We start from the raw sequence: 288,358 nt of genomic DNA on the forward strand, positions 1-288,358 counted from the left end.
AGCAGGATTACAGGTATGCGCCACCGCACCCAGCTTTTAGCACCACATTCTTCATATTTTTGTGCCTTTTGTTGGCCCACAGGCATAACACTAAAGAGATGTCTAGTGTTCATAGGTGCAATTAGGCTGCATTTACAGACAAAATACACACACTGGAGAATTTCAGTTCAATCACAAATTACAGTGCTGTTGGCTGTGAGCACAATGGTAATGGATCATTGATATATGCTAAACAAGGTGCCTTTAAACAGAAACACACATAAAACAAGATTATATATTGATAATGGACTCTAAGTGTTATAACTGGAAGTCACAAGAGCCTAGCCCTATATTTCTCCTGAGAGCGACGGTCTTAGGTCCTAGGAGTGTTGCTACTTCAGCATCTGCAGAGGCTTACAGACCAGAGCAGCCTTGAATGAGGAGATCAACTGTATATACACTTTTTCCTAAAATCACTTCAAAGTAAGTCATACACATGCTCCTTTACCCCTAAATACCTGAATGTATATTTCCTAAAAACAAGGACATTCACTGAACTAATCACAGTACAGTAAACAAAATTAGGAAACTTACTACTGACACAATTATTTAGTCAACAGTCCTTAAATCAACAGTGATTCTTCAGTTTTTGCCAAAGGTCCCAATAATGTTCAGATAGTAATTTTTGCTAGTCCAGGATCCAACACCAAATCACATATTACCGTCTATCTATATCTTTAATCTCCTTTAATATAAAACACTCAGTCTTTCTTTGTTTTTCATGACATTGGGTATTTTTTTTTTCTTTCTTAAGAGAACAGGCCACTTATTTTGTAGGATGTCCTCAATTTTGGTTTGTCTATTTTTTCTTCATGGTTAGATTCAGGTCATGCTTTTTGACAGGAATACAGTGTGAGTGGTATTATGAGCTCTGTATCATATTAGGAGACACATGGTATAAGTTCATTATTGTTTATGCTAAATTTGATTCCTTATTTATTTATTTATTTTTGATGCTAGAGATTGAACCCAGAGCCTTGGGCATGCTAAGCACTGTGCTCTGCCCCTCAGTTAAAACTCTAGCACTCCTGTATCCTTTTGATGTATTCCCATCTTTCTTTCTTCCTTCCTTCCTTCCTTTCTTTCTTTTTTTTGGGGGGGTGGAGGGGGGTTCCAGGGATTAAACCCACATTCCCAGATCCCCAGCTCTTTTATTTTTTGAGGCAGTTCTTGCTAAGATGCTTGGGGCCTCACTAGGTTGCTGAGGCTGGCTTTGAACTTGCAATCCTTCTGCCTCAGTTTCCTGAGTTGCTGGAACTACAGGCATATACAACTGTGCCTGGCCTCCATCATTCCTTTCCTTTTCTTTAAGTAATTTGAATTCCTAAATGACCCTTCTAATTCTAATATGGAGAATAGGCTTGGGGAAGGCATAAAAGGAAACCAAGAGACTGCTTACTTATATACCTCTTGCAGCAAATGAGTTGAGAGATGAAGGTGGTTTGAACGGTGGTGGCAGTAGGGGATATGGAAAAAATGTGCAGGTTTTAGAGGTAAAACCTATAGACCTTAGGTGTAGATTGAATAAAGTAGCTGAGTGAATGAAGTTTTAAGAATGTCTCTCTAACCTGTACACTCAGAAAAATGAGAAATTATACCCCATCTGATTCAAATGTATGATATGTCAAGATCATTGTACTGTCATGTGTAACTAATTAAAACAAATAAAAAAGAAAAAGAAAAAAAAAGAATATCTTTCACATTTCTAGCTTAAGAACCTGGATGGATGGTGAGTGATTTCATTCATGGTGATGGGGAAGATTGGAGATGAAGCAGCTCTCATGTGAAAGATCAAGAGTTCAAGTTCAGAAAAAATCAAATGGAACTTGAAAGTGAAAAAGCAGTCTAGGTTTCATGTTACCTTTACACTTGCACTTCCTGGTACAATATAGATTATACTTGAAGGGATGAGATTCAATGTTACCACTGAGAAAGAAAAGGTACTGCAAAGACAGAGAAACCCATATCGAAGCTCAGCATTTCTCAGTAGCATAGAAAAAAAGAGCCAATAAAGGAGACTAGAGAAATAGGAGAGGCTGCAGAGGTAGATGAAAACAACCAGCCAAGATAAAAGCTGCGGAAGAGAAAAACTAAAAAAAAAAAAAAAAAAAAAAAAAAGAGTAAAACTGTTGTTTTGGTTTCAACGTCGTCACCAAAATACATGTTGAAATATAGTCCTCATGGTTAGGTATTGCAAGGCAGGACAAGGTGAGAACTTTATTTTATTTTACTTGATACCAGGGATTGAACTAAGGAATGCTTAACCACTGAACCACATCTCTAACCCTTTTCATTTTAAAAAAAATTTGAGATAGGATCTCAGTTGCTAAGGCTAGCCTTGAAATTGTTTTCTTTTTTTTTTTTTAAAGAGAGAGTGAGAGAGGAGAGAGAGAGAGAGAGAGAATTTTTAATATTTATTTTTTAGTTCTCGGCAGACACAACATCTTTGTTGGTATGTGGTGCTGAGGATCGAACGCATGCCAGGGGAGCGCGCTACCGCTTGAGCCAGATCCCCAGCCCCTGGCCTTGAAATTGTGATCCTCCTATCTTGGCCTCCTGAGCTACTGGAATTATAGGTGTGCACCACTGCATTCAGCAAAGTGGGAACTTTAAAGGCGATTGGGTCAGAGGTTTTTTTCCTCGTGAATCAATTAATATATCCATGGATTAATGTATTATCAAGAGAGTGGTTTTCTTATTTTTATTTATTTATTTATATTTATTTTTGATATTACTGGGGACTGAACCCAGGACCTCACACATGTTCTGGGTAAGAGCTCTATCCTCAGTTTTTTTTTTTTTTTTTTGGTACCAGGGATTGAATCTGGGGGTGCTTAACCACTGAGCAACATCCCCAACACTTTTTATTTTTTATGACAGGGTCTCACTAAGTTGCCCAGGCTGGCCTCAAACTTGGAATCCTCCTTCCTCAGGCTTTGAAGTTATGGTTTCTAGCTAGGTATGGTGGCATATACCTGGAATCCCAGTGTCTTGGGGTTTGAGGAAGAAGGATTGCAAGTTGGATACCAGCCTCATCAATTTGGTGAGTCCCTGTGTCAAAATAAAAAATTAAAAAGGCTGAGGATGTGGCTCCGTGTGTAAAGCATCCTTGGGTTCAATCCTTATTACAAAAAGACACAAAAGGAAAAAGTAGGGGGTGGGAGGAGGGGTTCTTGCAAAAGCCAGCTGTTGTTGGGCATGGTAGTGTAAGCCTGTAATCTCAGTCTGCTACTCTGGAGTCTGTGTGGCAGGAGGATTCCAAATGCGAGGCCAGTCTGGACAACTTAGCAAGACCCTGTCACAAAATTCAAAAAGCAAAAAACAAGAAGGACTGTAGGTCAGTGGTAGTGTGTGTCCCTGGATTCAAGCCCTAGTACTGAAAAAAGAGAGAAAGAAAGAAAAAGAGAGGAGAGGAGGACGGAAGGAAGGACAAAAAAGAAAGAAAAAAGGAACCTGTCTCTGGCTAGCTGGTTCTGTCTCTCCATATGGTGCCCTGCATCATCCTGGGACTCTGCCAAGTCTGTGTTACCAAAAAGGCTCCTGGCAGATGCTCCTTGATCTTCAACTTCCTAGACTCTGGATCTGTGAGGAATCCATTTCTTTCTTGATAAGTTCCCAGTTTGTAGTATTCAGTCATCACAACAGGAAATGGACGAAGACAACCTAATGTAGAATGAAAGTCTCTTGTGACATGCCCACTGTCTGGCATCGCTTCTGGCTTCCTGCCTTCCCACACTACTGTCCATGGGAGACCATGTTCTTTTTTTTTTTTTTGCCAGGGAGAAGAAGGGGAAGAGCTTTCCACAAGAAGTCGTTGATCCTAGCTAGCCTTGACAAACACCCTTCCTTGTATTCCTGTTCTCCGTCTGGTAGGTTCATTACTTCCCTCTCTTCCCCGTAAGCTCTGGAAGTTCCTTGACAGAGGGTCTGGGTTCTTTTCCTGTTTAACATGCAGCTTCTTCACAATATGGCAAAGATTTTGTGGTCTCCACCTACCATCATCTCTCTGGAATTTTTTCCCTGGGCCTCCCCGGACACTCTTCCCTATCATAAGTGTGAATATGTTTCATCTTCTTTTCCCTCTACTATGAAGCAATGCATTCCATTTTGATTATATTGTTAGCTAATAAGGTATAATAAGTTCCTTTTCTTCTTTTTGTAAAAAAAGCAACTTTTGAATGAAAAAAGAAAGGCTTCAAGTTTTAAAGTTTAAAAAATCGTGTTTCCTATAGTTTTTAATACATTAAATCTGGATTTAAATTTAAATTGCAATGAGCATTCATGTATCAAGAACTCTTGAGAAGACTCACAGTAAAGCAGCTATTCTCAAAATATTTTTTTATCGCCAGGCATGGTGGCACATGCCTGTAATCCCAGTGATTCTGGAGGCCAAGGCAAGAGGATCACAATTTCCAAGCCAACCTGGTAACAGTGAGACCCTGTCTCAAAATCATAAAAATGGCTGAGGGTGTAGTTCAGTGGCAAATCACCCCTGGATTCTATCCCCAGTACAAAATAAAAGAACAAAAAAATATTTTTAGTCTCAGGAAATGCTTATACTTTTGGAAGGGGCAGGCAGGGTGTACTGTGGATTGCTCAGAGGCACTTGACTACTGAGTCACATCCCTAGCATACACACACACACACACACACACACACACACACATACACACACATATCTCTTAAGTTGTTGATGGGCCTTTATTTTATTTATTTATATGTGGTGCTGAGAATCAAACCCAGTGCCTCACACATGCCAGGCAAGTGCTCTACCACTGAGCCACATCCCCAAACCTTTTTTTTTTTTTTTTTGTATTTGTCTCACTGAGTTGCTTAGCACCTCCCTGTTGCTGAGGTTGACTTTGAACTCATGATCTTCTTGCCTCAGCCTTTCAAGCCACTGGGATTACACATGTGGGCCACCGTACCCAGCTTATACTTTTAAAGTTAGTGAGGAACCCACAAATATTCCATTTCTATGGGCTATGTCTATCCATATTTGTCAGGTTAGAAATTTAAACTGAGAATGTTATAAATTATTAATTAGATCATTTAAAAAGAAGAATGCAAAAATCTCATTACATGCTATTTTAGAAAAAGTCCAGTCAGGAGGCAGATATTGTACTACTTATTTGAAGAAGCAAATTCTAATATAGAGAATTATTAGCTGGTAGAAGATGGTTCAGTACTATAAAAGGTAGAAGAGAATTCCAACATGTCCAGACGTAGCAGATGCAAAACTCATTGCTATGGTTTGAATGCATCTCCCCAAAGTGCACATACAGTATTTTGGGATCATGGTGTCTCCTTTGCTAATAAGTACCATGTGTTGTACAGTCAGTCCCGGGAGTTAGCAGTGCTGAGAGGTGGGGACATTTAAAAGTTGATGGGTCAATACTGTGACCTTGGGGATGGGTTAGTTATCTCAGTGCTGGTTCCTAATGAAAGGATGAATTAGGACTCTTTATTCTTTGACTTCCTCTTCCTTAGGATGCCTTCTACCATGTTATGATGCAGAAGGAAGGCCTTCACCAGAAGCAGACCTTCCACCCTGGACTTTCCAGCCTTTAAAACTGTAAGCCAAAGACATTTCTCTTCCTTATAAATGACAGCCTATGGTATTGTTATAGTAGCATAAAGAGGACTAAGACAACCATCTCCTCCCTCTTGAGAGAGAGTGGGCAATAAAAGAGCCACAGACTAGGAGAGGACTACTCCCTGGACTGAGATTCAGATCCTCAAAGAGATGCTGATAGCGAAAAGAAACTTGCCAGAGGGGCTGGGCCTCCTCGGATCTGTAAACCATTGCAGGTGGGGAAAGCATTGCCTGGGGGTGTAACTGGAGTCCAGCTGTGAATAATAATAGATCGCCAGAGTCCAGAAGCCCTGGGTGTACCTGTGGCTATAGCTCTGCAGTGTCCCTCCAGTGCCCTCTATTGACCAAGTTTATCATTTCGCCATTTGGAAAAGGAGAAAGTTTTTCCCTTTAGGCCCAGCTCCACTATCACAAAGGAGGGCAAAGGAAAGTGGATTTCTAGTCTAGAGGAGAAACTGATCATTAGCATACATTATCAATATTTCACAAATATTTTAATCAAAGTAACAACCCTCCCCACATAGTGAGAATAAGGTGGTTTTACATTGTTGCAAATATCTTTAAGGTCTGGCATAACTTCAGACAGCTAGACTGCATATCTATTTTCTTTTTTTTTTAAAGAGAGAGTGAGAGAGGAGAGAGAGAGAGAGAATTTTTAATATTTATTTTTTAGTTCTCGGCGGACACAACATCTTTGTTGGTATGTGGTGCTGAGGATCGAACCCGGGCCGCACGCATGCCAGGCGAGCGCGCTACCGCTGAGCCACATCTCCAGCCCCATATCTATTTTTTTTAAAGATTAAAGATTGTTGTGGATATTTTTCATGCGGCACTAAAACGGTGAGTACAATAAAATATTTTGAGAAGGGACTACATTTACATAGTTTTTATTACAGAGTATTGTTATAATTGTTCTTTTTTATTATTAGTTATTGTTAATCTCTCATTGTGACTAATTGATAGATTAAATTTTGTAATAGGTATGTATGATTTTGTGTGTGTGTGTGTGTGTGTGTGTGTGTGTGTGGTGCTGGGGATGGAAACCAGGGCTTTGTGCATGCAAGGCAAGCACTCTACCAACTGAGCTATATCACCAGCCAATAATAGGTATGTATGTGTAGAAAAAAATCAGCAATCTATGGGCCTAGGTACTGTCTGTCCATGGTTTCAGGCATTCACTGAGGATCTTAAAGTATATTGACCTGAATAGAAGGGAGTCTTCTGCATTCTCCATAACATCATCCATCTTACCAGCTTTATGTATAGGGAAGCTGTCAATCTCATAGTAATATATGTAAGTCTTCCAACTTTTTTTTTTTTTTGTACTGGGAATTGTAGCCAGGGGCACTTTACCACTGAGCTACATTCTAGCCCTTTTCTTTTTTGTATTTTGAAACAGAGAGTCACTAAATTGCTGAGGCTGGCCCTCAACTTGCAACCTTCCTGCCTTACTTAGCCTCTCAAGTTGCAGAGATTACAGGCGTGTCCCACCATGCCTGCCAAGTCTTCCAAAATTCTAATTTCTGCTTGAAATGTTAAACTTTGTCATTGTCAATAAACAGTATCCGTGGTTTCCTTGAAGTGATAGGTTTACTATTTTCATTTTTGAAAAAGTGTTTACCAACTATTCAAATCTGAAAAAAGCAATTTGTTCCTCCATGGTTCTTTTAAGAAATGGTGTGACAGGTGTGATGGTGACTCGGAATGCCAGCAAGGAGGCCAGCCTCAGCAGCTTAGTGAGACCCTGTCTTAAAATTAAAAATCAAAAGGAACCGGTGGTTATACCTGTAATCTCAGTGGCTCTGGAGGCTGAGACAGGAGGATCACAAGTTTGAGGCCCTATCCAATTAGACCCTGTCTCAAAATAAAAAATATAAAAAGGGCTAGGAAAGTGGTTCAGTGGTTAATTGCCTCTGGGTTCGATTTCTGGTACCATAAATAAATAAATGGGGCTGGGGAGGCAGCTCAGTGGTACAGCACCCCTGGATTCATTCCTGATGGTAGGGGCGGGGAGGGCAGTTCATTTAAAAGTGGATAATCCAGGTGGTACTTCAAAAATCACTTAAGGTGCTTTTCTTTAATTCAGTTATATTATTGTGGTAAATATGAATGTCTCACTTTATTACACAGAATATTCAAAAAGATATCTAATTTGACTGCTTCATCAAGATCACTCTTAAGTAAAACTACATTTAAAAAAAACTGAGGGCTGGGGTTGTAGCTCAGTGGTAGAGTGCTCGCCTCACATGTGGAAAGCGCTGGGTTCGATCCTCAGCACCACATAAAAATAAAATAAAGATATTGTGTCCATCTACACCTAAAAAATATTTTTAAAAAAGTGAATGTGTGGCAGTAAAGAATATAACTACCGTGCATGTACAATATACAATACTACTGCATAGTTTGGTGTCTACATTAGGGTTCTCTAGACAGAACCAATAGGATATTTTAAAGCGATAGACATATGAGAAAGGATTTCTTAGGGGAATTGGCTCATATGATAGTGGAGGCTGACAAGCCCATGATACACTACCTACAAGTTGGAAAACCAGGGAGGCAACAATGCAGCTCAGTTCAAGTCTGAAGGCCTCAGAACCAGGAAGTCCATGGTGTAACTCTCAATCTGAGGCCGTAGGACTGAAGGTCTGGGCAGACAAAGGCAGGAGAACCTGCCGTCCTGATGTTCAAGGAGAGGAACAGAACAAGTCTTGGAACAGTGAATGTGCCTTTTCTCTGTCTTTTTTGTTTTTGTTTTTGGTACCAGGGGTTGAACTCAAGGTCACTCAACACTGAGCCACATCCCCAGCCCTATTTTGTATTTTATTTAGAGACAGGGTCTCACTGAGGTGCTTAGCACCTCCCCGTTACTGAGGCTGGCTTTGAACTCTTGATCCTCCTGCCCCAACCTCCCAATCAGCGGGGATTATAGGTGTGCGTCACCGCACCAGACTTCTCTGTCTTTTTGTTCTGTCTGGGGTTAGTAAATTGGATGGTGCCTGCTCACATCAGGTAAGGGCAGATCTTCTTTACACAGTCCACTGTTTCAAATGCCAATCTTTTCCAGAAACTCTTACGGACACACCCAGAAAGAATGTTTACCAGCTACCTGGATATCACTTAGCCCAGTCAAGTTGACCCCCAAAATTAACCATCACAGTGTCCCTGTTCTGATTTGTCCTGAAGCCCCAGCAAGGATATCCATCATCAGTGGAAATGTCCAAACTGTTAAAAATTAAATAGCATTAAATAAAAATAATTAAAACACTCAAATGCTTCTTGAGACGGTCTCAGATACTAACTAATAGACAGACTCATTTCAATAACCACTGCAATAAAGAAAACTGCCTTTCTTTCTCTCTCTCTCTCTCTCTCTCTCTCTCTCTCTCTCTCTCTCTCTCTTTCTTTCTTTCTCTCATACAGGGCACTTAACCACTGTGCCGCATCCCTAGCTCTTTTTAGTTTTAATTTTGAGACAGAGTCTCACTAAGTTGCTCAGGGCCTCACTAAATTATTGAGGCTAGCCTTGAATTTGTGATCCTTCTGCCTTAGCCTCCGGAGTCATTGGGATTACAGGCGTGTACCACTGCTCAGCTGCTTTACTTTCTTTAAGCCAGTGTTTCACACATTTTCTTTACCAGGAACATGACACATGACATTCATTAGCATCCTACAAGGGATGCTTTGTGGAAGACAAGTTTTGGGAAACTGCTGAACTGCTCCTTTGCCCCGCTATCTTGCACTTTCCTACAAGGACCAGTTCTTAAGGAGGGTCACCTCTTTAACGGTATGTGTACTTTTCCTATCAGAAAGAAAAAAACCTTCTGCACTATCTCCTCTTTTTCAGGAGTTGGGAAGCATATAGGTTTTGTTTCCTGCTTCAGTATAGTTAAAGCTTGCTTATTTAGTAATGTTATTTTTTTTGGGGGGGGGTGGGTACCAGGAATTGAACTCAGGGACATTCAACCACTGAGCCACATCCCCCGCCCTATTTTGTATTTTAGTTAGAGACAAGGTCTCACTGAGTCACTTAGGACCTCGCTAAATTGCTGAGGTTGGCTTTGAACTCATGATCCTCCTGCCTCAGCCTCCCGAGCTGCTGGGGTTACAGGTGTGCTCCACTGTGTCCAGTTTATTTAGTAATCTTAAGTTGAGGCCCATATATAAGACCTTACACCTGGACCCGAGAGTTCTAGTAGGAGACACAGCATGAAACAAGTTACAGCAAAGAGCTGTCAAGACACATTGGTCAGGCTTTCCACCTCGCTTGTGGGTAAGCTTCTTGGAGTCAGACTACAGAGGTGAGTCATGACACATCCAGGCTGCTCAGAGGAAGGGAAGAAACAAGTGTTCCTGATGAGAGGAAGCACTTGCTTACACTGCATGGGTCAGACATGATTCCCATTCACTCACTTGTAGGAGAACTGCTTTACCTACACTGAGGGCAACTGCTGGTGGAAACACTTGACCCCATACCACTGGCCACTGCTGATTGGACAAACAACAGAAAGTTGCTCCAAGAACAGCCAATCCTTTGGCCACAGTAACCCTTATAAAGAAAAGAAAAGAAAAAAGGAAAGTCCGCGGGTCCAAGGACACTGCAGAATTGGAACTGAGAACCTTGGAAAGAGAAGGCAAATTAACCATGACACTGTTCTAGACATTCGCCAGGTTACCAATGAATAAAGTGACATGGTTAGCATATCTGAGGAACAGCAAGAAGGCCACTGTGAATGTAGCTGAGGAAGGAAAGAAATGGCAGAAGATGAAGTATCTGGGGAGTTGGGGGAAGATCATTAGATTAGTTAAGCTTTCCATAACTACCCGAAAATACCTGAGGCAATTATAAAGAGAAAAGGTTTTCTAGCTCACAATTCTGATGGTTCCAGTCCAAGATCATGTGGCATCCTTGCTTTGGGTTTCTGGTGAGGCACTGGCTGGCAATGGCAGGGGGTACACGGTGGAGCAAACTGCTTACCTCATGAACCAAGAACAACAAAGACCCCCTGGGAGACTGGGTTCCACAGTCCCCATTAAGAGCACACCCCCAAAGACCTCTAAAGGACCCACATCTTAAAGGTCCACAGCATTTCCCAAGGACAACACCCTAGGAACCAAGTCTCTAACACATATACCCTAGGGGACACAGTATTCGTATTCAAACCACAGCAATCACCTAACTACCCAGCTAATGAGTCTAACAGGTTCCCACTTCATGTTATTCTTATTCTTGGGCTATACTGTAGGCCTATAATGGGAGCTTGCATTTTAACAAAATCCCAAGGTCTGTATACACGCTACAGCAAAAAAAAAAAAAGTAATAGTATAGATTACTTTCTTTTACAGATAAACAAATTACAATTAGCATTTTTAAAAATTTTCATATTAGGATGGAGTTTTCTGTTTCTACAAAAGACATCTCTGGGGCTGGGCTCAGCGTGCCTATAATCCAGTGACTTGGGAGGCTGAGGCAGGAGGATCGCAAGTTCAAAACCTATTGAGACCCTGTCTCAAAATTAAAAAAAAAAAAAAAAAAAAAAAATATATATATATATATATATATATATATATGGCAGGGGATGTGCCTCACTGGTTCAGTACCCATGGGTTCAATTCCTAGTACAAAAAAAAAAAAAAAGTTGGGATTTTGATGGGAATGGTGGTGACTTTGTATATAGCATTGGGTAGAATTGACATCTTAACCATATTAAGTCTTCTAGTCTATGAACACAGACTATCTTTTTCTCTTTTGTCTCATTTCTCTTTAACAACAGCAACGCTTTGCATTTTATAGTTTACAAGTCTTTTACTTCACTGGTTTAGTTACTCCTAAGTATTTTATTCTTTGTGATGTTATTACAAATAGAATTGTCTTCTTAATTTCCTTTATGAATTATTTATTGTTAGTTAATAGAAACAAAATCTATTATTTGTGTGTTAATTTAGCATCCTGCAATGAATTGCACTGAAATCGTCTATAAGTGCTACAACTCATAAACAAATATCTTCTGTTTACAAAAATAATTTACTGATTTTTTTTTTTTTTTTTTTTTTTTTTTTTACAATTTGTATGGTTTCTTTTGGTTGCTATTGTTGGTTTTGTTTGTTTGCTTGCCTAATTGCTTTGGTTAGAGCTTTGCATACTTCAAAATTGCTCTTAGCTTCCTTTTTCTCCTCCAGTTACCGAGTATTTTCATCACAGTTGATCCTTTAAAGGTTTTCTCCATCTTGTGGCTTATCACCGATAGACAAAGAAACCTTGAGTGTGTTTGAAAATGGGGAGCCACAGAACGGAACAAGTTGTGACTCCTAGATTTTTACTTGCAGATTGCTGTCTACAGCAGTGGAATTTGTTATTTAAGAAATAAACTCTAGGGGCTGGGGATGTGGCTCAAGTGGTAGCACGCTCGCCTGGCATGCATGCGGCCCGGGTTCGATCCTCAGCACCACATACCAACAAAGATGTTGTGTCTGCCGAGAACTAAAAAATAAATATTAAAAATTCTCTCTCTCTCTCTCCTCTCTCACTCTCTTTAAAAAAAAAAAAAATGACAACAGGTATGCTTACTCCTGCCTGTGGAAAAAAGGAGAAATTAAAAAAAATAAAATAAACTCTATTATGTGGACTCACCTATCATAGTACTAGTACTACTTTAATGCAAAAGAAAGAGGGTAATTTCCCAAATATATAAAAAGCTCTTATAAATCAATGAGAAGAAAGACTAAAATCCTATTGGAAAAATTAAGCATAGGATCTGAACAATCAATGGAAAAATTCAAAAGGCTTTAAATGAACAAAATATTCGATATCATAATGGGAAAAGCAAATCAAAAAAAGCAAATTGTATTAAATTTTTTTACAAAAATAAAGACACATTGGAGCTGTGTTGAGAGCCACAGCTGAAGGGGCCCCAGCAAACTTCCAGCTGCCAGCAAACTTCCAGCTACCAGCTGATAATTGGCTCACAGCGGCCCCAGCAAACTTCTAGCTGCCAACTGATTGGCTCCTCTGCAGTGATGCTCATTGGGCTGTTTCCCTGCCCTTTCAGACCACGGAGCTGCTCATTGGGGGACTTTTTTGGCTCCGCCCACACGACCCAGCCAATCGGCCTCAAGAGCAGGAGGAATGGGGGGAGGCTGAGAGGCTTGTGGGAAGCTGGTGGTGGCAGTTGGGCTCTGAGGGTTTTCCTGAAGAGCTGTATGGTGCGGTGTGTGTGTTCTAAAAATAAAGTTCGTTTCCTTTGACAAGTGGCTCCTGAATTGTGCCCAGCCAGACTGCAGCAGGGCTGAGATTGTGGCTCAGTGGTAGTGCGCTTGCCTAGCATGTGCAGGACCCTGGGTTTGATCCTCAGCACCACATAAAATAAATAAATAAAGTAAAGATATTTTGTCTAACTAGAGCTAGAAAAATAAATATTAAAAAAAAATAAAGACACATTAATTCTTAATGTGAGATTTCCTCTATTTTGGAAAAAAAATTTAAAACTACTGTATCAGATTGGGTTCAATTAGTGAAGCAAAACCACTGTGATATAGAAAAAGCAATTTCTATGGCAAATACACCTCACACAATTGTGGGAGTCTATGTAGATTATGCAAGACTGTTGCTCCTTTGTCTGGTATAGGGACTGAAGGCACAACGCTCAGCTCTGTCTGGTAATCAGAAAAAAAAAAAAAAACTGGATATGAATTGGGAGGAGAGAACCCACAAGGTCAAACTGGTACCCACAAGTCTCATTTTATTGTTTGCAAATATGATACCAGTGACCTTCAGGAAAAGCTGATGTTCTTTCCATGAAGATACACACACACACACACACACACACACACACACATACCTGGTCTGATTGCCAGAGAATCTGAAAGAAGAGAAGAGAAGGATTTGGAGGAACTAGAGTAGTTATAGGCTTGAATGTCTCTCCACACCAAGGCAAGCCAGCTAATCAACATTTGGGAGTGCTACCATGCCTAACACAAGTCGCTGAGCTGCTTCCCTTCAGCCTTTTGAATCCTATTCAAATTTCCCTGATGGTCAATCCTAATCTGGAGCTATAGAAGAAAGAGAATTCTAAGAAACAGAACTCCTGTTTAAATGTATTAAACTAAGCCAGTGTAACCACAATGGGAAGATGTGAGAAAGAGGGATTGTCACTGTTAGAAGCAGCCTAAATTCATGTAATTGTATAAAATAATTTGATCTTGCAATTCTACTTCTAGTGATTTACTTTATAAAAAATACCCTCACATATGTGACAAATGCAAGTTTATTCATTGTAATATTATTTGCAATGACAATATTATGAAAACTAATGCTTATCAATGGAAGATTGGTTATTAAGTTGTTATATCAATAAAATGGAAGGAAAGACACATGAAAGATCCTCAATCTTCCACTTTCATATTGTTGGAAAAACAAGGTATAGAAACAGTGTAGAATGTGCTTCCATTTATATAAAAAGATATTAATATTTGTGTGTACATATATGCATCATATGTGTGTGTATACATATATGTATACATATCACTTGATGAATACTGAAAATATCAGTGGAAATTTATTGATAGTATGAGTTGCCTCCAAAAGAGTATCTTAGTTGCTGAAGGGATGGATAATGAAATGGAGACATTAAAAATATTGGGTTGGGCCAGACGCAGCAGGTCACACCTGTAATCCCAGTGGCTCAGGAGGCTGGGACAGGAGGATCATGAATTCAAAACCAGCCTCAGCAATGGCAAGGTAGTAAGCAACTCAGTGAGATCCTGTCTCTAAATAAAATTCAAAACTGGGCTGAAGATGTGGCTCAGTGGTCGAGTACTCCCCTAAAAAATAACAGTAATAGGGCTGGGGATGTGGCTCAAGCGGTAGCGCGCTCGCCTGGCAAGCGTGCGGCCCGGGTTCGATCCTCAGCACCACATACCAACAAAGATGTTGTGTCCGCCGATAACTAAAAATAAATATTAAAAATTCTCTCTCTCCTCTCTCACTCTCTCTTTAAAAAAAAAAATAACAGTAATAATATAAGCTAGGCATGGTGATACAATCCTATAATCCCAACAAATTGGGAAGCTAAGGCAGGAGGATCACAATTTTGAGGCTGGCCTTAGAAACTTAGTGAGACCCTGTCTCAAAAGAAAAAATTAAAAGGGCTGGGATGTAGCTCAGTGATAAAGCAACCTTGGTTTCAATTTCTAGTATGAATGAATAAATAAATAAATAATTAAATAAATAACAAAAATTCCTTTTAATGAGAATATTACTATTCATTTCTTCAAAAATTGTTTTTTAAATCTCATATATACCTCTATGTGAAATTAAGATCTTAAAGAAATCTAGTACCTTTATTATTCTCCTTCTCCTTCTTGTGGGGGGACTGGGAATTGAACTCAGGGGCACTCAACCACTGAGCCCAATCCCCAGCCATATTTTGTATTACAGGGTCTCACTGAATTGCTTTGAGTCTCGCTTTTTGCTGAGGCTGGCTTTGAACTTGTGATCCTCTTGCCTCACTCTTCCAAGCTGCTGGGGTTACAGGCGTGTGCCACCATGCACAACTACCTGTATTTTTTAATATGTAAAATGTATAACACAATGTACCTTTATATACATGAACTAAAACTACAGTGAAAAATCTTTTTGTAGTTAGGTTTTTTCATAAACCTTAGTATACCTAAAATTTGTGGAGTTATGACAATTGCTGAATTTCTCCCTAAGGGAGTTAGTCTCAGTAGATGTACATAAAAACAAGCACACAATCACACACACATACAGAATTTTTCATTAAATTACATAAAGCCTAGAAATAACCTCTTGTCTCTAGGAAATATGAAATACATGAATTTTTGGCAAATTTGGAGAAGCATATATTTCAATCATACCCTTTTGTCAAAGATCAAGTAGAAATTTATTAAGTTCTGAATGTTCCTTAAGTCTTATACAAATCTGTTTCCTAAGAGGGCTGATAAAGAATCATTTCAAATAATGGTGAGATTGTTATTATTTCACTCACTTGTTCATCTCTTAATGTCCAAGATGAAAAAATAAATTTTAAAGTGCTAAGCCTTCGTAATAAATCAGAGAAGACTTTGGCTCTGTTAGACAGTAACTTGAACATCTTGAAGACATAACACAAATTAGAGTGAGTATTACAATGAGCATTCCATCCACTGTTTAATAAATATGACGTGTTGTGATGTACTGTCAAGTGAGGGTGGGAAACATTGGAAAGAATCCACTGCTTTAAAATTAGCCCAATTTATGTCTAAGAATTTGTGATCTAAGCCTTACCACATGTATAAACTCGAACATGTATAACCTCTTTGAAAATCAATTTCCTCATCTTTAAAAGGGGAATGTTGACATCATCCAAAAATGATTTTCATGTGGATTCAATTATAGAAAATGCAAAGTTGTAGCTATCTCAGGTGTTATTATTTTTGAAAACTTGGACTTTTTTCCCCTAGTCTTTTCAGTTTTGTTCTTGCCAAAAGAAAAAATGTAAAAATTCTGAAACAAAAGGAATGCAAATATTCACAACTTCTTTTTCAATGTACACAATAGTAGAATCAATTATTCATTGATAATGTATTTGAGACATAAAAGATCCCATTCAGATGACCAGTAAACCAAATAATATCGATATCTTTCAAATAGAACATCCCAATTGCTATATTTCAATTTCATTAAAAGAAAGTGAAAAAAAATACTGTGTGCTAAATGCAGTTGAAACTTTATGTTCCATTCTTTTTATTTAGAGTTTATTTTTTAGTTGTTGATAGACCTTTATTTTTTATTTATTTATATACAGTGCTGAGAATTGAACCCAGTGCCTCACATATGCCAGGCAAGGGCACTACCGCTGAGCCACAACCCCAGCCCTATGTTCCATTCTTTTTGAAGTTGATTTTGCTTTTTGTTTTTACTACATGTAAATACATTCATAGACATCACTTGACATATTATTGTTATGCATGCTTTTAATTTTTCTGTGTTTCTTTATGGCAAAGTATGTTTACATTTTTTCTAAACTTTTTATCTAAATTGAATTATTTTTGGATTTGTAATTGTGACAAACAACACATAGTAAACAGAGTAGATAATTGTATGTGCAGTTCAGGGAATAAGGAAGTGAACACAAACAAAAACCAACACCCAGCTTTCACCAGTTCTTGTACATTCCCCTCCCCAGCTCCCAATAGAAGTTCTCACCATCCTGAATTTTCCAACTATCCCGGCTCCTTTTTTTTTTTTTTTCAATTTTATTTCATTTTATCTTTTAAATACTATATTCAGCTTTGCAGATTTTTTTTTGTACCCAGGATTGAACTCAAGGACACTCAACCACTCAGCCACATCCCCAGCCCTTTTTTATTTTGATAGGGGGTCTCTCTGAGTTGTGGACCTCACTAAGTTGCTGAGAATGGTTTGGAACTTGTGATGCTCCTGCTTCAGCCTCCTGAACCACTGGGATTATAAGGTGTGTGTGACACTGCACCAGCCTGGCCTAAACTTTTCAGAAATGTTATTATATATTTGATGTAGTTTTTGCTTAATATTGTTTTTGAGACTTATTCATGTTGACACATGGCTATAGTTCCTTCCTCCTTTCCCCTGCAATATGGTATGCTCTTATATGAATAAATCATAATTTGTTTGCTTATTCTATTGATGACTGATAATTACTTCTCATTTTTTTCCTGTCAGGAGGAATTTGTTATTATTTTATTCACATATGCAAGTTTTGGAAAGCTTATATACCTGGAAGTAGAACTGCAGGCAGTTCCATGTGTTCACCAACAATTCATTTTTAAATTTTTTGGGGGGATTGAACCAGAGGCACTTTATCACTGAGCCATATCCCCAGCCCATTTTATTTATTTATTTATTTTTATTTTGAGTTAGTGTCTCACTAAGTTGCTTAGAGCCTCAGTAAATTGCTGAAGCTGGCCTTGAACTTGTGATACTCCTGCCTCAGCCTCCTGAATTGCTGAAATTACAGATGTGCCACTATGCCCAGCATAACCAACACTTTATATAGTCATTTAAAATTTGTATAAATGACTTTATACAGTCATCTTTATTTTACAGTCTGATGATTATAAAAAAGAGTATTTCAACATAGTTATGTGTTTGCTTGATTATTAGAATGGGAAAGCATCATTTAATAAGATCCTCACAAGAGAAAATAATGTGGGTGTCCCCTCCTGTAAACTGTTTATACATTCCATTCACTTTTCTGTTGCATTTTATTCCTTTGAATCAATAGTTCTCTGAGCTGGACTGAGAATGTAGCTTAGTGGCAAAGGACCCATCCAATATGCTTGAATTTCAGGGCTTCATCCCCAGAACTACACAGAAAGGAGAAAACAAACAGTGTTAACATCAGCAACAAAAACAGATCAAGAGCTGGGCTTAGTGGTGCATGCCTATAATCCTAGCAGTTCCTGAGGCTGAGGCAGGAGGATTGTGAATTCAAAGCCAGCCTCAGCAATTTAGTGAGACCCTAAACAATTCAGCAAGACTCCGTCTCTAAATAAAATATAAAAAAGGGCTTGGGATGTGGCTCAGTGGTTAAGTGCCCTAGTTCAATCCCCTGTATCCCCACCGCCCCCACCCCACCCCAAAAAACAAAAAAGATCAATGGAGTAGCTGGGGCTCGGGAGGCTGAGGCAGGAGAATTGTGAGAACAAAGCCAGTCTCAGCAATGGTGAGGTGTTAAGCAACTCAGCGAGACCCTGTCTCTAAATAAAATACAAAAAAATAGGGCCGCTGATGGGGCTCAGTGGTCGGGTGTCCCAGAGTTCAATTCCTGGTATCCCCTCGAAAGAAATGAAATTAAAAAAATTAATAAAAACAACAATCTCAACACTGCCACCAACAAAGGGGCAAAAATAATATGCAATAAACGAAAAAGTAAAATAATAATAATAAAAACAAAACATAAAATTTTAAAAAGGAAGAAAAATAAAATGAAAAAAGAAAAATTAGACAATTAAAAAGAAAAAATGAGGAAAGCTGGAAAAGGTAAGCAAGTGAAAAAAAGGGAAAAATTAAATACTAAAGAAAAAAATTTAAAAATTAAAATTAAAATTAATTTTAAAAAATGTATGCTCACTCGCTCTTCTTCTGTTTCGTCTTCTTGGCTGCCATATGTAAGAAACTGTGCTATTCTTGTGCTCCCAGAAAAGTAAAAACCAAACAAAAAGAAGTAATTAAAGAGTAAAGTTTTCCTCTGGGTTGAGGTGCTTAATAGTGTTTTGCAGAGTGGATGATCACAACCTATGTTCATCTGAGCTTCTTCCTATGGCTTCTTAGGCTGCCTGTCCATTTGTAAGACCAAAGGCTGGGGGTTATTCACCCCTCTTTTCCTTTGTTGTACTCACCAGACAACCAGTGAGAATTGTTTGTGGTCAGTAGAACACCTCCTAGCTGCCCTGCATGGAGAAAAAGCCAATGCAGAACCAAGCTTTCCAGGCAAAGATTTACTCTGGAGTTTGGGGCTGTGCACTCTGAGGGCCAAGCAGGTGCCTACGTTGCAGCAGGTCAAGGACAGTGGAGACTTTTGTGCTGTTCACTCAGAGTTCAGGAGAGGTTATGGAATCTGTGACAGTTTGAATATGTAAAATCCTCTAAGGGCTCATGTGTTGAAGGCTTGGTCCCCAATGCAGCGATGTTTAGAGGTGGGGATTTGGGGAAGTGATTGAATTATGAGTGAACGGATCTTATCAATGGATTAATCCATTTGATGACATTGGGAGACGGTGGAAACTTCCAATGTAGGTTTTTTGGAAGAGGTAGGTTACCGAGGGCATGCCTTGGAAGTGTATACTGCTATAGCGTTTTATTTTTAAGACAGAGTCTCGCTAAATGGCCCAGGATATTCTCCTGCCACAACCTTCTGAGTTGCTGGGATTACAGGCAGGAGCCACTGTGCCAGCAGGAGCATATGTTTTATCCCTGGCCACTTCCTTGGTCCTTGGCTTCCTGGCTGCCATGAAGTGAGCAGCTTTACTCCTCCACAACCTTCCACTATGATGTGTCTACAGTGGAGCCAACTAACCATGGACTGAAATCTCTGAAACTGTGAGCCAAAATAAATCTTTCCTCTTCTAAATTCATTATCTTTGTCAAAGTGACAATAAGTTAACACAGTCTCTGTGCTAGGTGTGGTGGTGAGCCCTGTGTAGTCCACTGCCTTCTGCTCTGATATTCTTTTATTTGTGTGTGTGGGGGTGTACCCAGAATTGAACCGGGGTGGGGGGGTGGGGGGGTCTTAACCACTGAGCAACATTCCCAGTCATTTTATATATTTTATTTAGAGACAGGGTCTCACTGAGTCAAGTAGGACCTTGCTAAACTGCTGAGGCTGGCTTTAAACTCGAAATCCTCCTGCCTTGGCCTCCCAAGCTGCTGGGATCACAGGCATGGGCAATTGTGCCCAGCTCTGCTGTGATATTCTGATACTTAGCTCCCTTGCAAAATTACATGTGAATGCTCATTTCTCTAGAATCCTGCTTATAGAACCGCTGATTTTTAAGGGGAAGCACTTTCCATTCCATGTTACAGTATAGTTTCCCACAAGAGAATTCCTAGCAGCTTTGTGTCTGGGGCCCAACTCTCTAGGCAGCTGCCCATTGAGCCAGTATAGTAATATTGCGACAGGGACCTGCAGTCAGAAAATGTTCACTCCCAGAGCAGTAAGCTCAGATAAGACCTTCTCAAGGTTGCCCCTTAGAGCATCATGAGACTACAGTGCAAAGTGAACTTCTCCAGAACCAGTTTCATGGGGATATTAGCTCTTTAGACTATTCCTACAAGGTACAGATTCCTGTGCTAGTGTCACTCACTGAGACTCTTTCATCCCTACCCCTTGCCTTCCACCACACTGCTGCGTGGCATGTATTAGGATGCATGGATGTGGTGGTGGGCCCTGTGTAGTCCACTGCCTTTATTTGTGTGTGTGTGTGGTACCCAGGATTGAACAGGGGTAGGTGAGGCTTAACCACTGAACAACATTCCCATTCCTTTTTTATATTTTATTTAGAGACAGAGTCTCACTGAGTAAATTAGGACCTTGCTAAACTGCTGAGGCTGGCTTTAAACTTGAAATCCGGGGGTTTCTTCAAGTCTTTGTGTATTCACCATTGAACTTCAGCATTCTCCCAGTCACCCATCTTGACTAAACTTTGTGGAGAAATATGTGAGTGCTGGGTGTGGTGGTGCATGCCTATAATCCCAGACTCAGGAGGGTGAGGCAGGAGGATCACAAGCTCAAGGTCAACCTCAACAATTTACTGAGGTCCTAAGTAGTTTAGGGAGGTCCTATTAAAAAAAAAAAAGTCTGAGGATTCAGCTTGTAGTAAGGTGGCCTTGGGTTTAGTACTCTCTGGTATTAAAAAAATGTGTTAGTGCTGGGTGCCTCTAAATCTACTATCTTTTTCTAATTTTTTTTAGTAGTTGATATAAATTTACATGTGGTGCTGAGAATCAAACCCAGTGCCTCACACATGCCAGGCAAGTACACAACGGCTGAGCCCCAGCCCCAGCCCCTGAATCTACTATCTTTTAAACCTCAACCCTAAGTGATGTCTTAAATAATAGCAGTAATGTTTGAGTTTTTTTTTTGTTGTTACAATCTTACATTAAATAAAAAATTGCTTTGTTGGGCTGGGGATATTGTTCAGTGGAAAGCAAGCACTTGCCTAGCATAAACAAGGCCTGGGTTCAACTCCCAGTACTGCATAAACAAACAAAAATTGCTTTCTACAGACGAGTAAAACTTGGCCAAAATAACACTTAGACTTCCAGTCAAGTAAAGCAATGAGCCAAAATATAACCAGACTCTGATGTCTGAGAATAACTGAGTCACTGGAGAAAAAACCCAATGAGATAAAAAAAAAAAAAGCTCTTGCCTCTCATGATTTCTCATGATTTCTTTTTGTGAGGGAGAGACTGGTGAGAAATTACTCCATTTTGATGGACAGTTGTGTTGGCAAAGCACTGTAATCAGTAGCACCAGGAGGGCATAAGTTATAGAATTTGTCCCATGAGGGTCATTAAGAAAATTAAATGAGTGAATGTTTATAAAGAATTCAGAACAGTTTCTGGCATGCAGCATTTTATGAATATTTATTTGTCAAGTAAAAATAATGGGTAGAATTACAACCATAACCTGAGACAATGTATCCCTATTTCTCCCAGATAGGAAATGTGGAAATGCACAGAGCTGAGCTATGGTTTATAAAAGAGCCATTAACATTTTATCCATTTACGTCAAATCCATCCAGAGGTGTAGAATGTTCTGTTTTCAGATCTGTGGTGGAAACTGGGGTACAGGGAGGTCTCACTCCCTCTTTTCTTCATTATCACCCAAAATAGATTTAATTTCCTTTTTAAAAGATCTGGTGTTGTTTGTTATATTTATTAGGGAAGATTCAAATAAGTTGCTCAGGAAACACTAGCAACCTACCATACTTTATTAAATTCACAGTTCATGAGGAAATAGACATTTTAGCATTCATATAACTCATAAGATTAGGCTTAACTATTTGGCATTTGACTTCTTCAGGATAAGGACTATATCTAGGTCATTTCTGGTACCTGCACAGAGAATGTTCAATCAAGGATGAATAGTATAGAATGTCACTTCAAATTACTGCACCTTCAGGTTTCCCAGGATGTAGGGACTTACTTTGTTGCTTGTAATGCAGTCCTCTCTTCCTGGAAGTACTCCCATTTTTACTTAACTAGAGCCTGAATCCACTGTTAAATATGTATTTATTGACTATGTGGTATCTTACCATCACTATAATGTCCAAGGAGTGTCAAAGAGATTAGGAAGTTGGCTTCTACAGTGAGTAAGTGATTAGACTAGTTGATTACTCTCCTCTTTCTCTCAATATCTGATTTCTTTTTTGAAAACAGGGACACTCTAGATACTTTTTTTGGAGACAGGATCTCGGTAAGTTGCTTATGGTCTTGCTAAACTGCCAAGGGTGGCCTCGAATTTGCAATTCTCCCGCTTCAGCCTCCTGAGTTGCATGCTCCACCATACCTGGCCAAAAATCTGATGTTTTAAAGAATGCAATCTGCAAGTTAACAGTACTACAAGCATGTATTAAGTCATAACTTCAGGCGGCTGTGGAAACAAAGATGAAAAAGACTCAGTTCTCAGCCCTAACATTTCTTACATATCTTCTAGTTTAAAAGGGAAGACAGAAACATACACTGGAGAAGATAGCGTTTTCAACAAATGGTGCTGGGAAAACTGAAAATCCATATGTAGAACAATGAAACTAAATCCCTCTCTCATCCTGTACCAAAATCAATTCAAAGTAGATCAAAGACCTAGGAAATACTGCAACTGCTAGAAGAAAGCAGAGTCAACACTCCACTAGTGCAGGCACCAACTTCCTTAATACTCCCTAAAATGCAAGAACTTAAACCCAGAATCAATAGAGGGTTTATTAAAAAGCTTCTGCACAGCAATGGAAACAATTAAGAGCATGAAAAGAGAGCCTACAGAATACAAGAAAGTCTTTCCAGCAACTACTATTCCAACAAGGGGTTGATATCCAGAATATATAAAGAACTAAAAAAACAAACAAACAAACAAACAAAAAACCAAAACAAAACCCAAATAACCCAATCGATAAATAGGAAAATAGACTAAACATACATTTCGCAAAAGAAGAAATGCAAATGACCAACAAATATATGAAAAAATGTTCAACATACTTGGCAATCAGGGTAATACAAATCAAAGCTACAGTGAAATTTCATCTCATTCCAGTTATAATGGCAATCATTATGAATACAAATATCAAATGCTGGTGAGGATGTGGGAAGAAACACACATTCATGCATTGTTTGTGGGACTGCAAATTAGTACAACCACTCTGTAAAGCAGTATGGAGATTCCTCAAAAGACTAGGAATGGAGTCACCACATGACCCAGCTATCTACTCCTTGGTATTTACCTGAAAGAACTAAAATCAGCATACTAAAGTGATACATGCATACCAATGTTTACAGCAGCACAATTCACAATAAGTTATGGAACCAGCCTAGGTGTCTGTCAAAACCTGAATGGATAAAAAAAAAGTTTGTATATACATACTGGAGTTTTACTCAGCCAAAAAGAACAGAATTATGTCATTAGCTGGTAAATGGATGGAATCAGAGAATATTATTGCTAGGTGAAATAAGCCAGACTCAGAAAGTCAAGGGTTGAATGTTTTCTCTCACACATGGAAACAAGAAAAAAATAAGGATTTTTAAAGAAAGGGTATGTCATGAAAATAGATGGGAGAAGAATGACATAGAGATAGGGGGAAGAAGGGAGATGTGAAAGGAGAGCAACTATGTAATGAAACTGACAAAATTATGCTATGTGCATGTATGAATACATTAATTCTACTTTTATGTATAACTATAACACATCAATTAAAAATAAATAAGTAAATAAATTAAAGACCAATAGAGTAGAGTAAGGGGACTGGGGAAGGGAGAAGATGAGAGAAGGGGTAAGCATTGGAGACTGAAATGAAGCAAACAGTGTTATATGCACTTATGAATATGTCAAAATGAACTTTACTATTATGCGTAACTCTCATGCATTAACACAAATATTTTTAAAAAACCAGCATTATAAGGGCACATAGACCAAAACTGTATTAAATCAGCATTTCTAATGATCTCTGTAACAGGCAGGGTAATGACATTATGGAAGTCATTCTGTTTTCTACTCAAGAGTTATCCAGAACCACTGGAAATTCCGTGGCAGCAAAGGACAGGAAAGACTACACCAAGGCTGCTGGTAATCATCAGAAGCAATGTAATTCCCTCAGGAATGTGTCCCCAAGCAGTGAAAGTGCAAAGAACCTCACAGGGAATCTTCCAATCAGCTTCCATGGAAGCTACTTTGAATATTATACATACAAAATGAGTGACTGATGGTAACTTTCCAGGGAGCTGCTGTGAACTGAAGGTCTGCCATATGCCCATGCTGCTGGCTGGCTGCATACAGAGAACAATGACCTCATCTTCTTTATTGCCTTCCAAATTTTACATGAAGGTATGTCATAGGTATGTTCCAACCTGGAACCACATGTAGAAGAACATTTTGGAAATACAATTCTTATTCTTATTCCTAGGAAGGGGTGGGAGGGATGCTGAGTTGACAACTTGTACTTATACAGCTTGCACAGAGGAAACTGTTGTTTTTTTCCTCTCTGTTGGTTTCTCTAATTGTATATACAGTCCTTCTAATATCTTCTTGAATGAATAAATAACAGAGAATAAACTAGGAAAAAATAAATGCAACTCAGTATTACATTCAATTTATTGTGGAATAGCCAGCTCTTTAACTGAGGGTAAATACTCAAACTTCACCCAAATTACTCATTTCTTAAAATTAGAATTTTTTTCTTAATTAAATCTGCTTATCTAAAGAAAACCTTCACACCAATCTATGTAAGACTGAAGACAGCCACAAATTTGGCATTCTCAAAGTAGCATATTTGAGTACTAAAGGTAATACTGCAAACTAACTTATTTCTTTTAACTCTTCATTAAGTAACTCCAAGTAGTACAGCAAAACATTAAAAGCTCCCAATGCTCATTCTAAGAATTAGGCATTCTTCTTTGATTTTTTCTTCTCGGCTTCTTCCTTTTCCTTTTCTATTTCAGTTACTTGTAACTCAATTTCTTTAGCACTAAACATCTGAAAAGAAAAAAAAATTAAAGCAAATTTCAATTATGCCAATGTCTAAATATTTACAACATGAAGCAATCCCATTTTCATAAGCTTATATTTTGCTTATAATTTTGCATTTTATACCTTCAAGTGTACAAGAAAATGGTTCAAAAGGTTTAAAAGCCACATATGTGTAATAATTACTGTAAAGATATTAAGATAAATTTAATTATCTTAATAATAAAAAAAGAGAATCTGGAATTTGAAAAAACATAATCAACTTAATGAGAAGAAATATTGTCAAAGATGTTAAGAAAACAGTGATTTTAGCAACTAATTCACCACCAGATTTTGCAATATAAGGAAGTTTAAATTCATAAAGTTTATTTATCTGGTCAAAAATTGAAGAGGGTTTAAAAATCAGGTCTCTGTGACTCTGATTTCAATTCCAGAATTCTTTTTATTTCACCAATAAGATATGTGGCAGAAAGTCTATATTTGTCAATAATCTGTAAAACATATTACCTGGACATATTATATTTTATATATTTTAAATGTAATTTTCCATGATTTGAGTGCCTTTGTACTCTCAGCTAGAGAGTTCACTGGCAAACTAGACTGAACAGAGTTTTACCTAATGAACCCTATTCCAAATGCTATTTTAGCTAATAAGTCCTCTATCAAAATACTCTGAACAGTTTATTTTGTGGCTCAATGGTTTTAATCCATAATGGCTGGAAAAGGCATATAGATAATGTCAGATTTGCCACAAAAGATGTATGGAAAGATTATCATGCTAGGTACTAAAATGTAAGCCTGACAGAGATTCAAGGAGCTCCAGCTGAAATGTAGAAAAATAGATCAAAACCAGCAGACAGAGGCTGAGGACACAGCTCAGTGGTAGAGCCTGTGCTTAGTGCACACAAGGCTCTGGGTGCAATCCCCAGCATGGCAAAAAAACGAAACCGAAACAAACCCCAAACCAGTACACAATCAGAAGAGGGTAGGAGTTTCCTTGATATAAGGAAGGATAACATTTATATTAGAAACCTGGAGCGTCAACAATTATATAAAAGTAGCAGCTGAATGACACTGATACATTCAGGAGATCTAAAAGACAGGAAGAGTAACTGCTCTCTTAAGCAATGAATTTACAGAGAGTACATGTTCTCTAATGGCTAGGGGGCAGGCTCAGTAAGCCTTCCTTACAGAAACACAGTAAATGGTGGAGGTAGAGATCAAGTACCTCTAAGTCTTCAAAAAGAGCCCGGGACTCATAACTGCTTGAAATGAGTATGTATAAATGAGTACATTAGCTTACAGAAGCTAATACTATACAAAACACAAGTCATCATGGTGTCAAAGGGTATGAAAGGATATCTGACACTTAAAATGAAGATTCATAGTTTCAACATTTTAACTTCTCAAACTATACTACTGATATTTTTTCTTCTTTGGTTAATAACATACCTTCAAAGGTTGATTTCTTCTTATTATAGCCAGTTCAATGTTTTTTCCACCAGACTGGACAACCTAATGTAGAACAAGTATATATCAGAACTACTTCAGCTGGCTCGGGGTCTAGTTCAATGGTACAATTGTGTGCCTAGCATGGGCAAGTCCCTGAGCTTGATCCCCAGCACTAAAACACACACACACACACACACACACACACACACACACACACACTCATTCAGTAAATGTGTTTAGTAAATTACAATGGATGAGGAAAAGTAGCTAGTTTTCTGAATGTGATCACTTACTTCTAGCAAAGCTCTTATTGCTAATTTAATAGCTTCGTTGTCATTTGCTATAGCATCTTCTGTGTAATTCTTTTCTAGAAATTCTCGGACAGTTTTAGCACTTCGGCCTATTGCATTTGCCTTTAAAAATAAAAAAATAATAATATCATTACAATATAAATGAATTTATGATTTTGAAGTTAGGATTTTGAAGTTTTTTATTTCTTAGTAAAAATTATGGACTTAATAACTTAGTAAACATCTCACAAACTCATTTGGTTATTATATGAATAATCCATAATGGTGACATTACTTTTATTTGCAAATATACCAATGTTTTGTCCTGATAAATGCTTTATATTAGTTCGATGGCTCCTAAGTCCTTCATAAAAGTCTTTTTTAGTCATTAGAAAACACTGAAAAAGTTGAAACTCCAAAAGGTATGGAGAAGAAAGGAGGCATAACTTTTCAATAGGATGCAAAAGGAAGAGAGAAAAAAGACATCAATGTCAATGTGAAAAAGAAAACTATTAACATGAATAGAACCAAATAGCATTTTCTTAGACTAAATATGTACTTTGAATAGGTGTACTGGGTCACTTATTCTTTATTTCTTTGACTCTATAAGCAACAAGGGCTTCTATCCATTCTCTATTCTTTAGAAATTTCCCTCAGATGAAGGAAAGAGGTAAACTGATCTCCCTAGTTGCATGGCTATAGGTAGCAAATAGTGTGTTCTTTTAATTCAGATTAAATACCCAGATCAGTAGGGATGAGGATGATGATGATTCATATTAACAGCGCACTTAAGAGGTAGAAATCATGCTGTTTTAAGTGGATTGTCTCATTTAACCATCATAAAAATGATTATGAACTCCAATTCTTGGATGACAAAATGGAGGCTTGGAAAGGCTAAAATAGGATTTCTGAGCCTTAGCACTATTAGTATTTTGGCCAGATAATTTGTTGTGGGCTGTCCTGTGAGTTGTAGGATATTTAGCAGCCTTTACTAACTGGATGCCAGAGGCACTTTGTTATATATATGCAATGTCTCCCAACGTATCATGTCGCCAATGCAGTAATGTCCAGAGGTGGGGATTTTGGGAAGTGACTGGATCACAAGGGCTCTAACCCCATCAGTGGATGAATCTATTGATGGCTGGATGGGAGGTCGGATTTAGTTGAAGTAAGCAGGTCATAGTGGGGGGTGAGGGATGGAAGGATTATCTTTTCCCAGTTTCTTCCTTTCTCTGCTTTCTGGCTGCCATGAGTTGAGCAGCATCCTCTGCCATCTTCTGCCATGATATTTGTCTTACCTTAAACCCAGAGCAATGCAACTAGCCAGCCTCTTCTAAGTTTTTTTTTTTTTTTTTTTGGTACCAACACAACATTTGATCCCAAGGGCACTTAACCACTGAGCCACATCCCCAGGCCTTTAAAAAAAATTTTTTTTTTTTGAGACAGGTTTTACTAAATTACTCTGGCCTCACTAAATTGCTGAAGCTGGCTTGAACTTGTGGTCCTCCTGCCTCAGCCTCCTGAGCTGCTGGGATTATAGGTATGCACCACAGTGCCCAGCTCTTAGTTTTTCTTATCAGATATTTTGGTCAGAGGTGAAAAACTGACTCATACACTCCCCCACACCCCATAGAAGTTGTGACAACCAAATGTCTCGGGACATTCTCAAATCTCTTTTTTATTTTGCTACTAGGGATTCAACCAGGTGTTTACCACTGAGCTATATCCCCAGTGCTTTTTATTTTTTGAGACAGGGTCTTGCTAAATTTCTGAAGGTGGCCTCAAACTTGAGGTCCTCATGCTTCAGCTTCCTGAGTGGCTGGGATTTTAGGTGTACGTCACCTCACCTGGCTCAAGTAGCTTTTAAACAATCCCTGTTAACTATTGGCTCCAGTAATCTTGCCCTAAATCACATAAAACTGGGTTTTGAAACCAAGTGATCTGAATCAACAAGTCATGCATTTAACTCTATACATGTCTTGCCTTACACCCCTTTGTTATGATGAACTATAGAGGGGAAAGAATCAGCAGAAAGCCCCATCATTTTACTGGTGTTAAATGGGGAATGTCATAACAGCTCTACTGTGATCACAGGAAAGGAATCTCAAAGCAGATTTTAGGAAGTGGTCATGAAAATATATCTTTTTACTACATGAGATTACACTGCTCTGGCTAGAAAAGATTTTTCTACTTCACTTTTTTCTACAGTATTATATTTCAGAGGATTAAAATAAGCAGCTGTGAATTTTTACATAAAATTTTGCAGCCCTGAAACTTTTCTAAGCTCACAGGGAAAGCCTGTGATTTTGGATTGTACTTGCTTCTAGGTCTTTCTATTTATTTTTGATTCTTGCAGTACTGGGGCTTGAACCCAGGGGTGCTCTACCACTGATCTAGGAACCCAGTCCTTTTCATTTTTTATTTTGAGACAGGGTATTTCTAGTTTGTGATTCTCCTGCCTCAGCACTGAGTCGCTGCTGTTGCAACTGTGTGCTCTGCACTTAGGTGCTTATAGTATTTTGTTGTTTTGTTTTTTTTGCAGCTGTTTGCTGCCCAGCAAGGAGGCACTTTAATAGTGGTTTATCCAAAAATATCACTGGGGGCTGGGGATGTGGCTCAGTGGTAGAGTGTTCACCTAACACATGTGAGGTGCTGGGTTCAATCCTCAGCACCACATAAAAATAAATAAAGTCATTGTGTCCAACTACAACCAAAATATATATATATTTTAAAAAATCACTGGGTTCTTAAGGTCACCCTGTAAATTCCTGGTGGCTTTTTCGTCTACCTTCTCCAAATGCTGGTGTTAAAATTCTTTAACTCTTAACAGGGCAGAGAAGCTCACATCTATAATCTAAACTACTTAGGAGGCTGAGGCAGGAAGACTGCAAGTTGATGGCCAGCCTGGGTAACTCAGTGAGATTTGGCCTCAAAATAAAATATAAAAAATACTAGGGATGTATCTCAGTGGTAGATGCTTCTGGGTTCAATCCCTAGTACTACATAACAACAATAACAAAACGAACTTTAACTCTTACCTTTCAGACTGGTTTCCTAAGATCTAGCCTGTTTCTAACACTCATATCCTCTGCCCCCATCACCTACTCTAGCCTATTTCAATAAAGGCTCTGATAGTTTTGCTATGTTTTTCCTTCCTATCTGCATAGCACATGATTTTTTTAATGTGGTAAATACTAACAGTGTCAAATTTAATATTCATTTTTCCTTTGTGACAGACCTCTAGATAATGTGACTGCAGAAAAATGTCATTGTCTAGTGTGTGCTAATGAATAGCGGAGCCCGGTGGAGGGCGGAGAGTTCCCGGGGAGTGCGCGGGAAGTGGGGAGTGCTGGTGGAGTTCAGGCAATAAAAGAGTTCCTGTTTGAACCTACAAGTGCCTCGTGGTGGCTCGGTTATTTTGTGCCCAGGCTGCGGCAACTGGGATTATATGTGTGGGACACTGCACCCAGCCATGCTAGATTTCAGAACTACTAAGCAAAAACCTATTAATTCCCTCAATTAAATATCTATATTATTTTGAAAAAATAAATAAAACAGGACTACAGAAAAAGGCACTTAGAAGTAGAATTTCATGCTCATAAAACATGAGTAGTGATTACTGTAAAACAAACCTTATATGCTTAAGACATAAACTTTCCCTCATAAGTTTTTAGTTAATAGAGAAAATAAAATAAGCAAAAAAGGAAAACATTATTTGCTGGGCACACTGGCACACGCCTGTAATCCCAGTGGCTCGTAGGCTGAGGCAGGAATATCTCTAGTTCAAAGTCAACCTCAGCAATGGCGAGGCACTAAGCAACTTAGTGAGACCCTGTCTCTAAATAAAATACAAAATAGGACTGGGGATGTGGTTCAGCGGTAGAGTACCCCTGAGTTCAATCCCTGGTACCAAAAAGAAAAAGAATTACAAATGCTTCAGAAGTTTAAAAGAGCCATTCACAGTGGTGCTGTAATTACAGCAACTCAGGAAGGTAACTCAGGAGGATCACAAGTTAGAGACCAGCCTCAGCAATTTAGTGAGGCCCTAAGCAAATTAGAAAGAACCTGTCTCTCCCCCCCCCCCCAAAGAGGCTGGGATGCCATGGATTCAAGGATCTGATTACTGTTGATGGGGCAGAGGAATATGTCAGGACCATGTTAGTAGCAAACAACCTTGAAATAGGAGGTAATGTCTCCTTGCAGAAAGAGGAGACTTGATCACTACCTACTATAAAAGTGGTAGCTTCCCCAAGTTTAGGGTTTCTTGGCTACTAGGATAACCCGGTCCATCTGGGTTCCTCTGTTTTGCTTATGGCATTTTGAAGAGCATGGAGAACTGGCACAGTCATTGAGTTCATGCTGCTTGTTATGATGAGCTTGAAAGATGTAGTGTGATTGACCAAGGCTTGGCTCTTCTTTTTTTCTTTAGTGAAAGATAAAAGAGTATTTTTAGGTTGACTTCTTAATTTGTTGTTTTTAGATATACATGGCATTACAGCATATTTTGACATATTATACATACATGGAGTATAACTTCCCATTCTTGTGGTTGTATATGATATGGAGCTACACTGGTCGTGTATTGATATATGAACATAAGAAAGTTATCAATTCATTCTACTGTCTTTCCTATTCCCATCTACCCGGCCTTCCCTTCATTTCCCTTTGTCTAATCCAATGAACTTATACTCTTCCCCAGGGCACACCCCCCCATTGTGCATTAGAATCTGCATATCAGAGAACATTTGCCCTTTGGTTTTTTGGGACTGGCTTATTTCACTTAGCATAAGTCTCCAGATCCATTCATTTACCAGCAAATGCCATCATTTCATTTTTTTTTATGGCTAAGTAATATTCCACTGTGTATATACAGCACATTTTGTTTATCAACCCATCTGTTGAAGGACACCTAGGCTGGTTCCATAGCTTAGCTATTGTGAATTGACCTGCTATAAACATTGATGTAGTTGTGTCACTATAGTATTCCAATTTTAAGCCCTTTGGGTATACATTGAAAAAGTTTTCTAAGGAATCTCCATATTACTTTCCAGACTGGGTGCACCAATTTGCAGCCCTACCAGCAATGTATGAGTGAGTATTTTCCTCCACATCCTCACTAACATTTATTATTATTTATATTCTTTTTTTTTTTAAGAGAGAGTGAGAGAGGGGAGAGAGACAGAGAGAGAGAGAGAATTTTTATTTTTTAGTTCTCGGCGGACACAACATCTTTGTTGGTATGTGGTGCTGAGGATTGAACCCGGGCCGCACACATGCCAGGCGAGCGTGCTACCACTTGAGCCACATCCCCAGCCCTAGGCTCTCTCTTCTTGATTGTTTCCCCATTTATAGATTCTCAATTTTACTTCTTCCACTTTAGGAGTCTTGTTGAAGAATTCAGTTCCTAAGCTGACATGACAGAGAAAGAGTTGGGTCTACTTTTTCTTCTAGTAGGCACAGGGTCCCTGGTCCTTGATTTACTTTGAGTTGAGTTTTGATCAGGGTCAGAGATGGGGTTTAATTTCATTTAGCTACATATGGACTTCCAGTTTTCCCAGCACCATTTGTTGAAAAGGCTATCCTTTTCTCCAATGTATGTTAATGGCACCTTTTTTTTTAAGAGAGAGAGAAAGAGAGGAGGGAGAGAGAGAGAGAGAATTTTTATTTTTTATTTTTTGGCGGACACAACATCTTTGAATGTGGTGTTGAGGATCGAACCCGGGCCGCACGCATGCCAGGCAAGCGCGCTACCACTTGAGCCACATCCCCAGCCCAGTTAATGGCACCTTTGTTTAGTATGAGGTAATTGTATTTATGTGGGCTTATCTCTGTGTCTCCTATTCTGTACCATTGGTCTTCATGTAGGTTTTTGGTGCCAATATGATGCCATTTTTGTTACTATACCTCTGTAGTATAGTTTAAGGTCTGGTATTGTGATACCTCCTGTTTTTCTACTAAGGATTGCTTTGGCTATTCTGGGCCTCTTATTTTTCCAAATTAATTTCACGGGTGCTTTTTCTATTTTCATGAAGAACATCACTGGAACCCTAATAGGAATTGTATTAAGTCTGTATAGTGCTTTTGGTAGTAAGGCCATTTTAACAATATTAATTCTGCCTATCTAAGAACATGGGAGATCTTTTCATCTTCAAAGGTTTTCTTCAATTTCGTTCTTTAGTGTTCTATAGTTTTCATTGTAAAGGTCTTTCATCTCCTTTTTTAGATCAATTCCCAAATACTTATTTTTGAGGCAAGTGTGAATGGGATAGTTTTCCTATCTTTCATTGGTTTATCACTAATGGATAAGAATGCAATGATTTGTGGGTGTTCATTTTATATCCTGCTACTTTGCTGAATTCATTTGTGAGTCCTAAAAGTCTCCTGATGGAGTTTTTTGGGTCTTCTAAATATAGAATCATGTCCTCAGCTAATAGGGATAGTATGAGTTCTTCTTTTCCAATTCATATTCCTTTAATTTCTTTCTTCTAATTAATTGCTCTGGCAAAAGTTTCCAGACTATGTTGAATAGAAGTGGTGAAAGACGCCAATCCTGTCTTGTTCCAGTTTTTAGAGAAAACGCTTCCAATTTTTCTCCATTTAGAATGATGCTAGCCTTGGGTTTAGTATATATAGCTCTTACAATGTGGAGGTATGTTCCTACTGTCCCTAGTTTTTCTAGTGATTTGAACACGAATAGATGCTGTATTTTGTCAAAAGCTGCATCTAATTACGATAATCGTGTGATTCTTGTATTTAGGCTATTGATGTGTCTGACGAATTATGTTTATTTATTTCCGGATATTGAACCAACCTAGCATCCCTGGGGTGAACTCTGCTTGATCATGGTGTTCTATCTTTTAAATATATTTTTGTATGCAATTTGCCAGTATTTTACTAAGAATTTTTGCATCTATATTTATCAAGGATATTGCTCTGAAGTTTTCTTTCCTTGATGTGTTTTTGTTTTTTGGTATCAGGGTAATACTAGTTTCATAAAATGGGTTTGGAAGTTTTCTATTTCATAGAATAATTTGAGGAGGATTGGTGTTAGTTCTACTTTAAAGGTCTGGTAGAACTTGGCTGAGAATCTGGTCCTGGGCTTTTTTTTTTTTCTGGTAGTTTTTTTTTTGTGTGTTGTTCTCATGAGTTACTTTTTGATGGTGTCTTCAACTTCACTGCTTGAAATTTATCTGTCTAAATTTTCTATGTCCTCCTGACTCAATTTGGGCAGGTCATATGTTTCTAGAAATTTGTCATTGTCTTCAAGATTTTCTATTCCATTAGAGAATAAATTTTCCAAATAAGTTCTGATTATCATCTGTGTTTCACTAGTGTCCATTGTGATATTTCCTTTTTTTTAGTGCATTTTAGTAATTTGAGTTTTCTCTTTGTTAGCTTGCCTAAGTGTTTATATCAATTTTCTTGATTTTTTTAAAGAACCAACTTTTTGTATCATCATTTTCTTGAATTTTTATTTGTTTCAATTTCATTAACATCAGCACTGATTTTAATTACTTCCTGTCTTCTACTGATTTTGGTATTGATTTGTTCTTCTTTTTATAGGCTTTGAGATATAAGGTTAGGTTACTTATTTGGTGACTTTCTGTTCTTTTAATAAATGAGCTTACTGCAATGAACTTTCCTCTCAGAATAGCCTTCAAAGGATCCCAGAGATTTTGGTATATTGTATTACCATTCTCATTTACCTCTAAGTATTTTTTTTATTTAATCTGTGATTTTTCTACTAAATAATTTATTATTTAGTCTCCAGAGTAGCTTATTTTATCTTTGATTTCTAATTTCATTCCATTATGACATGATAAAATGCAAGGTATTATCTCTATGTTTTCATATTTGCTGAGAGTTGCTTTGTGGGATAAGATATGGTCCATTTTAGAGAAGGATCTGTATGCTGCTGAGAAGAAAATGTACTCAGTCCTTAATGGATGAAAAATTATACATATGTCTGTTACATCTAAATTATCAATTGCATTTTTTAGTTCTATAATCTATCCAGTGATGAGAGAAGCATGTTAAAGTCATCTAGTATTATTTTATTGTGGTCCATTTGATTCTTGAAATGAAAAGGGGTTTGTCTGATGTACATAGATGTTCCATTGTTTGGGGAATAAATATTTGCAATTGGTATGTCTTGTTTATGTATAATTCCCTTAAACAGTTATGAAATTCCTTTTTATCCCTTCTAATTTGTCTTGAAGTCCATTTTACCTGATATGAGGATGGAAACCCCTGCCTGTTTACATGATCCACGTAAGTGATGTTTTTCTCCATCCTTTTACCTTCAGTCTATGGATGTCTCTGCCTATGAGGTGAGTCTCTTGGAGATAGCATGTTGCTGGGTCTTAGGTCTTAATCCAATCTACTAGTATATGTCTTTTGATTGACAAGTTTAGGCCATTTACATGCAATGCTATTATTGAGAAAGATTTTTATTCCCTGTCATTTTAAGTCATTTCTGGTTTTAATTTGTATTAGTTTCTCCTTTGATTCACTATTCTTTTAGTGTAGTTCCTCCCTTTGCTGGTTTTCAGTTTTACTTTTCATTTTTCTTCATGAAATATTTTACTGAATATGTTTTATAGTGCAGGATTTCTTGCTGTAAATTCTTTTACCCTTTGTTTATCATGGAAGATTTTTACTTCATGGTCAATTCTAAAGCCTAATTTTGCTGGGTATAGTATTCTTGGCTGACATTCATTTTCTTTCAGAGCTTGGTATTTATTATTCTATGACCTCTGAACTTTGAATGTCTTCCTTGAGAAATCAGCTGATATCTGTTTTCTTCTAAATATGACCTCTATGACCTGCTATTTTTCTCTGGAAGCCTTTAAAATCCTATCTTGATTCTGTATGTCAGGCATTGTACTTTTGCATATTTGGGGTTCTGTAGCTCCTGTATTTGACTTTTCCATTTCATTCTTTAGGTTTGGGAATTTTTCTGATATTATTTCATTGAAAAGATTGTGCATTCCTTTGGTTTGCATCTCTGAGCCTTGATCTATCCTGATAAACCTTAAATTTGGTCTTTCAGGTTATCCCATGTTTCTTGGGAAGTTTTGTTCATCAACTTTTTTTTATTTTTTAGTTTTAGGTGTACACAATATCTTTATTTTTTTATTTTTATGTGGTGCTGAGGATTGAATACAGTGCCTCATGCATGCTAGATGAGTGTGCCACCACCGAGCCACAACCCCAGCCCTTGGTTCACTGTCTTTAACATCTTTTCTCCATGGTCAACTTTATCTTCAAGATTATATATTTTGTCTTCTTTGCCTGAAAGTCTTGTCTTCCAAATGATCTAGTCTGTTGGTGATGCTTTCCACTGAATTTTTAATTTGGTTTATTGATTCCTTCATTTTCAGGATTTCTGATTTCTTGTTCAGAATCTTTCTTTATTGAAGTAATCTTTCACTTCCTGTATTTTCTCTAATTTCACTCCTTACATTGTCCTTTATCTTGCAGATCAGTTTAACTATGTACATTCTAAACTCCTCTGATGTTTCTTCCATAGTGTGTAGAAGGATTCTGTTGTTGAAGCATCTTAGTTTGTTTTAGCAGATTTGCTCCCTTGCTTTTTCATTTTGTTTGTGTGTCATTGCATATAACAGTATGGATCTGAGGCTGTAGAGTTTAAACCCTGTGGACTTAATATTTGTGTCCCCAAAGATTTCCAGTACTTCACCATTTAGGGGGAGACAAATAATAACAACAATCAATGCAAACAATATAAGCATTAAATCAAATAATTTCTGCTATGACATCTACAACGCCAATTGTCACAATAAGTAGGAATGAGGTGATCAGTTACTGCCTACAATAAAAACAGTAAATCTGCAAAAAAGGTTTTAAATTTCAAATGGTAACCAGGGAGAGAACAGAAGTGATGCAGAATCTAATGATACTAGGGAGGGGGGAGAGAAGATAGAAGTAAAAAAATAAAGGAAGAGTGAAAGAATAATAGTGATTGAATATTAGTAGAAGAAAAGAGAGAAATGGAAACAAATAAATGAGAGTAAAAAATACATATAAAGTAAAATTTTAAAATAAAAGAAACCAAAACAAAACTGAAATATACTTATCAAACATCCTAGTCCTCAACAATTGATCCATGAAAAATAACTAGCTTCAAAAATACTAGAAATGAGAAAAAGACAAATATAAATATATATAAATATCTATGAACCATTAAGGTTACAGTTAAACAGAGAAAAGAAAAAAGAAATCTCAATGAAAAGTTAAAGAATTGTTTCCATGGTGTTCAAAGATTCTCAGCTTCCTTTCTCAGCAGTGTTAGGTGGGGTCATCTGGATTATGATGCTTGTTCCACCCTCAGGGCAGGATCCCTGCAGTTAGTGTGGTAATCCCATAGGCAGAACTCCTGGAGGGAAGTTTAGGTTTAGGTATGCTCCAGGTTCTTCACTGAATGCCAACTGGTCTGGAGAGTTTAAACCAATGTTCTTCCAGGGCCTAGCAATTGTCAGTCCACACTGGATGACTGCATCCCAAGGATCTCCTTTGGGTTCCACTTGTGTGGTGGAGGAGCCAATTCTTAGTTCACTATGGTACCTGTGGACCACATGTTTCCTGGTCTTTGAGTTCTATCTCCAAACTCAATCTCTCCTGCCCCTGCCCTTTCCAATTCCTGGCCTGGCACCTCTCTCCCAGCCAGCCCTGCAAGCAGCTGGATTAGAGCAGGAGGGGAAGAGCTGGGTAAGTTTCCATGACTAGTAGTTCCCTGTGTAAACCTCTCTCCATATTTGATTTTCTCTTGGTGACTTAGGCACACTGTGTCGTGCAGCGTGGATTTGCCAGGAGTTGCCTCCCATAGCTGTCAGCCCCTGCTCTGAGGCTGCAAAATGGTTCCTTCCTCTGTCCTCTACAAGTACCTGGGGGAGATGCAGCTTCTTTCACACACTAGGATATTGTGCAGTACACCTTTCAGGTTAGTCGGGCAGCGTCTTTGATCTCTAAACTCTCTGTACCCACACAGTCACCTCAGTCACCCACTAAAAATGCAGGTTCCTTTAACTCCCTTGTCCCTGGCTTGTGGAGGGACCACTCTGGCTGATGCTTCTGGCCATGGCAGTGGCTATGGTGCTAAGGATTTCTTCCTTATTATATCCGATCTCCTGAGTCCCCAGTCTCCTTTGAATGTCCAGTATTATATTCCAGTAAAGTCCCCCACTTCCCTTTTTTGTTCACCCATTTTGCTGAGAAGCTGCCTATCTGCTTTCTTGGTTTCTAGGAAAGTGACGTTCTCTATCTACCATATCGAAATCTCTCTAGATTGATCTTATTAAATAAAAATAGTCTGATTTATGGTTTTCCAATTGATCTCTAAGAAAGATTATTTCCATACATAGCTTAACTTTATGTTCAGGAACCTTTCTCAAAAAGATCTGTATCAATGTATTATAGATATATACACCAGTGCTAAAATACAGGGGTCAGAAATTACAGCCTCTGGGCCAATTCACTGTTTTTATAATAAAGTTTCATTGGTACATGGTCACACACACTCCTTTACATATTGACAATTTCTCATTTTATGCTATTACAACAGAGCTTAGTAATTAGAGCAGAGACTATCCTATAAGTCTAAACCATTTACCACTGGGCTTTTAAAGACAATTAGCTCATTCCTACTATAAATCAGTAGTTTATACTCCTAAAAATTATAGAGACCTCCAAAATGCTTTTGTTTATTTTACCTATTGGTGTTTACCAAATTAGTGTTAAAAGAGTTCTGTTCCTTGGCCCCAATAAGGTTCTGTTTTTCAGAGTTGTCTATGTAGTTGGTAATCTTTATTTTTTTCAAACAGGAATATCTAACTTCTTTTATTTGCCAGACAGCATCCAATATAAATTTCCCCCAAAGCATTTAAGAACTGCAAATTTCTGACCAGTTTACAAAACCACAAACTGACACTTTATCATGATGGTCAACAGCTGGAGATCTTGATACAAGGTAATGTCTTTTTTTTGGATACACAGCAAGCTAGCTGAATCTTTGCTCTAAATGCAACTGATTCTCTTTATGTTAAATGTTCCTCAGCTGTGAAGCAAACCAATGGTGTATGCAGCATTCAACTAGGACACATGACATCAACTATGTGGGACATGAAGACAAAGGGAATCTATGAAAATATGCTGATACTCATGCCATTTGCTGTGTCATTAGGAATAAATTCCTTTGTTTCAAACCCAGTGGGTCTTGTGGTTTGGGCCCCTATCCTTGAAATAGCGACACGCTAATTATTAGCATGTAAGTATTATAGTACAAAATCAAATCCAGACCGAATTAGAAATCAAAACTGAAAATTTAAAAACAATTAACTAACTTATAAATACTAAATTACATATTTATTAGCCTCTCTGGTCTGCCATAACAAAATACTGGGTGGCGTAAACAACAGAATTTATTTTCTCAAAGTTCTGGAGACTAAAAATCTAAGGTCATGGTGCTGGCAATTCTGGTTTGTGGTAAGGGCTCTCTTCATAGCTTGCAGACAGCCACTTTCTTACTGTGTCCTCATATGGTCTTTTTTCTATCTATGTGTACACGCAAAATGCAAAAGAAATATCTCCTTGGTATATCTTTGTCATCTTGTAAGGACACCAAAATTAGGGCCCCACCTTTAAATTTAACCTTAATTATCTCCTTATGGCTTTGTCTTCAAATACACTAGTTCAACATATCAATTTTGGGGAACACAGTTTAGTCCATAACATGTAATGTAAATACCATTTTTTTTTGAGAGAGAGAGAGAGAGAGAGAGAGAGAGAGAGAGAGAGAGAGAGAGAGAGAATTTTATTTTTTTTTTAATATTTATTTTTTAGTTCTCGGCAGACACAACATCTTTGTTGGTATGTGGTGCTGAGGATCGAACCTGGGCTGCACGCACGCCAGGCGAAGGTGCTACCAGTTGAGCCACATTCCCAGCCCATAAATACCATTTTTTAATGAAAAAATTATATTCCCCCAAACAACATATAACTTCATGAAAAGATTGATTCTGTTTTATATTTTTGTAATGAAGTTTATTGTTTGGCTTTATTTTAAAAGCTGGATTCTTCTGTTCTGCATCCAACAATTTGCAATACTATTATTGTGGTTAAAGTGCAGTCTTATGCGAATGTACAGTTATGAAAGGGAGAAATATTTTAATACCCTTCTCAGAAAGTGTGCATATTCAGAGCTGACCATGGTGGTACATGCCTGTAATCCCAGTGACCTGGAAGACTGCAAGTTCAAGACCAGCCTCAGCAACTTAGTAAGTCCCTGTCTCAAAATTTAAAAGTGCTGGGGATATAGCTCTGTCATAAAGTGGCCTTGGGTTCAAATCATAGTACCAAAAGAAAAGTATGAATATTCCACTCAGAAGGTTGTTTGTTTTGGGTACACTGGGGATTGAACCCAGGGACACTTTACCACTGAGCTACATCCCTAATACTTTTCATTTTTTATTTTGAAAATGAAAAGTGAGACAGGATCTTACTAAGTTCCTGAGGGTTTCACCAAGTTTCTAAGGCTGGCTTTGAACTTGAGACTCTCCTGTCTCAGCCTCCTGAGTGTCTGGAATTACAGGTGTGCATCACCATGCCCTACCCTGGGGGTGCACCGAGACTTGAAGCCAGAGAACATCATGGTAGATGCCAGAGGCAATATCAAACTCAATGACTTTGTCCTCAGAGCCAGGTTCATAGCTGGGCAGAAGCTGAACAATTTCGGGCATACTCTCACATACCTTGCCCCTGAAATTGTCCTAAAGCAGGAGTATGTGAGAGTTCCCCAGTGGACATCTGGAGCCTAGGTGCCCTTCTGTATTTTATACTGACAGAGAGCCATCCATTTAGGGGAACCACTGCTCAGGAGATGCTGATGCAGTTATCATGTCCCTAGCTCTGTTTCCATCAAAGCACAAAGGCTCATCTGCAAAGTATTCACCATGAAACATAAGAAGTGGCCCACACTCAAGAAAATCTCACAGCATCCATGGCTAAAGCAGGATGAGCAGTGTGTACCCCATCATTCTAGTGAGGCACTCCCCAAAGACACAGACCCTATGATCATGATCATCCTGTTTGATATGGGTTTTGATCCATACCAAACCTGGGTGTCTCTGGCCAAACGGGAATGTGGCAGTGATGGCCACATACCTGATACTGAACCACAGCAAGGCAAAGGGGGTAGGGTGAGTGTTCCAGGGAAAGCCTGTGTCTCCCAAGGATCTTTCAGATGTCCTTGTCCTCCCAAAGGGGAGTGCAGCTTAGCCTGTCCTTTGTACCTTTCCCTTTCCCTATGAGTATCAGCTGCCTGAGGAGGCCCAACAACTAGAGCCCAAGTGTGAGCCTGTCTACCATTCCTCCCATTTCCTGCCTGCAAAAGGCCCCAACTCTCAGCAGTTCCTCCCAGTCTGATTCTGCTTCCACATGCCCGATCCCTCTGCCACCTTCATTAGGCAGTCCAGAACAGAGAGCAGCAGTTCTTCTTCTCAGGATACATCCACAGAGCAAGACCCTGGCAACAGAAATGGTTGGAAGTGGGTGAAGAGGAGGATCACTGCCTGTATCTGACAAACGAGTTGCTGCATGACATGCATCAGCAATAAAGTGGCTCCAATGACATAGAAAAGAAACGCATTACATCCATAAGCAGCAGCATCCTTCCAAGGAAGGGGAGAGCTGATTCAGACACCACAAGTGGACAGCTCATCTTTCTTCTGCCCCCACCTGTGGAAGACCTCAGAGACTTTTCTGCCTGGGACACTTTGCCCTGCCCTGCCCTGCCCCTCTGTTCTTTCTCCCATTTCTTCTGACCTGTTTCTTAAATTGGTTTTAGAAAATTGGATCAGAACATTTTTGTTCCAAAGATTAAAATGTAAGCTGATGAAAAGAAAGGTGGGGCCCCAAGCTGAGGGCAGCATCCCATCAGCTGTCCTCTCCAAGGTCTGGACCTCTATGCCTCTCTCTGCAGTGTAGATAGATACTCACTGGCCTTGATCCAGAATACATGGAACTCACATGCCTTAAGCAGTATAGAGCATTCCTCTCCATAAACTAGTTCAGACAGTTTCACTCCCCCGACCTGGTGTGGAGGCAGTCGCTCCCCTTAAGCCAGTGTAGACATGACTTTTAGTTGGTGACCTTGGCCAGAAGGAATTCCTCCCTGAAGGTGTGAACAAGGTAGCTGTTGGTGGCAACTGAGAATGCGCAACCTCAGTGTTCTCTGGTGGCATCTTCATGATACTGTGTTCAGAGAAGGAAGAGATGGACCAGTGGGCAGCATGGACCTGCCTGACGGGGCCAGGGCAGAGATGAACAGACTCAGTGCCAAGATGAAGAAGGAAGAGTTGTAGAAAGCATTGCCAGTGCCAGGAAGGAGAGACTCGAGGACGGTACACCCGGGCATGTGTGTGCCCAGCTCTGACATGGCAAGGTCCTTTGTCACTGCCCCATTCAAAGCTATCTTGATGAGGGGGTGGTAATTTCTTAAAAGTTAATAGCAATTTGGAATCTGCAACCATATGAGTGAATTTTTTGTACTTTTGTTACATTAAAGTATGTTGTCTTATTATTTTTTTTAATTTTAATTTATATTTTTTAGTCATACATGACAGTAGAATGCATTTTGACATGTAATACATACATGGAATGTACATACATCAATCAAATTATCAATTCTATTCTGCTGCCCTTCCTATCCTCCCTACTCCTCCCCTCCTCTCCCATCCTTTCTCTCTATCCAATCTAATGTGACACACTTTTTTTTTTAATTTTTCTCATTACAACATCATATATGTATTCTGTATAACAATGAGTTTCTCCTTCCATGTTCTGTGTAACTTCCCTTCTCCCTCTTTTTCCTTCCCACCTCTCTTCCCTATTAAGTGGTAGTCTTCTTCTCATGCTCTTCCTCCCTATCCCATTTTGAGTCACCCCCCTTATATCAGAGAAGACATTCGGCATTTGTTTTTTAGGGATTGGCTAACTTCACTTAGCATAATCTGCTCTAATGCCATCCATTTGCCTGAAAATGCCATGACTTTATTATTTTTTAGTGCTGAGTAATATTCCATTGTGTATAAATGCCACATTTTTTAATCCATTCATCTATTGAAGGACATCTAGGTTGGTTCCACATTCTAGCTATTGTGAATTGTGCTGCTATAAACACTGATGTGGCTGCGTGGCTGTAGTATGCTCTACTTAGGTCTTTTGGGTATAGTCCAAGGAAGGCAATAGCTGGGTCAAATGGTGGTTCCATTCCCAGCTTTCCCAGGAATCTCCATACTGCTTTCCACATTGGCTGCACCAATCTGCTGTCCCACCAGCAATGTATGAGTGTACCTTTTCCCCCACATCCTCGCCAGCACTTATTGTTGTTTGACTTCATAATGGATGCCATTCAATTTCAATTTGGTGTATATGGATTTCCAGTTCTCCCAACACCATTTGTTGAAGATGCTATCCTTTCTCCATTGCATGGTTTTAGCACCTTTGTCTAATATAAGGTAGTTGTAATTTTGTGGATTTGTCTCTGTGTCCTCTATTTTGTACCACTGGTTTATCAGCCTGTTTTGGTGCCAGTACCATGCTGTTTTTGTTACTATTGCTCTATAGTATAGTTTAAAATCTGGAATTGCGATACCACCAATTTCACTCTTCCTGCTTAGAATTACTTTAGCTATTCTGGGTCTCTTGTTTTTCCAGATGAATTTCATGATTGCTTTTTCTATTTCTGCAAGGAATGTCATTGGGATTTTGATGGGAATTGCATTGAATCTGTAAAGTGCTTTTGGTAGTATGGTCATCTTAATAATATTAATTCTACCAATCCATGAGCAAGGTAAATCCTTCCATCTTCTAAGGTCTTCTTCTATTTCTTTCTTCAGAGTTCTGTAGTTTTCATTGTATAGCTCTTTTACCTGTTTTGTTAAGTTGATTCCTAGGTATTTTATTATTTTTTTTTTAGGATATTGTGAATGGAGTAGTTGTCTTCATTTCCATTTCAGAGAATTTGTCACTGATATACAGGAATGCCTTTGATTTCTTGGTATTGATTTTATATCCTGTCACATTGCTGAATTCATTTACTAGTTCTAGATGTTTCTTGGTTGAATTTTTTGGGTCTGCTAGGTATAGGATCACGTCATTGGCAAATAGTGCTAATTTAAGTTCTTCTTTTCCTATATTTATGCCTTTAATTTCTTTTGTCTGTCTAATTGCTCTGGCTAGTGTTTCAAGAACTATGTTGAATAGAAGTGGTGAGAGAGGGGATCCCTGTCTTGTTCCAGATTTTAAAGAGAATGCCTTCAATTTTTCTCCATTTAGAATGATGCTGGCCTGAGGCTTAGTGTATATACCTTTTACTATTTTGAGGTAATTTCCTGTTATCCCTAATTTTTCTAGAGTTTTGAACATAAAAGTATTTTGTTGAATGCTTTTTCAGCATGTATCGAGATGATCATATGGTTCTTTTCTTTAAGTCTATTGATGTGGTGAATTACATTCATTGATTTCCATATATTGAACCAGCCTTGCATCCCAGGGATGAATCCCACTTGGTCATGGTGCATGATCTTTTTGATATGTTTTTGTATCTGATTTGCAAGAATTTTATTGAGGATTTTTGCATCTAAATTCATTAGGGATATTGGTCTGTAGTTTTCTTTCTTTGAGGTGTCTTTATCTGGTTTGGGAATCAGGGTGATATTGGCCTCACAGAATGAATTTGGAAGTTCTCCCTCCTTTTCTATCTCCTGAAATAGATTGTAGAGTATGGGTATTAGTTCTTCTTTAAAGTTCTTGTAAAACTCTGCTGTATATCCGTCCAGTCCTGGGCTTTTCTTGGTTGGTAGTCTTTTGATGGCTTCTTCTATTTCCTCACTTGATATTGGTCTGTTTAGGTTGTTTATATCATCCTGACTCAATCTGGGTAGCTCATATGTCTTAAGGAATTTATCGATGCCTTCACTATCTTTATTTTATTAGAGTATAGGGTTTCAAAATAATTTCTAATTATCTTCTGTATTTCTGAATTGTCTGTTGTGATGTTGCCTTTTTCATCCATAAGCTAGTAATCTGGGTTCTCTCTCCTCTTTGTTAGCGTAGATTGGTCTATCAATCTTATTTATTTTTTCAAAGAACCAACTTTTAGTTTTGTCAATTTTTTCAATTGTTTCTTTTGTTTCGATTTCATTGATTTCAGCTCTGATTTTAATTATTTCTTGCCTTCTACTGTATTTCCTGCTGATTTGTTCTTCTTTTTCTAAGGCTTCAAGGATAGTGTGAGGTCATTTATTTGTTGGCTTTTACATCTTTTAAGGAATGAACTCCATGAAATGAATTTTCCTCTTAGTACTGCTTTCATAGTGTCCCAGAGATTTCAATATGTTGTGTCTGAGTTTTCATTTACCTCAAAGAATTTTTTAATTTCCTCTTTGATGTCTTGTGTAATCCTTTGTTCATTCAGTAGCATATTGTTTAATCTCCATGTGATGTAGGATTTTTTCTTATTTTATTATTGATTTCCAATTTCATTCAATTATGATCAGATAAAATGCATGGTAGTATCTCTACTCCTTCGTAATTGCTAAGATTTGCCCTGTGACATAATATATGGTCTATTTTTGAGAAGGATCCATGTGCTGCTGAGAAGAAAGTGTATCCGCTTGATGTTGGGTGGTATATTTGGTATATATCAATTAAGACTAAGTTATTAATTGTATTATTGAGCTTTATGGTTTCTTTATTCAACTTTTGTTTGGAAGATCTGTCCAGTTGTGAGAGAGGTGTGTTAAAATCTCCCATGATTATTGTGTTGTGGTCTATTTGACCCTTGAACTTGAGAAGAGTTTGTTTGATGAACGTAGCTGCACCATTGTTTGGGGCAAATATATTAATGATTGTTAAGTCTTGTTGGTGTATGGTTCCCTTGAGCAGTATGTAGTGTCCTTGTTTATCCCTTTTGATTAACTTTGGCTTGAAGTCTATTTTATTTGATACAAGTATGGACACCCCTGCTTGCTTCCGGGGTCCATATGAGTGGTATGATTTTTCCCAACCTTTCACCTTCAGTCTTGTGTATGTCTTTTCCTATCAGATGAGTCTTCTGTAGGCAGCATATTGTTGGATCTTTTTTTTTTTAATCCATTCTACTAGCCTATGTCTTTTGATTGGTGCATTTAAGCCATTAACATTTAGGGTTACTATTGAGATATGGTTTGTACTTCCATCCATATTTGATTATGTATGTTACTTAACATGATTTGTTTTTCCTCTATGATTAGTTTTTCCTTTACTGTACTACCTCCCGCTGTTGGTTTTCATTGTTATTTTTCATTTCCTTTTCCTGTAATGTTTTGCCAAGGATGTTTTGAAGAGCTAGTTTTCTAGCTGCAAATTAACTTTTGTTTATCGTGGAAGATTTTTATTTCATCTTCAATCCTGAAGCTTAATTTCACTGGATACATGATTCTTGGTTGGAACCCTTTTTCTTTCAGCGTTTGAAATACGTTGTTCTAGGATCTTCTATCTTTCAGAATCTGTGTGGAAAGATCAGCAGTTATCCTGATTGGTTTACTCCTAAATGTAATCTGCTTCCTCTCTCTTGTGGCTTTTAAGATTCTCTCCTTATTCTCCTTATTCTGTATGTTGGGCATCTTCATTATTATGTGTCTTGGTGTGGATATCTTATGATTTTGTATATTCGGTGTCCTATAGGCTTCTAGTATTTGGATTTTTCACTCTTTTTTTTTAAAGAGAGAGAGAGAGAGAGAGAGAGAGAGAGAGAGAGAGAGAGAGAGAGAGAGAATTCTTTTAACATTTATTTTTTAGTTTTTGGCGGACACAACATCTCTGTTTGTATGGTGCTGAGAATCAAACCCAGGCCGCACGCATGCCAGGCGAGCGCGATACCGCTTGAGCCAAATCCCCAGCCCCTCTTTTTCATTCTTTAAGTCTGGGAAGTTTTCTAGTATTATTTAATTGAATAGATTGCTCATTCCCTCGGTTTGGACCTCTATACCCTCTTGTATCCCAATAACTCTTAAGTTTGGTTTTTTTATGTTATCCCATAATTCTTGGATGTTCTGCTCATGATTTCTTAACATTCTCGCTGAGCTGTCTATGTTCTTTTCAAGTTGAAAAACTTTGTCTTTGTTGTCTGAAGTTCTATCTTCTAAGCGTTCTACTCTGGTGGTAATACTCTTGAGTTTTTAATTTGGTTTATTGTTTCCTGCATTTCCAGGATTTCTTTTTTTAAAATTTTTTAAAAGATATGCACCTTATTTTTATTTTTTTTTGAATTTTAATATTTATTTCTTTAAGTTTTGGGCAGACACAACATCTTTGTTTGTATGTGGTGTTGAGGATCAAACCCGGGCCGCACACATGCCAGGTGAGCACGCTACTGCTTGAGCGACATTCCCAACCCATTTCCAGGATTTCTGTTTGTTTGCTTTTTATATTCTCTATCTCCGTATAGAGTTGATCTTTTGCTTTTTGGATTTGTTTATTAATTCATTGTCAAAGTGATCTTTCATTGTCTGAATTTGCTGTATAATGTTTTCCTTGAGACTCCATATCATCTGAAGCATGTATATCCTGAACTCTTTGTCTGACATTCCATCAGCTGCAGATATTACCTCATCTAATTTTGAATTGACCTGTATTGTTTGTGGTCCTTTCTTTCCTTGTCTTTTCATACTGCTCATGTTTCTTTCTAGCTTTGTGAAACTGTTGTGTTAATGGTTTTCCCCTTATATATTTATATTGTTCTTGTATAGCTCTAAAATCCCTCTTTTTCGGAGAAATACAATGTTAACAGTTCCCAATATCAACAGTACATCATCTAAGCACAAGTTTTCATTATGAATACATTTATAGTTAGATTCTAAGTCTATAGATATTGGTTTTAATTATTATTTAAGAATATAGTCATTAGCTTCATAAAAGGCATACCATATCTGGTGGCATATAGAAAACTTAATTTCAGACGAAGGATGTTATACTTAGAGGGAAGGAGTGAGGGTATGAGGTTTAACTAACTTACTCAGCAACTTTGGAGAACTCTAACCAATAGACTGGTAATTTATGGAAGAATGTATAGACTCAACCTCCTATCTATATTTAGATAGTTACCCTATGTATAGATAGCAAAAGTTAGGAAGTTGAAAGTGGGATAGAGGGAATACGAATGAAGAAAAGAAAAAAAATAACAAGGAAGAAAAGAGAAATAAGAGAGAAGGAAAAGCAAAGTAAGATATAAATAAAGAAAAAAAATGGGGGGAAGGTGGGGTATATGCAATTCCTCTATATTATATTACTTTGGTAATTCGGTTGTTCATGCACAGTTCTTGGTTTCACATATGTTGAAGTTGTGAAAGAGAGAGAAGAGAGAAAGAGAAAAAAAAGTCTCTCAGAACACTGTTTTCCTTGCTTCCAGTAGGTGGCATTGTCTATTCCTAGCTTGAGCCTCTGTTTTCAGGGTGGTGGTATAGCCAGTGTGAAAGGACATGAGCTTCCACCTGTATCTTCCCTACTCTAGTCTCTGAGGTGGAAACCAGGTGCCTATACAGTTGTTGTTTTGCGTTGATAGCTGCAACCCCCCAAAGCTTGTGGGAAATACTTTGAGTTATCGCAGCTAAGGGTGGGGGGGTTGGAAACTGGGTACCTGGATCAGCCGCAGAACCGTGCTGGTGCCACACCCCCTTTGATGGGTTTTAAGGGTTGATGGGCTTCCTCCAGACTTGTACGCGGGGCAGGGCGGGGCCGGGCTTCCTCCTCCCGTCTGGGCTGGGCTGGTGATGGGCTTCCTCCTCCGATCCTTGTCTTATCATTTTTAAATAAGTTAATATTTAAACAGGTTCACTACATTATGCAGATCTTTTAAATGTTGACCTATTTGATTTCTAATATCAAATAATTATGCTTCTTAATTTCTCCATCAAAAAAAAATATATATATGTCAAAATATACTTTACTGTCATACATATCTAAAAATAAAAAATTTTAAAAAGTGAAATCTCATCTTGGTATTATTATGAAAATCAGATTTTCCTCCTTCATGGGTCACTAAGATGTTTTCTTTTGCACACAAAGCCACTGAGCATCTTCCCTACTGATACCTGGGAAATTACATGGGCCATATACCTGGTTCTAAACATGAAGTGGTTAGAAGAAAAAAACAATGTTTTGAGCCATGGCATGATCACAGTGATGGGGTTTCCAGGAGGGTCCAAGTGGTCAATCTTCACTTTTATGTAAGTTGTAAGGAACCAATGAGAACATCACAGGGATGGGAAAGGGGAGCTAACTACCATAATTCTTGGCAAGTACTAGTTGGGGGTCTCAAGCTGCCTATGTCAACATCAGGGACAGGAGCTAAATAGCCAACTGGTATCTGCAGGTCACCGTGAGATCATTCCTGGTAAAAGGGATCTTTGATAGACAATACTAGATATTCCTTGATGAAGAACTTGTACAGGCTGGACAGCTATCAAGTGTGATGTACCTCTAGTGTTATCAGAAGACTTGAAGTCCAACTCATACTTCCTAGACCTGAAAAACTCAGAGACAACTATATCCATGCTAATTATAGCCTAAAGAGTATAACAGGTTTTTATTGATTTGATTTTTTCAGTAGCTCCAGGATTTCTTAATTTTCAGGATGTTAGGTGCAAACATGCACTTGACCCCACTTTGTAGCATCTTTACCATCTCTCTTCTCCTTCTTTTTTTTTTTTAACATATTTTTAGTTGTAGATGGACACAATACCTTTATTTATGTGGTGCCAAGTATGGAAGCCAGTGTCTCACACATGCTAGGCAAGTGCTCTACTATTGAGCCACAACACCAGCCCCACCATCTGTCTTTTTGATGACATTTTTCAGGTTATGGTAGTCCTCTACTCCAATATGCATGGATGAAGTTGGCTGCACTGACAGCATCATGAACTCCTGCCTGAGTTCTGACACCATGAAAGCCAGCAAAAATCATACTAAAAGCTGCAACTGGCAGGAGGAATTCAGAACTGGCAGTCTTATTTTGGAGTTGCCAGTAAAGTCTGTGATATGGCAATATAGTGTACCTCCTTCTCAGTGGTGACAGTTTGAGAGAGCCCCAGAATGGGACTCACACGAACTTGGATTTATTTTCTATTTCACTCATTTTGATCACCATCTATTTATCAATTTTCTGTCCCATGACACTCCCTTTATTGCTAACCAGGGAAGGTGCAATACTACTGATGTGCTCAGCAGCCTTTTAAACACCCTTCTCCATAGAACAAGACTTATCAAGATCCTGGTGCTATGGCCTCCACATATACCAGTTGAGACACTACTGGGTATAGCGGCTCTAAAAAGATTTTTTTTTTTTTAGATTCTTATTTCTATTCTATTTTATTTCACTTGTGTCCATTTCATTGATATAGTTCCAATAGTTCCAGAATTGAAATTTTAGGGTTTAATGGGCTCAAGTGTCTTAGGACCTATAAAGGGCTTCTTAGATGTCTTTGTAACTGGCTGTGGAAGCTCCATCTTAAATGTGGATTTATTGTTACTCTCATGTCTGCATATACTTCTCTCTTTAATATAACCGTTGTCCTTGCTCAATCCCACCCTTCCATTTTTGCCTTATTTCAGTATGCATTCTATGTTGTGGATCCAGAATCCTGAGTCATTGTTTATTCCTTGTACACATTTTGTTGTCTGTGTCTTTGGTTTGGTTTGGTTATGTATCTGCAGTGCTACCCAAGGAATATGCTCCAGAGTCTGTACTTTGATCTCCCACCCTTTACATCTGTCTTCCCTTTCTTCTTGCCTGTCAGGTGGACTTCAAAAGAAATTTTTGTTGCAAAGACTGGAATATTGTGTTCAGTGTTCTGAGTTGAAAGGCAGCTTTACTTTTCCGAGATTCTGGAGATGATTTCAGAGGTCTGGCCTCAGTCCAGAAAAGGCTGGCTCCATTCTGCTGGGCTTGAGGTGAGGCTTAACATCATGGTGGAAGAGTGTGGTGGAGGGAAGCAGCTCACATCATGGTGATCTAGAAGCCTAAAAAGACTGTCTTAAGGTGAAAAGAACAGCTTCAACATGGGATTTTCACAAGAGTTAAAGATCTCCCTGGGATGGATTTTGAAACAGACATGATTAATTTCTGACCACCAGCTCTTGTTGCCCAGGAAAGAAGCAGCAGAGGGTGCTATGCTGCAAATGAAGCAAGCATTAATCTAGTGAGGTCTCTGAAAATGACTTTTTTTTTTTTTTACCTTATGGACTAGGGATTTGCAGATGGAATTTTGAGAGCTGCCACTTTAGAATTTTCCTCCTTTTGAGTTCAAATATACATTTAAAAACTTATAATGGAAGTCATGCATGGTCATACATGCCTAAAATCTCAATGATTCGGGAGACTGAGACGGGCGGATCACAAGTTCAAGACCAGCCTCAGTAATTTAGCAATGCCCTGAGTAACTTAGAGAGACCCTATCTCAAGATAAAAATAAAAAGGGCTGGACATGTAGCTCAGTGGTAAAATGCCTCTGGGTTCATTCACACTATCAAAAGCAACAACAAACCTCATAACATAATGACTATTTATTCTAGCATTGGAGGTTTTTATAAAAGGATAGTTTTTAGTTAATGTAATTTGACAAACCCAGGAACCCATTACAACAATTTTAAAGAAGTTTCTTCTAAGTCCCAAAACGCAAATAGTCAATGACCTCACTTACATTGAATCTAAAATAATCAAACTCATAGAAACAATAGAATAGTAGTTACTAGAGGCTGGTGGAGGGAAGGAAATGGGAACTTTCTGGTTTAAGAGTACAAACTTTCAGTCAGGATAAATAAGTTCTGGATATCTACTGCATAGCATGGTGGTTATAGTTAATAATAATATACTGGGGACTTACAAATTGCTTATAGAGAATAGATTCTAGGTATGGTGATAGGTGTGTTATCAAAACATCACATTTTCACCAATACATAAAATTTTCATTTGTCATTTTTTTTTAAATTGGGAGGCCTAGAATGCAGCTCAGTGGCAGAGTGCTTACCTAACACATGGGAGGCCGTGGGTTCAAGAAACAAAAATTTAAAGTTGACTTGCCAACATGACTAACTGATTTTGCTGAACTCTTCCATCATGGAAGGAGTAGCAGCATTATCTCACTGGAAGAGGAACTTACAGTTTACCCTTACATATGCCAAATGTACATTTACTGAATGCTTTTTAGTATTATACATCATGGTATCCCACAAAATATTGCTTCTAAGCAATGAATTAACTGTGAAGAAGCAGGGAAACTGACATATGCTCAGGGCATTCACTGGTTCTTATCATATTTTTTATCACCTTGAAGGAGCCCGTCAGATAGAAATATGAAGACTCAGTTACAGCAGCAGTTATAAGACAACATCTGTCAAGGCTAGGATTCTGTTCTATAAGATCTTATCTGTGTCCTGAACCATGCACCAGTAATTAATTTCTTCCCAAACCTACAGATACAGAAACCAAAGAATGGATGTGCCTCATTAATATCCCTAATGGCCCACTTGTAAAATTTCTGCTTCCTGTTCCCATTTGGTTCTACTAATTTAAAGTCCTAGTCCTCAAGGTGGGGAAGGGGTTATATTGGTACCAGGAGACATCATAATTTTAACGAACTAGGAACTGAGACTTCCTCTTGGCTATTTGGGCCTTTTCATGCTGTTGAACCTATAGAAGGAGTTATCATTGTAAGGATGCTGTTTTAGTCAGCTTTTTTTGCTGCTGTGACCAAAAGACCTGACAAAAACAATTAGAAGAGGAAAAGTTTATTTGCGGGCTCATGGTTTCAGAGGTCTCAATCCACAGATGACCAACTCTGTTGCTCTGGGTCCAAGGTGAGGCAAAATATCATAGTGTAAGAGTGGTAGAGGAAACAGCTCAGGACATGACAGTTATGAAGCAGAGAGATAGAAACTCCCCTCTACATGGACAAAATATATATCCCAAAGGTATGGCCCCAATGACTCATATCCTCCAGGCACACCCTACCTGCCTACAGTTACCACCCAGTTAATCCCTATCACAAGATTAATGCACTGATTAGATTAAGGCTTTCATAACCAATCATTTCACCTCAAAGCTTTCTTGCATTGTCTCATACACGAGCTTTTGGAGAACACCTAAATCTAAACCATAACAGATACTATGATTTATTCTGATTATCAAAATTAAAAATGACTACTATACAGGGAGAAGATATTAGAACTCAAAAGAGATTTTCTGAAGGTTTCTCTTAACACTTCCACATAAAGTGAAAAAGTTAATAGAAGGCTCTATAACCCACTAAGGCAAGATCACTAATGGACCAGAACCTTCAGAATTAAAAGTTGTGAGCTGGGTTCAATGGTGCATACCTATAATCTGAGCCATTCAGGAGCCTTAGGTAGGATCAAAAGTTCGGATGCTAGTTTCAGCAACTTAATGAGACCCTGTCTCAAAAAAAAAAAAAAAAAAAAAGGTGGGGTTTCCTGGGTTCAACCCCCAGTAACAAGGAAGGAAGGAAGGAAGGAAAGCTGTGTCATGTGCCAGGTAATGATCCCTCAATAAACTAAAGTATTGTAATTCCAGTCAGTGCCATGGCTGCTCCCAACAGTCCACTGCACCATTTTGTTAGGCTACGTGAAATAATATGTCATCATAAAAACAAACAAATGGAACACAGAAAAACAAAATAAAAAACCTGATCATAGATAAAATGCTATACTCCCTCAGAAGTAGAAATCCAATCAGTTTTTATTCTATCTTTCAAAAATGGATATCAGAATTTATATAATGTGTACAGAGTGTCAATTGGCTAAGGGTGGTAACATGTTATAGTGGAAAGAATTAAATGTTTATTCCAATATTGCTTCAGTATTTACTCAGTTTTAATTTTAATGTTGCTATTAAATAGGGATTTGAACCTAAATCAATCTCTTAATCCCTGAATCTCAATTACCAAATTCATAAAATAAAAAATTTTTCAAATGTTTTATTATAGATGAGTTTTTAAGTTGCATAATACTTCCTTCAACCAAAGCCTTACAAAAAAACATAGTATAAGATGTGAGTAAAATAACAATAGTGAGGCACATGTGTGTGCATATTCACAACTGTTCACATGTTCTTAACTCTATCATGTGGCCTGAAGACACCACAGCAGAGCACAGTTCAGATCAATGAAATGATCAATAAAATTTACAATAATTATAAGAATTCCAGGGCTGGGGTTTTGGCTCAGCAGTACAGCGCTTGCCTAGAACGTGCGAGGCCTTGAGTTTGAGCCTCAGCACTACATATAAATAAATAAAAGTATTGTGTCCAACTACAACTAAAAATAAATATTAATAAATAAAAAGAATTCCATAATTTTCCCAAGAGAAAATTAAAATACTTCTCTGTAAGTCCCCAGAAAGCAATTTAAAATGAAAACTTCATGTAAACTTAGAAATTGCTGTTATGATATTGAAATAAATACTAAATGTAATGATAAATGCAAACAGAAGATGGCAGGCTTTAAATTATTTAAAGATGGGAATATACTAACTTCTTTTGTTTAGGTCACTGATTTGGAAGGCACAGAAACCTAGTGGATGTTAAAAAATTCTTGGCATGAAAAAGTTCTGATATTTGCAGCAGGTAAACCATACCTTCTGATTACCAATTAGATTACACAATAAGATTAAAAGATTGCATCTGGCACAAGTATTCTGGTATTTGTTGGAAGATTACAATCCACTGTTTTAGTGATCTGGTTAAATGGATTTATTTTTGTGTTACTGAGGATTGAAATCAGAGGCACTTTAACACTGAGCTACATCCTCAGCCATTTTTATTTTGAGAATGGGGTATCTCTAAATTGCTTAGGGATTCATTAAGTTGCTAAGTCTGGCCAAAAACTCGGAATCTTCCTGTAGTAGCCTTCTGAGCCTCTGGAATTACAGGTGTGTGTCACTGCACCCAGCTGGTTAACTGGTTTATGAAACAGTATCTTACACATATGATCAGAGTCAACCAATTTCTTAAGACATGCATAAAGACCATAGCAATATTTCCCACTTAATTTATTTGGCAATAGTAAACTAAACTCAGCAGGAAATTATTTAAAACCTATATACTTAAACTTTTGATAAAGTCACATTTCTGAACTGTCATCTTATTCTATGAGAATATATAAAAATTCATTTCTAGAAACTGCTACTAGTTTTTCTGGGCTTTTTTATTGGATTTGAGTGCACCATAAACAAAGCAGTTTGGTACAAATACAAGAATAACAATTTATCCAAGAAACAAATTACATTCCACAAATTATGTAGAGGTCATTGCTGTATACTAACAAATAAGTATATATCAGAGTTTAGGGTGCTCTGACTGACTTAGAATAGAGAACACATTAAGCATTTCAGTATGGAGTTTAAGCGCCCATCTAGTTCTTCACTAAAAGCAAAAACACTATTTTACTCAAAACAAGCATCTATATGAATCAATACTAATTTGGAAAAAAAATGAATGCTCAATAGAAACTAGACAGTATTTCTCTTATTTGGCCATTTAGGTTTGTCAGTTAGGTCTGTCACATCTTTTCAAAAGTAAGGAAAGGATCCTGTGATTAATAAACACCAAGGCATTTCATTATCCAAAAATTGTAATTTCTGACCAGCTGACTATATTTATAAAGGTTTTGACAGTGCAAACATTTGCTTTTTAATTTTAATTTGTTATATATGACAAGATTCATTAAATTTACATTACACATATAGAGCACAATTTTTCATAACACTGGCCAGTGCAAACATTTTAATGCAACATAATTTTGTCATGTTCCTGAAAGCTATTAAGCATTTATTTATTTATTTATTTTTAAAAGATATTTTATTAGTTGTTGGTGGCCCTTTGTTTATTTTCATGTGGTGCTGAGAATCGAACCTAGTACCTCACACATGCTAGGCAAGTGCTCTACCACTGAGCCACAACCCCCGCCTGCTATTAAGCATTTAAAAGTGAAAACATTTATTCAATTTCTCAAAAAGTATTAACAAATTGAAGACTCACTTTCCATGCATGGTAAGTACCAGAGGGATCTGTCTGATATAATCTTGGGATACCATCATCATCAAAACCTACAATTAAGGCAGAGATTCCGAAAGGTCTTCGTCCATTGCTCTGGGTATATTTCTGAAAAATAAAATTTATTTTTAGAATGACACTATCAATTATTACATACAAATTCTAATAATTAATAGAGCATTGCTATCAAAATGGTCTCCCTTTCTAATTCTTATTCTACACATTTTCAGAATTCTTTCTGGACTAATTTCAATTCATAACAAATTTTGAAAGAAATTAATGTATACAATCTATAAAATAAAACCAACTTTATATAACTGTATAAAATTCTATGTTTGTGTTTAATTATGTGGCTTGAAACAGCTTAATAGTAGCTTTCTTCCTGGTCTTGTCTATATATTGTTTCTATTTTCCTTTCATTTTTTGCAGGGGGAGGTACTCGGGACTTACATGTTCTCAAAATGTTTTCCTATTGTGTTGTGTACATTTTGGTAACAAACTAGACTGTAACCTCTTTAATAGTAGAGAACAGTGTTCATGCCATACCCATCTTGGTTCTCAGCAAAACTGACTTCAATGAGTTATATACTTTTGAAGCACATCCTTGGTTTACCTGGAGGAACACTATAATTGCTACTATTATCATCCAGTATCCTTACTTGATACTATTATTAACAAATATATTCTGTTCACTTATACTGTTATCTTTACTTAAAAACCCAAGTGAGATATTTCTTTCAGTCCCAAGACAAGGGACCCTTTGTTTCTCTTGAATAAAAAGCATGTTGTTTTTTTTTCTCTCACAGACAAAGTGGCACTGGAAACCAATTATATTTCTTATTACTTCAGTGCCAGGGAACTTCCTGGATTTGTGCTCCAAGGATGGAATTCACACTGAGACTGGTGCTCCTACATGTCATACAAAAAAGCAGCCATGATAGAAAGCTAAGGACTAAAAATTTGGGCAACTTTATATAAACTGTATAAAATTCTGTGTCTGTGTTTAATTATGTGGTTTGAAACAGCTTAATAGTAGCTTTCTTCCTGGTCTTGTCTATATATTGTGTCTATTTTCCTTTTTTTTGCAGGGGGAGGTACATGGGACTGAATTCAGGGGCACTCAACCACTGAGCCACATCCCCAAAATCCTGTTTTGTATTTTGAAGACAGGGTCTCACTGAGTTGCTTAGCGCAACACCTTTGCTGAGGTTGGCTTTGAACTTGTGATCCTCCTGTCTCAGCCACCCGAGCTGCTGGGATTATAGGAATGTGCCATGGTACCCAGCTTTCTATTTATTTTCTTACTTTTCAATTTTATTATATGAATTTTTAAAAAGCCACTTCAGAATTCAATGTTAATAGTTAAACTTGAACCTCTTTGAAAATAAAGTTTATGTGTTAATTCCTCTGTACTTCCTAATGTGCCTAGTGTACCTCTAGGCATGAAGTAGTTGCTCTGTAAATATACTTTAGAGAAGACTTTTTACTTTTTTTTTGATTAATCAACTTTTTTTTGTGTGTGTGTGTGTGGTCCTGGGGATTGAACCCAGGGCCTTGTGCATGTGGGACAAGCACTCTACCAACTGAGCTATATCCCCTTCATCAATTTTTTTAAATAAAAAATTATATATGCACAGGGTTAAAATAATATAAAAGTACAAAAGGTGCTCATGAGATCTATCTTCTGCCCCAGACCTTACCAGTCCCAATCCCATTGTTACAAATTTACAATTCTTTTCATAAAAATTCTATGCACAGCCTCTGCTGCCATAGACAAAATGCACGTAAAACAAGAGAAAAATAATACTTGTATACATCATGATTACATTTATCATTAAACCACGTATCTATGCATGGGTTCCAGAAGAAGTCATATCTAAACTTGATCAGCTGTGTTTAGGTTCATAGGTGAAAAAAAATGGGCATTTCTTTGGAAAAAAAAATTAAAGAATGCTAGTATCTGTATCTCCAGAAGTGTAGAAATTGCCTTAAAAGATTATAGACTTATGTTCTTTTAAGTTTTATATAATTTCCAGAATTGAAATTGACTGGGATATCTAGTGATTAAGTCAATGCATTTTTATCTAAATAAGAGTGTGACTGTGAATTAACTGTGAGAAAGAATAAAGTATCTAGTAGATTAATAGATCAAATGCTTGGGGTAGCTGTACTGTTTCTATGACAGAACCTAAAACAATGGATTATTACTAGATTAGATATTTTAACTGATTTGAAGAAACCTAATAGAATATTAGCTTACCTGCTTTAAAGTTGCTATGAAGCGAGTTATATATTCTACAGTTACTGGGTCTTCAACTGTAAGCTTATGGCTCTGGCACTCCACCCGGGCTCTGTTTATTACTACTCTAGCATCAGCAGTCAATCCTATAAAAATAGTCAAAATTTTACAAAAATACTTTTTTTCATAATACATATTTTCCTTCTCCAATCAAACCTTTCTTATAACATCTTTTTTCTCAATACATGACCTTTATAAAGGAATTATGATATAAGGTATCACTTAAACATTCTGATTTATTTCCTTTTCAAACTTAATTTGATGCATTCTTTTTGGTAAAGAAAATAGTTTTCAAGATTTATGGTTTAGGGGCTAAGGATGTAGCTCAAAAAAAAAAAAAAAAAAAAAAGACCCAGACATGGTGACACACACCATAATCCCAGCGATTTGGGTTCAGCTCCTGTTAAGGCAGGAGGATCACGAGTCAAAGCCAGCCACAGCAAAAATAAGTTGTTAAGCAAGTCAGTGAGACTCTGTCTCTAAATTAAATACAAAATAGGGCTGGGGATGTGGTTTAGTGGTTGAGTGCCCCTGAGTTCAATCCCCAGTAAAAAGAATGATTTAAACACTAATAATAAGCTAGATTTAATCTCCTGAAAATAAGAGTTTTACTTTATATTGTGAAACATACTTCCACTGAATTAAAACTGCATTTAATAAAACCATAATTTTTTTGGCCTAAGATCAAGATTTAAAAATCAAGATGTTGAAACAGAAAAAAAGAAACTTTTTTTCAATGCTGGGGAAAAATCCAGGGCCTATAACATGCTGTGCAAGTATTCTACCACTGAGCTACAACCCAACTCTAAATTTTTTATTTTGAGACAGTCTTGCCCCATTGGCTGAGCTTGTCCTCTTGCCTCAGCCTCCATAGTAGCTGGGATTATAGGTGTGCACCACTGCACCCAGCCAGAAAAAGAAAACATATGACTTTGCTTTTACAATATCAAAATGTCTTGTGATTAGTTCTCAATACTTCCATAAGGAAACAGATGTGTTCTATCAAAGGAATAACAAACTGACTACAAACTTTAACTGATAAAATGATCACAAACATTTGTATTAAGGATTTATTTAGCATTTGACTTTTATTTGGCCATTTTCTTTCCCCACTCTCTTAATACTAACTAGATTGCCAAAAAAAAAAAAAAACCACAGTTTTATAAAATCTACATAACTATCCATCTTTCATGGATTCCCTTCAACAGAGTTTCAAAACCTATTTCTAGAAACCCGAAAGAATCTGAAGACAGATAATGTTAGCTAACAATGAAGAAACTCTCTGAACCTGTTTGCAATCCCCCTAACACTCATGTAGGGTATGAATCATCATCACATACACAGTTAAAGAAAAGAAACCAATTCTCTTCTCTTTGCAAAAGTTATCTAAGATAAAGAAACAGCAAGAGATTGATTAGTTTACCCTACAGATGAAAACTTCAGTCAGTTTGCTTGGCATGGTGGCACATACCTGTAATCACAGGCACTAGGAAGACTAAGCAGAAGGACTAAAAGTTCAAGGCCAGCCTGGGCAACTCAGCAAGGATCTGTCTTAATTAGTCAATTAATTTAAAGCAATGAGGATGTAGTTCAATGGTAGAACACTTGCCTAGCATACAGGAAACCCTAGGTATAATAGTCGATACTGCAAAAAATTTAAAACAAACAAAAATCTTCAATTAGAAATATAATCAGATATGTAATTTTGTATTGAATCAAATATATGATATGTCATTGTACTGTCTTGAGCAATTAATAAAAAAAATTTTTTAAAAAAGAAATATAATCAGATATGGTATGCCAAAGTATTTTCTCTTTACAATGTGAAATGTGATACAAAACTAAGTGACATAAAGAAGTAGTAATATAACTGATTCAAGGAAAAAATAATCAATGATAAATTTGCCAAACTTTATAAGTAATATAGTTTTATATGTCTGTTTTGAATATAAGTAGCAATTATATCCATCATTTCGTTAGGCAAAAGAGAACAAATTCTATTTGGGGAAAGCATTTAAAATCATAATTTCATTTTGTTTAAAAGCAAGCCACACAGAGAACAAATGAGCTCTCAATTTATTTTAAATTTATACCACATTATCTTGAAAATACTATCATTATATAAAATTTATACAATAGAACTCCATATGATATATAATTTAAAAAGATTCTTTCATTCTTCTGAAGGTTTGTTTCCTAAACATTTAAAGCACAGTATAACAATATCAACAAAATGTCATTTTTTTCAAAGTGAAACTATATTTTTTTATATATGCTCACTATAAACTAGGAAACAAAAGCTACCATTCCAAAATTCATAAATATAATTATATTATACATGTTCTTCTGTAACTTGCCATTTTATATTATAATTGCTTTATATTATACATGTATATTCATATAAATATAAAATGGATACTTTCTTAAGCTAGTACATATTTTGCCACATCCTTTCTTATTATTTATTTATTTAGGTACCAGGGATTGAACTTGAGGGTGCTTAACCACTGAACCACATCCCCAGCCCCTTTTATGTTTTATTTTGAGACAGGGTCTTGCTAAGTTGCTTAGGGCCTAGCTAGGTTGCTGAGGCTGGCTTTGACCTCATGATCCTCCTGCCTCAGCCTCCTGAGCCACTGGGATTATAGTCTTGTGCCATTGTGCCTGAGCTTTTTATACATTAACCATATATGGTACTACTAGTAGTAATAATAATATCTGTTCAACACACGTCAGACATCTTTTTTTTTTCTTTTTGGTACTGGGGATGAATTCAGGGACACTTTGTCACTGAGCCACATCCGGAGATCTTTTCATTTGTTAGAGACAGGGTCTCACTATGTTGCTTAGGGCCTCACTAAGTTGCTGAGGCAGGCCTGGAATTTGTGATTCTCCTACCTAGCCTCCTGAGTCGCTGGAATTACCACTGTGCCCAGACACTATTTCAATGAATCATATGTTTACTCCCTTAATTCTTGTAACAAATCAATGAAGTACTCAAATGGATGAGGAAAGGGGCATTCAAGTACTCTGTCCATAGTCCAGGTATAGTAGATAACGAAGTCTGGCTTTGAACTCAGTGGGAATAAGGACTTCAGAACGTTTGTGTGTGTGTGTGTGTGTGTGTGTGTGTGTGTGTGTGTGTGTGTTTTGGTACCAGGGATTGAACCCAGGGGTGCTTAACCAATGAGCAACATCTCTAGCCCACGTTACTTTTTATTCTGAGACAGGGTCTCACTAAGTTGATGAGGCTGTCTTTGAACTTGTGATCTTCCAGCTTCAGCCTCCAAACTGCTGCAATTACAGGTGTGCTCCACCATGCCCATTTGTATTGAGGTCTTTTTTAAAAAGTACATATTTATTTTTTTTTAGTTGTAGTTGGACACAATATCTTTATTTATTTTTATGTGGTGCTGAGGATCGAACCCAGGGCCTCGAATGTGCTAGGTGAGCACTCTATCGCTGAGCCACAATCCCAGCTCTGTATTGAGTTTTTAAATCAAGAAATATGAGACCTCCAGCTTTGTTCTTTTCTAAGATTGGGCAATTCAGGGCCATTTGAGATTTCATAAATTTCAAATAGATTTTTTTTTTTAAAGAGAGAGTGAGAGAGGGAAGAGAGAGAGAGAGAGAGAGAATTTTTTTTTAAAGAGAGAGAGAGAGGAGAGAGAGAGAGAGAGAGAATTTTTAATATTTATTTTTTAGTTCTTGGCGGACACAACATCTTTGTTGGTATGTGGTGCTGAGGATCGAACCCGGGCCGCACGCATGCCAGGCGAGCGCGCTACCGCTGAGCCACATCTCCAGCCCAGAATTTTTTTTTTTAATATTTATTTTTTAGTTCTCGGCGGACACAACATCTTTGTTGGTATGTGGTGCTGAGGATCGAACCCGGGCCGCACGCATGCCAGGTGAGCGCGCTACCGCTTGAGCCACATCCCCAGCCCCTCAAATAGATTTTATTAAAAATATAATTGGGATTTTGATAGGAATGCCACTGAAGCTGTATACTGCCTTGGATAGTACTGGTATGTTCATAATAAATTAAGTCTTCCAGTTCATAAATGAGGGGCATTTACTTCTTTGTATCTTCTTTAATTTCTTTCAGCAACATTTTATATTTTTCAGCATAGAAGTCTTTTACCTTCTGTTAATTTATTCTAAAATAGTATCTTATTCTTTTTGATGTTACTGTAAATGAATTCTGTGTATGTGTGTGAATACAGATTGAAACTAGGAATATTCTGCCTCTTAGTACCATCCCCTGTCAGAATTTTGAGACAGTTCTGTCTCAAAATAAATAAAGAACTAGTAAATGGTGCTTACTAGTTCTTTATTCGAGACAGTCTCCCTAAGTTTTTACAAGTTGAACTTGTGATCTTCCTGCCTCAGCTTCCTAAGTAAGTAGGATTAAAGGCATGCACCTCTGTGCCTAGCATGACAAAATTTTTAAAAGTTACTATTCAAATTTCTCACTGTTAGGTTTAGAAATGACTGAATTCTTTTATATCTTTTTTTTTCCTTTGCTGTACTGGGAATTGAACCCATGGCCTTGAGCATACTAGGGTTAATACTCTACGAGAGCATGCACCTGATTTTTTGAGTTTTGATTTTGTGCCCTGCAACTTTGTTCAATTCATTATTTATAACAATATCTTTGTGTGGAATTGATAGAGTTTCTACTTATAAGATCACAATGTCTGTAAACATTTTACTTCTTCCTTCATAATTTGGATGCCTTTTGTTTCTTTTTCATGCACAACTACTCTGAATAGGACATTCATTACTATATTGAATAGGAGCAGAGCAAAAGAGGCACCCTTGTCTTATTCTTGATTCTGGAAGAAAAGCTTTTCAGTGTTTTACCAATAAGATGTGGGTTTTTCATATGTGATCTTAATTATGTTGAAGTAATTTCCTTTTATTCTGTAGTTATTGAGTGTTTTTTAAAACTTTTTTGTAGTTGTAGATGGACAGCATGCCTTTATTATTACACGTTATTACAATGTGTATTTTTTTATGTGGTGCTGAGGATCGAACCCAGTGCCTCCCTTGTGCAAGGCAAGTAATCTGCCATTGAGCTACAGCCCCAGCTCCTATTGAGTGTCTTCTGAGGAGTATAATTTTGAATTTCGTCAAATGCATTTTTCTGTACCAAATGATAAGATCATGTATTTTTTCCTTGAATATTCTTTTCCTGTTAACATGATGTATTTTATTGATTAGTTTTCTTATGCCAAACCATCCTTACACTCCAAAAATAAATTCCACTTGGTCATGAGGTATGATCCTTTTAATATGTTGAATTCAGTTTGCCAGTATTTTGTTGATATTTTTATATCACTGTTCATCAGCAATATTGTTTCTATAATTTTATCTTCTTGTAGTATCTTTGCTTTTGGAATCTTGATAGTATCAGTCTCATAAAATTAATTTAGAGGTGTTCTCTTTAATTTTTTGGACAAGTTTGAAAATGATTTATTAATTCCTCTTTAAAATGTTTGGTAGAATTTACCAGTGAAGTCATTAGATCCTGGACTATTCTTTGTTGGGAATCTTTGGTAACTGATTCAATTTCTTTGTTATGCCTATTGAGATTTTAAGTTTCATATTGAGTACTTAAAGGGATCTGTGTATTTGAAGAAATTTTGTTGGTATACAATAGTACTCTCTTAAAATCCTCCATTTCTCTAAAATTGGCAGTAAAATTCCCTTTTTTTCTTATTTTGATTCAATAATCTTTTTTTAGTCAATATAGTTGTCAATTTTGTTCACCTTTTCAAAGAACCAATTTTTGGTGTTATTAATATTCTATTATTTTTCTATTCTCTTTTATTTCACTCTGTGCTGATCTCTATTATTCTCCTTTTCTAGCTTTGGAATTAGTTTGTCTCATCTTGTTTTTAACATATAGGTTGTTGAGTTAGGTCTCTGTTTTTCAATATAAGTGTTTGCATCTATATTTCCTTTGTAACACTGCTTTAACTCTATTTCCTAGGTAAGGCTGCTGTGTGTTCAGTTATTTATTTCTCTCAAGATATCTGCTAATTTCCTTTGGGCTTTTTTTTTTTTTTCTCCCACTCTGTGGACGATTTAGGAGTATTTTGCTTACTTTCCATTTATTTGTAAAGTTTTAGGTTTTATTCTTCTGCTACTTATTTCTAGTTTCATTCCATTTTGATCAGAAAAGATACTTCGTATGATTTTTATCTTTTATATTTATTCACTTGATTCCAAAAGGAAATAGGATAAGAGCTACATTTTGCTGAATAAGATTTTTAAACTTCAATATAAAATTCCAGCTTAAAATATACTTAAAGGGGTCCAGGTTGTGGCTCAGTGGTAGAGAGCTTACCAAGCTTGCTGAGGCACTGGGTTCAATTCCTGGCACCACATAAAAATAAAATAAAGGCATTGTGTCCACCTACAACTAAAAAACTATTTTAAAAATACACACTTAGAAAATGAGCAAAAACAAAATAAAAAAGATAATGTCTTATCCACTGTATAAAGGGAAATAGCACATGAAAAATATGTTCAACATCATTAACCACGAGGGAAATACAAATTAAAACCACAATTAAATATTACTGCATGCTTATAGGAATTTCTAAAATAAAAAAAAAAAAACTGGGCTGGGCATGGTGGTTCACACCTGTAAATCCCAGTGGCTCAGGAGGCTGATGCAGGAGGATTTCGAGTTCAAAGCCAGCCTCAACAATTTAGCAAGGCCCTAAGCAACTCAGCAAGACCCTGTCTCTAAATAAAATATAAAAAGGGAGGGGGATATGGCTCAGGGTTAAGCACCCCTGGGTTCAATCCCCAGTACCAATAAAAAAATAAATTAAAAAAAATTGAAATTAAAAAAAAAATTAACGAGCTGGGGATGTATCGGCTCAAGCGGTAGCACGCTCACCTGGCATGCATGCGGCCCGGGTTTGATCCTCAGCACCACATACAAACAAAGATGTTGTGTCCGCCGAAAACTAAAAAATAAATATTAAAAATAAATTCTCTCTCTCTCACTCACTCTTAAAAAAAAATTAACAACACCAAATGCTGTTGAGGATGTAGAAAAAATGAACCATTCATACAATGCTAGTGGGAATATAAAAGAGTATAGTTACTTTGAAATAAAATTTGGAAGTGTTTTATGAGAATAAGCATGCATTATCATACAATCTAGCAATGATACTCTTACGGTATTCAACCAAGAGATATGAAAACCTATATTCACACAAAAACTATACACAAATGTTCAAAATACTTTATTTGTAATAGGCAAAACCTGGAACTACTCCAAATGTCCTTCAGTGGCTAAGCTGTTAACAAACTGCAATACATTCATACCATGGGATACTACTCAGAATTAAAAGAGGAAAATATAATTGATATATGCAATAACTTGCTTGGATGAATTGTAAGAAAATTATGCTGAATGAAAAAAGACCACTGAAAAAGCTATATACATCATACGATTTTATTCATATGACATTCTGAAAATGACAAAATTTGAAAATAGAAAGTAGACTTGTAGGGGCTGGGGCTATGGTTCAGTGGTAGCACACTTGCCTAGCATGTGTGAGGCACTGGGTTCCATTCTCAGCACCACATATAAATAAATAAGGACTATCAACAACTAAAAAAAATAAATTAAATTGAATTTTTAAAAAATAGATTAGTGGCTTCCAGAGGTCAAAGATGGGGAGAAGGAATACCATAGGTAGTGTTTTGTGATAGAAGAGTTTGTGTATCTTGACAGTGGTGGTAACTAAATGAACCTATACTTGTGGTAAGTATAACTACAAATATGCACATACACATGCAATTGAATGCATATAAAACTGGTGAAATCTGTAAAAACTCTTTAAATATACAAATAAGAATTTATGGGTTTTGATGGTATGGCCATTGAGAGAGACTGGGTAAAGTTAAAGTGAACTTTCCTGAGATTTTTGGAAACTTTTTGGGAATCTATAAGTATTTCAAAATAAAAAGTTGATAGTTAGAAGGTGCAGTGACACACACCTGTAATCCTAGTGGCTTGGGAGACTGAGGCAGGAGGATCACAAGTTCAGAACCAGCCCCAAGCAACTTAGAGAGACCCTGTCTCAAACTAAAATAATAAAAAGGGGGCTGAGGCTGGGCTCAGTGGTAGTGTACTTGCCTGGCATGTGTGACACTGGGTTTGACTCTCAGCACCATATATAAAGAAGTACAATAAAGATTTATCAACAACTAAAAAAAATAAAATTAAAATTTTTAAAAAATGAATAAGGCCAGAGATGTGACTTAAGGATTGAGCACCTCTGGGTCCAATCTCCAGTAACCCGCCCCCCAAAAAAGTTTATAGTAGCTAGGTAAATAGCTTAATGTTAGAGTGTTTACCTACCATGCATAAAGTCCTGAGTTTAATCCCTAGCACTACAAAACAAAACAAAGCGTGTGTGCGCACACATACACACACACACACACAAACAGCTTAAAAGGAGAACTGCTCCCTAAAGTTCTAAGGAGTTAAAACACTTCTTCTAACATTTATGCTTTATTACCAAAGCATTATCATAAATCCCAGTTTATAAAGTCACAATTTTATTTTACAAATGTTATATTGTTTGTTTTCAATAAGCTATGAAGTATAACTATATATACTGCATATATACAGCAAATTGCAATAGTAGGGCCAACTGTGTTGCCCCACTGCACTAGAATACTATTACGCATCATTATTGTTGGTCCATAAGTACCTGCAAAAGCCATGCAGACATGATCATCAAGAGCACAAATTTTCCTCACAGTTCTTTCATCTTGAAGTTTAGCAACAGATTTTTTTTCTACTCCAAGCACAACTATATTGGTGCCTCTAATTCCAACCTGTTGAGTCATTAAAAAAACAGTTAATTTGAAACTTAAGACTGACAAGTTATTCTAATAAATGACTTTTCTTTAAGTATTCAATAAAATGAGAAAAGCAGACTTCTAGGAAAATTGTTGCATAGATACTAGCTTATGGGAGGCCCATTCCCTAAACTCAAAGCAAAGAAGATAGGTAGAAATTGCAAAGAAAACACCACCACTGAGAAACTACATGAACACCCTAATCACACACAACGCAATTGAAAAAGTACTATCTAATTATAGTACAATTTTAACTAAAACAAGATGGTAATCTATGTGAATTCCTTATAGAGTGGCAATAGCAGAACTGATAATGAAAGTAGTTAAAAAAACAAAACCTGAAGTATACAAAATTCTGCAAAAGCTCTCTCATGTATCTCACAATTCGGAAGGATAGAAATTGGAGGTTGTTGTAGCTCCACTCCAAATACACATGTTGAAATCCTGATCCCCAAAGTGATAATATTAGGCATTCGGGCCTCCGGGAGATAATTAGTTCACAAGGGTGGAGTGCTCACAGATTGGATTAGTGCCTTATAAAAAGATCCAAGGAAGCTCATTTGCTTCTTCTACCTTGTGAGGCCAAAGCAAGTAGGCACCATCTGTGATGTAGGAAACAGGTCCTCATCGGACACCAAACTGGCCTTGATATTAGACATCTCAGTCTCTGGAATTATGAGAAATAAACTTCTTAGTTTATAAGCTAATCAGTTTATGGTACTTAAAGCCAAATGTGATGACATTAAAAATGCTTTATATAACAATGCAAAGAGGTGTTCTCTGAATCAGCATTTTTGAAGTATAAGTACACAATAGATTAATTAGAAAGACAGACTTGAGATTAAATCTTTCAGTTAAGTAAAACATAGACAATTTATCAAGGCATTTGCTTTTATTGTTCCCTCACTTCATTTAAATCTGTCAGTTTATCCAAGAGACCTTTCCTAACCATCCTAAGATGATCAATGCTCTCTGCATATCCCATCCTCATCGAATGGACAAATGTTTAACTTTATATACTATAGGTACTCTTCTCATGGACATTATAACAATTTAACATACATTATGATTCAAAAACATCCCAGCATATTCCCCAGATTAAAACAAATCAAATGAAATTTATTGATCATAAGCTATTTCTATAACTCTCATCTAAATAATTTAACTCCCAAGGCAGATTATTTAGAAAATGTTGATAATAAATATATTAATATTAAAGTCTTTGGGATATGGCCAAAATTATGCCCAGGAGAAAATTCACTGTCTTATGTTTCTAATTAAATAAGAAAAAATTAAAAATAAAGTAATAAAGCATTCAAAAAGTACAAAAAGAAATTAAAATATTTAAGCTTAGCTAAAGAGGAAAAATAAAGAAGCAAAATGAATGTTTAAGGAGAAAACAATAAAATTGATAAATAATACCAAGAGTTTTTTTAAACAAAAGAAATCTATTAATCTAACCATGAGGACAGAATAAAAGAAATGTATTCAGGGGCTTGGGGTGTAGCTCAATGGTAGAATATTTGCCTCGCATGGGTAAGGCACTGGGGGTTTAGTCCTCAACACCACATAAAAATACATCAATCAATCAATAAAAGGTTAAAAAAAACTATTTAAAAATGTATTCAAATGTGAAAAAGTAGCAATTTAAAAATTATAGCAATAATTTAATAAACTTGAAAAACTGAAAAGGATGACAGGGAAAAAATAAATCGACTCCAGAAAAGACAAGGCTGGGGTTGTGGCTCAGTGGTAGAGCGCTCACCTAGCACATGTGAGGCCCTGGGTTTGATCCTCAGCACCACATAAAAATAAATTAAATAAAGGTATTGTGTCCAACTACAATTAAGAAATAATTTTCTTGAGAGAGAGAGAGAGAGAAAATTTTTTAATATTTATTTTTTAGTGGACACAACATCTTTATTTTTATGTGGTGCTGAGGATTGAACCCAGCGCCCCGTGCATGCCAGGCAAGTGCGCTACCGCTTGAGCCACATCCCCAGCCCAGAAATAATTAAAAAAAAAATACAGACACCTTAGTCTCGCTAATAAACACAGATAATATTCAGAAAAAGTATTGTTCTTCAAAAATAAGTATGAGACTTGGAGGACTCAATGGTGAATTCTTTTAGTTTTCTGTTCTGAGTAATTCCTAAGCTATTTAAATTATTCTATGTTAAAGTTAAAACTATAGTAACACAATATATTAAATATAGAAACAAATGTAAATAAGAAAACTTACAAAGGTATCTGATAAAATTCAACATCCATACCTAATTTACTAACAACAGAAAAACAGAAGACTATATTCCACATGATTAAATTTGTCACAAACTAGAAACCAGATTAATTTTTCTGATTCATCTCAGAAAATGAATCTCTATCTGCTCAACTGTTTAAACAAATGCCCAGTTGCTATGTGTAGTAGTCAGTTTTTTGTTATTTTAATAAAATATCTGAGATAATTAACCTATGAACAGAAAAGGTTTACTCTGAGATTCATGGTTTTGGAGATTCCAGTCCAAGTTCAGGTGGACTCATCATTTTGGGTTTCTGATGGGGGTACTACATGGTAATGGTGGGAAGCAAACAGGGAGCAAACTACTCACATCATGAGCCAGGAAGCAAAAGAGAAAAGGAAGAGGAAAGAGATCAGGATCCCATGATGTCCTTCTAAGGCACAATTCCAGTGACCTAAGCACCTCCTACAATGTTCTACTTCTTAAAAATTCCACCATCTCCCAAAAGAGACCAAAAGTAAACACATGGGTACGGGGATGACATTCAATATTCAACTATTAGCACTATCCTTTAACACTCTCTGTCCCTCCCGATCCTTTTTCACAATTACCAAGCGTCCAAGAGTTTGTCCATTTTACCTACAGAAACTATCTACTACTTTCTATCACCATTGCAGTACAAGCAACTACCATTTTCATCATCAGGCTACTGCAACAGCCTAATAAGATTTCTCAGTTTTTACTCTAGATTCCCGACTATCTGAATCCACACAGTACCCACTGGACCTTCATGCAGTTTCCATAAAGCAGCCAAGGTGGGCATTTTAAAACATCAACAGAGTCAGATTATGTTCCTATTGACTTCCCTTCCACAATTTGCCAAGGCGCTTAGTTATCTGACTCCTGCATGTGTCTCCAACAGCATGTCATATTCTTCCTTATTCATCAAGTGCCAGCCAAACTAGTGTGTTTTCTTCCTCCAAGTCTTCATGTGTTACATTCCTTCTACCTGGAACACTTATCTCTCAACTTAAATTTTAGCTCAAAAAGTCATTCTCTTAAAAAAAGTTCTTTTCTTCTAATCAACAAATTTATAATGATTTGCTTATTATAGTTATCTTTCTAAACATTAATTCTGCAAAGGCAAGGAAACCATGAGCTGAATCTAGAAAGTGCAACACTCTACAAACCAATTAGCCCAGTCTCTTTAAGTCAAGGCATAAGAATAGGGGAAGATGTTGTTCAATAATAAAACAGAAATATTTAACCGTTAAGTGCTATAAAAAGATATTTTGTGAGCAATGAAAAATCAGAACACAGGCTATTATAATATATTAAACAGTTATCATTAATTTCACTCATAGTGAGAATGGTTTTAAGAAACATCTTTATATTTTAGAGAAATATACTGAAATGTAATGATTATCTAGGATTTGTTTTTAAATACTTCACCCAAAAATAAATTTCATTCTTAAACTGACACCTACATAAAAATTAATTCAAAATGGATTGCAGATTTAAATATAAGATGTAAAATAATAAAATTTTAGAAAAAAATAGAAAAACTTTGGAATCTAAAGCTAGGCAATAATTCTTAGAATTGATACCAAAAACATGAATTACACAAAGAAGAAATTATAAATCTTCTTTGAAGTTACAATTTATCCATGAAGTTCTATGAAAAAAAATGATGAAAATATATGCAACAGACTGGTAGAAAATATTTGTAAAACACATATTTGAAAAGGACTAGTATATAGAATGTGTAAAGAACTGTCAAATATCAATAGTACAAAAATAAGCCATTCATTAGAAAATGCTCAAAAGATGCATTTCAACAAAGAAGACAGATGGCAAATAAGTACATGAGAATATGTTCAACCATCTATCATTAACCATTAATGTCCAACTTAGTTAATTTAATTAAAACCACAGATACGAGCCACTACACACTTATCAAGACGTTTAAACCAAAAAACAGTAACACCACCAAATGCTGGCAAGGATGTAGGGAAACTAGATAACTCATACATTGCTAGTAGGAGTGTAAAACTATGTAGCTACTGTAGGAAACCATTTGGCAGTTTCTTATAAACTACCCAAGCAATTACACATAACCTGCACACTGAGGCACTTATACCAGAGAAACAAAAACTTGTTTTCATGCTTTGGCTTCCTTTCTAGGGATTGTTTTATCATTAGGAAAGGATCAATGCCATCAATGTGCTGCTTTCCTCTTTACTCCCTCTTCCCAGGCCACACTATTTGGGGGTTTGTCATTTTCCATATCTAATATTAAATGTGTAAGAGATTTATGGCTATCCTTTGATTTTTGTTAACCAATTCACACCTGTGATTATTGTTACCATACACTCTGGATTCTAAATCACTCTTTAAAAGTTAAGCTCAGTTAAATGTAAACCTTTGGAGAACACTTTGCCAAGCTGGTGTTCTCCAAACTAAAAGTTATGTGTAGCAAAAGTCTTGGGTTTGTACGGAAATAACAAGTTTTGTTGGTATTTATTCATGTATTTGATGTTTTAGAGCTGGATAAAATAAACTATTACCAATAAGTTATAGATACAATTTTGTGTTATTCTTCACACTGGAATTAGATTTCAAATTTTTTTTTGGAAGGTATTAGGAGAGTCTGATTTAAAGGTGATATTGTAAAACATGGAAGCATTCTTCCACTCTTTCCATAAAAAGAAAGTTAAAAACTCTTAGCCTTTCTTTGATGTATCAGATATAATATTGTATTGTGTTATTTGTGAAGAGCCCCTCCCTACCTGAGATAGGGCTCTGGTTCCCACCTTACAACATGTTAGAATGGCTCCAAAATAGGCTAGACTTCAGCTCATTTAAAAGTTTTGTTTAAAAGATTGATTTCTGTTGTAAAGATAACAGTGATCTCAAACAGGGAATATAATATATAACTAAGTAAAGGTTCAAGATTTAAAAAATTTATTTTCACACAAAGCCTGCATATTAAACTATAAAATGTTTTCATACTATGAGATACTATTTATATAACATTTCTTTTTTTTTCTTTGTGTGTGTGTGTGTGTGTGTGTGTGTGTGTTAGTTACTGGGAATTGAACCCAGGGGGTCTCTACCATTGATCTACATCACCAGTGCTTCTTTATTTTTCATTCTGAAACAAGATCTCACTACATTACCCAGACTGGCCTTGAAATTTCGATCCTCCTAACTCAGCCTCCAAAATCTCTGGGATTACAGGTGTGTGCCACTGTGATCTGCCTATGTAATATTTCTGAAATGGAAAAATTTTAGGTATGGTGGACAGATGAATGCTGCCAGGGGTTAAGACATGATAAGAAGGATATGATGACTAGATATATAAGTGTACATGTACAATAAGATCTGATACAACTTTATATACACATTAGTACAAAGAAAACTGGAGAAATCTGAATAAAATCGGTGGTGTATCAATTACAATAACCTGGCTGTGTGTATGTGTGTTTTTTTAAGTTGTAGATGGACACAATACCTTATTTTATTTATTTATTTTTAGGTGGTGCTGAGAATTGAACCCAGTGCCTCACATGTGTGAGACAATGAGTCATGGCTTTACAACTGAGCCATAACCCCAGCCCCTGTGTTATTTTTACTATAGTTTTGCAAAATGTTATCATTGGCAGAAAATGGGTAAAGCATGCAAGGGCTTTCTCTATATATTATTCCTTAAAACTACATGTGAATTTATAAGTACTGCAATAAAGATTTCAATTTTAACAAACTCCAGGGCTGGGAGCTAGGAGGTGGAATGCTTGCCTAGCATGCACAAAGCCCTAGGTTCAATCCTAGGCACACCAAAAAAAAAAAAAAAAAATGATAATAACAACAACAAAAATCCCACAAAACTCCAATAGAAAGAGAAATGAGTTTAACTGGAAGCAAACTGATAAAAATGTCGATAACTTTAACTATTGAAGCTGGGTGATGGACATAGAGCAGAAATTCATTTTTCTATTATGTCTTTTTTTTAAATTTTATTTTAGTTGTAGCTAGACACAATACTTTTATTTTATTTTTATGTGGTGCTGAGGATGGAACCCAGCTCCCCACATGTGCTAGGCAAGCGCTCTACTGCTGAGCCACAACCCTAGCCCTCTATTATGTCTTTATGTATTTAAAATAATCCATAATAAAAGGTTAAAAATAAACTTCAAAACAAGCAAACCTCAACTTTCTCTATTAGCCCTTTCTCACCAACATTTAAACGTATTCTAGTCTCTCTTAAACATAATCTTAAAAATCCACTCCACTTTAATCCAGTTTTTTTCCCCCCTCAACCCCTCCAAAGTCACATATTGTCATCTTCTCTCAGCTCACAGCAACCTGATTTCTATCTCCTATCTCCTCTGAGAGTTCAGACACAGGTCATTAAGGTCCTTCAAGGCACAGGCTATCCTCTCAAAGGAATATGAATAGTACTCAAGAATTTTCATTTATTCAAACTTAACATAAGTGTTAAGAATGGGAGAGAAATGATACACTTCAAAATTATAATCTCCAGGAAAGATAAATTTCCTCAATTCTAAACAGGTATATTTCATAGCCTCACAGTCTCTGTGCGTCAGGAATCTGAACATCTTTTAGCCAGAGGGCTCTGGAACTCACAAGGCTGCAATCAAGTTGTGCCCCAGGACTGTGTTTATCTCATGGCTCCATTGGAAGAGGAACCATTTCCAAGCTCACACATATCATTGCTGGCAAGATCTAGTTTCTCCTACACTGCTGGATTAAGGGTCTTGGTACCACACTGAATTTTGAGCAGATGTTTCTCTCAGGTCCATTGCCACATAGTTCCCTTGGTAGGGCAACTAACAACATAAGAAGCTGGGTTCTATGACAGTGAGCTAGTAAGAGAGCAAGTAATGGCAAGCAAAAGTGAATCATCTCTTCATAATCTAATCTCTGAAATGACATTACATCAATTTTGCATATTTCATTCCTTCAAAGTCACTCATTATAGGGGCTGGGGTTAAGCTTAGTGGTAGAGCACTTGCCTAGAATGCTTGAAGCCCTGGGTTAAATCCCAGAACCACACACAAAAATTAATTAATTAATTAAAAAATGGCTGGGGATTTAGTGGTAGAACACTTGCAAGGGGTTCAATCCCAGGACTGAAAAAAATTAAATCATAAGATTCATCCCACACCCAAGGAGGGGCATGAAAAACCAGGAAGTAGGGATCACTGGAGGCCATTCTGGAAGTGCTCAGACATATCTCAATTTCAGGAAGACCAAAAATATTATATTCCTGCTCAAACCTGGTGCTTCATATTCTTTATCAAAAAGACAACACTATTAACTTAGTGGTCAACCCCCCAAACAAACAGAAGCAGCATCTTTGACTCTTCCCTCTCCAATACCTCTTTTTACCCCCTCCCACCACCAGCAAACACCATCCAAATAATCATCACATCCAATACTGCTGACATCTCTTTGGAATCTGCTGTATTTTCATTTCTGCATCAACCCTAGCAAAAACTAGTAACATCTTTCATCTACACTATCTCCATAGTATCCTATCTCCTTGCCTCTAGTTATGATTTCATCTAATCTACAGATCACAATGTAGTCTGAGAAATCTTTAGAAAATGAAATGAAAGAGGAGAGAGTGTATGCACACAAGCACACAAGAGAGTAAAATGAAAACCTCAATGTGCCATTCTTCTACTTAAAACTTTACAGGTAGGGACCATTTCTCACTAAGCAAATCAAGACAGGACAAACTTGGACAAGAGGATCTATGAATTATAATATTTATTCTTTGCATGTTGTCCTTTAGCACTTCTAAACTAGAGATTTTCTCTCTATAGAAGCAAACATGGCCACCAGCATCTTGAACTCATATCCCAACAGCTCTCCCACAGAATAAAAGTTACCATTATCTCTAGTCAGAATTAACTCCCGAAGGTGGACTTATAGCACTGAGTCATGTGCTCATGACTGTGGCCAGGAGGAAAGAAACTATGATGACTCTACCTGGCTTATGTGAGTACCTACGAGGTTGGATAAGTGTACTCATGCTACTAGAAGGATAGAATAGCAATAATCTAGAAAGTTACAGTAGTCACATCAAAACCTTTTAGGCCTCTTATCTCTCAGGATCAAATATATTCTACTAAAACAGTTTTAAAAGTATTCCATGATCTGGTTGTGCTTTCTAGCTTCTTGTCTTCATATATTTCCATTACTTCACAATGTTAAGTGTCCTCCAGTTCACAGAACACAGATGTCTTCTGCTACTGGTCCTCCTACATGCTATTTCCTTTGTCTAAAATATTCTTCACTTTTTTCCTTTTTTAAATATCACTATCTCAATGGGGCTTCCCTTATACCTAGAATTCCCATAATTATATTCAATATATCCAATATGATATTCTCTATTACTATATTCATTATTTATTCATTTTCTCAATCATCTAACCTTCCTACTAAATAGCAAATTCTATAATAAAATACTGGGGTTCAACACCCAGTTTAGCATGTTAAAAATGTCTTGAAGAAATAAATAAATGTGCTTAAAGAATTATAGACAAAATTGAACTGAAGGAAAAAGAGAAAAACCAAAAGAACAGTAAATAATAATGTCTTCAATTTATTAAGTACTTTCTGTGAACTAGGCACTATGCAAGATGCTTAACATGTTTTACCCCAACTCTCACATCAACCCTAGAAAACAGGCATTATTCTGATGTCTACTTCCTACTAAAGACATTGAACCTCAGAGAAATTAATTGCCTTAAGCAACACACATCTATTTCCATATTCACGATAATGACAGCTTATTGATATACAGATATTTACTGAACAGAGTAACTTTGAAACTAGAAAAACATAAGTATGAATATGGACTCCTTCACCTTCTGGCTGGGTACTTTCAGCAAACTATGAGTGCTTCCAAATCATGTTTCTCACAAATGTAAAAAAGTGGTTAAATGCTGTCCTTAATACCAGATGTGGTATATAAAATGCCTGTTATAAAATACTGCTTAAATGTTAGTTCCTTCCTAGTACTTATACTGTGCACCAGAATATAAAACAGAAATTACACCATTTAGAACCTCAAAGATCTTACTATCCGGTTGATGAGATTATTTCATTAAATATTCCTGAAATTAAATAGAATCTGATGTGAAACAGTAAACATGTACAACACCCAGCAGTACAGATTATAAAGTCAAAAAGAAAATGATCCACGATGAGTGTGTGAATTAGAAAAAGCTTTCATGAAGGAAGAGAAATGTGTGGAGACTCTTAAAGTATAAGTAAGGGCTGAGAAGGTAGCTCAGCAAGAGGATGTGTGCTTAGTATGTGCAAGGCCCCTGGGTTCAATCCCCAACACTGCAAACAACCACCATCACAAAGTTAAAGGGATATGTAAGACGTACAACAGTAGAGAGAAAGGTGTTTTCCCCTCTTCCTCCTCACAGGGGAAGAAGCATATATTAATGAAATCAAGGAACTGCTCTTCAACTAACGAAGGCACATTTAAAACAAACAACAACAACAACAAAAAAAAACTAGGAATGGTGGCACAAGTTTTAATCCCAGCTGCTCAGGAGGGTGAGGTAGGAGGATGACAAATTTAAGGTCAGCCTAGACATCTTAGTAAGATCCTGCTTCAAAAATAAAAAATAAGATGTATCTCAGTGGTAGAGCACTCCTGGGTTCAATTCTCAACACTGGGTGGGGGGAGAAAAGAAGAGAGAGAAAGAGAAGGTGGATAAGGATTATGGAAAGCTTTGATGGCAGAATTGTGGAGCTGAGATTCATAAAAGAAAGAAATATGGAGCCAATTAAGAATTTGGGGTCAGGGAAAGGACAGACTGAGGAATGATAATAAATCTTATATTTTTTTCCACAGAAATATCATAGTTTACTTTTTTCCCTAAGAAGGAAGGTAGTACTTCTCCAAAATATCATTCAACATATTTTGCATTTAAAGAAAAAGAAACTAAAACCAAAAAAAAAAAAAAAAAAAAAAAATCCAACAGCTTTCTCACCCCACTTCATGCTGTCAGGTAATCATCTAGAGAGGAGAACCCAAGCCCTCTAAGTATGGCCCATATAACTTTTGTATTACTAAACAATATAACATGTACATACTGGCCAAAATTGGCCAATCCTGGTTTATTTGTAATTCTTCATATTAACTGTTGTTTACAGACATACTAATTTACAACCTCTTTTAATAAACAAGTGCCAGTATAAACTTTACCCTATGCAAAAGGTCATAGCACCCTCAAGGAAACACAATGAATAACTTCATACAAAGATGCAAATTATAATTTCAGAATCCTGAGACAAAATTCTCATCCTTCCAATGTATCTTTAAAAATGCCCACTATAGGTATTTTTATATCCTTACCCTTTTACAGCTCATTACAAAGGAACTATCAATCAGTTCTATAGCGTTCTTAAAACATTTTAAATGAGCCAATGTGGTTTCTTATTACACCCCAGTCTTCTCCCATTACACCCTTTATTTTAGGCTCTAAAACTTGGGCATTATTTTCTAACCATATGCTACATGTCATGCTGGGGATTATATAACTTTTGTTTTTATCAAAATGGTACCCTTTTGGTTTAAGCTACATCAGGCTTTTCTTAAATTTACAATTCTAAAAAAATTACTTATAAAACAGAAGCTAAACTAGTGGGCCTAATTAAATAGAAAAATACTTTAAAATGATTCTGCTTTCTAATGTTATTTTTGCCCCATCATATTTGACAGATTTATAATGAGAGTGAATTATTTCCTTCCATTATCAAGTGGGTAAAGAAAAGTGAGAATAAAGACATTTGTGGACTCAGAAATGCTGTGTATTCTCACAGCTACTGTCTAATTTCCAAAACACACAACAAACATGCTCATGAAATTTTAGATATTTTTTTTTAAAATCAGATCCTTTTAAATTCATAGGCTAGGTCTTGAAAGTTTGGGGATAATAGATCTTTGGTCACCAGGGCACTTTTGTCCTTTTTAATTTTTATAAATCACTAAGCTTACTGAACGTAGTTAAAATTTGGCAACAATATTACTGCTACCTTGAGTATTTGAAAGTTTTTCAGTAATGTGGTACCTAAGTCTAACAAAGTATAATCTCTCATGAAACTTCCATTATCACTTAAAAACAACAACAAAGGTGGCAAAAAGTGGAGATTCTCGGGATTTTGAGCCTCTAAAAGGCCACCAAATATTGGGGTGGAGATTTTGGTACAATTATTTTTCATGGATGTATCTGGACTACCATTTTTAGCTGTTTCCTCACGAATAAGAGTTTAATATTATGCAGGTTTAAACCATATAAAAGAAAAATTTTAATTTGGGTGGGGGAAGGTACTGTGGATTAAACCCAGAGGTGCTTTATTGCTTAGCTACATTCCTCTTCTAAGTGCCTTGCCTAGCATCTGGGTGACCATTTTAAGGCTTTCCCGCCCTAGGGTTTTTCAGAGAAAGGCTCACCACTCCCTCAAACCAATCCAACCCTGCAGCACCTGCATTCTTTCCCCGGCCAAGGGCATATCACCACTCCCTCCTACCAATCCCACCCTTAATCGTCCACATCAGGACCCGACCTATGCGCTCTGCATTCCTGAGCCACCGCCATAAATCTCCAACCCCAAGCCTGCGTGGCCTCTCACGGGCTTCGGACTGATGCCCTTTGTCAGCTCTGACAAACTCTCCTGTGTATCTCCGCCTGGTCACTGTCTTTCATTTCTCGCTGGCCCATCCGGGTTCGTCGCTTTCCTGTCACCCAGTTCTTTTTAATTTTCAGACACGGTCCCTGTAAGGTGCTTAGGACTTCTCTGAATTACTAAAGCTCGCCTTGAACTTGGGACCTTCCTGCCTCAGCCTCCTGAGTGGCTGGGATTGCAAGCGCGCACCACAGGATCTGGACCCCTTTTTAATTTTTATGATGATTTAAACAACGGCTTCTGCCATAAAGGTACCGTTAAGTTTCCCATGATTCTGTGAATTCCTGAGGCAGTGGGCTATGAGCATTCAGGTTAGCTGTGCTAGCCTTATTTACGGCCAGACATAGCATTAATACTCGTTGGGGTCCAGGTTATCAAACACAACTAGTCTTTGGTCTGTAACTATCTTTAAACAAAAACCAATGAAATCTACCAGATTTTACTCCGCCCAAAACTCAGAAGTAGCATCTCCTTCAATTAAAAAAAAAAAAAAAAAAAAAAAAAAAAAAAAGCACTTTCCACAAGTGCTGGACTCTCCCCAACACTCAAGCACTAAGCTGGGGCAGTGCGGGGCGGCCTGCCAAGACCCAGGGGAATGAAGGTCGGGAAGTCGCTGCTCACCGCAGTGGATCCCTTCTTCACTGCTTCCTGGGCATATTCCACTTGGAAAAGGTGTCCGTCTGGGGAGAAGACGGTGATCGCCCGGTCATACCGAGAAGCCATCGCATAAAACTAAGATTCCCGCGGAGCCTAAGACGCTACCAGAGCTACACGTGGCTGGAAACCGCTTCCACCGCCACCTGCTGGTTCCCGGAAGTGCTCACGCACGCCCGCGCCTCGAGCCGCCTCCCAGAAGTCTTTGCGCCTCACGCACGCGCACGCGCCTCGAGCCGCCTCCCAGAAGTCTGTGCGCCCACGCCTTTGGCTGCCTTCCAGAAGTCCTAGTGCGCGACCGTCTAGGTGACCTCAGCCTCTTCCTTTGCCTTCTTGTCTCATAAATCTCCCAGATTGCCATCAGTGTAATCCTGGGCGTGATGACAGCTCACTGATTTATAAAAATGATATGCAAGATTAAGGGCTTAAAGATAAAATCTTCAAAGGTCAGATATTTTTGCATGCACTTATTAACAGAAAGAATGGTACGTACAATTTCAGCCTCTTGCCTTTAGTTTTAAATTCTAAAGTCCCCTACCACCACCCCCTTTTTCTTTCTCTGGTTATCTTTGGTCACTTGAATCCAAGAAATGATAATTTTCAAAATAGTGTTGTTTATTCTTCTTTGTTTGTTTTGTTTTGCCTTGTGAGCAAATAGATTCTGTGAGCAAATGGTCCATTAACTAGAGGAAATTGTCCATCAAACTAATACTAATGACAGTAATTAAGAAAATACTCTTTTCATTGAAGAAAAATTAAAAAATCCAAAGATGTGACTTGAATGATTTATGGGAGTTTAGCTATATCTGTATTATGTTGTAAAACATTACTACCTGTAAAACAACTCTGTCTTTATCAATAATATGAGAGTATTAAAAAATTCTTCAGCAATGTGGTCCAAAGGTCGAACATTAAATGTGCATTATAAAAATGATTCAGGAGGTACTAATGACCAAGTAAATTTGGCTATTATTACCTACTCTGTATTGTTTATTAGATGCTGTATTAAAATGGACAGGATCTTAAAGTTGGTGAAATCAACTTGGACTTAAGGAAAAGAGCTAGGCATGGTGGGGCATGTCTGTAATGCCAGCAACTTGGGAGTCTGAAGCAGGAGTTTCTTAAGTTCAAGCCAGCCTCAGCAACTTAGCAAAATCCTGTCTCAAAAGGGTTGGGGATGTGGCTAAGTGGTTAAGTACCCCTAGATTCAATCCTGGTACAGAAAAGAAAAAAGAAAGAAAGAAAAATTATCCACAAAAGAGGAAACTCATTTTTCTTAATTCCAAAAACCTAGAATTGAGTTGACTCTTGAGAGCAATTTGTATTCATTCCCCTTCTGGTCTCTTTTTTTCCATTGGAAAATAAGTTAATTCATTTTGGGGAATGGGCAGACATCCAATCTCAGAACTTCTGGAATTGCTTCTTGGTGCCAGCAGCCTTGATGACCTTGAGCACATTACAGTGCACTATCTTGTTAAGGGGCCCACACTTGACCAATGTGATAATATTACCAATCTGGACATACCTGAAGCAGGGGGATAGGTGCACAGACATGTTCTTGTGGTGCTTTTCCCAGTAACTGTACTTGCACATGTAATGGAAATAGTCCCAGAGGATAACAGTGGTGCCTGCATCTTCATCTTGGTTACCACACCCAAACAGAATCTGCCCTTGGATGAAAATGTTACCAGTAAAGGGACATTCTTATTAATGTAGGTGTCCTCAATGGCCTCCTTGGGTGTCCTGAAGTGCAGGCTAATGTTATTGTGGTATTTGGAGGCGTCTCCTTGCCAGTTTTTCCCAGCAAGACCCCCTTCTTGTTTTGAAAGATGGTTAGCTGCTTTTGATAAGCACACTGAGTCTAAATGTCTGCCACCTTCTCGGCTACCTGAAAAAAGAACCCCTTTCTTTAATGTGGGAAACTCTAGAAAAGTTTGGTTCTACTGAGAAAAACAAAAATTTCCAACAGAACAATGTATTTTGTGGTTACAAAACTGTTGTTTGCCAGAAGATGTTTTTTTGAGAAGTATTTCATTATTCTTGTTAAGTAACCCCCTTTTCTGTTCTATATTGAGATAATAGAAAAATGGTGGAGAGAAGTCTCCTACTCTTCACCTAGTTTGGTCCAATGGTAATACCTTACATACCTATAGTACAATAAAATAACAAAGCTATGAAACTGACATTGGTACAACCCATAGAGGCTTTTCAGATTTCAGCAATTTTACATGCACTCCTATATGTGTTTCTGTGTAATTTATTGTGTGCTAAAACCACTACCACCATTAAGATATAGAACTGTTTCAAATCACAAAGATCCCTATGCTGTCCACCTTAGAAAACATATCTTTCTACCTCCACCATCCCTGACAACCACTAATCTGTTCTCCTTCTCTATAATTCTGTCATTTCAAAAAATGTATATAAATGGAATTCTACATTATGTAAAGGTTTGTGACTTTTTTTTTTTAAATTATGGACTCAGCCAGGTGCGATACCAAAAAAACAAAAACAACAAAAAAACTTATAGACTCACATTTAAGGACATTTTACAGAGGGTCTTTGTACCATTCATTTAGTTCTCCCAGTTGGTGACATCTTATATGCTTATGGTATAATATGAAAATGAGAAAACTGACATTTGAATAGAGGATTTTTGTAACTTTGATTGAAAGGAATTTTATGAATGTTATAATGTGTTATAGGGTACATTTTAGAAATATTGACAAGGATTAATTCACACATTCAGGCTTCATATTGAGACTACAATTTAACAGTTTTGTGGTTTGGGGTAGTGTTTAAGTCAACTTTTTTATTACTGTGACCAAAAGACCTGACAAGAACAATTAGAGGAGGAAAAGTTTATTTGGGGGCTCAAAATTAATTTTATAGAAGTCTAGTTCTATTCCTTAGGGCTTGAGGCAAGGCAAAACATCATGGTGGAAGAGTGTGGTGGAGGGAAACAGCTCAGGACATTGCACCATGAAGCAGAGAGAGAGAGAGAGAGACAGAGAGCTCCATTCTTTAGGGATAAAATATATACCCCAAAGACATGTTCCCAATGACCCATTTCTTCCAGCCACACCCTACTTGCCTACACTTACATTCTGGTTGATACCTATCAGGTGATTAATTTACTGGTTGGATTAAGGCTCTCATAACCTGGTCATTCCACCTTTAAATCTTCTTGCATTGTCTCACACATGAGCTTTTGGAGGACACCTGATATCTAACCATAACAGGTAGATAAAATTAATTTTACTAAAACTCAGTTTCCTTACCTGTAAAATGGGGATAGTATCTACTTCACAAGGTTGTTGTGAAGAATAAATGAAATAATACATTAGTCCCCAGGTCTACTTGATACAGAGTAAATGCTTACAAAATGGTAGCTATTGTTATTTGTCATTGAGTTAACTAAAAAGTTGATTACTCTATAAAAGAGAAATTTGGAAGTGTAAAGCTATAGCATGAACCCATTTATACTTTTAAAGAATATATGTATACAAATATATGATCCTAAATATGTGGGGAAAGAGTGAAAGGACATACACCAAGGTGACAAAAGTGGTTTTCTTTGCAGGAGGACAGAGATTGGAAAGAGAATAGAAAGACATGGTAAACAAAGAGAAGTCACCATTTTAAACTGTTTATGTGTAACTATATTATGTTTTTTTTATAGATTTTTTTTAGAGAGAGGGAAGAGAGAGAGAATTTTAATATTTTATTTTTTAGTTATTGGCGGACACAACATCTTTGTTTGTATGTGGTGCTGAGGATCGAACCTGGGCCGCACGCATGCCAGGGGAGTGCGCTACCGCTTGAGCCACATCCCCAGCCCTTATGTTATTTTTTACAAAAGCATAGTTTAGACTAACAAAAACAATGGTCAGAAACAATTTAATGCCTAGAGATTTTTAACGATGGTAATCTTAATGATTTGAGCCAAATCTTCTATTGAGAACAACTAGAAATATGGGACAAAATATGTTTTCAAATCCATGTTGCAGGGTGCAGTGATACATGCCTGTAATCCCAGTGACTGGAGAGGCTGAGGCAGGAGGATCCCAGTTCAAAGCCAGCCTTAGCAATTTAGTGAGCCCATGAATAATTTAGTCAGACCCCATCTCAAAGCAAAATGTAAAATTCGCTGGGGATGTGGCTCAGTGGTTAAGCACCTCTGAGTTCAATTCCTGGCACACACAAAAAAACAAATAAACCAAAACAAAAAACAAAATCTATATGCTATTCCTAAAGAGCTAACAAGGAATGAACATTTGTGGTGCTTATATTTAAAGGAGAAGGAAAACCCAGAGATATTTGCCTGTTCCTGATGCCTAGTTTAGAAGTTAAAGCAGATCTTTTTTTTAAAGTGTCCCTGGATTGAACCCAGGGGTGCTTAACCACATCCCCAGTGCTTTTTATTTTTTATTTTGAGACAGGATCTTGCTCAATTGCTGAGACTGATTTGCCTCAGCTTTCCAAGCTGTTGAGATTATAGACTTGTTCCACTGCGCCCAGCTAAAGCAGATCTTTGATTAGACAAAAATTGGAGTTCAAAGCATGAGGAGATGTTATGCAAAACATTTAAGCTTTTTTGTTGGAACCCATTATCCCACAAGAGTGAAGTCAAAATAGACCTATTCTACATTCTGACGTGGCTACTACATATACCTTGCTTGCTCATATACCTTGTTCTGCTTTTTCTGCAACCACGTTTGACAAACTTTGTATGATTGAGATTGAGAAATTGAGAAGTCAAAATTGAAGAACACAGAAACACAAAGTAGTATCCTTCAAAATGCGGGGTTTCTGTTCTCATGACTAAAAGGCTCAGGGGTCACTCCAGTTAAACTGGGCTAATTGGGCTTCACGAAATAACCACACAAGAGACACAAATACCTTTTTCTTTGGGGTCACTGTGACAGCTCCTCTGACCTTAAGGGTCCACAGGAAGAGAGAGAGCGAGAGCACACCCTGACCCCTTTTATTGAGGGGAATTTATTTAAATGAGGCAAGGGGTCAGGTTTCAGGGGACTGAGTCTATCTTCATGATGTTCACTGTCAGCAGGTTGACTGACACCTGGGTAGACCACACCCAAGGACACCCTAAGAGATGGGGACACACACAAGGCACTTCCATGGAAGATTCTATCTTAAACAGGGCAAGGGGTTATATTACAAAGGAACAGGTGAGCATAGCTTCACCCATGGAACTGTAGCAAGACACACCCATGCATGAGACACCGACCCTCGACCCTCAGACCCAAGAAGGGTGGGGAAAGCTCTGCCACATTTCTGTGACTGAGCACCTCAGCACCCAGCCAGGGAGTGTGACTCAGTCACTGTAAGGTTGGTTTCCCACATCAAAAGAAACAATGGAACAGGAGTGCTGCCAACATGCCTTGTGTGAGCACTGCCTTCATATTTTACTTCTTTTAGCTGTTTAGCTTATAAGATGCAAAGAGGTTGGATCAAGTCTAAATAACTGTGCTGCCCCTTTCACATCAAAAAATTGAGAACTAAACCAGGTGCGGTGGTGCACACCTATAATCCAGTGGCTTGGGAAGCGGAGACAGGAGGACTTCGAGTTCAAAGCCAGCCTCAGCAAAAGCAAGGTACTAAGCAACTCAGCAAGACCCTGTCTCTAAATAAAATACAAATAGGACTGGGACGTGGCTCAGTGGTCAAGTGCCCATGAGTTGAATTCCCAGTACAAAAAAAAGAACTACTGACAGGGAAGGCCATGCCTGCTCCTCGAATATGCCTATCTAGCTGGCAGGTAAAGAAAAGAACTTGAATGTTGGTGTAAGAAATGGGGTGGGATGATAATTGAAATCCAGAATAAAAACCAGACTGATTCAAAGTGTCCTGAAGGCTGTAAAATGCAGTCTAATAGATTCCTTGTGGGGTTTTTGTTGTTGTTGTTCAAAGATTTTAATTATTGGAATGTACAATCTTACAATATTCAAATAAAGTTTAAAACTTAAAAAAACTTTTTTTTTAGAGAGTGAGAGAATTTTAATATTTATTTTTTAGTATTTGGCAGACACAACACCTTTGTATGTGGTGCTGAGGATCGAACCTGGGCCCCATGCATGCCAGGTGAGTGCGCTACTGCTTGAGCCACATCCCCAGCCCCAGCCCCCCAAAAACCTTTTTGCACAGAGATAATAACTAAGCACAATAGAAATGCTTTATTACAGTGCTTCCAACACTTTGCCTTTTAAAAAATTATTGAAGACACCAGAGTGCTTTCTAAATGTGTGTTATGTCTATCAATATTTATCATATTAGAAATTAGAAATTATTAGTTCATGAAAAATAATAAATTTATTACATAATAATAATAACTAAGTTTTAAATTCACCTCAATCCCTAATTGAAATAAAGCAGTGGTTGTCATAAACTATTACATAGTTCTTTGGAGCAATACCAAAAACTTTGAAGGGAATCACAATGTTAAAATTATAATAATATTAAGACAATATCTTGCTTTTCAGTACATGAATATGTATATTGACAATGCAAAAGCAAAAGTGGGTGAATCTACTGGATTCTTTTCTGTATCAAGGCAGTAGCACCAAACTTACTCTAGTACATGCTGTATTCTTTATTCCTAAGCACTCATGGGGGGAAAATAACCAATTTCATTTTAGAATCTGATTTACTAAGCATTAAGTTATTAATTATTTTGTTTTTGACTCTTGAATATCTTTTTTAATATTTATTTTTTAGTTGTAGTTGGACACAATACCTTTATTTTATTTATTTTTATGTCGTGCTGAGGATCAAACCCAGGGTCTTGCATGTGCTAGGTGAGCGCTCTACTGCTGAGCCACATTCCCTGCCCCAGAACACCTATCTTCTTACTCTTCATAATGACAAAGAGAGAAGTCCATATAAAGCATTTTTACTGTCTTTAAAATAAGATGGTTAGCTTGAAGCACCTGTGTAAATCTTTTAGTTGCTGGCTGAATCAGCCCCCTTTCTCATGGAACACCTTTTATATTAGAAAGAATGACTGACAAACTATGTTTATTCAGAGTTACTTATTTAGACAGACATTTGAAGATGAACAAAGTGAGTCTGTCTCTTCAAGAAAAACAACGTTTAATGATCTTATCTATTTCCAAAGATAAAAATTCAAGCTTTTAAGCAACAGTTGGGATTTTTGAAGACTTTTATCACTATGAACTTAACTGTTTCCCAATGATTAAAGACTACTGATAAGATTTATGGTGATGTGATTTTTTTTTGATGTACTAGATTTGCAAGATATAAAATATTCATAACTTTGTGAGCCAGTATTTTCCAGAACTAAAGTATGATGTACAGTTGTGCATAAGTAAAAGTAATAATCAAAGGGGTTTTTTGTTTGTTTGTTTGTTTTTTTGGTGTGTGCTTGTGTGGTGATGATGGGGATCAAACCCAGGGCCTTAGCACATGCTAGGCAAGCACTCTACTACTGAGCTATATCCCCAACCCTTAGAACTAATATTCAAATAGACCAGTGGATTTTTTTTTTTTTTGAGAGTGAGAGAGGAGAGAGAGAGAGAGAGAGAGAGAGAGTTTTTAATATTTATTTTTTAGTTCTCGGCAGACACAACATCTTTGTTTGTATGTGGTGCTGAGGATCGAACCCGGGCCGCACGCACGCCAGGCGAGCGCGCTACCGCTTGAGCCACATCCCCAGCCCAGACCAGTGGATTTTAATGCAAAAGAGTACTAAAAGTTCTTTAATAGGATTTTAGATTATATACTTCAACTGATGTCTAGGAAACTAAATAATTGTATACTTGCTTTGAAGGGATCTAAAAGGCCTATTTAAATAATTATCTTCTTTGTTCTACTATATATCTTTGTATGGTTAGATTTTCTCCCTATATTTCAAGCAAAATAACATTGCAGCAGTTTGAATATAGAAGCAAATATGAGAATAAAGCTGTTTTATTGAGCCAAACATTGAGAGATTTACAGGGCTGGGGATATAGCTCAGTGGTAGGGAGCTTGCCTAGTATATACAAGATCTTGGGCTAGTTTCCAACACACACACACACACACACACACACACACACACACACACACACATAGAGAAGAGACTTGCAATGTCATTCTCATTTTTTTAAATTTGGAAAATGTAATTATCACAAAAATGTGTTAACTGTGTAAATGTATAATGAGTTTATTACTTTTCATGAACTAATAAAAGTAAAGCTTCTTTTAATTTCTAATATGATAAATATTAATAGACATAACCCACATTTAGAAAACACGCTGGGTTCTTCAATAATTTTTTAAAAGGCAAAGTGTTGGAAGCACTAGAACAAAGCATTTCTAGTGTGCTTAGTGAGTAGTTGCCTACTAGAAGCAAAAGTAAATTCTGTGCATAGAAAGATAATGTCATGCAGAGCTGCATATAATTGTTGTATTGTTGCATTTTTATATGCAGTATTCTGTGCTCAATCAAAAATAATCATGCACACTTAAAGAAAAGATGGATCAAACAACAAGATAAACAATAGGCAATAGAAAGAGGCTCATATAATACATTAAAGTTATCAAATACATATTTTTTTTGTACCAGGGATTGAACACAAGGGCACCTAACCACTGAGCCACATCCCTATTTCTTTTAATTTTTAATTTTGAGAAAGGGTCTCACTAAATTGTTGAGGCAGCTTTGAATTTGTGATCTTCCCAAGTCTCTGGGGTTACCACCACACCTGGATCAGATACAGATTTTTGAAACAAATAAGGTAATTATAATCAAGAGATTAAAAACTAGATTGAGGGGTTTGTTTATGTTTTTATTTTTGTTTTGGTAGTACTGGGGATTGAACCGAGGGTTGCTCTACTTCTAAGCTAGATCCCCAAACCCTTTTCTTGGTCTTTTTCTCCCCCATTAAGCAGTCTATCTTTAAGCTACATTCCCAGTCCTTTTTCTTTTTGTTTTGAGACAGAGCCTTCCTAAATTGTTGAGGCTAGCTTCAAATGTGGGATCCTTCTGTCTCAGCCTCCTCAGAAGCTGGGATTACAGGCTTGTGTCACCAGGGCAAATCCCTTTTCAGCCTTTGAGACAGGGCCTCACTAAATTGCCCAATATGGCCTTGAATTTGTGACCATCCTGCCTAAGACACTTGAGTAGCTGGAACTACAGGTGTGTGCCACTATGCCTGTCCTGATTGAAATTTTTTAACAGGAACTAGAACTATTAATAAATAGTCAGTTGGAAATTGTAAAAACGAGAACTATATTAACTAAAATTAAAAGGTCAATGAATGAATTTAAGATTGGAGACCTAGTTGAAGATAGAAGTGTGAATTATAAAATAGTATAAGAAGAAAAATCTATATTAAAGCACAGAGGAAAAGAATAGGGAGCACTGAAAAAAATATCCTGGATATGTTGAAAAATCTAATGTATATATAGTTGGGGTGCTAGAAGATAGGAAATAAAGGTCAAAATAATACATAAAGATATTTGGTTTGGAATTTTTCAAAATTAACAAAAGAAACAAAAGATTTAGGAAAAACTGAACACTGAGCAGGATAAAATTCACATTTAGAAAAACCATAATAAACCTGCTATAAACCAAAAATTTACAGCAAGAAAAATTTAAAGCTATTCAAAGGGGGGAAATTAACATATTGCCAATATGCAATAATTGACATTCAACTGATTTATTTCTATGATGACATACAGCATTCTATCTTCAGCATGCTAAAAGAAAAAAAATGCAAGCAAGATATTCTGTATCTAGTGAAAATTGTCCCTCAAAATTGAAGGTAAATGAAGGTATTTTTCATACAAAGAAAACCAGAAAACATTACTTAAATACTTTTTAAAGAAAATACTAGATGGTGTTCTTTAGACAGAAAAAAAATGATCAAAGATGTAAGTTTGGAGATGTAGGAAGAAATGAAGAGCATTAAGGTAAATACATGCCTAAATTAAAAAAATAATTGACTAAAATAATAATAATCCCTTATGTGTGTATTAAGATAAGAGTATTAAAATCAGTGATGAAATATAACTTGGGAAAGAGTGCAAATGAAATTAAGGTGTCCTCAATTGCCTTTCATTGTTGCACAGTGTTCAAAGAGTAAACGTATGTTTATTTCTCAGTACTGGGGATTGAACCCATGGGCACTCTGACACTGAGCTACATCCCCATCCCATTTTATTTTTTATTTTAAGACAAGGACTTGTATGTGTTAACATGCCTGTAATTCCAGCAACTCGGGAGACTGAGACAGGAGGATTGCAGGTTCAAAGCCAGCCTCAGCAACTTAGTGAGATCCTGTCTAAAATAAAAATTAAAAAGGGCTGGGGATGTAAGTGTCCCTGGATTCAATCCTGTACCAAAAATAAAAAATAAAAAGATAGTGTCTTGCTAAATTGCCCAGTCTGGCCTCCAACTTGTGATCCTCCTGCTTCAGACTCCCAAGTAACTGGTATTGCAGACACATACCACAACATTTGTAATATATTAATTTTCAGGTGGTTCAGAAGACATGTTGTAATCTTTGCAAAAATCACTAAGAGAATAATGTAATATTGTGTAAAAAAATATAATAATAAAAGATATCACTAGAAAGAAGGGGTTGGGAGTGTAACTCAGTGGTACAGCTTGTGCCTATCATGCAGAAGTCCTTGGGTTCAGCCCCCAGTCCCCAAAAAAGATAGAAAAGAAAGAGAAAGGAATAATTACAGGCTGGAAAAATAGAAAGCAAATAGTATTTAGTAGATTTAAAGATAACTATATTAATACTTATATTCTCTATAATTATATAAACATTTTAATTATAAGAAATAGTTGTAGGGGCTATGGCTGTGGCTCAGTGGTAGCATACTTGCCTGGCATGTGGGAGGCACTGGGTTTGATTCTCAGCACCACATATAAATAAAGAAAATAAAGGTCTATCAGTAGCTAAAAAAACCAGCATTTATTAAAAAAATTTTAATAAATAAATAAAGCATTTATTAAAAAATAGTTTAGAGTAGATAAAAATAAATGCACTTATGTACTGCTTAGAATAAATAATAAAAGAGTTTTAAAAAGTGAAAGTGAAGAAGATACATCATGCAACATTTAACCAAAAACCCTCCAAAACAAAAAACTGCTAAAAAGTAGATCTTACCTCAAGATGCATAGCAAGGAGTTGGGCATAGTGGCACATGACTGTATTCCCAGCAACTCTGGGGACTGAGGTTGGAGGATCACAAGTTAGAGGCCACCCTGGGCAATTTAGCAAGAACCTGTCTCAAAATTTAAAAAAAAGTTCTGGGGATATAGCTCAGTAGTTAAATGCCCCTGGATTTAATCCTGAGTACTGAATAAAATTTTTTTAAAAAAAGTATAGCAAGAGATTCTGACGAATATTTTATAATGACAAATCTAATCTGGAAGATCCAACAATTCTAAATTTGTACCCAATACCAAGTATTATAGGTGGAAATTTCAATAGTTTTCTTGGTAATTGATAAAATAAGCAGACTAAAAAACAAAGAAACAAACAGAAAACCCAATAAATAGTATTCAAACAACATGATGAATAAAATTGGCATGCTATCTCTGACAGTGTCTTTCCCATCATGTATGTACACACTAAATATATTAATCAATGAATGTAATTTACCAGTTTATAGTGTGTATAAAATAACTGCAGACTTCATTTACATTTTGAACAAACATTAGATATATACAAAAATTGACTGTATAATAGGTTTTGAGGAAAGTTTGACAAATCTCAAAGGACTAAAAGCATACAAAGTATTTTCTCTGTCAGTAGTGAAATTAGGCCAGAAATCAGTAACAATATAAGTAGAAAACACCACATATTGAAAAATTTTTAAATCTTTTTCAAAACTATGGATCTAAGAGGAATTAATAATGGAAATTAGTAAATACTTTTAACTGAATCATAACAAAAACATAATATGTAAAAGTTTTGTGTTAGGGCCAAAATAGTGTTGGAGGGTGGTGGTTTAAAATAGCATTAAGGGTGCTGGGGATATAGGTCAGTTAGTAGAGTGCTTATTTCATATGCACAAGGCCATGGGTTCAATCCTCAGCACCATAAGAAAAAATAAAAAAGCATTATAAAAGAAGAAAGGCTAAAAATCAATTTCTTAAGCATCCATGTGAAGATGTTATATATATATTTAAGATGGTATATTTTAAAAACAGCATATTAAATCAAGGAAAGTGGGAGGAAAAAAATAAGAATAGTGGCTGTGGCTGTGGCTCAGTGGTAGAGCACTTGCCTAGCACATGTGAGGCACTGAGTTCCATTTTTAGCATCACATAAAAATAAATAAAATAAAGATATCATTTTCATCTACAGTGAATTAAAAAAAATAGAAAATAAAGCTAAAATTTGGGTTATTGAAAAACTAATAAAACTGATAGATACTGGAAAACCAAATCAAGAAAAGAAAGTAGGTATGAATAATAGTAGTAACAAGATGAATCTTAATACCATGAAAATTTTTTTGTAACTTAATGACAGTAATGAAAAATTGAGGTAAAATGAGCAAATTCTTAGAAAAGCATCAAAAACCTAACACAAGGTGGGGGTGATGGAAAGAAATGTCTTGTATGTCTCAAATTTGTTAAATCCATAAATAAAAATTCTGTCTTAAAGAAACTCTTGACCCAGGGATATCATCACTTGTGAATCCTATAAAACTTTTAAGAAACAATACGAATCTTATTCAAATTCATCAAGAGAATAGAAAAAGACTTCTTCCATACTTGTTTTATAAAGCAATATAATCTTAACAAAACCCTATATAAGAGAAGAAAATGAATGCGTACAAAAATTCTAAGCAAAATAACAAATAGAAATAAGCAACCTACAAAAAGATAAGTGTATCACAAGTTGAATTTATTCTATGAATTAATCAATGAATGTAATTTACCACTTTATAGTTTGGATGTGAGGTGTGTCCCAAAAATTCATGTGTGAGACAATGCAAGAAGGTTTAAAGGAGAAATGATTGTCCCACACCAACCTTAATCCAATCAGTGGTTTAACCAGTAATGGGATTAACTGGGATGGGGCTGAAGGTGGGTAGGCTGTGGCTGGAGGAAGTGGGTCATTGTAGCGTGGCTTTAGGATATATATTTTGTATCTGGCAAGTAGAGTCTTTCTGCTGTCTTACCATCAAGTGAGCTGCTTCCCTCTGCCACTGTCTTCCACTATGATGTTCTGACTCACCTAGAGTCCTGAAGAATGGAGCTGGCTGTCTATGGACTGAGATCTCTGAAATTGTGAGCCCTCAAATAAACTTTTCCTTTTCTAAAATTGTTTTGGTCAGTCTTTTAGTCACAGCAGTGAAAAAGTTAACTGAAATAGCGCATTAACAGACTATAGCAGAAGCTGGCAAAGTACTGCTCCGGGACCAAATCTGTTCTTATGAGTAATGTTTTATTGGAGCACAGTTGTGCCTATTCTTCTTTATATTGTCTATCATTGCTTTCCTGCTAAAATGGCTAAGCTGCATAATAACACAGGGCCTGTATAGCTTGCAAAACCTAAAATATTTACTATCTGGTCCTTTATAGAAAAGGTCTTCTGATTCACAGAATAAAGGGGAAGTTTTTACTCAACAAATGCAGAAAAGCATACAATTCACCATCTCTAGCAATCTCATTGACTCAAAACAGTCTAAGAATAGGAAGACATTTCTTTAATGTCCCAAGGTCCCTCACAAGAACCCTTAAAGCTCCACGTTCCATCCCCATCACTGGGGGAAAAAAATTAAGCTAGGCACAGTGATGCATGCTTCTAATCCCTGTGACTCAAAAAGCTGAATCAGGAGGATTGCAAGTTCCAGGCAGCCTGGACAATTTAGCGAGACTCTGTCTTAAAATAAAAGGGACTGGGAAAGTAGCTCAGTGGTAAAGTACCTGTGTTCAATCCCCAGCACCAAAAATTTTTGTTAAAAAGAAACCTTAAGTAAACATGATATTCAATGGCAAGGTGTTGGAACATTTTTCATTTAAGATCAACGTAGCTGGGTGATGGTGTACAACTATAATCTCAGCAGTTTGGGAGACTGAGGAAGAAGTATCTCAAGTTTGAAGCCAGCCAGGACAATTTAGTGTGAACCTGCCTCAAAATAAAAACAAAAAGTGTTGGACTGGGAAAGTAGCTCGTGGTAAAATACCCTATGTTCAATTCCCAGTACCAAAACATTTTTTAATTGAAAAAAATTAATTTTGTTGCTAGGAAGTATGATATTAGGGTCTTTGGAGGTTCCTTTTACCTTTTGAAAGGTCTAGGAGGTGGCCAGTGTGGTGCTACATGCCTGTAATACCAACACCTTGGAAGTTGGGAGGCTGAGGCAGGAAGATCCCAAGTTTCAGGTCAGCTTGGCCAACTTAGTGAGACCCTGTCTTGAAATTTAAAAATAAATGAATAAATAAAGGGTTTGTTTTCCTTTGCTTTCTAAAACTCATTTTCTCTTAGGAGAATATGATGGAATTTTCCAGAGGTACAAGATGTTTGAGGATCCAGTAGCTATCAGAGCAAATGGAAAATGTTGAAAGACTCCAAATTTTCATATTCAATCAGGTAAATAATTGAGAGCTGTGACTCACTTAAACAAAAGATCTTTAAGACACACAATATTTTTAAGGTTGATAAGGGATTCTGAGGCCAAAATGCTTGAGAATTACTACCTGTGGGTTTGCAATATTATGCTCTTTATTATCATATATTTTAACTTTTTATGCTATAATTCTTCTATTGTCATCATCATTTTCTTCTTTTATTATTATTGCAGTGCTGGGGATTGAACCCAGGGCTTTATGTCCACTAGGGAAGCACTCCCAGCCTCTATTATTTTTCTTTTAAGATAATGTGTAAGAAATGTGATTATTAGTTTAATTTAATATATATTAGGATGGTAGTTTGCAATATATTCAATAACATCAACATTTTACTACATATTGTTGAAATCCCACATTATATTGGAAAACATTATATTAGTTTCTTATTACTTTTCTAGGAAGTTATCACAAACTTAGTGGCTTAAAATTACATATCTTTAAACACTGTTTTGAAGTTTGGTAAGCCTGATACCTGGGCTAAAATTCAGGTGTTAGAGAAGTTAACAGTGTCAGAAAGCTAGCAATGCCCATCTTCCTCAAGATGCCATCTCTCTGATTCTGACTTTTAAGTCTTACTATTCCCTGTTTAAGGGCACTTGAGATTTCACAGGGTTCACCTGGATAATACAGGTTACTCTTCACATTTTAAAATCAGTTGGTTAACCACTTTAATTCCATGTAGAATATTAATTCCAATTTGCTATGTCACATAACATAATCAATAGTTTCCAGGGATTAGGGAGTAGTCATCTTTGTGAAATTGTTCTGTCTACCACACCCATGCCTAGGGAACTTAGTTAATAGACACTATATTATAATCCTCTCTATAAATTATGAAGTAGTTGGAGAACAGTTATATGTGTGTGTGTGTGTGTGTGTGTGTGTGTGTGTGTGTGTATATATATATATATATATATTTTTTTTTTTACTAAGGGTAGAGAATATACTAAATAGCAGAGAGAGGAGTACATAAATTCTGGCCAGAAAACTTTCCAAGGATAGACTCAATATCATTTCTACTCTTGAAATGAACATTTTTCTCCTTATTACTTTTTTTTTACTTTATTTTTGCAGTACTGGGAATTGAAACCAGTGCTTTATACATGCTAGACAAGTGCTCTACTGCAGAGTTATATCTCCAGCCCTCGTACTATATTTTTATGTACAAATCTAATTCTTGTAACTTACAGTACCTGATATGTTTTTACATAGTTTGTTAAAATTGAAACAATCTGTATTGAAAAATCCAATGTAAGTTAAGGCAATCACCAGCATACTGGCTAGTACATAATAAATGCTAAATAAATAAGCATTGATGGAGGATGTTGCTGAATATTTATCATATTGAGTTAAGTTGGGTGAAACTATCCATGAATCTATGTATTTTTCAAAAAGCAATTCTTTTTTATATCATAAAATCCCCAAATATAATTGATTTGATTCATTCTTAATTCATTTAATATTTGATAATATAAGAAGTGACAATGTGCCAGATAGGCTATGTTATAATCTAAGTTGAATGAAATTTGCTGTAGTATTGAAAATAAGTCTTTTATGGAGAATTGTGAAAAGCGATTTGTTCTGCCTAGAACAATGATTATATAAATATATAGCATATGCTGTTCTCCTTGCAATCTTGAAATCTGTGGAAGCCACAACTCAAATTGACTCATCAAATGCCACAGAGACTGTGAGCAGAAATATTTTGAAAGATATTACCTAAGGGATTGTGCCCTGAGCCCAATTATGGGCAGACAGGCTGGGTCTATGCCTTCCCAGTGTATTCTAAGAATTTATGGCAGCACAGGGGCTTAAAATATCAGCAAATTTGGTAGTACAGATGTTCTATTAATTATAAAACAATAAGTGTTAAAAGAAATTCTTTTTTAAAACAAAGTTATCTCCATTATCTGCATATACATGATTTATTTGGGGAGAGGATTAAGATTTTTAATACCATGATTACAGTTTCACTGAATATTGGACATTATCCAGCAGCACTTCATCAGTTCATTGAAATATATTTAAGGAATACAAACAACTTCATAGAAAGCAAATTAAAAATTGAAACATTTGAAAATCAAATAAGCAATTTTCTATAGCTGCACTGTAAAGTACTATTTCTATTTTCAATTTGTTAAAACAGTCTGCTATACATTCATTAGTGTGAATAAACAAGAATGAATTGTTAATATAGATTACTTATTCTGAGTCTCTATACATTCTTCTATTAGTATTATTCAAAAAAATCTCCCACCTCTTGATTATGTGACTTCAATTCCTCCTTCAGATGTCCCTTTGCAAAAGTAGTCTGAATAAAGGGACTGATTTTTTTTTTGTTTGTTTGTTTGTTTGGGGAGATGGTTAACTGGGGAGCTATTTTTTTTTTAAGTCCCCAGAGTCATTTCCCAGATTTAGGCTAACTTTGCATATTCGTTCTTCATTCCTTTCTTAACTAAATGCCAGGGGCTCTTGATTTTCCTTTTCCTCCCAGCTCTTCTATCAGTCTACCTTGGGATTCGTCTCAAAACTAGTGGTGAAGTGAAAAAGGATTTACTACATTCCCTAAGACACCTCTGGCTGAGGCATCTCCTTGGTTTCAATCTTCCTTCTGTCTGAATTTTCAACTTTTGCAGGTAAGACCGAGTTTTACCAAGAAAGCCTGAGAATGAGGCAAGGTTCTTTTTAAGTGTCTTCTTCCAGTGAGATCATTTACATTTCCAGCTGAACCTTTTGGCTAGTGCCTTCCTACAGATTTCATGTAATGAGACACAAAGAAAATTATAGTATTTTTTTCCCAAGCCAAACTGTACTCAGATTTATTAAAAATACTCTTCATAAACAATCATGGTATTTCATGTAGGACATGGATTGATGGTATACCAGAACTTTCAAACTCCCTCTTGGATGGACTGCCCAAATAAGGAAGCCACCATAAAACCCAATGAAGTCTTCATTTAATGTTCTGAATAGGAAAAGTTTGGACTGAGGTTTGATATTTTACATTTAGCATGTTGTTTTAACAACTTTTCATGAGTTGACCCTGAATTTCAGGAACTGAAATGAAAATGGCAGAATTACCAATCTGAAGATTCACAATCTAGAAAAGGAACTGCTGCACTTTTGAGGGACATCATCTCCCTAATGTCACTGGAAAGTCCAGATTGACAGGTCTTCATGAAATTGGTGAAACCAATTTTGGGGAGTCAGGTCCCAACAAGTTTCTGGGTTCAGGGGAGTTAAGTCTATGTCAATGGCAGAGAGGGAGAGAAGAACATAAAGATGAATTTGAGAAAATGATTGTATTTTTAAGGCATACATAATGTAAGCACAAAATAACCTGGTCAGATGCAGACCTCACAAATTCAGCAAAGCCTTTATTCAGCGGCAGAGTCTATCAGTCAGGCATCAGAGCACAGCTTTCTGGACCAAAAATGGTCCCCAATTACAGCAGAGGTCTGTGTTTATATAGGTTACACACTGGGAGATGACTCAACCAATGAAGACCTTAACAGAATATATTAGTTTGGGTATTCAGGAAGCATTTGCGAGAATTTGAAATTTGTTTTTACTGGGTAAGAATGGAGGGCTCAGAGTTCAGCATTTAGTGCTTATCTCTTACCCTCCAGGGTCTAATTGTACTGTCACTGGGAAAGGATTTATATGGGGAAAGATCAATGTTTTGGCTCCTTCTCAGAGATTGTCATTTTTAGGCCTGATGGACATCTCCTTCCTAGGGATGGTCTTGTCACTGGGTAAGTTTTGTTTCACTCCCAGGGATTGTCCTTTCACTGGGAAAGGATGTTTTGGGAAAGGATCAATGTTATTAATATGTTGTTTTCTTCCTCCTTCTCTCTTCCCAGGCTACACTGTTTTGGGGGTTGTCATTTCTATATCCTTCACATAGAATCACATGGGGTGCTAAGAGTGCCCTAGGCTGCTACTATGAAGGAGTAAAATACCTCAGGAGGACCCATAACCTGTTCTTAATGGATTTCCCTTCCCCACTGTTGGGAATTTGTAATTTAAAAAAAGATGGTACCTATCCCTGGGTGTCTTCCTAGAATGGGAGTTCCACTGGGGGATTTTTTTTTTTTTTAAACTGGTTAGACAGCTGTTCTCATTGGTTCCTGTTGCTTTTTAAGATTTCTATGTTATCTGCCAAGTGGACGTAACTGGAGCAGTTGGAGTATTTAGGATTTGTTTTTTCAGCCAGGCATGATGGAGCATGCCTGGAATTCTAGCGACTCTGGGGGTTGAGGCAGAAGGATCTCAGGTTCAAAGCCAGCTTCAGCAATTTACCTTTGAGCTACATACCCCAGCCATTTTATTTTTGATTTTGAGGCAGTTTCACTAAATTGCTTAGGGCCTTGCCAATGTACTGAGGCTGTGTTCCTCCTGCCTCAGCCTCCCAGTTGATGGGAATACAGGCATGTGTCATCAGGACTCTAGGCTTAAATAAGGTACTTTTGTGTAAACAAAACATGACCTTACGTACTAGATGTTAGACTCACAGCCTGGTGGTAGGCAAGAATTAGTTTCTATTCTGAATTCAATAGATTATTTTTCAATTCAGTTTGATACATAAAGTATAAACATAACAGTGTTTTCTTCAAGGCTTAGAATTCCGAAGAATATTTGCCGTTCGAAGGGAGGCAGTATAAACTCCCTTCCTTTATTTTTGGAATGGCTTGAGTTTTTTCAGGTTTCAGTTTAGATATAATGGAGGCCAGGCACAGGGATGCACACCTGTAATCCCAGGACTAGGGTGACTGAGGCAGAAGGATGGCAAGTTCAAGACCAGCCTCATTAACTAACCCTGTCTCAAAATAAAAACATAAAAGGACTAAGGAGGTAGTTCAGTGATGGAGTGTTTGGGTGCAATCCCTAGTGCTCCCTGCTCCCTTTATAAAGATGTCCCACTTACATCATTCTCTTGTTTGCCAGTCTTTCTTTGGGCTTCACATATACGCATATTAACTTCATTTTTGGTATGTCAACTTTATTCAAATACAAATCATTGAGCAGAGGTTCCCTGTCCAACTCTTTCAGTTGTGTCTACCGGTACCTAGCATAAAGCCTGGCAAAGACGACACACCCAAATTTGCTGAATGAATGAAACTGAACTTATGCAAAACAATTTATTTGAAACAAAATTTAAAAATGTTTTTATTTTTCTATTTTATTTATAAATATTGAATTTTGAGTCTCAACGTTGGGTAACATTTTATATAAACTTTTATTTTTGTTGTATGTTAGTCTAGATTTACAGAATAATTTAAAAATCCACAGCAACACATTACCCACATTTGCTTGTGTTCTTCACTCATTCGAAAACTTTTTCCCCTTCCCACTGACTTGAAGCCTAGCAGCTTGGGCGTACTTGACAAACCACTAAGTATATCATTGGAAACGAGAGAGCGACCGTGCTTTCAAAGCTTAATCCCAAATTAGATGAAATCGACCCACTTCTCTGCTAGCCGTGTTGGACGACTGCCCCCGAGTACCGGACACAGCCTTGGTGTCCCAATTTTGGGTCAGCATTACTTTCTAATTGTTAGACACGACTTGGCGTGAGAGCGAAGCTGTGGACTCGGAGGTGCGCTTTTGGGGCGTAACCGGGCCATTTAAATCAGCGAATCCGCGTTCACCGAGTTCTTCCACCTTTGGCTCATCTCGGCAGATGCTCCACGAGTCCGCACGAACTCCCGAGTCCAGACCATCCTCTTCCTCTCTCCCGGCTGCCCGGACAGCTCAGGGCCGCCGCTTCTTCTCAAGGAAGGGTGACGATGAAGTTGGAAAAACTGAACTAGGTCTGTAACAGCGCACGAAACGCACTTTTGAGGCTGCTTCAGGGCGCCGGGGAGGGCGGCGAGCAGCACCCGCGCGAAAGGGGCGGGCCGGCTCGGGCCGCTCGCATTTCCTGTGACAGGGGCTGCCCCTGCCTCTCCCTCTCCCGCGGCGGCGGGACCATTTCCTGAATCGCTGAAGCGGAGGGAGGACTGTGGCGCGGCTCTACCATTAGCACAAAGGAACGGGGGTGCCTACCAGAAAAGGTCGGGTGTGCTCCAGAGCATTCAGGAATGGAGAAGTTTTTTTCGGAGCTGTGGTTTCTAAAAACCGCACAGAAACAAAATCTCCACGACCCGGAGTTCCTCGTTGAGGACAGACCAGTTGGTTGTTTGCTCGGCACTGGAGCATCCCCCCTCCCTGCATTCCCGAGGTGGTTCCGCCCGAGAGGCCGGCGTCTTTCCCCCAGTTTGCCGTTCACCCGGAGCGCTCGGGACTTGCCGATAGTGGTGACGGCGGCAACATGTCTGTGGCGTTCGCAGCCCCGCGTCAGCGAGGCAAGGGGGAGATCACACCCGCCGCGATCCAGAAGGTGAAAGCTCGAGGGGCTGGGGATGCCAGGCTCATCCCGTCTTTGCGAGAGACCCCGAGGGCAGGGCCGGGCGGGAATCGGCCCGGCCGGGGGCGGAGGGGGAGGCGGAGGCGGGCCTGCTGGGAAGCGGCAGTCTATGGGAACCCAAGCCGCGGGCTGTGCTTGAGTGGGAGGCTGAAGAGGGCGAACCGGTTTTTTTCTTTCACGGAGTCTTCCGCGCGTTTAGGCTCTTAGAGGCACAAAAGCCCACGCAACCGTCGCCCGATTTCTCTAGGGATAGGGCGGCGTTCGGACGGCGGGGCGCGTGCGCCCGCGCGGGGAAGGGCAGTGTGTTGGAGCCTGCGGCCCCGCGCGTCGCTCAGAGTTACTTTGGCGTCGCTCCGCCCCGCCCCGCGCGCCGCGGCTGCCTGGTGCGGACCCGACCTCAGGTTGCCCGGCGCGGAGGGAGAGTCGGAACCCCGTAAACTCCCGCGGAGTTGGGGATCTCTCTGGAGAACTTGAGAACCTTAATAGAGTCTTTGCGGGCAGACGAGGAAGAACTCCATGGACTTTGAGGGTCATCCTGGGGCCCCTTTCTGCTTTCTGGATCACCCCATGTACATTTATATCTGCAGCAAATATTTCTGGAGTGCCTATTGCAAGCTTTGGGGTTACTGTGGTGAGCAGTGAACCCTGCTCTCCTGGAGCTTGCAGTCCAGTGGTGGAGACACTCCTGACTAATTACATAAGTCGTGGTAAAAACACAAGGGGCTGCGTCCCCCTTAGAAAAGCTACCGCAGTCGCTGCGGTATTACTGCCAGTTGGGGACACAAAGATTCTGTATTATCCTCCTCCCTGTTGTTGCCTACGGAGCAAGGCAGCTTTGTAAATTGTAGTGGGCTGAACTTGGAAAAGTTACTTGCTAATTTTAGCAGTTTATATTAAATATTTCCATTTTCTTTTCTGCACTGGAGCAAGGATGAAAACAGAAGAAAAGTCAACTTTTAATGCCACTCAGGGAACCATTGTGTGCCCGTAGAATATGTTAATCGGTTTCTGTTTACTGTCAGATTCTTTGTGGTGTGGCATTTGACATTTGCCCAACTGTTGCTTTATCTCATGAACAAACCGGCTTGTTAGTGCCTGGAAAAAGCAGTGCTTTGGTGTAGTGCGCTGGACTAAGCCTGCAGCCTGGCAAACGGCGTCAAGTACACATGCACACAAAACATGTTTCTGGAGGAGTTCTGTCTTATTTTTGGACTCTAAAAAACTCTGGAATTTTTCTTTGATCCTACAAAGTTTTTCTTATGTAAGTCTCAGGCTGTTTATCATGGATAATTAATTTAGAGGATGCTGATTATCGTGACATGAGAGGAGAAAAATGAATTCCAAACTCAGTGCCTCATCTTTAGTGTCGAATTGATATTATATATGAGACATATTTTAATTTCAAGTTTGTTAGATTGACGAATATACTGGAGAAGATACGTTGTGAATTCACTAAACTGGAGTTTGGATTAGGATGTTGAGACATTAAGTGCAAAATTTTTTTTGGCATCCAGGAATTGTATTTATTACAATCTTGTTAGACCGTTTTTTCCCCCTCAGCAAGGGAAGATTATGATGAAGATACAGGAAAAAAGTCACAGCTAATGTTATTTATTTATTTTGGTACCAGGGATTAAACCCAGGGGTGTTTAACCACTGAGCCATAGCACCTTTTTCATATTTATTTATAGAGAGGGTCTCCTTGAATTGGTTAGGGCTTTGGTAAATTGCTGAGGCTGGCTTTGAACTGTCATTCCTCCTGCCTCAGCCTCTTGAGCCGCTGGGAGTACAGGCATGTACCACTGTGCCCAGCACATCTAATGTTAAATGGGTCTTTTTTAATGAAAAAAAAATTAAGTTATTTAGATAGCGATTATAGCATTGTTCTTTCATTGAATTCTGGAAGACTGGGATAGGTGTATAAGGAACGTCTCTTGTTCCTTGATCTTAAAGCTCCTGGAAACTTAAGTGGTTTGTTCAGGATAGCAAAGTTGGCACTAAAACTAACTGACCTTTAATTGCCATAATTAGTACTCTTTCAAAGAGTGTGACTTATTTAACTTTCAAAGCCAGGATGGCTTAGAATTGTTACAAGAAGAATAAGTTGCTATTTTAAAAAAAGTTTTGAGACAACATATATCTGGTAATCTTACAGGTCTGTATTAATATACATGTATAGAAATCTTTGTACTTTATTATTATACATATTTGGAGAATCATAAAATCATACTGGTATAGAACTTGGAAGCTAGCCACTACCTTATCAAGCCTCTTGAGCTGAAATTTTCATGTATTTACTTAATTCTGTATAATAAGGACAGACTTTCTCCTTACAATTACTAAGCTGTAGAGTGATGCAAAGCCAACTTGGACTCTTAAATTTTAGTCTTAACTCGCTAAAACTACTTTTACAGATAGCAGAGGTAATTAAATGTTTGAATATAAAAGAAACCTAAATTTTCCTTTCTGGGCTTCAGTTAATAAATAATACAGAGGGAGAATACTTAGAATAGGGATATTTAAAATTATTGATTAAGTATGATATCATTCCAAAGATATAAAATAGTTTTTTTGTGGTAAACCATAGTAGGTGTAGGAAAAGACCTAAATGAATTCAGTTTCTAAATAAAGTATTTCTAGAAATCTGAAGGAAGAAATATCACTTGTTTAATACATTGTCCATATGAACTGTGTATTGCATACTTTTATAAAAGAGATTTCTTTAGTGTGTAATGAAATTTTATGTGAGCTGATTCACTAATCCCCTTTATAATTTGTTATTAAAATGAATTTTAAAATATAGCAGAAGGTAGCAACATTAACAAAGTATTTTTTAAGAGAATTATGTTTTTTGTGTTTTCATGTTTGCTTAAATGATTTTAGAATACATAACAGTCGTTTCCGGGTAGCAATATATTGTTAGGGGGTGCACTTTAATGTTCTTTTATAAGCAGTATTTATTAATGCCCTCCCTCAAATTTTCTAGTTTTTTATTTTACTTGACAGACTTTACAATAAACTTTTTCTAATTTTATTTCAGATGTTGGATGAAAATAACCATCTTATTCAGTGTATAATGGACTATCAGAATAAAGGAAAGACTTCAGAGTGTTCTCAGTAAGATTGATAAGAAACATTTTTTGTATTCATTTTTCTGTGTGTGTATTTTTTTTTTACTTTTTCATTTAAAACAGGTTGAATTATAACTATTTTAAAGTGTAAAGTTCAGTGTTTTTAAAATATTTTGTAGAGTTATGCAATTTTAGAAAGTTTTCATCATCCCAGAAAGAATTCTTATGCCCTGTGGCAGTCATTTCCCATCCTCCTCTCTAATCTTTGAACTCCAGATCTACTTGCTATTTTTATAGATTTTAGATTTGCCTATTGGATCCAGACAATATGTGATCTGTTCTGAGTTTTTTCACATGGTAAAATGTTTTCAAGTTCCCATGTCTTTCTTGGTATTTTACAAAAGAAAACTTTCTTTGTGAGGGAGGTGGGTATCAATTTTTTTTTACACTTACCCTGTTTTATAAATAATGAATTCAAATCTGTGTATCGATCGATCTATGGAAAAGTTAGATATTGATCTATGTAGTATGTTTATTTGCTTCTGTGATATAGATGAGAAAGCAAACCTATGTTTAATAAATAATTGGTTACTGTTTATGAGAACCACACTTTTTAAATTTGAAATGATATGTCTGAAGTAAATGGTATATCCTAATTGAAACTGATATGATAGAATAAGTTGAATATTTTATCAAACATCTCTGGAGGAGCATTGTCTAGCAGATATTTAAATGTAGGCCACATATGTAATATAAAATATTCTTGTGGATGCAGTATATAAATAAAAAGAAAAGGTGAAATGAATATTAGTAATATATTTAAACTCATTATTTCCAAAATGTAATTTCATTATGTAATCAACATAAAAAGTATTAATGAGATATTTTACGTTGTTTTATTCATACTAAGTATTGAAAATCCATTGTGTATATTACTATAATGACACATCTCATTTTGAATTAGCCACATTTCATTTTGTCTAGTACTGCTGTATTGGACAACACAGCTTTTGGATATCTTATTGAGACCATTTTGTGGGGCACATGTCTTTCTTAGCAATCTTACTAGTCTGTTTCCAGGCAGACATTCCCAGCAACCTCTGGCTGGCTTGCTTTTCCTTTTGTGCTGGTCTCTTGGTTGTCGTTTGATTCACTACATATTAATTTCAGGTCTTTATTACTTTTTCTTCTTTGTGTAGAACTATTTTGAAATCAAAAAGTTGTATTTTGTTTTTGTAAAAACAAAATCATCCAGATTTGATGGTGCACACCTCTAATCCCAACTACTCTATAGGTGGAGGTGGGAGAATCACAAGTCAAGGCTGACGTAATTAGACTAGACTCTACCTTGAAATAAAGTGAAAGACCTGGGGGATAGGAGGATAGCTTTATGGTAGAATACTTGTTTAGCATGTGCAAGGCTGTAGATTCAATCCCTGCTATTGTAAAAAATTTTTTAAAATTAAAAAATCAAAGTATAAAAACAGAACATAAGTAATCTTTTTATTTTTATTCCCAGTCTTATTTCTCTCCCTTCCACAGTTGACTATTTTTAATGCTTTAGTATGTATCCTTCCAAAAACTTTGCTGTACATTTACATGTTGTATTCATATCTATGTAAACATACACGGATAAATATTATTGTTCTAATATTTTTGTAGATGATAGTTTTATTTTTTGTGGTGCTGTGGCTTAAACCCAGGACCTTGCACCTGCTAGGCAAGTGCTGTACCCTGACCTGCATCCCTAGCTGTAGGTTACAGTTTTTAAATGGAATTACTGGGTCAAAGACCATGCTAAATTGCCAGATTACCCCACAAAGAGATGGTATTGGTTTGCTTTCCCTAATCAGGTTTTCAGAGTCCTGGTTTTAAACCATACCTGCCAGCAGTGAATATCTTTTAAATATTTTTGTCCATGTGATTGGTGAAAAGTGTGTCTTTTTAAATAAAACATTATTTTGAAATAATTTTCACGCTTAATGAAGGTTCAAAGATAGCACAAGAGACCACGGGTGGTGGGGTGGGGGTGCTGGAAGGTATGGTGCATGCCTGTAATCTTAGCAGCTAGCAAGGCTGAGGCAGGAGGATTACAGGTTCAAAGCCAGCCTCAACAACTTAGCAAGGCCCTAAACAAATTAGTGAGACCTTGTCTCAAAATAAAAAAGTAAAAGGGCTGGGGATGTGGCTCAGTGATTTAATCTTTGGTACAAAAAAAGAAAAAACCACAAGAAATTTCTGTGTGATATTCACTGAAATTCCTCAAATGATAACATTGGCCTATTTGCTCTTTCATTTTTTTTTATCATAGTGTTTTTTTTTTTTTTTCTGGAACATTTGAGAGTAAGTATAGATTGTGAGTCTCTCTTCTTACTTTGAGAAATCTCAGTGTTTCCTAAAAACAAAAATGTATTTCTAAATTGCCAGAATGTAATTGTCAAAATCAAGAATATAATACTATTATTCATTCTTTTTTTAAAAAACATATATCTGAGAGCTTTATTGAAATATATTTTACATCCTTTAACATGCAACTTTTCAGAGTATACAATTCGGTGGCTTTCAGTATATTCATAGGTTGTACCACCATCACCACTGCCTTATATTATAAACATTTTTTCATCACTCTGAAAAGAGATCTCTACTATTATTCAGTCTTTATCACCTTTTCAGATTTTGCCAGTTGTCCCATTAGAGTTTTTTTTTTTTTTTTTCCTGGTCCAGGGTCCAATGCAGGATCAGATGTTGCATGTAGTTTGCATGTCTTATCTTAATACTTTAATTTGGAACTGTTCCTTTCTCTTGTCATTATACTTTAATCTAGAATTATTCCTTTCTATCTTGAAATTGATGTTGAAGAATACAGACCAGTTATTTTGTGGACTGTATTTCTTTTAGGATTTGACTGCTGTTTCTTCAGGATTAAATTCACACTATATACTTTGCCAGTAGTACCACAGACACAATATTCTGTCCTTCTCAGTCCATTCTTAGTTTGTCCCAATATTGGTGATAACTTTGACTTAATTAAGGTGGTGGCTACTATTTTCTCTACCATAAAGTTATTGTTTTTTTCCTTTGTAATTTATATGTATCTTGATGGGAAAATACTTTGAGACACACATATGCTCTTATCATACTTTTACACATTAATTTTAGCATCTCCCAGTGATTTGTTTCCTGATGTAGTTATTATTATAGTCATTGTCAAATGCTAACTAGACCCATCATTCCTTCTGTATTTATTTGGAATCCTACTTAAGAAAGATATTTTCCCTTCTCTCCCCCAATTCATTAATTCATTCCTTTATTTATATCTGAAAGGACTTGCGCATTTTTGTTGTTTTCTCTAGGTTGTAATTTATTACACTAATAATACTATTTTTTTAACAGTTCCAGATTCAGCCACTGGGAGCCCCTCTGTATTCTTGACATTTCTCTATTATTTTTTGAGAATTTTTAAATTTTGTTGTACCACAAAATGTTCTAGTTTTATCCCATCCTTTTTCCTGTAGAAGTCTGGAATCACCAATTTCTCAAAGCCTAGTTCTTTTTTGTAGGATGATATTTAGAAACCAAGATCTGAGTATTAGATTTTTTAATTTTCTAATCAGCTGTCCATTTTGCATTTTATTTTATTTTATTTTTTTTAGAGGAGAGAGAGAGAGAGAGAGAGAGATAATTTTTTTTAATATTTATTTTTTAGTTCTCGGCAGACACAACATCTTTGTTGGTATGTCGTGCTGAGGATCGAACCCAGGTCGCACGCATGCCAGGCGAGCGTGCTACCGCTTGAGCCACATCCCCAGCCCCCATTTTGCATTTTATATGGATTGATTCAACTTGGGAGGTATTGATTAGAATAATTATTTTTACCTTTGGCTTTAAAGAACCCAAAATATGGCCATTGGATTTTATGGCATAGGACAATTTAATTTCTTTCTTTTTTTTTCTTTTTTCTTTTGTATTGGGAATTGAATCCAGGGCCATTTAACCACATCTCCACCCCTTTTAATTCATTTACTTATTTTAAGACTGGGTCTCACTAAATTCCTTAGGGCCTTGCTAAGTGCCGAGACTAACCTTGAATTTGTGATTCTCCTGCCTCAGCTTCCAACTCACTGGATTTATAGGCCTGTGTCAAAGCATCAGATCACCAGATTTAGTTTCTTATTGGACCCAGCAGCACATGTCATGAGTAGTAGATGTTCAGAGTGATAATTAACTTTTATAACTCAAGTCAGCAAAAATTTATGCTGTATTATTTTGTATATTTTCAACTTTTTCAGGAGCATATGATCATTTTCTTTGTTCTCTGTATATTGAAATAGACCTCATTTTCACATATGCTTGATGCAAATGGGGCTTAAATTGATTTAGGCTAGAATATTAAATTCTGCCCTTTGATGAATTTCACAACTTTCTTTTTCAGAACCAGGGACTCCTTGTGTTGCATAGGGTGAGCCTGAATTCTTGGGCTTAGTTTTCTGTTTCATTTGCCTAAGTAGCCGAGAAATGGGCATGGGCTACCAAACCTAGTTTGTAATTTAATTTTATTTTTTGTATTAAAGATTAAGTACCACTGACCTACATCCTCAATCCTTTTTTATTTTTTTATTTTGAGACAGGGTCTTGCTAAATTGTTTAGTACTGTACTAAGTTGCTAAGCCTGGCCTGAAACTTGTGATCCTCCTGCCTCAGCCTCCAAAGTCCCTGGGATTTCAGGTGTGCACCACTGCATCCAGCTTCAACCCAGCCTTGATGGATTTAATTTTATTCTTATTGTTCTTTAGATATTCTTATTTAAGTCATCAGGGTTGGTTTGTGAGTGAAAAGAAAAAATTTCCTCTTACCAACTTTAAAAAATATTCTCAATTTTCATAATTAGAAAAAGAAAAAGGAAAATATGAGATGTGTTAAAAATTACAACTATTTAAGAATTAATAGGGGCTGGGGATGTGGCTCAAGTGGTAGCGCGCTTGCCTGGGATGCGTGCGGCCCGGGTTCGATCCTCAGCACCACATACAAACAAAGATGTTGTGTCCTCCGAAAACTGAAAAAAAAAAAAAAAAGAATTAATAGGCTAATTTTAATTAAATACTTCCTTCAGATGTGATAACTTTGCCTGAAGCAGTTTTTTTTTTTTTTTAATTAAATGAACTATTTTGGGGACTGGGGTTGTGGCTCAGCGGTAGAGTGCTTGCCTAGCATGTGTGAAGCCCTGGGTTCTATCCTCAGCACCATATAAAAATAAATAAAATAAAGGTATTGTGTCCAACTACAACTAAAAAATAAATATGTAAAAAGAAAAAGAATCAATACCTTATTAAAAAAAAAAAGAAATATTTTGCTAGGCATGGTGGCGCACACCTATTATTCCAGTGGCTGAGACAGGAGGATTATGAGTTCAAAGCCAGCCTCAGTAATTTAGCGGGGTCCTAAGAAACACTGGGAGACCCTGTCTCTAAATAAGAATACAAAGTGCTGGGGATGTTGCTCAGTGGTTAACGCCCCTGGATTCATTCCCTGGTACCAAAAAACCCAAAAAAAACTATTTTATGAAAAAAATATATGCATTGTAAAAAATTAGAAAAGAAATATGTTGAGATAAGTGAGTGAATATCATATTTCTACCACCCAAAGATTTTTCACTGGCAATGTGTTTGTATATATTGCTTTCTCCAACTTTATTTGCAGACATATACAAACATACCATAATTTTTTTCTGGTATAGGGGGGCGTCAAACAGATATGAATCAATGGTCTGAATCACTTTTGGACCTCTATGTCCAGATCCTCTTCCTTTTTCATTCTGGTAACATGAGAATGCATTTTTAAGCTGTTATGGCAGTTAAGCATTTTCTAAATTGACCAACTGATTACTTTAGTCAGTCCTTATTTTTTGCATTTTGTGTTGGGTCTAGTTGTTTCAGAGTGTTTATAAGTAGTTGTGAAACTGAAAATTTAAGGGTTTTTCTTTTAGGGGGGGTGATGTTAGGAATTAATCCTGGGGCCTTGTGCATGCTGGACAAGCACTGTACCACTGAGCCACATCCCTATCCCAAGGGAACTTAATTTTAAATTTCTACTTGGGAACATCACTTTTATTCTTTAAAATGTATTCCTGTTGTCTAATAGAAATGTATCCTTTATACCTTCTAGGTAAAGTTTTTTTTTTTTTTAAGAAATCTGACCTTTTCAGATTAATTTTTTAATTATATCAATAAATTTAATAGTTGTTATTTTACATTATGCAAGGTAATTGATGTAGTAGTGTATTAGTGGAATCTTTAAGAGGTGAACATTCTCTCACTTAATATCTTAATAATAGTAAGTATTTGGGGATAACCATCAGTATATGAAAACAGTATTATCACCAAACATAAAACATTTTGCTAGGTATGGTTGTGCACAAATCCTAGTAACTCAGTTGGTTGATGCAGGAGAATCACAAGTTTGAGGCCTCTTGGGACCTCAGTGAGGCCCTAAGAAACTTAGTGAGACCCTGTCTCAAAATAAAAAACGAAAGGGCTTGGGATATATAGCTCAGTGGTAAAGTGTCCCTGGGTTCAATCTCAGTACCAAAAATAAACAAATAAAAACCTTCAAAATCATAAAATGTAGAATATATTTTATATCTGCTGCTAGCTTATAAAAGAATTACCAGCATCAGATTGAACATGTTTTATATGTGCCCTTAGCTTATATATTCAATTTTCTGTTCTATTTTTTGGGGTGGGGGGTACCAGGGATTAAACTCAAGGAGCACTCAACCACTGAGCCAAATCGCCAGCCCCATTTTGTATTTTATTTTAGAGACAGGGCCTCACTGATTTGCTTAGTACCTTACTTTTTGCTGAGTCTGGCATTGAACTCGCAATCCTTCTGCCTCAGCCCCCAGAGTTGTTGGGATTACAGGCATACAACACTGCGCTCAGCTACGCTTTTCTTTTTTTAATGCACTATTTTAGAAATCATAAGTGTATACATTAAGAAAATGCAGTCATGTTGCTTAATAATGGGATATTCTGAGAAATGCATCATTAGTCAATTTCATCATTGTGCAGATGTCATGGGGTGTACAGTGTACAAACAAAGATAACTGGGTTACTTCATGAAATAATCTTATGGGATCACTATGATATATAAAGAGATATACGTCCATCATTATGTTATTATATGGTATATAACTAAACTACACGAGTGACAAATGTAATGGTATTTATGGAATCTCAGGAAGATATTTAATTTTTTATTATTATTTTGTGTCTAACTGAATTTAGACTCTTGAATCTTTCCTGATTGCATTTAAGTTTACCTATACACAGACTTAGAAAACATAAATATATACTATATTTGTTAGTATTTGTCTTTGAGCCTTGTTTTATCTTAGAATGAGTTTATTTGATGAATGCTGTAAAAAGCATGCAGTTTTGGGCTGGGGATATAGCTCAGCTGGTAGAGTGCTTGCCTCACATGCACAAGGTCCTGTGTTCAATTCCCAGCACCACACACACACACACACACACACACACACACACACACAAATGCAGTTTCACCAAAAAGAAAAACCTATTGAAGTTAGAAAAGCCCAGTTAAAATGTTTTTTTTTTTTCCCCCTACCTTTTTGTTTTGGGGGAAATGACTTTGGGGAGGTATCAGGACAAATTTAAATGTGCTTTGTGGGTTAGATGGTAATGTTAATTTTAATTTCCTTATTATCATGGTTATACTGTTCTTTAAGGGAATGTCCTTATGTTTGAGAAACTGACAATGAAGTATTAGGAGTAATGGGCTGTTATATCTGCAGCTGACACACAAATGGTTTTGGAAAAAAGTATGTGTGCATACCTGTGTGTATTTAGAGACAAATGATAGGATGTGTTAAAATACTAAAATTAGGGAATCTTTTTTTTTTCCCCTAAAGAGAGAGAGAGAGAGAGAGAGTGTGTGTGTGTGTGTGTGAGAGAGAGAGAGAGAGAGAGAATGAGAGAGAGAGAGAGAGAGAGAGAGAGAGAGAATTTTTTAATATTTATTTTTTAGTTTTCGGCGGACACAAAATCTTTGTATGTGGTGCTGAGGATAGAACCCGGGCCGCACGCATGCCAGACGAGCGCGCTACCACTTGAGCCACCTCCCCAGCCCCTAAAAATTAGGGAATCTGAAAGAAAGATAAATGGAATTCTTTTTTTTTTTTTCCTACCACTTGAGCCACCTCCCCAGCCCCTAAAAATTAGGGAATCTGAAAGAAAGATAAATGGGATTCTTTTTTTTTTTTTTTAATATTTATTTTTTAGTTCTCGGCGGACACAACGTCTTTGTTGGTATGTGGTGCTGAGGATCGAACCCGGGCCGCACGCACTCCAGGCGAGCGCGCTACCAGTTGAGCCACATCCCCAGCCCCATATAAATGGGATTCTTTACTGTTCTCAAAACTTTTTTGCAAGTTTTAAGTAATTTTAAAATTAAAAGTTAAAAAGTTTGGTGGGGATGGAAGGATTAAATGAACACTAGATAGGGAAGGGAGAGGGCACACTGGTAGGAAAGATGGTGGAATGCAATGGTCATCATTACTCTAAGTACATGTAAGAAGACAGGAAGGATGTGACTCTACTTTGTGTACAACAAGAGACGTAAAAAATTGTTCTGTATATGTGTATTATGAATTGTAATGCATTCTTTTATCATAATTTAAAAAAAATTTGATGGTTAGAAGAAGGTTAGGGGAATTAATCTACTTCATAAACAATGCTCTGTTTATAGTTATTTAAAATTGCAAGGGACTTTCAAAGAAATCTGCTTTAACTTCATTTTTAGATAAGTGAGACTGTTGAGTGGCAGATTGGATTTAATAGTACTTCAACACTGGCTTAGTAAGTACTAATCAGCATAACAATTTTTTAATTAAAGAATCATGAATACAATTCCAGAAGTTGCTTTCTGAGGTAAAGAGCTGGTTGCTTGAATCTTTGTGAGATTCTACCATGGCTTACAATTGTGAGGGCCAGAAAGGGCAGAAGGTGATGGTGTAGCTCATCAGCCTTACTTTAGATACTTGCAAAACAGAAGCTGGATTCAGGTGTGGTTCTGTGATCAAGCTAATATGCCAGTGGATGGCTGAATTTATTGGTTTTGATGAGTACATGAACCTTGTATTAGATGATGCAGAAGAGATTCATACTAAAAGTAAAGAAAACAATTGGGTAGGATCATGCTAAAAGGAGATAATATTACTCTGCTATAAAGTGTCTCCAACTAGATATGATGAATGAGTGAGAAATCACAGAGAAAGTTACATTCTTTTTTTTTAGATGTTCTTTGCTGGGAGTATAGTTCTAAAACATTTGTTTATATTGTTTTGATTATCCTTATGTTATTACCAGATGACAGTGAATGCTGTGGGACTCTATTAAAAAAAAAAAAAGAATCATGAATAAAGTATGCCTTTTAGTACAATTTATATTTCTATTTTTGGTGTGGTAGTCAGTGGTCCTCAGAAAATCTTGTATCTGAGTATTTAATACAACCATAGTAATAATTAAATATCAGGAAAGCATGAAGGAAGATACTTTGAAATGAAGTATATTTGTTCTAATAAAAAATGACAGATTGGCAGTATGGAAACCAGTATGGAGGTTCCTTAAAAGACTAGGCATGGAACCACTATATGACCCAGCTATGTCACTCCTTGGTTTTTATTCTGAAGATAGTGATTAGTGATACCCACATACCCATGTTTATAGCAGCACAATTCACAATAGCCACACTATGGAACCAGCCTAGGTGTCCATCAACCGATGAATGGATAAAGAAAATGTATATATGAACAATGGAGTTTTATTCAGCCATAAAGAAAAATGAAATTACAGCTTTTGTAGGAAAGTGGATGGAACTAGAGACCATTACATTCAGCATAGTAAGTCAAACTGAAAAGTTTAGGGTCCTGTATTTTCACTCATGTTGTAGCTAGAGGGGAAAAGGAAAAGGAAGACGGAGGCAAACCTCATTAAAATCAAAAGGGGATTAGAAGAGGAAATGGACCAAGGGGATGGAGTGGGGAGGGAGTGGGAAAGTACTGGGGAGTGATACTGGCCAGATTATATTGTTGTATGTTGTATAAGTGTATGAATATATAACAACAGAACTATCAGTATGTATAAGTATAATGCCCCAATAAAAATGGGGAAAAAATGACAGGTTGGTTTTTAAAGAATTCTGTATCTTTTTAAAATTTAAATTTTTAAATCTTTTTCTGGTGCTGGGGATAGAACAGAAGGCCCTTTTTTCTGCTAGGCAAACTCTCTACCACTGAGATTCATCTTCAACCCTTAGAATCCTGTATCTTAAATTCCATTTAAGCTGTCTTCAGAATACAAAATGGTTCCCATTACTTGTTGCTGTTAGTACAATTTGAAAAACAAAACTAATCATCTGAGTAATTCAGTACAATGTAATAACTTTTTTTGGTCCTTGTTTAAGACTCATTAAAAAATAGATCATGTCTGACTAGGTACATATTGAGCATTAAATGTATAGACTTGTTAGTAAACTAAGGTTAGTGAGAATTAAGTTTTTTCCCCTTAATAAACAAAAATTGTGAAGCCAGTTGTTTCTAACAGGAAAAAAATATGTACCAAATAATTTGCTATGTTTTCTTTTAAGGTCTTTTTTTAGGAAATAATTTCATTTTGGACCTGAATTCATATACTTTAATCTGATAAAACTTTTGACTTATTTTCATTATTTTAATTCATAGTTAATATGTGGTGAGATCTTTGTTAATTTTTACCTTAAATATTGTTGAGAACCATAGCCCAGTCAGAATGACGCCTGGCATTTGCCAGAGGGAATGGTTGAAAGGTGATGCCAGCAAACCATTGAGATGGTGATTTGAATGAAGCTACATATAATTGCTGTGACGCTGGATTGATTGAATTGTATATTTGACCTTTACTGTCAGGCAATAGGGCGCCCACTACTTTGGAGTTCCCATGCAGTTCTTGGGGTTCAGTTCTTGGGGTTCGGAGAGATTGGACGGGCCGTGTGGTGTGTGCAGTGCTGGTGAGAGTTGGGGAATAAAGAGTTGCTGTTTGAATCTACAAGGCTTTGTGGCGGCTCGGTTATTTGTGCCCAGCCAGACTGCGGCAAAATATATTATTACTTGGAATTATTTTGCAGAGGAAGTAGGAAAAATTGAAGTGTTATTGATGTTAAGCTAACAAATCTTCTATAGAAGTGATTGGAATGTTTATATTTAAGCATATAGGAATAGTTTTTTTAATACTGATATTTGTTTTGTTTTAATAGGTATCAGCAGATGTTGCATACAAACTTGGTATACCTTGCTACAATAGCAGATTCTAATCAAAATATGCAGTCTCTTTTACCAGCAGTAAGTACCTTTAAAATAGTGTGAAGTAGATAGTCTTTATAGTCTTTATAGTTACGGTATAACACATTTTTGTTTAGTGATTTTTGAGTTTTGTTTAGTAAACCTTGAATTACTTTGAGAACTTGAAAGTACACAATATTATCTAAAAGCTTTATTATTTTGCTCTCATTTAATTTAAATTAATCTATCTAGAATCAGTTCTTATCCTCAGAAAGTTATATCTACTCACCCATGCACCCACATACTTGCCCACCTACCTATGTATTTATCTTTTTAATTTTAATTACACAAGTAATTTGCTAATGTATCTGGAATATTTCACAGCAAATACCAGACATCCTATAATTTCACTAATAAATGTTTCAGTATACATTTCTGGTAGATAAGACCATTATCCTACCCAATAAAATTAACTATAATTTCTTAACATCTTGTGATAACCAATCTGTTTGCATTTTTCCATCAGTTATTTCATAATGTCTCAAAGTTTTAAAGTTCAGTTGCTTCAGAATATAAACAAGGTCTGTGGATTGCATTGGTTGTTATATGTATTAAGTTTCTTTCAATGTATATCAGTTTGTCTTTTTAGATTTGCATTTATTAGAGAAATTGAGTCATCTACCATATAAATTTTATCACATTCTGGATTGTATCCTCCTGATCATTGTCCATGTTTCCTCAATCTCTTATTTCATGTAAATTGATAATTGGGTAGAGAGGTTTAATTATAGATAAGTTTGATTTTTGGTTGAGAGTATTTATTGGTGGTAGGTACTATGTACTTCTTAGGGTATCATATCAGGAAGAACATGTTTGATAATATTTTTAGCAGTGTTAAAATTGATCAGTGAGAATTGGTAATGCCAATCTGATCAGTCCATTTTGAAGCTTACTATCTACCTTTCACCTAATTGTTTTAGTAGTCATTTATGAGGGTCCTATATTTCATTTTGGGATCACAGAATGGCAGATTTCTATTTTACAATTCTCTTAAAGTTAGTAAAACAAAGACTTCCTTTTACTGAATTCTTGGTTATACTGAAATTAAAAAAGAAAACATTAGGAGAGTCAGGATAAAGGCTCGATGCTATCCCTTTATGAGTTTTCAGAATAACCAGTTGGTCCTTACAACCTGCCAGTGTGACCAGTGGTTTTGTTTTTACATTTATTTGAATTTACAGATTTTAATTTGAGAATTAAAAAAAAATTGATCGATTGTACTGGGTATATTTAACCCAAGGTGCTTTACCACTGAGCTATATGCCTATTCCTTTTTATTTTTTAGTTTGAGATAGGGTCTCACTAAGTTACCCAGGCTGACCTTGAACTTGAGTGCCTCAGCCTCCCAGAGTTGCTGGGTTTACAGGCATGTGCTGCCATCCTCAAGTGTTTTTATTAGGTTATTTTGTCCAGGCTGGTCTTGAACTCCTGAGCTCAAGTGATCCTCATGCCTTATCCTCCTGCATGCTGGTACTATAGGTGAACAATACTGTATTCAGCTTCAATTTTTATATTTTTAATATTTAAATTCATTGCAATCATTGTTTTAATTTTTTAATTTTTCTTTTGGTGCTAGAGATTGAACCCAGGGGTGTTTTCTCACTGAGTTACATCCACAGTCCTTTTTATTTTTTATTTTTAGATAAGGCTAGCCTCAAAGTTGTACTCCTTTTGCTTCTGCATTTAGAGTTACTAGGGATGTGCTACCATGCCCAGTGTAGTTATTTGTTATGATACTCAAATTATCTTTCTTTGATCAGTGGAAGCCTCTTCATTTGGCTCCTATGTGCTTCTGATGTGACTCTGGTATTATTTTATAGCTTCTTTGATTTTGTGATTTGAGAGATCAGAGTGATTTATTTTATGTCTTAGGCCTGTAATCAACAGTGTTTTCAAGAAGTTTTTTAATTTTTCTAATGACAACTGGTATTTAGAGATCAAAATTTGAATGCTTGGAGCACTCTTTATTAATCAAATATTGAGATCTTAGTGATAGTTCTACTTTAGGAAGGGATTTTTATTTAGTTTTGAGTTTATGTATTTCTATCTTTTCTCTTAATCTAAAAATCTATGTTCCTTAATGACATTACTATAGTTCCTTATTTGCTTTGTACTCCTTTATATAAGGAATATTTTAAATATAATGATACCAAGATTACTAGTAACAGTAAGATATTTGTCTATAAGATAGATCTTATTGTGTTATTTAATCAATTAATTTTGTTTTGAACTTGAAATAGTTCATTGTGTGACTTTTGTCATAAACTTCATTATCAACCAAGTAAAATTTAGTTTTGTGATTAGGAGGAGGAATAAGTTTATTTTTATTTGTTTCCATATGAGTAGCTCTTTGTCCCAGTATTATTTAGTGGAAAACTAAAACATTTTTTCTCTGTTTTGTGATGCCACTTCTGGCATATATAAAGTGTCTGTACATTTGTTGTTCTGTGTCTGATGTCTGTTCTGTTCCATTGGTCTATTTTCATAAATTCTACATTATCTTGTCACATTTGATGTTTATTAAATGAGTTCGTACTCTTTTTTTCTTTTCCTCAAAAAATAAGTGTCTTGGCTGTTAGTCATTTGCATTTCTATATATCCTTAAGTATCATCGTGTCATGTTACATACATGCATACATACTTATATTGGGATTTTCATTGATATCACCTTGACTTTAAATTAATTTGTGAAGAATTGATCTTTATAAAATTACGTTTTCCAAATCATGAGTATTGTACATATTTTCATTTATTTACTTCTTTCAAGTCTGTCAAGGAAGTTTTATGATTTTCTTTCAGGCTTAGAATATCTTATTGGACTTATTGCTAGGTATTTTATATTTTTGGAGTTCTTGAATATTAAGTTTTATTTTCTAACTACAGTTGCTATTTACATGGAAATGCAATTGATTTGGAATCTCACAATCTTGTTCATTTTTATTTCTAACAGTTTTTCTGTAGATAACTTTGTTTTCTATATTCACAATCATATCATTTGTGAATAGAAAAAAAATTTTTTTTTTTTTGCCAATCCTTACACCTTTTATTTCTTTCTCTTGCCTGCCTTCTCTGGCTAGGATCTCCAGTACATTCCTGAATAGAAGTGGTACTAGAGAACATCCTTGTCTTGTTCCTGATCTCAAAGGGAAAGTTTTCACTGTTTGACTATTATAATTATGATGTTTAACAATGTTCATCACATTCCACCATCATTTCTAACTCCATGCCCCTTCCCTTCCCCTTCCACCCCTCTTTGTGATGGATATTATTATCCAAAGTACATGTATGAAGACACGAATTGCTGTGAATGTACTTTATATACAACCAAAGATATGAAAAATTGTGCCCTATATGTGTAATAAGAATTGTAATGCATTCTGCTGTCATAAATAAAAAAAAATTAAGAAAAAAGAAAGATAGAATGAAATATAAAAAAAATAAGTATTATGTTTGCTGTAGTATTGTATAGATACCTATTATCAGAATAAAGAAGTTCCCTCTGTTTCTGGCGGGCCAAGTAAGAATTGATACCTTGAATGGATTTAAAACTTTATCAAATAATTTTATTGCATTTAATGAAATGATCAAAAGCTTTTTCTTCTTTAAACTGTTAATGTGATAAATTACACTGATTGATTTTTAAATTTTTAGTCTCTCATTCTTATAATTAACTTCCTTGTTCATGACATACTTGGTCACAATTTTAAAAAAATTGCTGCACTAGCACAATTCACAATAGCTAGATTGTGGAACAAACCTAGATGCCCTTCAGTAAATGAATGGATAAAGAAAATGTGGTATATATTCACAATGGAATATTACTCTGCATTAAAAGAGAATAAAATCATGGTATTTGCAGGTAAATGGATGGTGTTGGAAAATATAATGCTAAGTGAAGTAAGCTAATCCCCAAAAAACCAAATGCTGAAGTTTTCTTTGATATAGGATGCTGATTCATAATGGGGATGGGGTGGGGAGCATGGGAGGAATAGATGAACTTTAGATAGGGCAAAGGGGAGGGAGAAGAAGGGAGGGGGTATGGGAGTTGGAAAGACCATGGAATGAGATGGACATCATTTCCCTAATAATTACATGTATGAAGACACACACACACGCAAAAATTTTGCTGCACTTAGTTTATTAAATTTTGATCAGGATTTTTGCATCTTTGTTCATGAGTGTAAATTTTCCTTTCTTATAATGCCGTTGTCTGTTTTTATTTTTATTTGAGATTATGTGGTGTCATAAAATGAGGTGGAGAATTTTCCCACTTTTTTTTTTAAACCGGAAGAATGTGCAAAATATGACTGCCATTTATTTTTAAAATGATCATTATATTATTTTAGAAAAGCCACATCATTCTAGAGTTTTGTTTGTGAGAAAACTTCTGTTTACTTATTTCTTTAATGATTGATTATAGGATACCTTATATATACCTGTACATACATATTCTTTTTTCTTTTCTTTTTGGTACTAGTGATTGAAGCCAAGGGTGCATAACCACTGAGCTATTTTCCCAGTCCTTTTTATGTTTTTACTTTGAGAAAGAGTCTTGCTGAGTTGCCTAGGCTGGACTTGAACTTGTGATCCTGCTTGTTTCCCAGGTTGCTAGGATTGTAGATTTGGGCCATTGTGCCCAGCTATTTTAGTCTTTTGAAGAATCATTTTAGGCTTTTTTTGAGGCTGCTTTTCTTTTTGAATTTTTTTTTAGTTATAAATAGATACAATATCTTTATTTATTTTTATGTGGTGCTGAATATAGAACCCAATGCCTCACGCATGCTAGGCAAGCACTTTATCACTGAGCCACCACCCCAGGCCTCATTTTTGCCTTTTTTGTCTTTCTCTTTTGTAGCATTTTTCAAACTTTTTGGTCTCAGAACCCCATTACATTCTTAAAATTTTTTGAGAATTCCAGAGAGCTTTCTCTTTATATCTTTTCTTTTTAATTTTTCTCATATCTTAATTTCATATTGAGAAATGAAAAAATTATTAATTTTTTTTATTGGATGTTCAAAACATTACAAAGCTCTTGACATATCATTTCATACATTAGATTCAAGTGGGTTATGAACTCCTATTTTTACCCCGTATACAGATTGCAGAATCACATCGGTTACACATCCACATTTTTACATAATGCCCTATTAGTAACTGTTGTATTCTGCTACCTTTCCTATCCTCTACTGTCCTCCCTCCCCCCCTCCCATCTCCTCTCTTTACCCCATCTACTGTAATTCATTTCTCTCCTTGTTTATTTTCCCATTCCCCTCACAACCTCTTATATGTAATTTTGCATAACAATGAGGGTCTCCCTCCATTTCCGTGCAATTTCCCTTTTCTCTCCCTTTCCCTCCCACCTCATGTGTCTGTTTAATGTTAATCTTTTCTTCCTGCTCTTCCTCCCTGCTCTGTTCTTAGTTGCTCTCATTATATCAAAGAAGACATTTGGTATTTGTTTTTTAGGGATTGGCTAGCTTCACTAAGCATAATCTGCTCTAGTGCCATCCATCCATTTCCCTGCAAATTCCATGATTTTGTCATTTTTTTAGTGCAGGGTAATACTCCATGGTGTATAAATCCCACATTTTTTTTTTATCCATTCATCTATTGAAGGGCATCTGGGTTGGTTCCATAGTCTAGCTGTTGTGAATTGTGCTGCTATGAACATCGATGTGGCAGTATCCCTGTAGTACGCTCTTTTAAGGTCTTCAGGGAATAGTCCGAGAAGGGCAATAGCTGGGTCAATTTTTGTTTCAATTTTGTTGATTTCTGCTCTGATTTTAATTATTTCTTGCCTTCTGCTACATTTGCTGTTGTTTTGCTTTTCCTTTTCTAGGGCTTTAAGATGAAGTGTGAGCTCATTTATTTGTTGGTTTTTCCTTTTTTTGAGAAATGACCTCCAGGCGATGAATTTCCCTCTTAAAACTGCTTTCATTGTGTCCCATAGATTCCTATATGTTGTGTCTGTATTTTCATTTATCTCTAAGAATTTTTTGATTTCCTCCTTTATGTCTTCTGTAACCCATTGATTATTCAGTAACATATTGTTTATTTTCCATGTGATGTAGGATTTTTCCTTCCTTCTTTTATCATTGATTTCCAGTTTCATTCCATTATGATCAGAAAAAATGCATGGCATTATCTCCACCCCTTTAAATTTACTGAGGGTTGCCCTATGGCATAATATATGGTCTATTTTTGAGAAGGATCCATGTGCTGCTGAGAAAAAAGTATATCCACTTGATGATGGTTGATATATTCTATATATGTCAGTTAAGTCTAGGTTATTGATTGTGATATTGAGTTCTATAGTTTCTTTATTCAACTTTTGTTTGGAGGATCTGTCCAATGGTGAGAGAGGTATGTTGAAGTCACCCATAATTATTGTGTTGTGGTCTATTTGATTCTTGAACTTGAGGAGAATTTGTTTATGAACATCGCAGCACCATTATTTGGTGCATAAATATTGATAATTTTTACGTCTTGTTGGTGAATGATTCCTTTTAACAGTATATAATGTCCTTCCTTATCCCTTTTGATTAACTTAGTCTTGAAGTTGATTTTATTTGATATGAGGATGGCCACTCCTGCTTGCTTACGAGGACCGTGTGCGTGGTATATTTTTTTCCCAACCTTTCACCTTCAGCCTGTGTGTGTCTTTTCCAATCAGATGTGTCTCCTGGAGGCAACATATTGTTGGATTTGTTTTTTTAAGCCATGTTACCAGCCAATGTCGCTTTATTGGAGAGTTTAAGCCATTAACGTTTAGAGTTACTATTGATATATGGTTTGTACTGCCAGGCATGTTTGATTATTTATCTTTTTTTTTTTTTTTTTAATTTAGTTTGTTTCTCCATGATTAGCTTTCCCCTCGCCCTCTGTCATTACCGAGGCACTTCCCACTGATGGTTTTGGTTGTTGTTTTTCATTTCTTCCTCGTGTAGTGTTTTGCTCAAGACGCTTTGCAATGCTGGTTTTCTGGCTGCAAATTCTTTTAACTTTTGTTTATCATGAGAGATTTTTATTTCGTTGTCGTACCTGAAGCTTAATTTTGCTGGATACAGAATTCTTAGTTGGCATCCATTGTCTTTCAGTGTTTGAAATACGTTGTTCCAGGATCTTCTCGCTTTCATCATCTGTGATGAAAAATCCGTTGTTAACCTTATTGGTTTACCCCTGAATATATTAATCTGCCTCCCTTTTCTTGTAGCTTTTAATATTTTCTCTTTGTTCTGTATATTGGCTATCTTCATAACAATGTGTCTTGGCGTTGGTCTACTGTGATTTTGTGTGTTCGGTGTCCTGTATGCATCTACAATTTGTATATCCGTTGCCTTTTTTATTTCTGGAAAGTTTTCTGTAATTATTTCATTCTGCAGGTTACTCATTCCCTTGGTTTGAATCTCTGTACCTTCCTCTATCCCGATGACTCGTAAGTTTGGTTTTTTTATGTTATCCCATATCTCTTGGATGTTTTTCTCGTGATTTTTTACCAGCCTTTCTGAGTTGTCTAGACTCTTTTCAAGATGATATATTTTGTCTTCATTATCTGACGTTCTGGTTTCTACTTGCTCCACTCTGTTAGTGATACTCTCATTTGAGTTTTTAATTTGGTTTATCGTTTCCTTCATTTCTAGAATTATTGTTTGATTTTTTTTTATAATCTCTATCTCCTGATAAAGATGCTTAACTTCTTCTTTTATCTCTTTATGTAATTTATTTTCAATGTGTTCTTTCACTGTTTGGATTTGCTGTCTCGTATCCGTATCCTCTTTAAGGTTCCATTCCATCTGTCTAAGGTATTCCTTGAGTTCTTTATATGACCATTTTTCTGATGACTTGATCTCTCCGTGCCCGCCGCCATGTTGGATCTCTTATTAATTCTTTAAGTAACATTCTTGAAAGGAAAATAAATGATAGCATCATTTTTATATTTTTGCACATTTCTTTTAAATGTCTGGCTTAATAGAAGCCACCTGTATTTTTATATATTTATGAATTTAGTAATTTGGAATTTTTTTTCAATTCAAGTAAAGAAAATCCCGTCTTAGGTATATAGTTTTAAAAGGGAAAGCTGTTTAGTAGCCTTTTCGATTGTTCTGTATAATTTTCTTTGATGTTACAACAGACCTCCAAGTTTCTTTTTTTTTTTTTTTCTCCAAAGCTCAGTTGCAGTATAGAGTCCTAAATTAAATCGATACATGATTTTACTCTGGTACATTAAATTCTGTTGTTTTTATACTTTGAATAGATCTTTTATTCATATATAATTTTACAATATCATGCACTGGTTATTTGGAAAATAAAAGTTTGCTGAGTTAGGCAAATTTTCCATACATTGACATTTTGTGATGTGATACTGAAGATGACATTTGATAAAATTACTTGGTCTCACCAGGAAGGCATTGGGAATTTTTCAGGCTTGAAGTAGTAGATATGTTTGTAACATTTTCAATTTTTATTTAAAATCTTAAATTTTATCTTGGCAATAAATGCTTTCTCTGGTTTTCACGATTCATTATTATTTGTTTTTAAGAAAATATGTGCCAAGTACCCAAACCTGGATAAGTATAGTTAACAGTTATTATTTCAGGTAAAAATGGTGTTCCGTGAATATGATGCTTAATTCAATTAGCAAATCACAAAGTGCTTTTTAAAAAAATCTATATTTATTATTTTGCCACGTCACAGCATATTTATTTGTTTGAAAAAACATGAAAGAATTTTCAAATATAGCTACACCAGTAAGACAAGGGAGATTTACGTCCTTAACTATGCCTTCTAGGGGCTGACAGTGACTTTGAGGTTTTATAGAAGGGTGAATGAGGGCAGTGGTGGGGGTTCCATGTAGCCAGAGGGATGCACAGCTTCCAAAGCAGGTGAGGTCTGTCCATCATTATTTTAGGATTGGCCAGGCTTGTCTGTGATAAGAAAGTTGCTCTTGCCTTGGGGATAGTCAGAAAGTTTATGGGATCAGACCTGTTTCTGGAATCCAAGGTGACTTGGATCTAAGGAGACAGATGCAAAATGGAGACAAGAGTTGCTAGGTCTTTAATCCTGCTTTTAGCCACCCATTGGACATTTGCAGGCAAAAGTGAAGAGTCTTAAGTCCTTGTTACAATTCCCCCTGGTTTGTTCATTCCTCAATCTTGAGGGAACTAGGGCAGTCTGGCTTTACAGATCTCTTAGCCTAATGATAACTATCTCTTTGAACACTGGCTTAAGCAAATAAGTGAAAAGGGTCAGATTTTCTTAGCCAGAGTCAGATTTTGGGGCCCATTCAGTCCAACAAGTTTGTTTTTCTGTTTCACCAAATGATGGTAAAAAGCAGCCAATACTGTTCCTAAGTGGAAAGAAAGCAAGAGACCCTGAAGTGAATGTACTTTTGGCAGCCTCATGGGTCCCTGTTTTTCTGCCCTTTTTGTTTTAGGTTGTGTAGTTGCAAGTGGCTAATGCCCAAATGGTATGCTTTCTCCTTACATGGCTTTTCCAAACTGTTGCCAGAGTCCTAGGCCAGATTCCTGACTGATGGTTCAGTAAATCAGATCCATCCGCTTTCCTCCAAAACTGGGAAGACAAGGGGACCCATGTCCTTAATCCTGCTTCCTGTCACAGGATATTTAAAAGACATGGAGAATTTAATAAATTAATTTTTTACTGCTTAATAAAAGTACATTTTAAAGTATAACTGGCTTTTTCTATATACAGTGATTAATAGTAAAGCATTTGCTCTTGCTTCAATTCATAATGTTTCAGCAGTTACATCTTCTGTTGCTTTTGCACCATCATTATAAATATTAATATAGCATACAAGACAAACAGTATTTTAGTATTCTTTTGGAAATAGTTTTGCCCTTGGGGACTTCTTAAAACTGTCTGGAGGGGCATGGGCTATAACTCAGTGGCAGAGTGCTTGCCTTGCAGGTGTGAGGTAGTGGGTTTGATCCTCAGCACCATGTAAAAATAAATAAATAATAAAGGCATGCTCTCCAGCTACAACTACCTATCTATCATAGGGTTTACTTTTTTAAAAAAGTGTCTGGAGGACCACACTTTATGAACCATTGCTCTATTGTCTGTTTTTGTTTATAATTAAACTTTGAACTTTTTTTTTTTTCCTGACTTTTTGGTTTATTTTGCTGTTCTGAGTTTTGAGATGATTGCTTTCTTCTGCAATATTCAACCTTCCATATCCATATTAATACAGTATTTAAGGGCATTTTCTTCTAGTCATAGTTCTGATATGTGCTATATATTGTATTTATTCAGTTCCAGGTATTTTAAAATTTATTTATTTTTTATGGAAGAGTTGATGAAATTATTTCTTAATTTCCAGACTTTGGGGAATTTTATTATTTTCTTCATTTTTGGGTTCATTGCATTATAGTTAGATATTTTTTATGGCTTTAGTGCTTTGTAATTCTTTGAGAGTTATTTTAGGTTGTAGCATATGACCAATTTTTAAAATGTTTTCTGTGTATTTTAAAAGATTGTGTATTCTTTAGTTATTGAAATGCCAAGTTCTAAATGTGTCTGTTGAGTCAAGTGTGTTAATCGATTCTTTTTGTGAACTACCATTTTGCCTCTAATAATGCATTTTGTCTTTAAGTCTGCTTTGTCTAATGTTAGTATCACTAAATGACTTTTCTTTAGTGTTTGCATGTTAGATAGTCATCTTTCTTCTCCCTTGTTTTAGAAATGTGTATTGTGTACAGCTTGTAGGTTTAAAAAAAATTCAGTATAGATCTTTTGTCTTTTAACTGGAACATTAAATTCATTCATATTGAATATATATATATATATATATATATATATATATATATATATATATTCTTAAAGTTTAAACCTACCAATGCATTTCCTTTGTCTCAGGTGTTGTATATTCCTTTCCCTGTTCCTTTGTCTTCTTTATAATTGGTTTTCATTATTTTTTCTTTGCAAGAACTGCTAGAGACTTCAGTGATCTCCTGTTGTCATGTGTTTTAAATCTGTATGTTAGCCTACAAATGATTATTATTTGTTTCTTTTTTTTCCCATGTTGATCTTTTTTTTAATATTAGTTCTAATCAATTATACATGATAGTAGAAGACTCTTCAATTCATTGTACACAAATGGAGCAGAATTTTCGCTTCTCTGGTTGTAAAAAGAGTCAAATCATTCGTGCAAGCATACAATTCGTGTATCTAGGGTAATGATGTCCATCTCATTTCACCATCTTTTCTACCCCTTCCTGCCCTGCCCCCCAACTTTGCTCCATTCAAAGTTCTTCCACTCATCCCATGCCTCCCTACCCCATTATTGATTAGCACCCACTTATCAGAGAAAACATTTCTGCTCCTGTTTTCTTGGGATTGGCTTATTTTGTTTAGCATGATGTTGTTCTCATTTAATTTTTTTATGTGGTGCTGAGGATTGAACCCAGTGCCTCATGCATGCTAGGTGAGTGCTCTCCCTCTGAGCCACAACCCCAGTCCCATATTTATTTGTTTTTTGAAGTTAACATTCCTTAGACTCATCTGAATAGTTGATGCATTTCAGTTCTTACTTCAGTTTCTCTTAGATCAGTTTCAATTCTTAGATCAGTTTCTCTTTTTCCTTCCAGAAGAACATTCTATAATATTGTGGGAGTACAGGTTTCCTGATGACAAATACTCTCAGGGTTTTTGTTTTTGCCCAGTGGCATGATAGTCGGGGAGGTATATTTTTGAAAATTCCTTTATTTCAACATAATTTTTAAAAATTTTTAGTTGTAGGTGGACACAATATCTTTATTTTTTTATATGTGGTGCTGAAGACCTAACCCAGTGTCTCACACGTGCTAGTCAAGTGTTCTACCACTGAGCCACAACCTCAGCTCAACATCATTCATCATTCTTGTTTTTTTTTTTTTTTTCCTTCTTTTCTTCTTGGTGCTTGGTCAACATCATTCTTCTTCTTCTTTTTAAAATATGCTTTTAGTTGTCAGTGGACCTTAATTTTATTTATTGATAATGTGGTGCTGAGAATCGAACCCAGTGCCTCACACATGCTAGGCAAGCGCTCTGCCACTGAGCCACAACCCAGCCCAACATCATTCTTTAAAACACTTTTTTTTTACCAAGGACATTCTGGTTTGGCACTTGTTTCCTATCAGCATGTTGAATTCATCCTGACTTTGTATCTATTGAAAGTACAGATGTCAACCTAATTGTTGCTACTTTGAAAGGTAATCTTTCTATTTTTTTTGGACTGGATTTAAGATATTTTGTTTTGTTTCAGGTTTTCTCTAATATGTCTTGGTGTGGATTTCTTTTTATTTATCATGTTTGGTGCTGGTTGGAAATTTGGAAATCTGTAGGTTGATGTCTTTCAACAGTTTTGTGAAATTTTCAGTCATTACCTCTTCAAGCAGATCTTTTCTGTAAAAATCCAACTAATGTTAGACATCATAACTGAATTTTTGTGTCTCTTAATACCTCCAGATTTTTCCAATCTTTCATTTTCTGGATATATATATATATATATTTTTTTTTTTTCTGAATATAATCTGATACTTACATTTATCTATTGAATTCTTAATATCTGCTCATAGTTTTTTTTTGGGGGGGGGTACCAGGAATTGAACTCAGGGGCACTTGACAACTGACCCGCATCCCCAGCCCTACTTTGTATTTTATTTATAGTCAGGGTCTCACTGAGTTGCCAAGCACGTACACCATTGTTGAGGCTGGCTTTGAACTCTTGATCCTCTTGCCTCAGCCTTCCGAGCTGCTGGGATTACAGGTGTGAGCAACCATGCCTGGCTCGTATATTTTTTTTAGTTCTAGAATTTTTAGTTTTAAAATCTGCTGTGCTTTTTGCTGAAATTTTGAACAGTATTGGGTAGATTTTAAAACATACCAAAATATTTTAGAGATGAGTCACATACCCAACAACTAGATTCTGCAGTTAACATTTTATTATGTTTGGTTTGTCATACATGTACACACACAAACACATGTTTGTTCATCCTTCTATTAATCTGTTTTTTATTTTTTAGGATGGCATTGTTATTTTTAAAGTCTGTCCAAAAGTTCTAATATTTGAGATTCTTGTGGATTTGTGTTCTTTATCTCCTGTCTCTATTAGTTGTCATTCATGTTATATTGCCTTGTCATATATATTTGATTTTCTTGATTGTGAATCAGGAATTATTTTGGATTTTCATTGTAGAAATAATTTGCTGAGTAGGGTGATACTGTCTTCCTCTAAGCAGCATTGTCATTTTCTTTTGCCAAGTGTCTAGGGACATAAGCCATCTAGTATCCCTTTAATGGGATTTCATAGATTGAGTGTTCTAGGTATCTTTAGATGAACTGAATTGGGTATACAGACGAAGCAAAGTTTTTTACACATCTGATTGGGTCAGTCTCACTGAGTTTTTTTTCCTTTTCCAGGATCTTGGATTGATCATTTTTCACTAATTGGCCTGTGCTTTCATATCTGTGAGAAATTTAAAAAATATTTTTCCATCTTTTTTTTTTCTTTTGTTTCATTGTTTGAAACAAAAACCTTGTCTGCCTTTGTCTTTACTTTCTTTTAAGTATTAGAATTGAATTCCATTTCTTGTCTATAGAATATTAGTTACTTTTTGGCTTCTCAAATGTGATCATTTCTTTGGAGCAAGAACTAACACTTGAAGAATGACTAGTATGTATTAAGGCCTTTGAATACTTTATTTCATCCTGATAAATAACCCATTCTGTGGTTAAGGAACCTGAGTCTTAGTTAATTAACTTGACTAGAACTTATAGTTGATAAGTGGTAGCACTGAGATTTTAACATAGGTCTTACTGAAAGCAAAGTTTGTGCTTTATGTTGTATTGCTACTAATATGAAATGGAAATAAAAGTGTGACCCATCTACTTTCCTCCCCAGCTGTTTAACATTTTTTAACATGTTCATTAGTGTTAATGTTACATTTTTGAACATTTTCTCACTGTATATTTTTGTTTCTGGGAGATTTCATCCATGCTGTTCCTTTACTCTTTTTTTTTTTTTTTTTTTTTTTTTTTTTTTAGTTTTTTAGTTGTTGATGTACTTTTATTTATTTTTATTTACTTATATGGGATGCTGAAGATCGAACTTGGTGTCTAACACATGCTGGGCAAGTGCTACTGAGCCACAACCCCAGCCCATGTTTCTTTTATTCTTGACTTTAGTTTCCATTGATACATAGATGATCCTCATATATGGATTTTCTTGCTCAAGTGTGAGACATGAATCCAGCTTCCATAAGATATATGCATTTGGGTATTCTATAGACAAAACTCTTTTCTCCTCAGCCTGCCCTGTGTTGTTCTCTGCTATAAAAAGTTCACAGCCTGTATTTTCATATTTCCTATTGCAAGTGAGTATGTCAAAAATAGGATTATTGTCTCAATCCTCTCCCCTTTCTTTTACCTGCCCACAACTTGGTCTCCAAGTCTTTTTTTCCCCTTCTTGTACTTGGCATCAAGCTGCACAATAAAGGGCATGTAATTGCAACATTTAATACTAAAAACAGGAAGCAGGTTTACAGGTGAAATGTCTTTGAAGTGTTTGTAAGATTCAGTACAAATTAAGGCATCAATATTTGTCTGATTTTGAGGTGAGACTTTGTTGAGAACAAAAAAGCAAATGAGAAAACTACAGAAAAATCTGATTTGACTCCTTTAAAAATGCAAAACAACCTTTTTACATGCTAAAAATTCTATAAGCAAAAGACAACAAATAGTTATTCTACAGTGTAATAGGGTACAATTTTAGAAATACCGTGTATTTAAAGTATATTTGAAACAGTAGAAGAGGTTATTAATTCTTTGATGAGGGGCTATTGAGGATAAGGGAAAGGTCCCTTATTCTTTACATCCCAAAAGTGTAACACTATATTTTGTAGAAAATTATAGGGAGAATTTTACCATGTTAATTATTTGCTGAATAGTATATATAAAATTCAGAAGATTGTCTGATTGAACCTTGGTATGTAAAGATGTTGATAGATCTTACTGTGTATAATAGAAATGTTTGTGTGTGCATGTGTGTTTGAAATTTCTTTCTTTTTTTTTTTCCAGAAGTGTATTAAAATCAGAGTAGCTTCTACATGTATTGGAAACCTAAAGATTATCCCTTGACATTAATTGAAAACAATAGATCTAGTTCATCCCTACGGGATATATAGCTGACAAAGAAACAATAGCAACAACAACAACAACTAGATACTAGAAATTAAGTAATTCACTATTATTGGCACAAATAACAGTATTTGTACAGCTAGGTGTGGTGGTCTACACCTGTGATCCCAGTGGCTGGGGAGACTTAGGCAGGAGGTTTGCAAATTTGAGTCTAGTCTTAGCAATTTAGTGAGACCCTGAGTAATTTAGCCAGATCCCATCTCAAAATAAAAAGTTCCGGGGATTGTGGCTCAGTGGTTAAATGCCCCTGGGTTCAAATCCCAGCACCCTGCTCCCCGCCTCCCCCCCCACCACAAAAATAAGACCATAGTTGTAAAATATTATTTATTGAAACATTGTTTATATTAGCAAAACCAACAAACTGGAACAAGTGTCAGCATTGAGGATGAGTTTAAAAGTGAGTTTTAACTATTCAGTTAAATTCTACACTTTTGAATGAGATCACCATATATACTGGTGAAAAGTAATGTCTACATTAGAATAAAATCACAGAATCATGTTTCCCTATTTTCAAAAAGTAACTGTTTATGTCTGAATTTTTAAAAAGTTCCTGGAAATGTGCACACCAAGTGTCGAATGGTTCCCATATTTATTATTTCTACTTTTTATAATAATCATATATTTTGTAATTGAAACAAATAGGCAGATATAAAAATCATATAAACAATGAAAGTTTAAGCACGTATATCTGTTCTGGTTTTGTTTGTTTATTTGTTTTTGGTGCCAGAGATTGAACCTTGGGGCACTTAGCCATGGAACCACATCCCCAGCTCTTTTTTACGTATTTTTTTGATATTGAGTTTTGCTAAATTGGTTAGGGCCTTGCTAAGTTTCTGAGTCTGGCTTTCAACTTGCCATCCTTCTGCCTTATCTTCCAGAGTTGCTGGAATTACAGACTGCCTGTTTCTTAATGTGTGTTATTATTAACAACCATAGGCGCCACCTGTTGTTCAAACCTGTAGCCCTAGGGACTCTGGAGGCTGAGGCAGGAGGATCACAGGTTAAGGCCAGCCTCAGCAACTTAAGTCCTAAACAATTTAGTGAGACCCTGTCTCAGAAATTAAAAGGCGCCGGCATGGCTGGGAGGCTGAGGCAGGATGATCATCAGTTCAAAGCCAGCCTCAGCAATTTAGCAAGACCCTGAGCAACTCAGCAGGACTCTGTCTCTAAATAAATACAAGGATGTTGCTCAGTGGTCGAGTGCCTCTGGGTTCAATCTCTGATTACCCACCAACCCCTCAAAAAATGGACTGGAATGTAGCTCAGTGGTTAAGTGCCCCAGGTTCATTCTCCAGTACCAAAAAACAAAACCTAGACTCTCATCTTGCCATACTTTAGGAGTGGATTATTTTTATTTTTATTTATTTTTTGTGGTGCTGGGAATATAACCCAGGATCTCATCATTTTAAGTACATGCTGTTCACTAAGGTATATCCTCAGTCCTTTTTTGTTTTTGGGTGGGGGACTAGAGATTGAACTTAGGGGCACTTGCCCACTGAATCATATATCCAGCCCTATTTTGTATTTTATTTAGAGACAGGGTCTCACTGAGTTGCTTAGCACCTTGCTTTTGCTGAGGCTGGCTTTGAATTCATGATCCTCCTGCCTTAGCCTCCCCAGCCACTGGGATTACAAGTGTGTGCCACCCCGTCCCACTCTCAGTCCTTTATTTTTGTTTTCAATTTTCAATTATATTCTGGAGAATTCCTCAATTCTGGGAAGAGTAGGACATTCACTTTTTGTTATTAAGTGAATTTGGAGTGACTGTTAATGAATATCCTTAGGGTTGGGTAGCTTTAGGGTTTTCAGAGCTGAGATAAAATGTAATGCTGGAGTTCATGTGTTGGATGTTTTCTGTTTCATAAAAAAGAGAAAGATTGAATTTAATGGAAACCTGGTGTTAAAATTGGGGAGAGTATAGTTAGTTTAAAATTGGGGAGAGTATAGTTAGTAGATGAATCAGTTTCTGGGGCCTGAGCTCTCAGGAAATTTATATAATCATCATCTTTTAAAAATAAGTGGAAAATATTATTAATGTAGAAGTTCATCTGGTAAGGTTTAATGGTATGACTGAGTTCTCCATTAGATCCTTTTTTGGGTGGGACAAGATGACATGTCAAGATTATTAAAATAAGGAACTGAATTTATTAAGTCTAAAAATCTTGCTTAGATTCAAGATTAGCCATGATGGCATCCTGAAATTTCTTATGAAAATAAGTGAGGATAAGAGGGGATCTTCCTTAATTGTTTCCTTTAAGTGTAGAGTTCATTTTTAGGAGACTTACTTGGGACCAAGATGGGGTTTTGGAGCCTTCCTTGATTGGCTCAATCATTTATCATTTATGTGTAGAGAAGTTATTAAATATAGAAAAATTTTTATTATATTTCCTTTTTGAATAATTTATTTTTCAATCGTCTATTTCTGTGTTATTTTAGTGCCTCCTTGTGGAGAACTATATTAATGACAATTATATTAAAGATAGTTATACAACTGAAGGATTATTAAACTAAAAATTATGTTGTGGTGATATATTTATATTCTGAAGAAACATTGAAGATAATTTATGGTTGAGATTATTTATAGTATTATGGTAAATCTTTTAAATTTGAGAATTCATTAATTTGTTTACAAAATATTAAAATGTTCTATGTGTCAGTTAATAGTCATTAGGTACTTTTGAAACATAAGTGAACAGATCAATCTTGGATTTTATATTCTATCAAGCAAGGCAATCATAATAAATAAATAGATCATTAGCATGTTGGAAGATAAGAGCTGTGGAAAGGGAAAAATAGAATAAGAGTGGTGTTTTGGAATACTGGGGGTGGGGGTTGGGATTTGCAGTATGAAATGGTGTTAAATCTCATTGAGACGGTTGACATCTGAATAAAGACTTGAGGAAGGGTGTTTTGGAAGAGAAAACAAACAGGAAGAGTGGTCCTGAAGTAAAACTATCTTTGACTTGTTAAAGGAACAGCATGAAGGTTGTTGTGGCTGGAATGGAATAAATAAGGAGGTGTGGACAGATGATAGAGTTTTGTAGGTGTAGGACAGATGATGATGGAAGCTGTTAGAGGATTTTTGAGAAGAAGAATGAATTGATACATTTTAATAAGCGCATTGTGACTACTGTTGAAGAATTCAATATAGAAGAGCATAGATTGAAGCAGATAGTTAAATTAGGAGACTACAGTAATAATCAACATAAGAGATGTCATGGTGGCTGCATGGGGTGGTGATAGAGGAGGTGATGGTAGAAATGGTTGAATTTGTGGTGTATCTTGAAATTGAGGTCAAAGGATATGCTGAGAATTTAATGTGGGGCCAGGGAATGAGAAAGAGGAATTATGGATGACTCCCTGGTTTTCACCTGAGCAACTGGAAGGGTGATATTGCTATCACTGAGTCTAGGGATAAGACAATTTGAAGGTATGATATGACAAGAATTAATTAATGTCTGGTAGACTTCCAAAGGGAGATATGAAGATGGAATGGGCAATTTTGAACAGTTAAAAGCAATGTAAATTGCTGAAAGATACTGGCCCCTTATTTGATTTTGAACTGTTGTTTATATATCATTTTTTTTTTAAATTTTTGAACTCTAACACATAGCAGGGAAGACAATTACACAGACATATTTGAAATTACAGCTGTAGTAAGTTCTGTGAAGAAAGGTTACCTGGGATTTTGGGAGAAGACAGTGGAGGCTTGATTATTCTGATGTTCTGACTAGGAGATTTTCTGGTGGGTAGGGCTGGAAGTAATATTAATAATTCACAAAAGTAAATCCACTCACTTAAAGTGTGTAGATACATGAGTCTCTACAAATCCATGTAACTATCATTACAATCAAGTTATGGAACAATGCTGTCATCCCAAAAAAGTTTTTTAATGTTCATTTCTTTCTGGTTTTTATATGGGCTTTTAATAACATTGATTTGTAGGAGTTCTGTATACATTCTAGAATAAGTCTTAGTAGGCTGCATATATTGCATATTTTTTTTAAAGAGAGAGAGAGAGAGAGAGAATGAATTTTTTAATATTTATTTTTTAGTTTTCAGCGGACACAACATCTTTTGTTTGTACGTAGTGCTGAGGATCGAACCCAGGCCGCCCGCATGCCAGATGAGCATGCTACCGCTTGAGCCACATCCCCAGCCCTTGCATAGTTTTTTTTACTTTGAAAATTGTGTTTTTATTCTTCTAATGGTGTTTAATTAACTAGAGTTTCTAGTTAAAATGAATAATGTTAATAATGTTAATTTATCAGTTTTATGGGTAATTTCTGTATCCTGTTTAGGGAATATTTTCCTCTATCAAGGTCATAATGATAATGCCTATTTTATTCTTAAAGTGTATCTATGTTCCATTGCAGATTAAATTTGTGTATAATCTGGGCCAAGAATTAAGATTCTTTTCTCTTAGTTGTTGATGGACCATTTTATTTATTTGTATGTGGTGTTGAGAAACGAACCTAGTACCTCACACATGCCAGGCAAGTGCTCTACCACTGAGCCACAACCCCAGCCCACTTCAGGTTCTTTTTTATTCCTATTATATGCAGTTGATCTAACATCATTTATTGTAAAGATCATTTTTCACCATTGAATGTAAGATGTTTTGTTGTTATTGTATATGTGAGTTGTTTCTCATTCGTTCTTTTGGTCTATTTATCCTTGCATCAACCCCATGTTTCAGTTATGGTAGTTTATAATATGTCTGTATATCTGGTAGTATTGTTCTTTCTTTAAGACTGTCCTGTCTATTCTATGTCCTTTGAATTTCCATATACATTTTAAAGTCAGCTTGTGAATTTCTGGGGAAAGCTTGCTGCGCTTTTGACAAGGATTACATAGAATCTGTAGGTCAGCATCAAGGAAGCTGATTATAATATTGAATCTTACAGTGTTTCAGTGTAAAGGTATCATGTATCTCTTGTTACGTTAAAAAATGTTTTTTAATTTAAAAAGTTTTTATTTTATTTTTAAATGTATGCAACTGTTAAGGGTCCCTTATATACTCTTTAAATTTTTTAAATTGTTTCTTTTAGATATACATGACAGTAGAATGTATTTTGACATATCATACATACATGGAGAATAACTTAGTCTAATTAGGATTCCATTCTTGTGGTTATATGTGATGTGGAATTAACACTGGTTGTGTATTGATACATACATGAATGTAGGAAAGTTATGTCTGATCCTATCTACTGTCTTTGTATTCCCATCCCCACTCCCTGCCTTTCATTTCCCTTTGTCTAATTCATTGAACTTCTGGCCCCTCCCCATTGTGTGTTAGCATCCACATATAAGACAGAACATTTGGCCTTTGGTTTTTTGGAATTGGCTTATTTCACCTAGCATTATAGTCTTCAGTTCCATCCATTTACCTACAAATGCATAATTTCATTCTTTGTGGTTGAGTAATATTCCATTGTGCATGTTTTTATATCACATTTTATTTATCCATTCATCTATTGAAGGACACCTAGGTTGGTTCCATAGCTTAGTTATTGTGGTTTGAGCTGCTATAAACATTGATGTGGCTGTGGCACTCTAGTATACTGATTTTAAGTCCTTAGGGTATATGCTGAGGAGTAGGATGACTGAGTCAAATGGTGATTCCATTCCAAGGTTTCTGAGGCCTAGAGATTCAAATTTTTGGATCATGTAATGTCAGTTTTTAAATTTCATTTTGTAATTGTTAGTAATATATAGGAATATAGTTGACTTTTTAATATGTTCAGCTTGTATCCGGTTATACTGCTATATTCACTTATTTTAAATATGCACTTACTCATGCATCAGTGAAAATAAAGTTGTTTTCTAATCTTTATTTTTTATTCTTCTACTTCATTTCTATATTTTATAACATTGATTTGCTTATTGGTTATTTGTTGAATACAGTTCTTGTTAATGAATATTCTTATCCTATTCCTCAATTCAAAGGGAAAGAGTTCAATATTTCATTTTAGGATATTGTCTGTAATAGGTTTGTAACTTAGTTGTTTTTCAATGAAGAACACTATTGTTTTGGTTTTCGTCACATTGAGGTTTGAATCCCGTGCCTTGTGCATACTAGATAAGTGCTTTACCACTAGGCTTCCCCCTAGCCCCAAGAATGCTCTTTCTTTTCTTAACTTTGGAAAATTTTTGTTACAAATGGGTATTGAATTTTATCAAATTATTTTTCTTTATATATTGATGGTTAACTAGATTTTACTTTGATAATTTGGTACATTACATTAATTAATTATCAAAAATTAAATCACTTGAATCCTGGAGTAGAGCCCATTGGTTTCAATGTAATCTGGGTTTGATTTTCTAAAATTTTGTTTAGCATTTTTGTTATTTATAGCATGAGAATGTGACTTGTATATTTCTTCTTGTAGTAGTATACTTGTCAGATTTTGGTGACCTCAATAAAGAGTTAGCGGTCCCCTTATTTTTTGTTCTCTGGAAGATTGCAAATGATTAATATTAGAAAGTTTTTATTATCTTTTATTTCTTTTTTTTATTGGTTGTTCAAAACATTACAAAGCTCTTGACATATCATATTTCATACATTAGATTCAAGTGGGTTATGAATTCCCATTTTTACCCCGTATACAGATTGCAGAATCACACATCCACATTTTTACATAATGCCATATTAGTAACTGTTGTATTCTGCTACCTTTCCTATCCTCTACTATCTCCCCTCCCCTCCCATCTTCTCTCTCTACCCCATCTACTGTAATTCATTTCTCTCGTTTTTTTTCCCATTCCCCTCACAACCTCTTATATGTAATTTGTATAACAATGAGGGTCTCCTTCCATTTCCTTGAAATTTCCCTTTTCTCTCCCTTTCCCTCCCACCTCATGTCTCTATTTAATGTTAATCTTTTCTTCCTGCTCTTCCTCCCTGCTCTGTTCAGAGTTGCTCTCATTATATCAAAGAAGACATTTGGCATTTGTTTTTTAGGGATTGGCTAGCTTCACTTAGCATAATCTGTCTAATGCCATCCATTTCCCTGCAAATTCCATGATTTTGTCATTTTTTAGTGCAGAGTAATACTCCATGGTGTATAAATGCCACATTTTTAATCCATTCATCTATTGAAGGGCATCTGGGTTGATTCCACAGTCTAGCTATTGTGAATTGTGCTGCTATGAACATCGATGTGGCAGTATCCCTGTAGTACGCTCTTTTAAGGTCTTCAGGGAATAGTCTGAGAAGGGCAATAGCTGGGTCAAATGGTGGTTCCATTCCCAGCTTTCCAGGAATCTCCATACTGCTTTCCAAATTGGCCGCACCAGTTTGCAGTCCCACCATCAATGTACAAGAGTACCCTTTTCCCCACATTCTCGCCAGCACTTGTTGTTTGACTTCATAATGGCTGCCAATCTTACTGGAGTGAGATGGTATCTTAGGGTGGTTTTGATTTGCATTTCTCTGACTGCTAGAGATGGTGAGCATTTTTTCATGTACTTGTTGATTGATTGTATGTCCTCCTCTGAGAAGTGTCTGTTCAGGTCCTTGGCCCATTTGTTGATTGGGTTATTTGTTATCTTATTGTCTAATTTTTTGAGTTCTTTGTATACTCTGGATATTAGGGCTCTATCTGAAGTGTGAGGAGTAAAAATTTGTTCCCATGATGTAGACTCCCTGTTTACCTCTCTTATTGTTTCTCTTGCTGAGAAAAAACTTTTTAGTTTAAGTAAGTCCCATTTGTTGATTCTTGTTATTAACTCTTGTGCTATGGGTGTCCTATTAAGGAATTTGGAGCCCGACCCCACAATATGTAGATCGGAGCCAACTTTTTCTTCTATCAGACGCAGAGTCTCTGATTTGATATCAAGCTCCTTGATCCACTTTGAGTTAACTTTTGTGCATGGCGAGAGAAGGGGATTCGGTTTCATTTTGTTGCATATGGATTTCCAGTTTTCCCAGCACCATTTGTTGAAGATGCTATCCTTCCTCCATTGCATGCTTTTAGCCCCTTTATCAAATATAAGATAGTTGTAACTTTGTGGATTAGTCTCTGAAATTTTTTATTATCTTAGTAGTTTAGAAGTGAAGCCTTAGTGAAGCCATCTATATCAGGAGATTTCTTCAGGGAAGATTTTAAATTATGGATTCAGTTTTTTTTTTTTTTTTTTTAAAGAGAGAGTGAGAGAGGAGAGAGAGAGAGAGAGAGAGAGAGAGAGAGAGAGAGAGAGAGAGAATTTTTAACATTTATTTTTTAGTTCTCGGCGGACACATCTTTGTTTGTATGTGGTGCTGAGGATCGAACCCGGGTCGCACGCATGCCAGGCGAGCGCGCTACCGCTGAGCCACATCTCCAGCCCCGGATTCAGTTTTTTTAACAGGATTTTTTAGATTTTTTTGGGTCAATTTCCAAAAGCTATATTTTTCAAAAGAGTTTTTCCATTTCAAGTAAATTATCAAATGCATTGTCTAAAGTTGTTCTTTGTGTCCTCTTAACATCTTAATTTTCTCTTATTTGCTTTTTATTTCGTTGAGCTTAGCTACTGTAGATAGCTTTTTTTTTCAACTTCTTAAATACACATTTTAAATATATAACTTATCCTGTAAACATACCTTAAACTCAGTCTCACAAGTTGATTCAGCTTAATCATTTCTTATTTCCATTGTGATTCCTTCTCTGAGTAATAATTTTCTATTGTTGGTTACTAGTTTAATTCTAATGTGCTTAGAAAACAGTCCCTATATTTTAGTCTTCTGTGTTTGTTGACCTGCTTTTTTGGTCTTGTGACTTACTAGGCAAAGTATGTTAAAATCTCCAGCCATTATTATGAATTATTCTAATTCGTTGAACCTATATTAGGAGATGTATACAAATTTGTGATTATCAAGCATTCTCATTGAATTTATCCTTTTATCATAATAAGGCATAGCCCTCTATTCCCAGTGATCAGTCAGTTGTACAATAGTAACATAACATTGTCATCATGCTTTTGATTAATGTTTACATGGTTATGTCTTTTTCTTTTAAATAATCTGTACTCTTGAATTTAAAGTCTCTTGTAAACAGTACTTAGTTGTGTGTTTTTAAATCCATTATAATGTAATATAATCTTTGCTTACATGGCAATTAAATATTAGAATGAGTTTATGAATATTTAATATAGAAGGTGATATAGTAGGAATTGAATCTTATCAGCGAGACATTTGCTTTCTATTTGTCCCTTTTTTGTCTTTGAATTAATCAAGCATTATTTTTTTTCTATTAAATTTTTAGCTATCTACTTTTAATATGTTTTAAGTGATTTCCTTTGAGATTATATTCATCACTAATTTTTTAGATTCTAGTGTAGATCTATACTTTTAAAACTTGCAGAAAAAAAAGAAAGATCCTTAGCAATTTAACTTCATTTAACCTACTGTCTTTTGTGTTAATTTTACCCTATATTCGTATTTTTATATATGTTTAAATCATACAAGTCATCATTAACTGTTATTTTAAATGTCAATATTAGTTTATACTCATCTATATATTTACCTTTTCTCATAACTCCTCTAGTCTGTGCTTCTATGTAAAGTCATTTCATATAACAAATTCTTTTAGCTTTTGTTCATTAAAAAATATTTTTATTTCATTTCCATGTCAGAATGGATATTTTCTTCAATATAGAATTCTAAACTGATTGGTTTGTTTTCTTTTTTCTTTGTCTTAGCTCTTTAGAGTTGTCATTTTATAATCATCTGTTTCCATTATTTCTTTTTTTTTTAAAGAGAGAGTGAGAGAGGAGAGAGAGAGAGAGAGAGAGAGAGAGAGAATTTTTTAATATTTATTATTTTTTAGTTCTCGGCGGACACAACATCTTTGTTTGTATGTGGTGCTGAGGATGGAACCCGGGCCGCAAGCATGCCAGGCGAGCGAGCTACCGCTTGAGCCACATCCCCAGCCCTGTTTCCATTATTTCTGATAGAAAAAAAATTTAATGCTAGTCTTATTGCTGCTCCATTTTCCTTGAATGATTTTAAATTTTTTCTTTTGACTTTGGTTTTCAGTACTTAGACTGTGATGTGTTTAATGTAGGGTTTTCTTTATATCCTCCTGAGATTTGTAGAGCTTCATAGTTCATAAGCTAGAGGCTTCTTTTCTTTTTTTTTTTCCCCCCTTTCTTTGTGTTTTAGCTTTGAAAAATTCTTACAGTATTTTGCAAATAGTGTTGTGTTTTATTCTGTATCCTCTTTGTTATAACTCCAGTTAGGTGTGTGCTAGACCTTTTTATCATGTTTTCTGTGTCTTTATGTTCTTTCTTTATATTCTCTCTTTTATATCTTTGTATAATTTTTCTGTAAGTTTCTTCTCTGATCCTCTGTTTTGCTGTTTCCAACCATTGATTTCTTTTTTTTCCCCATTTTTTAAAAATTGGTGCATTAGTTTTACATAATGGTAGGATTTGTTGTTAAGTATTTTTTACCAGCGCACAATGTAACAAAGTAATTTATCCTGATCATTCCCTAGAATTTCCCTATTTGCTCCTCTCCTACCTAACCTTTCTCTACTCTATAGATCTTTCAATTTTCAATAGACCTACCCCCTACTACTTTTCTTTTCCTTTTTTCTGTTTAGCTTCCACATATAAGAGAAAATATAGGATCCTTGACTTTCTGAGTTTACCTTATTTTGCTTAGCATAAGTTCTTAAATTCTATTCTCCTGCAAAAGACCCAAGTCTCTGTTCATCGATGAATAAAACTCCATTATTGTGTATATGTACCACATTTTCTTTATCCATTCATCCGTTGACAGACATGCTGATTTTCACTTCAGTGATTGTATTTTCCAGTTCAAGATTTATATTTGATGGCCTTTAAAAAATTCTAGGAGTTTACTAAAGTTCTACATCTTTCCTGTCCCCTCACCTTTGAAAATATCAAGCACAGGTATTTCAAATTCTCTGTAACTCCAAAATTTGAATGAATTTGGTCTTTTAAATTATTTGTTACTTCCTTCAGTTACTCATTCCTTTAAAATGTAATAAAATTAATTAATTTGTTTTTTGTACTGGAGGTTGAACTTGGGGTGCTTTACTACTGAGTTACATTCCCCAGTCTTTTTCATTTATTTATTTATTTATTTATTTTAAAAATATTTCTTTAATTGTTGACAGACCTTTATTTTATTTATTCATATGTGGTGCCGAGAATCGAACCCAGTGCCTCACACATGCCAGGCAAGTGTGCTACTGCTGAGCCACAGCCACAGCCCTATTTTTTTATTTTGAGATAGGGTCTTGTCACGTTGTTGAGGCTGGCTTCAAACTTGCCATTCTTCTGCCTCAGGCTGTCAAATAGCTGGAATTACAGGTGTGCACTATCCATTCCCCAGTTTTATCTTAAGATTAAATTTATAAAGCATAACTTTCATCATTTTAGCCATTTTAAGGTATATAATTCAGTGTTTGTTGTTAGTATATTCACAGTGCAGTCTTAAATTCAGAGCACTTCCATCACCCCTGAAAATACAACTCATATATGATGTCAGTCAGTCCCACTTCCCCTTTCTCCCCATCCTGTGGCAACAGCTAATCTTTTCTCTCTTTCTCTTACTTATTCTAGACATTTAATATAAATGTAGTCACACAGCATGTGGCCCCTTTTGTGTCCAGCTCCTCCCACTTGGAATATTTTCAAGTTTATCCATATTATAACGTGCATCAGTACTTCATTCCTTTTCTGTGAATGAATAGTACTTTATTGTATTCATGAACCACATTTTGTTTAGCCATTCCTCAGTTGGTGGACATCTGCGTTTTTTCCCATCTTTTGATTATTGTGAATTATGCCATAGTGAATGTTTGTATACAACTTTTGTCTGAATGTGTTTTATTTCTCTTGAATAAATACCAGGAATGGAATTGCTAGATGATATGGTAGACATACATTTAACTTCTTGAGGAACTGCCAAACTGTTTTCCAAAGTGACTATACCGTCTTACACTTTTCCTAGCATATATGAGAATTCCTGTTTCTCTACATTTTAGCCAACACCTGCCATTTGGGTAGTTATTATTATTATAGCCATCCTATTGGGTGTTGGCCATTTATGATGGTTTTTAAAATGCCTGTGATTTATGATAAAATGTCAGACATTGTGTCTAGATAGGATAGCATACCTGAAATCCCAGTTACTTGGGAGGCTATGGAGAAGGATTGCAAGTTTGAGGCCAGCCTGGGCAATTTAGTCAGATTGTGTCTCAAAAAATTTTTTTAAAAAAAGGTTGAGGATGAGCTCAGTGGTAGAGAACCCCTGGGATCCATCCCAGTATTTAAGAAAAAGGGCAAACATAACAATTCTAGAAAGTCAAAGATTGTGTTCTTTTCTTCTAAAGAGAATTAAGTTTTCCTTTGGTATGAGAAGTACTAGGAGATCACCTTGAGTATTGTGGGTTCATTAAAAGATTTATAGGGCTAACCTATTTCAGTTTTGACCTTAGTCTGAGGTGAGGTTCTTCTGAAATCTGGAGAGCTGGAGTTGTTTATGAAGTCCCCTCTAACTGGATGGGCTGTACTCCAATCTTTTATATACCTACCTGTAGGCAGTAGCTGGAATCTCTGCTTGGCTCTTTGGCCTCCTAACTGCTGTTTTCTAGTAGTTGTCTTGAATTTTTCGCTTTCTGTAGTTTTCCTTTTTTTGGGGATTTTATTCTTTTATTTTCTGCTGATTTTTAAAAAACTGACTCATTCCCCCTTAATCCAGAAGAATTTCTGCTTTGTGTTTTGGCACTTTTTACTCCATACACTGCACACTCACAGAAAAAGCCAAAGAAATTGGGGAGCTGGTCTTTTAACATTCTTCCCCTTTTTCAAGAAGTGTAGCTTCTGTTCCTCTTTGGTTACATAGTGCTTTAGTGCTTTTAGACAGGTTTTTTTTTTTTTTTTGCATTTTGTCAGGATTTTATTACTTTTATTAGCAGAAGGGTTAGTTATTACTCTTAGGATGGTAAATAACAACTAGTGATGTTTTATGAGTTGAAATACAAATAATTAACTAGGTTTGAAAGCATGATAAGTAAAGGATAATTAAAAGTAAGATATGTAATAGACTTGATGTTTGGTTTTTGTATGTGTCTGAAAACTAAACAAGGTTATTAAGTGTTTTAAGATACAAGTTGGATAAAAAATTAAGATGAGAGCTGAAAAGAAAATACTTAATAAACGCCAATTATCTGGATTTAGTAGTGACGAAATTAAAATTCTCACTTTTGTAGGTGCTATCAGAGTAGTATCTGCTATTTCTTTTTTTAAAAATATTTTTTTTAATTGTAGATGGACAGCATGCGATTGTTTTATTTGTTTATTTTTATGTGGTGCTAAGCATTGAACCCTGTGCTTCACACATGCTAGGCAAGCGTTCTGCCAATGAGCTACAGACCTAGCCCAGCACTTGTTATTTCTACACTATGAGCTATTCATTAAATGATTGGAGGTTTGAGTGCATGTGTTGGCTAAAGAATAACATATATATCTGTTAAGTATTTCAGAGGCAACTGTGCTGACAAAATCTGGAAAGGTATATAGTAAATAACTGATCAACAAATATTGTGGAAAAAATTTTAAAAAGAAAGCAAAAATAAAAAATGTGGGAGGAAGTTACTGGATTGGACATTATGTTCAGATCATGGGGAAGCAGAGAAAAAAGACAGAAAGTAGATCTGTAAAGAATAAGTCCTTCTAACCTGTAGGGTTAAAAATAGATATTTGGGAAGAAACTAACCATTTGCTTTCTCCACCAAAATGTTCCCAAGATGGGAGCCCTGTGTTGCAGACTGTCTTGTATGTATGTTTTTCCTTTTGCCCTTTTGTGAACTCTCAAGGTTAGTCAGTGGTTTTCTTGAAAATTTCATTAGGAAATTTGCCAAAGGCATCCTTTTGAGGCAGCTGTCTCTGTACCCTTGGAGGCCATCAGTAATGTTTCCAATCTATAGCAGTAGTCGACACAAAAATATTGAACTGAACTATTATCTTTGTGTTTTAAAACATTATTCTATTGCCACCACTTTTCTTTCTGCACCTGAAACAGTATAAAATATGTCATATTTTTGGACCTCTGGTCCTTTTATATTTTTTATTATTCTCCCTTTTCAAGTAATGATTAGTAAATATATTCAAATATGTAATGAAAGGAGAATTAATTTTTAATGTTATTTAAATAACAATAGCTACATTAGAAATCTTTAGTAAATAAATGAATGAGAATTCTGTTTGTATAGAATGTTAACCTTTTTGCCATTGAGATTTTATAAATTAAAATACACTTTAATTGTGGTCTGTTTTTGTCCTAAGGTGCTCAAATGCTAAGCATCTTGTAAAGTTTTGGGGGGTATTATATATGATATTTATAAGTCCATGATTAAAATACATTAGAAGAAATTGAAATGCATTTGTTGTTTTGTTTGTCCAATTTAATAATATAGTCAACTGTTACTCCATATGCATCTTTTATACATTGGTGTAACTGTTTCTCTTGTTTTGGTAAACTGTCTTCTTTCAGCCACCCACACAGAATATGCCTATGGGTCCTGGAGTGATGAATCAGAGCGGCCCTCCCCCACCTCCACGCTCTCACAACATGCCTTCAGATGGAATGGTAGGTGGGGGTCCTCCTGCACCACACATGCAGAACCAGATGAACGGCCAGATGCCTGGTAAGTTTTTCTCCTCTAAGACATTAACACCAGAGTTGCTTAGCAACTGAAACGACATGGGGGCTCAAGGGATACTAGATTGTTGATGACAAAACTGCTTTGAATGCCCCCGAGTACAAGCTCTCTTAGAGTTTGTTAGCTACAGAGCTACGTGACCTGTATTCAGTGTTTATCAGGCTGCCCTTGGGCTTTGATGTAGCTGACACACAGCATTCCTCTGATGAACAGAACTGGCTAAATTTAGTCTGTCTGAAACTATGCAACATAGTTGGCTTTAGAAGCTTTTTTTGGGGAAAAAGTCATTGTACCGTGGCTTAAGAAATAAAATATGTTTACAAAAAGGTATTCTAACATCCCTGAGTTTTTATTTACTTAAAAATTTATTGATCTCTGAAGCAGTATCACTGAGAAAAACACATGGGAAAAAGAAACAAACAAAAACAAACTCTAAAGTGCTGGTGTATTTAGTATTTCTTCATAGATATTACTGATGCTGAATCAGGATTTTTATGAATACATATGTTTGTAGCATAACAAATATGGAAATTGATTTTAAAGCAAAATTAAAAGCTAAGAAATAGTGTAAGCTTTCTCATATATTTTGCCATTCTTGTTTCTCTTTGTCCATTTAACTTTAGAGTCACTAGAATGGTGTCTTTTAGGCCATTGGTGCTTATTTAGTTATCGTTTGCTGAAAATATCTTCAGTTTGTGTAACAATAGTAATGATGATAACTATCATTTTTGGCAGAGTATTCTCTACCTTTAATATGAGAATATTTTTGCTTTCTAAAGACAAAGACTATTTTCAGTAGAAATAAGCAAACAAACATGTCTAGCAATAAGGATAGTAAATTTAAATCATAGAACAGTTTATTGTTAAAGTTAATAATTAGCATCCTTACGATAGTATCTTTTCCAGCTGATTGTGTTGTTGGTAGCATTGGTTCGAAGGACAACAGATATAATAAAAGAAACAAAGGGGGATCACAGAGCAAAAGAGGCAAGGTAGCCTAGTTTAGAAGATTGATGTGACACTAATCATGTAGGAGGTAAATGCTATTTCATTGGCTCTCTTATTTCCTGCTAAGACTCTCAGCATTGATGGCTCCCACACAGTATGGAGGTAGGAATAAAGACAGAACTACTTTTTAGTTTGCAGTTAGGTTGTAGTCAGGAGAAAGCTGTTTGCTAAATCCACATTTAGCTTATTGGGACACATTGTTTTTAGAACTATAAGAGCAGTGCTAATACAGATTAGTTAGGAATTCTGTGATCTTTGATGGTAGTACCTTCAATCAGGTATACAACATAAAGGTGTGTGTGATTATATTAGGTATATAACATATCTCCAGATAACACTGAAACCTAAGACCAAGTAAGCATTTGAGAAGTGCACAATTAATATTATCCTGACATTTTGTGTTTTTTTTGGTGTAAGGCCGTCTGAAATAGTTACATTCTTTCCATAACCCAGAGATTATCAACCATTTAAGACTTGTATTGTAGAGCATCTAAAATAATAGGGGACTCTCCTAACAATAATAGCATCTAGTCACTCTTTTTAATGTGAACACTAATTTTAACTTGGCTCTTAATTTCCTATTTTAGTTCTAATAGGTTATTTGATAATTTAAGTTTTAGAGATACTTATGCAATTTGATTTTGGCAACAGAACCTCTCAGTCCCAGTTCCTTTTAAAAAAACATTGATTAAAAAATCAAAACTAGGCTGGGCATGATGACACATGCCCATAATCCCAACAGCTGGGGAGGCTGAGGCAGGAGGATCACAAGTTCAAAGCAAGCCTCAGCAACTTAGCAAGGCCCTGTTTCAAAAAAAAAAAAAAAGGGGGGGGGAGTGGGGATGTGGCTCAGTGCTTGAGCACCCCTGGGTTCAATTCCTGATAACAAAACAAACAAAAAACCCCTAGATAATACATGATCATGCAGCCAAAATAAAAAAGTACCAAGGTTTATAGCCCTTACCTCTCCAAACTGAGTTCCAGAGAGGCATTGGTTACCCTTCAAATAGGTTTTTCTCTTTCTTTGTCTCTACCCCCCAAAAATTTTTCTTTTTTTTTTTTTTTGTACTATTCTTTTTAAAAAAACAAACCGTAGCACATTGAATAGTCTTATATGTCTTCTTTCCCTCTTAAAGATTTATCATAGAAACCATTACTCTATTCAGTGTATAAAGAGCTGCCTCATTCTTTTTGGTTACTGCATCATGTATTTTTTGTTTTTGTGTTTGTTTTTTATGGATATACCCTAACTTATTTGAACCGTTTTCCTTTTGATAGAAATAAATGTTATTTCTTGTATGTTGATAAAGTTGTGCTGCCATGAATATATTTATAAAACACATATACTTTTTTACATACTTGTACCAAATATTTATATAGAATAAATTCTTAGAACTGAAATTGCTGGGTTCAAAGTATGTACATTTAAAAATTTGATAACCTTATTGTGAAGTTCCTCTATAAAAAATAATACTTATTTACATTTTTTTCTCTGTGTAGTATCTGAAAGTGCTTCTTTCTTTAAAATATAGGTTTATTAAAGTTGATTTTGAGAATCTAAGTTGAAAATTGTATTTTAGTTTTTTTAAGTAAAGCAATCAGTCATTCCTTGTTTATGAATCTATTTTTAGGTTTCTTTGAGCTTTTTATTCATGTCTTTCATCTCCCCCTTTTTTTAATTTGTTTTAATTAGTTATACATGACAATACAATGATCAAATTTTATATTTTAATTGTTTTTGGTATCAGGGATTAAACCCAGAGGTGTTTAATCACTTCACTGAGCCATATCCCCAGCCCTTTTTATTTTTTATCTTGAAACAAGGTCTTGCTAAGTTGCTTAGGGCCTTGCTAAATTGGTGAGGCTGGCTTTTAACTTGTGAATCTTCCTGTTTCAGCCTCCTGAGCCCCTGGGATTATAGGTGTACAGCACTGTTTTATCTATTTTTGTTTTTAAAGGTGTGGAATTTCTAGAAAGCATTTTCCTCCCAAGATTATTTTAAAGTTTCTCCTTTTTGAGATTCTGTAATATTGTTTCTTTTTTCTTCTTTTTTAATGTTTAAAATTTTTATACATAGTAGATTAGTTTTATTGGGAGAAATGAGGTGATCCAGCTAATTTTTTTTCCAGATGACTACACCGTTGCCACAATACCATTTACTGAATTAATTTTTTTGCTGCCCACTGATACTTAATATCACTACTATTATCACTTACCTTACTATGTATTTGGGTATATTTTAGATCCTATTCTGGTTGATTGATCTGTTAATCTATTCATTCATATTAGTTAGTACTACATCTTTAATTACTCCAGCTTTATGTTTTGCTGTCTCATAAAGCTAGTTTACCCTTATTACTCTTCTTTTTCAGAGTATTCTTGGCTTTCCTAATACATCAGTTTCTTAATCTCTAAGATGGGAATAATAAGAATATTCACAGTGTTTTCTATCATTCATATGAGCAATTTGTTTGCTATTAAATATTCAAATTATTGTTTAGTGTTATGACTGCAATGATGAAAAAAACCTACAAATAGCTATTTTAGGTACTTTTGTGTAAACCATCTCTTTAACTTTCAATATTTTGGTTCTGATCATTTTTCTTCAAAGGGCCTAACCATATGCCTATGCAGGGACCTGGACCCAATCAACTCAATATGACAAACAGTTCCATGAATATGCCTTCAAGTAGCCATGGATCCATGGGAGGTTACAACCATTCTGTGCCATCATCACAGAGCATGCCAGTACAGAATCAGATGACAATGAGTCAAGGGCAGCCAATGGGAAACTATGGCCCTCGACCAAATATGAATATGCAACCAAATCAAGGTAATTAAGCTTTGTTCTATACTAACGTGCTGTGTTTTCCTTTTAAAGTACATATTTATATCAGGTTGTTAGCTGATTCATAAAAAATTAAGTAGTAAGAAAAAGTCATGCTTTTAAAAAAAGGGGAATGTTGAGTTTGATGCTAGATTAAATCTTTTTTTTAACATTTATAAATTAAATTGCTGAAGTTAAGTTTCAAGTTTAAAAAAATGTGTCATTTGAACAGTTTATTAGGAGATTTTTTTGTAATATTGAGTTGTTTTTAAAGCAAATCATTGAATAATCAAACATTTTGTTTAGAGCTAGAAAAATGAGAAAATATAATTTTTGCCTTTGCAGGTACACCTTCTTAAATAAATCTGCTCTAAGGTTCATTTTACTTTTTAAGGGTATATTAGTTTATATTACTTTCTTTGGACTTAGTGAGGGTTTGATATTAGAATGTTCAGTGGAGGTGCTGCTCTACTCTTCTTAGAGTGGTCTGAGTCCATTAAAGTTTATTACCAGTCTCAGAGAGTGAAATTGTTATCATGTTTCTCTTTTAAGTATCCTTGAATAAAAACTAAAAACCAGTAAATGGTGCTCTGTTCTGCTAATTGCCTGTTAAAACATTTGGCATCTTGCCAGCGTAAAGTTATTTCACTTACAAAATGTGGTGAGGTTAAGAATATAAGAAAATTAAGTATATTTGAAATAAAATTTCCTAGATCTGATTATAAAAAATAGATTACTGAAATGTACTCAGATAAAGAAAGTTAATGTACTACTGAATTATTTTATGATGAAATACTATTTAATTTTTAAATATTAGTAAAGAAGAAAGTATAATTTTGATGAGAGATATTGAAAACAGGTAATAGACTAAACTGTTGGTATAGTTTCACAAAACTGGTGTTGGCTCCATTTTTCCCCCCTGAAGTTCTTTAATGCCCATTATGAAGTATTTTCTTTCTTTTTTATTTACTTCATTTAAAGGTTCAAAACAGTAGCAAGATCCAGTCAGTGTTAAATCAGAAGGAAGGTCATTCAGATATATCTGAGAGATTGATAAAACTGATGATGATTTTGATAGCAACTATAATGATTTTGATAGCACACTTCTTAAAAACCTATAGTTAGGGAAAGATAGGGTGTACACAGAAATGGATGCCTCTATAGGGTAGTTTGATACAGTATGATGTGATTGGAAGAAGAAAATAAAGCAGTGAGCATGTAGAAATTAGTTACTGTTTTTGGAGAAAAAGAGTCAAGATATTCATAGCAATTTAAAATGTCATTTTATACAAATGTATCATTTTTCTTTTTACTATAGTACTAATGTTACTTTTTGCTTAGTTCTCATCATTCATGAGTTTCTGGATAGAAAGCACAGATTATACAAAAAATAACTATGTAGAGGTGTGATTTGAAAAAATAAATACTTTTCAAAGGAAAAAAATATGGAAATTATTGAGGAAATTCTGTTTTTAAATGTCTGTCTTGGGTACAAATAAAAATGTGCTTTTAAATTTTGGTATCTCAGAATCAAAAAACACCAAATAAAATTGTGATTCTAAAAATAAAGAAAATTTAGAAAAGTTATAGAGTATTCTGGCAGCATCCAATTTCTTTTTTGTTTTTTTGTTTGTTTCATTTTTGGTACTAGGGATTGAATGCTGGGATGTTAACCACTGAGTCATATCCCCAGCCCTTTTTATTTACTTACTTTGAGACAGGATCTTGCTAAATTGCTTAGGACCTCATTAAGTTGCTGTGGCTGGCTTTGAACCTAAGATCTTCCTGCCTCACTTTCCTGAGCTCCTGGAATTACACTTGTGCACTACTGCACCCATTTTCTTAATCATATGAATTCTTTAAAAAAGCATTAATTATATGGAACCTATTGTATCAAATTGTTTAGCATGATGAAAGTTTTAGTAATGAATTTTTACAATTCATTTCTTTATAAAACATTTTCTTAGGTAGTTTTTACAAAAAGTAAGGTATATATTTTACATTAAGTATGTTTTAGTTTAGACCCAGTTATGGTAACATACCTGTAATCCCAGCTACTTGGAGGCTGAGGCAGGAGAATTCCAAGTTCATGGCTACCCTGAGTGATTAAGCCAGACCATATCTCAAAATAAATATAATCGAAGGTTTGGGGATGTTAACTCAGCAATAGAGTACTTGACTAGAATAAATGAGAAATGGGTTCAGTCCCCAGTATTAAAAAACAAAATAAGGATTTATTTTTGTTATTTGTTTAGACCTAACTAGATGGAAAAAACTCTGTAATAGGAAAAATGTTTGCCTTTTAATAGTTTCTCACATTTATTGAAATATTAAGTGTTCTTTGAGTTAAAATAAAAATGTTAAAATCTTCTTTTGAATAGCCTCATATTTCAACACATTTATCTCTGAATCAGGAAATGCTAGAAAAATGTTAGGAGTATTTAATAACTTTTTTATTAATGGGGTTATGAGTCATGGAAAAGAAAAACTTATGAAATTTCTTAGATTATAGCTCAGTGGTATTAGTATATGGTTTGCATGCATGTAAGTTCGATCCCCAGCACAGAAAACAAAACAACAAAGAAACCTGTGGTAAGTGACAAACAGAAAAAAAGGAATAATTGAAGAATTATGTTTTTAAAGAGAGCTATTTAAGTGGTAGTTATTTAGTATATTAAATTAGTAGTATTAATATAACATTAATATGTTAATAATTATTGAGTAATTAGTAATTAGCCAATTATCGATTATATGGTAGTAGTTTTCTGTCCTTTTTTCATGTTTCTGAGGATCCATTCCAGGGCCTTAGAAATCATGTAGACAAGGAATCTACCACTGAACTACGTTCCCAGACCCCAGTATTAGTTTTGTAAGCAAACCATTGCAAATACAGATACATTAATGCTAGTAGTTTTGAAGTGATTTTGGTTTTTAACCATACTTGCAAATTGCTCTAAGAATTCAAACATTTTCCCTATTTTTTCTCTTCCTTGCCTTCCTCTATTTCTGTGTCTCTCAATATCAAGAGTGAAATTAAGGAGAAAAAAGTAAATTCTAAAAATCTTCTCGTTGTAATTTGGGAGTAGATTAAAATCAGTGCAAAGGATAGATATTTTACACAGTTATAGTTTATAATTTTGATTGCTTGAAGACAAGAAAGATAGTCTGCTAATTTACACTAGTAGCTACAATAAGGCATACAGAGTTTAGTGTTATAGTAATGATATTATTTCCAGTAATAGAATAATGGAAGTTCTTTGTGCTTCATTATTGAGCTTTTTAATGTTTACTGGATTTTTTTTTTTTTTCTGTCATGGTGTTGCAGATTTGAACCTATGGCCTTAAGCATGCTAGGCAAGTGCTTATCACTGAACTACATTCAACCCTTGGGGGCGAAAAATCAATACAAGGGCTAATATAACAACAAAACGGAAACCTATCACACAAAATATGTCATTTTAAAATGCTGCACAAAGTCAGGTGTGACGATTTTCCCTGTACTCCTGACTTCAGGGAAGTCTAAAGCAAGAAAAACACTTGAACCCAGGAGTCTGAGGCCATTCTGGGCAACAGTGAGAACTTGTCTCTTTAAAACACATAAACAGAGAGTTGACCCCACTGAGTTTACTAACTATACATTTTGTATTCATACTTGTTAAAAAAAGAATATCAGCAATTATTGTTTTTTGAACTTTTTAAAAAATGAGCTTATATGTAGTGGTATATTATAATTGTCTTTTAGTTTATTTGTAGTGACTTACATGTGCTTAGAAATCTAGAAAACTGAAGTGTTATTTTTTTTAAGTTGTAGATGGACATGATACCTTTATTTTATATATTTTTTTATTTTTATGTGGTGCTGAGTTATTAAACCCTGTGCCTCACACATGATAGTCAAGTGCTATACCACTGAGCCACAACCCCAGCCCCTAAAGTTTTATGATTTTCTTTCTTAAACTTACTGCAGAAGGTTCCTTTAATGTAATAGGCAATCCAACCTATACTTTCCCATGTTATTGTCACTATTATCTATCTAGTACATTGATCATCATTTTGAACCTGAAGAGAACCAGATTCCTAATAAGCTTACTCCTTTGTAGAGCATAAACCTCACCAGAATTCAAAAAACTCTAAAAAGGTAGGAAATTGGTGTTTATTGCCATTTCCCTAAGTGCTGAGAATAATGACTGAGGTTAAATAATACATATATTCTGTGAATAGGAATTGGAATAAGATGTCATGGGATAACCTAGAAAGACAGAGTTAGTGCATTAAAAATGTTTAAGAAAGCAACAGATACATTTATTGGAGCATAGTCAGATAAGAATAGGAAGACCTTCTGAAGATGACCAACATTATATTTGATAGAATCAGCTTATTTTTCATTCCCAGACATTAGTAATTGTAGCTTTCCTTATTTCCAGATTTTTACTAATTACGTATTCAAAAGGAAAGGGGCTTTCACCAATTATTACATTTGTTTTACAAATTCCATGTAAATAATTCTTTTTGAACTCATATCTTGGCAGGATCTTTGGACTAAATTGATTACTTTCTTAAAGTAAGATTAAATAATGGTGCATTTAAACATCCTGATTCACTGATTGCATAATTTCTAAAATATCAGTTGGTTTATTTCTGGTTTTGGTTTTGTTTTGAACAGTATTAAGAAAGTCTTGATTCATTTAAATGGTAAGTTCCAAATCTATGGTTTTTAAATACCATGCTTTTTATTAGTGTGCTCTTTGATTAGACTGATTTCAGAGGCTTGACATTAGAGTAGTAGGACAGTTTAACATTTAATTCTGCATACCTATTGTGACAGGTATGTTTCCTTGTGCCTTTTTGCTATTAGTATATATAAATATACCTCATTTCTAAAATAGCATTATTATTTGCATGAACCTAGAATATATTTTAGCCTAACTATATCTACTTTTAAAACATTTTTCTAGTCTTTTTATTATTACAAATAATTCTGGAAGAAAAATTTTTGCTTGAATAGTTGTGTTAGATTTTCGTAAGACAAATTCTGGAATAGAATTGTCAGGATAAAATACATGAGAATTTAAAATATTTGAGAGAAGTTATTTTCAATAAAGATGTAAAGGATGTGTGAGGTCACATCCCTAGAGTATACGGAAGTGCTGATTTCACTACATATCTATGGTATTAATTTTTTTAATCTTTACTGAACATATATAAAATATATATAAGTATATATATTTTATATGCCCAAGAGCATTCTACTTCTGAACTACATCTCAGTCATTTACATTTGATTTTGAGACAGAGTCTTGCTAAGTCTCTGAGGCTTTCCTCCTGCTTCAGCACCCTGAGTTGCTGGGATTATAGTTGTGCACTGCTGGATCTACCAGTCCTCTTAACTTTTATTTCTTTGATTGTTAGAGAAGATTCTGAACTTCTTCAGTTATTTGCCATTTGTGTGTTTTCTGTGAATTGCCTCTTCATGTTCTATATTGTGTGGTTTATACCTCCATTATTAATTTGAAGGAGTTCTTTATAGATTAAAGCTGTTCAAATTATATGAATTTCACATAAGTCAAACATTTTGTTCATTTTTAAGGTATGGCAGTTTAGTTTTTTGAAATGTTTTATTCCACCAGAAGGATTCTGAAAATGATAATATTACTTTCATGGAAAAAAATATAGTTATTTCTTAATTGTAGAAGAATGTTGATTCTAAACTTTCAAAATTGTGGCCTAGATTTTAGTAATTATTGGTAAAATGCTTATTCAGCATGCTTATTAGCATATTAACAGGTCTGAGATTCCCTACAGGAAAGAAACCAATTTGATTTGGTTACCCTAAGTATGTTCACAATAGAACTTTTTCTTTTTTAGTGTTATTACTTAAAAAATTAAGAGTGTTGGGCTGGGGATGTGGCTCAAGAGGTAGCGTGCTCGCCTGGCATGCGTGCGGCCCGGGTTCGATCCTTAGCACCACATACAAACAAAGATGTTGTGTCTGCCAATAACTAATAAATAAATATTAAAAAAAAATTAAGAGTGTTGACTTAAGGGAGAAGTGAGTGTATTAAAAGCTATGGTATTAGAAAACATACATTATTTAACAAGTAGATAATAGGAAGGAAAAAACATCTGACGATTATTACCACATTTTAACATGGAAGCTTAGACTAAATAGGACTAGCTGGTAAGTTTGGAGGGAAGCCAAGAGATTATAGTTTCTTAGAAGCTAAGCTGATTTTAAAATCAGAATTGTGTGAACAGGTGAGGTGAGGATTGAAAAATAACTTGGATTTTATGATAAAGATGGACAGTTTTATGGAGGGATTGGGACAGAAGCCTGACTGACATGTTCATGAGAAAATTGAAAGAGAAAAAAAATGGTAATAGTGAGTAAAGACAATTATTTCTAGTTATTTTTTGATACAGGAGGGGTAAAAAAGGATTAATAGCCAGAAGAAGATGTCAAGAAATATTTTTTAAAATGTGGGAAGATGTTAAGTCTTGTTTTATATGATAGGAATGATACATTAGAGGGGAAATTGATGATGCAGGAGAGAAAGATGAGGCACAATTGCAAGAGCCATTCATTTGAGTCAGTGTGAGGAGTTAGATGGCACAGTTCCTAGGACTACCCTTAGCTCTGAAGCTAACTGTGAAATTTTAGTCAATTGTGAAATTATAGGGGATGACCTCCTAGACTGGCCTTATTTCTGACACCAATTACAAGTTCAAGGGTTCCTTAAACCATCCTCTGGTTCAATCATGGTTTTGGAAGGATTCACAGAACTCACTGACTGCTGTTACACTCACAGATAGAATTTATTACAGAGAAAGTATACAGATTTACATTAGTTAAGGGAAGAAATGCATAGTGCGGAACCCAGAAGTGGTACCCGATGCAGTGTTTACATTATTTGCTCCTGAAGCAGTCAGGATGCTTTCTCTCCTGGTATGGACATGTGATGATACAGAGTATTGCTAACCAGTAGGGTTCATCTGAGCCTTGATGTTAAGAGATTTTTTATTAGGGCTTTGTTATGTACGTTTAACTGATTGCCCACATGGTTGATCTCAGTCTCTAGGCATAATCCCTGCTCTATGAATCCATGTCAAAGTCCCGATTCAGGAGCTATAGGAATCCCCAATTGTTTGTGTGTGTTTGTGTGTGTGTGTGTTGTGTGTAATATAATATACACATAATATACATACATCTTATTTAATATAGTAATAAGTATTGTGATGTTATGTAACATAAAATAATTACTTTTAGGGGTTGAAATTATAGGGGATGGTCCCTAATATTGGCTCTCACTTTTGTGAAATTATAGGGGATGGTTTCCAAGACTGGTCACACTTCTGCCTTGATGTTACTGAATATATATACTGAATATTAAGTATGACATAGAAAATTTAAAATGAAAAATATTTTAAATACTCCAGTAAATGTCATATTTGATCTCTAGTGTTTTGGTTGAATGAGAATTGTGTATACCTTCATTTCTTTTCACTGTTAAAATCAGTAAGTCTCTGAAATGCTGCTAATATTGCAAGTTTCTGTTACAAAGAATTTTAGGTTTATTATAGCCATTACATTGTAGTTTAGACTATATATTTTGTTTATACCTTTGAATCAGTATTGCCTATATTGAATGAATTTTTCAAGGTCATGATTTTTCCCCTATACATTTTTTCTAGTTATAAAATAATGTTTAATATGAAAAAACCTAAAAATACAAAAAAAGCACAAAAAAAGGATGATCTCTAATTTTGATATGTAAGTTTTAAATTATTCCATAGATAAGTTCAGTTAAGTATAGTAGTCTGTACTTAGGCTATTTGTAGCAGCAAACTTACAGTTATGTAAATGTAATTATTTATAAATATTTGTTTATTTCCCTCTAGACTCTTCAGTTCTTAGAAATCAGGAACTGTGTTTTGTTTGTTCACTATTTGTTGATTGACTGATTAGCTAGATATGTATTCTCCTGCCATAACAAGTTAGAGAAATCAACTTCCTTCTTTCTTGTATTGTCATCTATCAGCTTTCATTCCAAGAATGAAACAAAGAAGGCCTTGTTAGTTAACTATCAGGTAAAATGGATAAATGGATAATATCAAAATCTTCTGGGTTTGGGAAATAAAATCCAAGTGAGTTTCACTTAAAACAGTAACTGAGCAGAATTCAGGTTCATTATTTTAAAACAAAGTTTTAAAATGGGTTCACAGGAAGTTGCAAAGATGAAATAGAGATGTTCTGTGTACCTTGGCCCCAGCTAGCTCTAGTTGCTGAAAACTCCTGTTACTCTTTACTCATTTCTTAATTTTGTTATTTTGAGAATATTGAATAGATGGAATTATACAGTGTTTGACCTTTAGAGATTGTTCACAGCATAATTAATACCTTTTTTTTTTTCCAAATTGTTTCATATAGTAGCAGTTTATTTCTTTTTATTGTTGAGTAGTACTCCATGGTATGGATGTACTACAGTTTGGCCTTTTATCTATTTTTTTTTTTTGTAGTTGTAGATGGACAGAATGCCTTTATTTTATTTGTTTATTTTTATGTGGTGCTGAGGATCAAACCCAGTGCTTCATGCATGCTAGGCAAGCACTCTTCCACTGAGCTACATCCCCAGACCCTGGCCTTTCATCTGTTGAGGAACATTTTAGTTGCTTATAGTTTTGGGGTTTTTACAAATAAAGATGCTATGGATAATCATATGTGTCCATGTTTTTTATTGGACATTAATTTTCATTTCTCTGAGAAATGTACCCAGGAAGTGTAATTGTCTTGAGTTGTAAAATACGTAAAATTTTAATAAATATGAAAAGTCTTGTTTATTTGTAGTCTGTTCCTTCAGAATTTTTCTGGTTAGAATAATCTATTCTTTGCCAGGTAGTTCATAATTTTATGACTTTCCTGCTCAGTAACAAAGCTAGGTATTCTAATGTAGCCCAGCTCCGTGGCTATCTGCTTGGGTAAGTTAGGGTCTTCACAATAGAGATACATGTGCCACATAAATGTAGATCTTTGGAACTCTTTTCAGTGAACAACAGATGTTTACCAGTGACTTTTTTTTTTAAAAAAAAATCACTATTGTGTAATACAGTTGAAACTATTTAAGAGGAATCCTTTTAAGAAGAGTTATCTAAATAGCATAACCTTTTATTTTGCTGGATTTATTAATTCACTACACATCCTTTTCCCAGTTCTCAATCATGAGGAAGTTAAATATATAGTCTAACTCCCAGCCTAGTTTATAAAAAGCCCTGTGAATTAAAATTATGCCCTTGAGAAATTAATGATTTCTTAACTCAGCTTTATTGATATTTTGAGGTGGATAATTCTTTCTTGTGGGAACCTGTCCAGTGCATTATGGAATGTTTAGCAGTATTTCTTTCCTCTGCATACTAGATGACAATTGCACCCCGACCCCCCAGTTTTTTTTTTAATCTTTTTCTCCCTTTTTATTGGCACATTATAATTATATATAACAGTGGGATTTGTTGTAATATATTCATACATGTAAACAATAAAACAGTATAATTTGTTCATTTTTATTCCCTAGTACATCCCCTGTTCTTCCCTCCTTGTTCCTCCCGGCTCCCCTTCTCCAACCCCAGAGTTGTGATAACTAAAACTCACCAGAATTTGCTAAATGTCCTCTGGAGGACAGATTCATTTAAGGCTGAGAATCACAACTTTAAGGAACGGAGAATGTGAATAACTGCATGTAAGATGATCTGTGTCACTAAAGAAACAAATGATAACAAAACATTGATGATATTGTTCATAACTTTTAATACTTCTATGAGAATTTCTGTAAAAATTTCATGTTATTAAAAAAGAAGAAAAACCTCCCCCCGCCTTCTCCTACGGATTGAACCCAGGGGCATTTTACAACCGAGCTACATCTATCCCTAGTCCTTTTTATTTCTTATTTTGAGACAAGGTGTCGCTAAGTTGCTGAGGCTGGTTTCGAATTTATGATCCTCTGCTTCAGCCTCTCAAGTAGCTGAGATTACATGCCCCACTGCACCTAGTCAAAAAAGTTTGTATCACTTAATGAGTTGTTCTTTTTACTAACTAAAATGTATCATGGTTTTATTTTTCATTAGTTACTTAGGTAAGTAACCAGCTAAGTTTGTGCCTAGCTACTAAGTTTCTGGGATAATTGTACATTTTCTTATTCAGCTTTTGTTCTTTTATCCTTGGTATTGTGTCCAAACATCTGACTGTGAACTATTTAAAATTCTTGATGTGGACAGACGTATAATTTAGTTATGTAGAGAATCTTTTTTTCATTTTAAATGACTGCTTAAACATATAGTAGTGTAGCTACTTGAGTTTGCTAGAATACAGGAATTTTTCTCTTGTAAACCAACTATTAGTACTGTATTTGAGCTATAAATGGCTTATTTTGAGAATAATTGGTTAAGGAACAAGTAGTAAAATATGAATAGTAAATGATAAAATATGAAAATGAAAATAATGATTGTCAACAGTTTCCTTATAGAACCAATGCTGATTCTTATAATTATTGGTAAATTGAGGAAATTTCTTATATTTTAGGAAAATTAAGTTGATAATACCTGTTTTCGTAAGGTTTGGGGAGGATAAATAATATATATAAAGCTTTTAGCTTAGTTCATGGCTCTTAATAAGTGCTCATTTAATGTTATCATTTTTAACTATGTTGTTGAAATAATTCTTAGATTAATGAAACAATTTATAGAATTTTAGTGTGTTGGTTTGCATCTACAGATATGAATAAGTGAATATGTCAGAACATTTTTTAAAAATTATATTATTTCAAAACTCTTCACAGATTAATTAAAACAATGTGTGTAAAACCTTTTTTCTTCTTGATCTATATAATTGTAAGTCATTGAGATTGTGGTAATTCCTGTCACATCTTTGTGCCACTTGGCTTTTGGCCCATCGTCTGGTATATAAGAAGTATTCAAATTTGATCCTCAGCTTACTCTTTTAAGAAAATTCTTTCTGACTCAGATAAAACTAAGTATTAACCATCTCAGTGGAATCAAGAATTTCAGTAATATAAAGTACAGTAATTTGGGGAATATTTTATGTTTTAAGATATGGTCATTATTTCTGCAGAATATCTAGAAGGGTATAAAACTCAAAATGGAAGTAAATAACATGGTAATTTTTTGTTTTATGTCCTTGTAAAAAGTATATTAGTAATTAAGATATTTAGTAAGAGTCTTCATATATTATACTTTGTAGTGCATCTTAACATCAAAATGGTTTAAGGAAAATATGAGGAATATCCCTTAAGCATATAATAACATATAATGCTATTATTCACAGAAAATGGTTATTTATAATAGACTCATTTTGTAGTTTTATTTTACTCTATAGTGTACATTTTTGAAACTTACTTTGGGGTAGTCTTTTGAGATTTAGCTCTTATTTTCATTAGTGTCTCAGGAGATGATACTCACACATTACCACTGTAGCATATTTCTTTATCATAAAGAAAATGTTTCCTAAACAATCAGAATTGAAGTTATAAAATCGTAATTTTTTATTTTTAGTGGGTAAGTCTTCAAGGAAACAATGAAAAGTACGTTTTTATAGAAGAGCAAGCCTGTTCATTCTCTCTGTGATTTTAGACTTGATCCTGAATGATGTTAGGATCCTCAGAAGGAGGAAAGTGACTGAGAATAAGGGAAGGGTGGTAATTGAGCTCTTTGGGATTGGAATTGCTGATGGTCCCAAAAGATAAAGCACAAGCAGCATGGTCTTTGCTGTCTAGAACTTAAGCTAGAATTACTTTTCTCCTTTAGAGCAAAGCTTAGAATTTTATTATGTATCTTGGATCTCCCCCCCCCCCAGTTATTATGGTTTTTCTTTTAATTTTGGTTTCAATGCATAGAGCATACACTAGTTGTATTGCTACTTTCAGTTAAGGCAAGAGGTTTTCAGACAGTGTTGGAGAAGAAAGACACAGCAAAACCTTCATTTCCTGAAGATAAATTACACAAATAATCAGGTTGCCTATTATATTGTGACTCTTAGTTTCAGTACTTAATTATATATAAAATATACTTGAAATTGTAACCTCAGTTAAGCTCATTATGGTCTTAGAACTTTTTTTTCTGGATGCAATACCTTTATTTTATTTATTTATTTATCTGTGGTGCTGAGGATCAAACCCAGTGCCTCACACATACTAGGCAAGCGCTCTACCACTGAGCCACAACCCCAGCCCTAGAACTTTTTTACAGCAAAACTTGTTTTTGAACTACAGACCAAATATAGCTTATTTTTTAGTAGAGCTAATGAAAAATAGTGGATCAGGTATATGCTTTGAAATCAGATTTGAGATTTGTCTTAATCCCAACTAGTATCTATTGGTTATATAATCTTGGTCTTTGGATTTCTTGGCTGAAAACTTGAAATAAAAAAAAAAACAAAACAACTTGGGATTGTTCTCTGGTAGTTAGTTGTTAGGGGTTTATAGGAAATGAATGTGAAAGCATGTAACTGGCAGTGTAGCTGTGCATTAAATGTTAAGTTTTCTTCCTCTCTACTCTCACTGAGCTACTTGGTTCCTATTATTAAGAGTTTATTTCCTTGGTGAAAGAAGGGCCTGGAGTAACTTTTGAAAAGACTTATTTTACAATGATAAAATTAAAAGGAAAAGAAGAATTTGGAAAAAAAAGTAGAACAGAATAAGATGAATAGGAGAAAAACATTAGCTTTGAGAGAGCATTCCTTTGGATAAAATATTTATTTACTTAGAAAGTATTTCTGCTTACTTTGTTACTATTATGATAGGTCAGTAATACTTTTAAAGAGGTGATTTTGCTTTGCATTGTTTTCGGTTGTTTATTTAAATAATTGAATGATGAGCTCTTGGCTCTTCTAGGCAGGTTTTCCTGTAAAACTTTTCCAGGCTCTTGATTGTTTCTTTGCCTTTTGTACTTTCTTCTTAAATTGTCCCCAAGACAGTCAAGGGGGGAGTATTTGTAGCTGTATAAACAGTAGACTGGCAGTGACTCAGGAGGCTGAAGCAAGAGGATTGCAAATTCAAGACCAGCCTCAGCAATTTAGTGAGGCCCTATCTCAAAATAAAAGAACTGGGGATATGGCTCCAATGGTAAAGTGCCCCTGGGTTCAGTCCCCAGTCCTAAAATTAAATTTATGAAATTCTGCTGATGTATTTGCAGATGTTTGTATAATTACCTTTTCTGTCATGATTAAGTGGCTATTCAAAATAAAACAAAATAGAAATCCAGGAATTTGATTTCTTTCCCTTCGTTTGACTACTGACTTGTGTATTTCTAAAAAGGTGGTATAGGTAAATATTAGGTAGAACATGGAAAATATATACATTCAAGATATTCATATATTTTATCTTTTTTGTCTTTATTTATTTATTTTTGAATGACTAGAATACTGCTCTAGGGGTCAACTACCATATATTGGTTGTTTATATCCTTATTTATAGGGTTTTTTAAGGCGTGGGAGCTTTAATTCAAAGATTTGCTTTTAAGTTGATTTTATTATGTTTATTATATATTTTGTATTATAAACAGAATCTTGTAATTCTCTGAAGATGTTAAAATTCTGTGCAAAAAAAATTATGTGCATAATGTTTATTTTCAGGTCCAATGATGCATCAGCAGCCCCCTTCTCAGCAATACAATATGCCACAAGGAGGTGGGCAGCATTACCAAGGACAGCAGCCACCCATGGGAATGATGGGTCAAGTTAACCAAGGCAATCATATGATGGGTCAGAGACAGATTCCTCCCTATAGACCACCTCAACAGGGTAAGATTACATTTGGAAAATTTCCTGCTTAATATTAATAACAGTAATTGAAATGCTTTGAGTTTAGTGAACTTTTTGTCTAGGCATAGTCGGGGTTTTTTGTTGTTATTCCCCCGCCTCCAAAGTTAGTGGATATAGTAGGTATGAAGGGTCCTAAGAGTCATTAAATAAATAGGAACTTCCTGATACACAGGTTTCTCTTATCCTAAAATTTTTATATCAAAAACTTGCTAATTTGCATTAGGAAATACTGTTTTCTCTTTTAGAAGTTTAGAATATATGGCTAGGAACAAGCCCAATTTTATCTTGATGTGCTCTAATATCAAAATGAAAAGGAAATTAATCTTCTACCAAGTTGAACCTATTTTTAAGAACTTAGTATTTGTTTTTTCTGAGTTGTTTTGTTTGATATTGCATTGTGGTCTTAACGTTAATTTTAGTAAATGTGGTATGTAGAATTGCTGTGTTTTTATGTGTGTGTGTATATATGAATAATTAAAAGTACCAGAAATGCCAAAGTGTTGGAGGGGAATCTGCATCTGAAAAATAATCTCTCATTACATCAGAATAGAAAGCCTTTGATGACAGAGAACGAATTATTTACATCTTGACTGGTTGTGGTTTTTCAGGCCCACCACAGCAGTACTCAGGCCAGGAAGACTATTATGGGGACCAATACAGTCATGGTGGACAAGGTCCTCCAGAAGGCATGAACCAGCAATATTACCCTGATGGTAATCTCTCCTAACGTTAACCTTCCCATTTTCTATCCCTGCCCGACATTAATGTAGACAGTGAAGATGAAGAAACTATCAATTTGTTTCTTCTGAATTTAGAAACACTTTAGTAATTTAAGTATTAGTTTATAACCTAATTCAAAGTATATTTTGAGTAGCTATTCCATTAGTACCATCAGGAATCACATTCTGTCATTGGAATCCTTTTCGTATATAAGAGGATCCTTTCATATCTGTGATTGCTCATTTGAACTGAAGTGAATGTTATTGATTTACTTTTTTTTAAATAACAGCTTTATCAAGATACAATTCATATACTATAAAATTCAGCAATTGGTTTACTTTTATACATTGTATAAATACATGGAGAATATAGTTCTTGAATATTAGTTAACATCGAGTACTTCCCAAAGAACAATGTTCTGTTGTGTACATTAGTGTTGGATTTGAGAAGAATTAGGGGGACTATACTCCTATCACAGGCTATATAGATTTGTATAGATTTAGTAGAATAAGCAAGATAATTTAGAAACCAGATTTTTAGTTATTCAGCTTAGTGGGTTTCTTTTGTTTTTAAAGAGGGAAGGTAGATTGTGAAAAAATAATTAGTAAAGAAGATCACATTTTAAGAAAATCTTATTAGTAATAATAAAAGTATACAAGTAGGTTTTCACTGTGCAGTTTTAAAAATATTTCTTTGTTTGAAAATTCTTACAATGTAATTTTGAAGAAAAAATAATCCAAATCTGTAGAGATGATAAATTAAGATGTAGTCATATTATAAAATAATTTGTCTTATTATGAAATGATTTCCCAGAAAATTCATTCATAGTAAACTCCTTTGGCATATTTAAGTTACTTAGTAGAGAAACTGAGAATTTTAAAGCGAAAGCATCAGGAGCTGTTGACTAGATACTAATGTAAGCTAGCAAGAAGATATAATTTGGTGTATTTGAAAAATTGTTTCACAAAAAATGGTTTGGGAATATTCAAATGTTAGAGCACGGAGTATATTTAACTATATTCTTCTTTCTGTAATTACATATTCTTATAAAATTTAGTTCAGATTTTAACAACTTGAAATACAATTAGGGAAACTTAAAGTGTTTGAATATAAAGAAAGGTACATTGGTACTCTAAAGACACTGATTTTTACCACAGAGGCTCTAAATATACAGAAAGGGCGATCATCTATAATAGTTACATCATTAAATGTTTATTAGTGATAATGACATATGTGGATTATTCTTGTTTAGAGAATGATGTATTTTTCGATCTCAGATTTTTCTTGCCATGAATTATTTAGAAAGTTGGCTTTTTTATTTTTTATTTCATATGTACACATTGTATTTAGCTTTTTCTTAAAAAAACTTAGTAATTTTAGTATGGACTATAGATTTTTAAAGAGTTGAAATCTACTTTGTTAAGTTATATTGTTGAAATTAATGTTTGTTTAATTTTTAAATGATTTAGTTGAACTTTGGGTCCTAATTATTTCCTGAAATGTGAAATTTGCCTTATTATAAATATGACCTTTCTATTCAAAATAGATATATTATTTTTGTAAATATCAAAACCTTAAGGTTATTGTACTTTTTTATTACATTAGTGGATTTTTTATTTGTACAGTATCATTTTTGCATTAATTATATAAGTATGTCTTGATATATGCATAAATATTCCACTTATAACAACAATTATTTTCTTAAACAGCATTGGATATTTTTTTCCCCATGTCCAGATAGTAACATAGATGAAGAGTTGGCAAACTTCTTCTGCAAAGGGCCAGATAATAAATTTTTTAGTCTTTGTAGGACATATTGTCTTGGTCTCAACCACTGAATCCTTACTTTTTCAGTTTGACATAGTCCTTAAATGAATGGCCATGACTATATTACAATAAAACTTTATTTACAAAAACAGGCCACTGGCTATATAAAGCCTACAGGACACAGTTTGCCTACCTTTGATATAGATAATTACGTAGTGGTTTGGGAATACTCAAATGTTAGAGCACTGAGTATAATATTTATTCATTAACCATATTCTTTCTTCTATAATTAGACATTCTTGTAAAATTCAGTTCAGATTTTAGCAACTTGAAAAGTCATTTTCTACAATTAGTGAAATTTATTTGAAGGATGAAAATAGAATCTAGTTATTTTATAGGTGAAATTTATTATTTCTTAAAATTGAAGGTGTACCCTAGCATTTAACACTGTTAATTTTAAGAAGGTATATGTTTATGATACTCCAGAAATATTTTCTAAAGACTTCTAAAGTGGCACCATTAATAAATATATTTTGCACCTGAAAACACTTTGAGATTATGTGAGAAAATGTTAAGAGTGTGAAAAAATTGTTTCAGTTTCTTTCAGGGGAAAAAAAGTTATGGAGCTCTTTTATATTTTGCATTGTTTTTAGCATATGCTGTGGAATTGGAGACCAGCAGAACAGGTGTTTGACAAAATATGATAATTGCTTCTTTTGTTCATTCTAATTTAATTCAAGTTATTTACATGTGAAAGGCCTGAATGCTTTCATTCTCTTAAAAAAAAAAAAAGAAGATAAAGTTTTTCCCTCCTCAATGAGGAATATCAGAGTCAAGTCTATAAGTGTAATGTTTCTAAAACTACTGCTTTTTGCTTTAAAAAAAATTGCACGTTATCTCAATATGAAAACAGTCACATTTGTAAATATTTGGCTAATGCAATTGAAATTATTTTTTATGTATTTCCATTTCTTTTTCTTTTTTTCAATTTTATCTGAAAGTTTAAATATTTTTAGGGTTTTCACTCAGTGGCCATTAACGTTTCTTCCTGTCTCTTGTCGAATTGATGTAGGTCATAATGATTACGGTTATCAGCAACCGTCGTATCCTGAACAAGGCTACGATAGGCCTTATGAGGATTCCTCACAACATTACTACGAAGGAGGTATCTATATACCTTCACACACATACATATATATCCCCTTCTACAGGAATGAAAATTCTTGCATAAGACAACTTCTACCCATGCAAAGCTCTTGTAGAATTCTAGTTGCTGGCTGTCTTAAAAGTTACAGGGAGCCCAAAACAATCAAAATAATTTCCTTACAAATATTTAAAATGTATAACCATGACTTGCCATTTCTAACAACAATAAAAAGACTAAAACATTTAAAAATAATTTTTTCCTCAGTGGAAATTTTCTATTTGAACATAAATCCATCAATCCAATTTTTTTTTCCTCGTGTGTGTTTACATATGTATAATTTTACATATAAGTATAGTGCCTTTAGGAAACAGCTTGCTGATCTTGTGTAGCTAGTGTGTGCTCTTGTAGCTGTCTTTAATTTTGTCTTTTTTATTTTATTTAGCATAGTCATGATCTTATGACTGTGATGTTCCAGTAAATGTAATGCTCGTATGGCAGAGACGCTGAAAATGCTGCAGTTCAACCTTGCAAAATTGGCTTTAACTGCAGTTTGTTTGGCCGAAATCCTTCTGTTTGGTTTGAGTTTTTCTTTGTTTTGTTAACTTTTAAAAATCAATATGGCATTTTATTTTGTTCTTGTGTTGTTGGCTATGCATCTTAGAGGGAAAAAGTTAATTCAGCAAACTTCTCAGTGTTTTTGTTTTTCCTCTTCTCCAATTATCCTTTAGGAAATTCACAATATGGCCAACAACAGGATGCTTACCAGGGACCCCCTCCACAACAAGGATATCCACCCCAGCAGCAGCAGTACCCAGGGCAGCAGGGCTACCCAGGACAGCAGCAGGGCTATGGTAATAACTTCTAGCAATTTTTATTCCCCCCATCCCAATGTGATGATTTCTGTTTTGAAATATGAAAGTGGAGATATTTAACATTTAGTTTTATAAGAATTAGTTTTTAAAATTCATAGGTTTAGCCTACTCTCCTATTAGAGCATTTGTTTCAAATATTCCTCTTAGATAATAATAATAATCCAAAAATCACAAACTAAAGGTAGTTCATTGACCAAAGTTAAGATGTGTAGTCATTTAAAAGACAAGAAAAAGGAATTCTCAGACCTAGTTGGTATTCATGACCAGCCAATAACTTTGTATGTGTTTGGAAAACTAATGATTGGGATTAGAATTAACTATATGTACATAACTTGCTTAGCAAATTTGTTTTTAAAAAAGAATAACTGTTAACCACAAAAAATAGCATTGAGCTGGGTATGGTGGTGCAATGCCTGTAAGCCCAGCAGCTCAGTGAGCTGAGGCAGGAGGATCGTGAATTCATCATTAGCATCAATAACTTAGTGAGGCCCTGTATCAAAATAGAATAGAAAAAAGTGGGGCTGGGAATGTTTCTTAAGTGGTTAAGTTCCTCTAGATTAAATTTCTGATTCCAAAAATAAATATATAAGTAACACTGAATGATGGGGACCTGCTATCTCAGTTTTAAATTTTAGGCTACTATAGTCATTTTAGAAAATAAGGTTTAATAACATAGAAGTAGCTGCTTTTTAATACTAATACCACCTCTTGCTAAGTTGGTCTCTTTTTCACATCAGTCATAACTTACTGTTTATTGTAATTGATTTAAGCCCTGCTATTCCTATTGGCACCTTCGTCTACATATGATAGAAAATCTAAAAATCCAAGGTCAGGATGAAATTCTCATGACCTTTCAACATAAACATTAGAACTGATATTGGGAATCAGGTATATTCCTAAAGAGAAGCTGTGGTTCCTTGATTCTAGACCTGTCTTTAGAACTATTCCATGCATTTATTATTTTTATTTAACAAAGCAGTTTGGCATGATGCCTTGAACCTGTAATTTCAGTGACTCAGGAGGCTGAAGCAGGAGGATTACAAATTCAATACCAGCCTTAGCAACTTAGTGAGAACCCTGTCTCAAAATAAAAAATAAAAAGGGGTGGGAATGTAGCTCAGTAGTAAAGAGGACCTGGGTTCAATCCCTAGTACAAAACAAACAAAAATGACAACAAATAAACAAAGGATCTTGCTTACCCCTCCCCTTCATGACTATTTAAATAGTGTTTGTATTTGGAATAAATAGAATATTCTGATTTTATTGCATTTGCATAAGAACAAATGTGATGTGACTTAATCAGGCAAATTTATTGACTTAGGAGAAACATAATCCTCATTCGGAAGAGAGGGTTAAAGAAACGTTAATTGATTTAATAGAAAATTTAGAGTTTTAATAAATGACGATATAGTAAACAGATGATTGGATTTATTTAAAATTGGAAATTTATTGTTTTCTTTTGACACTTTCTTCTGTAGTCATTGTTTTTATGCCTGGTTTTGAATGACTGGCAGAAAACATTGAAGTGTCAAAGCTTTTAGCTTATGCTTTATAAAGCATTCTTTACAGTAGATAAGAGTAGAATTTCTAAAATACACAGATTTGTTTAGCACACCAAATCAATTCCTTGCTATCTCTGGAACTTGAAATCATTTTTGTGGGTTAAGTATAAAAGGTGATTGATTCTCAGAGTAACCTTTTTTTAAAAAAAATATAGCATTAAAATTATGCATAGTATTTGGGTTCATTTTGACAAGATAAGACATGCAAGGATTTTTATTTTATTCTCCATTCTTCTCCCTTCCCCTTTTCTTTTCCATTCTCCCGTTTTCTCTCTCCTCTGTTGAACTTCCTTTCACTACTTTATTTATTTTTGATTGGCATTTTCTACATATATACACAGGTAAAATTCTTTTTGGTACATTTATATATGTATATAACAGGCTGTTGTTAAACTCCTTCCATATTTCTACCCCTTTTCCTTCTTTCCTCCCTCCCTCCTGTTCTCCTTCTATTCTGCTGATTACCATATATCTTTCTGATGTCCAATCTCGTTCTCTGCCACCTTCCTTCCCTTATTTTGCTCTAGCTTTAACACATGAGGAAATATTTTGCTCTTGATTTTCTGAATCTCAACTTATTTCACTTAGCTTGATTTCCTCCATTTCCATTCATTTACCAGCAAATGGCATTATTTCATTCTTCTTTATGGCTGAGTAGAACTCCATTTTTCAGAGTAACTTTTTTTTTTTTTAAGAGAGAGTGAGAGAGGAGAGAGAGGGAGAGAGAGAGAGAGAGAGAGAGAGAATTTTTAATATTTATTTTTTAGTTCTCGGCGGACACAACATCTTTGTTGGTATGTGGTGCTGAGGATCGAACCCGGGCCGCACGCATGCCAGGCGAGCGCGCTACCGCTTGAGCAAATCCCCAGCCCCCAGAGTAACTTTTGAATCAAGTTTTTTCATATTCAACCTGTGACTTTTCAGATTTTTAGTTTCTGTTTTAAAACACTGTCATAATAAGTTTACTGATATAGAGTATAGCCATAGGATTCCTTTGGTGATGGCATATGTTAATCTGGAGTTATAAACATATCAATGCTCGGTCTATATTTTGAAATTATTTCATAATTTTTCTTTGAATCTACATTTTTTTCTTTTGTTTCTTGCTTGCTTGCAGTTAACTTTCCAGTTACAAATTATACATTTTCAGTGTGTAAATTAATTTTGTTATTATACTTTATAATTCCTTGAGTATTTCTTCCCCATTTTATTTTATACATTTACTAATATCTAGGACATAACACAAAATAGTTTTTATTGAAGCAGCATTAGAGTATTTGCACTCTTACAACCATTGAATTTTATTTGGAAAAATCTTGGTACCAAACTTTCCTTTGTAGTTTAGATATGAAAATATAGTAACATCTAATTTAAAACCCTTCTCAAATTCTAGAAACTTATTGTATTTTTGCCTAGACTTGTCTTTGTGAATTATTTTATAGGTCCTTCACAGGGTGGTCCAGGTCCTCAGTATCCTAACTATCCACAAGGACAAGGTCAGCAGTATGGGGGTTATAGACCAACACAACCTGGACCACCCCAGCCACCCCAACAGAGGCCTTATGGATATGACCAGGTAAGTTATTGGGCCAGCTGTGGAACTGTCACCTTGTTTGTTCATTGTTGATTGAGTATTTTTCACTTGAAAGTTCATATTTTCTTCTTTTGTTTCTGGGACATTTGTAAGTAAAAAATAAGTATGTTACTTTTAAGTCTCTTTCATAGAAAGCTAGTATAGTTGATCATAGTCACTCTGACATGTAAAACACATCTTGAAATATGGCAATGGTATATTCTCATTCTCTCTCTCTTTCTCCTTAGGCACACTTAATATATTTTATCCTTAGGCACACTTAATATAGGTATTTCTTCCTCATGTTTATTGGTGAAAACTTTGCATTGACTTGGTGAGATTTGAAATCCACCTGTGTTGTTGCTTTTATTAGCTCCCTGCTTATTTCTCGTGCTTCTAGAAGTTGTATGGTTTTAGATTTTACCTTTAAGTCTATGATCCAATTTTGAGTTAATTTATTGATACATTACAGAATATGAATTGAAGATTGGTGTGTTTTCTTTTCTACATAGCTAATGTTCTCAGCTATTGAGGACTCTTTTCTCTGCTGAGTTATCTTTTTACTTTTACTGAAAATCAGTTATCCATAAACATCTCTATTTCTGTTTTATTGAGCTATTTTCATTTCAGTCCATACTGTCTTTATTGTTACAGTTTTATAATAGTCTTGAAATCACATAGTCTAGTTTTCCAACTTTATTCTTTTTTCAAAATTGTTTCATCACTGTAGATTCTTTGTATTTCCATATAAGTTTTATAATTAATTTGTTAATTTCTACACAAAGCCTACTTGCATTTTGATTGGAATGTTCTTGAGTCTATAGATAATTTGGGGAAGATTGCAATGATATCAGTGAGTGTTTCAACATACGAAAACGACATATTCCTTAAAAAAATATCTTTTCAACAGAACTACTGTTTTCAGTGTATAGATGTTAACATAGCATTTGGCAGAATTATCCCATAATTCTGCTGTTGTAAATTTTTTAAACATTCCAATTTCCAGTTGGTTGCTAGTATATATAAACATAATTTATTTTTGTATATTAACATTTTATCAGAACTGTAACCTTATTAGTATCATTTGTTATATCTAGTAGTTTTTTTGTAGATTACATCACATTTTCTATATAGAAATATTGTCTTACTTCTTTTTTTCCAAACAGAATGTTGCCCCCTCCTATCCCTCCCATCTTCCCTGCCTCAACTACAGTTTTAAGTAAAAATATTTAGAGTGGACATTTTTTGTCTTGTTTCTGATCTCAGGTGGGAGGTGATCAGTTCTTCATTCTTATGTAAGGCTTTTTTTTGGGTGGATATCTTTTATCAGGTGAGGTATTCCTAGTTTGCTGAGAATTTGGGGGGATTGTGATTTTCTTTTTTTAGTTTGTTAATATATTGAATAACATTGTTTTATCTTCAAATGTTAAATCAACTTTCCTATTTGAGATATACTCTTATTTGGTCATTGTCCTTATTTGGTGTTATCCTTTCACATATGGGATTTGATTAGCTAAAATTTTGTTTAAAATTTTTCCATCTATTTTCATGAGGAATATTGTATTCAAGTTTTCTCTCCTTATAATGTCTTTGGTTTTGTTATGAAGATCAAGTATTAGTCTATAATAGAGTGATTTGGGAAGAATTCTCCTTCTACATTTGTCTTCCAGAATTAGCAGAAAATTGATAATATTCTTTTAAAAATACTTGGTACAACTTGCCGGTGACTTGGGCTTGGAGATTCTTTGTTAAAAAGTTTTAAATTACAAATTTAATTTCTTTATTAATTATAGGAGTGTTTAGGTTTTCTGTTTTTCCTTGGGGAACTTTTTTTCTAGAAATTTGTTCATTTATATATGCTGTTGAATAATTTCTTTATTAATCCTTTTTTAAAGATTTTTTTTTTTTTAGTTGTAGGTGGACACAATACCTTTATTATTTATTTATTTATATGTGGTGCTGAGGATTGAACCCAGTGCTTCACGCATTAGGCGTGTGTTCTACCACTGAACCACAACCCCAGTTCCTTTATTAATCCTCTTACTAGCTCTAGAATCTATAGTGATAGTACATCTCTCATTTCTGATGCTGGTAATTTTTATCTTTCTTTTTTTACCTTGTTTATCTGTCTGGTTTTTATCTACTTCATTGATTTTTGAGTTAGCTGTTGGTTTATTTTATTTTGCCCATTTATTCTTCTGTTTTCTGTTTCTTTCTACCAGATCTTTATTATTACTTCTGCTTACTAAAGTTTCATTTGCTTTTATTTTTCTACTTTTTTAAGAAGAGAGCTGCAGCTTCATTGATTTAGGACCTTTGTAATCTAAGTGTTTGATTCCATATAAGTGCTCTGAAGCTGCATTACACAGTTTTTATGTGATCTGTTCTCATTTTCAGTAAGTTTGAACTACATTCTGATTTACTTTTGATTTCTTTTTTGACCCGAGTTATTTAGAAGTTTATGACTTAATTTTTAAATATTTAGAGATTTTCCAGATTTTTTAAAGTTATTGATTTCTAATTTAATTTTGTAATCATAATAGAACATAGTTGCTGTGGCTTGAATTATTTTTTGTTTATTTAGATCTATTTTATGGCCCAGAATGTGGTCTGTGAGGGTATTCTATAAATGTCAATTAGATCAGGTTGGTTGATAATATTGTTTCGTTACTGGGGATTAAACCCAGGGACACTGTATCAACTGAGCAGCATCCCCAGTCCCTATCCCCATTTTTTTCTTTTCTTTTTTCTTTCTTTTTTTTTTCTTTTTTTTTTTTTTTTTTTTGAGACAGGGTCTCCCTAGATTGCCCACAGTGGGCTCAAATTTGTGATCTCCTTGTTTCATTGTCCTATACCTGGGATTGGAGGCATTCACCACAACACCTGTCTGTAGTAAGTCTAGGTATTAGGTGATTTTTTTTTTACACATTGAGAAAGGAATATTAAATATTTATCTACAGCAATTCATTTTTCTATTTCTCCTTTAGTGTTGTCCATTTTTGCTTCATGTATTTTGGCTCTACATTTTTTTTTTTTTAAAGAGAGAGAGAGAAAATTTTTTAGTATTTTTCAGTTTTTAGGTGGACACAATGTCTTTATTTTATTTATTTATTTTAAAGAGAGAGAGAATTTTTCTTTTAATATTTATTTTTAAGTTTTCGGTGGACACAACATCTTTATTTTATTTTATGTGGTGGTGAGGATCGAATCCAGCGTCTCACGCATGCCAGGCAAACGCGTTACCACGTTAGCCACATCCCCAGTCCTTGGCTCTACATTTTTAAGGCACATAAATCTTTAGAAGTTTTAGTTTTCCTGATGAATTTATTTCACATTATTGGTATGGCTAGGTGTATCATCTTTATTATTTTTTCCCCTATATGTCACATCTGATTTTTGTTCTCTTTTTCTTATTTTGATTTTTTCCTTTTTTTAAAGAATAAGCTTTATTGAAATATATTCACATAACATACAATTCACCATTTTAAAGTGTACTATTGCCAGGCGTGTGGTGTATGCCTGTAATCCAGCGGCCCCAGAGATTGAGGCAGGAGGGTCTCGAGTTCAAAGCCAGCCTCAGCAACAGAGAGGCACTAAGCAACTAAGTGAGACCCTGTCTCTAAATAAAATACAAAATAGGGCTGGGGAAGTGGCTCAGTGGTCAAGTGCCCTGAGTTCAATTCATTGTACCCCCGGCCCCAAGTGTTATTCAGTGTTTTATAGTATATCCACAAAGTTCTACAGCCATCACCACTATTTTCAGTTTAGACATTTCACCACCTAAGAAAGAAACTATACTCATTAATAGTCACTCATTTCTCCCTAAATACTCACCCTCAGGCAATAGCTTATTTGCTTTCTTTCTCTTTGAATTTGCTTATTCTGTACCTTTAAGAAAAAAGGAATCATATAGTAAGTGGTATTTTATGACTAGCATTTGGTTTTCTTTCATTTAGCGTAATGTTTTCAGTGTTTGTCCATGTAGTCATTTCAAGTGAAAATAAACCACTTTATGTATTATGGTATAAGAGCCTTAGAATGGCTTACTTTTATTTTTTTTTCTCAACCTTCATGTTAGTGTTACAAATTTTACTTATACAAATATTATAAACCCTACACTATATGGGATTTATTTTTTAAAAATCATCCTTTAAAGTTATTTAAAGAATAAAGAAAAAAAATGTTATACCTACATCTTAACCTACATAGTTCCTGTTTCTTGTACTCTTCATTCCCATGTGTACATACATATGTACCTGGTATCATTTTATTTTGCCTGAAGAACTCCTTTACCATTTCATGAAATAGACGTCATCTGGTGATAAATTCTTGCAGCTTTTGTACAGTTAAAAAAATATTTTTTTATCTTCGTTTTTGAAAGATATCAACTATGGGTATAGAATCCTAGGTTGACATATTTTTTTCTTTTTCTCTTTTTTTCCCCACAATACCTTTATTTCATTTATTTGTTTGTTTGTTTATTTTTATGTGGTGCTGAGGATTGAACCCAGGGCTTTGCATGTGCTAGGTGAGCACTCTACTACTGAGCCACAACCCCAGCTCCTAATTTTTTTCTTTTCATACTTTAAAAATGTCTCTCTATTGTTGTCTTCTTTACTTTGTTTCCAAGGAGACATTTGATATTATTCTTTGTCTTAGTGTGTCTTTTTTTCCCCCAGCTGCTTTATAAGGTTTTTCCCTTTATCAAATTGTTTGACTGTAAATTTTTCTCTTCTGCACATTGTAATTAGAGAATTCTTTGTATAGATTTCTTCATGTTTATAATGCTTAGGATTTGTTGAGCTTCTTGGATGTGTAGCTTTTAAATTTTTATCAAACAAGAAAAATTTTTGGTGAAATATTTTTCCTGTCTCTTCCCTACACTCCTTTCTCTCTTCTGTAACTCCATATATGTATATATATATTTTTGTTTTGTTTTGTTTTCCCTTGGTGCTGAGGATTGAACCCAGGGCCTTGTGCATTCAAGGCAAGCACTCTATCAACTGAGCTATGTCCCCATCCCTCCATATATGTATATATGGCTGTCTGAAGTTGTCCCAAAGCTCACTAATCCTCTGTTTTTTTAATTAAAAAAAAATTTTTTTTTAGTTGTAGAAGGACAGAATGCCTTTATTTTATTTATTTATTTTTTATGTGGTGCTGAGGATCAAACCTAGTGCCTCACACGTTACAAGCATTCTGCAGGTGAGCTAAAACCCTCACCCTAATCCTCTGTTTTTAAATCTGTATTTCTTTCCATTTTATTTTGGGTTTTGTTATATCTTGAAATTATCTAATCTTTTCTTTATTGTCTATTTTGTTTTTAATCTTCCCCAAGATTTTTTTTTTTAATCTTGGTCATAATAATCTGCACCTCTGGAAGTTTTTATTGGTCCTTTTTAAGTCTTTTTATGTGTCCTTAAAATTTTTGAACATATTAAAGAAAAATTTATGCTTTCTGTTAATTCTTGTCATTTCTGGTCAGTTTTGATGATTGATTTTGTTTCCTCTTTTTTGTGGGTTATATTTTCTTCCTTTATAATGTATGATAATCTTTGGATTCTAGACATTATGACTATTACTTTGTTGGGGGATAGATATATTTGTATTGCTAGAGACATTCTTGAGCTTTGTTTGAGATTTGGTTTAAGAAATTAAAAGTGCTTTGGTCTTTTCAGATTTCCTTTGAAAAATTTTTTAGGCAGGACCAGTGCAGTATCTAATCTTAATTTAAATGTTCCCAACTCTAAAGGTAAAAGCCTTTTAAGTACTCTACCAGTGACCTTTGAAACATAAGGCTTTTTCACTTTAGCTGGCAAAAGGGAATAAGCACCATTTCTGTTCCTATGTGATATTGTTTCTTTTTCTTTATTTTTATTTTTTGGGTAATGGGCATTGAATTCAGGGGTACTTGACCACTGAGCCACATGCCCAGCTTTTTTGTATTTTATTTAGAGATGAGGTCTCACTGAATTGCTTATTAGCACCTCACTTTTGCTGAGACTGGCTTTGAACTCGAGATCCTCCTCCCCAGCCACTGGAATTAAAGGCATGTGCCACCAGCCAGATATTGTTTCTTATAATCCTCTTGTATGTTTCTTCCCTCAACCCTGGGTATTTTTCTCACTCGTTGGTGTATCAGTACTCTGTTGCATACTTAAGGATTCTTTCCACAGGTCTTTATGTGCAGATCTTTCTCCTCTTGTCCTATTAACTCTAGTTACCTGTTTTTCCTCTAGACTCTAAGCTTTATCTCCTTAATTCAGAGCATCTGGCAGGCTTAGCCTGTTTCCCTCCATCCACTACAGCCTGGAAATTCTCGAGGCAGTAAGCTCATCTCATTTGTTTTCTACATCTCAGGATTCTTGTTCTTTGTTGCCTCTGTCCAGTATTCTGAATACAGTTGTTTCTCATATATATATGTATATATATAATTTTTTTATTGTTTTAGGTTAGAGAATAAATCCATCTTTTTAAAAAAATATTTATTTTTTAGTTGTAGTTGGACACAATACCTTTACTTTATTTATTTCATTTATTTTTGTGTGGTGCTGAGGTTCGAACCCAAGGCCTCACACGTGCTAGGCAAGTGCTCTACCACTGAACCACAACTCCAGCCCAATAAATCCATCTTGGCCAGAAAAAATGCTTTAATTTTTAAGCATAACATTTGTCTCCATTTGATGGATTCTTTAGTTATTGTTTATTGTCACATTTTACTTCCCTTGATGTAAATTCTTTAAAGACATCACTTTGTTTGTATATTGTTGGGTCTTCATTACCTAGTAGACAGAACATAGTCAAAAATATTAATGAATAAAGTATAAATAGATGCATAAGGCCATTACTTTTTAGATTGAATGGCAACCACAAGAATAGAGAAAAGAGCCCTCAAAAAATTATTATGAAGAATTATTGTGAAGACTTTTAAGTGATTAGATAAGTTGAATGAAGGAAATTAAAGATGATTGGTTATTCAGTTTTCTAGCATTGGAGCTTTTCTCATTCATTGCCTCTCATTAGACAATCTCTTTTTTTCATATTTAGTTTCAATTTACTATGCAATTAACTCCTAAATCTCTGCTGCTTCTAGTCTGAATTGTTCTTTTCAAAATCAGATGCCTACTGAACATCCCCGCTTAGGTGTATCATATATCTGTTAATTCAGTATAACCAAAACAAACTCAATAGTTTTTCTCCATCCAAACTTATTTCTTTTTTCAGTGTTCTTTTCAAAGAGAGGGGTACCGTCACCAAGCTAGAATGCCAAGTATTATATTTAACATTTAAGTCTCCCTTCCCTCTCCCCGTCTGATAAGTGACCAAAATTTTTTTTGGGTTCTCTTGAACAGTTCTTTCTTTCTTTTTTTTTTTTTTTATAAATATGTATTTTTTAGTTGTTGATGGATTTTTATTTTATTCATTTATTTATAAGTAGTGCTAAGAATTGAACCCAGTGCCTCACACATACCAGGCAAGTGCTCTACCACTGAGTCACAACCCCAGCCCCTCCTGAAAATTCTTGAATCTATCCACTTATAATCTTCTGCTTTGTCCTGGTTGAGATCATTATCATCTTACCTTTTCATTCATCATGGCGAGATTTTCCATATTGTCTTGTTTTCTTTTTCATTACTTCTTGACATTCTTGAAAAAAAACTACCAAAGCAAGAGAAACTGAGGCTTGGAGTGTTGGGTTGATTTACTCAAGATAACAGAGCTAAGAAGTGATGAGGGTGAATGGCAAATTCTGAGTGAAAAGAGCCTGTGCTCAATTTATTATACTGTGGTTCTCCTACGCCTGGGTTTTGCTTTCTTCAGTTTCAGTTATCTGCTATTAGCCAAAATCTTAAATATTATGTCTTAACTTTTTCGAGAGAGACCACATTCACATAACATTTATTACAGTATATGTATTTGTTATTAATCTCTTGCTCTGTATACTAACAAATTAAACTTTACCATAGGTATGTCTGTATAAGAAGAAAACAGTATATGTAGGGTTTGTTACTATCTGTGTTTTTAGGCATCCGGCAAGGGTCCTGGAATGTATCCTTTTTGCACAAGGTGGGGAACTATTCTACCACTTTGCCACCAATAATATTAGTGAAAAATTGAGTAGTTTGCAAAATATTTTTTGGGTTGCGTAACTTTTGAATTAGGATTATAATCACCCTTAACTTGTCAGATGAAAAAAAATTGAGACTCAAGGAAAGTTAGGTAACTTCTTGTCCAAGGTTCAAGAAAGCCATTAAGTGGTGAAGGTTATTACTAGAAATTGGCTTCTTGGCTCTAAAACCCATATTTATAACCCATTGTACTGCCCTCGAGTTTGCTATTGGTGTCAGATACAGTTATACATTTTTAGGCTTGATTGTGATTTGGTTTGACACTAGCAATATGGTTGAGTGTAGTCAAGTTATTTAAACTTTGAGTACCTTAATTTCTTTATCTATAATATGGAGATAATATTTACTCTAGAGGTTTATGTAGACACAAAGGACTTACTACATGTCTGACACATGGTGAGGTCTTAAGTTATTCGGGTACCATAAGGGTTAACTTGTTAGTATTAACTAGACTTCTTTTTCTTCATTACCTCAGCTCTGTTTTACAAAATAATTGTTAGCTTCTACTGCTTATTATTGTATTCTTTCTTTTCTTCCAACTTTTCTCAGCATGATATACCCCTGACTTTGTGTTAGCTATTCCTTCTATTAGAATTATTCCCTGTTCTCTGCTTTCTAAATCTTAGTGTTTTCTTAAGGTTCCCACATTCTCTGAAATATTTTTCTAATTATTTTAGTCTATGCTAATCTTTTCCTATCTGAACTTTTATTGAATTAATCTTCTGTTGTGTAATTATACTTTAATTATTCATTTCTAAGTCTTCCTTCTCCATTTTTAAGTTTATTATGGTGATGAACAATGTGTTCTGTAAATGTTTATAATTACTTAGATATAATTTATTTGGCATACATTATTGAAGATGTCTTATGTGTGAGGCTTGCCTGAATACTTGGGGCATAAAGATGGATAAAATAGGCTCCATGTCCTCAAGTAGCTCATAATGTAGTAGATAAATTATAGCTTATATTTCTGTGGCATAGTAGTTTTTAGCTTCTCTTCTGCTTTCATATCATCCATATGGGCAATGCACTTTTATCATTAACATCTCATTTCACACATTCACTAAGAAAGCATTTTCCTCCAGCATTGAGTCTCACTGATTTTCTTCTTTGAGACAGGGATTTCATTCTGTTATGCAGAGGATCACTGGGCTCACGTGATCCTCTTGAATCAGCCATCCAAGTAACTGGGAATACAGGAATGGGTCACCCCATCCTGCTGATTCATAATTCTAAAAGCCCTTTCTCGTGTTCTTTCTTATTTATGTATTATAGCAGATAAATAAGGTAGGAATTAATGTAGCTACTAACACAAAGGAAATTGTGATCTAAAGAGGTAGATGATGATATCTCCTCTCAATGAGTAAAGAAACAATTTCAGAGTTTTTAAAGACTCAAATAGAAAGTTAGTAACAGAGTTAGAACTTTTCAGCTTTAATATTTAGATACTATAACAATGGATTAATAAGCTACAGTATCCTAAGAATTGACCTTTTTCTTTAATTCTTTTTTTTTTCCAGTTATTGGTGGACACAGTACTTTTATCTATTTATCTTTTTACGTGGTACTGAGGATCAAACCCAGGGCCTCACATGTGCTAGGCAAGCTCTCCACCACTGAGCTATGACCCCAACCCCTTAACCTTTGTTTTTTTATTTTAAACTTTTTAATACAGAAATCTTAAATTATAAATGAGTAATATAATAAATACCCACATATATAACTATTATACAACTTCAGCAGTTATCAACATAATGTTGCTAATGCTGTTCTTACTCCCTAAATTATTTTTTTTCTTTTCAGAGTAAAGCAAATCCTAGATATAATTTTACCTATAAGCAATTCAATATGAGCATTGACTTTAAATTTGGCTGAATATAGCTTTGTAGAGTACATTACCATGAAATACTTTAATAGTATTTAAAGTAAGTAGTCCATTTTATACATAGTGACGACTAACAGCTAACAGTTATCAAGTATTTATCTATTTCTGTGGAAATATGAATTTTCAGGGTACTGTTATGGTATTGAAGTATTTTATCACTAGAATATTTTCTTGAGTCACGTCCATGAGACTTGTAGGAAGAAGTTTAGCCACGTGAAACAATGTAAACTTCCAGTGAGTACTGTTTTTAGAAAATAGGTGCTTTTATGAACGTCTGTTTTAAGCACATATAAGAAATTTTTAATAAAATATGAATTTTCTAGTTTGTCCTATAGTTTTTAGAGGAAAACATATTCCTTCTCTTCTGCAACTAACCTTAACAGGCATTTAGTGTATATTTTTACCTCACTTGTAGAATTTTGCTACTTCATCATGTCTTTTTCATTTGTAATCTTTTTTTCCTCTGCTATCCTGCCAACGTACAGGTCTTCGAGACTACCTTATTAAAAACTACAATATCAAAGTGGTACATGCCTATAATTCTAACGGTTTAGGACGCTGAGGCTGAAGGATCACAGGTTCAAAGCCAGCCCCAGCAACTTAGCAAGTCCCTAAGCAATTTTGTGAGACCCTGTCTCAAAATAAAACATAAAAAAAGCAAGGGAGGGGGCCCTGGGGAATGTGGTTCAGCATTGTTAAGCACCCTTAGGTACCAAAACAAAACAACAACAATGACAAAAATAAAACAGGAAAACAAAAAACCCAACAACTACAAAAACAAAACAAAATTTTCCTTGATTTTTATGTTGTAGCTGCCTGTCTGAATACCTTTGCTGACCCTTTTGTTGGCCTTGTGGAGAGGCCCAAATTCTTTAGTTTAGATAGAACATTCTTTACCTTTTATCTCTCAGATGCCTTTTCATTCTTACTTTACCTCAAATACTCTTGGTGTTGATTTGTAATAGTAGTTATAAGTTATAAGCTGGTCCCTCACCAGGTTGTCATATTAGTGTATGATTTATACACTAATATTTGCCACATCAGAGTTTTAGAATAGAACTTTTCACATATCAATCCATATCAATCCATATCAATCCAATATCAATCCAATCATATTAGTGTATGATTTATACACTAATATTTGCCACATCAGAGTTTTAGAATAGAACTTTTCACATATCAATCCATATCAATCCAATTCAACAAAATTTGCCAAATATTTAAATTCCCACTATGTGACAGCTACTGTTTTCTAGTCTCATTTGCTAATCCCTTGGGTATTTTTGACTATGAATTTCATTTGCTATTGAATATAATATCAGAAGAAATTAGAGGGATACTGTGTACCTAATATATAACTATTTTGTTTGTTGGCAGTACTATGTACTGTGACAACATAAAAGTTATCTTTTTTTAATTTTCTGTGCTAATTGAATTTAGGTCAAACTATTATCTAATTTTTTTTTTAAATTTATCTTTTAGGGACAGTATGGAAATTACCAGCCGTGAAAAAGTACTTACATTCCAATAGCCAGTATCTATTAGCAGCCATATCGTCACCTCAGCACTGTGGACACCTCCCTGTGAAGAGTTCCTTTCATTCCATCTAGTTTTTGGAAAAACCTTATGGATAAGTGGCTGTTTCATCATTAAGCAGCCTTTGTGGTTTAGTTGTAAAAGGCTTTAGTAGCTCAAAAATATTCAATTTCACATTTCTACTCTAGATGGCAACATTGGACAGAAAATGCAATGACATAGCCAATTTGCAGTGATTTCCAAACTGTGTTTCAAATGGACTGTTACAGACTGAAAGGTGTGAACAGCTTTGTATGTTTATGAAGGTTAAGGGGATTTAATACTTTTCCACAGATTCTTTTGTAAGGGGAAGAGGGAAATGTACACTTTTTACAGCAGCAATATTTTGTATATTATGTTTATTTCATGTGGTAAATATGCAAGGCGGTACACTACGCACTGGACAAAATCAGAAATCCTCTGTTAATGTGGACTAGAGTGTGGTAGATGCTTGACTGTGTTGGTCTCAAAATGGTGTACTATGAAGATAGAGGTGAGGGAAAAGACAAAGCACACCATATGTCCACTGTTAATGTTCTTATAGAGGAAATTAAATCCCTTTTATCTGTTAGATAATCAAGGGCACTGTGATACAGTTTTGAGTAAAGACACATTTTTTTAAAAGCCTTCCAGTTTTGTGAATTAAAACCTTTTTTATAAAGATCATTTATAATACTGTTTTAAAATATGAGGCAATAAGAATAACTTTATGTTGAATCTGAAGAGTCTTTGGTAGTAATTTCAGGTAAATGAAGTGGTAATCCTCTCCTAAAATAGCAATAACAAAGTTTTAATTTTACCTTGTTTGAGTAATCAGGGAACTTAGAAAGTAATATCAAAACATTTTATAAATGATATCAAAGAAGTGTCAGCATTGATCCAGTAACTTTATTTTTTAACATTAGAAAGATAATTGGTTTATATAACAAAATAGTTTGGGAGACTTTCTAAATGTTTATTTTAACTTTCTGAACTGGAAATAATGCCATTTATAAAGGGACACTTATGTTTTCTCCCCCGTTTTATGTTGATTAATATACTACAGAGATGTTTAGGAAAAGACTCATTTATGGAGTTTTTCTGATCTGTATTAAAATCATAGAGGTTACATTTTAAATCTCTTTCTAAGCACGGCATATTTAATCGTTATTTGAGATTGTCCTGTACCTGATTATTTTAGCCAAATTCAAGGGTATTGCATTAAGCAGGAAAGCATGCATTGAGAAATTTCTAACCACAGTCATTTAAGCATAATCTGAAAATATCTAGCCCAAAGGTAAGTTGCTATTTTCATCGCAGTTGCCTGTGCCCAGGGAATTAGATGTATTCTTTATAATTGAATTGGTTTTTCCCACTTCTAACTGGAAACAAAACAGAAGGGGTGCCATAAATTTGAATAAGCAGAATATACTGTTCTCAACATACTGTAATCAAAAGGAGGAATTTCATTGTGTGTGTGTGTGTGTGTGTGTGTGTGTGTGTGTGTGTGTGAGAGAGAGAGAGAGAGAGAGAGAATATATGCGTGAATTTTAAGGTAAGAACAGGTTTTTTCCAACTTGGTCATTAGAAAATGGACATCAAGTTTGAGCAGATAAAGCATGGACAGCCTTATTGTGATTGAAATGCTTATAGGTTCTGTGCCAATTTTCCACCACTGTGTACTTTGTTGCTATTTAAAACTGTATCAACTCTAACAGAAGAATAAATTATTTGTGATTTTAATTTTCTCATTTGTTTCTTTAAATTAGATCTCTTTGACTCTCTTGTTTTGTCTGGAGACTGTGCTGTGGGTTTTTATATAAGTTAGTCCAGTATAAGCAGACTATATTTGTATTCTAAGACTTTATCAAAATTCTCTTGCCATGCCCAAGTTAATTAGAATTAACTGTTCAGTAATCAGTATGTTGTGTAGGTTGTTTGTTACAGAATTCTTTCTCTGAAAATGAAGTCCATGAGGCTATAATCAAGATGACTGAATTAGATAAATGAGTTGAAGAGACAAAATTGTACTGAACCCAACCTGGTGTAGATACGTTATCTCATTTGAAATAAGCTCAACTGACATTAAGAAATAATTTGTCTTGCCAACCCATCTTCTGTTGTCTTATTCTCCTTTTAATGGAAACTAAAATTGCAATTTTAATAAGCAGAATTTCCTCCAGGACTTTCTTCCTGGAGACTGGTGCATTTGCAAGGTTTAATTGTTTTATAACAGTCCTATTTCGTAAAAGTTTTTAATTGGTGGTGACAAAAATTGCCTTACTCCTTTGATACCTAGGAGAAAGAATAACTTTACCAGTGGCTTTCTACCAATTACAACATTTCCATACAGACTACATAGTCTAAAACTTTCATTTTATCAAAATGTATTATAATAAATAAATACCATACTATCCCAGCAGTTTCTAGAAGCAAAATGTTACTAATGAAAGAGCAGGTTGATTATTGATGAAACATTTTAACTATTGTGTTCTAGTATAGTTAGACTTTGTTAGTATTCTGTAGCTTTATTCGGGTAGTACATCTTGGCTTTATTTATTTATTTTTTCATGTGGAATACTTCATGAATTTACATGTCATCCTTGCACAGGTGTCCTGGTAATCTTCTCCATATTATTCTACTTTTTAATATATGTGTTGCCAAAGCAAGCACTAATTTTAATTTTTTAAATGGAGCTTTCAAACACACTAAATGGAAAGAATGGTATAATGAATCCCCAGTTCCAGTAACTCAACTTATTTACATCAATTCATGGCCAATCTTCTGTTGTCTACACAACATTCTACAAATTGAGGCAAATACTGTATTTTTTAATCCCTAAATATTTCACTAAGGATCTCTAAAAGATATTCTTTAAAAAACAAACAAAATCTCCTTGAACCATAAAGGAGTCTTTATTTTCCTAAAATTCTGTATTTTCGGTGTTAACATTTGATTTAGAAACCCATCTTAAAAATCCATACTTATAAACCACTGCCTTTTCTTTCAATTTTAAAAGGTAATTCATATTAAATAAAAGATTAATAGAAACATTGTATAAAAAGAACATTTTCCATAATGACATTCCTTAAAGGTAACAATTTATTAAAGGTTTGGTACATTTTTTCCAACTTTATTTTAAGCACTTAAGCCAACATATATTAGTGTTTTTTTTTTTAAAGGAATTATACCACATACTATTTTGTAACTCCTTTTTTCTTTCTTTTTAGCCTAGAAATATCTTAAGTGCTTCCTATTTTTGCATTGAGTCTTTTCTTTCTTTTCTTCCTTTTCCTTCTTTTCTTTCTTTCTTTCTTGTTTTTTTTCACAGCTTCTTACTGTGTGTTGCCCAGGCTGGCCTCAAATTTGTTATGTTCCCATTTCAACCTCAGTAGCTGGGATTACAATCATGTACTACTGTACCTGACTTGTCTCTCATTTTTCACTATTGCAAAAACAAAAGTTTTCATTAAGTGTCTGGTATGGGTTTTTTTGTATGCTTTTAGAATGCTTCTATACAGTACATTTCTAACATGCTGGGTACAATGCTATATGCACATTTTAAGAAGTGTCAGCCTAAAAGTGTACATCCTTACCAATTAGTATTTATAATTCCAGTAGATTTTTTAAAAAATGTTCTCTGAACTTAATTACATTTGAATTATTTGGGAGTCGAGCATCATTTTAAATGTCTAATGACACTTTACTTTGTGTTCTGCATTGCCTGTTTATTTTTTAGTTGTAGTTGGACACAATAAAACCTTTGTTTTATTTATTTATTTTTACGTGGTGCTGAGGATTGAACCCCGGGCATCGCTGGTGCGTGTTAGACAAGCAATCTACTGATGAGCCACAATCCCAGACCCCCCCTCTTCCTTTTCCAGGGCCTCAGCCTCTTCCTGCAACATCTTCCCTTTTTTTAAATTTCACCTTAGGTTCAACATCCAAAGTAGGATATGCAGAGGTAAGCTGTCTGGTAGGACAAAGGATTGAATGTTATTTCCCTGAAAAATCAGTGTTTCCAGCTGTACAGTATCTCTGTTCTTCGGGGTCATTTTTACAGCTTTAAGATTTGTATTTATGCTGACAATCTACACCTGTAATTGTTCCATGGACTTGTGTTCCATTCTTCAGTTCAGTGGTTACAGTTTCATGACTCAAATTCATCAAAAATCTCACAAGGGGCTGGAATTATGGCTGAGCGGTAGAGCACTTGCCTCGAATGTGTGAGGCCCTGGGTTCAATCCTCAGCACCACATAAAAATAAATAAATAAAGGTATTGTGTCCAAATACAACTAAAAAAACCAACCAAACAAACAAAAAAAATCTCACGAACTTCATCCTAGTGGCAGCGCCATTAACCGTTTGGTCTCATAGTGCATAGTATCAGACAACCCAAGACCCACCAACTAAAAGTTATGAATGGTCAGAAACGCCTACTCTGGATGCTTATTTGTTCATTATTTTTAAAACTGGTTTTGATGTCTTTTACTATATCAAAGTTTTAAGGTTTTATATAGTCAAAAAATGTGTTATTTGTAGCCTCCCTAACTTCCATATTTATAAAAATATTCCTCATTTGCTTCCATTTTTGTAAAAACTTATGTACATAGTATGATTAGAGCATTGTTTTTCTACCTGAGTAACCAGTTGTTTAAACATCATTTATTGCAAAAACTATATTTTTTCCAGTGATTCAAGATGCCTCTATATAAAAAAAATTAAAATTTAAGGCATGGTTTATTCCATTTAAAAGGCCAGTTAAATTAATTTAAGCATAACTACTTAATTGCCATAAAGTTGTGAATTGCCCCCAACAAGGTTTTTTTTTTTTTTTTTACATAACAATGGCTGGGGCTGGAGCTCAGTGGTGGAGTGCTTCCCTTGCAAGTGTGAGGTACTGGGTCCCATCCTCAGCACCATAAAAAAAATAAATAAAAATATTTTGTCCATCTACAACTAAATAAATAAATAAAACCCAATGACTGGCTTTTTAATAGTAAGATAATTATTAAAATGTTTTTATATAGAATGACTAGACTCTCTCAGAGATATTTGCTTGAAATTTAGAAGGTTTTAATTCTTTGTGCCCTGCTAATTAATTACCTGTAGGTGCTCAGAAGTATCTCTATTAAGTGACTAAGGGGAAAAGAATCAATAGAAAAGCTGGTTTTATTGTTTATAAATTCAAGTCTCTGAAATAGACAATGTAGTATAATTTTCATTAATTCAGTAAAAAACCTATAAATAGGGTGACTAATTTATTGCTTGATCTGGAGAACTTTTGAAAATAAATGGGGGAGTGTTTCATATACCCATAAACCTATGTATATATAAACAGACGCACATACTTAGGTGTTTATATATTATGTACATTCCATATATGGATAAATGTGTGTACTTTCAAAATTTTTGTTGTTTTCCTGATGGAGATATCCATAGTTTAATAACTTAGATATGTGAGTAATACATTTATATTCAGGTTGTGATCTTTTTTTTTAAAAAGCTGTTTTTTAATAAATATTTATATATATTTATTATATATATTAATAAATATATAAAAATATATATATTTAGTTGTAGTTGTACAAAGTATCTTTATTTTTTTATGTGGTGCTGAGGTTCCAACCCAGAGCCTCACTCATGCTAGGCAAATGCTCTACTTCTGAGCCACAACCCCAGCCCCATGTTGTGATCTTTTAACTGTTAGAACATACTGAGAGGTTTTTCAGTACATTTTTTTTTAATGCTAAAATAGGTGAGTAAGAAATTCTTTGGGACTGGGATTGTGGCTCAACATCAGAGCGCTCACCTAGCAGGGGCAGGACCTGGGTTCGATTCTCAGCACCACATAAAAATAAAGGCATTGTGTTGTGTCCATGTACAAAAAAGATTCATATTCTCATATTCTCTCTCTCTCTCTCAAAAAAGAAATTCTTAATATTCTGAGATGATTTTTAAAATAATTTCTTATCTTTATTAGGGAATACTAATCCCCCAATATTTTTTTTTAAATAGCCCTATCTGTATTTTGAGTAGGTACATGGCTGTCTACCTCAAGACACTTAACATCCTCTTTAGCAGCTATATAAGCTGAAGTGATGATGTGTGTATCCTCTAGATCTCATTATAAAAATGTGGTCCCTTTGCTGTATTCCATTTCCTGTGGACTGGAACATGGCATATTGTTGAAAACTGGTTTTACGGATTAGACATACTCTAGAGAAAGGCAGTGCTTGTATATAGAAGCAGAAGTCCCCAGAATGGTCTCATAAACATCAGTCTTCTACTTATTTGCTTGGACTTTGACGTGGGGGAAGAGAGAACACTTATATCTTATTAAATAATTTGTTATAGCAGCAGAGCCTGTACCTCTAATATAAGGTCATAAAGTGGATGGCCAGTTCACACTAGGTTACCTATGGCATCATATGGAATCATAGTTTTCACAAGTGACAAGTTATTGTATTATGTATATAGTATACTTTATAATTATTCATATTCTTGACTAATGAAGTAAACAAAATTTTTAAATATTTTAATATCATCCCAAGCTTTCCATCATTTGAATGTCTTGGAATGCCACATTTAATAACACTAGATTTTGTTAAGTATTGGTAAAATATACCTAACATTTATAATCTTACTGGTACCTATCTAGTTATAAATTTTGTAAATATGTTTTCTTTACACTGAGATTCCATCTCACTCCAGTCAGAATGGCAATCATCAGAATACAAGAAACAATAAATGTTGGTGAGGATGGGGGAGGGGGGAATTCCATACATTTCTGGAGAAATTGGTACAACCACTTTGGAAAGCAATATGGATATTCCTCAGAAAACTTGAAAAGGAACCACCATTTGACCCAGTCATCCCACTCCTAGGTTTATTCCCAAAGAATTTAAAATCAGCATATTACAGTGATGCAGCCATATCTATGTTTATAGTGGCTCAATTCACAATAGCTAAACTATGGAACCAACATAGGTGCCCTTCAACAGATGAATGGATAAAGAAATATATATATATACACACACACACACGCACACACAATGGAATATTACTCATCCTTAAAGAAGAATGAGATTATGGCATTTGCCAGTAAATGGATGAAACTAGAGAATATTATGCCAAGAATATTATGCTAGAACCAAAGGATGTTTTCTCTGATGTGCAGATGCTAATTCACAGTGGGGGACGAGCAGAAGAATAGTGGTATTTTGGACTAGACGGGAGTGAAGGGAGAGGAGGGTGTATGCGGGTAGGAATGATAGTAGAATGAATCAGACATTACCCTATGTGCATATATGATTACATGAACTACCAGATGAATGAGAAGTTACACACCATTTATGTATGATGTGTCAGAATGCATTCTGCATTTTGTATAACTAATTAAGACAAATAAATATATTTTAAAAACAAATAACATTTTCTATTTACCAGAGAATTATATAGGATCTCTTTTAGGTTTTTCACTCTATTTTCTATCACTTTAGTCTGTTCCCTGGGTTTGTTTCTGTTTGTTTTTATTTTCCTGAGTATTTTTGCTGTTCCCTTAATTTTCTGGCTTTTGTTATTGACATGTATTTTGATTTTATATTATGTACCAACTTTTCTTTGGGGAAAAAAAGACATAACAAAAACATTTTTATTTTATACCTACAGTGGCTCTAATTATTCAGCTTGGGTCAAATGTAAAGAACTTAATGTCTACAGATGTAGCAGTTTTATCAATGGAAGGATATTTTGGGATAGTGTCATTTCATATTGTTCTATTCACATGATTGAGTTTTGTATATTTAGGACTCCGATATCAGAGAACCCAAATATTGTTCATAGCTATCAAGAGTTTACCTGCCTTTCTGTCAGTACATCTATACTAGGGAATTATATCTCTTAATGCTTAGTAAATTAAGAGTTAGGAAGTGTGGTGGTGGCTTTCTTTTCAGTACTAATACTCTACCCAAAGAAATTTTATTTCCTGTTCATTAATTTCAGTATTCCTCTTTCCCAAGATCTCACTTCACAGCAAGCTTTCATACTTGAAGCTCTACATGTTCGTTCTCAGTCCTCATTCCCACATAAACACAACCATTTTGAAAACATGAACTGATATTAATTACCCCCTTGGCACCAAAAAGTCAGGATTTCCTGATGCGGCACGCTAATGTAAAATGCATTAGTGCAAACGCTGGCTCCAAGGGGTAATACTCTCTAAATAAACACAGCAATGTTTTTCTTTATTCACGACTCTCAGGCTATTTTGAAAGTCATTCATCTTCCCCCCTCACCCCTCCCAAAAAAGCGATTTGAGTTTTAATAAGTTATAACTGGATTTTCATAAGGAGGAATTGAGTTCCATGCTGCAAATCATTGGCACTTCACTCTTTGGTTTAGTGAAACAAAAATCTACCCAAATGTTCCAGTGATTAAATGGCTTTGAACTATAATTTGCAGTAGTCCATTGGAAGATAATAACAGTTTTATATTTAATCTTTAGTATCACTAAAAATGTGTTTTACATTTCGACCTAATATATTTTTTTGGAATTAGAGTAAGAAAGCCATCCACTAAAGACCAGAAAGTATGTGCATGGGTGTTTGGGTTGGTTTGGGGGTATATGTGTGTCTTTTTGAATATTTCATGTAGACTTTTTGATTAAGAAGCATTATTCCATGCTTAGATGTACCCTCTCCAAACATACAACTGTTGCTGCTACTACTACTATTAATAGAAAAATGTTGGTGCTACCACTACTACTAATAGAAAAAAACTGAAAACAGAATCAAGCTAAAGAAACCAGGCTCAAAAGCTAAGCATTTCTGTGGACCAAAAATTAATAAAAAATATAAGTTGGTGAGTAAAGCGGAAGCCATGAGTTTCCTGGGTTCTAATTTAGAAGCTAGTGATAGCCTTGAGAAACTGGTTTTCCATGGGGTAATAGAGAATATAAATGCTACACAAAGTCAACTACTGAAGCAAAGTCTGTTTTAAGGCAGGGGCTAAAATGTGACTCCGACTTTTCTCCTTTTTAGCAGGAAGCATTTAAAAAAGAAAGATGCTTTTTGGCCTTGTTTTGAGGGATCTGAGCTCGATGTTGCTAGAAGATAGATATATTAGTCTCGATCTAGAACTGAATCAAGCAATTTTGAAGTGTGGTATTAGGTATAATTAGAAGAATAGGATGTTTTTAAAATCGTAGAAGAATAGAAAGGTCTCTCAAAGATTTGGTTTTATAGTTGGTTTAGAATTCAGTGGGATAAATGGAAGTATAGAAGAAAAGAGGAAGAGTGGAAAGACAGAAAAAAAAAGATAAAACAAAAGTCCATTAGCCAAATTTTCAAAATTATGCCAATAAACTCATTTAGTAGAACATGCATTCACACCATGTGAAATCCATTTATTCATGTCATCTTCTAATAGATATAAAATCAGAAAGCAAATGAAACAACAGGTACATATAAAATCCACTTAGAAATCTAACAAGTGAAAAATAGAGCCATTGAAATATGCTCAATTGGTATAATTAGAATTGAACACAGTTGAAGAGAAAATCTGTGAATTAGATAGTAGTATGAGAAAGTGTCCCATACTAGAGCACCAAGAAACATTTAAATGTATGGATAGGAACAATAAAGAGATATGAAAGTATATGTAGAGTTTTAGTGTGGGATCTCCAAGAAAAAATGGAGAGATTGGTAGAAAAGCAAGATACTAACAAAAGCTGATAATTTCCCACAACTAAATAAACAATGCACATATTTCAAGTTCACAATAGTCTAATCAGGACAAATTCATATATATGAGTACTCATATATATATGTATATATGAGTACAATTCATACCAGGCATATTAGTGTTCAGGGAGAAAAAAATCTAAAAACCTACCTGAAAGGCAAGGCACATTACCTGTAAAAAAAAAAAAAAATTTAGACAAAAAAGAATTCTCTGCATCAGAAGACATGATAGAAAAAAAACCATGATAGTTAAATATTGAGGGAAAAATAAGTCAGTTTAAATGTGAAACCCAACTAAAGTATAATTTTAAAGTGAAGTCAAAATAAAATGTATTCAGGTTAACAAAGATTAAGAGAATATATCATCCACAGAAGACACACTTAAGAGGGGAAAAATTCAGAAGGGAGGTATAGGAAGATTTTACAGTACTGCTCACTGAAGGAACAGAATTCCTTGATTCTCTTGTTGACCATGTGACTTGCTGTGGCCAGTGGGATAGTAACGTGACTGAATGAAGCTTGTGAAAGTACTAAGGTAGTTTTGCTTCCACTTTTGTTCCTCACCTTTGCCCTGGAAATCTGCTCAGGCTAACCCGCTGGAGGAATGTGAGAAATATAGAGGGTAAAGCTAGGTTGATACACCAACACTAGCCAACTCCTAATCAGATTCAGCAGAGCCATCCAGCCAACCATCCAAATGATCACAGATTCATAAGCAAGCCCAACTCAAATCAGCTAGAATCTGCAGACTCTTAAGCTAAACAGATGGTTCTTGTTGTACAAGCCATCAATTTGTATGTTTCTTTGTTTTGCAGTGAAATTATAGTAATAAAGAGCTGATCCATTAACAAGGTGCTAGGACAAGATAGGAAGCAAGATAAATGAATAGGCTGTAATGTGCTAAGGGTTTTTTATGGTCAGGAAACTGAAGTCAGAAAAACTCAAGAAAAACTCTTGGAAATTTTTCGGGTAAAATAACAAGGGTAATGTTAAAACTATTAATATAAAAATGTAGAAGTCATTAAAAGAATACATATACAACTCAGAAATGTATAATCAAAAAAGAAAGGGGTGGGGATAGGGGCGGGTGGTGGGTAATGCATGCTTGTAATCCCAGCAACTCTGGAGGCTGAGGAAGATACAAGAGCATCACAAGTTCAAGGCCAGCCTTAGCCTGGTGAAACTGTCTCAAAAAAAATTTTTTTTTAAAAGTATACAAAGAGCAAATAAAATAAATAATAAATGTTTGAAGAGGTAAATATGTTTAACCTGATTTAGACATTTCTCATTGTATACATGTATCAAACATTACATGGTACCCCATTAATATGTACAACTCTTCCATTTTTTTTGTATCATTTAAAAATAAAATTTAAACAACAAAACAAAAAGTCCAGGGGAAGTAGCCCAGTGATAGAGTATCCCTGGGTTTAGTCCCCTAGTGCTGAAAGAGAAAGAAAGAAAAGAAAACATACTCATCCAATGAAAGGAATGATTAAAGGAAAGGGAGGCAAAGGTGGTTAAAAAATACAAAATATGATAGATTACATTTAAATACATCAGTAGTCTCAAACTGGTTAAACTCACTTATTGAAAGAATTTAAATTAGGGTAACACAAAATATTAAGGATATAGAACAGTTCTCTGCCATTTCTATATTATAGAAACTTCTATAATATAGAATTTATATTTAAAATAATAGAAATACAATATCAGTCTCATGGAATTTTAAATTTTCTAATAACTACACTTAAAATTCAGAAACAGGGACACGTTATTTTAATATATTTTATTTAACCCAATATATCCAAAATGCTATTTCAACATGTACGTTTATGAGACATTTTACTTACTTTTTTTCATAGGGAGTCTTAGAAATCTGGTTTGTATTTTATGCTTTCAGCATATCACTTGCAGTATCTCCGATGCTTGGTAACAGTGTCCAGTAGAGGAGGCATATTGGCTATCACTGGTGCAGAAAATCAAATAAATATAGAAACCTGTACCTAACAGTATTCAGTTTTTTCAAGTACATGTGATATTTTACAAAATTGACTTCATGCTTATTTACAAAAGAAGTCTAATAAAAATTAAAAAATATTATTCAAATCACTTTTTCTGACAATATCATATGTGTTAGGAACTTTCAAAATTGATTAAACAACTTGTGGTTAAAGGAAAAATCACAGTAGAAATTTATAAAATTGGGCTGGGGATGTGGCTCAAGCGGTAGCGCGCTCGCCTGGCATGCTTGCGGCCCGGGTTCGATCCTCAGCACCACATACAAAGAAAGATGTTGTGTCCGCCGAAAACTAAAAAATAAATATTAAAAAATTCCTCTCTCTCTCTCTCTCTCTCGAAAAAAAAAAAAAAAAGAAATTTATAAAATTTAGGAATGAACTACAATAAAAGTTCTGTATCAAAATTTGTGCCTGTAGTCAAAAATAACAATGCACACTTAAAATTTTAAGAGGGAGGGAAAAAAAAAGGGATGCAGATACTGTAGTTCTTAGAAGTAAATTGATGACTTTAAATGTATTTATTAAAACACACACACACACACAAATTCAACTCAGGAATGTAGATGAGCCAAAGCTAAAATTAGATAAAACTAAAATACTAGAAAAGTGTTTTGAATAAAATAACAAAGGCAGAAATTAATAAAATTTAAAAAATTAAAGGATCATCAAAAAGAACCCAAAGCTGTTTTTACAAAATAAAAATAAAACCAGAAATAAAATGTTATGACTCATGTCTTAGTCCATTTGGACTGCTATAACAAAATACAATGGGCAACTTAGAAACAACAGGAATTTATTTCTCTTAAGTTCTGGAGGCAGGAAAGTCCCAGATATGGTACATGCAGGTTTGGTGTCTGGTGAGGGCTCCTGTCCTAGGTCATAGATGGTGCTTCTCCTGTGTCATGGTATGTGTCCTTTTATGATGAAAGGGATGAGGAAGCTCTCTGAGATCTCTTTTATAAAAATTGGTCAGTCCCACGCTTGAGAAAGCCTTCAGGATCTTGTCACCTCCCAGAGAGCCTGCCTTCTAATACCATCATCCTGGTGATTACAATTCTACACGTGAATCTGGGGAAGCGGGGCGCAGGAGGAAACTTTCAGAGGATAGTATTCCATTCTCCGGCCCTACTCAAAATTCATGTCCTCATTTGCAAAATACATTCACTTTATCTCCATAGTCCTAAAAGTCTTAACTCATTCCAGCATCAACTTTAAAATCTAAATCCAAAAGCTCATTTAAATATCATCTAAATCAGATGTGGGTAAGACCCAAGCTATAATTCATCCTGATGCAAATTACTGTGAGCCCATGAAATCAAAACAAGTTATAGCTTCCAAAATATAATAGTAGGACAAACATAAGATAGAGATATTCCCATTCCAAAGGGGAGAAATGGGGAAGAAGAAAGGGGTAAAAGGTCTCTAGTAAGTTTAAAGCCCAACAGGGCAAACAACATTAAATCTTAAATTCCCAGAATAATCTTCTTTGAATCAAAAGTGTGGTTTCTGGTCACCCTGGGCAAGGGCTGGCACCTCAAGTTTCCAGCTGCCCTGCCCTCATAAGTATACTGGATTCAGCCACCTGCATTCTCCTGGATTATAGCTGGGTTGTGATTGGATTGTCTATGGCTCTCCAGGGCTGGAATTGCAGAGCTGATGGCTGTAGGATGCAGGTATGGCACTTAAAATAAGCAGTTTTAGGGCTGGGGTTGTGGCTCAGTGGTAGAGGGCTTGCCTAGCACGTGTGAGGCACTGGGTTCAATTCTCAGCACTGCATATAAGTAAATGAATAAAATAAAGATCCATCAACATCTAAAAAAATATTTTTTAAAAATAAGCAGTTTTAGGGAGGGAAAAGAGAGTATGACTATGTGTGTGCTGTTTTATTCAGTTTTTTCCTCTGATGTGACCAAAAGACCTAACAAGAATTATTTTAGAGGAGTAAGTTTATCTGGGGGCTTAGGGTTTCGGAGATCTCGGTCCATTGATAGCTGACTCCATTTCTAGTGGCCTGAAGTGAGACAGAACATCATGGCAGAAGTGTGTGGTGGAGGAATACAGCTTAAGACACAGCAATCAGGAAGCAGAGAGACTCCCCTCACCATGGATAAAGTTTACACCCCAAAGGCACTCCCCCTAGGAACCCATGTCCCCAGCTACACCATACCTGCCTATGATAAACAAGCCAGTCAATACCCATCAGGGCATTAATTGACTGATGAGGTTAAGATGCTCATAACCCAATCATTTCACCTCTGAACCTTCCTGCATTGACTCACTCATGAACTTTTGGGGGACAATTCACACCTAAATCATAACATGTGCTATGTATTCTAAACATTTGCTAAAGATATACACAAAAGAACTGTATGGCAAGTATGATCATGATGATCATCTGATATTTGTTGTTAATATTATAAGAGGTGAAATGTGATGTACCATGTGGTCTCTGGTTTTTTTAGAAGCCATAACTAGACTTGGGAAACAACACTAAATTCTTTGACCATCTACAGCTTTTTAATGAATTTCCTCAATGCCTAAAGGGAGTCAGTGTCAGTTCTCTGAAAACAGGGACTTTTTTGGTACTGCTGGTCAGGATGCCTAGAATGATGCCCAGTATGTAATGGAGTTCCATAAATTCTGGTTGGGAATGTTGGTTATTAATTAGTATGAATCCAGATACTTAAGATTCTTATTTTTAGAATTAAGTAGTAAAATAAATGAGCTACAGGTAAAAGTTAGGACTTCAACCCAGATACACTATGCTTGATCCACAATTGCAAAATCCCAATCTGCTCTGTGAACATTCTGCTACAAAACCTGGCCTGACCCTTGGTGAGGCTATTTTGTAGCCTGTCTTTACCTAGTCAAGATTCTCCTGGAGGTGCCACGTGATATACTATCTCTGCATATATCTGGCTTTGGGAGATTTGCATAAGGAATTATGAACCTGTGTAAATGTCTACACTGCAGCTCTATAACAGAAGAATTATATTTCATTTTGAGTAGGCCTGGTCATAACAATGGTTCACTAGTGAATGATAGCATGCACCAATATTATGGTTATGCAATGAAAAGCATAGCTAACTTTCCCCTTGTTAATAAACAAGTCTCTAAGATAATTGCCTTGGTGGACAATATTATTGTGGGAATGAAGATGGGAGAATGATGACTTTGATGACCATCTTTCCTTTCTTTGGTCTCTAACCCTCTACTCTCACAGATTCTTTAGAATCCTACATGTTAGGAAAGTGTGTGCCAATTGGCTCTTTCACTAACACAGCCAACTACCTGATACCTATAATGGTCTCACCGTCTTGAGCTTCCTCTGCCTCCCTGCATCACATGGCTTTCATAACCGTGGCCACTGGCCAGTCCTGCCTTAATGATGCTGCTTCTACTTCCCAGAATTCCTACTTCACTCTGTATAATCCACCCAAACATTTTGTTCCATTTCTGGTGGCTTTCTTTACTGCATAATATTCACTCAACCATGTTCAATCAAGCCTCCTGTTAAACCTGTTTCCTTTGGAAACTTTTATGGTTTCAAAGAATTTCCAGGTTCCTCTGGTAGATAGTTTCCTTTCATTCAGGGGTGATGGGCTTCTGGTCTGGCACATGTGATTATTAGCAGTAATTTCTCCTTTTTTTGTGTGCAAAATCGATAGCAAGAGCTCCTTGGTGAGCAGGTGATAGATTTGTACACTTGTAGTGTGCATCAATAGAATGCTGTTGAGAGCCACAGCTGAGTAGGGATGGCGCCTGGCATTTTTGACAGAAGGAGAGGTTGAGAGGTGATGCCAGCGAGCCATTAAGATGATGATAATTATGTTAAGCTGTGTATAATTGCTGTGACTGGATGATGCTGGATTGAAACAGACTGTATATGCAGTTGTATATAGATCCCTGCTGTCCTGCAATAGGGCGGCTCCTGCTGCCTCGGGCACCTGCTACTTTTGAGTTCTCGAGGAGTTCCTGTTGAGTTCTCGAAGAGCCCCTTTGAGGGTGGAGAGAGTTCCCGGGGAGTGCACGTGCAGTGCTGGTGGAGTTCCGGCAATAAAGGAGTTCCTGTTTGAACCTACAAGTGCCTCGTGGTGGCTCGGTTATTTTGTGCCCAGCCAGACTGTGGCAGAATGCCAAAGTGGGAAAAGGATAATTAATGAAAATTCAGGCTGAAAAGATAAGCTACTAACTCTATCACTTCATATTTGGAAATTTAGATTAAAAATTATCTTCGGAAACAAATAGAGTCAAGCCTCCTAATTTGAACTAAATATACTATATTTCATCTAATTTAAGAGTTATTTAGTTCACATTTTAATTTATCTGAAATTGGGAGGAGTTTTTCCTTTCTTTATAACACATAAAGTAGTGATGTATCTTAAATCAATAATGCTTTAGACTAGATGAATTGCAATATAAATGTTTAGAAAAAATAATATACTAATATTTTTTAGATTATTTATTCATTTATATTTAAAAATTTTTCTTTTTAGTCGTATATGACATTAGAATGTATTTTGACATATCATACATACATAGAGTATAATTTCCTATTTTTGTGGTTGTACATGATATGGAATTATACTGGTCGTGTATTCATATATAAATATAGGAAAGTTATGTCCATTTCATCCTATTGTCTTCCCATTCCCATCCTCTCTCACTTCCCCCCATTTCTGCCATGTCTAATCTGATGAACTTCCACTCCTCTCCCACCCCTTGCCTACATCCACATATTACAGAGAACATTTGGTCTTTGATTTTTTGGAATTGGCTTATTTCACTTAGCATGATAGTCTCCAGTTCCATCCATTTACTGGCAAATGCCATAATTTCATTCTTCTTTAAGGCTGAGTAATATTCCATTGTGTATATATGCCACGTTTTCTTTATCTATTTATCTATTGAAGGGTACCTAGGTTGGTCCCACCGCTTAGCTATTGTGAATTGAGCTGCTATGAACATTGATGTGGCCGCATCACTATAATATGGTGATTTTAAGTCCTTTGGATATATGCAGGGGAGTGGGATAGCTGAGTCAAATGGTGGTTCCATTTGAAGTTTTTGTTTTGTGGTGCTGGGGATTGAACCCAGGGCCTTGTGCATGCAAGGTAGGCACTCTATCAATTGAGCTATATCCCCAGCCCTGAATTCCAGTTTTTTTGAGGAATGTTCATACTGCTTTCCAGAGTGGTTACACCAATTTGCAGTTCCAGCAGCAATGTATGAGTGTATATTTTCCTCCACATCCTAGCCAAAACTTATGGTTACTTATATTCTTGATAATTGCCATTCTGACTGAAGTGAGATGAAATCTCAGTGTAGTTTTAATTTGTGTTTCTCTAATTGATAGTGATGTTGAACATTTTTCATATATATATATATTTTTTTTTAATATTTATTTTTTAGTTGTAAGTGTACACAATAGCTTTATTTTATTTTAACGTAGTGCTGAGGCTCAAACCATGCATGCTAGGTGAGCGCTCTACCACTGAGCCACAACCCCAGCCCTTTTCATATATATTTTGACTATTCATATTTCTTCTTCTGTGAAGTGTCTGTTCAGTTACTTTGCCCATTTATTGATTGGGTTATCTGTTTTTTTTTTTCTGTGTGTGTGTGTGTGTTAAGTTTTTTAGTTCTTTGTATATCCTGAAGATTAATGCTCTATTTGAAGTGTAGGTGGCCAAGACTTTCTCCCATTCTGTAGGTTCTCTCTTCATGTTCTTGATTGTTTCCTTTGCTGTGAAGAGACTTTTTAGTTTGATACTATTCCGCTTATTGATTCTTGATTTTACTTCTTGTGCTTTAGGAGTCTTGTTGAGGAATTTGGTTCCTTAGACCACATGATGGAGATTTGGGCCTACTCATTCTTCTAGTAGGTGCAGGGTCTCTGATCTAATGTATAGGTCCACTTAGAGTTGAGATTTGTGCTGGGTGAGAGATAGGGATCTAATTTCATTTTATTACACATGGATTTCCAGTTTTCCCAGCAACATTTGTTGAAGAGGCTATCTTTTCTCCAATGTATGTTTATAGCATCTTGGTCTAGTATGAGATAACTGTATTTATATGGGTTTGTCTCTGTGTCTTCTGTTCTATACCATTGGTCTTCTTGTCTGTTTTGGTGTCAATACCATGTTGTTTTTGTTACTAAAGCTCTGTAATATAATTTAAAGTTTGGTATTGTGATGCCTCCTGCTTTACATTTCTTGCAGAGGATTGCTTTGGCTATTCTGGGTCTCTTATTTTTCCAAATGAATTTTGTGAGTGCTTTTTCTATGTCTATGAAGAATTCATCAGAACCTTAATAGGAATTGCATTAAGTTTGTATAGCACTTTTGGTAGTATGGCCATTTTTGACAATATTAATTCTGCGTATCCAAGAACATGGGAGATCTTTCCATCTTTTCTAAGGTCTTCTTCAATTTCTTTCTTTAGTGTTCTGTAGTTATTATTGTAGTTATTTCACCTCTTTTGTTAGATTGATTTCCAAATATTTTATTGTCTTCAGGCAATTGTGAATGGGATAGTTTTCCTAAGCTGTCTTTCAGTTTATTAATCACTGAAGTATAGGAATGTAATTGATTTGTGGGTGCTAATTTTATATCCTGCTACTTTGATGAATTCATTTATGAGTTCCAGAAGTTTTCTGGTGTAGTTTTTTGGGTCTTCTAAATATAGAACCACATCATGAGGAAATAGAAATTATTTGAGTTTTTCTTTTCCTATTTGTATTCAAATTAAATATTTCTTTTTCTGAAAAGAAAAATTTTCTGAAATCAATTTCATTGATTTCAGCTCGGTCTAATTGCTCTGGCTAGAGTTTCCAGGACTATGTTGAATAGAAGTGGTGAAAGAGGACATCCTATCTTATTCCATATTTTTGAGGGACTTCTTCCAATTTTTTTCCATTTAGAATGATGTTGGCCTTAGGTTTAGCATATATAGCTTTCAAAACACGAGTTTTCCTAGTGTTTTAAACATGAATGGACGCTGTATTTTGTCAAATGCTTTTTCTGAATCTATTGAGATAATCATGTGATTCTTGTCTTTGGGTCTATTGATGTGATAAATTATGTTTAATGATTTCCGTACATTGAACCAACTTGCATCCCTGGGATGAACCCCACTTGATCAGAGTGCACTATCTTTTTAATATCTGTTTTTATATGCAATTTTCCAATAGTTTACCAAGAGTTTTTGCATCTATGTCCATCAGGGATATTGGTCTGACATTTTCTTTCCTTGATGTGTCTTTGGTTTTGGTATCAGGGTGCTACTGGGTTCATAGAATGAATTTGGAAGGTTTCTTTACTTTTCTATTTTGTGGAATAATTTGAGGAGGATTGGTGTTAGTTCTTCTTTGCAGGTCTGGTAGAACTCAGCTGAGATCCATCTGGTCCTGGGCTTTTCTTTCTTGGTAGGCTTTTGATGGTGTCTTCAATTTATTGCTTGAAATTTATCTGTTTAAATTTTCTATGTCCTCCTGATTCAATTTGGGTAGGTCATATGTCTCTAGAAATTTGTCAATATCTTCAAGATTTTCTATTTTATCAGAGTATAAATTTTCAAAATAGGTTCTGATTATCATCTGCATTCAAGTAGTGTCTGTTGAGATATTTCCTTTTTCATCACAAATTTTAGTTATTTGAGTGTTCTCTCTTTTTGTTAGTTTGGCTAAGGGTTTATCAGTTTTACTTATTTTTCAAAGAACCAACTTTTTGTTTTGTTAATTTGGGGGATTGTTTCTTTTGTTTCAATTTCATTTATTTTAGCTCTGATTTTAATTATTTTCTGTCTTCTACTTTTGGTGTTGATTTGTTCTTTTTCTAGGGCTTTGAGATGTAATGTTAGGTTATTAATTTGTTGACTTTCTATTCTTTTTATTAATGAGCTCAATGCAATGAACTTTCCTCTTCATAGTGTCCCAGAGATTTTGATATGCTCTATCACTATTCTTATTTACCTCTTAAGTATTTTTTATTTCATCCCTAATTTCTTCTGCTGTCCATTCATCATTCAGTAGTGTATTATTTAGTTTCCAGGTTTTAGAGTAGCTTCTATCATTTATTTTATCATTGATTTCTAATTTAATTCCATTATGATCTGATAGGAGGCAAAGTATTATCTCTGTGTTTTTGTATTTGCTAAGATTTGCTTTGTGACCTAAGATACAGTCTATTTTAGAGAAGGATTCATGTGCTGCTGAGAAGACAGTGTATTCAGTCACTGATGGATGAAATAATCTATATATGTCTTTTAAGTCTAAATTATTAATTTTTTTTAGTTTTATAGCTCTTTTGTTTAGTTTTTTTTTTGGGGGGGGAATCTATCCAGTGGTGAGAATGGTGTATTAAAGTCACCCAGTATTATTGTGTTGTGGTCTATTTGATTCTTGAAATTGAGAAGGATTTGCTTGATGTATGTGGATGCTCCATTGTCTGGGGCATAAATATTTATGATTGTCATGTCTTGTTGAAGTATAATTCCCTTAGGAAGTATGAAATGTCCTTCTTTGTCCCTTCTGATTAATTTTGGCTTAAAGTCCACTTTATCTGATATTAGGATAGAAACCCTGCTTGTTTATGAGATTCATGTGAATGATGTGTTTTTTCCTATCCTTTTAGCTTCAGTCTGTGGATATCTTTGCCTATGAGATGAGTCTCTTGGAGACAGCATATTGTGGAGTCTTGTTTTTCAATACAATTTGCCAGTCTATGTCTTTTGATTGATGAGTTTAGGCCATTTACATTTAATGTTATTATTGAGATGATTTTTATTCCCTGTCATTTTGATTTATTTCTGATTTTTTAAATATTTATTTTTAGTTGTAGTTGGACACAATACCTTTATTTTACTTATTTGTTTTTATGTGGTGTTGAGGATTGAACCCAGGGCCTTGCATATGCTAGATGAACGCCCTATTGCTGAGGCACAACCCCTGCCCCTTATTTCTGATTTTTAATGAATTAGTTTCCTCATTTATTCACTATTCTTTTAGTGTAGTTCTTACCTTTTCTGATTTTCACTATTTTTTTTATTTCTTTTTAATGAAACATTTTATTGAGTAGGTTTTATAGTGTAGGCTTTCTTGCTGTGAATTCTTCTAACCTTTGTTTATTGTGGAAGGTTTTTATTTCATCATCAATTCTGAACATTAATTTTGCTGGATATAGTATTCTTGGTGAAATTATTTGAGTTCTTCTTTTCCTATTTGTATTCATTTAATCCATTTTCTTTCAGAGCTTGGTATATTTATTCCAACACCTCCTAGCTTTGAGGGTCTTGGTTGAGAGATTAGCTGAGGTCTGGATTGATCTCCCCCTAAATGTTACCTTTCATCTTTTTCTCCATCAGCCTTTAAAATTCTATCCTTATTCTGCATGTTAGGCATTTTCATAATAATGTGCCTTGGTCTGTTGTAATTTGTATATTTGGAATCCTGTTAGCCTCCTGTATTGGATTTTCCATTTCATTCTTTAGGTTTGGGAAATTTTCTGGCTTCATTGAAAAGATTGTACATTCCTTTCATTTGTATCTTTGAGCCTTCATCTATGTTGATAATTCTTTAATTTGGTCTATGTTCCTTGGAAGTTCTATTCATGGCCTCTTAACATCTTTTCTCCATGGTCAACTTTGTTTTTATGATTACATATCTTGTCTTCATTACCTAAACTTTGTCTTCCAAGTGACCTCGTCTGTTGGTGATGCTTTCCATTGAATTTTTAATTTGGGTTGTTGATTCCTTCATTTCGAGAATTTCTGCTTGTTTTTTTTTTTAAATCAGAATCTCTGTTTATTAAAGTGATCTTTCACTTTATTTTCTTTCTGATTTCATTCCTTATACCATCTTTTACTTAACAGATCAGTTTAACTATGTACATTCTAAACTCCTTCTCTGACATTTCTTTCTCTGTGGTGTTGATGGATTCTGTTATTGGAATATCTTCATCTGGGAAAGTTTGTTCTCTTGCTTTTTCATGTTTTGTGCATGTCTACCACTGTAACAGTATGGATGTGAGGCAGTAGAGTTTCTGCCCTGTGAACTTCTAGTGTCCCTGAAAGCTTCTAGTATTTCCCTGTTTAAGGGGAGACAAATAATAACAATAACCAAAGCAAACTATATACAGCATTAAACCAAATTTTTCCTACTATGAGGTCTGCAATGTTAATTATCACAATAAACAGTAGTGATATGATCAGCTATTTACTACAATAAAAATGCCACTTTTGCAAAAGGGTTTACAATTTCAAATGGTGGGCAGGAAGAGAACAGAAGTGATACAGAATGTGATGATTATGAGTGAGGAAGAGAGAAGATAGAAGTAAAAGATTAAAGTAAGAATGAGACAAAGAACAATAGAAATTGCTCCCAGTGGAAGAAAAGGGAGGAAAAATAATTAAGGGAAGAAGAAAGGTAGGAGAAAAACATATATATATATATATAGTGAAAAATTTTTTTTAAATAAAAAGAATAGAAAACCAAACTAAAATATAGTAATCAAACATCCTAGTCCTCAAAAAACTGGTCCATGAAAAGTAACTGGCTTCAAAAATGCTAGAAATGAGAAAAAATAAAACATGAATTTGTGTAAATGTTCATGTACCATTAAGGTACAATTCAACAGAGAAAAGAAAAAAAAAGGAAAAAAGAAAAAAAAAATCTTGATGAGAAGTTAAAGGATTCTTTCCATTGGAGTTCAAAAGAGTCTCAGCTTCTCAGCAGTTTTAGGTGGGGTCATTTGGAGTGTGATGCTCCACCCTCCAGATTGTTAGTGAGAGAGGGAATCCCAAATGCAGAATTCCTGGAGGCAGGGTCTAGTCTTAGTTGGGCTCTGGGCTCTTCATTGAATGCCAGTTGATCTGGTGGTTTTAAATGAGCACACCTCATATGTGTCTCCTCACTGGTCTTGAACATGCCAATCACAGTTCCATCTTAGGGATTTGCTTTGTCTTTTCCCTTAGACATCCACTTTGTCTTTTCTCAGACTCTTCACTGAATGCCAATTGGTCTGGCACATGTCCAGAACCCAATAATTGCTTGTCCATGCTGGAAGACTGTACCCCAGGGATCTCCCCTGGGTTTCACTTTTATGTGATGAAAGAGCCAATTCTTAGTTCCCTAAATCACCTGAAGACCCCATGTTTCCTGGTCCTGAGTTCAGTTTCCATTTCCAAACTCAATCTCTCCTGCCCCTGCCCTTCCAACTTCCTGGTCAGACTTGTCTCTCCCAGACAGTCTTGCAAGTACCTGGATTGGAGGGGGAGGGGTAGAGATGGGTGGGTTTCCATGATCAGTTGTCATGTGTGCACACCTCTCTCCACGTTTGATTTTCTCATGATCTCTTAGGGACACTCCATGTTGAACAGTGTGTTTTCTAGACCTGTATTTCCAGCCAAACTTGGGTTTGCTAGCAAGTGGCTCTCCCAGCTGCTGGTCCCTATGCTATGGCTGCAAAATGGTCCTTCCTTTGTCCTCTGCGTGCCTCTTGGAGAGATGGCGGTTTCTTTCCCACACAAGCATATTGTGCAGCGCACCTTTCATTTAGTTGGGCAATGTCCTTGATCTCTGAATGCTCTATACCCAGACATGCCTCAGTCCTCTTAAAAAAGAACCTCATAAGGGGTTCTTTTAATTCCTTTATGAAGGGAAAGGGAGGAACGAGAGATGGGTGAGCGAGAAATGAAAGATGGAGACAGAGATATACATGAGAGTTTATCTGTCAGAGCAGACAAATAAAGGCCATCTCTATAGGAGAGAGAGGCAAAACAGGCTTGAGTTCTGGAACTTTTATGGGGAGGCTCAGAAATCAGAGCCAGGTGTGTGATGCAGGCAGTTAAGGGTGGGGTTGGTATGAGGGAGTGGTGAGCCTTTCTCAGAAACGCCCTTGGGTGGGAAATTGAAACTTTTTCCTTAAAGTGGTGCCTGTCACTTAAGATGGCCACCCAGATGCTAAGCAAGGACCTTATACCTTATCCCTCCACTTTGCTTTTGGAGGAACTACTCTGGCTGGTGCTTATAGCCTCGTTGTGGCAACAGCTGTGACACTGGGGATTTCTTCTTTATCTTATTATGTATCCAACCTCCTGAGTTGGATATATAATAGGGGATCTGCTTTGAATGTCCAGTTTTAATATCCAGTAAAGTCACCTTTTTTTTTTTTTTGTTGTTGTTGTTGTTGTTTTTGTTCGTTCACCTGCTGAGAAGCTGCCTTCTTTCTTGATTTCATGCTATGGAGCAGCCAAGAAAGTGACCTCCTCTATTTCACATCTTGAAATGATCCTTCGTAGATTTTATAATAAACTAAATAATTTTAAAAAGCCCTATAATTAAAAACCCACATTCTAAAAAGTATATCTATCATCTATCTATCTTTTTCTTAATCAATTCTGCAATTGTAGGATGTTTGGTTTGCTTATGGAAATTCTTAGTAGGGCAGAGGTGAACATCTTTGTACCTGTGCTTATTCTATACAGAGGCAGTGTTGGGGGGTTAAACACAGAACCTGGAGTTAGACTGCCTGGGTTTGAATCTTGCTTTCTTCCATATTTACTGTTTATGAAAAGTGCTGAATTTGGCTTTGTTGTAAGGATTAAGTGAGTTAATATACATATATTATTCCAGCTTTCTAATGTTATTGCAGGCTAATGCATTAGGTGTAGTAATTGCAGGCTAAAGCATTAAGTGTAGTAGTGCCAGGTACACAGTAACTGCCACATTTCTTTTTCTTTTTTCTTCTTATTTTTTTTTTTTTTAGTTCTAGGTGGACACAATGTCTTTATTTTAATTTTTTTTTTTAAAGGAGAGGGAGAGGGAGAGGGAGGGAGGGAGAGAGAGAGAGAGAGAGAGAGAGAGAGAGAGAGAGAGAGAGAGAGAGAATCTTTCTTTTTTGCACATGGACACAACACAAGGCCTTTGTTTTTTTTTTTGTATGTGGTGCTGGGAATTGAACCTGGGTCCTGGGTGCTAAGCGAGCGCTCTACCGCTGAGCCACAATCCCAGCCCCAATGTCTTTATTTTACTTTATGTGATGCTGAGGATAGAACCCAGTGCCCCATGCATGCTAGGTACGAGACACAACCCCAGTAACTGCCACATTTCTTTCCAATGAGTTTATATTAATTTATACTCCATGAATAATCTGAGTTTGTATTATCTTAGCTTTGCCAATTTTTGGCATCTAAAGAAATAAATGCTTGTTAATCTCACAGATAAAAATGGCATTTTACTCTAATACATATTTCTTCAGTTATTGATATGATTTGAATTGGACATTTTCTGTATGCTAGATATTAGTATTTCCTTATTTATCCATGTCTGTCATTTTATCTATTTTTATCCATTTTATCTATAGTTTTAAAGGGTTCTTTTATATTTGGATAAATTCAATGGGTAATATCATACTTTTATAATATAATTATTTGGATAAATTAATTCTGTAGTCAGTTATACTTCAAAAGCAGGACCCCCCATTTTGGCTTTTAAATGTATAAGTTTAATATAACGTAGGCAAATATATCTAGTCTGTTACTTGAAAGCTTGGACAATCCTTTAACATTCACCTATATTTTCTTTTATTTTTTTTTCTATCTATATTTTCTTTTACAATGTTTAGATTTTTTTTAAACACATAGCTTTAATTAATCTTTAATTTTAAAAGTGGAATATATTTTTAAATAATTTTAACCAACACATTTATTGATTCATTCATTCCTCTTGTAATTAATTTGAAGTAATAAATGCTAATTTTAGGAAAATTAGAAAATACGAAAACATATAAAGAAAATTAAATTTGCCTATAATTCCACTATCTAATGAGAACCATTATTAACATTTTTAAGTTCTTCGGTATTTGTTTGTTTGTTTTTAAAATATTTATTCACAATACCTTTATTTCACTCATTTATTTTTTTCGTGGTGCTGAGGATCAAACCCAGGGTCCTGCTCATGCGAGACGAGCTCTCTACTGCTGAGCCACAACCCCAACCCCTGTTCTTCTGTTTTTAAGAAATTATTCTATAGGATGATATATTTTTGTTGTTGCTTCCTTTGTCATATATTAGAATCTTTCCCTGGGCTATTTATCTTGTGTCTCTATTCTATCCTTACCCTAAACCCCATGCCTTTTAACTGTTTAGGATTGAAGGATGTTTAATGCCAGGAGGTCATAGGTGTCTCCTCACTATTCTTTCTTTTTTTAAATATTTATTTTTTAGTTGTAATTGGATGCAATACCTTTATTTTATTTATTTATTTTTATGTGGTGCTGAGGATCAAACCCAGGGCCTCACATGTGCTTGGTGAGCCACACCCCCAGTCCTCCTCACGGTTCTTGAATGTGCCAATCACACTTCCACCTTAGGGACTTTGCTTTGTCTTTTCTCTTATACATCCACACCACTCACCTCTACTTTCATCTTCTCAGGTTTCTACATTTTATTATTACTATGGTTTTCTCTGTCCGCTCATTTAAAAATGGAAACCTCTTTCCCCTAGGTACTCCTTCTTCCCCTTTTCTAATTTCTTCTAAGCTCTTATCATCAACTCACATACTCTACTTTTTTCTTGAAACATATGCATATAAACATGCACATATCTTACATTTGTTTATTGCCTCTTTCTCCCACTACAGTATAAGCTTCATGAAGACAGGGGTTTTGTTTTCTTTATATACATTTACAATCATTGAACCCAGAACAGTGCCTGGCACATACCAGTATGTTCAATAAATACTTACTGAATGCATGAATGAGTATCTAGAAAAGAAGACCCCCCTCCCCTATTCCTTTTATTTTAACTTCACTTGCTTATTTTGGTTGTTCATATATATCAGCCTTTGGTTTTTCAAGTCCTTAAGAAAGTTTTGTAACCTAATGGAGAAATATTTCTTTCCGCTACTTCTTTTCTTGCAGTACTAAAACAGTCTCTACTTCTATGCATGTACATTCTGTAGTCACTAAGCTTTTTTTTTTTTTTTAATTCAGTACACTTTTTTTCAGTTGATTCTATTACTCTGACACTATGTGTAATATCTAATGCTTCTTGGTAGATCTGAATCTCTTGATGTCCTTTGTTTGTTGGTTTGTTTTAATCTTTAGTTTCCTCTGTTATTTTAAAAAACAAATTCCTAAGCAGCATGTTTTAAAACACATTTAAAGGTATATAAAGAATGTAGTTTCTCCTTCTGTAGTTGCATGAGGTAACCAATAGTAATGGAATTTTTAAATTCTGAGACAGTCTTGCTAAACTGCTTAGAGCTTTTATATATGTAATAAGAATTGTAATGCATTCCACTATATATATATATATATATATATATATATATATATATATATATATATATATATATATAGCTTAGAGCTTTGCTAAGTTGCTGAGGCTGGTCTCAAACTTTCAGTCTTCCTGCCTCATCCTCCCAAATTGTTCCATAATTTTCTCTGGACTCATACAGATATCTAAATACTACACTTGGGTCTATTTTTTAAATTTATATATAACAGTGGAATGCATTACAATTCTTATTACATAATAGAGCACAATTTTTCATATCTCTGGTTGTATGCATAGTATATTCACAGCAATTCATGTCTTCATACATGTACTTTGGATAATAATGATCATCACATTCAACCATCATTAATTACCCCATGCCCCCTCCCTTCCCCTCCCACCCCACTTGTGTGTATTTTTTAAGTGAGTAATATTATGTGCATTACATATTACTGTGTGGCTTCTTTGTAAAATATCTTTATTGATATATTGATGGGTAGTTGTCACTCTGTATCACCACCTCTTGTTATTTTATGCTAATTATCACTCCTTTCCCAAATCCCTTTTCTCTGTGGGCTCCTTTGACTACCCTCTCTCTGGACCCCATTTCTACCTATCCATCTGCTATTTCTCATCTCCTCCCCTTGTGGTCTTTTTACTGCCTGCCTTTTAAAAGTTGGTATCCTCCAGGGTCTCATCCTCAGTTACCTTCTCTTTACCTTCTTACAAATGTGTTCTCCCTGGAGGAATTTTCTCCCTATTGCTCGTTTGACTACTGTCTCTATACTTTGTGTCCCATCCCAGACCTCTCCCAGACTTCACTTCCAGCTAAGGTATGTTGCACAGTCTCATGAGGAACAATTGTTAAATTCTCAAGAATTTTGTGAGTCAGTTGCTAAATCTGCCCTTGCTCAAAATCATATAAACTTATGATTAAATTATATTTTAGGAAAGTAATAAGTACTTAAAAGCATGGTTTCCTATTTTGCTACATTTCCTTATTGTCAATGCTCTTCAGGTTATATATGTCTGTTATTACATCTGAATGGTGGAAATTACTGGTGGAAATTACTGGTGGAATGCTATTGCCAACCATGTGTTCAATGATGTTATGTTGGCAACTTGAAAACTGTCACAGTGGGAATATTTACACCATGAAAATTGGGAAATGCTATATATTAGGACTTAATTTGTAATTCTATTGACTTTCTAGACTTCAGGAAGTGATCTGAAAAATGTCAATAATGTAGATTAAGCTAAATAGTGTGTGGTATCTATAAATGTTACATTGTGACTAACATGAAAAATTAAGGAAATATTCTTCAAATATTAAAAAATTACTATTCATTTCAGCAAAAAAGTGCTCATATCATTGATGAACCAGAGAAATCCTGACCCACATCTTCATTGTTTCACTTTCTCTTACTCCTTAACATAAATACCAACCAACATTTGAGTCATAATTATACTTTCATCAGTTTCAAATGTGGATACAAGAGCTTATCAAAACTGAACAAAAACATTCTGTGAGAACTGATTGATGGAACAGAATTTGTAATAAAGCAGATTGTGTATTTTATTATTGTTGTGAATTATATCCTTCATATCAGTAAAATGTATAAAAACGTATGTATACATATACACACGCATCTCCCCCTCCCCTGGAGAGCCAGTTAAATATTTACCAGCAAGTCACTTCTGGAGACCCTCATTATCAACTGCCTAGCAGACATTTTAAATTTAAAATGATAGGCATCTCAGACTATGTCAAAAACTGAATTTATTTTTCTCCCCAAATCTTTTTCTCTTTTGGTATACTGTATCTTGAAGACTTAACAACCCTAAGGAGGTAAAAAAAAAAAAAAAAAAAAAAAAAAAAGGGGAAAACAAGAGCTCTCCGTTGCTTTTTCAGCATGTCGTATCTGTAAAGCTGGAAAGAAGGTAAGAGGAAGAGAAGGTTTGTGGGAATTTTTGTTTGGCTAGCTTTAAGAAAGGGGGTCTTGCATTTAGTCATGGGGACAGAGCTATGGGAAGAGGTTAGTTGGAAGCTGAAGGAAGAGGGAATAGATGACAAAGCCAGAAGAGGTAGGATCCTGAGCATCTAAGCCCTGAGTAAGAAGAGTCATCTCCTCCATACTGACAGCAGGTAAGGAAGTCAGGATCACGCGTGACCAGGATGGGTTAGGGTTAGGGTTAGGGTTAGGGTTAGGAGCCTGGGACAATGATTCTCGTTCAGGTGGTTTTGGGGGAAGTTGGACAGGTATGAGAAGAAATCCAAGCCTAGGAGTGAACTTGACTCGGGGACACTAACTTTGGCCTCATTCCGGAGGGAAGTGCTGCATCAGGAGCTGCACCACCATCATATCCCCAACTTGAGGCAGGAGACTGATCATTCATGCATGTGCTTGCTCTACGTGGGCAGGGGGCATGGCCTTCAGGTTAGGTGGGGTCTGTCTGGCTGAGGGCATGCTCCAAGGAAGTAATAAGCTGTGATTTTTTTTTTTTTTTGTACTGGGGATTGAACTCAGGGGCGCTTGACCACTGAGCCACATCCCCAGCCCTTTTTTTGTATTTTATTTAGAGACAGGGTCTCACTGAGTTGCTTAGCGCCTCACTTTTGCTGAGATTGACTTTGAACTTGTGATCCTTCTGCTTCAGCTTCCTGAGCTGCTCGGATTACAGGTATGTGTCACCGTGCCTGGTCACAAACTGTGATTTTAAACAATCAGCTATCAGAACAGCTGAGGGACAAGAGTACCTGCCAGCAAAGGGGGTCTGAGTGGGGCATTTGGGGGTGATAATGAAGACAGTTCCTTATGAGTGGTCTCCCTTTTAAAAATTGCTTTTTATTTATTTATTTATTGGTACCAGAGATTAAACCCAGGGGCACTTAGCCACTGAGCCACATCCCCAGCACTTTTTATTTTGATCCAGAGTCTTGCTAAATCGTTTAGGGCATCACTAAGTTGCTGAGGCTGGTCTTGAACTTGCATCAGTCTCCCACGTCTCTGGGATTATAGGCTCAGTGCCTGGCTGGTCTCCCTTTTTTTTCAAAGAATAATCCAAATAAACTACTGAGGGTGAGGAGGAACCAAGAAGGACATTCAACTTGACTAGAGTAGGAAGGTTTGGAGCAGGTGCTGTAAGTAGGTAATGGGAGAGGGGCTGCCCTGGGCAGTGCTCAGGGTGAACTTACTGTGGAGCAGATAATGACAGCAGTTTGTATTGTTATTTAAATAGTCTTTAGCAGTCTCAGTGTAGGAGAAAAAGGCAGATGGAAGGCTTGATCCTGTGTTGAGGCTTGGCTGGGTAAGCAGTGCAAACACAATCAAACCATGTTTTGATGTGGCACCTGACCCGGAACTACTTGTGAGCAGGTGAGGAATGCTTTTTTGGAGAAGTTCCTCTCTCCATATTGTAGAACTATTATAAAATTCTTTAAGTTTGAAAAGAAAAATACATTAGTTTTAACATTTCTTTTCCTGTTAAGGCAGCTTATGTGTAGTCCACATTCCTGAGGGGTTTAACATATATTTTGTAGACATATAGCAATTGTACATATTTATATGGAGCAGGGCAACATTTCAGTACTTTGTAATAATAGGAAGGATCAGATCAGGGTTTAATTTTGTTTTACCAGCAAGAAGCGAATGTGAGTGCCAGCCATTGGCACTATATTCTGTGTGCATCTGAAAACACATACCTAGACAGAAAGGAAATTGGAAACATCACCATTATAACAAATACTTCTTTCAAAGTTTGTGTCTGTATCTCGGAAATATCTTGATCTCTGTCTCTGAGCCATTTCCTCATGGCTGTTTTGAAATATGACTTTGAAACAAAATGTAGTTGACTCTTGGGCTCAGTTCTTCCTCTATCATACATTCACTTCCTTTCTGGATCCTCCTGGCATGAATGGAATGTACTTCCCTGCTCACGCCTGCAGGTTTGGCCACATTCCTTGCTTTAGTTTGACAGAATCCAATGGACATTCTAGTTTTGAGCCTCGGCTCTGGAGGTGAGCACATTCTGGCTAGCCCTCTGGTCCAAGGAGGATAAGAGCCATGTGGGACAGATCCATAGTCAAAAATTCATTCACACAACCATGGAAACAGTGCTTATTGATGTGTGCCACTGTTTTTTTTTTTTTTTTCTGTGCTTGTTATCCAGTGTTGTTTTGGCAATAACTAAATGGTACACAATTTCTTTTTTGTCTAAAGTACTTAGTGCTTCTATAAAGTCTCCACCATTTTTTAAAATTTGGCATACCTACTTCTAATATGTTCTATATTTAATGCTATGGCCTTTATTTTGTACTGGGATTTCTGAGTCCAATCACAGTCTAAGAAAAATTTTGCCTGATTTTGCTCTCTCAGATTCTGGTAAAAATGAGAAAGCAAGTTGGATTTTATTTTCCTCAAATCATATTAAATTGTAACTAAACTTTGCCTGTCTTTTTAAATCTTTTGCTAAGGTCATGACAATGAGAAATGGATACTGGAGTTCGTACCGTGTTTTCTTTTTAAAGCATTCAGTTTTCAGAATTCTCTTTATGTTATGTAGGTCTGAAAGGTTAAAAATAACTGTCTCTTCAGAGACTTCTTCTTGGACTATATTCTTCCTTGGGATTCCCTAAGCTTTTCCTACCCAAACTTGGTCATCAACCTTGCCTAATTTTAAAATCTCCAAGACCCAATGTTCTACATAAAATCAGTGAGATCTTTCCCACCAGAAAATCCCAGCAGCTGCACATTATATTCTCTGGTCTGATTCTGCATGAATTTGATTTTATATACTCTATTGTAATAATTTATTAACTTGATAAAATCTGCTGACTCCTCATGGAAAATATTGTTTATATTTTATATTTCCTGCAGCTTTTTTCCATAGCCTTTATTATTGAGTATTTACATGAGAATAGGGCCTTTGTTTTTTAAAAGTTCATCTGTGCCTGTTGTTTATTGTCTCAACAGCCCTCCACTTGTGACATACCTCGTGCTTTTCATATTGAAAGCACTCACTGAACTCTGAATAATTAATCTTGCCATCCTGTTTGAGTTATCTAGTTGAATTGAATTAGCCCTGTTTTCTGGTAGAGGAACCTAGAGTGAGAGAGGAGTTGGTCACTTGGGATATCTGGGTCCCAGTATAAAAGCCCATGCTGTGCTTACTCAAAGGGAAGCCCTGGTCCTTGGTTAGTTCTGCTGGATTATTGTCGTGTGGTTTTGTGAATGCTTGCTTTTCCTCTGTAGCGTTTCTGAAGGCGAGATATCCAGGATACAGGAAAGATGCACCTTGGAGAAAGAAATTTCACAAATAAAGTCACCACTGAATATTTCTCAGGGAGTGGTTCCTGCATAACCTGTTGGTAAGGTCAAGGCAGTGTCCTTACATAACAGCGTGGGCTGTTCTGCCGCCTGGAGCTCTTCCTACACCTTGTCTATGCCTGGACCACAGCTCTGGGATCAACTGTCTAGTAACCAGTTGAATTATTAAAAGAAGATCCATTGTGTTCACAGTAGCCATTAAACTAGCTTGATTAATCAGATTCTTTCTTTTTATGTTGTGCTCATGGATTTCCTACGTGGCTTACTAATTAGGGATCAACAGCAGTATGATTAGAAGACAAACAAAATTTAAAAAATCGATGGAGCACTTTTAATATTCAATTTGGTTTTGCAAGAAAAAGGAGAAACCATGCAGTTTTTACAGAGCACTAGGAGGAGCGTCCTGTGTATTCTTGCCCTCTGGGATGTCTTCCACGACTTTCTATTTCTCTCATTCCCCTCGATAGATTCCTGTTAAAATTCTTCAAGGCCCTTCTCAATTGCAGCAACCTCTATCTCTCAACCCATCTTTTCCTTTTGAATCCACATTATATTTTGTTTGAAGCTCTCTTATGTAAGTTATTACAGCCTACTGTCTTTATCCTCCTGCTAGATTATAAACTTCTTGGGGGCAAGGTCTATAATTAATTCATCTTTATATTCTCTGAAGGCCTAGGAGCCTTCTCTTCTTTTATTTGAATAATGTTCAATTCAATGTTAAAATAACTAATGAAATGTAATACATATATACCCTTCCCCCAGTTGGGTTAGACTTGGATGGGAAATCTCAGGCTAAAACTCTGAGGAAAACCAAATGTTAGCAAAATTGAGATAGTTATATTGTTAGGAACTTATGCAAACCAAATCTAGAATTACAGTTTTAGCGAATTTCACAAATTTTTGTAGTGTCTGTATGATAGAGACTCCAAACCTTTTGGCTCCAATTTTCAAAAGGACCAGGTTGCCCCAGTTAGAGAGCAGGATCTGTGAATGAAAGCTCGGTTTGCCCTTCATCTACAGGAAAGAACACAATGGGGTAGAAATGGGAGAGAACTTGTTCTCCTGTGTACTCAAAAATTAATTCCACTGCTATTCACCAATCTTTAGGAATCTGGAAATAATATGCCCGTTGGCTATTTGTGTTAGAACAGATGTAAAATTAATCGGTCTAGCTAACACTAGTAGGTCTGCCTTGACCAGTGAAAGATTTTAAAATAGTTCTTCCAAACAGGAACCATAACAAAGCTTTCCAAATCACAGTATTAGTAGGCCCAAATACTGTCACGTGTCATATGTATTCCTGTTTCCCCTCTGGTGAACTATTTTTACCTTCTCTCAAGAAGCACAGGTTCGTTTTCCCTGCATAACTGCCTTCTTGCAAGGCAGGTCTCTTGCCCAATATCAGTGCCTTCTATAGTGGGCTGACCCCAACAGCTGGGTCTTCTGCAGCTCTTCAAGTATTGATTGACAGCCTTGGTCCCTGGCAACTCTAGGCAGCAGGGGTGGCCCTACTGGACTACAGAGAACATAAGTCACCCCCTGTTAGCCATGGTATTTGCAATGATGTGCCCCCTAATTCTCTTCTGTTGCTTCCCCATCCTTTTACTGTTAACTTATTTTAGAGATAACTCATTTCAGTAAATATTCTATTTCTATATTCAAATAGAATATTTCATCCTCTTCCAAGTTTGAAATATGCAAGAAAGTCATTAATTAAGCTCTTAAATAAGAATGGCATCTATAAGTCAGGAAAGTAGATTCAGGAAACTAAGAGCTTTCTATCTTAAAAAACAAACAAACAAAACAAACCCATAAATAGCATTTCACTTTGAGAGAGAGGACCTCAACTTGAGTCCTAGCTTCAACATTTTCAGTCAATCCCACACCATGGCCATTATATTTTTATTTAAACATTAATCTTAGGCATGTGAACATTTCTGTTGCTTTGTGGCAGTTATCCAGAACCTTCCTTGCTGATGCCCATTTGTGCCCAAGCACTCTGTTTCTCTTTCTCTCTCTCTCTCTTTTTTTTTTTTTTTTGGTACTATGGATTGAACTCAGGGGCACTCAACTACTGAGCCCCAGCCCCAGCCCTATTTTGTATTTTATTTAGAGTCAGGGTCTCACTGATTTCTTAGTGCCTGACCTTTGCTGAGGCTGGCTTTGAATTTGCGATTCTCCTGTCTCAACCTCCCAAGCCGCTGGGGATTACAGGCATGTGCTACCACGCTGGGCCTGTTTTTCTTTTAATTCCCAGAATTCTTTAGGGCCTTATTGGCACTTGCTTCACTGCCATTCACTCAGCTTTTTTTTAAGCTTATTTTTTTAGTTGTAGATGGACGCAATACCTTTATTTTATTTATTTATGTGGTAATGAGGATTGAACCCAGTGCCCCAAACATGCGAGGCAAGCGCTGTACCACTGAGCCACAACCCTGGCCTTCACTCAGCCTTTTTTAGTTGGATTTGTGATCCAACCCTAGCACCGACCCTTGGTGACCCAAAGCCAGCTCTGGCTGCATGGGAGTTATCTATAACTCCTCAGAGCCTCAGGTTTCTTCATCTTGGAGGAAACGGTCTTGTATGATTTTGTGAAGTTAAACCATCACGTTCATTCAAATTTATTCACCGAACTCACCGAGGGTTGCAATGGGCGCTCGCATCTGTAGAGGAGTACGTTGTGATTTTCTGGTGAAAACAGATGAGGAGTCAAGACTTGCGGGGGAGGATGCAGAAAGTCGTGGGAGCAGGGATGTTGCTTTATCCGTTTGGAAGGGAGAGAAGGAAGGTACATGGATCAAGGCTTCCAATGGGAAGTGACACTTGGGCAGAATTTTGAAGTGCATTTGGAAGTTAAGACAGCTGAGATAGGATGAGACCATAAAAGGAACAGAGCAGTGTTAAGAAGCAGTGAACTGGCCTCTGGGGTCCTAGGTAAGTATTTTAAGCTCTGTGAGCTTTAGTTGTCAAACTTAAAAAAAAAAAAGTGGTACTAGGGATTGAACTCAGGGGCATCAGAAGAGAGGGAGCATTATTTGTGATTTTGGATTTGTATGTTATTGTTAGTTGTTATTTACGCTTCCTACCTTGTTCTAACTGTATGCTGATTGCGCTTTGGGAAAACTACCCATCTCTCACCTGTAGTGAGCCTCATGGAGCCAAGTTCACATTCAGCTTCAGGGAAAGGCATACATCTTGGGACTGGGCCTGTCAATGTCTTGCTTTTCCTAATGGCAATGACTGGTTCAGGACTAGGCACCTGCAGTCCAGCAAATCTCAATTTTTGAGATTTGTATGCTTTGTTTTAATTCTTCTTCTTCTTCTTCTTCTTCTTTTTTTTTTTTGAGTTTTCTCTTTTGTCTGGGAAACCTTGAGCCTAGAAATTACATTGAGTTAGAACTTCTTCAGTTATCTGAATCCCCTAGAAATATCTATGGGAATTTGGAGCCAACCTAAAGAAACCAGAATTCAGAAGTGAGAAAAAAAGAAGCGGAGAGTGAGGTCCCTACTGTTTCCCAGGGAGGGCAAGGCTAAAACCAGTTTTACTCCTGGACTCTTCAGTTATTAATCAATAAATCTCCATTATGCATTAAATAGTTTCTGTCCCTTGCCATTAAAAACAAAAGTTCTGACTGAGATAAATTATTGTGAGAACCAAATGAAATAAAATATTAAAAGTGCCTGGTTCCATAGTTGATCCATTGCAGGCCTTAAGAAATGTTAGCTGCTGTCTGAGCAAAGACCCAGAAAACTGAGAACAGGCAGCACAATTTGGGGATTGCTGATAAGTTGCTAGGGTGGGGATCAATTGTGCACACAGGGAAGTGGAAGTCACAAGTTGGATCCTTTAGCTGCAAGGGCCATCTATTTATTATACCTGGATAAACAATTTGAACTTCTTCCTTCAGCACTTTTTTTTTTTTAAGTATTGGGGAGTGAATCAAGGGCATTTAACCACTGAGCTGCATCCCCAGCCCTTTGTTGTTTTTTATTTAGAAACAGGATCTCACTGAGTTACTTAAGCCCTCACTAAGTTGCTGAGGCTGGCTTTGAACTTGGGATCCTCCTGCCTCAGCCGCCTGAGTGGCTGGGATTACAGGCGTGGACCATTGTGCCCGGCTGCCTTCAGCACTTTGAAGAGTGATGCATACCACGCTGAAGAAAGTCAGCACACTATGAGCATCTGTCCTGGGCACCTGACCTGGTCTGTCAGGTGTGACAATACTCTCCTGAGCATGTGGCATTGTGGCTGAGGTCTGGAGGATAAGTAGAGTAGGAAACATAAAATTCGGACATCACTGTGGAAAATGAGTCCCAGTGAAGTTAAGACCACTAGATTGTGACTCCCATGAGGTCAGGGATTTATTTATTTATTGTTCATTGCTCTATCTTCAGCTTCTAGAATAGTACTTTGCCCAAAGTGGGTATTGAAGTATTTGTTGAATGAATGCTGTATGAATGGTAGTAGGGACACCTTTAGAAAGTGAGGTAGTCCAACAAACAATGCAGGCCAAGAATTACTAAGAATCTAAACTGAAGTATGGATGTAATAGGTATTGAGAAGGTCAATTTACTAGATCTGATGACTGGGATAATAAAAGAGCCTCAATGTATTGAGCAACTACTCTATTCAGGGATCTGTTCAATTGAGGATAAGATGCTTTATGTTGTTAGCTCACAGTGTTCCAGAGGACAGAAGGGAAAAAACTGTGCATTTGGATTTAGCAATTGAGTGAGGATTTCAGTGGCATTGAGTGGCACAGTGAGGACAGATAACAGGAGTTGAAGGAGACTGTTGAGTAAAGAAAGATCGAGAGTTATCCTCGAAGGAGCCGGACTGGTCACTTCCAGAAGAGTGTCAGGAAATGCATGTTCCGCCACCTCAAACTTTCCTCTAGAGAGAAAGTAGATTAAAGGAATGGAAAATATGAACGAGCTCTGCTCTAATGAGGCCGAGCCGAGGGCAGAGGGGAATCTGGGAGAGTGGTCTCTGCCCTGATGATGTATGGCTGCGAGAGTGTGTTTGGATATGCGTTGTTTAGGAGTTTGTGTTCATTTGTTTATTCCATAAATATTTATGGTCTCTCCTGTGCTAGGAACTGGAGATAACAGTGAACCACAACAGAGAAGCACATCCCTTCCCTCAAGGTTACATCCTAGTGGTGTGTGAGTGAGTGTGTGTGTGTGTGTGTGTGTGTGTGTGTGTGTGTGTGCAGAGTGGCTTGGGGAGAAAGGAAGCAGAAGGAGGTTTTGGGGATAGAGGGGTTGCAGTGTTACACAGGTGGCCAGGAGGAGTTCCCCAAGAAGGAGGTAACTGAGTGACCTGAAGAAGTCAAGGGAGAGGCACCATGACATCCCTTTGAAGTGTATTTGAGGCAGTGAAAACAGACTCATTGGAACAGCTCAGAATTTTTCAGCATGAGGAGCGAGTCTCTTCCATTCTGTCAGAGTCACTTTGCAGAAACAATGCGGTTCAGTATGAAGCACTCTGAAAAGAAATAGTTACACAGAAGGGAACTTGTCACAGGGGCCACTTAGTCATCGCTTCCTTTAGTCAAGTGAACTGGCTCTGTGGAGGTCTGGGCTGATCAAAAGAGAGAGGCCTCCTCGCCCTGAAGATGTTAGGATAGCAGCTGTAAAGACGGGTGAAATTTAAAATCTCAATTTTCCCTTCAATGTTTATGTATAAATTTACAATTATGTTTCACTAAGTCTAAATGAGTTCATTTTGCCTTTGCTCAGAACCAGTTTATGAGAGAAATGTTACAAATCATCCTTTTGTATTTGCTAAATCTGGACCTAATTCCATTTTTCAAGAAATCGTGTTTGCAGAAATAAGGCCACATGGAAATGAACAAATAATGAAAAATTGAATATAACAAACCCCTGAGGTCCTAGAGAATTAAAACTCTGCCAGAATTATTTATAAAATGTGCGCTAGTATCCAAAAGTATTTACAATTTGCTTCATGGCTTGTAAAATCTGGTGCAATCCAAACATACTTGGTAGTTCCATGAGACTCAAAACATGTTTCTGAAATCCTGTGCCCAACTCCAGTGCAAAGCAAAGAGGCCCATATGGTGGGACCATAATCCTGACATGCAAAATTCTTTGTATCTAGAGACCTTCAGGAATAGAATAGAAGTAGGTTTCTGCATGGAAGTCTGGGCTATTCTCTAATAAGACTATAAATATATAGGAACATCCAAATATCCTATTACTCAGTGAGGTTGGTGTGAAGTGGTAAGCCAAGAACTCTGAATTTGGGATGAGTGAGGCAAGAGGATCAGGATTGCACAAAAATCAGAATGTGGAAAGAAAAGTGAATGGAGGGATGACCATAAGGCTCTTCATACACAGGGGTATCTCAACGTGAAACCATCAAGTGATTTATTAATGTTCCAGCAGTGTAGACTGAGATCAAGCTTTAAAATGTTCCCCAGGATGTAGCAATGTTGGGAGGGACACAGCAGAGGGATTTTGGTATCCCCCTCCACTTCATCGGATCACACGTCCCTTGCTCCTGTGACCCATTCAGATGGTGGAAACACAAAGCCATCCATCTGCACCTCTTTGAAACAAGACTCTCACATTCCAGCATCCTTTTTAAATGAGGGATTCTAGAGCCAACTCTTGCTGCTATCACAAGGTCTCACAAGGCTGTTAATCATCAAGTACTGATAGCTACTGTTCAGTGTTGGATGAATACCAATTAGAGAGATGGGGCGACCTGAGGAATGGCGAGGAGAGAGCAGTGGGGGACTGGCTTTGTTGTTTTGGGGAGGGGTTGCCAAAAAAATATTACCTGGGGCGCCAGAGCTCTTCTCGCCAACCCTGAGGGGCCGCTGATGAGAATGGCAGACTAATTTACAAAGTATAAAGTAGGGGATGTATCAGAAGCATCATATTATTATTAATAAGGTTTGTTTTTCAAGATAGCAATGGCTGAATTGGACTTGTTTTTAGTGTTAGAATCAGGCAGCATTTGTCTGAACTTTACAATTCTGTTTGCACATACTCTCATGGTATCTCCTTTAGAAAAGAGGTTGTGTGAGGCTTTAGGCAAGCTCAGAATGGAAGGCTCTAGAAAGAAAACAAACAAACAAAAAACTTACCAAACACACACAGAAGAATTGGCCAGGGAGCATTTAGGAAAATGAAGACTCTTTTCCTTTCAAGTTAAGAACATCTCATTTGGGCACATGGTCCAAATTGGAACAGGTAGCTTAAATGGACAGGTCTTTCAGTAATGTGAGATTTTATTTGCTCATGGGCATCTCTCTGCTTAGTCAATGATGCAAATCTAGCATTGGGCAAGGAGACTGGCTCTCTTGTGTGTCCTCCTTTGTCTCTTGCAGATCCCCCTATGGTCTCAAAAGTCTCTCAGTATCTTTGGATGCATCTCGGGGGCAGTGATTCTCAATATGATGATAAGGTTTTATGACTGGCCACTGTAGCAGAAGCAAATTCGTTGAGAGCCAACTACAGACTTGGGAATAAGGAAGGAAAAACATATTTTCCCCCAGTTCATTTTAGAGCTGTCTTCCACTGCCCCCGAGTGCTGAGAGCACAGCGTGGAGCTGCTCAGAAAACCTGATTAGGTCCCACAGTGCTCAGCACATGGAGTTTCAAGAGGCTGGGAAATTGTTCATGCCATTGGAAGTTGTATGAAAAATGGTCCATGTGGAGGCAGGACAAAAATTAAACTGAGATGACTAAGAAACATATTAACTAAAATTATGTTTGATTTGCCATCAAGAGCTCTACTCTTTTAGATGGTTGGGAGAGTGTCTCCATGGGGAGCTGCAAAGCTGTGTTCAAGGTCTCTCCTGAATTCAGAGTGTTCAGAGGGCTGATGTGAACAGTTCCAGGGCGGGGCAGGGGGAGCCACGGAGACCTTTCAACTGGGTGGGAGGCTCTTGCGATGGATTTGAGAAGAAAAGACTTGACAGAATAAGAAAAAAAAAAAAAGACCCACTTTAGCTTAAAGAGATGTCCCTTTGCTTTTGAGTTCCTTGCATGTAGTAGGCACCCAATAGAGAGTGAGGTTATTCCATGAATGTGTAGTCCCCCATATGAAAAGTGTATGCAATCTGAAACCAAGTAGTGGATCTGTCCAGATGTTGTTTCTCAGATCACTATCCCATGACGAGAAACACCTCACTCTGTGAAAAGAGTCCAATGACAGCCTTGTAGGAACTTTCCTTGGAATGGAGCTTTTTGGCTTATTGTCTCAAGTGATTCATGATCTTGAGACCATGGATGTAGTCATAGCTGTGCTAAAATAGCCATGTAGAAATAATGGCCAACCCTCTGCCTAGTAAAGTCTTGTATTGAACATAATCATGGTGGCAAGTGACAAGCAAGGAGGGATGGGTGGGGGGAGGAGAAGAGGACAAAGCCCCCTTTGACCTTTGGTTGATAGACTAGTTACCTTAATGGCTGATTGGAGTTTGCCATCATTGAATCTTTTTTATTTGTTATTTTTTTAAGTAAATTTTTGGTTGTCAATGGACCTTTATTTTATGTATTTATAGGCAGCGCTGAGAATTGAACCCAGGGCCTCACACATGCTAGGCAAGCACTCCACCACTGAGCCACAACCCCAGTCCCCATCATTAAATCTTCCTGTGCTATTATGAACGTCATGCTGTGAACCTCATGTAGCTTTCTTTTCTCATGTGTTTTCTTTTTTCTTAGAGATCTTTAAAAGAAACATTTCCTTAGGTATTTATATCCTGGTAAGTCTTCCAACAAAATCATCAAAGATGGGCACCAGGCTTCTATCTCCATTATTAAGGTAGAATGAAAAAGGAGGCCATAGAAAAGGACCTTTGGGATCTGGGAAGGCACATTCCTGATGGACCACATGTACAAAGTGGCCACCTTTATAAATTTATAATATTTGAGAGATGTTACTTCACAAGGGTTTCCTTTTGCATAAAGACTATCAGATCAAAATGGATTAAACTCAAACGAACGGAGAAGAGAGTACTATCCATGGGAGAAAAATTGAAAGAAGAAGAGGAAACTTCACGGACATCGGCTGCCAAATGGCAGCGAACGATGAGACCAGGGGAGACCAATGTCAGATATGTAGAGAAAAGCAATTCGTCCTAACAATATTTCAAGAGCAAAAAGATCGGTCTGAGTACTAAATTGAAAATACCTGGTTAACGTTTCTCCAAGAAGCTCAGTGAAAGCAGCTCTTGTGAAAAGAAGAGAGGATATTCAATCCCCTGGACCAGAGGGTGTTTGGGAAGAATTCTGGAAAGTACCAGAGTGGTGTGACTTTCGGGAGACCAGCCATATCATGAAGATCAAGGAAGAGAGTGACTGTGTGACCAATGTGATTCTGCAACCTGTGTAATCAGCAAAATGAGAAATTATACCCCATTTGATTCAAATGTATGAATTGTCAAGATCATTGTACTGTCATATGTAACTAATAAAAAAAAAAGAGAGAGTGACAAGTGGGGAGATAGAGGAAACAATGGAGACGGCGTTGTCCAGGGACCCACAGGTTTTGTGAATTTAGGCCAACCTTGTACTTGGAAGCAGGTAGGAAACCAAGGGTGTAGATCAGCGCTTTTTAAACTATAGGAATAAAACAGGGGCTGATCTTTTTTGTGCCCATCATAAAGGGTTATAGCTAACATCCTATACAAATGTCAGGTTATCAAGAGAAAAGCATAACAAATTTATTTGATCACAGTTTTGGGTAACACAGGTGCTTTCTTTGACGATCCAAAGACCTGGGTGAACTATTCATTTTTATGCTTAGCTTCAATGAAGCATGAACAGCTGGGTAGGACAATGATTGGACAAAAAGTGGATGAAAAACTGGTCATAGGCTGAGGGAGAACCCAGCAAGACCTATCTGTTTAGATTTTCCTTGGACCATTGCTGGGGGGGGGGAACCCTTTCTTCCTCCCAGGTATGAGGGTCTTAATTTCTTTATGGCTGGTGAGGGCAACGATAGAGTAATACCGTCAGGCTGTATGTCTGGCTTTGGAGACAAGGGCTTCTGGTTACTCTGACCTGCCTTGGGGAAGGGGAATTCTAGTTTCTGTGGCTTTCCTAGAAGGAGAAGTAGGCATGAGAGAATGGCAGAAGAAGATCCAATGCTTTTTTCCCAGGTCCTTCACTTTGAGATATCATTTTTCTGAGCACCAACAAAACTATAAATATACACACAAATTACCTGGAGAGCTTGTTAAAATTTAAGTTCTGACTTAGTGGAGCCTTGGGGGGGTCTAAGATTCTGTATTTGCAGCAAGCTCCCAGATACTGTTTCAAAGACTGATTTTGAGTAGTAATGGCTAAGTAGCCATCATGTCTCAGTTTGTTCCACCTAAATTGTCTTTGTTTTTCTATACACTTTTTTTTTTATCGGTGCATTGTAGTTGTACACAATGATGGGATTTGTTGTTGCATATTTGTACATGCACACAATATGACAATATAATTTGTCCATTATTTAAATTGTCTTCAAAGAGAGGAGTTTAGCATTGTGGCATGCTCAAGAATATATTTTAGTTTTATTAGGTAATTTGTTAGCGTGTTGTTAATTGTTGATATTCTGAGATGTCAGATTGTAGGTTGCTTAAGCTGCCTTTGCTAACAACTATAGTATTGATGTCTCGTTCAGATTACTGACAATTCGTGGTTTTGGTTGTTGGGATTTGACCAACTCTCTCTAGAGAAAGGGTCAGTCTGCAGAAAACACAGAAGATTTTGAGAATTGACATTACCTTTATTCAATTCTAATTGTAACAAGATGTATGATGAACTAGGACTCTAAGACTCTGTCTCTTTTTTTTGCCCTTCCCCCCATTTCTTCATTTTTTTTTTAAACCACTACTGAGTCCATGGAATTCAGCCAGATCCCTGGAAATAATCCAGACCTACACAGTTCTCCTGCCCATTACAACTGAAACAGGAGCAGCGAAACAGAAATAGCTCTACTTATAAAAACATTTTCCCTCTACAATTTAAGATTACAACTGGCATGCCAAATCAATATTAGGGACATGTTTAATACACTTATGTATTTTGGGGGTGGGGAATAGAAATAACACCTTTTATTTCAGAATCAATTTGAAGGCAACTGACTTCATACACTGAATAGAGATCTCAGCCCATAATCTTGGGTTCCTGAGCACACAGCACCAGTTAGGCTTCTAATTTACTCTCGGGTGACTTAATGGTATTGCTTAATTATAACAGTTGCAAATTCCATCCTCCAAAATATATCACAGGCAGCCAAACATCTGCAGGGTTTTGTAGTAGGGAGCGTGCCAAAATGAAATGCTCATTTTTTGTATTATTTTGCTTTTATTAGTTTTTAATACATATATGTAATAAACAAGATGAGCAAGACAACACTTAAATATGCACCAATGGTAATCAAATGTAAGATATTAAGTTGCAAAAATGCCCATTCTATGGAAAGGAATATGCTCCTCGGGAGAATCTAGCCTGTGACAGGGGACATTTTAAAATAACATTAACTTTTCGGTGATAGGATACAAGTAGGAAGAGTTCTCAACATGGGAAGTATAGATCAGAGCCAGAGAAAGCCCTGCAGAATGAACTGAACACCAGCAAAAAAAAAAAAAAAGTTGTTTTCCTTTGAAGAGCAGAGCTAACTGCTGACTAATTGAAACATCTCTGTTTCTCAATACTGGATCTTCCAGAAAGGTTAAGAAAGGAAGAATCATGCTAACAAAGTTAGAAATGGTGCTAGCTCTCATTCACCCTAAGCTGGCGACTGACAATTACTAATGAAAATAATATGTTATTTTCAATAAAAGATGTTTCCAAGATAAGCATAAAATATATAATGGTCATTTCCAAACTTTAAATATATCCTTTTTTGTGGCAAAGTGATTAAAAAAATGTGATGTTACAAGTACAATAGGGCTCAGAAAACTATTTTGGAGCTGGCTTTTCTTCACTTTGTCACACAGAGGTATCAGCTCTCATTTAAAAAAAACTACATATATTTATGAATTGTATACACATTTTTAAAAAGAGTATTTTTTACCCCCATGCCTTAAAAACATCCTGGCAAACAAAACTTTAAATTTTGCCAGTGACTCAACTCCCTTGTGCAATAGCGTTTGTGCAAATTAAAAAAAAAGAAAGAGAAAGAAAAGAAAAAAGAAATGTACAAAATATAAAAAAATAGCCAATTAAAAAAATTGCTTCTGTATATGCTCAGCAGGGATCTGGTAAAAATTAAGCTGGGCCTGATGAAGCTCTAAGCCCCCACATACCGCCACAGAGGGAGGAAGGCAGAATATTGCCTGCCATGAGGCAAACTGCTTAGGAGCTCGTGAAAGTCTCACTGAAACCAGCTTAGCAAACGCTCCTGTCCCACAGTCTTTATGAAGATCATCTCCAATTGGATAATATCACTGCCACTGTGGAGCTAGGTGTGACTCTGATGCATGCTTACGGCTTAGTCACCTCAGTGAGGTGTTAGCTTGGAAGTCAGGGGAGCCTGGGAAGAGGATCTTATTAAACAATCCAGGTCTCCAGGCTCCTATATTTTCCTAGGCATATAGATGGTTCATTATAAGACTCACCTACTCCCTTTGCTGAACTCCTGTGTATACTTTCCAAACCCTGGTATCTTCCAGCCAGTTTTTGGTGCCCTGCTTCTTTTGGGTCTCATGACCACATTCAGGCCCTTTGTAGAGGAATCCCAGAGCCTCCCTCTAGGGGAATCCCCAAGGTCTGGCTTGTCTGAAACTGGGACTCATGCTGAAATCTCACTGTCCCCACATTTGGGCCTCCTGTTCTTCTTGTGAAATCTTTTCTGAAGTCTTGTTTGCTAATTTCAGATAGACTCAAAGAGTGGCCTTACGCCCAGAGCCTCTCACCTAAAAGCTTGTTAGAAATGCAGAGACCTGCCGGGCATGGTGGTGAATGCCTGTAATCCCAGCGGCTTGGGAGGCTGAGGCAGGAGGATCACAAGTTCAAAGCCAGCCTCAGCAAATGAGAGTTGCTAAGCAACTCAGTGAGACCCTGTCTCTAAATAAAATACAAAATAGGGCTGGGGATGTGGCTCAGTGGTTGAATGGCCCTGAGTTCAATCCTTGGCATCCCCTGCTCCCTCAAAAAAAGAAATGCCAAGAGGTAAGAACTGAGGTAAGAACTCCATAAATGTGTTTTGAATTAATTAAGCCCCTTGCCCAAGACAACATAGTGGATTAGTGGCCAGATACGAAATTACCTCTTACCCACCCCCCAAATGAAACCCCAAATTGCTTTTTAGCGAGATCCCAAGGTAAAGGCTCTGCACAATCAATTTTGTAAAGCACTGTTCTAATTCATTTTGGAGGTCTGACTGAATGAATTGGTCTATCTGGGAGCACATGTATTAGACAAAGGGACTTCTGGCCATACAAAATTTGGTACTGAAAGAACAAAAGCTTGTGATGGGAATCTCTAGGAAAACAGCTGGCGAAACAGAGTCCTTTTAAGTGTTGCCACAGCCACTCCTCTCCAACCTTTATCTTATCTCATCCTAGTCTTGGGAAAAGCCAGGTAGCCAAGCATGACCCAGCAGAAATGGAATATATTGCCCTTGAAGTGTTGCATCTACTTTCTTCTGAAGCAGGGGATTGAGAAATTATTCAGAAAATATTTATTCAACTTAGGGTCATAAGAACTGTGAGCAATGGCAGTGATGACACTGGCCTGAGGATCTGGAGAGCTAGGTTCTAGGCTCAGCCTGGCCATCAACCCACTATGTTGTCTTGGGCAAGGGGCTTAATTAATTCAACACAGATTTATGGAGTTCTTACATCAGGCCAAGGCAGAGAGGGCGACTAGGGAAGTGAAGGTCATCTAGTGGCTTTTTAAAAATGTGTATTGCCTTTGGTCGAATTTTTGTTTCCCGGAGGAATTCTCTTTTCAGAAAACGAAGCTTTTATACTATTAAAAGGCAAAATGACAATGAATCAATCTAGTTTTCCAGCTTTAATTAGCTTTATTTGGCAGAGTGGAACTGGGCAGCAATTTGGACCTAAAATGGTTCAGAATGCCCCACTTCCCCACGTGAGCAGGTGATAGTTATAGCCAGAGAAAAGGAAGCAACTTTTGGGGGAAAAGAAGTGGGGTAGAGATGGCCCGATTGGTTCCAGATGACAACTGTCTTGTTCGAACATGGTTTCAACAGTTAAGAATCTTGCAATGAGTAGTTCAGATCATCTTAAATGTTGTCATAAATGTCTTTCTGAGAAGGAAGAAGAAGGGGATTTCGTACAGAGCAGGAGATGGCAACTTGACCTCAGAGTTAAAGACTGGAATGATGTAGCCATAAGCCAAGGAATGTCAACAGCCAACAGAAGGAGGAAGAAGCAAGAAATAGGTTCTCCCTTAGATCCCCTGGAGGGAGAACAGAGCTGCCAACTCTGTGATTTGGCCAGTGATATTAATTTTGAATTTGTAGGCTCCATAACTGTAAGAGAATAAATTTGTTTTAAGCCATTGAGTTTGTTGTAATTTTTGTATTAGCCATAGGAAAATTAGAGAAGCAGTTTGGAACAAATGGTCTGTTTTGTTTTAAAAAAAGTATTGGAATCTTACAATTTGCTTTGCAAAATGGAAAGAAAATTAGAGATAAATATTTCCTTGTTAGAGTTTGAGTAGATGCCGGGTATCATGGTGTACACTTGTAATTCCAGTGCCTCAGGAGGCTGAGAAAAGAGGATTGCAAGTTCAAAGCCACCCTCAGCAACTTAGTGAGACCCTAAGCAACTTGGTGAAACCCTGTCTCAAATAAATAAATAAATAGATAGATAGATAGATAGATAGATAGATAAATAGGGCTGGGGATGTGGCTCAGTGGTTAAGCATCCCTGGGTTCAAGTCCTGGTTAAAACAAACAAACAAACAAACAAAAAACCCCAAACCCAAAGATATCTATGAAAGGGAGATATAGTTTTGTATTAACTTACTTTTATGTCTGACCAAATTGTGCTGTTTTATTGTAATTAATCTTAGGTCCAATTTAGTCATAGTTACTTGTAGACCATATTTACCTACTTCTAGATAGATTGGAGATAGGTAAGAAGAGATATAAAGAGGATAGTGATTTTTCAGAGGCCTATACTTAGTCTCCAAATCTCTGGTAGCAAGGAAAATTTTCATTTACTATCATTTTGGGGCCCATGAATTCTTCTGAAATGGTCCTGTGGTGCTCCATGGAGGGTTGGGAACACATTTAGTTCATTTGGTGAGCACAACTGAAGATGAAAGTCATATCCTTACATATTCCACTTTAAATAGCATGACTAGAATTTTGTGTTTTGAGGGAACTCTCAGGCACATTTATATTGATGTGCAAATGAAATATATATATATATATATATATATATATATTCTTTCTTTAGATTTATTTATACATGTAATAGTGCATCTAAAAATAGTGTATTTATCCTTCCATGCAAATAAAGTACACACAAATGTAAATAAAAATAAAAATAGTGTATTAAAATAGTATAAACTAAATACTTACCGCCACTTTCCAACACTGGCTTTGCTACATTTTATTATATTTTTAATTATCTCAATAGGTATTGCAAAAGTATTAAAGAGTTCTGACCCAGGTCACATAACAATAGATGCTGACTACTCCCAAGTTCTGGACCATCAGGCCAGTGATTTTGAAGGGGTCATCTGAGAACTGGCTTTGTAACTCTTGGCTGATTCGCATTTCCAGCCAGTAAGAACTGTTGGGGAGACATAAGAGGAGAGTTGGATATAGAAGGAATTTTACAGCAATTTGGTATCTCAGTCTATTTGGACTGCTACAAAAAAACACCATAACTTGGGTGACTTTATTAACAATAGAAACTTATTTCTCACAGTTCTGGAGGCTTGGAAGTCCAAAATCAAGGAACAGATCTGATGAAGGCCTGCTTCCTGGTTCTTAGATGATGTGTTCCTGCTGTGTTCTAACGTGGTGGGTAGGTGAGTGATCTCTGTCTCTAGACTCTTTTTAAAGGGCATTAGTTCCATTCATGAAGGGTCTGTGTCCATGGCCTAATTACTTCCTAAAGCCTCACTTTTTACTTATCACTTATCACCTTGGGGGTTAGGATTTCAACATTTGAATTCGGGGAACACAAACCATTCAGTGTTTGGAAAGTATTTTGTAATTCTTAAGGAGGAGTAGGAAGAAGTGTTTATTTCATTTCATGTCTAGGAAAAGATACTTCACCATGACTGGTATTGGTTTCTTGCTTTGACAAAAAGGGGGCCTATTTGTTCCTGATTATGGGACCACCTGCACACTCAGGATTTGTGCAGCAACTAATGCCTGAGGGTTTCTCTGGAACCTGTGTGGGCTGCAAGAGAGGGAGAAATGATGTGAGACTGTCAAAGACCCTGCCATAAAGGTCCAGCTGAGGGATGAGGAGGTCTTTTTATTTTATTTTTTTTTTTAAATTTGTTCTAATTAATGATATGTGACAGCAGAATGCATTTTGATTCATTGTACACAAATGGAGCACAACTTTTCATTTCTCTGGTTGTACACAATGTAAAGTCGTACCATATGTGAGTCATACACATACCTAGGGTGATGATATCCATCTCACTCCACCATCCTGCCCCATGCTCCCTCTCCACCTCTCCCTCCCCTTTACCCAAAGTTCTGGATGAGGGGGTCTTGGCAGGAAGATGCTGGAGGAGTAGAACTAGATGGCAGAGACTGTGGGAGGAAGGTATCACCTCTAGGAATCACAGGGAAGGGGTTCCTACTACCTCAGAACCCATTGAAGAGCCCATGAGAGAATGAGTCAGCTATTGACATCTTTCAGAGGACAGTTTAACATCCATTGCTGCTCTTACCCCCTCTGCATTCCCACTCCCCTCAGTTTCCCTGCGCATGAAGAGAAACAGGGCACAGTGCTAATTGAGTCAGTCAAGATTCTCATCGTGCACATCTTGGCCGCTGTACATGTTCACCTGAACCAGCCTAGCTTCAAGTTGTAAGAAAACTCAATTTTAAATACAGTTGGAGAATTTGGCAGGTATCAGGGATTGAGCATAATATGAATGAGAATAGTCAGAGTAAATTGTATTATCTAAAAATATCCAGAAAAACTGTGGAACCTGCATTGATTTTTATCAACAATGTGGGAAAACTGATTTAAAGGACTGCAGGAAACAAATAGACTATCAGTCCTATTTTCTCAACAGTTTTGCTCAACAATTATTATCTAAAAATTTTTTTTTGTATTTGTAGATGGACAGAATGCCTTTATTTTATTTGTTATTTTTTATGTGGTGCTAAGGATCGAACCCAGTGCCTCATGCATGCTAGGCAAGTGCTTTGCCACTGAGCTACAGCTGTAGCCCAACAATTAATTATTTTAACCCATTAATACATTTTTTAAAGGAAAAGGGAGCTTGAAAAATCAAATAATGATAATCATGTCAAACTCTTAAACTTTGTAAGTTTAAGATATTGTAAGTCTGACAAATGGTCACACATTATTAGAGAACATGTAATGAAGGTAATTTGATAACATGCTCCTGAAAAGTCTCATTTTAGGTAATGGGTTACATTCTCTCAGGTTAGGACTTTCAAACCAAATGATAAGTGAATGTTTCTGAAACATCACTTGGGCTACTTTAGCCATATTTATGTCATGTGAAGTTTAACAAAATACTCCTTCTTCTCCAAAAAAGCACCTTGACCTTTGGGGGCCTATATAACTCAAAGAACTAAAGCCATAAACTTCCAACTGGATGGAGACTGGAGCATTAGGGCTTTTATTGAGAAAGGGAAATGAAGTCAAATGAGGGGGAAATGGTTTTTTGTAATTTTTAGATGGGAATATTAAAAAATTAAGCCCATGTCCAGACATCTAGAGAATTCACATGGCTTTTGGAGTTACTCAGGTAAGGCTATTTGCATTATTTTGACTCCTGTTTTCTACTGAGATTTCTAACTCATAAATGTATCTGTTTATAAAATTTGTAGATGGGAAATGAAGGGTTTTATTTTGAAATATTATTGAAATTGAAACAAAACCCCCCATAATTGGTAATGTTGTATTACTCATATTTTATGATATGTTCCCCCATTTTATTCTGGGAAACTTAAAGGGGCCAAAGAGACTAACCCATTCTCCTGCATGTTAATGTAAAAACTAGGTTCATTTAACAAGTCATGTTATTAAAATCTTCTGACCAGCTTACTAATATTAAATACATAAAAACAAGTGACATAGATGGCTTCTCCTCTTCCTGGTTGTGCTAGTGGATTTTACAAACTGTCTAGGGCCATCCCTTGATTTCTTTGTTCCTACCATATTCATAGTGTTGACATTTTCTTCTTTTCTATGTTTTAGAGTTAGAATAAAAGGAACAGCAAATCCTCTTTGGTGAGAGTGATTCAGTGATGGGTATAAAAGAGGCTAGACAACTCTTACACTCTCCTAGAAAACCACTTGTTAAATGAACAGATGAACCCATGCCTAAGGCCCAGTATAGAGGCATGTTGTACTGGGTCTTCTACCAATGATGGATCCTGTGGCTTTCATTACCATCAATTTCTTCTCTGCAAGTTGCTTTGTTTAAGGAAATGGGGAGAAATCTTTTTTTAAATTTATGTTTATATTAGTGCATTATAGTTTTATGTAATTCTGACGTTCATTCTGACATATTCATGAGTGCATAAAAAAAACAAAATAACAATTCAAATCCACTTTCTTCTTGCTACCCTCACCTAGTCCTTTACCTCTGGTCTGTTGGTCTTCCTTCTATTATCTTTTTAACTGATGCATTATAATTATATATACAAATGGAATTCATTAAGTTATGTTTATACATGAACATAGCATAATTTGGTCAATTTTATCCTTCAGTTCCTGAGGAAGAAAATCTTTCTTTTTTTCTTATTTTGGTACCAGGGATTGAACCCCTGGATACTTAACCACTGAGTCACATCCCCAGCCCTGTTTTATATTTTTTTTTGGGAATAGGATCTTGCTGAGTTGGTTAGGGCCTTGATAAATTGCTGATGCTGGCTTTGAACTTGTGATCCTCCTGCCTCAGCCTCCCTAGCTGCTGGGATTATTAATGTGTGCCATGATGCCCTGGTCTTTTTTTTTAATATTTAAAGTGATTATTTACTTCATAGATAACTTCTAAATTAATATAAAGAAATGACAACAATTTGTATATACACTAATTTGAAATAGTTTCACTAAGCACCAAGTAGAACAGTTTCCAGTATTTCCACCAAAACACTTTTATCACTGAAAGCTTGTGGGGGAATCTTGCTATTTTAAAATGCACTGATATTTGGGGGCATAATTCTCCCTTTTGGTAATGTTTTCCTCTTTTCTAAAATAATTGAAATCTAGATTTTAAGAATTCTGCTGTCATATATAAATAAAAAAAACAGAAAATAGAAAAAAGACTGAATGACAAGAAGGTTCAGAAGGGAAGAAGACTTTAATGCTAATTTGCCTAGGATTATTTTTATTATAAAAAAGGTGATTGATGATAAAAAAGATATAATATTTGATAACTCATAAGAAACTTGTCTTTCCAGCTACCAGGATATAGTGATCCCTGTTTTTAATTTTTTAAAACTTTTATTGTTAAGTTTTTCCCTTTTGAAATAATGCTCCTTTGCATGTAGTTTTAGGATAGGACATCCTACTAGGAATCTTGATCTTTTAATGTGTGCCTAATTATTCAAAAATTTCTAAAGGCTGTGTAGGATTACATGGAGTAAAAGCTTAAACTTATATTTTTATTTTAAAATATTTTAATTTTTGCTTTTGATTTTGACATAGTTTCATAATTACAAAGACCTTGCAATCATGGTACAAACAATTGCTGTATATAATTCACTTAAATTCTCCAGATTTTTATACTATATCACATTTTCTTTACCCTGTTCCCATTCTCCCTTGTATGATGTATATATGCACACAAGTATGTATTTTTAAATTCATACTTTTAAAACTTTATTTATTTTAGGGAAGGAAAAGTTTATTTGGGGCTCATGGTTTCAGAGGTCTCAGTTCATAGAGGGCTGGCTCCATAGCTCTGGGCCGCAGGTGAAGCAGAATATCATGTGGAGATAGGAAAGCAGTTCAGGAAATGACAATCAGGAAACAGAGAGCTTGAACTTTTTTCTGAAGAGTAAGTTGCAGTTGTGATGTTGCTCTGCCCTTTAATGCTTCAATGTGCAAATCCTAAAGCAGGACATTTTCTTATAGTGCAGTCATCAAAATCAGAATGCTAGCATTGATAAAATACTATTATCTAATGTACCTTATTCAAAATTTTGCTAATTTTCCCAAGAATGTTCTTTATAGCTGGAAAAAAATCCCAGGTGATGCATTTCGTTTGACTGTCAAGTCTCTTTAGTTCTCCTTCACTCTGCAACAGTTCCCAGTCTGCCTTTGTCATGACCTTGACATTTTTTGAAGAGTACAAATCAGTTATTTTGTAGAATGTCTCTCAATTTGGGTTTGCTTATATATTTTTCAGAGTATAAAATATTCACTATGAGGGAGTTAGAAAATTCTTGTTGCTCTAGAAACGCATAACTTCAAAATTGATTGACTTATATGAGTTCAAATATGCGACACACTAAAGGGATTTAATCTCTGAAATTATACGTATGGTTCCTGAGCCATTGGTTCATATGTGTGCATTCTTCAGATTCTGTACATTTTGTTCTTAAATAAAAATAATAAATGGCCAAAGTCATGATCTGAAAAATTTATAACTAATTTTTAAGGGAAAAGTTTCATGTTCTCGATTTTAGTAAGCATTACTAATGGAATTTTTTTCTTTTTCCTGTTTAGGTTATTTGTCTCACTTTGTCTTGAGCAATAGAATGGAGTGAAAAGTTGCTACTGGAAGGTTCAGGAGAGGTTTAATAGATAATTGAGCTAGTTTACTGAAAAAGTTCACAGAGATGTGCTATCGACCAAAGACCTTTTTTGAGTGATGACCGGCCCATTGTTAACCAGGGATTCTTTGTCTTCTTATTGCAAAACTTTCTTCTTTTCCTCAGTTGCATCTATGTTTTGGTGACTTTATCATATTCATGCATATTGGGTAAATATGACTGTCCTCACACAACATTGTAGGGTTCCAGCCCCTTTTAATCATAAGTTTAAATTTTGGATTGAAGTGCAGTGAGGGCTTGAGAGATTGACATCCTTTCTCCTCTCCTGCAGTAAATAAACTGAAGCATGACGACTACTTCAGGAATCACAGGAGAGGCTTTTATTTTAGATCCGAGGAGAGGGCTCTTGGGTAGCACCATATATGGTTATTGTTAGGATAACATATAAGCAAAAATCTCTTTCCTACTGAGATTAAATGTTACCCACCTAGGACATGAGAAGTTGACCCCCCCCCCATCTATTTTAGAAAAGCAAAAAGATATTATGCTAAATAAATTTAAGAAAACATAAATAGTGAGTGACATTCCTGCCCCAGATGGCATTGATTTTAGCAGAACTGTCCACTCGACATAAGGAGCATTTTGTGCTGAAGCATCCGCAGGTCTGTGTCTCTATAACCATCAATTCCCTCTTTTCCAAGATTATCTCTGTAACAGCAAACAGTTAGTGCAAGAATTATTGAATAACTGTCTTAGAAAACCATTGTTTCCCTTTTCACCATTAAAAAAATGTGACTGGTAACTTAAAATACTGTACTTCTGATTAAAAAAAAAACAATAACCTATTGTACAAACCTTTCTTTTGGATTTATTGTTCTTCTCCAGTGAAGCAATTAATATTAGGATTCTTTTAATTGGGCCCAAACCTTGCAATGTTTTTCTTCCAGAAAAAAATCAATGTAAAAAAACTCCTTTGTTCTCCTGTTAATTGCTACCCCCTGCCTGCCAGAGGTAACTAAATTATTATTATTGTTATTGTTGTTTTTTGGTGGCAGGTTTTGAACAACAGGAGGTTAGTTTGCCACTTACTTCTCGCCACCTAGTGTCATCCAAAATGCTCTTGCTGAATCAACTTTTTGAGCTCTCAACTTTGTTTGCAGTCGTCTCACCTCTGTTGCTGATCTGTCAGGCCTAGGGATTCGGCTTTGTTGCACCAACGCACACTTCAAAGATGTTTCAGAATTCGCACTTCAAAATTAAAATCTACATTTTCTTTTCAGCGACTGAGCCATGAAACAGAATCACATGGGATAAGGAAGTGGTAGAGTAGAACAGAAAAAAACTACAACACAGAAGCAAGGACTTCCCAGGGAATTAACTTTCTCAAACATGTGTTTCCCAGAGCTCAGGAAACACTAATTCCTGTGTTGTTGGTATTGTTTCTTTGTTCTACTCTGCCACTTCCTTATCCCACATGATTCCATTTCACGCCTCAGTCACCAAGTAAGAAAAATGTATATTTTGGGTTAGATTTTAACTTTAAGCACATTTTTTTGAAGGGAGACCCCGGTATTAAAAATGCTCACACTTGGGGTCTCAGCTGGAAGCTAGCAAGTGTGAGTTGAAGAACTCCCTCCCATCAGGAATAACTATGTGTGTGGAGATAGAGACAATGGCTCCCTCCTCAAGCCATAGATCCTTTAATGAGAGTCCTTTAGGGACCAATGGAACCCCAGCGTCTGAAAGGGCTGATGTCTAATATGGAAGGTTCAGAACAATTGCCCAATGACAAGGCTGTTATAATGGGACGGATCAGTCCTACCGCTGTGCTGGTGGATGGCTGATCAAAATAATTCCATATGGTTTCTTCTTATTAGAGTCATTCTTCTTAGATGATATTGTTCACTCTCCATTCTGAGAGGCACTTACTAATGTGCTGAACCATCATGGAATAAGAACTGTGTAAGAGTAGGGAGAAGAGGGTACCCTTATGAGAGTCACCCCAACTCAGAGATGTCTGGGCGATGGGTTGGCTCTTGTCAGCTCAGGGCCTTTGTACACAAGACTGACACCATGGGCTCAGGATGCTGGCTCCAGGGATTTTTCTTCTCAGACGTTACCAGTATGGTGACTTGCTCTTTTTCTCCTTTCCCAGGTGGGAAGAGAACATTTTCTTATTTCTAAGATAATAAAAACCCATTTTGCAAATGTGCATTTGCAACTTTCTCCTTGGATTTAAAGGAGTTGATTTCTCCCACCCCCAAATGAAGTAAGTGCTTAAATATTTTCCTTATGGATCCTGGGAAAAGACTTTGACTTTTTCCATGAGTTAAGGAGAAAATAGGCTCTCTGAGTATAAATGGAAGAATTCAGTGGGCTTGGGAGGAGCAGGGAATGATAAAAATAAACATTTAAAATGATCTTTGTCAACATGTTTTATAATCTCACTTAGCAGACAGTAAAAAATTAACAACTCTTAATCTACCTGGAATTTTGGTAGACAGCATTGGGAGAAGATGGAACCTTCCAAAGCCACCTGGGAGCCAGACACATCCCTAGTGACACATTTGGAATTTTTAATCATACTTAAAACTCTTTGTTCAGATAGAACAAACCCTAATTTAGCCCCTAGAAAATGGTAAACCCTGTACTAGGGTTGAGGTGCACAATGAGCAGTAAAATTCTCTTCCTCATGGAGTTCAGTGCTGAGCACAAGGCATAAATACATGAAACAATACTGACAACAATAAGGTCTATAAAGAGCAAAGAAATAGTGCAGAGCTGGGGTGATTTATCTTCATGAAGTGCGGGGGCAATTCAGGAAATTTTTTTCAGAAGTGATAATGCCTGACTCAGGTTTGAAAGATGCTTAGGATTTTGACTGATGAATAAGAGATAGGCAGAGTCATTTGAGTGGAAGAGACATGGAAAGGAAGAGAGATATGTCCAACTTTCTAGCCTGCACTCCTCTGCTGGCTTCCCTTGGGATCTTTGAGGGACTTGGGGAAAAAGACTTTTCAAGGTTCCTGGGACCCTGTGCATCTGCTTCCTGGATCTGGAAGTCTGGAGATTTCAAGGAGAAAAGTGAGTTCTAGATTCTCCAGAAGATTCTTGGAAGAGCAAGTGTGGAAAGTGGTTCTTGGAATTCTGTTTTGCTCCGGCAGGTCCATTTTTAGTCTCCAACGTTGCTGCTCTTCGAATGGCATTGTGGGCTGACCTCTGCTGCTCTTTTGCTGCTGGGAAGATGTCTGGTGGTCAGAGTTGGAACAAGCCTGACAAGTCCAGGAGAAAAGCTGGCTTCCATGCAGAGGGCTCTAGGAATCCAAGCTCTCACACTTTTGGAGAGAGAAGGAAGAAACCCCAGCATTCCTGTTTGCTCTTTGACAATGTCTGTATGCTCCTGGGTCCACCTGGGAAGGTTATCTGGTGCTGCCAATGGCTTTCAATGGATTTCAGTTGGGGCATTCAGAGAGTTCAGGAAGAGCCAGCCCTAGAAGAAAGGCTCTTCCAGTCATAGGATTCTTTGTGACTCTGTGTTGTGACAGTATTTGGTTGACTCAGTTGGTCTTACCTCGGTGAGATGGTCAGCAGATGTTGACTAAGAAGTCACTGAGGACCCCTAAAGGTCCTGTTGCTGGGTTCAAGGTCACATAGATGTGAATCTGTGGAAAGTGACAGTGTGGCTGGGCAGGCAGCTGAGCTAGAATATTCAGTTTCCAAAAGTATTTCAAAGACAGGACCTTTAGTCCTTTTGAAGATAGGTTTCCATAGCTCACACAGCAACTTCATATTAGGTGGTTCTATCCCTGGGACTTACGTCTTATTGGCCTATGCAATACATTCTCCTTTTACAATTAAAGACAGATCCCATATGTGCTTCTTTCTATCAGGCAACGAGAACTACGTAACTGAGGATATTTTGTATTTTACCTCAGCCACCAGGAAGCTCAGAGGTGAAGATTCTAATCAAATCCATCATTCTAATCTATCTTTCTGTTGTAAGACTCATACTATCTTATCCTTTATGACATCTTTCCATTGTATATTATAAGGAATTTAGAATTCATTATAGAAATAAGTAGGGGTATAACAAATAAATCTGTGCAATTAAACCATACATTTCATGAAGTAGCAGTATCTTATTGTCTAATGAAATATACGTTGGAAACTCTTTTTTGTATTAAGCATAAATTGAGGTTCTGACTGTGTTTATTCATTTGGAAGTATTACTGACAGAAAAGTACTCTGGATCTGTCTGGATCCTTCTGGAATGCCCATGTGAGTAGTTCTCCTGTTCAACCCCCCTAGATTAACTTGCTCATCTCCAGACACTCCTCAGCTCCCCTAAGCACTCATGTATATGTGTCTGGGTAACCATAACTGTCATTAGTTTATGTATTTCATAGAACACAGAAATTTAGAGCTGGAAGGAATATAATCACCCAAATCCCATTTAGCTAAAACGATGGATGGGCATTTTGAAACCACTAAAAGATTACGACAGAAGTTGGCGTGCTGTAGGTTATTGCATGGGCTCAATGGGACTCTCTTCAAAATGTGTAGGCTGGGCCTAAGAGACGCTGGGTGGGTTTGTGTTGTTGTTCCTTGAATGGCAAACAGAAACTTGGCTTTGGGACTTTCTTCTTAAAAATAAATTTTCATCTAGTTATTTGTTTCTGGTTTCTATTTATACATGTCTATTTTCCCTTCTGGAAGGGATGGTCTTGGAGGGCAGGGGCCTATGTCTCAGGATTCTTTCTGTCTTTGGCACCAGGTCTTGGAATACAACGAGCACACAGTTAAAGTTGGCCGAGTAGATGACTGAATGGCATACTGTGTCATTGCTGGACTGGGCATTCATTGGTGGAAGGTCCTTCCTTTGTCATTTCTTTCCTGCCTGGTAAGATGCACTGCCCACAGAGACTCCATGAACAGCCGTTGGCAAAAGCAAAGGACACAGGCAAAACAGTGAGCGCAGTACCTGACCTTAGGAGGTTGGCAAGTTGTCACGGCCACCATCTCTACAAATCAATAGCTGCTCAGGCAAGGCCAGGCTTGGAGGAAAGAGTGAAAGGATGTGGAGACAAAGAATCAGAAAGACTTGGTGAAGTGTGGGCTGTCTGATGATGGAAAAAAAGGAGCTGAAGATGATGCCAATGTTGGGGGAAGTTTTGGACAGGGAGGGTGGTAATGCCATACCTGGACATCATGGAAGCTGAAAAGGAGAGATTTGGGCGGGAAAAATGGTGCAGATTGGTCTGAAGCCCAGTTTCATTCCTCATCTGTGTGATCCAGCGTGGTTGCTAGGGGTCTGGCTGTCACAGTGGCATCAGGCATTATGATGAGGAAGAGGAGCAAGAAGTGGGAAGAATAGGTGAAGAGACTTCCGGGGAGATGCACCCTGGGGCTTACGTCTTATTGGCCAGAACTTGTAACACGACTGTACCTTGCTACAAGGAAGTTTGGGAAATAGAGTGTTTTATTCAGTATATGCTCTAAATAAAATAGGGAGGTCTTTTTTTTTTTAACTATGGGAAAGGTGAAGCTGAATATTGAGGGGCCCCTGGCAGTGAATGTCACATAAAGCTACATGTTGAACATAGTCTCTGACTCCTAGTTCAGTGTTCTGTTACTCAGCTGAAGATTTGAACTCCATTGCAAAGGCAGAACAGAAAAGTGAGAAAAGCCCTAGGCTTAGTGGTCAAGGTCCTGGCCTTGCCATTTACTGTTAGCTTGGACATGGTGAAAAAATGTCTCTTTCTAAATCTGTAAAATGGTTTGTTGGAGTAAGTGGTCTCTGAATGTTCATCAGCTAAAATATCTTACAATTAAAGAAAAAAAAAACTATGGTAGCTAGACTTGATTGAACATGTCCAAGGAACCTGTGTATGCTTCTCATGGATGAGTTTTTTTTTTTTTTACCTAAGATTCATTATGAGGGCCTATGATTTCGATGTTTTTAAACCCATCTCTTCTCCACAGATACAGTTTGGTCAAATGAAGGCTAAAGTGTTTGTCCATTCAACAGCTGTTTCTCTGTCTTTTCCTCCTGAACTAGATCTTGACTTTGTTCTAATCAAGTCAACAATCCTACCATAACTTGACTTCAAAGATGACTGCTGTGAAATCCTTCCCTCCTGGTACATTTTCCACGTCTCCATTGAGAAAGAGAGTCTCTAGAATCTGGGCTGGGCTAGTCTGACAAATAGAATACCAAAGAAGAATGTGGCATAGTAGAATATGTCATGTGCCACATAATGATGTTTTGGTCAACGATAGACCACACATACAATGATGGACCCGTTTATAGTGGTGGGACTGTTAGAATACAATGGAACTGAGATTTCCCACCACCTAGTGACCTTGCAGCTGTCATAATGTTGTAGGGCAACACATTACTCACATGTTTGTGGTGATGCTGGTGTAAACAAATCTGTACTGCCAGTTGCATAAAAGTGTAGCTCATGTAATTATGTAAAGTGCCTAATATATGATAATGAGTACATAATATTTGATGACAATGTTGCTGATTTATGTATTTACTCTGCTCTCCTTACTGTTAGAGGTTACTCTTATTTACATGAAAAGTTTACTTTCCAGGGGTGTGTTGTACTATCCTGTTAGCAGCCTTACACATCCCATGTTTTCTATATCTCTTGATTGCATTAAGGCCACATTCAATGATTGAACTGTACCATCTAGGTGTGTGTATGTTCTTTTTCTTAGAATATTCTTTTTTTTTTTTTTTTTTTTTGGTACTGGGGATTTAACCCAGGAGCACTCTACCACTGAGCCACATCTCCCCCTCCATCCCCTGCTTTTTTTTTTTTTTTTTTTGCTTTTTATTTTAAGACAGGATCTCACTAAATTGCTTAGGGCCTTGCTAAGTTGCTGAGGTTGGCCTCAAACTTGCAATCCTCCTGTCTCAGTCTCCTAAACTGCTAGGATTGAAGGCATGCACCATCACACCCTGCATGAGATGTCCCCACAAGGACAAAACTGGCTAACAGTGCATTTCTTAGTACACTTCCCTGTCATTAAATGACATAACTCTTCAAGCTAGTTTCAGGCTTAGCATTCAAGAGGAATAGCAGTTTCTGTTTCCTGTCTTTTAGGGCTGTGCTTAAGAAGTTCAGAACACTCTGCTAGGGACAGGAGTCATGTGGACAAGACCTGCCTGGCCAGAACTGTGAATAAGGAGGACGTCTGGAGGAACCTTCCAGCACAACTGAGCCTCTGAAAGACTCCAGCTCTGGTCATCTGATGGCAGCCACATGAGCCCTCAGAAACTGCCAGCCGAGTCCACCAACTCACAAAACTGTGAGAGGTCACAGTGTCTTAATTGCTGGTTTTTCTTTTTTTAATTTTAACTGTAGATGGACACAATAACTATTTTATTTATTTATTTTTATGTGGTGCTGGAGATCAAACCCAGTGCCTCACACATGCTAGGCAAGTGCTCTACCACTGAGCCACAACCCCAGCCCCTCATAATTGCTGTTTTAAGCCTTTAAACTTTTTGGTGGTTTGTTGTGTGATAATATCTAATCAGAACAAATGCACACAGGAAACATCTCCCTTCTCAGTCCAGGAAGTGAATCATGATGGATCTAAATCAATGTTGGTAATTTAATGTTTTCTTTTTTTGCAAGGGTGCTCTATCACTGAGTGATATATCCAGCCCTTTATATTTTGAGACAGGGTCTTGCTAAGTTGGTCTTGAACTTGTCACCCCCCTGCCTCAGCCTCCTGAGTAGCTGGGATTGCAGGTGTATACCACCATGCCAAGTGACCATTCAATTCTTTTGCCAAACTGTTTTAGGTATATGTATGTGACCCAGCTCCTGTCAATGAGATGCTGAATGGCTTTTCCTTACAGATAAAAAGAAATTCAAAAGAGGCAATATCTGTGTTTTTCAGCCTGACATTCTATGTCTACATTGATTTCAGGAACTATGGCCACTATATTGTGACCATAGGGGATTAATTCAGGGTCCAAGCCAGTAAACTAAGGGTGACAGAGCAAAAATGATAGAGCTCATGTCCTAAAGTCAATCCCAAAGCTCCCAACCTCTAACCTTCTTGTTACATTCTGTGATAAACCCTTTCTGTTTAATCAGTTTGAATTGGGTTTTCTAGTACTTACAGATGAACATATCTTAATTGATACAATGGAAAAATGAATCTCTGTACCAATACTCGTCTTCCACTGATGGGAATAAGAAAAAAAATTGAAGTCTCTCCTTTTTCATTTCTGCTGTTAAAGGTGGAGCCCCAGAGTAGACAGGCCCTGCAGAAACTGCAAAGGGAGTAACCGAGTTGTGGTGAAACCCAAATTGCTTTGCATCATGAAGTCAAAGGAATTGAGTTTTGAGAAAAGAGGGCCAGGGAATAGAAAGTGAGGGGTAGGAAAAGTCCTGGATGTGCACAGGTGGGGGTGTTTGGGTATGTGTGTGAGCAGCAGGATGAGAAATAAGAGGGCAAGATGAATCTGGGGAAGAAGGAGACCTTCTGTAAAGTCTGGTACACACAAAGCCTTCTTTGAGCGTGAGGAGGGCTCCGTGTTTGTTTTAGTGTGGAGCAAAGGAAAGCAGAGGCAGGCAGCACAGGTGGGTGAGATGGAGGGTTAGTGGAAGAGGAAATTGGAGCCAGAGGTGGCTGGGGGAATATGAAACCCTGGGGATTTAAGGAATCTGGAAGCTGGTATAAAAGGGGGAAGGGGCCAAGTTAGGTTTTACAAAACCTCTAACTATGGAAGTGCAGGAGAACCTCTTCTGACGTATTGTTTGAAGATTAGCTTCTTTAGTACAACAATTATGTACTAAAAACATGGTTTGGGGTTAAGTTTTAAGAATTCAAATTCCATATTCAAATTTCTTTGGGTCCTTGTTTTTTGAATCATAGGTTAGATCAAGACTTATCAAGCCATGTCAAGATTGCCTGAAATTATAGTAACAATTGAGGTGCCGGGGAGTAGTGTGATTCAACAGAGAGGAGTTTCTTCAGGAGGACTGAGTTCCAGCTGTGGTTCTTCAACTTGCTGGGTGATCCTGAGCAAGTGTTTAATCACCACTACCCTCAGTTTTCTCATCTGGAAACTTGATGGCTAACTCTATCAGTTCCTGGAAAAAAAAATTTAAAAGTTCATCTTGAAATTACCAAAGTAGTCCCACCAGCAGTGTATGAGTGTACCTTTTCCCCCCACATCCTCACCAACACTTATTGTTTGTATGCATAAATAGCTCCATTCAGACTGGAGTGAGATGAAATCTTAGAGTGGTTTTGATTTGCATTTCTCTAATTGCTAGTGATGATGAATATTTTTTCATGTATTTGTTGAATTGTATATCATTTTCTGAGAAGTGTCTCTGAAACCAGTATGGAGATTTCTTGGAAAATTGGGAATAGAACCACCATTTGACCCAGCTATCCCTCTTCTCGGTCTATACTCAGAAGACTTAAAACCAGCATACTACAGGGACACAGCCACATCAATGTTTATAGCACCACAATTCACAATAGCTAAACTGTGGAACCAACCTAGATGCCCTTCTATAGATGAATGGATTAAAAAAATGTGGCATATATACACAATGGAATATTACTCAGCAATAAAAGAGAATAAAATCATGGCATTTGCAGGTAAATGGATGAAGTTAGAGAAGATAATGCTAAGTGAAGTTAGCCAATCCCCAAAACCCAAATGACAAATGTTTTCTCTGATATAAAGGAGCGGGAGCATGGGAGGAATAGACAAACTCTAGATAGGTCAGAGGGGTTGGAGGGGAAGGAAGGGGGCATGGGATAATTAATGATGGTGTAATGTGATGATCATTATTATCCAAAGTACATGTATGAAGACACGAATTGGGGTGAATATACTGTGTGTACAACCAGAGATATGAAAAATTGTGCTCTATATGTATAATAAGAATTGTAATGCATTTCACTGTCATATAAAAATCTAAATTAAAAAAAAAAAGAAATTACCAAAGTAGTATATCCTTGTCAGTAGAGGGAGCAATATCCTGGCATCCTACTCTCTAACACTTGTAAATCCTTGCAAGAAAACAAACAGAAGCCTGTGTTTACTATATGTAAATATCTATGGGTTATAAGTCAAGGTAACAAATTTTAAAGTAGAATATGTTCTGTCGGTAAAGACAAATAATATGAAAAAAAATAAGAAGCTTAATTCTTCCTATTAAAAACAAGGGAAGAGGGGCTGGGCTGTAGCCGAGTGGCAGAGCACTTGCCTGGTACATATGAGATACTAGCCCTGGGTTTGATACTTAGCACAACATTAAAAACATAATAATAGGGCTGGGGATGTGGCTCAAGCAGTAATGCGCTGGCCTGGCATGTGCGGGGTGCTGGGTTCGATCCTCAGCACCACATAAAAATAAAATAAAGATGTTGTGTCCACTGAAAACTAAAAAATAAATATTAAAAAATTCTCTCTCTCTCAAAAAACCATAATAATAATAAACAAATAAAATAAAGTCATGCTACCCATCTACAACTACAACAATAAATAAATAAATAGATAAATAAAAAAACAAGGGAAGAGGTTTTGATCTTCTTCCCATTTATTAAGGCATTTACTTTAGAAAACTTGTTATTGAAAATTGGCATAAATAAAAAAGTACATATTTAAATGTAATTAAGAAAAGAAAGAAAACTTGTCATTGTGGGTTCTTTCTCCATGTCTTTGAAATGTATGTAGCTCTACTTAGAAGCTAAGTAAGTCTCTTGACGGCTTTGTGACCCAGGAATGTCTTTCTCAAGGTTCTGGAAGCCATATTCCTGCCTATCACCAAGGGATAGCAACCCTATCTCCAGATTTATGAGTGGTTAGGAGACCAACTTGGGAATCTTGCCTCTGGTTGCAAAATTGCCTTCTGTCCTGTGGTTAAAAGTGTCTTTGTTCTTTGTATAAAACCATTAACTAATACAGGTGGTTACCCCAATTACCAGGAGAATTTAGGATGAACTTTGTGTAACAAATGGCATTGCCAAGTTCATATTTCAGGATTAATTGTTGTTTATTTGAGAACATGTACATAATGAGGTTGTATTTGCTTGACTCCATCGAGGGTAAGATTTCTTTGTCTTTGGAATTTCTCGGTGGATTGCCTGTGATATGTGTCACATTCTGGTTTAACGCTGATTCAGTAATAAAACTGTTTTCTTTCTCTCCTGCCTCTGTGGAGAAGGGGTCTGAGTTGGAGAACATGTTGCTTTAAATGACATTTTCCCAGCATATTCTTCATCTCAATAAATATACCTTCCTAATGAATTGCAAGATGGGATTCGAACAAAAAGTTCTAAAACAAGACATGGTAGAGACAACTGGCCCTCACTCATCTCCCCTTCCACCTTCTCGGCCCATTGCAAGGGGCCTGTGCACATGTGGATGAAAACCCACTTTGCACATACAACTTCATCATCTCCCACTCTTCAGCCCCCTCAAACACCTGTGCCTTGTCAGCCCTTAGGATTGGGATACACACTTCAGAATTGTGCAGCCACCCTTGAGAGGGTGGGTTTGGGAAGGAACTCTGCATAGGCTTTAGGCACCTTGGATGGGGCATTCTGGAGTCTCAAGTGTGTGAAATGCAGTCCAGTGTTGAGGGCAAGGAACCTGTGTAAACATATGCCCTGGGTCCTGAAAGCTCCTAGTCCTCTGGAGAGAGGCATGGACAGAGAAGGGGTGGAGTGAAGCTGCAGGAGGGTCCGAATGAGGTTGTCTATAATGCAAGAGCAGGAGCAGACACTTCACTCTTTGCTTGGTCTTCAGGGTGAATCATACAAAGCGATACACTTTCTTGCCCCAAAGGCATCTAGTTACTATTGATAGTTTGGTATGTGTCCTCCTGCAATGGTTATTTTTATGTGTCAGGTGGGCTGGGTGGTGGTGCCAGATGCTGGTCAAACATTATTCTGGATGTTTCTATAAAGGATTTTATTTTTGTTTGCTTGGATGAGATTAACATTAAAGTTAGTGTTTTTTGAGTACAGCAGATTACTATCCATAATATGGGTGAGCCTCTTACAATCAGTGGAAGACCTTAATAGAACAAAAGACCCTCTAGTAGAATAAGGAATTCTGCCATCAGATAACCCTAGACTGGAACTGTACTTTTCCCCGCTCTCCAGGCTTCTGGTTGACCCCAGGATTTACTATACCTTTCAGAATCCATGAGCTAATTCCTTCAACTGTCTCTTTTCTCTTCTCTCATAGACACAAGCATCCTGCTATCCTGCTGTTTCTGTTTCTCTAGAGAAACCCTTGCCATCCTTTTCTTGAACATTTTCAAATGTACACACTCAAACACAGATGCTTACGTGGAATTCGATTGCCCTGCAATTTGCTTTATTCACTTGGTGTCTTTTTTTTTCTATGGTGGTATTTATAGTCTGATATAATGCAATAAAATGTTTAGCCCTGTGCTTGGCAAAATCAACACTTGATAAATCTTAATGCATCTTTACTGGAGCATGCAGGGCTAGCATCAGAAAGCAATTGTTTATTATCTCCTGACCCTTTCAACTTTATTCAGTAAGGGATGCCTTTCCCCCTGCTCCTGGGTGAGAGCTCTGGGAGTCTCACAACTCTTCTGAGCATCCTTCTGTAACGAAAAAGTCCTCTAGTCATTTTAAGCCATGAATGTGGTGTCAATTCAGAAATTAGAATATCCAGGAATATGTGAAAAAGAAAATTTCAAACTGGATTTGCATGCAGGCCTTAAACCTCTCCCTGCTCAGCAAGGAACATCTGTATACGGGAAGTCGACTCTTGGGTTGAGTTCAAGTTCTTCATTTTCCACATTCTTTGTACATCTTGTCCTCTTCCTCTCTTCTGGTGTCGTCTGTGGTCTCTGACACTTCCAGGTTCAAAACAGGGGAGGGGTAACAGTAGGAGGCATGAAAGTTGTTTCATGATTGGATTGTTTCGGACTTTGTAAGTCTGGCAGCTTTGAATACAGGGTTCTTTCTTTTATGGGTGTTTGCATGAATTCTTTGGGGTATCTTCCAACCCCAAGGGACTTCCCACCTGAATGTCCCTCTACAAGAACCATGAACTTACTTTCAGGTGGCTGCTTTCCCATTATGCAGCCAGGAGGAACACAAAGCCATCATTGGCTTCTCTCTACTAAAGGCTGCCCAACCCTCAGTTGGCCCAATTGGACAGACACCAAGAAGACATCAGTCTGAACCACCATTTGACCCAGTTATCCCACTCCTCAGTATGTATCCAAAGGACTTAAAATCAGCATACTCCTATGATGCAGCCACATTAATGTTTATAGCAGCTCAATTTGCAATAGCTAAACTATGGAACCAACCTAGATGCCCTTCAACAGATGAATGAATGAAGAAAATGTGGTATATATTCACGATGGAATATTACTCAGCCATAAGGAAGAATGAAATTATGGCAATTGTCAGTAAATGGATGAAACTGGACACTATCATGCTAAGTGAAATAAGCCAGTCCCCAAAAAACTGAAGGCCAACTGTTCTCTCTTATATGCAGATGCTAATGCACAGTAATGGCTTGGATGGGGGAGATAGAGGCTTATTGGATTAGAAAAAGGGGAATGAAGAGAAGGGAGGGGGGAATGGGAATAGGAAAGACAGTGGGATGAATTGGACATAATTTTCCTATGTTCATATATGAATATATGGGCAGTGAAACTCCACATCATTGCAACCACAAGAATAGGGACTTATACTCCATGTATGTATAATATATCAAAATATATTCTACTGTCATGTATATCTAAAAAGAAAAAATTTTAAAAAAGAAGAAGACATCAGGCTGGCTGGCCCTCTCCCATGGTCCCCATATGCCCCATCACTCAGGTCTTCTTGCTCCATAATCTCTGTGTGTAGGCCACCTTCAAGACAGCCATGTCCTTTTCCAATCACCAGTAGCTGGACAGACACCTCTCCTTTTGCATTTCTCAGATGGGAGAATATAGGGAGACCCAGTTCTCCCTATATTCCATCTCTCCGCACCCCCCAACTTTAGAGGGTGTTTATTCATTTTCTCAGTAGTTTTTTCAATCCCCAGGAGGTACTGGGGATTGAACTCAGGGACACTCAACCACTGAGCCACATCCCCAGCCCTATTTTGTATTATATTTAGAGACAGGGTCTCACTGAGTTGCTTAGCACATCGCTGTTGCTGTGGCTGGCTTTGAACTCGCGATCCTCTCGATCCTCCTGCCTCAGCCTCCTGAGCCACTGGATTACAAGCATGTGCTCCCGCACCTGGCATCATTCTCTAAGTAGTTTTGAGGGAGCTCCTCTCTATTAACTTGAGACACATAAGGAGAATCTTAAACTTTGTGATCTTGCTGGTACATCAATAGCATTTGCCAAAGAAATATTCCTCACATCCTTTCAATTTCCCACAAATGGATCTTTTAAAAAGTATTCAAATAGGTTTAAGATTTTTTATATAATTTTTATTGAAAAGTAGATGAGTATCTGGCTTTATGTGCTATATTTTGTAAACATAGATGTTGTACATCTTGGTGCAGCAATATTGGACAGAATGTCCAATTTAACATCCTGTTACAGCAGTTATTAATTTTATCACCTACCATTTAAGAAATTATTTCATGGTGTTTCATAGTATGAATGTTGTAAATCTATTTAATTCTTCTGCTACTGGTAGTTATTGACATTGTTTTGAATTTTTCTTTGTTAAAAAGAGTGCATAAAGGCATACTCAAAGATGTTTATCTTTGCGTACATGTTTGGAATTCCTGTAAGATATATACTTAGAAGTAGTATTCCTAGGCAATTACAATTTAAAATTGGTATTGCTGCCCAATTGTGTTATGCTACCTCCCTAACAATGCTCTCTCGCCTTCTCGATAATATCAGTATTTCTGTTTTGACCAGTGTTATGAATCAGGATCTTTTCCTGCCTGTTTCAATCTACATTTTTTCCTACTAACAGAGAAGTTCATCATCTTTTCATATCTTTATTAATATTTCTTCTTTAGTGAATTTGCTTTTCACGTATTTTGCACTTTTTTCCATTGGATAATTTGTCTTTTTTTCTTATTGATTTCTATGTATTTTTAATATATTGTGGATATTAATCCAATACCATGGTTTTCAAACTGCATTCCATGGAACTCCAAGATTCAGTGGAGCAGTGTATGAGGGGTGAGGCTCCCATAGCTTCCTTGGAGCTGGAAGGCAGAAGAGATGGGAACTTGATTTCCTTTACCTGTGCCTCAATCTGAATAGCTAGCTCTTTCCCTCCCTCCCTCCCTCCCTCCCTCCCTCCCTCCCTCCCTCCCTCCCCTTTCTTTCCTTCCCTCCCTTTCTTTCTTTCTTTCTTTCTTCCTTTCTTTCTTGCTGCAGTCTGGCTGGGCACAAATCACGAGCCACTGAAGCAGGAACAAACTTTATTTCCGAACTCCCATGAACGCCACGCACGCACGCGGCCTTCTCCTGGGACACACCACACCAACCGGAAATCCCTCCTCCGGAAAATCCCTCCTCCGGCACTTCCCCAACCAATGGGAACTCTCCGGGAATCTCCAGGAGAACTCCAAAGTAGCAGGTGGAGGTGGACAGTAGGGGTCTAATATACAATTGAATACACAGCTTAACATAACCAGTATCATCTCAATGGCTTGCTGGTGTCACCTCTCAACCACTCCTTTCTGGCAAAAATGCCACGCAAGTCATTCCGACTCGGCTGCGGCTCTCAGCTCGCTCTTTCTCTTTCTTTCTTTCTTTCTTTCTTTCTTTCTTTCTTTCTTTCTTTCTTTCTTTCTTTCTCTTTTTCTAAACCTCACTGAGAAATTAGAAAGCATTGATAATATTATGTGTGTTTAAAAGGATTGATCTGTTGCTAAACGTAAGTTCTTAAACTAGATCATATTTGGGTATCTCTATTGCTCTAATATACTATGATCTTCTATTCTATGAATTAAAAAATATTGATGTAGTCACTCAGGAATAGAAGATAGATCCAGGATTGGTAGATGATGCTGTGGACTGAATGTGTACGTCCTTCCAAAATTCATAGACTGAAACTTAATCCCCAAGGCGATATTATTAGAAGAAGGGGACTTTGAGAGGTTAGGTCATGAGAGGGATTAGTGCCCCAGGAGTGCTCGTTGGTTATATGTGGACAGTGAAAAGGCTCCATCTTTGAGGATCAGGCCCTTACCAGACATTAAATTTCCTAATACTTTAATCTTGGGCTTCTCAGCCTCTGGAGCCTTGAGAAATAAATGGTTGATGCTTATAAGCAATCCAGTTTATACTAGTTTTGTTAAAGCAGCCCAAACAGACAAAGACAGATCATCATATTTTTGATAGCTTCATTTATGTATTCATTTACTAAGTGATATTATTGAGTACCTACTTTCTTCTAGGCAGTATGCAAAGTGCTGATGCAGCTCTATGCAAGACAGACACAAGTCCAATCTCTTAGACTTATTGATTGGTGTGGAAGTCAAATAGTATATAACTAATTACAATAAAATATGTTGAGGGTTGTGAAAGCCACATAGGACACATTTTCCTAAACTAGTTTAAAAAGCAATGTACTAGGCAGCTTTTCATTGCTGTGACAAAATGCCTGAGAAAAACAACTTAAGATAACAGGCAGCGATGGGGAGATGATGTTCTCCTATAACCTGAAAGTGACTGTGAATGAGAGACAGGGGAGAGAGGGGCTAAAGATTGGGGATGGGTGAACAGGACACGGGATAATACATGACTTAATAAAAAACATTTACTTTCTTGGAATATTATGTATGATCAAGTCTTCAAATGATCAGATCTAGGGAGATTTTTTACTTACTCTCATATAACTATTTTAAATTTTAGAGTTGTCATTCCTCTCAATTTTCCTCCCTTCACTCCTTTCCCTCCCGTTTCCTTTACTCGGATAACTTAAAAATGAAAGTTGTCTTTCTCAGAGGGAACATACCTAAATTGACAAACTCTTCAAAATGACAGTAAAATGGAAAACTTAAATGAGAAAAGAGAATTTTGACAAAATTACAATAACACAAAGAACTACGGACTCAATTTCAACCAAAGCAATGGGTCTGGAATTTATAATCATTTTGAGATTTCCACCAGGAATGGACATGCAGGAGGTTATCAAGAAAGGCTTTGCTGGACTCCCAAAGGAACCGACAGAACCCAAGAGATTCGAGTGTTTCCATCTGATGGGCTTGGACTATCCCCCAAGTCCCCTTTCTCTTTCCTTTCATGATAGAACATTTAAAAGACCATCGTGAATCCTCCCGGTCTCCTTCTCTCCTCACCACTCAACACTTACCCTGATGCAATCAGCTTTAGTCCCCCTCCTCTAAAGACAGTCAGTGTGACCTTCTAATGGCTAAGCCAATGGCTTTGACTCTGTCTTCCCAACCTGTCATTTTTCTGTCGTGTTTGGTACCCCTGTTCTACTTTCACCAAACTCGCTTGACAGCCTTTGTTTTGGTAATAAATCTTGGTTTTCCTCCTTCCATCTTTCCCTTTCCCTTTACTGACTCGGTCTCCTCTTTTCTCCACTTCAGCATGTGAATTCCTGAGACAATCTCCCTCTCTTCTTTCTTCCTTCTTAAGGAGATGAGTCCCATATCTTTATATGCAGACCTGATTGGTTCAGTCCAGCAATTGTTGTCCGTCGACATCTCCCCTTGGTTCCCCTTCCTCACCCCAGCTTCTAGGTGAGGTCTGTCTCCATGAATGGTACCAGGATTCTCCAAGTTGCTCAGAGCTCAGCATTATACAGGATTCCCCCTTTTCCTTTTAACTTCCTAAATCTCGTAAATAACCCCTTTCTGCTTCTTTTTCTTCACATTTTCCCTCTCATCTCTCTTTTCCTTTGGCTTCCACCAGCTAAAGGACTCAAGCATTCAAGTTTGCTAAGAAGTTGAGATTTATACCTGGAATCCCTCTTTCCCCCACAAGTGCCCTGGTTAGAACCATAAATTAGCTAGTCAGCCTACAATAACAGTAGACCAGGTTTTAGATACTTACTTTTTTTTTTTTTTTTGCAGTACTGTGGACTGAACCCAGGGGCTCTTTATCACATAGATACATCCCAGTCCTTTTTATTTTTTGATTCTGAGACAGGGTTTCTTTTAGATGCCAAGGCTGGCCTCAAACCTGCCATCCTCCTGCCTAAGTCTTTAGAGTTGCTGGGATTATGGGTGTGTGCCACCACGCTGAGTTTGAGTGCCTCTGTCAATACCTCTAGCTTATCCTGAGTGTAGGCTACTGGGAACCATTTATCTTTTTAAATTACTTTTTCTTTTCTTTCTTCTTTTTAATACATTTACTTGTCTGCTTTAACTTTTTTTTTTTTTTTCCAATTCATCACTGCCTTTTAAATAAAATAAATGCCCTTTGGTCTTTGTTTTAGGTCCTCTATAATTTATTTCCAAACTGTTTTTGGTCTTATTTCTTGCTTCTCTCTGAAAGGAATCAGAATAGGAGGCAAGTCCAGACCAGCATGCCCACACGGCTACCAGTGTAGACAAACAGAAGATTTAGGAACTGTCAGAATGAGGAATAAGTCCCCCTCTTAGGAGAGGCCCAACTTTGGTTCTTCTAACAATAAAACAGAAATGTCATGACTCCAGGAGTTCTTTTTTTTGGGGGGCAGGGCCTACCAGGGATTGAGTTCAGGGGCACTCAACCACTGAGCCACATCCTTAGCCCTATTTTGTATTTTATTTAGAGACAGGGTCTCACTGAGTTGCTTAGCGCCTCGCTCTTGCTGAGGCTGGCTTTGAACTCATGATCCTCCTGCCTCAGCCTCTGGGGCTGCTGGGATTACAGGCGAGTGCCACCATGCCTAGCCTGTCACTCAGTTTTTTACAGCCCCTTTATTCCAAGTCTAGGACGATGTGAAGGTCGTGTTTGATACCTCTGTCAAAGGTGGACTGCTTCACTGTCAGAGTCGCCCAACACCCCTTAGCCAATGTGGCCCCTCTGCCAACCACCCAGTTCCATGAGCATGACTAGGCAAGTATTTCCAAGGACCAAAATGTTCTAGCCTCTGAGGAAGATCTGGGAATGGAGGTGAAATCTAATCACAACTTTCTCTCCTCATTTAGAAATGGATTTTTAATCCTCTAATGGAAAAATTGCCCAGCAAGTAAGTTTAATTTCACAAGCATGGACTTGGCTTTCTTCCAAGAATTTTGGATACCTTCCCTCGCTGTTGTGTCTGATTTTTATCATATCCTGAGCGGGGCTTTTGTACATAGGAAGAATATTTTTTAATATTTGAGTTTTAAATTAATAGTTTATAAAAATTAAAAACGTTAAATCTGTTTAATTAAGCTTTTAATTTACCAATCTAGGAACATAAGAACAAATAACTTCATTTTTTCTCAGAGTATTTAATTAAGTAAAATTGAAAGACTGAAACAACCAATCCTATTTACCAATTTAGCTTAATTCCTTACACATTAAAAATACACCAATAAATTTAATAGATTTTATTTTCTTTTATAGAACTTTGAATGCCTGACAGGGAAAATTATTGACTCTAAAACAATTACTTTCAAAACTCTCATAAATCTAAAACTAAGTTCACATAGGAAAACAAATGATAAATAAACAGAAATCGTTTTCCTGAACCATTCCAACATGTTTGGTAAAATTCTCTTAATTTTTTTTTCAGGACAATCCTAAAAACAATTTTACATGTGAAGTAGGAATCACAAAGCTCAGTAACCTATCAGAATCCCTAATATTTCAAACTCTTTTATAATTACAATTGCTTTAATATCAGATGCCTACTGATTAGGCCAACGATATAAATTTTTTTCCTGATTTAATACAAATTGTTCACGTTATGGGTTTGATTTATTTAATTCTATTTGCATTTTGTTCTCCCCCCCCCCCCCCCGTCCGCCAGTCTTGAAAACAGTTACTTATTAGATAAGATTTATTATGGTGGATAAGCTAAGGTTGGCTATTTGGGATCGACAATTCATGGCCAGGGGTACGAGCTGGTTGTAGGGTTTGAGGATGACATGCTTCCATAATAGTTTTCTTCCTTTTAAAAAAGAGAGACAGAGTGTTGCTCTGTTGCTCAGCTGGCACTGAACTCCTGGGATCAAGAGATCCTCCTGCCTCAGCCTCTCAAGTAGCTGGTACCACAGGTATATGTCACCATATCTTTCTTTTAAAGACTACAGATTATGAGATTCCCTTTTCTCTTCCTCTGAATATTGGTGTTGGGGATTGAACCCACAGCCTTGAGCATGCTGAGCATACACTCTACTAGTGACCTCTAGCCTTCTGAGATGATTCTGTGTTACCAACTGAAGGCTTAGTTAAACCTCCATGTTTCTATGTCAAAGGGAGAACTCCTAATCCACACTTTGATCCAGTATTGTTATCTGAGGTGAGTTTTTCCATTCTTCCATATTGCTGTTAACTTTATTCCATTAATTTCCATATCATTCAGTTTAAATGAGCATCCTTTTCATCCAGGACTTGAAAGCATCTACTAAACGCTATCCAGTAGAAATACAATGTGAGCCATGAACACAAGCTTTACTTTTCTGATGGCAACCTTAACAACAACAACAACAACAACAAGAAAACAGGTAAAATTAATTTTAATAATATATTTTCTTGAACTCAATACATTCGAAATGCTAACATTTCAATACTTGACCAATATAATTACATGCCTGTAAACAAAGTGTTTCAGAATACATTTCAATAGAAATAAATAATAAATTCATTATTAAATAATGAATTCTAAGCATGTTAAATATGTTGTGAAGAAATAAGTAAAAGAAGGTAAGAGAGGGATCATCCAGTCTTAGAGTCTTTGAAGCAGATACAGGAATTTCCAGAAGACAGGAAAACGTCCATATTCGTAGCAAGATGGGGACCCCCATGAACTGCCTCTTAACTGGGGTTGGAATTCTAGGTCTTCAGCAAATCCTGGCAAGGTGCTCTCCTCCAACTCATTGACATCTTATATGCCACGTTCAGGTGACAGAAGAAGAGAATCTTGGAAGGCTATGGGAACCGCTCAGACAATAGTTACACAAATAATTCATTTCAAATATTTTTTTTTTAGTTGTAGATGGACACAATAAGTGCCTTTATTTTATTTATTTATTTTTATGTGGTGCTGAGGATCAAACCCAGTGTGTCATAGGTACTAAAGCGCTCTACCACTAAGCTACAACTCCAGCCCAACTAATTCATTCTTGAAGATACTGAATGTTGAGAAAGTGGGCTGCTCACCGCTGACTGTGATAACTAAAGAATAGTCAGTGTTCTTGCCCTGAGATCCAGTAAATTTATTTGTGGGACAGTAGCATAAGGAAATACAGAAAGAACCTCTATCAGTTGACTTTTGCTGTATAATAACGTACTTCAAAACAAAGTGGCTTGAAGCAATCCTCATTTATTCTGCTCATGATTCTGGGTCTTAATGAAATCCTGGCAAGGTCTGTGGGCAACTCTCCTCACTGAGGCCAGCTCCTTCCTGTATAGGGAGGCAGGGAGGCTTGCTCAAATCTGTGTTGGGTTGGTGAGTTGGCCGGCAGCTGGGTGGTGAGAGATGGCTTCTCACATGTTCATGGTGGGTAGGTCTGCAGATGGGAGGCGTCTGTTTTATCATCCAGCAAGCCAGCCAGTGCTTGTTCAGCTGGTGACCGTTCCCAGTATGACCATGTGGCAAATCTCAGTGTACAAGTGTTTGTATGCCCTAGGATTATTGGTATCTGCCTTTCTGAGCAAGTCATGTTGGCTGAGCTCAGACTCAGAATTGGAGGGTACTGGCAGGTACGTGGCAAGAGGGCATGGACATGGGAAGGGGAAGAATTGTTGACAGTTTTGTAATCACTCTACTATAAAACATATGCATTAAGATGTTCATCACAGTGGTTTGGCAATACATAAATGTAGTTAAAATGTCCAATAAAAACAGTAAAAATTATGACCTACTAGAAGGACCATTTGGAAGCAATCATGCAGTAACATTAAAAATGCTTTTGAAACTAGGCACAGTGGCATGTGCCTATAATCCCAGTTATTTGGGAGGCTGAGGTAGGAGGATCACAAGTTTGAGGCTGGCCTGGGCAACTTAGTGAGACCCTGTTTCAAAAATAAAATCAGAAAGGTCTGTGATAGAGTGCCCTTAGATTTAATCCCCAGTACCAAAAATAAAAACGCTTTTGATATGTTGTTAAGTGAAAAAAGAAGGTATGATGACAGGTATAAACAAGTCAAGTGTATTAGAAAGGAATATATATAAACAATTTAATAATTGTATCAATGGATGATATTATGGGTTAGTCTTCTCTTCATTACTCAAAGCATCTGAAATTTTATACTACATATACCTTTATAAGGTTTATGTAAAATTTTATTGAAGATCAACTTTCCATGTTTATTAACAAGAGATAATTTTGCACATCTCTAAATTATTAACATGTCATATTTTAGACCACTCAGAAAATGTGTTTCAGCAATACTTTCTTTTGATAGAAGAGAAAATTTCACAATTTCTTCTTATGAAAGAATAATATAAGACTGCAAGAGCACAAAGTAATTTAAATATGTTCAGGGACCATTTTCATCTTCAGAATTAAGGATTAGTTTAATTTTATATCATTGCCTCTTTTCTTTTACTTTCCTTTTTAGTTTTATCATTTTAGGATTTCCTATTTTTAATTTTCACACAGAGATTTCTTTAATTGATCATTATAATTAAGCATAAAGTCACAAATTACAAAGTCATATTTTGCTGGATCCTAGAGTTCTGAATTATTCATTCCATTTGCTGCTTGTAGATGACTTTATCCAGAAATTTCCAGCTTATTGTTGCTGTTTTTTATTTTGAACAATTAAGGCAGAAAAGAAAAGGAAGGACTTCATAAAATAGATCTTAGAGTTTCTATACTTTTTGGTACATATGCGTCCTCAGTCACGTGCCAATTTTCTCCCAGGAGTTCTTGATGTTATTTTTGTAGAAACCTTGATGTGCTCAGTATATTCCAGCAAACCCTCCCTGTTTCTTCTTGGACCTTAAGTTATTATCCAAAGCCACTTATTGATATGCTACTTTTTTTTTCAGTCAGGAAGCAAATCAATAAATTAAAGATTAGTTCTGTGCATCAGTTCTCCTTGAACATTTGGGACCTCTCTCTCTCCTCGGGTGGATGAGGGGGCTGGGTGGGGTAGTAAAGGGCTTTCTGGTCAGACTTTTTTAACTGTCACCTCTTGTACTAATTACTGAGTTTCAAATTGTTTTAGATGAGAAAAATTGAGCATTCAAGTGTTATTGATTAAAATTATTTTGTAAACATCCTATTTTATGTTATTCTATCAGGCTCAGACCTAGTTTTAAGTTATCCTAAGTAATTTAACTATTCTTTCGGGAGATAATTTGTTATTACATAAAACAAGCCCACTGCCTCGCCCCCCTCCCTTTTTTTTTCTAATTGTAGTTGGACCTTTATTTTATTTATTTATTTTTATGCAGTGCTGAGAATCGAATCCAGTGCCTCGCACATGCTAGGTAAGTGCTCTACCGCTGAGCCACAACTCCAGCCCCCCCCCATATCCCTATTTTTATAGCCATGTAGGGGGGATATGTGAGTGCCACACTGGATGCCATCAGTCTTATCTCTTGGACTTGGTGCAGTCTGTGTACTCTGATATCCTTCTGTAGACCTTCCTCACAGCCATTGTGGAGGACCCGCCTCTCCAGGGAGAGTGTTGTAATTCAAAACCTCATGACATTGTATAGAACCAAATTTGGAGTTTCTATCCCCAAATATTTGATATTACCTTCATTTTAAGTTAAGAGCAGGTAGATGTCTCATCAGAAATATTTTGTGGGGATGAAAAAGAAAAGATTAGCCATAGGAAGTGAGAATTTGTAGTCACAGAAGAACAGTGTTTAGGACTAGGGGTTGTGGCTCAGCGGTAGAGTGCTCCCCTGGCACGTGCAAGGCCCTGGGTTCGATCCTCAACACCACATAAAAATAAAATAAAGGTATTGTGTCCAACTGCCGCAGCCCCGCTGGCTGGGCAAAATAACCGGGGGGTGACGAACAACTTGTGTGGATTGATACAGCAGGAGTGGGAGCCGTTTATTGTAGGACAACAGAGGTATTTATACATTCCACAAAGCTTATCTAATTAACATAAAATAGATACAGCAGTAAACCAATAAGGAATCTCCACACTTAATGGCTTGCTGGCGTTACTTCACAAACCACTCCCTCTGGCATTTTGCCAGGCGCCATCCAGACTTGTTTACAGACTCTTAACATTTCTCTGGCAAAATGCCAGGAGCCATCTTGACTTGTTTACAGACTCTAACATCCAACTACATCTAAAAAATAAATATTAAAAAAGAACATTGTTTAGTGGTCAGATTTAATATGTTTTGGTGGCTAGTTTTGACTGACAGGTTTACAGAAGACAGTGTTGGAACATGTTTAATTGTGCCGTACATTTATGGGTCTAGAGAATATGGTCAGAAAAAGTTCTATTCCAAAGAAACAGAAAGTCAAAATAATAGGAAAACTACTACAGCAAATGGGGAAAATACAAGCTCTGATATACTGCTGGTGGGAATGACAACTGGTGTAATCCTTCTGAAAGGGGATTTGACAACTATAGAAAGTCTGTATAATAGCCTAATCCCAATGACTCAGCAATATGACTTAAAAGACTTAAAGGAACTAATTCTTTATTTAAGCAAAGATAAAAGGATATTCAGCACAATTTGGTTACTGACAGAAAATACTGGAAACAAATCTCCAACAACAGGGATGATGAAATAACTAGGTAAATTCATTGTATGACATATTATATGTCCATTGAAAATCATGCTTAGAAGATTATTTAATAATATAGGAAAATGTGTGACAAATTAAGGGCTGTTTATAGAATAATATGCCCAGTATAATTCTATTTTAGAGTATACAACCCAAGTATATTTATGCATATAAAACCAGATTGGAAATATATGCATCAAAATGGTAAGTGGTTATCTCTGGGTAAAGGCTTATGACTGATTTAATTTTCCTTCTTTGTACTTCCTTTACTTTGTAAGTTTTCTAAAATAAACATGTATTCTATTTGCAGTTGGGGAAGATTTTAGTTTAGTAAATCTTGAAAATCAAGGGGAGGGAAAGCATCACTCACACCGTATATGGTGTGCATATATATTTGTGTATATATATATATATATATATATATATATATATATATAAATATATCCACTACAAGAATTCTTATTAACAAAGAGACATTCACATTTGCAAAGGAGCTCATACAGGCTGCTAAAATCTGATATATGTATGTACACATGGAACCAGTGGTCTACCCAATGATCTTTATGTAAAAAGGCATATGCAAAATTAATAACCCATATAATTTTCTCATTGCACAGATATACTTAAACTTTTTTTTAAAAGAAATCTTGGGGTTGATAAAAGTAACAAAGTAGTGAAAATGTGGTACTTTTTAGACAGGACAATTATGAATCAGTCTCCCCAAGCCCACCTGGCTGAGCATTCTTGTTAGGAGAGCTGTCAGGATTTCTGGGTGGTCTCCAAATGTGTCTGTTGTCTATGGGGACAGCGATTGCCCTCAAGAATGTGAGCTGGGAGAAATTGAGGGTTGTCCCTGTTCCTCTAGTGTTTGCCTGCTCAGTTGCATAGCCCTGTGTCCTAATAATAACTAGACAAACACTGGTTCACTCCAATACATACAATAACATGAAATAATTGTAAAAGTAACTGGAAACTTTTTTTTTTTTTTTTAAATTTTAGCTTGGTAACAAGAGACTATCAACCCGGATAAAAGGGCATGTCCTCCTATCAGCTCTGCTCTCCCAGGATGCACAGGGTGATTTTCCTAAGAGGTCAAACAAGGTAAAATACTATCTCCCCTGTCCTCAACGTGGCCTTTAGTTTGCCTGGTAAACTTATTATCATTGAACGGTGGCTGCACATGCTTCTTGCCTGACTGCTTTGTGAACTTGGCATTGGGGCCGCGGCTGCTCCTAAACACCTATTTTCAAATCTGGTTCATTTACAGGAATTGGGATTAACCTTCTCATTGGCGAAGCCAAGAGGCCCTGGGACCTTTTAGAGAGCCTGCATACCTCTTCTTTGCCGAGTCTTTTGCAATACACTCTTGTTCACTGGTCTATGGGAGATTCTCTGTGAGAGGCAGGAACTGCTGAAGGTTTTCTGAGGACAAGTGCCCTCCCTCAAAGTGTGCACCTCAGAAATTCAACAATGAATTTACTTCAGCTCAAACACTTGTGTCTCTCTCAGCAAAATACTTGGAGTCACTTTTAGGGAATTTACTTGAAATCATGTGCTACATTTTACTTGCTTGTTCTAATTCTTCTCTACTGATTAATGAAAAGACTATTAAGAATTCTACCAGTTTGGCCAAGGGTAAGTGAACAGAAGCAGCCTACCCTTTATTGATTTTTTTTTTTGGTACAGACATATCCTCTCCTCATTCTTTCTATTACTTCCACGGGTCAGGTTGAATCCATCAGACTCACAGCTGGGGAACACAGCTTTTCAAGGGGCACTCGTGAGTGTCAGCGTTTGAAAAGGGGCTAGCATCCATCTCAGAACTTAATATCTAATTGACAGGAACATTTGTAGTGATTCAGCAATAGAGCAATCGGCGAGTACAGAGACATCATCTTGGGGCTTAATGGGAGGTGCTGGGGTCCTGAGGGTTCCATCCGCATGAGCTCATTAATGCTGTTATAAAAATATTGAACAGGAGGGGGCGCTCTCTCTGCTGCTCTTCTGCATGTGGACAACACTCAGTGTCCTTCTATCCTATGCCCTTCTGCTTTGAGCCAGGTGAGGACACATTGGAACGCCTACACCTTGACCTTGGACTTCCCAGCCTCCAGAATGGCGAGAATGTTTCTGTTCTTTATAAATCACTGTGATAGCGGCCTACAACGGACCCAGGTGCTGGGTGAGGGCTTTCATCATTGGACAACTGTGTTTGATTTCATATATTTCTGGGCCTTGATTAGAACTTTCAATTTTTGCTTCCTTTATCTTTTTTCCCCTCAATGTGTTGATATTGTGCCTGACTCCTTGGTAGCATGTTTTAGGACCACTGGAAAACCAGGGCATTTGTACTCTACTTACTACTTCTTGTAAAGAACTTTCGAAACTATGCATTCTTACTCCATCAATTAATCATTTTTTTGTGTGTCTCTTTAATTTTTCCAGTTCCTGTGGCTCCTTCCCAAAGACATGCAAACCCTCCTAGGTCTCTTCTGTTATTATTTTGATTCCTTTGTTGGTGAGATACTGCCATCCCTCACTCCAGCCCGCCCTAGCCCTAGTTCTTGAGTCTTCTGCCCTGGCTTGATCTCTTTCTACCTTCTAGTCACTCTTCAAAATCTGCAACATTCTGGCTTTTGCTCTCACAAAACTCCTGACTCATGACGTTGGTTCCTCAAGTGCCTCCTAACTGCTCCTGTTCAGTTTTTAGCCTGTGGACCTCTCTTTACCTCTGTCCTGTTTAATGAATTTACTTCCTGGTTGTCCAAGATGCCTTTTTCTCCCAGTTCCACATTTCTGACTGCTGTCTACTTCAGTTCTGTATGATCTGGTGTGGGCTCTTTGATCTTTCTCTCTTGTCACTTTTTAGTAGGTACAGACCTATACTAGGTAACAGCATTTAGTGACTTCATGTTGCCCACAAGTAAAGCCCCAACTCCTTAGGCTGATATTCAAGGTCATTCATAGTCTGTCTGACACACCTGGACAGCCATGCCTCCTCCCCATCGTCCTGTGATTACTGCATTTAGTGTGGCCAGTCTTCTGGTAGTGACTGGCCCCATTCTTGGGTACATCTGCCTCTGCACCTTCAGTCATGTCATTCTGCACCACAAGTTTGTGACTCAACAAATATAAGCTGAATAAATGAATAGAATATCTGCTCAACTATCTGACAGGTTTCTTTTCACCCTTCCTGATGTGGTTTTTAATCTTTCATCTCCACAAAGACTTTCTTGATCATTTCCTGGAAGCCATCTCTCCTCCTTTGAGCTCTTGTGGCATTTGTTTCTGTGTATCAGTCCTAGGCTACTTTGTATGTTTTTATAGTCTTTCCAACAACTGCCACACCACCTCTACCTATCAGGTTCAGAGTGGATGAAAGTCTTAGTACAGCCTTAAAAACTTGGGGAACTCTGTGCCCAAGCAAAAAAAAAAAAAAAAAAAAAGTAAACAAGAAGTTAAAACCCCCTACCTAATAAATGTTTAGTGAGCTCAAACAAAATCAGAGTGATTTCTAATTTATTTTAATACTGTAGAAATGTTCTTAGAACCCATATAGAGCAGATGAGTATCAGGATCTGACAAAGGAGTTGTAGGATATTAGGGTCAAAGCAAATAAGTTTTAAGAGATTAGGGTATTCCCCCTATATTAGCAACGGATGTTTTTTTGATATTATCTGCCAGTTCAACAATGTCTTTCATAATTTGTCATTTCTAACTCATCATCAGGTTACTCTACTGTATTTGGTTAGTGGAGCCTTACTGCATTTGTAGATGGTATGGCTGGATTAAACAGTAAAAAATCACATTTGACTGCTATATGATAAGCGTGGGTATTAAAAGATGTCACCACTTTCAGGATCATTTCATTCTGAACCAATGTGTATGTAATTATGGCTGTTACTGACCTTATTTATCTCTATAACATGAATGTGACAACTCTTGAACAGAATTTTCTGCTTCTTAGTAGTAAGATACATTTTGGAACTTTTTATTTATTTTTATTTTTATTAAAAAAATTATATATATATATATATATATATATATATATATATATATATATATATATATATATTTAGTTGGAGTTAGACACAATACCTTTAGTTTATTTATTTTTATGTGGTGCTGAGGATCAAACCCAGGGCTCACACTTGGTAGGCAAGTGCTCTGTCGCTGAGCCACAACCCCAGCCCCCAAACTTTTTATTTTTAATTAACACATAATAATTGTGCATTTAAAAGTTTTTTTTAAACATTTTTATTTTTTGGGGGGGGTATTGGAGATTAAACACAGGGACACTCAATCACTGAGCCACATCCCCAGTCCTTTTAAAATTTTGAGATAGATCTCCCTAGGTTGCTCAGGACCTTGTTAAGTTTCTGAGGTGGGTTTTGAATTGTGATCCTCTTGCCTCAGCATCCTGAGTTGCTGAGATTATCTGTGTGTGCCACTGTGCCTGGCAAATTTTTTATTTATTTATTTTTTGAGGTATGGGGAATTGATCTCAAGGCTTCATGTATGCTAGGCAAATGTTCTACCACTGAGCCACAACCTCAGTCCATAATTGTATATATTTATGGAGTTCAATGTAATTGTATATATTTATGGAGTTCAATGTGATGCTTGGATACATTGTGGGTTAAATCATGCATCTTAGCATATCTATTACTTATTTCTTTGTGGTGAGAGTATATACAATCCTCTCTTATTGCTATTTTAAAAAAATGAAATGTATTGACTGAGTCACACTTCTAAAAATCTTTGGGTTAATTATATTCTCATTGCAAATGTAATTGGGCTGTGAGTTGGTCCAAAGCCACAAATGAGCTCTCATAGACATATGTGAAGTGGGGTCCCCTGTCTGTGATTGAGACCTGGAGTGAATGAATATAGGAGCATTTTGGAGGGACTGAGAAGATGTTTTTAAACATTGGACTTCAGCTAGATTTCTGATGACCACTAACAAAGAAAAACCTGCTAATGAGTAGGCCACTTGTGCAATTTTTTTGTACTTAAAGTAGAATGTATAATGTCAGGCAACTATCCATGACTTACTCTAGGGAAAGGGAACAGCTAATGATTAGTCTTCTGTTTACAATTAAGGTCTGATTCCTTCTCCTAATTTTGGTTGACTTGCTATTGGTCCTCTGCACTCCTAATAGGCCTTGTGGATTCTACATAGATTTCGGCTTTGACTCCCAATTACCATGCAATTAAAGGACCTCCAAATGCTGCCCTTTAATTTTGTTTATGTTCCTTTTCTCTGGGCTCTTATTCTGCAGGCTACTTTTAGTTACCATATCAGTTCTTTATAATTCCCTATTTGTTGTTAATGATGCACTCCACCAATTTTCCTATATAGCCCTTCTTAAGAAAAACAACTTAAGAAAAATCACCAAAATACCTGCATAAACTTGGTAGAAATGAATGGTAGGAGAATGAACTAAACCAAGAGAATAATGGCATAAGAATATGGGTTGATCTCCAGCCCTGGACTGATGGGCAAGTAGAATAACTTGGTTTCTTTGTGCTTCACCTCCATATTTATTTATTTAGTGGTACTAGATAAATTGGGATTGAGCCCAGGGGTGCTTTATGTCTGAGCTATATCTCCAGTTCTTTTTAAATTTAAAAAAAAATTTGAGGCAGGATCTATGTTGCTGAAGTCTTTGCTAAGTTATCTGGACTGACCTTGCATTTGTGATCCTCCTGCCTCAGTCTCCCCAGTCGCTGGGATTACTGGCATGCACCACCAGGCCTGGCTTACCTCCTAGATTTAACTGAAGACTTGGACTCTTCATTTGTTTTCGAAGGTAGAATCCTGTTTTGTGTATTCTTTGGAGTCCCAGTGTTAACTGAATATGTTTTTAAACAATGAATAGTCAAGTCCTGTCCTTTCACCATTAGGGTCAAAGTCCTGGAGTTATTTATAAAAACTTTCCATTGCAAGGTCAGAGCCTCTGAGCCTTCTCAGGGAATAGCTGGCGAAGCTGAAATGGGAGAAAATTAGGGCAGATTCCCCATGGCAAGCTGGCCACAAAAATACATTCTAACACTGACCTTCAAGGGATCATGTCCCAACCTCCCACAAAGAATCCTTCAGTGACTACGTCAGACTTTTTCTGAAACCAGTCTGAAAAGCAACTTCAGTACTGGGGATTTCAGGAGGGGAGAACAGGTGGTACCTGGTGAGGCTTCTCAAATCACCCTTGGTCTCCTCCAGCTCCACAGAGAGGTGGCCCTGGACCCCAACATCCTCCAAGGTCTGGGCAGCTAGAGTAAGAAGCCAGGGCACAGAGCTCTTGATGAAGATCAGTTCAGCACAGTCAGCAGTAATCACCAGCAGGCCTGACCAAAAGTGCTGAGTGACTTCTCTTTCTGCCTTCTCTTGATGACTCAGAACGGTAGAGGGGAAGAGTCACTGATACGGGTTACCCCAAACCATAAATAATTGAAAGAATATGTAATGCAAATGCCAATCTATTTCATTTCCTAACAACCCCACTTCAACAGCACATTGTTCAGCTGCCTGTAAATGGAGTGGAATTGGCGTTGACAAGAGGGGGTTTCTCCTGATTGTGCTTGAATTGCCCACCGAGTTGCAGAAGTGCTTTCTGGTGCAAAACAAAGAAATCAGCAAAAGCAGGCAGTTGTTTTGAGCTACCCCACTTTTCCCTTCCCTTCCTGATGAAGCAGCTAATGAAATGTGAAGTGGTCTGAAGAGCTGTGGGCAGAGGAATGACTGAGTGGAATAATGGAGAGAGGGGTGTTGCCACAGAAGTGGGTCCAGACTTCTCCGTGACAGCGTCAAACAAACTTCCAGGCTGGGGATGAGTGGAGAGCAAGGCTCAGGACCTGAGAAGGAAGGAAAATAGCCTGCTTAGGGAAGGCATCTTTCCATTTCTGGTGTCTTCTGAGATTTAAAAGCAAGACCTTTCCAAATCAGATAAGAGTCCATGCAACTGTGAAGCTGTTTAAAAACATGAACTCAAGAACAAAATGAAAAACTCCCAAGTTGAGAAATAAAAAAAGAGAAAACAAATTAAATAGGAACCCTCAATTTTTTTCTTTCTCCCAAGTGAGTTAATATAAAAACTATTGCCATAGGCTATTATTCTCCTCTTCCTCTTTACTGCTCCATCCCATGCAGGAATTCTTCTAAGGTCAGAGAGAGGGGACATGACAAGATGTTGAAAAGAAAGCAGAAGTAGCTTTGGTCTCTAAAACCTCAGACCCAGGGAGAACTTAGAAGAGTTGGGATGGAGGTACGAGTTTGGTGGGGTAGGATTGGACTAGGAGAAGATTCTCTTGGGCCATGGAGTGGAGGGGACAGCCAGGGGAAGGGATGAGAGAGATGTTGGTGCTAGACACAAGGGAGGGTGGTGGCGACACTGCTGGCTACAGAGACCACACACAGCTTTGCAGAGGCTGCTGTGCCACAAGGTGGCACCCAAAGAACAAAGGGTTCCTGTGCCCCTGCTAGAGAGGCAGCATCTGTGGAGAGAGCTGGGGGCCCGAGGGGCCATGGAGGAACACAGAGCAGACACTCACTCCATGGCCTCCTGTGAAGACCACACATTTTAGCACTGTGTGCGGCTCCTCACACTTAAATACAGCCCTGGGGAAAGAGGGTAGATTCCAAATTGGCTGCCTCTGATTTTCTACCACCCTAGAAGAATATGGTATCAATAGAGAAATTAAGTGAGTTAATATAAAAACAAAGAGTTAGCAAAATGAAGTGTTATGAACCATGATTTGTACCTGCCATATGAATGGAACCAGATTGGGGGTTTTTAAGCTCCTAAAGGAAGGGTTGCAATCCCTGGAACTAGAGGAGCGCCATTTTGAGGCAAAGGCCAGGACCCAGGTAGGGAATGGGAGGGCAGAGATGAGTTGGACTCTTGGAAGTCATCATGGGGTTTGGAAATAGGGGTGAACCAGAAAGAATTGTGTTTTAAAAAGTGTCAGACTGTTTTAACCCCTGGGGACAGGCCCAGGAAAAGGAAGGAGGAGAGCAGGGATTGTGGCTGGTTGAACCCAGAAGGACTATGCCTTGCTTGGACCCAGAGAAGAGACTCACTTGATTCTCAGGAGACTCTTCTTGGAAGGGAAGGAGAAGTGAACTGAGTGATTCCAGCTCTGATCCTGATAGGACTAGTGGGAAGGGCAGTTGATCCTCACCTAATACTCCTCAGGCTTTGTGGGGAGGTGGGGGGATAGCACTTTCTCACAGCTGGTCCCACACATCTATAATTAGGCACATATCTTGCTGCAGTTGTCTGGGCACCTGGGGACATTGTTCTTAGGAGCAGAGAGAACTCTGCAGCATACTGCCCAGGTTCAGAAAGGCAATGTTTTGCAGAGTTCCAAGAGTTTGGGGAAACACAATTTCCCCTCTTTGTGCTTTTCTTGTAGGAAAAATAATAAAGGAGAACTAGAGTTGAGAATGACAGATCTAAGTTAGGACTAAGGTGCTCTTAAGAAAGGAGAGAGCAGACCAGAGTGTGTGACTTTCTTGACTCATGAGAATCGAGAATCAGGTGAGAATTTCTCAGGAGCCCATCCGGCCTCATCTGGGTCACCTACCCTGGGGAACTCACTCCCCACCCACCACAAGGCTCATCTAACACTGGTGGGAATTCTACCAAACAGCAGCGAAGTTTTTGCCTGTGGCCAGACTCCCTCTGGTGGATGGGTCTGTAAATGCAGAAAGAAGAGTCCTCGGGGCTCCTAGATTAGCAACCTCTAGATAAATGGAAGAAGAACTTGCTTTCCAAAAGGAACCCCCTCCTTGAGCCTGGGAAAGGTGGCCTCCACACTACCACAGAACATTTTGCTTAAGAAAATTCCTGTTATGGAAAATTGAATTTGAAACAGAACCCAGTTTTCTGGGGAACCAGGAGGAAGTCTAAATTTCCTCTGTGGGAATACAGACATTTTCCAGAACAGTGTGGTCAGAGAATAATTCTGCATCAATGTTCATTTCTCTCTCTCCATATTTCCCACTCAGGCAGTCCGACAACTTCTTCTGTAGACCCTGGTCTTTGGTTTGTATGTTCCCAAAGCCTAAATCGAGGCTGAATCTATCATGAGCCAATATCCCTGAGTGACAAACAGAGGCTGAGAGGGGAGACCGTGTCCTCCAAGAGGTTAGCAAAGGGCTCCTCTGGGTTTGTTGGGAAGGAAGAAACGGAAGTGAAAAAGAGGATATCTATTTTATTTGGGGAGTGAGTCTCTTCAGAGACTCGAAAGGGAAGAATGAAAGACACCTCCATCTTTTACACCTTCTCTTGATGTGTGAAGTGGTGTTGGAACAGGTGCATCTTTGGGCTCAAGCTCTCAGGGGTCCAGTTGGGTCTAGCTTGGCAATGACAGCATCTGTGTACTGTCATGAGTGACTCTGGTCTCACGAGGGTGGGTTTCCAGTTTATATTTTGAGTGATCACAATTCCTTTGGTTTCGGGAATTTCAAGAATAGTTCCCTTTTGCTTTCTACCCCTTAGCTGGAAGGTTCTAAGTGAAATCAAAGAGAAGCAGAAGAGCAGATGGGTTCCCTTTCTACTTGCTTACTACGTGATGTCTTTATTCAACACCCCAAAAACTACTACTGAAGGTCTCCTGGTACATCAGACATTGTAGGGTGCTGGAAGTCAGGTAGCAGCCTGTCACTGTGATGGAGAATTCAGGCAGGAAATCAGAAATTCACAGAACAGCGTGACAAGGGCTATGGCCGATTTGTATGCTGGCGGGAGAGGGACTTACGATTCAGCCTTTTGGGATCTGGGAGGACTTCCCAGGTAGAGAAGCTTCTCAGCTGTTTTTACTATTTTTTTTTTTTTTTAAGGAGGTGAATTTTGTAAAAGAATCATAGAGATATCGACCTAGCAAGCTGACATCAGTGAGAGACTGAATCAATTCCTAGAATTTCCTATCAGTCTTCTTGTCATTTGAGATAATTAAATGTGTTTATTGCTTGGACAATGTTAGAATTTCTGTAGCTTTTAGTTAAAAGCAGTCCTGACTGATATAATCCTTGTGAGGTCAATTTTCTTATTAAAGCATGTTGTAGAGATAGTTGAAGTTCTGTATTATTTTGGCTATGATTATCATTCTTTTTTATTTGCATTGTGATTTATTTAAGGAGAAAGAGAAGTGGTTTTACAGTTCCAGGAACATTGGAACACACTTTTCCTTCCTTCCTTTCTCCCTCCCTCCCTTCATTCTTTTCCTCCTTATTTCCTTCCTGGTTGAATTATTAAAATAATGCCAGTAAAATAAAACTCAGTGGGTTAAATATCACATGGTTGAATTAATTTAAATTCATTTTCAAGTACAAATGAACAATGAGTAAAACATCCTATATCAAACAAATAAGTGTACTTTTTCATCTCAAGATTAAAGGCTGTGCCACAGTAAAATATCATATATAAAGCAGAATCCTGCTGATGATCTATCCTGAGTTTAATTTTATAATAATGAGATATAATTAAGTATAAAGAGGATAAGAAAGAACTTTCATTCTGACCTGGGTAGTATTTCTGTTTTTTTTTTGTTTGTTTCTTCCATGGATATGAGATTTAAATATCCTGAAGTTTCTTCCTTATCATTATAAATAAAGTGTTGAAGTTTTGTGCAGTGTTTTGCGTTTTCAGTATTCTCTTCTGCTATTTAAAATTTGTGGCCTCTTTAAGAATTGTAATGCAAAAATAAATAAATAAAAATAAATAAATAAACACACCAAAAAAATTGTGGCCTCTGATTTTAACCGTAATTTTAACCAAGGCTAAATGTAAGTAATAGGGACTTATAATCTTGGGGGTCTATGGTAGTCACCTTTTTCTCAGTGATTTACAGCGGGCCTTTAGGTGCTAAGACATTCCCTTTGTCCTACATGTCACATCTTCTTCCATGTGTTGTTTGCATTTTAACTTTGCAGTGACTTTTGCTTTAGAGGATTTTTATGCTGTCTGCTAGGCAGTCTTTAATTTTATAATCTCTGACTTCTGTAAACATTAAAGAGGCTTCTTTCAAAATCAGGATTATAAGAATAGTTGCCCATATTTTCTTCTACTGCAGTGTTTTCATAGATAACTTTTAAATCTTTGATCCATTTGGAATTTATTTTGGTGTAAGAAATAAGGGGGTGGGGATGTAGCTCAATGGTACCAGGCCTGCTTAGCATGGGAGAGGCCCTGGGTTTCATCTCTAGCAAAAACAACAACAACAACAACAACAACAACAACAACCCCCCAAAATCTCTCTCTCTCTCTCTCTCTCTCTCTCTCACACACACACACACACACACACACACACACACACACACAGAAATGAATTAGGAATCCAAGCTTCCTTAATTTGGGGAATAGCTCATATATTGTTTTAGTAAAATGCATTAAGCGTACCTTCTCCAATGCTTTGAGATGCCACCTAATCATATATACATTGTCATGTACCCCTGCCCCACACAATGGCAGGTTGACTTAGTTGGTCAGAGTGTGGTGCTGAGATCCCATTGCCTCTATTGTGGAGCTTCTGTGGGTTTAACTCATCTGTCCATTTACAGATGCTGCTCAACTGAAGATGGGTTCACATCTGGATTAACACATTGAAAGTTGAAAATGTCATCAAAAGCAGACGATGCACTTAATATACCTAACCTGCATGGCCCACTGTCGAGTGCCAGCTGCTGTTTCTCATGATCTTCTGGCTGCCTGGGTGCTGCCCAGCACCTTGAGACAGAATCTTTCCCCATATCTCAAACTCAAAATTTGAAGTATAGGCAAATATACCACCAATAAGTTTTATACCCCACCACTTTCTCTCATAAAGAGTAATCACAGCTTTGGGCTGGGGGTATAGCTCAGTTGGTAGAGTGCTTGCCTCACATGCACAAAGCCCTGGGTTTAATCTCCAGCACCACAAAAAAAAAAAAAAAAAAAAAAAAAAAAAAAAAAAAAAGAGAGAGTAACCACAGCTTTGAGTACAAGAATTGGTAGCTCTAGTTCTCACACAGTTTTCTTTTTTTTTTTCTTTCTGAGACTGGGGGCTGAACCCAGGGGCAATTTACCACTGAATACACCCCCAGCCTTTTAAATTAATTAATTAGTTAATTAATTAATTTGAGACAGAGTCTCCCCTAAGTTGTCCCAGGCTGGCCTTGAACTTGCAGTTTCCTGCCTCAGCCTTCAGAGTCTCTGGGAATACAGACATGCACCAATGCCCCCGGCTCACAGTCTACTTTTTAAAGAATGCCTTGGTTCTTCTTGTATTTTTATTCTTCCACATGGATTTTTAAAAAAATACTTTTTACTATACCCAGGCATTTAATTCATTTATTGTTTTTTTTTCTGTATTGATTTTTTTCAAGAAAACAAATTATAAAAGTAACATCTGTTTGCTAGAACAAATTCAAACAATGCAGAACAATGGAGAATACGCCTGGCAACTCCCCCTCCCCCTTTTCCAGAGCACACCAGCAGGGGCTCCTACCAGCCACATGTCCAGGGTCATTTCGGACTTTCTCCTCTGCTTATGCATAAACACACCTCATGAAGTGCCTCCAAAGTACCAGTGATGTTTTGACGAGGATTGCTCAATAAATATTTGGAAGGAAATATCTTCTCTCATGTTTTTGGATTTCAAATCCTGTAATGCCTAAGTGTTTCTTTTCTTTTCTTTTTTGACATATGCCCTGTTACAACATCACAGAATATCTACACCACAGAATCATGGGAGACAATTTAGGATCATAAAACACAGTTTAAAGATATGTCTTTGTAGCATTTCTCAAAGTGCATTCTATAATAGGTAGGTCCTGCAAGATATTCTGCAAAGAAAATAAGTGTTCCTTGGGCTGATGAGTTTGGAAATACTACTTGGTATATTTGGGTATTTGTAATTCAGGGCCATCTATTAGAAATGCTGTTAAATCTTACTATAAAGGCTTACCAGTGTTTTCCAGGCTTATTTTATCAGGAAACCTATTTCTGCCTTTTGACACGATGCTCATAGAACCCAATTTGGGAAATGTTCAGTTAGGCTGATGGAGCCGTTGACTGGGGATAGGTAGTAAGGAATGTAGAATAACTCCCAGTCATCGGGCTTTGATAATGGGTGATTGATGGTGTCATCGACTGAAGTAAAGAATAAAAATGGAGGATCAGTTTTGGATATATTAAATTTTGATGCCTCTGGGAGGTTGGAGTGGAGATGTTTAGTAAGCAGAGAATATTTAGGTCTGGCACTCAGGTGAGAGGTCACAGCTAGAGAACCGCGGGTCAGAAAGTTTGCTTTGGATTAAAGCGTGTTGTCTAAAAAGACCCATTTTAAAATGCACATATATTACCTAGGAAGGGTAAGCACTAAATTATTAATACATATTATATTATCATATTAGCTTCCTATCATTGGAAAGCAGAGATCAGGCCCCTGAAGGGATGGAAATCAGAACTGGTGAATTGTGGGTGGAGGGTCAGCCAAGAAGGGTCTGAAGTGATGATTTCCAACCTCTTGGAATCTTAGGGCTGCTTTTTTAATGTTAAAGAGCCTGCCAACTGCCCCCAGACAGTCCAATTCTCCTAGGCTTTGATTGGAAAAATTTGCCCAGGCCAAACTTTCCCAAGTTAACTTTGAAAAAAAATCAACCCAAATTTAGTAAGTAATTGAGTCCTTACTCCGCTTCTGACAGCGCTGCGGTGCGTGTGGGTCCTGTCCTCTTGTTGCTCCTGTTTCCAGGCTGAGATGGATTCAGGGAACCTGACTCTCAGGCCTTGGCCAAATCCTGTGCTTATGTCAAGGGAGATGATCAGCAGAGGGAGAAGAAGATGACGGCACATGTTTTAAGTCTGTCATCTGCATTCTTTTTATCTGGTTCCTGTTGAAGGGAGAGAAGGAGGTGTGCCAAGAAGCAAGTTCTGGCTCTTTCTGTGGGTTTACCCCCACCACTAACTAGGTGACCCCAGAGAACACTTGCGGCCTCCTCTGCAGTAACTCTCAAAATGAGATAATGGCAATAGCTTTTCTTGCCTCCCAGGGTCCTTCTGCAGAAGTCAGTAAGATAAATAGTTGTGAAAGTAAGGAGGAAGGTTAAAAGTACTCTAAAATGTGAGGTATTTTCATGGTTGCATTTTAATATGGCTACCACTAGGTATCCTGAAGGTAGCAATTCCCCGGGAGGGGGCTTAATCATCCGGGCTCACCGTAGGGTGGACTCCATTTAACCTGTGTGTTCCAGTTGATTGGGTTATTGTGTGTAGATTGCAGGAATTTCAAGCTCTATTCCATCTTTTTCCTTTTGATATAATTTTAATGAGATTTCCCTCATTCTTTTATTGCATGGCAGGCAACCGCTAGAATAAATATAAAGAATTTTTTTTTTTAAATGCAGGAAACAGGAGGTCTGGGGAGATGGGAAAATGCAGAGGGCGAGGCAGGGGATCAGGGTGGAAGGCTGTTCTCAGATCTGCATGGTCTCTTGATGGCTTTAGAATTCCTGGTGCCCTGCCTTCTGTGCAGCCACTCTGAAAGATAAGAAAGGAGACCTCACCAAAGCCACCGAGAGAAATGTCTTTGTTAATTGCTTCAAGAGTAACACACCCCTCCCAGGAAACTCCATCACCAGGAACCCATCGCTCTCTTTATATTTTACAGGGGAGGTCTGTATACTCCAGATTTCCCTACTCAGTCAGTGGCTTCTAGGGCGATTCTCTTGAAAGGGAAATTGTGTGGGATATTCTAGGATGCTTAGAATGCTTTGGAGATTTTAGAAGAATATATATATATATATATATATATATATATATATATATATATATGTATATATATATTTTTTTCATTAGAAAAATCTAAGTCACACATAAAAGCCATCTATCCTGCTGTGGAGGGGGTTCTTTAGTCAGTCTTCTTCCTTGAATACTAGTAACTCCATCGCTGAGGAGGGCATTGTTAACCACCAAGCATTTCATTACTCAGGGATTCATTCTGCTCTTCTCCTCTGAACGTGTGTGAGTGTGTGTGTGTGTGTGTGTGCGTGTGTGTGTGTACGTGCATGTTGGGAGGGGAGAGTAGGGGCTCAGAACATGTCACCCTGGCGTATGATTTGCTGGGGACCCACCTCCAGGCAGCCACTCCAGATATTATTTTGAGCTAAAGACAAGTGAGGAACAGCAGATATATAAAAGAAGCTCTCTGCCCTTCTCCCTATTTGCCTAAAACAAGGGTAGACGCTTCATCATTGGAGACAACTCTAGATTCCTATCAGCCTATGGAAAGCACTGAGAGGAATCTATACAACAAACTTTACAAAGATTCCCCTTATCTTCCATTTATTTTCCCCATATATTTACCTTCCCATGGTTTGCTGCTCCCTCACAGCCTAATCCCCTTCCCCTAACCCTTCCAAATTTATTTGTTCTTTGTGAAGACACTATGTAAGCCCGCAATTCTGAACACCCCCATGAGTTACTTATCACAGAGTTTTCCCCACCTGTATGTATGCTGCCCATGTTGACTTCCTTGGTTTTTCTCTTTTTAATGTGTCCTCTTGTTATGCTCGAGTTCGGGACCCCCAAAAGACCACCAAAGACCAAGATCCATGTAAGCAGCAAAGAGGTGTTTATGGCGAGCTAGCTGGGTCCTCTGCACGCACACAGCAACTGGTGATGCTGAGAGGCCCCAGCCCAGGGTTTGCAGCAGTTTTATACACTCTTTGGGGAAGGCAGGGACTTCATATGCATCATCGCATCTCTTAGCAAATCATCACACACTACGGGAAAATCAAACAACAACTCTGAAACATGATTAGCACATTCACTGGTGGGAACAAGTTGGGTAAGGGTGATTGGTTAGTACAAGTAGGGGGGGATTCATTTGAACTGATTGGTTTAAGCCACGAAGGGTGTATGTGCTGAACTACATGGTTTCCCAACATGTTATCAACCACCATAAACTACTGGGAGGGTCATCTGGCATCCCAGGTATTTTCCCTGTCTCATGCTAATTGGTGGTTGTTAGGTGGTTGCTATGGGTCCCCACCTAGCCTGACTGAGTCAGGGACACCTGGTGCCACAGATCTCTCCTGTTATTTGCAGACAAACAACTCAGAAGGGTTGGTATGTGCTTAGGAGTGCTCTGTGGGTCTTTCCAAGGACAAGGGTCATGCCCCCTTCCTTGGACAGGCTTTGCTCTGAGGTAGAGGCTGGTTTCTCAAAAGAGTTACATCAGTTTCTCACTCTGTCTGTTTAATTTCAGGCCCCCGGCAAGAGAACCTAGGAGGGAGCAAGAGAAGTGTAGATATACTGTGAAGTGCATCATTGCAACTATTTAATCCAATAACCCAACTAGGTTTCAGTTCTTCTGTTTAGTTGACAAGACACAGAGAAATGATCAATTTGTTAAAGTGAATAGCTTAAAGTAGCTAGGCTAAAGTTTGAATATAAGTCTGATTCTTGGTTAAATTCTTCCTGGTATATATAAAAAAAAAACAAAAACAAACAAACAAACAAAGTCCTCTTTAGTTTGATTCAGAAAGGCTATCTTAGTCCCTTTCCTGTTACTACAACAAGATGCCTGAGGCTGGAAATTTTATAAAGAAAATGGGTTCATTGACATTGCAGTTATATGGCTGAAAATCCAAGGTCCAGTGGCCCCTATCTGTTGGGTCTGTGTCGAGGGTACACTTAGCTGCATCAATTATGTTGAATGAGAACCTGCACAAGGAGGGGGCTGAGCACATAAGGCAGCCTCACTTTATTATAACGATCCACTTTTGCAGGACTAACCCCGTCCCCCATGAAAGCCACATTAATTCTTTCCAAGGGCAGCACCTCCAGTGACCTAAGCATTTCCCATCAAGGCTCACCTCTCAACATGGCCACCCAATGTTCCTGGCATGTGGACCTGAAGGGACACACTCCCACCTCATGCAAGCCATGGTAGTGGTAAAGAAGTTTCTTCTCATATTTAATATCTCAGTGGCTGCCTGGAGGTGGGTCCCCAGCAAATCAATTGCTGGCATTTTTAGGCAGAGAACGATGAGGGCCGAGTCATATCAGCCTTTTCTCATTGAGAAGATCTCTATCAACCTTTTAGATATTGCTGTGCTCTAGTTCTTTGGGCCAATTATGAAGTTTTTGAACAAAGGAAGGGAATCAAAAAACATATAGGGGCATAGAGAGGATTCCCTGCAAGTATGAACCTCCACAATGAGAAGGAGGGATCAGCCAATGCCCTAGAAAATCCCCCGAAGATTTCATAAATTCTCTCAGCACCATTTGTTTTGTAGGGTTCCTTTTGTTAAAGCCCAGCAGGCTGTCCCCGGGGTGCAGGCGCTCCATGCTCTGGAACTTGGGAGTTAATGCCTCTGTAAAGAGGGCCTCCTAGGATGGAGTAGAATATGGCCCAAGGAATCAGCGGGATCTGCCATTATAGATGTCATCATGAGGGCGGGCACATGATCAACCGGGCTTGGGTGGGTGAGCCACATCCATTAGGACTGACGGTGGGAAGCATGGAAACCATATTTACAGTGTCACTGTCTGTTTTTCTTATGACTTGGGGACAATTTCAGTGATTTCTTTCAGGACGGAAATTCCTTACAGTAATCTGACTTGCTTTGCTCTGCCAATTTTACTCACTATTTACTTGGAGCATGTTACAGCTGCCAGCGTGGGAACTCCACTGTCAGTTTACATCCTCCTGAGGTGTCTGAGTACAAAGAATCCCATTCCCCTGGCTCCAGGCTCTAGATCAGTGGTTCTCAATCCTGGTTGTACATTAGGATCCCCCGAGGGGTTGTTAAAAATACTGATGGCTGGGCTCCTTCCCAAGAGGGTCTGATTTAATTGGTCTAAGTGGGACCCTATCATTGGTATTTTTTCAACAGCTCCCTGAGTGATCCTAATGAGCAGCCAAAATGGGGAACCAGTGCTCTGGATGGTTGCCTCATCCTACATAACCCGTCAACTGGAGTCTCTATGGCTTCTGGGGCTGTGCAAGTACATGGTGCCTTTGTATGAATTCGAAAAAGGGGCCTCTGTTCCTGCACAGGTTGGAAAATGTGCTACTTCTGGATTGACACAGCTACATGGGCACATGGCCCGGCAAGAGGAGTGCACAGCCTTCGCAGATCTGCAGGTCAGGCCTCGTGCCTTCCTACTTAGGAGGCTTCTGGTTTATCAGAGTTTCTTATGAGGTTCTCTCCTGAGTCTTGGCCTTCAGAAAATCTCATCTTTTAAAAAAATTTATATCTAACAGCAGAATGCATTGCAATTCTTATTACACATTTAGAGCACAATTTTTCATATCTCTGGTTGTATACAAACTATGTTCACACCAATTTGTGTCTTCATACATGTACTTTGGATTATGATGTCCATCACATTCCACCATGTTGCTAAGCCCCTGCCCCCTCCCTTCCCCTCCCACCCTTCTGCCCTATCTGGAGTTTATCTATTCCTCCCATGCTCCCCCTCCCTACCCCACTAAGAGTCAGCCTCCTTATAGCAGAGAAAACACTTGGCATTTGTTTTTTTGGGATTGGTTAACTTCACTTAGCATTATCTTCTCCAACGCCATACATGTACCTACAAATGCCATGATTTTATTCTCTTATATTGCTGAGTAATATTCCATTGTGTATATATGCCACATTTTTTATCCATTCATCTATTGAAGAACATCTAGGTTGGTTCCACAGTTTAGCTTATTGCGAATTGTGCTGCTATAAACATTGATGTGGCCGTGTCCCTGTAGTATGCTGTTTTTAAGTCCTATGGGTATAGACTGAGGAGAGGGATAGCTGGGTCAAATGGTGGTTCTATTCCCAATTTCCCAAGAAATCTCCAGAAAGTCTCATCTTTTTAAAGAAATAGAGAAGGAACACTTATAGAATGTGAGAAGCTCTACAGATCCTTTCCTCAACCTAAAAAAAATTCTAACTGGTGAGCAACCTTAAAGCAATCATTTGAGGTTTCTGGAGCTTGTCATAAGGGCAGACAGTGAATGGGAAAAACATTTACTTAAGAAAATGTTACTAAGTCTCTGTAAGAATGGTGAGTCTATGGCATTTGAGCCACAATCCCCACCCTGCCCCCACCCTTGGCTCAGTGTGGTGAAATCTCTAGTTCACGGGAGAGAACTAGAAATTCCTGGGCAAGAAGACAGGAATTTCACTCTCCCTAGCTGCAGTCTAGGGCTTCAATTTCTTCCTGTAGTGGAACAAGCTGCTAGAATTTCTCCTTCCCCATTGCCTAGCTCCATATTGTAGAAGCTTTATTCTAAGCAAGCTGGGAATACGGGGGTCCGATGTCCCTTACCTCCATTCATTCAGAGCTTCCAATTGGCATGCCAGGAGAGAGGACAAGCCAGGAAGATGAGGGCTACTGCCCTCTCAGGGCTCTCACTCTAAGGGACTCAGATTTTGGTCCTTGCTTCTAGCTCCAAAGCATTGGCATAGGGATTTTGTCCAGTGGGAGGGGCAGAATGTTCCGCAGCCAGCCCTAAGGGGAATTATTGTATTCGGAACAAAGTGCAGGCAAGTTTAAGCCTGAGAGCAGTATCAAAAACAATGAGGATTTGAGCAGTAAGCAATTCCAGGGAAGCTGGTAACCAAATGATAGCAACAAGTTAAATCATAGAACAGAAAGAATTGGGGAAACAGACAGCTAAGAAGAGCTATCCTAGGGTTGAAGATGCTTTTTTTTTTTTTCTTCAAAGACTGTCCTTGCAAAGGGGTTCAAATTTAACTAGGTTTGGATGTGGAGCCATTTACGGCCCATAACTTGGCTGAAAACAATAGAATCAGCTAGCAATTTGTGGAGCCTAAGAGCTGAGTGTGACATCAATAAAGGCAGACCATTAGGGAACTAGAAGATCATGGAGGCAAATAGCAATAGAGAACCTTAGTAAAGCAACTGTCACCTCAGAGTGACTGTGAATATATCCCACAGTGCACTTTCTGAGGAGTGACGAGAGACATTAAAGAGTCCAGTCAAGTCACTAGACAAACAACCAAACGGACAAGCAATCAACACTAAAAACAAGACCCAGAGAGGTGGTGGTGGGGAATAATAGCCAGAGCTGTTCTAATCTATTGTCAAAATTTTCAGTTAAAAAAAAAATCACAAGATTTACAAAGAAGCCAGGCAGTGCAACTCATACACAGGAGAAAGAACACACAGCAGAAACATCCCTCAAGAAGACCCAGGTGTTGGACTTATCAGACAAAGATTTTGAGTAATTATTATAAATATGCTTAAGAATAAAGAAAACTTTGCTTAAAGAAGTAAAGAAGGGTATGGTGACAAGGTTTCATCAAATAGGAAATTTCAATAGCCATCAAAACTGTATGAAAAGAACCAAACAAAACTTTAAAAAGTACAATAACAAAGATGAAAAGATCATCAGATGGGCTCAACAGTATGTTTGAAATGGCTGAAGAAGGAATCAGTGAAATTGAAGACATGCGGGTAAAGATAATGCAAATTGAAAAGCATAGAGGAAAAGAATGAGTAATAACGAACTCACCTTAGAGAAACGTGGGACAGCATTAAGCACACCAGAATATGCAAGATGGGAGTACCAAAAGGAGAGGAAAGCATGAAAGGGGTGGAAAAAATATTTGGAGAAATGCCTGAAAATATCCCAAATTTGATTGAAAGATAAATTTACACATCTAAGAAGTTCACAAACTTCAAGTAGGAGCGATGTATATCAAGATACCTTATAGTTAAAATGTTTAGAGTCAAATATAAAGAGATGATCTTGAAAACATCAAGAGAAAAATGACCCAGCAGGGACCAGGGAGCCCCAACAAATCAACAGCCAACTTCTCATCAGAAGCAATGGAAGCTGGTGGTGGGAGGGGGACAGCAGATGACATAATCAAAGGGCTGCAAGAAAAAACAGGCAGCCAGCATTCTTGTATCCAGCTAAACTGTGTTTCCAAACTGAAGTGAAATAAGGAAATTTACAAATAATAATTAAAAAAACCTATTGTTAGCAAACACATCTTCAAAGAAATGCTGAAGTTTGAAAGTGAACTGATTGGAGAATCAGTGCTGAAAGAGCTAAAATTAACTCTGTAGAAATTATAGAAAAAAAAGATAAATGTTTTTCGTTCTTCATTTTCCAGATCTAAAGCCATTCTATCATTTATCTATCATCTATCTGCCTATCTCTATATTGCTAGCCTATTACATAGACATATTTGGCAATAACACAAAGGAGTTGGGCAGGAGAAAAGTTGTATTGGTATAAAATGCCACCAGGGGTAGCTGAGATTTATAGGTACAAATGAAAACAACCAGAAATGGTAAATAAGGTTAACGTAATAAACTCTATGCTTACACACTCTCATTTATTCAGCTTCTTTAAAGTTATAAGATTATATAAAGCAATAACAATGTATTTTTGGATTGGCAACTTATACGTGTGTGTGTGTGTGTGTGTGTGTGTAACTACAGGAAATAGAGCTACCTTGGAGTAGCATTTCTATTTCTCACTGAAATGAAGATAGTATAAATCTGAAGTAGATTCTGATAAGATGTATATTGTAAACCCTAGAGCAAGTTCTAAACCCCCAATAGTGAAAAAAATCACTAAAAATTATAATATTATACTAAATGATATTTATTTGGCATAAAAGAAAGAGTAATGGAGGAAAAAAAGACTTGGTACTTTTGGAAAACAAAAAATAAATGGTAGTATAAATCCCAACCATATCAATAATAACATAAATATGAATGGAATAAACAATAGGAAATGTAGCAGGGATTGTCAGAATGGATATAAAACAAGATCCAAGTTAGATGCTGCATGCAGGACACACACTTTAGACTCAAAATATAAGTATGTTTAAAGTAAAAGGATGGAAAATATATATTGTGCAAACAGCAATCACAAGTAGGTTGGAATAATTATACTGATATCAGAAAAATAGATTTTAAAACAAAAAGTGTTACTAGAGATATAGATGAACATTTTATAATGACAAAAGAAACCATCAGGAAGATATAATATGTATATTATATAGAAAGCAAAAAAACTATATGTATTATATATATCTAAAGCAAAAACGGACAATTCAAGGGAGAAATCAATAATTCAACAATAATAATTGAAGACTTCAATTCCTCTTCTCCCTTCTTTCCTCCCTCCTGTCCTCTTCCCTCTTCTTTCTCTCCCACTTCCACCCCCCCTTCCTTCCTTCCCCCTCCCTCCCTCCCTTTCTCCTTCCTTCTTCTCTCTTTCTTTATCTTCAATATTGAAAGCCAGCAGCAACCCCTGTGGCGCTTCAAGTCTTACTTCCTCTTTTGCTATCAGGCAGAGAAAACTCTCTGCTTTTAAAGGTCCCATGTGCTCGGATCAGCCCCACCATATAATCTCTCCCTTGCATTATGAGGTTGCATCCTCATGGAAGTCATGTCTCCTTATTTTCACAGGTTCCCCTGTCCCCTCAAAAGGGAGCCATTATGTAAGGCTGAAGATCATTGGGGGTCATTCTTAACAGTCTGCTTACTCCTGTCTTAACGGAAGTTCCCCTTGTGGATGACAGCGTCAGCTCACCCCTGCAGAGCTTCATCCTGCTGTGGTCCTCCCTTCCTGACTGCCAACTGATGAGAACTTTGTCCTGTGCCCATCAGTTTGTAATTCCCATGATCTTCACTTCCTGACTGTGTTTGGACTTGCTTAACAAGCTTTCTTATAGGTGTAAGTTAAATCCTTGTTATCTAACTATCCATCTATCATCAATCATCAATCAATCAATCACCTACCTACTTACCATTTTCCTTTTTTTTAGTATCAGGAATTGAACTCAAGGGTGCTTAACCACGGAGCCACATCCCTAGCCACTCCCCTGCCCAGCTTTTTTTCCCTTTTTATATTTTATTTAGAGATAGGGTCTTTCTAAGTTGCTGAGGCTGGCTTTGAACTTGTGATCCTCCTGCCTCAGCCTCTCGAGCCGCTGGGATTACAGGCGTGTGCCACTGCACCGGGCACTTAACTTCTCATCTTACATCTCTCATGGGTCCTCTTGCTTCTCTTTCGCTGGTAGAAACAGACTATACCACACAGACTTTCCAGGTTGTGATGATTAAATGAGTTAATATATGGAAACATGTTGGAAAAGTTCTGACTCATGGGGGTTCCTTGTAAGTTCCATGTATGTGTCAGTAGATGTTCTTATCCATGTTATTTTATGCACATTGGATTGTAGCTTCTGCCAGCTGCATAGCATTGCAGGGCATACATTCTCTACAGTGGTCCTTTAGAGAATGCTTAGATTGCCCCTCGGGTCCCACCATCACTCACACCCATGTATGCTTCTCCTGGACCTTGCAGCCAGTGATAGTGGAGAGTGTCTTGGGTCTGCCTGTCTAAGCTTCCCTCACTTTCAGTATTGCCTTGGTGTAGCTGGTTCAGCAGGTGAATCTGAGGGATTTATCCCTTGAACTTGGGCTGCTCATAGGCAAAAAAGCCATGGAATCACTGAGTTCACTGGATACAGTGGCAGTTTTCACTTGCATTTCTTCTCAAGTTGTTCTCTACCTTTGGCCATTTTCCAGTGACCTAAAATGGCTATGTTTAGCCTGGTTCTCCAGTTTTATACTCATTTCTATGGAAGGCATGCTTCTCATCTCATACCGCCTTTACTGGAAAGTGAGTCCTGGGAGATTTGCTCCTGGAACCCAGTCACGGTGCCACAAAGAAGTACAGAGACCATATGGAGAGGCCATGTGTAGGTGTCCTGGCCAACAGCCCCAGCTGAGATCCCAGATGACAGCCAGCTTCCACCTGCAGACGCATGAGTGAGTACGTCTCTAGATGGCTCCAGCCCCATCTGTTGAGTCTCCCCCCATGTTTGAATTTTCCCAGCTGAGGCTCCAGACATTGTGAAATACAGATAAGCCACCATGCTGTGCACTTTACAAACTCTGAGCCCACAGTTTGGGTGGGTTTAATAAAATGGTGGTTCTATTATGCCACTAAATTTAGGGTGATTTGTTTTGCAGCAATAGATACATTGAGGAACTTTGGAGTGTGGTGGCTGCAATAATTTTCACAAAGTGGTGGGCACCTGGAAACAGAACTGCAGCCTACCTTTCTATTATCATTTAATAAGGAAATTGGATTCCATGTACATGTCTCAACTTTGTATAACAGTGCATCCCAGGGTAGAATCTACCTGTTTGGTTTGCAGTTATTTCCACTCTGAAAGTTTGATTTATAACATAAATCCTAAGTGTTCTCAATACTACTAAAAAAGGAAGAAAACACTTTTTAATTGTAAAAGTGCCTCTTAAACAATCCTTTCAAGTTGAACATTTATGATTTGCTCCAAAGGTCTGGTAACTCCTTAAACATCTCTGCCTTTTTGGATAGGAATTGGCACTACCTTCCAAATTTTAATATTGACACATCCTTTGGCTCAATAGTTTCATTTTCAATTTCTAGCCAACAGTTAGTTCAAGGTGGACATTATAGCATTATTTGTAATAGAAAAATAGTAGAAATGAACTTTAAGTCAAAAAAGGAATTTAATAAGTAAATAATGATACAACAATACTGTACACAGCTGGAAAAAAAAGAAAAAGAGCAATATGTATTGATATAGAAATAGATCTGTCAGCAAAGTTTGAGTGAGTGAATATTCAAGTTGCAAGTCAACATGGATAGGAGATCCTGTCTTTGTAAATACAACCAGCTCCAATTATTTATTTGTGTATGTACAAAGGATTCAAACCAACATGGCAAATGTCTCAAGTGTCCTGTCTGTGATCATTTCAAGTGATCTGAAATGGTTGTTTTTAATCAATCTGTCTACTTTTATTATTATTATTATTATTATCATTATTATTTTTGTAGAGAGAATTCTCCCCCGACCTCTTGGTGCTTGGGAGGAGAAAAAGGGATGAGGATGGAGAAATGGGATCTAAAAAGGTGTTGCTGGTTTAGACATTTTCTGTATTGCTGAACATTTTTCCATGGGAGTGTATTGATGGACCCATGCAATTAAGTACATATCTAAAAGTTTATTATCTGTTGTGGATTTCATTGCTACTTTCTGAAACCAAAGTTTGGGTTGAGAAAGAAGAATTTCTCAACGTCCATGGAGTTCCTTTGCCCAGGAGGAAAACACACACACACACACACACACACACACACACACACACACACACACGAAGCAGCTGTCAGGGCTGAGAGCAGGTTGCCAGTTGAGTAAAACAGCAGGGGGACCTGCTGGTGACTAGACTTGTCCACCCCGATGCAGGTGCCACTGCCATTAATAAGAATTACTACCTACTTAAAAAAAGTTTGGAGATGGGGGACTAATATAGACTATCTGCTGGTAATAAAATGGAAATATACATGACCCAGTTCTCTAAATGAAACACAGTTCCTGTTCCTTGGATTACTTTTGTTGTTAGCCTTGAATGTAAAAAAAGCCAACATCACTGGGTAGAAAGAGTGAGCCTGTGAAACTCCTGTCTGGTGTTTAATTAAACTCTAATATGTGGTAAAATAAATTAAGCATCAGTGAAATTACAAGTAACACTGAACGTGGATAGGGATGTTTTAAAATGATGGATTCATGAGAGTATTTCATCTAGACAAACCGAAGATGTCCCAACCTCACCATTTTTAATCCTTTCTTGAAAGCACTCCTGTGCGAGTTATCTTGTTTGAAGAAATGTTGTCGTCGACTCCGAGAGTTTAATTAAGAGTTATAGAAACTAAAGGTGGTAAATGAAAGGAAACATAAAAACCCGCTTTCGAATTGGTTTTTTGGATATTATAGTTTTAATAAAGTATATTTTGCTACTTTTCCTTTGTTTTGTGTTTCATGGTCAACAAAATATGCGACTTCATTAGTATAGCTGTGATGACAAGATCTTGACCTGCTTTTCTATCCATTGGGAATGAGCCATTGTATTTGCAACTGAAAGTGAGCTGAAATGCAGACACTTGCCGCTGGTCTCCACTAGGGGTCAGGCTACCTACGCCGGGAGTACCGATTGTAGTACGGGTGATGGGCAGGGCCTGGAGGTCCCAAGGATTCCTTGGATTGTTTTCAATGATAGACCTTGCATAGACAAAGAAGGGAGCTCTGCTTTTCCTCTATCACGGCACAGAGGTTCTTTTCTATAAAGAAGGGAAATTATTTAGAGAATCAAAAAAAGATAGCATGGGGGAAGGAGGCCTTCCTCTGGTTAGGAGGCAGAGAGGAACGGAGTGCTGTCTGCAAGTGATTATTAAGTAGTCCCACAGATGTCAGGGTGAGCTAGCACAGTGCTGAGGAGTGCAAGCCTTGGTGTGTAAGTCCTGCTTCTTGCTAACCTTACTCTCTCAGTAAGGTCCTCATTTGCAATTTGGTAGGTTCATACCACCTACCTCCCAGGCAGGGATAATTAAATGACACTGCACTTGTCCAAGATTCCGCACTTCATTCATGTTCTAACAATGGAAGCTGTTGTTACCAAAATAATGGCCTTCATTTTCTAATTTTCAAATAGCCAAATTTCTAGGAAAAATATTCTTACTAGTTTTTTCCCTCTGTGTAAAGATGAACAATGAGACAGAAATTTGTTTCCTTTTATTTAAAAAAAAATTTCCTTCTAAAAGATCATGTATTAATGCAACATAAATTTGAGCCAGAAATTTACTGTGCACAGGTGAAATTGAGATGGCTCTTTTTTTTTTTTTTTCACCTTTCAGAACAACAGTAGTAACAACTACCACTACCATACAAACGTCTGATCCAGTAAGGGAGAAAAGAAATGTTGGCAAAGAACAAGAGTCAATATTCTCTATGGTGTATGAGTAATGATAGATCGGAAAGTGTGGAACAAGATTTCATCCAGAGTAGTTCTCTGAACCTCAGTTTCATTCTCTCTTAAATGAAGATAATAATACCTGGCTTGTATGATTGTGTGAGGGTTAAGTGAGGTAGTTGTAAGGCCCTTACTGAGACTTTCTTCACTTGTAAGTCAAAGTTTTTCTCTGAGCTTCTTCATAGAGAAGGAAATGTGTTCGAGAAAGGCATTGTAGCCCTCACTGTGGAAGTTCGGAATGAAGATTCTTGGTTAGGGAGTTAGAGAATGCTTCACTGAATAGGTGCATTTATTAAAGTGGCATGTTAAAGTTGGAGTCGGATGAATAGGAAGAACGGAAAGAAAGGGTATTATAGGTGGTGGCTGTGGCATGCATACATGCATATCAACTGGAAGCATCTTGTGTTCCCTTGGAGCTCTGAGGAATTTCATTTGACTAGAATTCTGACCCCCTCCCCCCCTCCCCCCCGAAAGAGTCAAAGAAGCTGGACTGGCATTTAGGGACATAGCGAGGTATACCTCAAGTGTCAGGTTGAGGGAAAGGAGGGCAGTTGGACTTTAACTCCACAGAAAAGATGTTAAGGTTTGGACATTCCACGGCCAAAGGCTCATGTGTTAAATCAAGTCTTGGTCCCCAGGGCAGCAATGTTTGGAGATGGGCTCTTAGGAAGTGATTGGATCCTGAGGGCTCTGGACCTCATCAATGGATTAATCTATTGATGGATTAGTAATTTGATGGCATTATTTGGAGGTGGTGGAAACTGTAGGAGGTAGGACCTGGTTGGAGGAAATAGGTCATCTGGGCATGTCCTGTAACTGTATCTTTTGTCCTTGTCTCATTTTGTGCTCTCTGTGTCTCTTTCTCTCTCTGCCAGCAGTGAGCAGCATCTTCTGTCACACCTTCCAGCTGCCATGACATGCTGCCTCACCTCAGGCCCAGAGCAACAGAGCCAGTGAACTGTGGACTGAAACCTTGAGCCAAAATGAAATTTTCCTCCTCTAAGGTGATTTTCTCAGGCATTTTCTTCCAGCAACAAAAAGCTGACTAATACAGTAGCGATTTGGAGTTTGGGAAGAAAAAAAATGTCTTCCCTGCATTTGGGATAAGGATGGAAATAAAATTACTCTTGTACATATTATATAAT

General features: G+C 36.6%; 2 protein-coding genes, 1 non-coding gene and 2 pseudogenes across 7 annotated transcripts; 2 read left to right on the plus strand and 3 right to left on the minus strand.

Moving 5' to 3' along the window:
- Positions 1-25,260: 25,260 nt before the first annotated feature.
- On the minus strand, positions 25,261-80,109 carry Psma8 (proteasome 20S subunit alpha 8). Of its 3 annotated transcripts, none has more exons than XM_026388088.1 (7): positions 80,008-80,109; positions 67,372-67,384; positions 58,472-58,596; positions 56,197-56,319; positions 27,090-27,209; positions 26,797-26,859; positions 25,261-25,353 (listed from the first exon to the last, which is right to left on the minus strand). In XM_026388088.1, the coding sequence occupies exons 1-7, from the start codon at positions 80,107-80,109 to the stop codon at positions 25,261-25,263; spliced, it is 639 nt and encodes a 212-aa protein (XP_026243873.1). The 3 variants fall into 3 exon arrangements, with proteins under 3 accessions (XP_026243873.1, XP_026243872.1, XP_026243871.1); XM_026388087.1 differs by having other exon boundaries at positions 67,258-67,384; XM_026388086.1 differs by having other exon boundaries at positions 58,472-58,614; positions 67,258-67,384.
- Positions 80,110-81,441: 1,332 nt separating this feature from the next.
- On the minus strand, positions 81,442-99,638 carry LOC113182234 (small ribosomal subunit protein uS17 pseudogene; annotated as a pseudogene).
- A 1,301-nt stretch (positions 99,639-100,939) lies between these two features.
- On the plus strand, positions 100,940-183,999 carry Ss18 (SS18 subunit of BAF chromatin remodeling complex). Of its 3 annotated transcripts, XM_026388059.2 has the most exons (11): positions 100,940-101,045; positions 104,113-104,189; positions 115,451-115,535; positions 145,243-145,396; positions 149,031-149,252; positions 162,880-163,047; positions 163,677-163,781; positions 166,628-166,720; positions 167,431-167,553; positions 170,579-170,712; positions 182,206-183,999. In XM_026388059.2, exons 1-11 carry the CDS (start codon positions 100,977-100,979, stop codon positions 182,230-182,232), a joined length of 1,257 nt encoding a protein of 418 aa, XP_026243844.1. In that variant the 5' UTR covers positions 100,940-100,976; the 3' UTR covers positions 182,233-183,999. The 3 variants fall into 3 exon arrangements, with proteins under 3 accessions (XP_026243844.1, XP_026243845.1, XP_026243846.1); XM_026388060.2 differs by lacking the exon at positions 166,628-166,720; XM_026388061.1 differs by lacking the exon at positions 163,677-163,781.
- Positions 113,128-113,402, plus strand: LOC113182223 (small nuclear ribonucleoprotein E pseudogene; annotated as a pseudogene).
- Positions 184,000-184,843: 844 nt separating the features above from the next.
- On the minus strand, positions 184,844-184,951 carry LOC113182257 (U6 spliceosomal RNA). The gene has a single exon (XR_003300701.1). It is a non-coding gene; the product is annotated as a U6 spliceosomal RNA (small nuclear RNA).
- Positions 184,952-288,358: the final 103,407 nt, after the last annotated feature.

Source organism: Urocitellus parryii, chromosome 13, assembly GCF_045843805.1.
Source record: "Urocitellus parryii isolate mUroPar1 chromosome 13, mUroPar1.hap1, whole genome shotgun sequence".
Classification (NCBI taxonomy): Eukaryota; Metazoa; Chordata; class Mammalia; order Rodentia; family Sciuridae; genus Urocitellus; species Urocitellus parryii.

Bases quoted from the DNA above. Each gene is read 5' to 3' on its own strand.
- Ss18 (XM_026388059.2), top strand. From the start codon at position 100,977: ATGTCTGTGGCGTTCGCAGCCCCGCGTCAGCGAGGCAAGGGGGAGATC. The intron at 145,397-149,030 runs GTAAGTTTTTCT...TTTTCTTCAAAG, and splicing joins GATGAACGGCCAGATGCCTG to GGCCTAACCATATGCCTATG. The intron at 163,782-166,627 runs GTAATCTCTCCT...GAATTGATGTAG, and splicing joins CCAGCAATATTACCCTGATG to GTCATAATGATTACGGTTAT.
- Psma8 (XM_026388086.1), bottom strand. From the start codon at position 80,109: ATGGCTTCTCGGTATGACCGGGCGATCACCGTCTTCTCCCCAGACGGA. The intron at 58,615-67,257 runs GTACTTATGGAC...ATTTTTGTAAAA, and splicing joins TGTCTGCATGGCTTTTGCAG to TTTTGACTATTTTTATAGGA. The intron at 56,320-58,471 runs GTAAGCTAATAT...TTTATTTTTCAG, and splicing joins TCATAGCAACTTTAAAGCAG to AAATATACCCAGAGCAATGG.